We start from the raw sequence: 267,923 nt of genomic DNA, 5'->3' as shown, positions 1-267,923 counted from the left end.
ATCTTTACCAGTTGCAAGCTGCACAGAGCCCACTGCACAGAGCACACTGCATAGAACACACTGCAATGACTATGTGTGCAGTATCTACAGTATGTGTGCAATGTCTATGTGTGTCATATCTAGAGTATGTGTGCAATGACTATGTGTGCCGTATCTACAGTATGTGTGCAATGTCTATGTGTGCCGTATCTAGAGTATGTGTGCAATGACTATGTGTGCCGTATCTACAGTATGTGTGCAATGTCTATGTGTGCCGTATCTAGAGTATGTGTGCAATGACTATGTGTGCCGTATCTACAGTATGTGTGCAATGTCTATGTGTGCAGTATCTACAGTATGTGTGCAATGTCTATGTGTGCAGTATCTACAGTATGTGTGCAATGACTATGTGTTCAGTATCTACAGTATGTGTGCAATGTCTATGTGTGCAATATCTACAGTATGTGTGCAATGTCTGTGTGTGCAGTATCTACAGTATGTGTGCAATGTCTATGTGTGCAGTATCTACAGTATGTGTGCAATGTCTGTGTGTGCAGTAACTACAGTATGTGTGCAATGTCATGTGTGCAGTATCTACAGTAGGGTGGCCAATCCCGGGATCGGGATCGGCGGGATCCCGGGATTTGGCCCCCAAAACGCCGGGATTTCAATCCCGGGATTGGAGTTTCCAATCCCGGGATTTCTGGATTAGACTGCGCATGCGCGCAGTCTAATGCCGGGCAGCATCTGAGCATCGCTCAGACGCTGCCCGACTTCTCCCGGCAGCACTGTGTGCAGCGTGACCTCTCAGCGTGAGATCAGGGATCACGCTGCGCAGGCAGAGGACGCGCCCGGCATTGTAATGCCGTGCCGGACAGCGCATCCACCCACCCGCCCAGCCCAAGCACCCACCCAGCCAGCGCGCCCACTCGCCCAGCCCAAGCGCCCACAGCCAGCGCGAAGCCAGCACGCCAGCGGCATGGACGACCCGTCCCCCCTCCCGGCAACCATCAAATATAAGTTTGTGGGGCAGTCTTTTAATTAGGAAAGCCAATCCCGGGATTGAGCATTTTTCAATCCCGAATCCCGGGATTGAAAAAATGCCCCGGGATTGGCTTCCCTAATCTACAGTATGTGTGCAATGTCTGTGTGTGCATTATCTACAGTATGTGTGCAATGTCATGTGTGCAGTATCTACAGTATGTGTGCAATGTCTATGTGTGCAGTATCTACAGTATGTGTGCAATGTCATGTGTGCAGTATCTACAGTATGTGTGCAATGTCCTGTGTGCAATATCTACAGTATGTGTGCAATGTCTATGTGTGCAGTATCTACAGTATGTGTGCAATGTCATGTGTGCAGTATCTACAGTATGTGTGCAATGTCATGTGTGCAGTATCTACAGTATGTGTGCAATGTCTGTGTGTGCAGTAACTACAGTATGTGTGCAATGTCATGTGTGCAGTATCTACAGTATGTGTGCAATGTCTGTGTGTGCAGTATCTACAGTATGTGTGCAATGTCTGTGTGTGCAGTATCTACAGTATGTGTGCAATGTCTGTGTGTGCAGTAACTACAGTATGTGTGCAATGTCATGTGTGCAGTATCTACAGTATGTGTGCAATGTCTGTGTGTGCAGTAACTACAGTATGTGTGCAATGTCTGTGTGTGCAGTATCTACAGTATGTGTGCAATGTCTATGTGTGCAGTATCTACAGTATGTGTGCAATGTCATGTGTGCAGTATCTACAGTATGTGTGCAATGTCCTGTGTGCAATATCTACAGTATGTGTGCAATGTCTATGTGTGCAGTATCTAGCGCGAAGCCAGCACGCCAGTGGCATGGACGACCCGTCCCCCCTCCCGGCAACCATCAAATATAAGTTTGTGGGGCAGTCTTTTAATTAGGAAAGCCAATCCCGGGATCCCGGGAATCCCGGGATTGAGCATTTTTCAATCCCGAATCCCGGGATTGAAAAAATGCCCCGGGATTGGCTTCCCTAATCTACAGTATGTGTGCAATGTCTGTGTGTGCATTATCTACAGTATGTGTGCAATGTCATGTGTGCAGTATCTACAGTATGTGTGCAATGTCTATGTGTGCAGTATCTACAGTATGTGTGCAATGTCATGTGTGCAGTATCTACAGTATGTGTGCAATGTCCTGTGTGCAATATCTACAGTATGTGTGCAATGTCTATGTGTGCAGTATCTACAGTATGTGTGCAATGTCATGTGTGCAGTATCTACAGTATGTGTGCAATGTCATGTGTGCAGTATCTACAGTATGTGTGCAATGTCTGTGTGTGCAGTAACTACAGTATGTGTGCAATGTCATGTGTGCAGTATCTACAGTATGTGTGCAATGTCTGTGTGTGCAGTATCTACAGTGTGTGTGCAATGTCTGTGTGTGCAGTATCTACAGTATGTGTGCAATGTCTGTGTGTGCAGTAACTACAGTATGTGTGCAATGTCATGTGTGCAGTATCTACAGTATGTGTGCAATGTCTGTGTGTGCAGTAACTACAGTATGTGTGCAATGTCTGTGTGTGCAGTATCTACAGTATGTGTGCAATGTCTATGTGTGCAGTATCTACAGTATGTGTGAAATGTCTATGTGTGCAGTATCTACAGTATGTGTGCAATGTCTATGTGTGCCGTATCTACAGTATGTATGCAGTATCTACAGTATGTGTGCAATGTCTATGTGTGCAGTATCTACAGTATGTGTGCAATGTCATGTGTGCAGTATCTACAGTATGTGTGCAATGTCATGTGTGCAGTATCTACAGTATGTGTGCAATGTCTATGTATTCAGGGGGTTATTCTGGTTGCAAATTCACACCCTTGCGAGTCAACCAAACCCGCCTTGCAATTGTGGCCAGTCGTCACCCATTTGCAAGGTGGATTCGCACACAGGGCTTGCGAACGGATGTTACACAGTAAAATCCATTTTCCATCCTTGCGGTATCCACCCCATCATCGATGGTCAGCAACCATTGAATGATGGCGAAGGCGCATGCAATATAAAAGTGACTCTAAAGTTACTTATTATATGCGTTGACGCTCAGGGGGGATGGGCAGGCAGCTGACATTCGGTGATGTCAGCTGCGCGCCCCCCATACCCGTGTCATCGGCTATTAGGATTAGAACACCCAGCATTCTCATGGGAACAACGCCCCATGCCCCCCCCCCCCGCCCAGCGACCACAAGGTTGGGTGCATGCACCCGGCGAACATCGGTTCACCACGGTCGCATGCACATGTGTATGAGCATACAACAAACATCGGTTCCAGTGCAAACGTACAATCCTTGCGAACAAACCAGAATAACCCCCTCAGTGTCTATAGGGGTTATTCTGGTCCGTTCGCACAGACCAGAACATTCGCACGGTGACGGGCGGTGGGTCATTTCTTCACATGTGCATACGCCGGGTGTGTGTTGCCACAGCGACCATCAAATGATGTGGGTGTTCCCCACATCCATCCATTCGCAGCCTGTAGGAGAACACCCACATCATTCGATGGTCGCCAACCATCGAATGATGTGGAAATGCTCAGAGAACCCTTAGATCTGCGCGCACATTCTGAAGGTGATGTCAGCTGCCCGCGCCCAGGGCACCGGGTGATTACCATGGGTACACCCATAAAACGCTGGGAGTTCCCATGGACAAGTACCCCTGCCCCACACCCTCTCCCCCACCACCAGCCGCAAGGATGGGTGCATGCTCCAGGCGAACACTCTGGTCACCATGGCCACATGCACCCAGCGAGATACAACGTTTTCTGATAAAATGGTACAAAAAAGACGCATAAATGTGAGAAAAGCAAAACAAAAAATAATCAACAATAACACAAAACGTCATTAGCAGACTCCAGGGAGGGGGAGGAGTTGAAGTTATACGGAATCACTTTGTAGACATGTGATGTATTCCATCGAGGCTACAAAATTAATTTGGGGTTAGAGAGCTGTCATGGACGGCGCCTCTGTACATTTCCAATGTCCGGCGATCAGGGATTTGGCCGCATTGCAGATGTGGACAATGGTGTTTGCCAACATACGGGATCGGAGAAATCAGAGATGCCACAGCGACTGGCGCTAAGACGGGCGTACCAAGCAGTCGAGCTAGCAGTGACCACACTGCAGACCAAAAGGTTTCAATTATCGGTCTTTACCACCAAATGTGGTAAAGGGGGTTATTCTAGTTCACTCGGAAAGGCACAATCACTCTCTAATGGACAAAACCATGAGCACTGCAGGTGGGGTAGATGTTACTTGTGCCCATACACTAGTAAGATTTATCTGCAGATCTGGCTGGTTGGAACAAAAACCTGGTTATGGATGAGTGACAGTTTGTCAGTTTTCCAGCATTTCCAAGCAAATGGTCAACTGTCATTTGCTCTCATCCATAACCAGGTTTTTGTTCCAACCAGACAGATCTGCAGATAAATCTTTAGATTTGGGCGGGGTTTTTACTTCACACTGATATCTATATTGCAGTGTAAAAATAAAGCAGCCAGTATTTACCTTGCACAGAAACAATAAAACACCCAAATCTAACTCTCTCTGCACATGTTACATCTGCCCCACCTGCAGTGCACACAGTTTTTCCCATTAGAGAGTGATTGTGCCTTTGCGAGTGAACCAGAATAACCCCCAAAATGTGCCAATCCTGCTACTTTTTTAATCACTAACATTTCGCAAGCTGATTGACAGATAACCAGCATTTGGGGGTGATAATTGGATGTTTTGTAGGAGTATCAGGGATAATGCGTGTCCAGGCCTTTGAGAGGAGGGTGTGAAGTAAACTCCCGCCACCAACAACGGCCTGTTTCTTTTGCAGTCACCAAGTCCTGGGCTAAGCACAGACTGCGCACAGTGGGGACTCATTCAATGGTTAGTGATTGCAATGGATTTGCAGCTATTTGCAGGCCTGCACTGGGCTGGATTACACTGGCTGGGCGGCATATACTTGATTCTTGGTCTCTGCAAGTTAGCAGCCGTGTAATCAGGTCTGAATTAGGCCCTATGTGTGCAGGGTCTATAGGGAAACTTCAGACCTGATCGTATGTGTGTGAATTTGTACGGACAGCATACAGTTAAGCTGTTGTCGCGCTAGAGTGAAATCCCACCTTGCAAATGAATGTGTAAAGGCCCCCATACACTGTGCCGGGCACGATTTCACCCGATTCATATGAATCGGGCCGTGATATCGGCCCAAATCGCATATGTTCACATCCCCTCCAACCCAATGCGCAGTCCCGTGTGGAATAGGAAGCCATTGATTGGCTGAGACCTCTCTCAGCCAATCAGTGATTGGCTGATACCTCTCTTCCTATTTGTTTCTATGGGCTTTTGAAGTGCTCCTCTGATGCTGCTCCCGCCGCTGCCCAGCAGCATCTTCTCCTGCCCGGCTCCCTGCGCCGCCCCCCTGCTCCCACTGACGGCAGTGGCTTCCTGTCCGGCTCCCTGCGCCGCCCCCCTGCTCCCACTGACGGCAGTGGCTTCCTGTCCGGATCCCTGCGCCGCCCCTCATGCCTGGCTCACTGGTCGCAGACATACCCCCCGCTGCCATCCCCCGCTCCCATTGTCCCTGCAGCTCCCCGGGAGTTGCATGTGATAAATCTTGGCACATGAGATGCCTAATCGCATGTGATCCCTCCCGGGGAGCTGCTGGGACAATCAGGTCTGACCTGTCCTTAGGACAAGTCGGATTAATGTATGGGGGCCTTTGTAGCCAAGCACATATGTCTAAAACATATTCCACTCACCTTGCGAACGGCATGCCAATAGAAAAAATAGCCAGATTTCATTGTAGCATGGCCCCGCGCAGGCATTAGAGCTGAACGCATCTGCAGTTGATAATCGGGTGCTCTACGGAATTGTAGTCATGCAATTAGGTCTAAATTACCCCCTATGTGTTCTGTGTCTATGTATACAGTCAGTGGCAGATTCAGGGGGGGGGGGGGGCCCACCTGTTGAGCCGCCGCCAGGAAGAATTGGTAGCATTGACAGCAGAAGGCTGCCCGGCTGTATAGCACTGCACTGCAGGTCAAGTGCTGGCCTTCGGCGCGCGCACAACTACATCCTTCACTTTTGACACTAGGGTGGGCCTGTGTACTAAATGCCAGGGCCTATTTTTAATCCCATTTCCGCCCTCTCTCTGCTCTCCTCTCTCCCGACGCTCTCTGAGCAAGTACACTCCCCTATCATGGTGGTGCCCCCTTGTCATTTTCTCCTGGATCCACCCCTGTATACAGTGTCTATGTGTGCAGTCACAGTGTCTATGTACAGTATACAGTGTCTATGTGTGCAGTATCTATGTATACAGTGTCTATGTATACAGTGTCTATGTATACAGTGTCTATGTGTGCAATGTCTATGTATACAGTGTCTATGTATACAGTGTCTATGTGTACAGTGTCTATGTATGCAGTGTCTATGTATACAGTGTCTATGTGTGCAGTGTCTAGGTATACAGTGTCTATGGGCCTTATTCTGGTTGGTGCGGCCGGGCCGTACGCGTACGTCCCGGGGTTTTTTATGATCTGCGCATGCGTACATTCGCTAATGCGCAGGCGCGAACACTCCACAACGCTTACGGACGGGTCTCTACGTGCGAAAAAACCTGTACGCGAGTGTACGGGCATTGGGGGTGGCATAGGGGCGTGATGAGGGGAGCGGCCGAAATAATGAGGGAAAATGGGCGTAAATATGGGCGTACACGGGGGTGTGCACCAAAAATGAGCGGTGCTACTACCGCACGATCGACTAAAGCACCGTTCATTTCGGACACAAAACAGGCGGCCGCCAACCGCCAGCTCAGACCACCCCTACAGATACCGCATGCCAGTGTGCGCCTGGGTTTGCTAATTTACGCTGCTTACTACCAAACACATACACCTGAATGTAATAACCAATGCTGCAGTCTATTAAGTCCAAACCATGATTTCACTACCTGCAAGCCACACACAGCACTCGAACACATTGGAAGCTTATCTTTCTATACTTCTCTACATTTAAAGGTTTGTTTAATTTAAGGTAAGAATCTTTTTAAGACCTGCTTATATACGCTAAGGTAGGTATTTGTTAAACAGTTAGACACATTCACTACGTGCTTTCATAGACTTTACACAGTAGCACACTCAATCTACACAAGTCGACATGTGTCAACGTGTTCACTCTAATACAAACATAGGTTTTGTATTTATGATACAATAACATAAACCACATCTAACACCTACAAAGGATGTTTCAGCAATGTTTTAAGCCCATGGCCACTATTTTGCACATTAATTAATTCAATCAATTAATTAATTTTCATAATTCTAGTTGAAAGGCAAGATTTGCAGGTCCATATATGTGAAGGGTATGTCAGCGTACACGGACGTACGCTCACTCTCACGAGCGGTGACATAAGCTGAGTTTTCTATTGAAAACAATAGGGACCCGTCCGTGCAAGCTGGCGTACGCTCAGATAGCCGCAAGAAGGCGGTGGGAAGACGGACGAGAGACGTCCGTAAACGGTGGCGTACGCTCTGTTGTACGCCAGTTGTCGGAGTGTAAGGGCTGGTCCGTCCGTGTACGTTGGCGTACGCTCAATTGTACGCCACTCCCCTTTGACGTTGTTTCTGGCCGTACGTATGCGGCTGACTTGTGGGTGGACTTAACCCCAACGGCCGCGTACGGAGAGCGTACGTTATTTTGGAACGTACGCACGTTTGGCCGCTACGATCAGAATAACCTCCTATGTGTGCAATGTCTATGTATACAGTGTCTATGTGTGCAATGTCTATGTATACAGTGTCTATGTATACAGTGTCTATGTATACAGTGTCTATGTGTGCAATGTCTATGTATACAGTGTCTATGTATACAGTGTCTATGTATACAGTGTCTATGTGTACAGTGTCTATGTATGCAGTGTCTATGTATACAGTGTCTATGTGTGCAGTATCTATGTATACAGTGTCTATGTATACAGTGTCTATATGTGCAGTATCTATGTATACAGTGTCTATGTATGCAGTATCTATGTATACAGTGTCTATGTATACAGTGTCTATATGTGCAGTATCTATGTATACAGTGTCTATGTATGCAGTATCTATGTATACAGTGTCTATGTATACAGTGTCTATATGTGCAGTATCTATGTATACAGTGTCTATGTATACAGTGTCTATATGTGCAGTATCTATGTATACAGTGTCTATGTGTGCAGTGTCTATGTATACAGTGTCTATGTGTGCAGTGTCTATGTATACAGTGTCTATGTGTGCAGTATCTATGTATACAGTGTCTATGTGTGCAGTTTCTATGTATACAGTGTCTATGTATACAGTGTCTATATGTGCAGTATCTATGTATACAGTGTCTATGTATGCAGTATCTATGTATACAGTGTCTATGTATACAGTGTCTATATGTGCATTATCTATGTATACAGTGTCTATGTATACAGTGTCTATATGTGCAGTATCTATGTATACAGTGTCTATGTGTGCAGTGTCTATGTATACAGTGTCTATGTGTGCAGTGTCTATGTAAACAGTGTCTATGTGTGCAGTATCTATGTATACAGTGTCTATGTGTGCAGTTTCTATGTATGCAGTGTCTAGGTGTACAGTGTCTATGGGGGTTATTCTGATTCACTCGGAAAGGCACAATCACTCTTTTATGGACAAAACCATGTGCACTACAGGTGGGTCTGATGTAACATCTGCAGAAAGATTTAGATTTGAGTTGGTAGGGGGGTGTACTTCAAACTAATACTGTATCTATATTGCAGTGTAAAAATAAAGCAGCCAGAATTTACCCTGCACAGAAACAATAAAACACCAAAATCTAACTCTCTCTGCATATGTTCCATCAGCCTCACCTGAAGTGCGTTTGGTTATGTCCATTAGAGAGTGATTGTGGCTTTCCGAGTGAATCAGAATAATCCCCTATGTGTGTAGTGTCTATGTGTACAGTGTCTATGTATACAGTGTCTATGTGTACAGTGTATTTGTGTGCAGTGTCTATATATACAGTGTCTATGTATACAGTGTATATGTGTGCGGTGTCTATGTATATAGTGTCTATGTGTATAGTGTCTATGTGTGCAGTGTCTATGTCTGCAGTGTCTATGTCTGCAGTGTCTATGTCTGCAGTGTCTATGTCTGCAGTGTCTATGTATACAGTGTCTACGTGTGCAGTGTCTATGTATACAGTGTCTATGTATGCAGTGTCTATGTATACAGTGTCTATGTGTACAGTGTATTTGTGTGCAGTGTCTATATATACAGTGTCTATGTATACAGTGTATATGTGTGCAGTGTCTATGTGTGCAGTGTCTATGTCTGCAGTGTATATGTATACAGTGTCTACGTGTGCAGTGTCTATGTATACAGTGTCTATGTGTACAGTGTCTATGTATGCAGTGTCTGTGTATGCAGTGTCTATGTGTGCAGTGTCTATGTATACAGTGTCTATGTGTACAGTGTCTATGTATGCAGTGTCTGTGTATGCAGTGTATAGGTGTGCAGTGTCTATGTATACAGTGTCTATGTGTGCAATGTCTATGTATACAGTGTCTATGTGTACAGTGTATTTGTGTGCAGTGTCTATATATACAGTGTCTATGTATACAGTGTATATGTGTGCGATGTCTATGTATATAGTGTCTATGTGTATAGTGTCTATGTGTGCAGTGTCTATGTTTGCAGTGTCTATGTCTACAGTGTCTACGTGTGCAGTGTCTATGTATACAGTGTCTATGTGTACAGTGTCTATGTATGCAGTGTCTGTGTATGCAGTGTCTATGTGTGCAGTGTCTATGTATACAGTGTCTATGTGTACAGTGTATATGTGTGCGGTGTCTATGTATACAGTGTCTATGGGTGCAGTGTCTATGTATACAGTGTCTATGGGTGCAGTGTCTATGTATACAGTGTCTATGTGTGCAGTGTCTATGTATACAGTGTCTTTGTGTGCAATATCTATGTGTGCAATATCTATGTGTGCAGTGTCTAGGTATACAGTGTCTTTGTGTGCAATGTCTATGTATACAGTGTCTATGTGTGCAGTGTCTATGTATACAGTGTCTATGGGTGCAGTGTCTATGTATGCAGTGTCTATGTATACAGTGTATATGTGTACAGTGTCTATGTGTGCAGTCTCTATGTGTGCAATGTCTATGTGTGCGGTGTCTATGTGTGCGGTGTCTATGTGTGCAGTGTCTATGTGTGCAGTGTCTATGTCTGCAATGTCTATGTATACAGTGTCTATGTATGCAGTGTCCATGTGTGCAGTGTCTATGTCTGCAATGTCTATGTATACAGTGTCTATGTATGCAGTGTCTATGTATACAGTGTCTATGTATACAGTGTCTATATGTGCAGTATCTATGTATACAGTGTCTATGTATGCAGTATCTATGTATACAGTGTCTATGTATACAGTGTCTATATGTGCAGTATCTATGTATACAGTGTCTATGTATACAGTGTCTATATGTGCAGTATCTATGTATACAGTGTCTATGTGTGCAGTGTCTATGTATACAGTGTCTATGTGTGCAGTGTCTATGTAAACAGTGTCTATGTGTGCAGTATCTATGTATACAGTGTCTATGTGTGCAGTTTCTATGTATGCAGTGTCTAGGTGTACAGTGTCTATGGGGGTTATTCTGATTCACTCGGAAAGGCACAATCACTCTTTTATGGACAAAACCATGTGCACTACAGGTGGGTCTGATGTAACATCTGCAGAAAGATTTAGATTTGAGTTGGTAGGGGGGTGTACTTCAAACTAATACTGTATCTATATTGCAGTGTAAAAATAAAGCAGCCAGAATTTACCCTGCACAGAAACAATAAAACACCAAAATCTAACTCTCTCTGCATATGTTCCATCAGCCTCACCTGAAGTGCGTTTGGTTATGTCCATTAGAGAGTGATTGTGGCTTTCCGAGTGAATCAGAATAATCCCCTATGTGTGTAGTGTCTATGTGTACAGTGTCTATGTATACAGTGTCTATGTGTACAGTGTATTTGTGTGCAGTGTCTATATATACAGTGTCTATGTATACAGTGTATATGTGTGCGGTGTCTATGTATATAGTGTCTATGTGTATAGTGTCTATGTGTGCAGTGTCTATGTCTGCAGTGTCTATGTCTGCAGTGTCTATGTCTGCAGTGTCTATGTATACAGTGTCTACGTGTGCAGTGTCTATGTATACAGTGTCTATGTATGCAGTGTCTATGTATACAGTGTCTATGTGTACAGTGTATTTGTGTGCAGTGTCTATATATACAGTGTCTATGTATACAGTGTATATGTGTGCAGTGTCTATGTGTGCAGTGTCTATGTCTGCAGTGTATATGTATACAGTGTCTACGTGTGCAGTGTCTATGTATACAGTGTCTATGTGTACAGTGTCTATGTATGCAGTGTCTGTGTATGCAGTGTCTATGTGTGCAGTGTCTATGTATACAGTGTCTATGTGTACAGTGTCTATGTATGCAGTGTCTGTGTATGCAGTGTATAGGTGTGCAGTGTCTATGTATACAGTGTCTATGTGTGCAATGTCTATGTATACAGTGTCTATGTGTACAGTGTATTTGTGTGCAGTGTCTATATATACAGTGTCTATGTATACAGTGTATATGTGTGCGATGTCTATGTATATAGTGTCTATGTGTATAGTGTCTATGTGTGCAGTGTCTATGTTTGCAGTGTCTATGTCTACAGTGTCTACGTGTGCAGTGTCTATGTATACAGTGTCTATGTGTACAGTGTCTATGTATGCAGTGTCTGTGTATGCAGTGTCTATGTGTGCAGTGTCTATGTATACAGTGTCTATGTGTACAGTGTATATGTGTGCGGTGTCTATGTATACAGTGTCTATGGGTGCAGTGTCTATGTATACAGTGTCTATGGGTGCAGTGTCTATGTATACAGTGTCTATGTGTGCAGTGTCTATGTATACAGTGTCTATGTGTGCAATATCTATGTGTGCAATATCTATGTGTGCAGTGTCTAGGTATACAGTGTCTTTGTGTGCAATGTCTATGTATACAGTGTCTATGTGTGCAGTGTCTATGTATACAGTGTCTATGGGTGCAGTGTCTATGTATGCAGTGTCTATGTATACAGTGTATATGTGTACAGTGTCTATGTGTGCAGTCTCTATGTGTGCAATGTCTATGTGTGCAGTGTCTATGAATACAGTGTCTATGTGTGCAGTGTCTATGTGTGCGGTGTCTATGTGTGCAGTGTCTATGTGTGCAGTGTCTATGTCTGCAATGTCTATGTATACAGTGTCTATGTCTGCAATGTCTATGTATACAGTGTCTATGTCTGCAATGTCTATGTATACAGTGTCTATGTATACAGTGTCTATGTATGCAGTGTCTATGTGTGCTTATTCCTTTATGTAACTGGCAGCTGCAGATCCCTTGTGTCACCATATAATAATATAATATCCACAACACTGCCAAAGATACTTTATTACACATGTACATTTTCTACGTTTATTGTGTTTATTTACTAAACGCTCGTTTATCGGCAAAGTTGCAACTTGTTTCATCACAAAATAAAAAACAGGACTATTTTTTTTTAAATCTTACGGTATTTTACTAAGCAAGATCCATGTTTGCAGGATTCGTGTTTTCTGATGGTGTACCATTCGTACTTGGCTGCCAAACATGCCCGGATCAGTCAGATCTATGCAGTGCTTCTTTGTGTAAAAGGGAAAGGAAGGGTTGAAAACTATAAAAACAAAAAAACAGTGCGGGATTCCCCTTTCAAAGCAGAACAGCACTGGGCTCTTTTATTGGTCCTGGTTCCAAAAGTGCCGGAGGAAAAGGATGTAGGGGTCCTCATACAGAGGCATAACTAGACTGATGAGGGCCCCATAGACTGATGAGGGCCCCCCCCCATAGAGGCATAACTAGACTGATGAGGGCCCCATAGACTGATGAGGGCCCCTCCCCACATGAGGGCCCCCCCCCATGTGGGGGGGGGGGTAGAAAGGAGGAGGGGCTTCATGGAAAAAGAGGGAGAAAGGGAGAGGGAAAGAGAGGAGAGGGATCAAGTAGGGATGGACATCGGAAGCCAACCATCAAATGATGGCAGTGCTTCCACCATTGAAACTTTCGATGCGATGGTAACTAACCATCGAATCAAAAGTATTCGATGGTGAAAACTAGTTATATGACTAGTGCATGCGCAAAAGCCAGTATTGCCATGTGTAAGGTAGTAATTGAGTTTGGTGGCAGGGCCCAGGCTCTGAGCAACATATTACTTTATCATTGGACATTGTGTGTATAATATACATATACTGTATAATATTCACACAATGCCCAATGATGAAGTAGTATAATAATTTTGTACACATTATTAACACTTTAACAGCAAGTAATCAAAATGTAATAAAATTAGATAAATTGTAAACTAACTCGTTTTAGGTTTCACTATTTTTCCAGATAGGAAAATGTCTATTTATTAAGGCAAGTGTAACTACACACACACAAATAAGGGAGATGACGGTATAGTGGTCATCACATCATTTATATGGTGAGATAAATATCGCAATGAGCAGGGCTGGCTCTACCATTAGGCAGCTGCCTAGGGTGCCAGGATCTGTGGGGGCACCACTATAATGCTACACACTAGGCGATTCTAGCTTCCATCGTCAGCTATATGGTTGCTCAGTGACCATATTGCCGGTGATACCTAGCGACCTTCGCCGTGTGTGCGCTCCCACCGCAGCCCAGCGACGGTCGCAGGAACTTGCTAGAATCACTGGTCCCCAGTAAAATACTGATAACCAGCAATTCGGTCACTGAGCGACCAATCGCTAGCGACAAGGTCACGTAATATAAAAAATAGTTCACTATATATAAAAACAGTTAAGGTGCCCCTACACTGAGGCGATTTGGTCCGATTGTGGCCAATTGCGACCAATCGACCCCTTAAATCGGACCAAATCGCCTCTCCCTGACATGCTGTTGGGTCCCGTGCGCATCGGACCCGACCAGGTGCTCAGACCGACAGGCAGCCACCCGTTCCTCCTGGCGGTGAGGCGGGTGGGAAGCAGGGATGCATGCAATCTATCACAACGGGTCGCATGCGTTCCTGCCGCCGGGAAGGTCCCTGCAGCCTGCAGGCTGTCCTGTGTCCGTACACTGCTGCGAGACGTCACAGCAGTGTATGGGCACCTTTATCTTGGTTCATTCCACTGGTACCCCAGGACTGTGTATATTGTTCCTCACTATCTCACTATATTCACAGAAACAGACAATCTCTGACCAACACTTCAATGATGATCATATAGTGGTTGCTGCCTGGTAATACTAATGGAGTATATTAATGAGTGTTGTATGTGACTGACATTCACAAATATCTGTAGCTAGTTGTATTGTGTACCTATTATTATTGTAGCTTGCCTGAGCTGGTATAACATTCAGTGACTTCTCCTCCTCTCTGAATCCTCCAGAGCTCAGTGTGTCTGTGAAATTTGCTGCTGTTTGAGTGACTGGTGCTGCTGCTGCAGGGTCAGGTTTGTGCTCTGATTGGCTCTCTGAGTCAGGGAGAGCCAATCAGAACTAGCAGTGGGCCCTGTTGCCTAGCAGCTACAGCAACCATAGAGAGGGAGAGGGAGGGAAGCAGAGAGAAAGTCAGACAGCCTCCAACGAACCTAGGAAGTTTCCCTGACACAGACACAGCAGCCAGGGGAGGCATAGCTTTTGGGAATTACAAAAAATAAGCCACCATCGGTACACCATCGAATGATTAGCATTCGATGGTGACAAACATCGGAAGGTCACCATTAAATGGCAAAAACACTAACATCGAAATAAAAACATCGATGTTTCCGAAACATCGACCATCGATGTCCATCCCTAGGATCAAGAGAGAAAGGGAGGGGGCGAGTAGGAGTGATATGATCAGGGAGAGAGAAAAAGGGGAGCAAGGGAGAGAGTGTCAGTAAGAGACAGGGCAAGCAAGAGAGAGAGGTAAATGGGGAGAGACAGGGCTAAGGTTAGAGGGAGGGGGAGGGAGACCTCTACCAGTACAGATGGCACTGTGTGCTTCTTACTATACTCCCTTCCTTTAAGGTGCCGCTGTGAACCTTTTAAATTTAATACAGGTGCCTCCCCCCCTCATGACGCTACTTCTTCCCTCTGCACTGCCGGGTCTAGACACCACACATAAGTGCCATAAAGCTGCGCGCCGGGACTCCTCACCTCCACGCTGGGTCCCCGCAGCACATGAGAACCTGCGCCGGGACTCCTCACCTCCACGCTGGGTCCCCGCAGCACACGAGAACCTGCGCCGGGACTCCTTACCTCCGCGCCGGGTCTCCTCACCGCAGCTGCACAGGTCATTCAGACGCTTTTACATTTCGCGCCAGGGCTGGTGACAGACTGTCCGTCACTAGAGTGTGACATTAAGCCCCAGGAAGCAGGGAGGGGGGAGGAGAGACTGAGGCTGTACCGGTGCTGTGACGCTGCCAGCTTGCCATTGCCATTTGCCTGCGGAATTATTGAAAAAATTTAAAGGGTGCAGGGGATTGCTAGCTTGGGCTCGGGCCCCCCCAGCCGCCGGGCCCCATAGCAACTGCATCCCCTGCACCCTCCATTGTTACGCCACTGTCCTCATATGAAACCAGCACCGATTTCCGCTAAGAGGAAGGTAATGCCGCAGCCAGGGGGACAGGGGTTATTTTGGCACCTGCAGCAATAGTTTACCCAGGCCCAGTGGAGTACCCATTCCCATGCCAGGGGCTGGAAAGTGCCTGCTGTTGAGACGGAGAAACACTTGGTCGGACGCTGACTGGCTGGCTGCCTGGAGTCCGAGGCTGCACTGTGCCCCCGGGGAAACTCGGGGGTGCCGGACATGCACGGGTGATCCCAAGTCACCTTGCACGAATGGCACTTGCACTGCGCACTTCCCTTTAGGTTAGCGCTTCACGTCCTTACCCTGTCCTTTTGGATGGGGTAGGACAATTTTTCACACCCCCCCCCGGCCTTCTGGCTAGGGCCTTATTCTTTTCTTTTTATGATTTGCACGTTTTGCACTTCACGTTTTTCGTTAGTTTGTCACGTTTTTTCATTTGGGTAGTGCGGCTGTCCCTAACAGGCCTTCCGTTCCCCAAACGTGACTGGGACTCTTCACCTTTTGGGGAGAGTCCCGGTTCCCTCGAGGGCAACCCCGAGCCGCAAGGCGGAGGGAAGCCTAAGTCGGGTCTCTCCAAAGCACGGGCTGCGGAGGACCCACCGTCCGAAACCCTTCCGGGGGTGGAGGAAACGCGGGTCCCTCTGAGCTTCGGCGAAGAGGACCCACCGATCCCTTTTTTCCCTTCCTCGGCCTTATGGTTGAGGGGGGTCAGGGGAACCATGGGGCCTTTCTCCTTTGGGAGAGGGCCCACACGTTCGTACGGCTGCCCCCTGTGCACGCGTTTAGTCACGTCACTGGTGGTGGTGGGAGCACACCTCGGGCTCCCTGAGTTTCTTCAAACCCCTCCCCCGACTAGTAATCCCTGGGCAACTGATCCCTGAAGGAGTGGGCACTTTCCCAATAAAATGACACGAGTGTGTCGTCCCCTCTAGGCGGCCCTAGGGCCATGGCTGGTGCATGGTACTATGCCTGATACCCCTGAGCTGTTGGTGGGAAGTTTATAGGAATTATGTGTGAAACAAAGAGTTAATATTGTGTTTTACTTGGTGGAACTACAGGTCCCAGCATGCCCCCTGCATGCTGGTACTCTCCACATGACATCTGACATTGGGGAGGGTTATGGGGGTGCTTACCTGACCCCTGTCGGGATTCACTGCTTTGGGATGGGATGCAGTTACAATCCTGACTGCCGAAATCCCGACACTTTCTCCCTCTGGGGGTGTCCACGACACCCATAGAGGTAGAATAAATTAGTGTGCCAAGCGTAGCGAGACACGGGGCCCACTGCGTGGTGAGCTCAGCGAGCGTGCAAGGGGGGCGATCCACGTCCCCCCCTTGTCAGGATTTCGGCGGTCGGGATTTCTGCGGTCGGGATTCCGCATCAGGATTTTGAACGCCGGTCACATGTACAGCAGGGTTGCCGACCCTCCCGAAAATTGGGTCCCCCTCCTGGCCCCCTGGAAGGGTAGGCAACCCTCCCGCAATCAGGGACACCCCCACTTAGCCCCCCGATCTCGGCATTTAAATGCCGCAATCCGCGGGTCTCCGAGGAGGGGGCGGAGTTAAAACGACACACTCGTGTCATTTTAGCCCAGCCCCCTCCATGGAGATCAGTGATTTTGACTATTTCCCGTAATGGGGTGGGACTTAATGACGTCACAGTCAAGCCCCGCCCCCCGAACGGGCAATGAAAGTCTCCTTTCCGGGCTTCTCCCAGGGAGGAGCATTTGAAAGTCGGCAACCCTGATGTACAGTATGTACAGTATGTATCCCATCTTAATAAACCATTATCTATCATAATGGAGGGTGCTATTACATTTTAATGAACACCCTCTGTAGGTACAATTACAACAAAATGAATGCACATGCTATTTTTACAATCAATAAATAGAAACACAAATAGACTAGGACGCAGGGGTTGCTAATCTTATAATCACTTAAATCAACCTTAAATCAATGTAATGTCCTAATCTGTTAGATTTAGTCTATATTTAAATGTAGTGTGATTCAGGTCATTATCTGATTGCTGCGCTGCGTGTGTACAGACAGGACAGACTATAGTAGTGTTTGAAAAACAAAACCTTATATTAATGCCCACAGTGTTGGATCTGCCCTTCAGTTTTGTCTTGTTTTTGGACCTACTTACCAGGGAAGAATAGAGTGTATCTGTGCTTGTGATGCTTTATGTGCCCCCTTCTTACTTTACATCCTTATCATGGAGCCATTAAGCTGTATACACACGGACGATATATCGCTCAGTGTCCCGTTTTCATCAGCGACCAGAGATAGTCGCTGATGAAAGGGAACCTCTGCCGGGGGAGCCGCAGAGGGAATCAGCTGGTCGCAGGTTAATGCTGCCCCGACGAACGCACAACCCCACCGCCTGAATCCCTTCGCTACGCTGTGAGCAACACTTACACATCCACCCGGCACGCGCCCGCCCAGTTGGTTACTCACCATCAAATGATTTTTCCTCTGATTACAGCTGAACAGAAGCCCAGGACTTATTTTTGGCTGCACAGTTTTCTCGGAATTGCGGGCGGGTGCTGATGTCATGTCAGGGGAACGCCTGTGTTCCCTGGGGCCTGCAAAGCATTTGTATTGGTGCCCACTGGTTTTGTGAGCACGCCCATGAAACGACGGGTATCCACCCAGAACACCCCCTGTCTATCAATCAGACAGAGAGCTCCCCTGCAAACATTTTTCTGAAGGTGCTCGCTGTGGGGGTCCGCACATGTGCATTAGTATCTATGTGCATGCACAGACCCCCACCGTTGACACAAGAGCTAAAATGCGTGAGCGTCTCGCATGTTCGCTTGTCCCCCGTCAGCACGGCGGCGGGGAGCTGATTCCCTGCCCGTCTCTGCTTCAGGGAGATGGACAGGGCGAGTGGGTGGTGCGGGCAGCTAAGTGGTAGGAAGGGGAGCCACGGGGCTTGCATGTGTCTCGTACACGCACCCCCTTCTGGCGGCGTGTAGCAGCGACTGGCGAATGGCAACAGAATTGCCAGGAGCAGCTCCAATGAGAGCTACTCCATCTGTACCAACGACAAGACATATTGGGGCATATTTCTGCCCTTAAAATATGTGGAAAGGGCATCGATAAGTATGTACCAAAGAGGAAAGCAGGAGATATTGGAGATACTGTCTACTCCGCTCACACAGCGGTGGTCCTCAAAGTTCTCTGTGGTAAGATCCACAGAACTCTTCAGATGGCAATATCCCATTACCTGCTTTAAGATAAAATGACATTGGCGTTCCTTTATGGCAGACTGAAGGACATCCCAATGTGTTTTGCAGCAATTACCCCATTGCACATGCACCGAAGCCACGAGGGTGTCTGTAAATAGAAGCAAAGTGATCCTGGGTGTGAGGTCTACTGTCCCTATTCTTCTAGTATATACAATTTATACAGGATGTAGGAAGATGATTCTTTTGCACTGTGTATAATGTGCTGGATATGATATCACATAGGCAGATGGCTCAACAGTAGAATACCCAGGAGTAGTAACAGTGCTAAGAGGAATGGATACTGGAGGTTCTAAGTAGTACAGTGTCTACCCCACATGGGAATTCTGTAGATGGAAACAGTCTAATGCTCAGATAAATGTGGCTAGCTCTCAGCTGAGAGGCAGCAGTACAGTGTAGACATACGAAACACATAAAAGAAAGCACGGTACTTGTTTCCTAGCGCGGCGCATTAACTTAAGGTATGCGATGGGACCCGACGGACCCGATTTCGGGCTTTTTTTGAGGTTTCCCGACAAATGTAAAATCGGGTCCATCGCATGCCATTATAATGGCATGCAATGCGACCGACCCGATTTTACATTGTAACCATTGTATGTAATGTTAAATTCCTATGTAAAATCAGGTCCATTGTATGCCATTATAATGGCATACAATGCGACCAATGCGGTGGACCCGATTTTACATAGGAACCAATGTTAAATGGCCCTTGATTTGTTAAATGACACTTTATTTGGCACAATCCATTAGGATTTTATCCTTGGAAATGGATTGATATTGTTTGAAATTATTGTAGATATGCTTTGATGATTTTTTTAGATGGTCTGTATTGTCACCTCATCAGGGTTATTTCCCCTTGGCTGGGAACTACAAATTCAGAGCGATTATCAACCTGCATGGTTCATCCTATTCCCTATCCGGTATGTTTAAAACTTTCCTGAGACAAATTTTTGTGATAAATTATTAACAGAGAATGAATCTCATGATTGTTGTGGTTCATTCATGGACCCACAGGTGATATCATTCATCCTATTAAAGGGATATTGATCCACTTCAGGGATTTTATTTTTACTACCTTTTATTGGTAGGTACACATACCCCCTTATTTGATTGGGTTGATATTATTTTGGGAAGGGAAGAACATTTTTTTTAGACTAACATACTTTGAATATTACACCATTTGAGATGTTCTATATTGTTATCTCATTAAGGTTATCCCTCTCTGGCTGGGAGTTTCAAATTGCAAGTGATCACCCACTTGAGCGATTCGTCCTATTTTCCTTACCTGGTATGTTCTAAGCACTCTGTGACAAATCTTTGCACTATATCATATCATATATCATTTTTCTCCAGTAAAGAATGGATCTCATAATAGTTGTTATACATCTAGGAACCTACAGGTGATACCATTTATTCAGTTAAAGGGATATTGACCCACTTCAGTGATTATATGTCTACTACCTTTTATTGGTAGGTACACGTCCTCTCTCATCCAGCTCTTATTGCTTTGCTTGCTCATGTTCTCCTTTTTTAATATAATATAATGTTATTTTATATTATAAACTTTACATTTAAATATGTTTTTTATATATTTGAAATATATTGTATGATATATACAATATAATTGCTTTGTACATAGATTTGTAAAAAAAAAAAATATTGTTAATTCTGATCATTTATAGTATACCCATCTTTCGTTCTGTACCACTTTTAGAATTTGCCCCTGATGAAGTCGTGTTGACGAAACGCGTTGGGCTCTTTTACAGTAAAAGATTATTCTTTGAACGAAGTCTACGTGATATTGTTGAAACATTGGAACTCTACTTCACACATTAAATGATTGTAATATCATGTTGATTGTATATACGGGCTAGGTCAGGGCTGGGCAACACCGGCCCTCCAGATGTTGATGAATTACACATCCCAGCATGCCTTGCATCAGTTTCAGCATGGCCACATAGCAAAACTAATGCAAAGCATCCTGGGATGTGTAGTTCATTAACATCTGGAGGGCTGGTGTTGCCCAGCCCTAGGCTAGGTGGTAGTAATAGAGAGCACGCCTGACAAACCCCCCTCTACCCATATCTATTCTTGTCTCTTACTAACATTATTTCTATTAATAAGCGCAAGACCCAGACCATACCTCCTGCTATATATATATATATATATATCGCCTGTATGTCCGGCACTCCCCGCTTCTGTCTGTGAAGTTTGCCCGTGTGCCTTCCCTTGTGGCACTGCCTCCACCAATATAATTTCCGAATGATGGGCGTCACTCCGGGGCTTGTGTAAAAAAAGTGAGATTTATTCCTTCTCCACGGTCTACGCCGTTTCGGGCATTCACCCTTCGTCAGGACCAGGAGATATAACACAGCTAGTGGTGAAACGTGTCAGGTGTGACCTTCAGGATTGGACTCCAAGTTACCATTGACTCACCAACCCTTGCCACCACTGCATCCAGTTTGGGGAACTGCCCCCTCTGAAACAATCCCTCAATACCATCTGGGGATTATTCCGACTGGACTCATCACAGCCCACCCATATTCTCCAGCGGCTCTTGGGGGCCCCGCTCCAAACAGAGAGGATTTTCGGGCACTCACAAGTCTTCATCCACAGAATCCTCCAGCAGCAAAAGATCCAGTTTTTGTGCCATATTGAGGACCTGTGACTTTTTCTTCTTACCTATTGATTCAGTGCAGTGACTCTTCAAGTACCAGCCATTGGGCTAAGTGCACTTACCCAAAATTGGACCAAGGATCCAAACATCCATCCTGAGAGTGAGAAATTCCCTCTCCCCTTTTTATATCTTTATTTTTAATGTACATGCATATGTTATTGTTTTAACTTTTTCTTATATAGAGAAATTGATATAATATAAATTGAGACTGTGTATTTCTTCATTGTAGTACCAGCGCTGCTTTTTCTTTTCTTTTTTTGCACTCTGTAATATGTAATATGGGGGCACTCTGTAATATGTAATATGGGGGCACTCTGTGTAATATGGGGGCACTCTGTAATATGTAATATGGGGGCACTCTGTAATATGGGGGCACTCTGTAATATGGGGGCACTCTGTGTAATATGGGGGCACTCTGTAATATGTAATATGGGGGCACTCTGTGTAATATGGGGGCACTCTGTAATATGTAATATGGGGGCACTCTGTAATATGTAATATGGGGGCACTCTGTAATATGGGGGCACTCTGTGTAATATGGTGATGTGCACTGGCTGTTATATGGGGGGGCTGTGTGTAGTGTATCATAGTGGTGTGTATACTGCAGGGCTGGACAAAAGGTTGATCGCGATCTACCGCTCAATCCTGTAGCTCCTGCCGGTAGATCCCATTCACGTGCCTCTATCTCCCATGTAAATATCTGCTGAAGCCTCTGAGAAGTTCTCTGAGGCTTCAGCGTTCCCAGTGATGCAGCTCACGGGTGACGTCATGATGTCGCCTGTGCACAGTAACTGAGGACCCTGCGGCAGGAAGATCAGTGGCAGCAGCGGGCGGGGGAGGGGGTGTCTTCACAATTGTCAGATCTTCCCAGATGCTGCCTGTTATGGAGTTTTGTGCCTACTAAGAGTGTGTGTGTGTGTGTGTATATATATTTTTAAGGGGGCACAAATCTCCATCGCAGGCAGAAACTGGGATGAACTTACACTTGTGAAGACCCCCCCGCATAACAGAATTCCATGTGTCAGAATGTGAATTTTTGTTAATTCTGTGTGTCAGAATGTGAATTTTGGGCCCATTCCCCAAGTCAGAATGTGAATATCGGCCCATACCCTGCGTCAGAGTTTTCTTCTGTCACTGCAGGACACACCCCTTAATGGCAATAGGTGGGCGGAGCATTACACACCCTCTAAGCGGCACAGCGCATTCTTCTAGCATCTAAAATCTCCCTGAATCTAGTTTTCAAAAGTAGGCAAGTATGTATTCATTGTGACATCTGTTAAAGGGACAGGAGTGGGTGCTATCTGGGAGTGTAACAATTTATTGTGGTTTTCTGGCTCCACTGGTGGGGGGGGGGGGGGGTATTCAGATGGTGTATCTGAATACACCATATGCCTGTGAGCACCTTAAGGCATTTCCACACACACAAAAAAGTGCTAATTGCAGCAAATTCAAGAAAGACATAGGGCGGTATTCAATGTGAATACTGGCGACGTGCAGCGAATCCTGTTTAGGATTCGCTGCACATTGGCCACTGTTCGCCGCGTTCCGTAGCCTCGCCGGCTCCGGTATTCAACGAGTCAGGGGCTCGCTGCCCCTGACTGGCGAATTTGAGCTCCTGCGCCGTACGCCGCAGGGAGCCTGAGGACGGTGGCAGGCAGGGAGATGGAAGTCTCCCTGCCTGCCCCAGAACGTTTGTGGGGGGGAGGTGGGCTCTCCGGGTGCCAGGCAGCACAGGCTGCCCCCCGGGGGTGCCAGCAGGGGACCGGGTATATTCACTACACCCGATCATGAATATGTAATGATCGGGTGAAGTGAATATATGAATATCTAATGAGCGGCTCGGCTCCGGCCCCCTGCTGGCTGGTCTGTGTTAAAAAAAAATATATATATATATTTTTTTTAAATTAAATATATATTCATGTGCTTACAGCACATGAATAAAAATAGCATGCCCCTCCTCAGAATAAAATTCCAGATTTTTTGACACCAATTGTAAAAAACAAAACACTTTATTTTAAAAGTTCACCTTCCACTTCACCATAAAAAGATAGCGATTGCTACTCAGTGAATCATGGTGAATAAAACCTTGAAATGTATTCGCCATGTGGTCATTGAATAGGGTGATTCAACGTTTTAGTCAGAAATTCGCCTTACAGCACAAAATCGCCATAAAAACCTGGCGAATCAGCCTCATTGAATACCACCCATAGTAGTGACAGATATTTCTGTAACACTCATATACACCACAAAAAGAGGAATTGGGGAAATGTGACATAAATGAAACTTACTTCTGCCTTCAACACATATGTTGTATTATAAAAGGTCAGAAATGGCACAAGGAAGTGATGCAAGTTTGGCATAATTTAAGACACATTGCTCAACCTTATATACAGTAGATAGTAGCTAAACCAGACATAACCTCAGGATGAAAAGAATCTCTTCTGCAACTATTCAGTAAATAGCAGCGGCAAAGGCAGGATTTTTAGAGTATAATCCAAAGTCTCCCACTCTACAGCACATTGGAGGAAGTACAGGAGACTGAGGGAGCGGTGACCTGAAACTTGGTCTTTTTATACACTGGATTCTGTATGGAATACAGTATTGCTATGTAACAGTACAGGTGGTCTATAGTATAGGCTGTTTCAGACATTTTAATAAGATAAGTGGTCAGGAAATGTTTAAACATATCATAATAAATACAAAAACATAATAGAACCAGTACTGCACTTTCTAAGCTCACAATCTCCCACTTCATGGTAAGGCTCCTGTCTCTTCCTCCTGGCAGCTACTCTCCAGTACACTAGGCATGTGCAGCAGCTCTGCTCTGTCCCTTACAGCCATTTCATAAAAACAATTAAAGGACAATTTTTCATTGAACCCTTTCGGGTTTACGGTATTTAATAAATCCATCCATCTGGTCTCACGTTACGCTCTATGTCTGCCTCTAGGTGGCATCGGGATATGATCTACGATTATGTACTGTGATCTTTAGCATGTGATTGGCTTCTCTAAAATGTCTTGCGACCGTTCTGATCTATTGTTTTAACAGACAGGGCTTCTGTAATTAAGGACCTCTGTCAGGCCATACTTTCCTTAATATTCTAGAATCTAGATGTTTGTCCCCCAAAACATAATTTGCACAGACAACTAATCATATTACAAATCTAGTAGTGCATGTTACTGTATATACTGTATATTGTGCGTATTATTTTTCATTGTGGGGATATTTAAATGTAGAACCTGTCTGTAAGAGCAGTTACAAGTGGTAAAGGAGGATACATTTGTAACACACACAGTTTTTTTACATTGAATGTTACAACTTGTTTGGCATTTTTTACCAAATTGTCTTTAAGATTGCTGTCCCTTTTGTAACTAATCATAGGATCTAAGGCAGGTATGTTCAAACTGTGGTCCTCCAGCTGTTGTGAAACTACACATCCCAGCATGCCTTGCCACAGTTTTAGCATTCCCTATTGGCAAAACTGTGGCAAGGCATGATGGGGCTTGTTGTTTACCCACCATAGTTTGGACATACATAAACATAGAACATTCCCACACCAGTCTTTTAAGTATCGCACAGAGGACTTTCCTATCTCCACTTAAATTAATGTACTGAGGGGAATATATCCCTTTAATAGGTTTTTTTAATAAGGGAGGTGCTACCCACTACTTCATTATTTGGACATGCCTGATCTAAGGCCTTTAGTCCAGGCAGGTCAGTTGCTTCTTATATTTGGCCATTGTGTCTTTGCCGCTGTTGGTAACCTGTGGCCAAAGTACATTCTGGCGCCTAAGGGATGCAGTTAGTTCATTCTTTGGGCTGCAATAACTGAGTGTGGGGGATCTTTACTATCTCCATATTTTGCTGTAAAAGGGATGTTCTGTTATATCCTGTCATGACAAATTTTTCAACCACCTTGTTGAGTTCAGGGTCCAGATTGTCCCGATCACTTGAAATGCAGGCAATTCACAGAAATTGTGACCTTACCAGACTTTTTTCAGGGATGAAGGGTGGAAAGTGCTTGATACCAGCAGGGCATTGTGGTCAGTTTCTTTCTGGTAAACTGATGTTTTCAGCTAAAGTTTTTCCAAGGTGAGTGTTACATCTAAATAATGAGCTGTTCTCATACTGTATGCAGCGGTTCATTTTATGGGGGTATTCAGAATCGTGTTATCTATTTCCTTTAATAATGGTTTTAAAGCAGATTCACCCCCTGTCCAGAGGAGAGACAAGTCATCTATATAAATCTTAAATAGAACCTGATGTTGCTCTCTACTGCTAGGTCTTCAAGAAAGTATTTTTGTTATTGGGCAAACATAAAAATGTTCACAAACGCCGGGGTGACATCTGAATGAAGTAATAATGCCACTGTATAGGTCATTGGTACGACCTCACCTAGAGTATTGTGTTCAGTTCTGGAGGCCATATCTCCAGAAGGATATAAATACATTAGAGACTGTACAAAGAAGAGCAACTAAAATGGTGCATGGCCTACATCACAAAACGTACCAGGAAAGACTAAAATATCTTAATATGTATATTTTGGAGCAGAGAAGGGAATGGGGGGACATGATAGAAAATGTCACATATATCAAGGGTTATAACAAGGTACAGGTGGGAGACATTCTTCACAGGAAGAGGAGCAACAGAACACGAGGACATGCACTGACACTAGAGGGAGGAAGGTTTAGGTGGGAGACATTCTTCACAGGAAGAGGAGCAGCAGAACATGAGGACATGCACTGACACTAGAGGGAGGAAGGTACAGGTGGGAGACATTCTTCACAGGAAGAGGAGCAACAGAACACGAGGACATGCACTGACACTAGAGGGAGGAAGGTACAGGTGGGAGACATTAGTCACAGAAAGAGGAGCAGCAGAACACGAGGACATGCACTGACACTAGGGGGAGGAAGGTACAGGTGGGAGACATTCTTCACACGAAGAGAAGCAGCAGAACACGAGGACATGCACTGACACTGGGGGCGAGGAAGGTACAGGTGGGAGACATTCTTCACAGGAAGAGGAGCAGCAGAACACGAGGACATGCACTGACACTAGAGGGAGGGAGGAAGGTATAGGTGGGAGACATTCTTCACAGGAAGAGGAGCAGCAGAACACGAGGACATGTACTGACACTAGAGGGAGGAAGGTACAGGTGGGAGACATTCTTCACAGGAAGAGGAGCAGCAGAACACGAGGACATGCACTGACACTAGGGGGAGGAAGGTACAGGTGGGAGACATTCTTCACAGGAAGAGGAGCAACAGAACACGAGGACATGCACTGACACTAGAGGGAGGGAGATTCAGGGGAAATGTGAGTAAGAATTACTTCACAGAAAGAGTAGTAGATAAGTGGAATAACCTCCCATCAGAGGTGGTAGAGGCAAATACAGTAGTACAATGTAAACATGCTTGGGATAGGAATACTGATATCCTTACAAAGAAATAAGGATCAAATATGGTTTGAGGTAACATGTTTAAAAAAGGGGCAGACTAGATGGGCCAAGTGGTTCTTATCTGCCGGTGGGGGCCAGGGATGGTCGCATGCACTTGGAGCTCTGATCTCCGAGCTCCCATCCTCGGCCCCCGGAGAAGGAAAAGCATGGAGGAGATGGACAGAGGAAGCGGACAGAGGATGAGGACCAAGGAGGACTGCAGAGTGTTCCCTGGCGCAGTATGTGGTGACCACCTGGGCGGGACAGGTGGCACCTCAGCCACGGCCCCGGCATGACCGCCAGAGGAGGTGAACACCATCAGCCTGAAAGATCCCCCTCCAATGAGACCACCGGGTACATCCCGACCAAACAGGATCCCCGGCTAAGGCTGCAACACCTGGCTGCATCACCCGGCTGCGACAGCATGGGATTTTCTGCCTGCAGGTCCTGAGTGCTATCTTCCAGCAGACTGTAGGAGCCTGTCTGCCCACACTCAATGCTCCAGCTCTGGGCAAAACTCAGCAGCGGCGGCCCCCAGCCCAGTCACTATCGGGGGCAGCGGCATGGATCTCAGCCCAGAGAGGGCCGAACTCCGGCCCCCGGCCTCATGGACTGCCCACCCTACCCTGACCCCACCGACTCTTCCCCGACCTCATTGACTCACGCCACCCCCACCCCCCATGCTGTTTCTCCCTCCAGCCGTGGCTCCAGCCCTACAGCAGGACAGCCTCAGGATCCATCCACACTGACTCCTGTGGTGTGCTGAATGGGACATGGCCTGTTGAGCCCCTCCACTGCGGCCCTTTGAGTAGCAATGTCAAGACGGCGCCGCTGATGGCTGGCAATAATCTATGCTGCTCAGCTCAAATATGTACCACGTGTCACCCCTGTCATGTTATATATGTGTATTGTTTACTTGTCTACCTATCTGGCTGTGTAATCACCAAGTGGCGCCACTGAATGGCTGCCTGGGTGCTGCGCAGCTCAGTAATATATGTTCCCCATGTCCGTGTCCCTCATCAGGACACATATAGTGCATATCTGTACGTGTGATATATATCTGTACTGTCACTGTGTTACTGGTTCTCACCCTGGCTGCACAGCAATCAAAATCTAATTCCTAGTATACGCAAGTACTGTATACCTGGCCAATAAAGCTGATTCTGATCTAGCCGCAAATTCTATGTTTCTATTGCACACGTGAGTTTAGTTTGCCTTGTGGTGTGGGTGGTATATATATATATATATATATATATATATATATATGTGTGTGTGTGTGTTCTCTGTGTGTATGTGTGGCAGGGCCGGTGCAAGGCACCGGAGCGCCCCAGACGAGTCGGGGTGGGGGCGCCCCGGGGGGGGGGGTGTACCTGTCCTGCGGCTGTGTATATAAAGCTTGCGCCGGCAGCGGCAACGGGGGGAGGGGTCCCTGCACTCAATAAGAAATAACGAGCGCGGACTTCCGGTGGGCGGGGCATCCAGCATGGCCGCTTTTTAGCAGAGCTCCGGCCAGAGGTCCCTAAATCCATAACCATCCACCGATTTACAAACCCCAAAAGGTGATAATACTGCACCCAACACCTGCAGAATACCGAGGGGATTCATTGGAGACCTTTTTGGACCGGAGGACAATTCAGAACACCGGGGTCCGGCCATCGACACGGATGGCCTGCATGGCACCCAAAGCAGCGTGAAGCAGACGCCACACCAACGCTGAGGGTGAACAGAGCCTGAACACCGATATCTGCCCAGCACCCCCCCTGCCCACAGAACTACTGGTAATCTTACCTGAGCAGACGCAGAAGACCTGGCCCAAGCGAGCCCTGCGCTGACGGAGGTGTCCACGGAAGAGAGCAGACGAAGGACGAAGCGACGCAGAGAGGTGACCCCGCTGTCCAGACTGACGGGAGAGGCGACGCGTGACGGTGTCCGGAGCCCGTGACAGAGGAGGGTGAGAAACGACCGCGCGGCCGCGCTGAGGACCTGGCGGGAGGAGCGACGCGCCCCGTGCAGAGAGAGACACGGAGGAAGCCGGCAGATCGGAGGCGCCTCTGACCCACGCGGCTGCTGACGGCGTCGAGGAGGAAGCGCTCGAGACGACACAAGGGAGAAGCGGTGTGTGCCCAGCGTGGAGAAGATCCGGGAGAGTGCACCAGCCGGGCCTCGGACCAGCGGTGAGTTGGATCCCCCTGGGAAATGAGCTGATTGAAAGCAACTGCACCCTGAGGTGAGGCGGTAACCCCATCCTGGGGTTAAAAGGCTGTGGAAACCGGCTCCTCTCCTACCCCACCAGAAACATCGCCAACCCGCATCCCCCCTCTCCCCCAACAGCTACCATCTCGACCCCCCCGAGCAAGGACACACTTGGGGTTAACGGGGGTATATACCTCTGGGTCCCAAGCCCCCAAAGCCTGAAAAGCTATAATCACCGGCCCAACAAACCCCCTGAGCATATTCCTGGACTCTCTGACACCACCAACTACTATAAGCGCTATAAACTGCCTATTTCTCATATTTGGACACCACTTTATCAGGGGAAACCCTGTGTAACACACCTGCCCCACTAACGCTGGCCAACCCCACCTGAATAACTGAACTAACCCCTTGCCACATCTGAAACTCAGAACCTTGTTGATGTGGGACATTTCTCCACAAGGATCCTATTTTTTTGAGACAATACAGCTTCATATCTAGCTGTAACACAGACCCAACAGCCCCCAACGCCCTCTGGTGACACTCTTGGGCTTTACACCCCTAAAACAATTGTGACCCTCAGGCACAAAGTGTGATCCGGAGGATATCAAGCCTGCTACTCAAAGACTGCCTGGGTTTATGATCTTCCCCTGCGAACCACTATTGCTATCTGCCTAATAGTTGAATGATAATTGCCAACTGTGTGACATATCTTAGTACTGTTAAGCTATACCTGTGATAATCTCTGTTACCCTATTTTCAGGTCTTTCAGATATATGCTCAGAGCAAGCACTCCATATATTCCTAAACCACAAGTGCATAACTCTAAATAATATTTCAAGGTCAGAGCGACATCTAGTGGAGAAGAGGTCTATTACAGGAACTGGCTTTCCTTAGTCAAGGAATAACAGGAGCCAGCACCACATGTTAGCCAGACATGATAACACAATAGACCGCATCAATGATTCCACACACATTTTATTCAGAATTTAAAATGCTGGAAAAGCAAGAATGATTTTGGCTTATTAATGTCATTCTAGCCCGAACATACACCGTGCTTATCTAATCTCCTACCCTTATTGCTTAGTAAAACAAATACCATTCAGTGTGATACAGGTGCCACATTCCCACACAATCCATGCATACAGGGCATGGATAAATTTATTGGGAAAAACATGCCTCCTAAACACGCAAACGCAACCACTAAAGCAGGGAAAAACAAAACCATGCCTCAAAGGTCAGACCCCTCATCCCCTAGTAGCGTTACAGGAGATGGCCTTGAAATACTCGAGGACAGACCATCTGGTTTGACGGCCAGAGACATATCTGATTTTATGATGCCTCTAATCGACCAGAGATTTAGTAGCCTGCAGACTAGTGTGGATGCAGGGTTGGCACGAATTGAAGCTAATGCCTCCCGTATTGTTGCCCTGGAATCTAGGGTTAGTGATGTAGAGGATGAACTACAAAAATGCTGTGATGAGGCAACCACACAAGAGGGGGCCATCCAGCAACTACAGGAAAAACTTGAAGAATTAGAAAACAGATCACGGAGGAATAACCTCCGCTTTATAGGGATTCCTGAATCTGTAACAGGCGCAACCCTCCTCACCTACCTAAGCGAGGAATTACCTAGGGCGCTAGGTATCTTAGAAAGTATTGAACTGCCACAGATAGACAGAGCACACAGGTTAGGTGCAGCGAGAGAAGGCCAACCTACTCGGGCCCGTCCGGTCATAGCTCGTTACTTAGACTATAGAGCAAAGGAGGCCATACTGGCAGCATATAGACGAGTTAGGGAGTTAAAGGTAGGAGACAACAAGATCTTAATTTTTCAAGATTTTTCGGTGGCTGTCTCACAAAAGAGAAAAGAGTTCTCCAGCATATGTACCCACCTGCATAAGCAGGGGGTGAGATTCGCACTCCTATATCCATCTAAATTGCGGGTAATGGAGAACGGCACTCCACTATTCTTCACTGACCCCGAGGAAGCAAAAAGACACTTCATGTCTGATACCTCACCAAGGAGATCACCCAATAGATGACGCATCCGCTTACCACAAGCACTTAAACACTATAATGATACACTCCCGGGCGGGAATGACATAATAGTATAATGTTATTACATATATTGTTCCTTCTAACTGTTATTAAGTTGTTAGATTATTGTTGGAAGAATTCAAGTGCGTGCCCCTACAAACAGGAGGCGCCCACACCTGAATTTTATTGGTTTTGGAAAATGTTTGAAAATGTTGAATTGGGACATTCAATGTGCATTAATGTTCATTTCGTTTGCAGTTACCATATAAGTTTAATACCAACGCAAAAAGAAAAACTAACACTGTATCTTTTTACCTATTTTTGTAGTAGTGTTCTCAGTGAGTATGGTCCTCCATATCCGAACGAGAGACCCCGAGATCTGTCCTTTACCGCATGTAGTGCTTTGAAAAAGCTCAGCAGAATATCCTCAAAGTGGGTGAGTAGCCATGCCGTCCTCTGATTGCCAGCCAAAATTACCACCTAAACCCCTGACCATAATTTCCTGGAATGTAAACGGACTACACAACCCTGTTAAAAGAAAAAGAGTCTTAACGCGGCTCAAACGCCTCAACCCAGATGTGATATTCCTACAGGAAACGCACTGGGCCTCAGATGAAACAAATACCTTAAAAGCCCCGTGGCTAGGCCAATGCCACTCAGCCTCCTTCCACAGGAAAACAAGAGGCGTGGCGATACTATTCCAAAAAAATCTCCCAGTTTCCATTCTTTCAGAGACCCTAGATCCTGAAGGCCGCTACATAATCCTGGACATTGAACTATACAACACTAAATACACACTAGTGAACATATACGCCCCGAACACTAACACACACACATACATCCAAGACTTGGAACACTTAATACAAGCTAGAACAAATTACCCACTGATAATAGGAGGGGACTTTAATATGGTAGAGGACCCCCTAATAGACAGATCTCCCACCACACCTAGAACCTCTGATTACCAGAGTAGATACCTAATATCACTAAGAGCTACCTTAGGCCTCACCGATCCATGGAGACTGCTGAACCCCACAGACAGGACGCACACACACCTCTCAATGGTCCATAGATCATCATCACGTATAGATAGACTCCTAGTGGCAGATGAACTAATGACCGAGGTCACCAGAGCCGACATTTACGATATTTTAATATCGGATCACGCCCCAGTCATGATAGCCCTTAACCACGCATTTATGCACCAAACCGATTATATATGGCGATTCCCATCCTACTTGTCGGCCTCTGAGGATTTCAAATCATATCTGATCTATAACTGGACCAATTACATAGACGAAAACCTTGACTACTGGGACAAACCAGAACTCTTTTGGGATGCGTCTAAGGCCGTAATGCGTGGCCATATTATAGGATATGTTTCTAAAAAGAAAAAAGAAGCCAGATTAAAACATGACCAATTAAATAATACTATGAAAGAGGCGTTCCAAGCCTATACCACTAACCCCTCAGACACCACACTTCAAACATATAAAACAGCCAGGCAACTATTCGAGACATATCTAGCTACCCAAGCAAAACACGCGTTAGACTACACCAGACACAGATACTACAGATGGGGAGGCAAGGCTGGAAAACTATTGGCAATGATCTCAAAACCTCCCAAAAAACGCAATATTATTACCATGCTAAAGCACCCAATTACCAAAGCAAACATAACAAAATCAACTGAGATCGCCTCACAATTTCAAACATATTTTGAAAACCTCTTTGCCTCACCATCTGAAAGTATAACCACACAAGAAACACCCTTTTCAAACGAAGCTCTACCCCCACTTACCCCAGAGCAACAATCAGCCCTAACAGGAAACATAACTCCTGAAGAAATCAACACAGTAATTTCTAAACTCCCACATGGTAAGTCCCCAGGGCCTGATGGCTTTACGGGAGACTATTATCGCATACTTCAAACCCACATCACACCATCCCTTCTAGAACTATACCAAAAAATATATAAAGATGGGATCGCATCCCCTATCTTTAATGAAGCCTTCATCACACTACTCCCCAAACCAGACAGGGACCCTACCCTAACATCCTCATATAGACCCATAAGTCTACTAAATGTAGATTATAAAATCTTGACAAAGATAATAGCATTACGCCTACAAAATATCCTTCCTGACATCCTCACTTCCTCACAAACAGGCTTTGTAAGAAATAGACATTCTGTCAGAGCGGTGCGTGCAGCCTTGGCAGCGGTCATAGCATCACACAACTCACCCAACACCCGAAACATGCTTCTGAGTTTGGATGCGAACAAGGCATTCGATATGATCCTATGGCCACACTTGTTTAATGTCCTAGAGAAAAGAGCATTTGACCCGGACTTCATTAAACTCATTCGGACAATATACCACAACCCCTCAGCTTCACTATTAATAAACGGATCAAAAGGCCCACGTTTTTACCTAGAAAAAGGAACTAGACAAGGATGCCCCCTATCGCCACTTCTATTTAATATAGCGCTAGACCCCATTTTAAGAACATTAGAAAAATGTCCAGAATTCAGAGGAATAAAAATAGGCAACCAGGAATTAAAATTATCAGCTTTCGCAGACGATATACTTCTTTACATAGCCGACCCCGAACACACCCTACCTATAATCTTAGACAAATTATCCTCCCTAGGACGGGTGACTGGCTTTAGCATAAACACGGACAAATCAGCAGCCCTACCCCTATATGGACCGAGAACACCCCCCCCCGTGGGCACAGCAATACAAATTAAAATGGCAAACCACACAGATCCCTTATCTAGGTATTCAAATCCCACGGAACCCATCCACTTTATATGCCATAAACATAACTAAAGCCATCACTACCCTTTCAAATGATATAACCAAATGGGAACGCCTCTCACTATCCTACTTAGGTCGGGCTAACCTACTAAAAATGATTGCAATCCCAAAACTACTTTACCCTTTACAAATGCTCCCAATTCTATTAACCCAGAAAGATACCCAACAGATCACGCATATCACCCGCAAATTCATATGGGCGGGAGGCCGTCCACGCATCGCCATGAAAAAACTAACACAACCAGTCTTCAATGGAGGCATCAACTTCCCGGACATAATAACATACAACCACGCAGCCCTATTTAGACACCTAAGAGACTGGCTCCACTCGAGTACAGTATACACAAACACACCCTTAGAACAGGGCTTCTTAAACAACATAAACCTTATCAGTTTCCTACACCTTCACAATCAGGAGGTACCAGAACAAATCAAAAACAACCCTCTGCTATGGTCAACCAAAAGGATCTGGCATATACTAAGACATAAGGCAGGACTAAACCAATACCACTCCTTGTTCCTACCCCTTCTTAAGAACCCAGCATTCCTGGACGGCATGGCTGCTCATCCATACACCGCATGGGCGGCAACGGGGATAAAAGCAATTGACTCCTTAGTGGTGAAAGAAGAGAAGCGAGCTATACGTTTCTTGGAATTATCCGATAAATTTCCTATGGTCAGTCCATACCCACTGGCTTTTCTGCAAACCAATTTCTATGTACTACATGTAATAAGACATTTCTCCAATAAGGACTGGAATAACACCCTAGATACAATGCTCACCTATGCGGTTCCGACTTCGAGAGCCATATCCATCCATTACACATTTCTAAGACAAATCCTGGACTATACCAAGATCAAAGGGGGTATGGCTACTTGGTTGGATCACTTCCCCACGCTTTCAATCCCACAATTACAAAAGGGCCTCTCATATTCCAGGCAAACACTCAAGGCCAGTATGTACACTGAACTATTTCTAAATACCTATCACAACTCATACCTATCCCCGGTCCGACGTTTCCATATGGGAACCTCAGACACCCATACCTGCCCTAAATGCCATTCGGACAACGCAGACACTTACCATTGTCTGTGGGCATGTCCCATCATCCGTTACTTCTGGTTATTGGTAAAACAATATGCAGAGGCAAACCTAGTCAACTTCGTTCCCTTTACCCCAGAATGGGCAATTCTGGGAATATTTGACCCAAACACTCGCATGACCAAAGAATGCAAAAAAATACTACTGGCCTTGAGTGCAGCTGGCAGGAAAACCATCCTCCAAGGCTGGATTGACCCCAGCCCCCCACAATTTACTCTATTCCGATCTAAACTACACTTTATATTCAGAATGGACTGGGTAGAGGCCATAATAGATAGAGGCAAAAAGGTGGAGAAGTTTTTTATGCTCTGGGATTCATATATACCGACACTCCCATTAAATACCAGGAAGATGATACATGACAGCTTACAGTCGACTACATGGTACCTAGGCCGAGTAGCCGCACAAGACCCCCCGGTCCCACTGAATGACCATTGATAACTAAATATAATAACATGTCAGAATATGGAAATAACAACAAAAGGAAATGGAAACCACACGAATGTTTATTATTGCAAATGAAAAATGTTTATTAATATATGTGAACACTGAGAACATGTAATTGATTGTAAAACACAGAAATATTTTGTAATATGCACAGAATGTCCTAATAAAAAAAGTTTTGAAAAAAAAAAAAAAAGAAATAACGAGCGCTATCCGCCTGGCTACGCGGAAGCGCTTCTGTTGTGAAAACACTGGCCGCACGGCGCACGCTGATTGGCTGAATCTCAGCCAATCAGCGTGCGCCCAGTGTTTCCACAACAGAAGCGCTTCCGCGTAGCCAGGCGGAAGTGCAGGGACCCCCCGCTGCCGCCGCCGCAAGCTTTATATACACAGCCGCAGGACAGGTACACCCGCGGCACGGGGGGGGGGGCAAAATGCCGCCCTCCAGTGGCCGGCACCCTAGGCAAATGCCTAGATTTGCCTAGTGGTGGCGCCGGCCCTGGAGGATGGGCTGTGTCCCGAATCAATTGTCAGATCTTGCATGGATTAAATGCATGGAATAGGATCAACCCCCAATATGAATAACAGCATGTAGCAGCTTCTTTCTTTCATAAGACCATCCTTATAGTCTCCAGGCTATTTGACAGGTGAATTTATCAGTCATATGTCATATAAACTGGAGATTAGGGAGGCTTTATCAGTTACACTAGTTGTACTTACTTTAAAATAACAGGACCCTGGTGTTGCTTAGAAAGTGCTGCAGATTGGCCCTTATTCTGTTTCGTGCGGTACGGCCCGCGTGCGGCCGTACCGCCGATGTTTACAGTCTGCACATGCGCAGAGGTCATTCTGCGCATGTGCAGCCCCCTTCGCCGCAGACGTATTTCGTCCGCCGCAAAGGGGGCGTATAGGGGCGTGAGAGGCTTCATGCCCTCATTTCCCTATGTGTACGCCCCGCGTTTCATGGGCGTTCCCATGCAAACGCGGGGCGTATGCATGGTAATGAGGGCATGACGCAACTCATGGGGGCGGAAAGCTGACGTCGCCGGATGTCAGCTTTCAGCCCCCATACAAGCTACCACACGGACGATTGTCCGTGTGGTCTCAGCTTGCGGGAGCTGCCGGGGCGTGCGGACCTGCCTTCGATGGTCGACGACCATCGAATGCAGGGGGCAGCTCCCACCATGGTGGGGGCGTACGCCTCCACCATTTTTATGCGGATCGCCAGCCGTCCGTGTACGGACGGCCGTGGCGATCCGTAGGGTGGGCGGGGATTGGTTTGTGCGGCCGGAGCCCCGTGTGCGGCTCTGGCCGCACCAACCAGAATAAGGGCCTATGTTGGCTGCTTAGCATGATCTCTACTACCACCTTGTGGTTAAAAAGCAGCATAAGCTTACTTAGGCCAAATAATATATATCACCCAAGTGATATTGTAAGTATACTAGAAATATTACTCCCCATACACAGGTGTGACTTGTCCGAAAGAAAAGTCCGACCTGATTTCCCTTCAACTTCCCCGGCAGCTTCCCAGGAGGGCTACATGCAATTTAGCACTTGATGTGCCTTTTTTTTTTTTACAATTAATCACATGTAAAAGGACTCTCAGGTGGCAGGTGATTTCAAAGCTCCCATTCAAATGGACCTCTTTTAGCCAATCAGCGACCACCCGTTCATTTGAATGGGAGTTTTTAAATCTCCTGCCCGATCACCGCTACTGCAGCCTCGCTCTGGCTACCAGCGGTGGGGGAGGATGGGGGGGGGTCTCTGAGGCACATAGTGCTGCTGACACCGCTGCCTGTCAGACTGACATGACAGACACAGCAGCCGGCAGCAAAGGATGCAGAGCAGGGAGAGTGCCTCTCCTACCTGGCACTTCCCCTCTATGCAGACTACAGATGTATATGGGGCACCACTGGCACACACCTACGGCCCTGATCGGATGCAATACATTGTAATGTACACTGATACATCGGACTCCGATAAATCATAGGTGCTGCACCTATAATCTACATCAGGGGTTCTCAAACTTTTTTGCTCAGGGACCCCGTCAGACAATACAAATTATTACAGGACCCCAGCAAGTTACCACAAAATGGCCGCCACCTGTGTGGTCAGTGAATTGAAGTACCAGCTATTGTGACAGGGAGGCAGTGGGTAATGAGGGGATGGAAAAGGGGAAAGGGGGATGGAAGGGGGAAGCAGAGGGCGTTTACTTAATGATTTATCCCCTGTTCCCCCTTCCACAGATACATTAATCTGATGGTCAGCAACATGGAGTCGTGACCCCATTCTGAGGTGGTCGGGACCCACAGTTTGAGAACCGCTGATCTACATGTTCCGATGCGCACGGGAACGCACATCGGGTTGGAACGGAACTGGGCCAGTTTACATCTGATATATCATCCTGACCTAGTGGAATCAGATAAAAACAGGCCAAACCAAACCAGTGTATGGGCACCTTTACTTTTTAATGTTCCAGGCTTATAGGGACTCCTCAAAGGGGCCAATTAAGTAATCCTTAAACTCAAAAAGCTCCCAGATAAAACTTGATAGTTGGTAATGGAATCTGCTGCGTTATATAAGAAACTGTAAATAAATAATAAATAATAGTGATACAATGATATTGTATCGATACAATCTATTATAAAACACACATGCAGATGGTAAAAACAAATGGTAAAAATGGACTCTTACAGTAAAATAACATATAGGTGCTTATCTGAACGAAGCATCAGTAGCGAAGAAGTCCCAGCACGTTTCATCCCTCTTTTACATTTACGGCAGTAGCGCAGATTGTTCCCGGGCCGGATCTCTTTACCAATCCGCCCCTGGTTTCTGATAAGCACCTATACGTTATTTTTACTTTTTGGTTTTATGGTTTCCGTGATTAGACCCTATGAGCAGTCCCCATTAACCTGGAACCTTAAAAAAGTGAGTCATACTGCTAGTATACTCACAATGGGCCTTATTCTAGTTCACTCTTTCTGCCAAAATCCTTCTTAGATGGACAAAACCATGTGCACTGCAGGTGGGGCAGATGTTACTGGTGCAGAGAGAATTATATTTGGGTGGGGATTTACTTCAAAGTGAGATCTATATTGTAGGGTATTTACCCTGCACAGAAACAAACTAACTCACCCAAATCTAATTCTCTCTGCACATTTTACATCTGCCCCACCTGCAGTGCACATGGTTTTGTCCATCTAAGAAGGATTTTGTCAGAAAGAGTGAACTAGAATAAGGCCCAATATCACTTGGGTGATCAATATTCTTTGGCCTGAGTAGGGTTATGCTGCTTTTTAACCACAAGGTGGTAGTAGAGATCTTTCCAAGCACACAAAGCACTGCAGACTTTCTGAGCAGCACCAAGCACCCGATCCAGACCTGCCCATTCCTATGCCAATTATCGATACACCGCGCATGATTTTGGGCCGCAATGTGCATGAGTGACACCTCCTACTGTACAGTGATGAACAGCCATTACTAGCCATTCACTAGGTGATTGACAGTTAGCTGGCGTCTGGGGGTGGTCACCAGCAGTTTAATGGGAGTGACAGAAATAACACAGGCCTGGCTGAATAAACGCAGGCATGCAGCCCAAGAACTTTAAGGGAGGGTGCGTGATGTCAGCTCCGGCCTCGATTACCCAGATTTGATCGCAGCCACCGAGTAAGTCCAAGGCTACCCGGCACTTGCGATTAGTGGCGACTAGTTGAAAACCCAATCGATGGGGAGTGTTTTACGAATAGTTTGGGACATATTCACTTGGCCGCTAATTCTTCACTAGTCATACACATCTGACCCCACAATGCACACGTTAATTAGCAAGGCGGGAACTCACTGTAGGGGGGTCTACCGGATCACTGGCAGATGCACATTCACAGCTGTGCAGTCAGGTCTGAATCGGGCCTAAATGACCTTATATTAAAGTACACTGATATATCCTCCGTAAGCTCCATTTTCTGAGACATACGACTGACAAATTCGCCTCTCGGTGAGCCTGGAGACTATTCCGGTACTCGTATTGACCCTGCTACTGTACATGCTGTTTTTCATCATGGTTAAGGACTATTTGAGGCACAAGGGTTCTACCACTAATGAACATTACACACTGTCCCCATCGGAAAACAGAGCAACCCGAGAACTGTTTGCAGACACAAAATATATTTTTTGTAATGTTTGGTTTATGTTTTATGCTTCTTAAATTATTCACCTAGTCCTAAGAGGCTCCGTGGCGGCTGGGACACGATAGTTGGATTAATACATTTATATTCTTACTAAGTGCCTGACTCTGGGTACTGCCTCCAATCTCAAACAAAAGAACAATGATTTGCTTCAGGCAGCGACGTGCGGTGAGCAAGGGTGTAACTACCATAGGTGCAAGGGGTACAGCTTCTATGGGGCCCAGATCTGAAGGGGGCCCATCTTTGCTGTCTAACTAATACGTTTTACATACATTTATCACCATCAGTTGCTAAATAGGGGGCCCTTACAAACTTTTGCTATGGGTCCTACGAATATCTAGTTACGCCTCTGGCGGCGAGGGTGAGGTCATTGCCTGGGGATGCACTGACCTCCCCGCACTGCACAGCCCCCCCCCCCCCCCCCCCCCCCCCCCTGGACTCACCTTCCCTCTCCTCGCCGGTGGCAGCGGCCAGTCCTCTCCACGGTGGTGGAAGCAGCTTTCTCCCAGCGGCGCCGGACTCCCCGCTGCAGCATCTTCATCAGGCAGGCCCTGCATGTGTGTGATTGGACAGCTGATCCAGCACTGGATCCGCTGCCCAATCAGATCTGGGGGCGTGCGTTCATACTGGTGCCCCTGTCATTGCGGCACCAGTATAAGTGCCACTTCCCCATTCATTTTCAATGGGCTTTTACAGCCCATTGCTGCACCCTGCCCGCCCCTACCCATCGTCCGCTGCTCTGAGTTTTAATGTTAACAGCGGGAGGTACCTTTTCCACTGCCTCCCACCCTCACATGCAGCAGTGTAAGAGGGTGGGAGGCAGCGGGAGAGGTATAAATGATGAAAATAATAAAAGAAGATATATAAATATCTTCTTTTTGTTATTTTCATTATTATGACAGGGGAGGCACTGCCTCCCCTGCCTCCCCTGACTGCACATCCCTGGTGTCAGGTCTTAATTGGGGTTTTGGACGCTTGCAAATTGTTTCCATCTCATAGATATAATTATTATATCACCTTGGTGGAAAATCCAGTGCAGGAGCCAACCAAAAATCCCCTAAAATAATAATGGCATGGCAGTTACACAATTAATAATACATATGCCCCTTTATTTTAAAAGTAACATTTTACTGATATCCTTCGGTTCCCCTGTGGTCTGCCATGTCCTACAATGCATGTTTTCTGGATTCATTAAATATCTGCATTAGTTTTACTTCCTTGTATTGTCTCATTTTCTGTTTAGTGCTATAACATTTCTACCATAAAGAAAGAAAAGAATATAGAGAATATAATAAATACAAATCAATCAGACGGAAATCACAGACTTTATTCATTTCTACACAGTATTAGGGAAGTAGAGATTTTTCTAAATTTCACATCAATGGAAATTGTAATCACTGATGAATAAACGTGCACACATTGTTGCAAATGAGTATAAACAAAAAGAAATTAAAATAATACTGTGTAGTCTAATATTAGAGCTAGACAGTTGTATTAAAAATTGACACCAGGGGGGTGAGATTTAATAGGATGAGAGATTCAGAAAGTGAGAGATTTGGTAAGAAATCTCCAGGTTTTTTAAAGCGGCAATCATTTACACTGCACAACCAGTCTGATTTAGCAGTGTAAATGATTGGCGCTTTAAAAAAAATGGCGATTTCTAACCAAATCTCTCACTCTCTGAATCTCTCATACTATTAAATCTCACCCCAGAAGTTTAAAGGCTTCAGGCTCAATACTGTACATACTGTTAAGTCTATAGAACAATACTGAATTTGTCTGCAACTAATTATTATCATTACAAGTTTTTAGGCAGCCTGTGCCTCTCTGTGTGTAGGTGTATCATTGATGTATGAATGGCACATATTATGGGGCGCATTTATCAAGCAATATTTGTGGTTAAATCACCACAAATATTTAGTATCCCCCAAATGTTTTAAAGGGAGACCGTAGCAGGGATCTCTGATCCCTGCTGCGATCCTACCTGCAGCGCTGCCGGCCGCATCCCCCGTAGGTTTCTATGGGGGATGCGAAGCTGCCCAATGTATCAACATCGGGCAGCCCGGCATCGCACCCCTGGGCTATCGCCATTCTGATATGTCGATAGCCCATTGTAGCCTATGGCTACACATCGCACTGCCCGAGCAGGGCAGTGCGGTAAGACGGGTCGGCGGGGGTCAGCGCATAACCGCGCATGCGCAGACCCCCCGGCTTCCGGGTCAGGGCTTTCGGAGCCCTGTCCCTGTGCCCTCAACTTTCATACATTCCACCGGTATGATCGCATTTTACAATGCGATCCTGGGCGGTAATATTCCGCCCAGATCGCATTGTAAATGCGATCTTGATAAATGCGCCCCTATATCATCACAATGGTTGTTGGGACAAACAACCATTCATACTGCAGTAAGCAAACACTACGTGCTCTGATTGTCTATATTGTCATGTTTGGTTTATACTCGTGTATGTAACACATTAAATTATTGTGTAGGAACAATGAGGTGCTCTTGCACATACAATCAATTGTACCAGTACCAGACTGGTCAATCAGTACATTTCTATCACCAATAACAAAAAGTCATAAACATGTAAACTGGAATACATACAAAAGACAATATGCAATTACTGTAACAATGAACACTTTCAGCAACCAAGCCAATCGGTTTTTACATTTCCGATTTTAACAATCTTCAATATCTTATCTTCCATTTCGTGGTAATACTGGTCTTTGAAGAAATAACTGTAGCCTAAAAGATAGGAGAAAAAAATCTCAGTTACAGAACATCAGCCAAATTTGCTGAGATAATGGAGCGCCTCCCAGCCAGCCTGAGTGAGTTAGATTTGGGTGGGGTGTGTTCAAACTGAAATCTAACTTGTAATGTATAAATAATGCAGCCAGTCAGGGCCGGTGCAAGGCACCGGAGCGCCCCAGACGAGTCGGGGTGGGGGCGCCCCGGTGCCGGGGGGAGGGGGGGGTAGTACCTGTATAAAAAATTGCTGCCCCGGCGTCCCTGCAGTGCTGGGGCGGTCAGGGGTGTCCGTGCCGTAGGGGTACCTGCGGCGCCGTCATGTGTATAAAGCTGGCTGCGGCCGGCGGGGTCCCTGTAGTGAATAGCAAATAACTAGCGCTTCCGGCGCCGCCGCGCGCATAGCGCTAGTTATTTGCTATTCACTACAGGGACCCAGTCGGCCGCAGCCAGCTTTATACACATGACGGCGCCGCAGGTACCCCTACGGCACGGACACCCCTGACCGCCCCAGCACTGCAGGGACGCCGGGGCAGCAATTTTTTTACACAGTTCGCTGGGGGTGAGGGGCGAACTGCAGCCCTCCAGGTGCCGGCGCCCTAGGCAAATGCCTAGAGCTGCCTAGTGGTGGCGCCGGCCCTGCAGCCAGTATTTACCCTGCACAGAAACAAAAAACAAACACCCAAATTTAACTCTCTGCACATGTTACATCTGCCCCACCTGCAATGCAGCATGGTTTTGCCCATTTTGAGAACAAGATCCATGGCTTGAAGACGGCCCCAGAATCATGTGAGCACAGGCCAACATTCTAGTCCTCCAAAATTAACCCTTTGTGTGCCAATATCTCTGTGAGAAATGTGCAAAATATCCACTAAAATAAATTCAAATAATAAAATGTTGTGTATTTCCTCTATAAGGTAACATTACACCGGTCATTATGATGAATACAAATGTTTGCTTACTGATTTTCACAAATATTTTGACAAATTAACTTGACACTCAAAGGGTTAAATTTAGTTCAGGAGCAAAGGTAGCAAAAGGGGGGGTCAAAGCTTCTTGGTTCTTTCACACACATGTTTTGAATGAATTCCTAGTCTAGCCGCCTGGGTTTGTTTTTGTTCTGTAGATTTAGCTGTGTAGGCTTGGGTCAGGCTTGTGGTGTTGTGTCTACCACCGCTTCGTATTGCTGTAACTTTCCAGGCATAGCAATTACTCCAATTCCATTATACTGTAATTATTCCACATGTGACCCTTAGAATGAGGCCAAGCTATTGTACTGTAAGAAGCAAGGCTAAATTGGCCATAGTGCTTATCGGAAAATTTCCCAGTAGGCGCAGTATCGAAAACATCGGACATTTGGCTAATTTGGACCTGTGCAAACAGGTCTGTATCTGCTGCATAGTGTTGGCTTTTGGGGACAAGTAAATAGCCACCAGGAAAAAAGAAGAGAGCAGCCAGCGTTGGCTTTTTCTCAAATCATTTTGAAATTAGATGATGGTTTCTTTCAAAATGGACAACATTTATTTATACAGTATATAAAACATATAAAATAGAATATAATAATTCTCATGGAATAAAATAGAAATACATAAAAAATGGATAGATGGTGTAGGATGATGACCATGTAGAGAACCAAGTCCCGCTTCCAAATAAAGGCTGTCAGATTTATATTCCTCAGGAGTATACACCATTCATACTATGGACTGACCAGCGGCATCCTTCATCTTGCACCCAGGTTTGCCGGACATACCATCTGAATTCATCTGCTATTTGCAGCATACCTGGATATCGAGCACCTGGTAATTAAAAACTGCTGCACCAAAACATTGACATCCTAATACCTTCTCAGTTTTTCCTGTATATAGGAGTATCTACAGCGTGTCCAAAGGGTATCAATTTACTTATTTTTAATCTTTTTCTCTTTTATTCCATGAGAATTATTATATTCTATTTTATATGTTTTTTTATACTGTATAAATAAATATTGTCTATTTTGAAAGAAACCGTCATCTAATTTCAAAATGATTTGAGAAACAGCCAGCGCTGGCTGCTCTCTTCTTTTTCTTGTTTATCGCCAGAGGGCTGACAATCCTCATACCAGCCGCAGTTAGCAGCGTACCTTATTATTTTCTTTTTAATAACCACCAGGAGATCGGTTACAGTAGCTAACTGTAATCCAACCAATCAAGCTTCCTTACCGCTCTTGAGGTCTACCACAGCATCTAGATTATCATGGACACCATTCCAGGCATCTGCAATTAATTTTGGGAAGCCAGGGTCCATTTTCTTCTTAACTTCATTATATCTGTGAGAATAAGAAATATAATAATAATTTAGCTGACATAAAAGACAATGGCAGATAACAATTGGCAAATGTGAGGCAGGTCAGGCAGTGGCGGGTTAGGGTTCAATTTTAAAATAAACTGGAACTCTCAGCCAATTAGCAGCCTCCGTTCTAAGCAGCCACTGCTTGGCTGAGAGAGCTCTCAGCCAATCAGACGAAGGGTATCATTTGACAGGTTTTTTTTTTATTCTAATACCCGCCCCTGCCAATCCTGCTCAACACCCGGCAGCGCTCAGCACCCGTTGCCCACCCCATGGGCACCTTAATAGTTATATTTTACTTTCTTGTCTAGTGTGTATGAGGCTTTATCTATGACTACTCACTGTACGTTGTATTGTACTGATATAACAAGTTACCCTGCTGCTGAGTATTGTGCTGGGCAGAGCAGCAGAGACTTTGCGCCACTTATGTTTTACAATAACTAATTCAAGTAGTTACATCACAAACACTATTATAAATATTTGAAATGAATGAGGTATAAATATACCATCAATGCAAATAGCTACCGTATACTGTCATTTTATAAATATAAAAATGAACTACATTAATAACATTGTAGAAGATGTACAGAAGCGATGGCAGCTGCACAACACATGTTGGTTTCCTACTACAGATGGGATATTATTACTATGAAGATCCCACAGCGGGTGCTCCCTCGTACACTGACATTACCTCCAGAACTTGTCCCCAGTAAAAATGTAAGTTTTTTTGTTTTTGCTCCAGTTGAAAGCAGCGTCCACGCGTTTGACATCTGCCGGAAGTCCAAGGCTAGTTAACTTCTTTGGGTATCCCCTTTCCAGTTCACTTGAAGAGTAAACCCAGTATTCATCACCTGTAAGACAAAATAAAATATACTGAAATAAAAAACATGTATACTTTACTAAGAACCTTATTCACGTTGACACGCAAAGCTGCAAAATTTGCAGCTTTGAATGTCCTTTAAACGCCGCCGGCACAAACACCCGCTGAATATTCCAACACACATGTGTATGTGCATGCACAGTCACTAACAATCTCTCCCCTGTGCGAACTCGCAGGGGAACGAATGGACCAGAATAAGGTCCTATTGTATATGTTCCTCTGAGAATGCTGAGAGGCCAGAGGCCGGTCAGAGAGACAACTTAGTGACCATAGGCACATAAATATGGGCATCAATAACTAGACATACATAGATAATTGTGTATGTGTTAAGGTGGCCATACACACGCAGATTTATCTTCAGATCTGGCTGGTTGGAACAAAATCCTGGTTATGGATGAGAGCAAATGACAGTTGATCATTTGCTTGGAAATGCTGGAAAACTGACAAACTGTCACTCATCCGTAACCATGTTTTTGATCCAACCAGCGAGATCTGAAGATAAATCTTACTAGTGTATGGGCACCTTTACTTCATTACACACATCAATGCGTATTTAATCATTCAAAATAACCAGTAGACTTAGTCGATGTGATATTTTTCATAACGGTGGGTGCTCCGTCTCATCCAGGGGGAGATTCTCTAAGCTAAAAATGCTGTAAAAACCCTTTTATCTGGGTTTTTTACCGCATTTTGGGATGCACTAAGCATCCCCTGCCGGGTTACCGCCCCGCACGGACCCCCGTCGCCCCGCATCGCCCCCTCACCTGTGTCCGGGCAGCACAGAGCTGTGCTGCCCGGACCTGTGACCCCGCAGGCCCCGCAGGTTGGTCGGTCTTTTCTGAGATTCTACCTGCTGCAGGTAGAATCTCAGAAACGACCATTGTAGTGGGTGGGGGTCGCGATCAGATCGCTATCACATTAGGGGCATTTTCGTGGCGGGTCGGCGGCGCCATCAGCTCGTGAGCGGGTCGTACTTTCCTTTGACGACCCCCTCACGAGCACCATCGTCCAGGTGTATACCGGGCATATCTCTTTAAACAGCAGCAGGTTGGACACAAACTAGTGTGATTGCGCTTAGTTATAAATTGTTGCTATCGGATATGTGGCATCAGCTGTGGAGAGGTAGCTGGGCTGCTGGGGAAATCCCTAGTGTGTCCTCCTGGTATGGAGCTCTGTACAGAATCAGTAGGGGGCTTGGTCAATGAAGGTGTAAGCTAGCCCCCATCATGCCCTGCTTTGTCATTTTTGCAATGTGTGCAGCACAGTAGTGCCAGGTTTACTAACACATGTCTGATTTTAACTACTGTGTAAATTATTTAATATTATCTAAAAGGCTTTGAGGGGAAAAAGCCAAGAACCAGAAAGGAAAAGTAAAGAAAAGTAAAGAATGAAAAGTAAAGAATGAAAATCATTGTGCATCTGTCTGTCTTTGTAAACTCCAATGCATCACATAAAGCAATAAAACTGTATTGGAACCTAGTAATTGTGCTTGTTGAGTATAGTATAATCCCAGAGAGGATAGCCAGCCCGAATCGTGGACGTACTATCATGCGTATTTCTGGTGCCGATAGTGTCTGAAACCTTAATTTCCCAAAGGAGACTGCTTTGAATCAAATTAATGATTCATACGTTGGGTATCTGAAATAAATCTAAATTCATGGCACATGTGGAAAGTATTAAAATTGTAGCCAACAGCGTCCATCCAGCAGACTTGTGGTTTTATTTTCATTTTTTTGCACGATCAACATTTTACAGAAATAAAATCATTATATCACTGTACCACGAACATTTACTTTACATGGAGCACGCAGTACTGTTCCAAAAAATAACATGATTTCAACATATTCCATAAAGATTAAAAATAGCAAATGGAGAACAAAATGACTTAAGGAACAATTTAATAATGTCCTAAGATTATGTGAGGGCTGCATAGGCACAAAACAACATGAGTACTTCATTTTTGTTATGTAGTTGTTGTCTGGGGGTTGTTGTCGCATTCCAGCCGACAAGGTCCATAAGCTTTTGGGGTTGATTAATAAGTGCTTAGGCAAAAGCAGGGTTAGGTAACACCAAGTTTAGTCCCTTTTAGGCTCTTTTATTTTTGCGTGCTGCATTATCTCGATGGGCAGAGTTTTCTGTCGTAAATTGGAGAGAGCCACGGCGGGGGGAGGTGAGGCCTCGCCACACTTTCTGCCTATACCACGAGAACAAGGACTCTAGGAACTGGGGTCCTTTTTAGTTCAGTTTAACCGTGAATTGTTATGGCCCCTGAGCCTGGTTTCCAACTCCCACCTTCAGCTTTTCACAGATGCTACTGGGTCCACTGGTTTTGGTGCCTTTTTAAGGTGAGTGGTGCATCGCTCCCTGGCCCCCGTCTTGGGTGACCCAGGGTTTCACTACTAACTTACTTTTGTTCCCCATTATAGTGACAGTTGTGCTGGTGTGATAATTTGGGGGTAGTTCAGGCTGTCAACAATCAACACGCTTCTTCTTCACAGACGTTGCCGCTGCTGCACCAACTGATTTGGAAATGTCTCTGTTTACACATTGATTTCTCAGTCAGGAAAGTCCCCCGAAGTTGATAACGGTATTGCTTTGTCTCGTTTCAATTTCCGGAGATTCCACAAGTTAGCCCCGGACAGGGGTGTACCTAATTTGTGGGCCCCATAGCAAAATCTTGAAAGAGCAACCCTTCATTGTCACTAAAATGCCCATTAGACGGGCTGAAGAAATAGTGAGGGGAGTGAGAAAGGAAGGGGTATGAGCAGGAGAGAGTGTCAGGGAGGGAGAGAAAAAGAGGGGAGCACAACAGTGACAGTGTCAGGGAGAGACAGTGGGCAGAATATAGCAAGCATTGTAAGATTCTTGCAATGCGTGCTGCCGCTCTCTGCATGCATACTAGCATTTAGTAATGCTGCATCCATAAAGAATTAGGCAAAGGACGGCTCTTGCGGTAAGAGCGATCCTGACTTCCGTGTTTTGGATGACAAGATTTAAAAAACAAAAAAATGAAATCAAGAGGGTGATTGATTCCCCCCCCCCCTCCCCCCCAAACCTATGAGCCCCATAGCAGCTGCATCCTCTGCACCCGAGAGCCAATGCCCTACGACTGACTTGTCCGCATTCTGTCTGGCAGATTGTAGATCAGGCTTGATGGCCTTCTCTCAGAAAGCGCTGGCACCTTCAACCCTTCAAGCTTATTCTGCTGAGTGATGCGAGTGGGAGTCTTATCAGACTAGCGGCGCAGGTTCTGGTAAGTCGGCCGATGATTGCCTGCAGGCCTTTGTTTGGGGCCATTATACCCAGGGCCATTCTAGAGCAGCCATGGGTACGGCGCCGGTGGCGATCTGGTACCACTCTAGATTGAGGCGCATACTAGACCCCACCAAGTTCTTTGTACTAACAAAGGCCGTTAAGGGTGGGCTAGGGAGAGGCATAGAGGTCTGCCTCAAATGATTCGGTCAGGTGTAAGATACCACATTCCAAAACAGACCAGTCATGGACGCTGGGAGACCATGAAAGTGCAGGCTGATGCCAGAAAGTGTCCGGTATGGTTGGCATCGATCCATGTAGTTACCAGTTACCTGCTGGGGGTGTCAGGGAATGTCTATGCTGAATTTGGTGTCAAAGGTATCAACCAGACCTCAAGGCTGCTAGGCTAGGTAGTATGGTGGTTAGCAAACAGCAGAATTTCAGTGTGGAATATTACATATAATGGCAGACATTTATTATGGTGATTACTAAGGAATAGCAACGTATTCTAAAATACTATAGATGGAGTGCTGGGACATTACCGCCACAAGAGTCCCAACTAATAGCTTTCAGTATAATAATAATAGCTATGACTACAAATATGGGTTATGTCTTGGGTTATGAGAGCCATCAGACTGTGCATGTGCAGAAAGATTTTAGGCAAAGGAAGGAGGGGAGGAGAGTCCAGTTTACCGGGGAGGAGAGTCCAGCCTACCGGGGAGGAGAGTCCAGCCTACAGGGGAGGAGAGTCCAGCCTACCGGGGAGGAGAGTCCAGCCTACCGGGGAGGAGAGTCAAGTCGACCTGGGAGGAGAGTCCAGCCTACCGGGGAGGAGAGTCCAGCCTACCGGGGAGGAGAGTCCAGCCTACCGGGGAGGAGAGTCCAGCCTACCGGGGAGGAGAGTCCAGCCTACCGGGAAGGAGAGTCCAGCCTACCGGGGAGGAGAGTCCAGCCTACCGGGGAGGAGAGTCCAGCCTACCTGGGAGAAGAGTCAAGTCTACCTGGGAGGAGAGTCCAGCCTACCGGGGATTAGAGTCCAGTTTACCGGTGAGGACTCTTCAGATTATTTTAACAAACCTAAGCTTTATAAAAATTAAAACAGGCTCATTAAACCTTAACCAAAGATGATTTGAAAGTTTCTTGAGCTCTGGTGATCTCCAGTGTTATACAGTAGTAACAATAAATATGTTATTTTTGCCATAATAATGCCAAAAGAGCAATTTTACTGCTACTACTCAATAAATAGATTCCTTTAATCTGGTGTTTACACGATAGTAGACAACCAGTCTGGTGGTTACCGATTACTGTAGCAGGCATCCAGTCTTGTGGCTACAGAATAACAGACTTCCAGTTTGTTGGCTATCGATTAAGAATATTCAGTCCAGTAAATACTGTTGTGTATATGTAACCTCCAATTTAATGTTGGTATACGGGGAAACTTCCAGATTGACAACTACTATTATACTTTTACAGGCTAAATATTTGCAGATGAAAGGGTAAATGTACTAATGGTGTGTACACACGGTACAATTTAGCGTACCAAAATCACATCAGGATCCAGTGTCGGACTGGGAGGTTAAGGGCCCACCGGGGGAAGGGGGGGGGGAGCGCATCTTACCCTCACCCGACACTGATTCAGGTGAGGGTGAGATGCGCCTGCCATCGCAATGCTTCGTTTGGGAGCGGGGGGGGGGGGTGACTGTGCACACCTTTCACCTTGCTAGGTGTCCTTGTTGCTGCCACTGGCCGAGGAAGGCAGCAGCGGCACTGCACAGCGCAGACCCAGAGCTTGCTGACCACGCCGGAAAGCGGTGACCGGTCGCACATGTAAGCTGCCTCCTACGGCTGCAGCTTGGAGCTGCACTTCATCCTGCGCTACTACAAGCACTTTGGTGAACCTAGATAGGATGGGCACTGGGGGCCTGCCTGGGCTGCCACGGGAGAGGACAGGGGGATAAACCTTTTCGTCAGGAGTTGGGACCCACCTAAAAAAGAGGGCGTGGTCAAAAATCACCGGGGCCTACCGGGGAATTCCCTGGTCCCCCACTGGGCCAGACCGAGCCTGTCAGGATCGCACATAGATTGTATGGTGTTCGCACACGCTTTTTAACCTTTCAATCCCGATTCGATCCAGATGCGCGCTCCCCTACAGCACAACACAAAGCCAGATAGACAGGGCTGCATTGACTATATAGTACAGATCTGTACTATATAGTCAATATTAGGCCACTTGTGAGGGTCTAACAGGTAAAAGACCGGTGGCATATTATTCGCACAGTCACAGTAGTCCCAGCGTTTGGGCCTGGGTCCCCTGTGCGCGAGGCTCAGGCCAGCCCAGCAGCATGGGCGTTAATCTTATCAGTTGATCAGTCCCTAACCTGTGTGTCAGCTGACGCTTCCAGTCAAACTGTCAACTAAGTGTATAAAGCTCCCAGCTCTCCCACTGTCAGGTTGCCTGTGTCGTAAGTATTACAGCTGGATGCGTCAGGTTTAAAGGAGCCCACACACGCACCGTTGCCGGCGGTGCAATGCTGTACGATGGGGTGCACGCTCCCGCGGCACCTCATCGTACAGTACAAAAAGTATGTGCTGCACATACTTTTTGTACTAGCTTTTTCTAGCATAGCATCGCATCGCATGCACATCGTATGCACAAGGCATACGATGCGATGCTATGTGTGCTAGTTAAGCCCACAACGCACGCCGGGATCGGTGCGTGTGTGGGCTCCATAAGATGCGCTACTCTGAGTATCCAGTTACTGCTTTGTACCGGAGTAATCTAAGTTTTCTATTTGTTCCTACTATACAATATGCACTGCCTGGGAATCACGGAGAGCCATTATCCCGGATCCAGTCTGGTCAGCACTCCTTTGTTATCATTCCAGATTCAGCCCGGTCAGCAATCCAATCTCACCATTGTGGATCCTGCCCAGTCAGCACTACGGTCCCATTGCAGATCTCCAGCGGTTCCAGTCCGATATTGCTTCACTATCAGTTCCAGTCCAATATTGCTTCACCTTCGGTTCTCACCCAATATTTCTTCTACAGCGGTTCCAGTCCGATATTGCATCGCCATCAGTTCAGACCTATATTGCTTCCCCCTAGTTTTCAGTTCCAAAATACCTCACCATCGGTTCCTGTTTTCTAGCTTTAGTCCATCTGATGCAGTCAGCAGACCGCGATTGGCCCGTCAGGTACAGCGACGACGGAGAAGACCACTGATGGGGTGAGACTTTGCCCCTGCTCTGGGTTTATCCGACTCTCTGCTCCCAGCACAGAACAACTCCAGTCACATGCAACCCTGATACAGTTCTGGAGACATCCAAATACCCCACAATATATTTACTTGTATGGGATTTAAAACATCATGTCCATATGCAATGAAAAGATGGCATTAACCTTTTCAGTGGTGGTTTTTTTTGGGGGAGCGTTCCCCACTGGGTGAGTTTTTAATGGGGAGCGCTCCCTTAAAAAAAAACAATACTGCCTCCCCAGGTCCGGGCAGCGTCGCTGAACTGTCAATCAGCCGCTGCCCGGCCCTGCGCCCCGGTGCCCCGTCCCTGGCCGCCGGCTTGTCATAAGCTGGCGACGGAGACTTGTATAGAAAAGCCGGAGGGGAGGAGGAGGAGGGAGGAAGGAGGCGTGGCAGAGGGTAGGGAGTCGGGCTTTAAAGAGTGGCAATCCCGAGAATTTTCGGGGCTTGCCAGACTGGGCACTGAGGCACAGCCTGAAAAATTCTCGGGATTACCACTGAAGGGGTTAATAGTATCAAACACAATAAAATCAGATTTAAGCATAGAAGAAGGTATTCCTGTTAAATTTCATACCATAAAACAGTGAATATGAACAATATGTGCCATTTAGATACTATACTGATCTATTTATTCAATAATCATATGTATAGTGCAGGCATGTCCAAACTACGGCCCTCCAGCTGTTGTGCAACTACACATCCCAGCATTCCTTGCAATAGTTTTAGCATTTAAACTTTGGCAAAGCATGATGGGACTTGTAGTTTCACAACACCTGGAGGGCCATAGTTTGGACATGCCTGTATAGTGTATCTGGAAAGTATTTCAAGCACTTAATTTTTCACACATTTTGTTCTATTACAGGCTTATTTAAAAAAATATATATATATATTATTTTTTTTTGGCTTTTTTTACCTGCAAATAAAACAGTTTTTTCTTCCTGGGGTTCTTCATATACAGCATCAATTTTTTCAGGTACGTCTGGCCAGAAAGTAGCAACTAGTAGAGGGCCGGAGGGCCGGCTTCGTCTGTTCACTGATCGCCATATAAATCTGGAAGAAAACAGATATGAGATTACCGTTTACACTTGTACTTTTTTTATTTTACACAAATGCAAAGGCAATCTGTCTAGCTGAAACAGATATCAATATATTAGAATATTTACTGGAGAACAGAGAAAAAAGACTCTCTCTTTTTTGGGGCACTCTTTAACTCAGATTACTCATGGTAATCTGTATATTTTAATTATGTAGTAATATCACATAAGTAAGTAGTGAGTGAACCACACTCTTCACTTGCCACTATACTGCCAACGTGGCATATAGCTGCTCCACATGTATGAGGACAATTGTATATATGCGCTGTTAGATGAATGCTAGGTAACAATGTATTCAGGAAAAAAGATGGGGGAACCTTAAAAGGGGCTCCCTCTTTTTCCTGTTTAGGGAAAAGTTAAATTATTAAAATATAGCTTTTATTAGGTACTTATAAAAAATTGGCTAGACAAACGTGTAGGCAAGACATAGACATACGTACATATAGACAAACATATAAACGACTGTATACGTGTATATCTCCGTATATATGGCAAAGTAGAACATGGAAACAGTTTAAGCGGGGAAAGAAATTGTAGCGAATATTGTATCCCCTTAATTGGCTGCTCACACTCACAGTCTGTCCAAGCAGCTACTCTGTCCCAAAGGTCTGATATGCCTCGGGACCTGTTTCAAGTGGAAAGTGTATCTATTGGTTTTAACACATTCAACAAATGTTGCTAAAGTCTTGCAACAATAATTCTGACACAATTAGTCCTAGATACGGAGAGAATGTGTTAGTCATATATATATGCTAAAAATCTTCATTTACATTTGTGGTCCTGTTTCTGCCACGGAGGGCGTATACATCCACAGTTTAACTGTTCTAGTACCAGTATACATGTCGAATGTAACAATATCGAGTATTATAATACATTCTGTATTCAATATTCAGCAGAGCAAAACAGTTAATGCTTAGGGCAGAAGTATAAACACTTTTGGGGTATCAATACAATGTGTCCGCTAGTGTTAGTCTTATTGTCTGTACATTTTTACCCCTTACTCATCCGTGGGGACCTAGGGTGAAATGGGGAGGTAAAATAGTTTGCCACTCTCTTCCTATGTCACCTGTTCACGTGCTGATATTAAGTGGACCGAGGTAAGGCAGAGAGAGATATAGAATAGTCTGACATTCCCTTGGGGTTGAAGTGAGGTACTCCCAAACCGACTTTATATACCCGAGCAAAAAAGGTTGTGGGGCCTGGTCTCAACGGGGGAGGTCTCCCTTCCCGTCAGGCAAGTCCCTCGTCCAATGGTCAAGCTTCCACCTAGGTGGGCTTTTGTGGGTATTGTGGGGGAATACCTCCCCTTGGGGTTGTCAGAGAAAATATAGATGGCTCTGCGGGCCCTTGAGTGACAGGCGGCTACTGCCCAGCTTTATATACCTCTCCGTCAGGGTGGAATTAATACATAAGTTTCTTGAAGAGGTCTCCCTTCTTCAAAAAGTGCTTTCTACACCTCTGACAGGCTGCCACCCATTTAATATGGGTGGGCCCTTAGGGTATTTATTTCCTTAAAACTTTTCTCTGTACGATACTAACTTGTGCACCGGTCACCATCCCTTCCCCTTTCCCTTTAAAAGTATATTAGAATATTTGCCATACTTCTTATTATTTGTATGGTAGAGACCTAAAACATCATTACGATAAAGGAAAAGAATAACAGCCGTCTTGTCCGCCTGCCAAAGTATATCGTAGTGACCGGGGGAGGGAGGGAAAGTACAAGGTTTAAGTAGAGTACAATATGTATATCATGTTTCATCCCACACATCACCAGCAGCTTAGTTATCACAGTGACTTGCGGTTAGCTTGCTGACCACCTCTATTTTTGGCATATTTTTCAGATGTGTTTTTCGCCAACCTCAACTCTTACTACATCTGGTAAATTCTATTAAAAACATTTGAAAAATATTTTGGCGTGACCAAACAATAATGTGAGGTTATGGAGTTTAGAGGAGGCAGAGGACTTATCAATTAAGATGTTGATGTCACTTAAGACACTTAAGACAATGCAGAGACGATATGAAGAGTGTAAGTGAGGGAGCCAAGAACCAAAGTTGTGAAGGTTGGATAGATGTAATGTATACAGACATAGCCACACAGTAGCGCACGCAGGGGGGGTTTATGAGTACCCAGAAACCCCCCCAGTAAACTGAGTGTCCTAGTCTGAAAGCTGAGGGTCCCCTCTTTCCATGGGTACAAGAATTTTAAAAATCGTCCGTGGGGAACCGGAGATATCTGACTTCAAAGCAGTGGTCCCCATCCAAGCCTGTTAATTGCTCTCCCCAGTCAGATATTTCAGGTTCTGTCTGACTTAGCGTTTTTTTGAGGGTATATTCCAAAATCCGGGACTCTCCGCCTTTGAGGGACACTAGAAGCTGTTCTCTACTGTGCCCAAAACCAGAGATATCAGCCTTCAAGCAGCTGGTTACTGCTCCAGCTCCACACACCTGGTATGTAGTTTTATATACTCGTTGGTGGATTGCTCTGCCTCCTGAAATCTGATCCCCTAGTCCCCTAGTACCATTATTTGGTAGGTGGGATTCTCTAGTTTTTAATTCCATTAAAAGCTAAGAAATCTAGTTCCAGGAACTGGAGATGTCTGCAGTGAAGCAAGCTGTCCTCCCACCAGAAAATTATGATTAATAAGCCCACTCCACTATACACCCCTCCTCTGTGTATTAAACGTCCTCTACCACCCTGGAAGTTATGTATTGGGACCCCTTCATTCAGCCCAATGCCCCCTTCTCCAACCTCATCTCCCACCATCTGTGCAGTAAAGGGGTAATTAGTGGAAATTACTGAGCCCTACATGCTAAGCGGTTGATATAATACCCCCTACCACCCGCGGGACATCAAAGCTTCCGCTCATAGCACCCCCCACCCCTACCGCTGAAGGATAGGTAGGGGCCCCAATACACTAAGTCAGGACTTATACAGAGGCGGGCTGGGCTGGGGGGCAGGGTGCCATGGGCATACTAAGTTAGGACTTATACCAGGGGTGGGCTGGGCCGGGGGGCAGGGTGCCATGGGCATACTAAGTCAGGTCTTATACAGAGGCGGGCTGGGCCGGGGGCAGGGTGCCATGGGCATACTAAGTTAGGACTTATACCAGGGGCGGGCTGGGCCGGGGGGCAGTGTGCCATGGGCATACTAAGTTAGGACTTATACCAGGGGCGGGCTGGGCCGGGGGGGGGGGTGCCATGGGCATACTAAGTTAGGACATATACCAGGGGCGGGCTGGGCCGGGGGGCAGGGTGCCATGGGCATACTAAGTTAGGACATATACCAGGGCCGGACTGGGCCGGGGGGCAGGGTGCCATGGGCATACTAAGTTAGGACTTATACAGAGGCGGGCTGGGCCGGGGGGCAGGGTGCCATGGGCATACTAAGTTAGGACATATACCAGGGGCGGGCTGGGCCGGGGGGCAGGGTGCCATGGGCATACTAAGTTAGGACTTATACAGAGGCGGGCTGGGCCGGGGGGCAGGGTGCCATAGGCATACTAAGTTAGGACATATACCAGGGGCGGGCTGGGCCGGGGGGCAGGGTGCCATGGGCATACTAAGTTAGGACATATACCAGGGGCGTGCTGGGCCGGGGGCAGGGTGCCATGGGCATACTAAGTCAGGACTTATACAGAGGCGGGCTGGGCCGGGGGGCAGGGTGCCATGGGCATACTAAGTTAGGACTTATACCAGGGGCGGGCTGGGCCGGGGGGCAGGGTGCCATGGGCATACTAAGTTAGGACTTATACCAGAGGCGGGCTGGGCCGGGGGGCAGGGTGCCATGGGCATATTAAGTTAGGACTTATACCAGGGGCGGGCTGGGCCGGGGGGCAGGGTGCCATGGGCATACTAAGTCAGGTCTTATACAGAGGCGGGCTGGGCCGGGGGGCAGGGTGCCATGGGCATACTAAGTCAGGACTTATACAGAGGCGGGCTGGGCCGGGGGGCAGGGTGCCATGGGCATACTAAGTTAGGACTTATACCAGGGGCGGGCTGGGCCGGGGGGCAGGGTGCCATGGGCATACTAAGTTAGGACTTATACCAGAGGCGGGCTGGGCCGGGGGGCAGGGTGCCATGGGCATATTAAGTTAGGACTTATACCAGGGGCGGGCTGGGCCGGGGGGCAGGGTGCCATGGGCATACTAAGTCAGGTCTTATACAGAGGCGGGCTGGGCCGGGGGGCAGGGTGCCATGGGCATACTAAGTTAGGACTTATACAGAGGCGGGCTGGGCCGGGGGGCAGGGTGCCATGGGCATACTAAGTCAGGTCTTATACAGAGGCGGGCTGGGCCGGGGGGCAGGGTGCCATGGGCATACTAAGTTAGGACTTATACAGAGGCGGGCTGGGCCGGGGGGCAGGGTGCCATGGGCATACTAAGTTAGGACTTATACAGAGGCGGGCTGGGCCGGGGGGCAGGGTGCCATGGGCATACTAAGTTAGGACTTATACCAGGGGCGGGCTGGGCCGGGGGGCAGGGTGCCATGGGCATACTTAGTCAGGACTTATACAGAGACATACTCGCCAACATTAATATTTTGCTGTTTATATTGAATGCCGCTAGGTCAGACATTTTGCATTGTTATTCCCCATCCCCAAATGGCGCAATGATGTAATGTCTATGAAGACAGGTAAGGACCAAAATGATGCACTTCTCACAAATTGCACCATATTCACCCCGCCCTTCCATGTTGTATCAGTGATTCTGTATCTGTGATCTGTCGTTATGTTATAATCCATTATCTGAGTTACAAAGAAAGATGCCAATATAGTTCTAGTAAAAACCTTCAACTCCGATGTTCCTTACCGATCTTTAAAGAAGAATATCTCCCCTCTTATTTGTGTAATCCCATCAAACACAATGTCTTTCGTGCACAACTCCGGAGTGACAGGGCCTAGAGTTGGAGATGGTCCTGGTCCTGGTCCGGGTCCGGGTCCAGGTTTACTTTCGGATCCCTGGCCTAGAACAAGTAAGTAAAGTTCAGCTGTCAGATGGGACTTGCAATTAAATGGAATCCCTGAGCCCTTGTACTATGTGTATTTGTGTAAATGGAAGGCACTGCTAAATGGGTTTATTCCTAAATATTCACCTCACTGGTTGCAGTCTGCACCATATATGTCATTGTTTAGAAATTCCCTGGAATTTTTCCTGGAACAAATAGCTAATAATGGGCCTGATTCTGGTTCACTTGCAAAAGCAAATTCTCTCTCTACTGGACAAAACCATGTGCACTGCAGGTGGGGCAGATGTAACATGTGCAGAGAGAGTTACATTTGTTTCTATACAGGGTAAATACTGGCTGCTTTATTGCAATGTGAAAATAAAGTAGCCAGTATTTCCCCTGCATAGAAACAAAATAACACCCAAATCTAACTCTGTCAGCACATGTTACATCTGCCCCCCTGCAGTGTACATGGTTTTGTCCATTAAAGAGAGAATTTGCTTTTGCAAGTGAACCAGAATCAGGCCCAATATGTGCCTGTAAAGTTGACAGCTGAGGCAGCTGTGAAAATGATTAAACATTTTATATATAAGGCACCAAAACAGCGCTGTACATATGGCAACAGAACAAGGTACACAGAACATTGCATAACATTACAGAAGCCAAGACATAAACAGAGCACAATAAAGCTGTGTAAGCACGGTTCAATTCAGTGTCATTTTCTATGAGATTTGGACACAGTGTTAGCTGCATTCGATGCAGATTCGATCCCGCGTGTACACAGCATATAACAGCATAACAATTAGGAACACAATTCTCTACATAATGCAGCTGGGAAGCGGGGTGATGGAGGGCGGAATTACCGAAGGGTGACAACTGTCTACTTCTGTGGCTGAGTTCTGAAATATATGCTCTTGCTCTCTCTCTACCTAAAATATATATGTATGTGTAGGGAGGGGGGCACCAATATATATCTTGCCTCCGCAACTGGGGTGAATTTACACCACTGATTGTCAACATGACCTAAATGTCGACAATCAGCATGTTGACATTCACAGTGTCAATGGTACAGGGTTAGGTTTAGTGTTAGGCTGCGGTTAGGGTTTGGGTAGGGTTAAGAATCTAACTCTAGAAAAATACAATGTCAACACTCCAGCTGTCGACACACACAATGGAGAATATTCTATTATGTTCTGATATTTCCAACAGTTGGAAATAACGGCACATACCTATTCAATTCAGGATTTTAGCCCATGCAGATAGGACTTTGTTGCAAGTCGAAGGTGCATTGTAGAAAACGTCTGCTAAATTTATAAAATCTACTGCCTAGTATTGGGTTAGTTGGTTTTCTAATGGTCGGGCATGCACTGACCAAATATTATAGGGAAATATCTGCAATGGACACTCCACCGGGTACATTTATTAACTAGCTTTGGAATAAACATTTGGTTGCATAGACATTGTGATAATTATTGCCAATATGGGTAAATCCTATGACAAAAAGTAAAATATACCATTTAATAATCAAACTTTCTCTTCCTTTATTGGACATTGTGTCACTGTGGCCATGTATAGTACCTACTGGATTTAGTTGACATTTTTTCAATTGTTAAAAAGCTCCCTTAATATATCTTTGAATGGGACAACAGCAAAGAACACGAACACAGAACACGAACACAAAACACGAACCATTCATTAAAACCAAAAACATACAGTACAGCAATACAACAGAACACAATACAAGTATAAATGCCAGGGGATATAGTTATAGTGCAAATAATGGTCAAAGTAAAGCTGGGTACACATCTATAAGATCTAGGTTTTCGGTCTAGCATTCAGTTGACCCTACTCCCGATTAAACCTCCTCAAACTCAAGTCAATAGGCGCGTACACACTTATACATTTTTATTTGCGACGTTCGATCTTCTCCGGTGAGAACACTGGCCCTGACCGGTGATTAACCAGATTTATCCAGCATGCTGGTTCTTAATTGCCAGGCTATGGCAACACAAGGGCAATACACGGGTTATGTAAAGAAACTGCCCAGAAATCACTAGACTAATGCATGATAGATTGCTAGACTAATGAGGGAGAGAGGGAGATTGCTGATGTGTCAGGGAGTCTCCCGCAGAATACAGGAGGGTAGGCAGCTATGGTCTACGGGCTGCCGGGGGCGCGATGGTGCGACATTTTGGGAAGTTGACAAGATGTTGCGGGGGTGTGGTACTGACAATGCCTGTGCATTCAGACTGTTTGCAGGGAGAACCTCGGTGGCTGTGTGACGTCACACACAGCAACTACGACTCAAAACATGGCAGACCAGCCAGGGGCCACATATAAAATGTGAGTACTTCACTACATAACAAAGTGATCGAATAATAGCAATGATTTTGCATTGTGGGGAGGGACTTGGCATGCGGGGTGACCTTTCCCCTGTGCTGGGTTCCCCCCCCCCCCATATGCTAAAGGAATCAGTTGTATTTTTGCAAATCTGTTAACACTACAACTGATGTTGAAATAGGTCCAATATAAAATATAAGCTGAAATTAACCTCTTTCGCCAGGGAAATCACAATAATTAGTGTCACACTTTGAAACATCATCCCGTGTTCTAAACCTAGAACCTCCTTACAGAGATGGGCAAGTGCTCATGGACCAATGCTGTATGCGGCTCTGTAACAGTCTAGACTACATACATCTCAAATAACAGCAGATCATTTGTAATTAATTGCTATGTGCTCTGCGACTTTACATAAGGATCTTTTTAATCAATCCAATGCTACACTTTAATTGCTAATCAAGAACTTTGAATGACTCATCTCCTCCACTGTGTTTTTAGAAAAACCTCCTCATTCAGATCCGAGTCATTTCTGGGAAGTAAAAGATCATCAAAACAGAACACAAAGGGAGTTTATTTATAACAGAGACAAAACAATATTGCTCATAGGAGACAACGCCAGTCACATATTCTGTGAGTGTTTTCTCTGTGCCAAGGTGATGACCACATCATATGTAGAGACAGGGGGTGACATGTAATAGGGTGCGTTTTTAGAAATGTGTCTTTGTTTTGGTCAAAAATGACACCTCAACTCGCACATGTACTAAGGTTTCTCATAGAAAACATTACAATCACAAATGTATTAGGGTGCAATATTTCAAATCGCACCCTAAACATTACCAAAAATCAGAAGAGAAATAGACCTGCTTCTGGCCATGGGTCTGTCGATGGGTCTGTCCAAGAAAGTGTGTCAAAGTAAAAAAAAAAACAAGCACAACCAGCCCTGGGATATTTTGGCCCGTCATGGTCCAAAAAAAAACGGTGGACAAAAACAGTAGCGGTTCCAATTCAGGCTCGGACCGCATTGCTCTGAAAGCATAAACCCACCGCAGAACATCTTTAGGGTGAGAACAATGGATTTCTTTGTCAACCGGTGACCAATCAAAGAGACCCATTATAGTATGTCTTTATTCATTTGCTATACATGTCATTCATTATTTTTGTTTGAACTTTTTTAACAATAAATATTGTCTCATTTACCCCTGCAAAGGGAGTATCGGAACATTTTTTTTATGGTAACTGCACCCAAACAAGTGCATATTGTGCATTTTCTATCTGTAGAGTTTGTGTACTCTTCCATGCGCTGTGGGCTGCAATTCACCTTCATTTATTGCGCAATATATATAGAACACTTTTGCCAATTCTATCACAAGTAGATCTAGACAAGTATATTCACCAGTATTACTGTCACCAATCAAAATATTTTTAAATACTGCACATAATAATGCTTTTCCCACTTTGATTAGAAGAAACAGTGACACTTAGGGGGTCTATGTACTAAGCCTAGGAAAGCGATAAATTGGAAGGTGATAAAATAACAGCCAATTAGCTCCTAACTACCATGTTACAACTTACAGGCTCTTGAAAAAGAGAGAGCGCCAGCTTGCTCCCCTTGCCAACAAAAACTTTCATTACATGAATTTAATATTTCTAACTATGGGGCAGATGTATTAAGCCTGGAGAAGAGATAAACTGGAGATAAGGTAAAAGAAGATAACGCACCAGCCAATGAACTTTGATTGAAAATTACAGTTGGGAGTTGATTGGCTGGTGCTTTTCTCCAGGCTTAATACATCTACCCCATGTACATTATTTTAAACTCTAGAACTAGCACTTCTATTAAAAAGAAATTCATTGTAAATCAATGCGATTTGATTTAATTCAATGGGAAATTCTTACTTTATGAAAATTACCTGTAGGTCAGAAATCAATTCAATTATCTTTCCATACGAGTACATAAATATACCTGCACCAGCAGATGACACTGAGATAAGTATCAGAGCGTCATTATTTGGTGCCACTGAAGATGGTTTAAATAAGAGAAGGAAAAACATGAGGGAAGAGTGCCCTTCTCCTTAGAGCTTACAATCCAAGTGACAGTGTTGACCTAATCAATGTAATCCAGGACCTAATACCTGTTGACCTAAAGTCTGGAAACCCTTTGCTATACTTCAACTTACTTCAATGCATTAATATAGATTATACAACTTTAGGGCAATTTATCTGGTCACATAATATGTAATAATGAAAATAATGTAATGAAAATAAAAGATGGTGCTTGATTGTGCAAGTCTGGTCTTCGACAGACACCTTTTAACCTCACCATTAATAATGATGATCAACAGTTGAATCTGAAGTTCCAAGGATCAAACTTACCATAAAGTTCCTGAATCCCACTGACATCATCTTGTGAGAGTCGAAAGTTCTTGATGTATGTGTAAATAGGAGCCATTAAGGCACCTGGGTCATCCGAATGTTCAAGTCCAAGAGCGTGTCCAAACTCATGGGCAGCAACGAGAAACAGACTATAACCTGAGAATAAAGAATTGACAATAAATAAGACCGATGCTTCTCAATCTACAAACACATACAATTTTTTTTAGTAAATAATAAAACTTTCCATAAAATATGATCTGTAGGTTCATTCAAATAACGTTAACTTCTGATGATTGTGTAGGTCATGTCAGCCACACGCAACAGGTGCACACAATCATTATCACAGCAATGCAATATCCATAGTAATTCAGCAGAATTGGTTATTCTGAAGGGCTCAATTTCAAAAAGTCAGTTCTAATTTGTCATAATCTAAACTGCTACATTACTCTGGTCAACTGTAAGTTTTATAATGTTATGTGGCGTAGAAACATCTTGGAGCTCGGACAGATCAGATACGAGGCATTAAGCCAGACAAGCCAAAAGAATTGGACCACTGAAATGCACAGGGGCAATTTTACCATTAGTGGAATCCCCTTTTTACAGTGATAAATTGCCAAACTAATGTGAACAAATCCTCATACCCAAATGCCCACAATAAACCCCTTTTTAGCTTAAGTGCTATCTTGTCATAGTTATCCTTGATAAATAAGCCAATATTCAAATTTAGTGATGGAATCAACATTCATAAAACATGTTACTATGTGCGTGTGCACACAAATTTTCAGGGTGGTGCACCCCTAATCAGGGTGGTGCAATGTGGACGAATGTGTTTCCGATATGGACAAATGTGTCAGGGACACATATATACATTGTTACAGTTTTGTGCTGTCCATATTGGGAAATTAAAGATTTATCAAACTTCTTAAGATGACAAGAGGAGGTGTTGTCAGGGCGCGGCGAAACGCGTTTTTGAGGACACATACCCACGAGTGACCTGGTGCCATATGCTGCTGCACAAGTACTGCACAATTTAAGTGGACAACTGACGGTTGGATCCGGCATAGGTAAAGTGGACATTGTAGTACCATCACCTTCTACACAGCCGGCAGCCGAGGAGTCCCGCCTCCTAATACCATCTGCACAGTGCGCCTATGACACGGCCTTCAGACGCACAGAGCATTCTCCTCTCCCGACTAAGCCTGCTGGACGGCAAACAGTCTATTACAGTGAGGAGAGCAGCATCCGCCCACACTATCAGCATTGTGAAGCCGAGCACCGGCAATACAGACTGTTCTGATCACCACCGGTCACGGGTAAGACTGCTCCGTTAAAGAGCACCTGTATCCCACAAGGATTCCCGCAACCCATACCTCTGCTTTTTCCCCAATACCATCTGGGAAGTGCGCATACTTAAGAGACTGGGAGCCATATTTCTTTATCAGTGAGATACGTACCGACTTACAGCTAGCCCCGTTCTATTAAGAACCTGCATAGAGCACGCTAATACCATTGGCCAATGTGTCTACATGTTTGTGTTGTTTTAGTTTGTTTATAATACCTTATTTTAATGTACTATTAATGTTTAGAGTGTTAATACATTTTCATTGTGTACATACGGCGCCTACTGGTATTTCTTTTTCACTAGGGAACAGGAACTGCATGGGTTTTCAAAGTTGGCGGGGGGCTAGAATGAACACTATATAAACTGATTATTCATTAACTTATTGTAGCTAATGGGAAGAGCACAGATCTAGACAATGTCATCCAGTTCTAATATGGGTGGATCAAAAGTACATTCATTCATACAAATCGATAAAACTTTATACAACCAGCACTATAACAATACAAGCAGCTAGAATGTCACATGATCTACTCCTGTTTTAGCTTATGCAGCACACGGTCACTTGCTCAATGAGCAATGCACACACAAGGTATTTATTGTACATTCTCATACCTTGGTCAGGACAGAAGCCCCATTTGCGGTCATCGTCATAGCTGCTGCTTGTGGCACACCACAGTTTGCCATCACTTCTTCCAGAGCTGGTGCAGGAATTATATTTATTGCCAAGGAAAGTGAAAGGAAAGACGCACGGAGAGCCTTCTGCATTCCCTCCCACTGTGGACAGTGCTGTGGACAGAAATACGTGGAAATGCTGAGATAACATCACACTAAAAGCAAATGATGGTACAATTAGCCAAGTCATCAGCTTCCAAGAACGGGAACAACTACAAACAGAGTCTAATTATACAGTATTGATATATGATGTCATGACTGTCCATAAATACCGGATAGCAAGCAGGAATACCGATTGCATAGGCATTATTATGGGACTTCAGATATAATTATTCCATATTAAGGATTTAATCCACAGGAATGGAGAGAACTTCCCATGATACATTTAGTACAGAAACCACTATAAATCATAACAAGCCCCTGGAGGTGAAATAGACAAAGGTGCCGGCATCAGCGCATGTAGCACAGCTGGGGGGAAGGGGGTAGAAGAGGAAATAATGTGCCAGGTAATCTGACAGTCTGCTTCCAGCCACTTCCCTTCGGTTATCTTCTGCCTCATTTTCATTGTTTCTCTCCAGCCTCATCACCTCATGTTTCTGCAGCTCCAACCACCCAGCATCCGCCAAACATCTCTTTTCTGTCTCCCAAGTCCCAAGATAGACACAGCTTGATGTTCTGCGCCACTATAGGGTTGCAGCCCAGAATGCACACCGGGTTACTAGCCCAAAAACACAATCTCTACCAACAAGGTGTGATCCAAAGGGTGCTAACAGACCCAAGCTCTCCAGGGTCTGTCTAGCTGGACCCCTTCTGTCCCTCCATCCCCCCTACTGTTTGTCCAGCCAGCCCCATTCTGTTTCTCCAGCCCTCCCCAGTGTACTGTATGTCCAACCAGCACCCAGTATCTCTCGAAATTCAGTCAGCCTCTGTGTCTCTCAAGCCCCCCCCCCCCCCGTGTCTCTTCAACCAGCCCCATTCTGCCTTTCCAGCCCCCAATGTTTCTCCAACTTCAGTCAGCCCATAAACGTCTCTCCAGCTAGTCCCCTTCTGTCTTTCGAGTCATAGTTCCCCCCCACCACTACCACCACCACCACCACCATGCCTCACCAGCAGGCCACGGTGCCAGTTCTAGCCAGCGGTTATTATCTGTGCCCCTTCTGCTCCAACAACTGGTGCCTGGAGGCCAATGCATCCATTGCCATTAGAAGTTCCACCACTACATACCTACCTGGATTATATATTCATCTCTACATCAATAAAACACTTATTAATTACTTGTTATTTTGCACACAAAAGAAACAGGATATTAAAAAAAAAAATTAGGGGGGGGGGGAGGGGGTTGGCATACATGTACTAAATGGTAAATACAAAATACTAGTTACCAGACCTTAAAAATAATGGAAAAAACATAACAGTAATGACAGCACAGGTGACATACTCTGTCGGCGCCATCTAGTGGCTGCTGGTATGCACAACACTTAAATTTCCCTCATAGAGGTGAGGAGCAGTGTTAGCCTTTTATTATACGGGATTTTTAATTCCCTCCATTTATGCCAGCTGAGTCTGAGATGGCCAGGGCTTAAGGTATATTAAAAGGAATGCTGATTGTCTCAAATATTTTATGGATATTGGTAGCTTTCTATCGCTACAAACATTGGAGAATGACAATATTAATCGTTAACAGCTGTATGTGTTGGTGCATTTCATAAGGATGGGTGCAGACAAGCTGAACCACTAAAATAAATAGGACAAATCCAAAAGCAATGTAAGATGGAAAGCCAGTTTGTTAGAGTTGGAGGAATGTATTTAGTACCTGGGAAATAGGGAATAAATGAAAAAGACCAAAATACAAATGCACAACATACTGGGTTACGGTTAAAGACTCAGAACTAGTCCCATCACCTGTAATAGTGAGGTGGAATAAGTTTTATCTCTGCCTTGGTCCTAAACAGTAATTTGAGCAGAAAAGCATTATTGTTTGCAGGGGGTTCCAAAAACCCTACCACTGGCCCTAGCTCTGCCTAATGGGGAAAGCTGAGGGGAGGAATTACTTATTATAACTATCTAATTATTAATATATTTAATTTTATGACTCTTCAAGATGACTGCAGGGCTGCATGGATATTAAACAAAGCAAATTTTTTGCAATACCTAAGATAACGGCACAATTATACAAACAAAAACAGGGTGGAGAGTATGAATGAAGTAATGATACGGGAAGGGGCGAAGGATGTAAATCAGAATTACTGATGGTGGATTTAAGACCTAATGGGAATAAATCCACACTGGTGGCAGTGACAGTGCTACGAGTAGAGGATGAGGAAGTAGGGCCCTGCCAATTAGGGCTTACAATCAAGTTGCAAAATGTTAATATCTAGCACTTTTAAATACTATCGCGTCTTCGTAGATTTTACCACTGTATTTAAAAGTGCAATTCTATTCAACACAAAACAAACCTGGTTTGTACTGTATGGGTATAATTGCCCTTTTTATGTTCAGTGGCTGAAACTGCTTTAGAAGTTTTGAAAAGCACTCTATAGTAAATGTAGCGCCAAGAAATAGTAATAGGTTGATTACTTAAGGAATATAAAGAGAAGACTGAACCTTCTACCCAGTTGAACCACCCAGTGTTCACTCAATGTTGCTCATAATGAGGTCAGAAAGGCACTTCATTGCCAAGTTACAAAGCTCTGGCCTTGTTCTTCTGGCTTGACCAAACAAGATTCAATTGACCTCCCAAGAATTCCCTACAGTCGCTTTCTGTTTGGGTTCTCAGCCAGCTTAGCCCAAGATGCCCTGTGTTCGTTGGCTGTGTGCACAGCATTTTCCGGCAGCAAGTCATGCTTTTGCAATACTTTTTTTTTCCTGTGAATACTAGAATAAGTTTACTTACGTCTATGGTTTAGAAACCAGCGATTGCTTATATGTCTACTGAACCTCTTACCCCTTTGAGTGCCAATATCTCTGTGAGAGATGTGCAAAATATCCACACAAAAAATCTCAGTGTCGCTCACATTTGTTATATCAATTTAAATTAAAAAAATGATGTATAAAAAAATTATATTTCCTATTTAGGATAAAAACTACAGGTCATTATGACGAATAAAAATGTTTGCGTGCCATTTTTCACACCTATTCACACCTATTTCACACCTGGAGGGTGGAAGAAAGGAGCAGGAGGTCCCCCCCGATGGGGATGAGTGGCAACTCTTCCCCCCCTCACCCGACCCTTCCCCCTTGAGCGATGCGGTGGGGCTCACACCGCATCACCCGGCACCATCCCTCCCTGTGGAGGGATGCGGTGGGTGGAGCAGGGATGTACCGGGCCGCCGGGATGGAGATGAGCGCCAATCCCCCCCCCCCCGTGGAGCAGTGCCCGCACATTGCATCACCTCACCCAGCACTGCCCCCGCACGGAGCGACGGCTGCATCAAACACACACACCCCACGCAGGGAGTAACGGCTGCAGCACCACCACACACACACACCCCGCCTGGGGTGCTCCGGCCTGCACCTATTTTGATAAATTCACTTGCCACTTAAAGGGTTAATACCCCTAAAAACCGCTTTATCATTTCCAGTGTGAAAATATTTGCTTAGTTTAGAGAGACGGTCTGTACAAGGGAGACATTGAGCTGAGCTTTCTCTCTAATATCCAATCCAGAGTCGTAAAATTCAGCCAATAAAAACAAAAGGTGGGAATTTTCTTCTATAAACATTTGCCGTCAATGAGTCAAAAAATCAGATGTGAAAACTCTCCAAGCTGTAGCATAGTGTGGTTATATATTTACACAGTTTATAAAATGAAAAGTCTGAGGAGTTGGCTTTCGTTATCCATTCATTCCCATCGCTTGCCAGTTAAGTATACTTGAATGCTAACATAAATAACATTCCAATTTTTACTTTACATTATAGCGTGGATAATACTGTACAAACAGATAATTCAATTAACAATAATATGAAAATATTGAAATCTATAGAAATATAATACACATGAGGCCATAATGGCCACAATCGAAAGCTGTGGGCAGTATGGATGGTGTAATGGTTAGCATTACTGCCTCGAACCCTGGGGTCACGGGTTCGATTCCCACCACGGACCTAATTATATGGATGTTTTATATTCTCTCCATACTTGCACATGTTTCCTCCGGGTTCTCCGGTTTCTCCCACAATCCAAACATACAGGTAGGTTAATTGGCTACACTCCAAAAAAACATATTAATCCTCGCAAAATATTTTTGCGTGTACATGTGGTAGAGAATATAGATTGTAAGCTCTACTGGGGCAGGGACTGAACTGCCAAATATTCTCAAGAACTGGTGAGACGGTTAGTTCCACAGAGAAATGTAGAGGAATTACATGCTTATAGACTTTTAGGAAAAGGAATGTTATAAATTAACTTTTGAAGCTGACAAGAGTGGTTGAAAGTCTGACTTGATGAGGGAATTATCTGCTGAGGAGAACGGTAAAGCGGGAGAAATCTTGATGGTGGAAGTGAAAGGAAGTAACCAGGGTGAAGTAGACCGGGCGACCAGAAGAAGAGTGAAGAATAGAGTGTGGACGGGAATGAAGTCAGTAATGAAGAGGGTTCAAGTTCTTTGTATGTTAAGGAGTTTAGGTTGAAATAAGCCATGTGTTATGAAGATCCACCTTTCACCCTCAAACCCATGTTTATCCTGTAGAATATCATATAAAGCATAGTCCAGTTAAATAGGGGGAGACACACTTTCTGCCCCCATAAGTGCAATATATATAGTAGTGCCGACCAACCCTCCGACCGACCCTCCACATATATATATATATATATATATATATAAACGTAGGTTTTTTCTTCCAGTACCCAGCCGGGTGTTCTGTCGGAAAGAAGAGGCGGCACTCGTCGGACTTTAAATTCAGTGTTATATTTGTATAGGTAAAAGATTCATTACACCAGGTTAAGACAACGTTTCAAGACCCATATTGGTCTTTTCATCAGGTCTCAGTGCAAATGGTACAGTGCAAAATCACAAACCTACGTTTGTATATCCTTCTATTGGAGGGCACCCCGGCATTGGTTTTATTTATCTCGAGTGCCAAACAACTTCGATACTATATATATATATATATATATATATATATATATATATATATATATAAAGACCAAAAAGACACACTCTCCAGACTGTTTGATGCAAAATAAAAAGCTGTGTATTTGTATTCACATAAACATCAAATGTAAAAAGAAGGGTACTCAACGTTAGCGTTTCAGTCCATAAAGGACCTTCCTCAGGAGTTAGACAACAAGGGCATCCATTTGGGGTGAAGCACAGCGTGGACCACACAGCAGGTTCCTACTGCTGTGTGGTCCACGCTGTGCTTCACCCCAAATGGATGCCCTTGTTGTCTAACTCCTGAGGAAGGTCCTTTATGGACTGAAACGCTAACGTTGAGTACCCTTCTTTTTACATTTGATGTTTATGTGAATACAAATACACAGCTTTTTATTTTGCATCAAACAGTCTGGAGAGTGTGTCTTTTTGGTCTTTATATACATGGACTTTGTTTCTTGCAAGGAAAGTTCTGGACGTCACCCCAGCGGTTGAATATTTTTTGTATGGAGTGCGATCTTATTGCATATATATATATATATATATATATATATATATATATATATATATATATATATTTATATATATATTAATATATATATATATATATATATATATATACAAAACAGGAACAGAGTGCGCTAGAGGGTGAAAGTACACAACTTTTTTTTACACAATCAAAAATTTAATAAAAGCCAACAATACGGCTCATAAAAAACACAGTGATAATATAATCATATATATGAATCAATTTGACAACATCTGTGATAATTCAGAATAACGACAGGCCCAACGCGTTTCGTCAACCACGTGACTTCATCAGGGGCATTAGACGACTTGATTTATCAAAGCTGCAGTTGCTTCTTCTTGCAGTGTCTCAAATTGACTGAGCATAAACAAATTAAGTGGGTAATGATATTACACCAACTGACAGAGCTCTTGTCAGTTTTCACTGGTACAAATCCCAAAAAATCACTCTATTACAGATGTCAGCAATACAATTCATCCAAGAATCCAATGAACCGAAGTAACCGGACACTTGTCACACTGTGTTCAAACAGCTGAGTCTCAGCTGTTTGAACACAGTGTGACAAGTGTCCGGTTACTTCGGTTCATTGGATTCTTGGATGAATTGTATTGCTGACATCTGTAATAGAGTGATTTTTTGGGATTTGTACCAGTGAAAACTGACAAGAGCTCTGTCAGTTGGTGTAATATCATTACCCACTTAATTTGTTTATGCTCAGTCAATTTGAGACACTGCAAGAAGAAGCAACTGCAGCTTTGATAAATCAAGTCGTCTAATGCCCCTGATGAAGTCACGTGGTTGACGAAACGCGTTGGGCCTGTCGTTATTCTGAATTATCACAGATGTTGTCAAATTGATTCATATATATGATTATATTATCACTGTGTTTTTTATGAGCCGTATTGTTGGCTTTTATTAAATTTTTGATTGTGTAAAAAAAAGTTGTGTACTTTCACCCTCTAGCGCACTCTGTTCCTGTTTTGTATTTCTATCTGTTCTGGGTCTCAGCTAACAGGGGACTCTCAGAGTTGCTGCTATCTTTAGAATTGGGCGCGGACTTTTGGGTTTCTTTTGTCTTTTTTATATATATATATATATATATATATATATTAGTAACATTTCCATTGCTTTCCTTACATTTTGTCTGTAAGGTATTTTTCACTTTAAATATGAAGTAATGTTCATGTACCTGTTTCTGGACAGAATCCATAGGTCTTATCCTGGTCATAGTCATCTGTAGTTGCACACCACCGGTAGCCATCTGTTCTTCCCTCAGTTGTACATCCGTCATAGGAGGTGCCTTGAAACTTAAATGGGAACTTGCAAGGTTTTCCGTCTGCATTTCCAGCTAATGTGAAGAGCACTGGGGAAGAAGGTTTTTGGCAAGAGATTTTATGACAAAGTGCAATTCTCAGTGCAATAACATATTTGACATAAATCAAGTGGTCATAGTTAAAGAAAATGTTACATTTCAGTCAATTATACAAATGATACTTACTTCTCATATTTAACTAAATTTCAATGAATTGACTTTGAATCATTTGCCGGCAATAACTAAAATGATTCATATTCCTCGACCACAGCCCTGGCATATTTATGGGATATTTTGCATATCTCTCATTGGCACTCAATGGGTTAAGACTGGATACACTTGTTATTGAAAGCTCAGAAAGCAGAATGCCATCAATGTCAGTGCAATCAGTCCGACAAGATGTAGCCAATGTGACTCACAGATTATGATATTTGCTAACGGTCTCTTATTTTCAGGGACTGTAGCAAGTTTTAAAATGTATCTTCTGGAAAATTTTGGCTCTTGAACAGGGTCGGATTAATGGCCTCATGGGCCTGGAGTTCAAAATGTTCAAGAGCTACAGTATTGTGGAAAGTGGAGGAGGTGATGCCAATGCCATGTAGGCATGTAGAACCCATACACCATACCTCCAAACTGTCATGACTTTTGCAGGACAGTCCCAGTTTTTTGGCAGGAGTCAAAAGAACCACTGGGTAGGAGTCAAAAGATCCACTGGGCAGGCATTTGCACAAGGAGAACTGGCCAGCATCATCTGATGTCATCTGCTATTGGAGGATAATTGTGTGATTCACGCGAGGCCACGCCACATTTTCGCCGCTGTGTAAGCTGCTGGCCAGCCCCCAGCCTCTCTGCTGCAGGAATGATTGGTTACTATGGACAACATCCCATCTTTAATTGAACCATCCTAGTAAATAAACCCCTATGTGTTAGGTTGTAGAACAATATATTAAACCGTTGAAGCAAAAGCAGAAACATCTGCTCATACATTGGTGATAAAAACATGATTGTGACACAAATGTTACTAAAAGAAAAAAATGGTACTTGTTTCCTAGCACGGCCACCATCGGGGGTAATCGTGTACCTTAACTTAAGGTACACGATTACCCCCGATGGACCCGATTTCCTTTGAAATCAGGTCCATTTTGCCGGCAAAGGCAAAATCGGGTCCATCGCGTCGGTCGGGTGCATAAACATGGCACGCGACGCGACCGACACGATGCACCCGATTTTCCCATAGGGTTCAATGCTAAAATATTTTTAACATTGTAATCGCGTTCATCACGTCGGTCTTGTGCCATTATAATGGCACAAGATGCGATGGACGCGATTAAGCTCATTTTACATAGCTAACAATGGAAAATGGGCCAATATGGCCAATTTCTCATTGTATATGCCCCCCCCATTGTGAACGTCACCCCACGATTGACGCCAACCCGAAGCGTGGCGAGCGCAGCGAGCCCCGCGAGGGGACACGTATACCTGTGAAGTTATACGCGGCCGCTCGCCACGCTTCGGGCTCGGTGGCTCTCTGCACTCGCCACACTTTATATTCTCAACTCCATGCCGACGTGGATAGTAGGGGTATGAAAAGGTCGGAGGACGCATACCGCCGCCCCTCGCGGGCTCGCTACGCTCGCCACGCTTCGGGTTGGCGTCAATCGTGGGGTGCCGTTTAGGGGGTTAAAATTGGGGTCTGGGGAGACTTTTACATTGAATCCAATGTAAAATAGGGTCCCAGGGACCCTATTCACATTTCAATCAATGTAAAAATCGGGACCATCGCGTCGGTCGCATCGCATGCGATTTGGTCGCATGCGATCGATGCGATGTGACCGACCCGATCAACATCGGTGTGGCCGTTCTAGGAAACAAGTACCGTAAAAACAATACTATGCAATTGCTTACAGTTTTATATACTAAATGTCTATTTTGCATTCAGACAAACTGCGTTTGCTAAGCACATATTTATTATCTATTGCCTCACTGTCCGCATCCTTTTCATCATGTGATCTTAACCAGAGTATTTTTACTGCTGATACCACGTCCGGAGAACTATGTTCCAGAAAGTACTTGGATTAGTTAGAAACAAAGATTGTTTTGACTCATGCTGGATGTCCTGTAACTACATAAGACTATAGCAAACCTTGGACAGAACGGGATCTGTTAATCAGAAGCATATGTCCCAGCTGCCTGCTGAAAAATCACAAGGAGCTATTTGGAGAGATCAAAACGTACCCTAAGATTAAAATAGACAACTCAAGGAAATTACCCTTTGAGCTACATAACCCCTTATCTTTATTATACCCTTGTTTGTAATGACTAACAGCAATAAGCTGACATTGTTAGATTGCATTATTTTGTGTATTGGCACAGCATCTTGGCAGCATTGCGATAGACCCTATCAATGTTCATTGTGGTGTTACTAAGTAAACTAACAGGCCTACACATTTAAACAAACTCGGCTGGAAGAATGTGTTTTCCTTACCGGAATATCCTCTGCTGTTTTTCCAACACACGCAAAGGATATTGGATAACAGCACTCCTGTCTAACTTCCATTTGTACACTCCTAGCAGGATTATACCCTATGAGGCTGATTCAGCAGGAGTTGCATTTGCGAGTGCAGGATGGGTCCTGCGATTGCATCACAATTGTATAGTAAAAATGTGATTGCCTGTGCCTGATTAACACTTATGGGGAGGGGTAGGGGCGGCTGGTGTTTCCAGAAATGAGTGGGTGCTGTCATATTTTCTGGGTATGGCCAGGTGAATGACTGTGCTGCAGGGGACGGTTTCTTGGCCTTGCAAGATCATTGATCAAAGCACACGGAGAGCTGTCAGTCTTTGGGGCGTCCTGCTTCTGTGACCTCCAATGCTGTACAGTGGGTTGCCACTTTGCAGTATCACTTTAATGCAGGGCGAGGGGGGGGGGGGTGCACAGGTGATGTACTGTTTATGTGTATAATTTTTTGTGCTTTTAGTTATTTTATTTATACACCTCAATGGTAATCTATAGATATGACCGAAATACAACTATATGTTATATACCACAGTGCAGCTATGCATTTAGCAGGCTTTAGAGGTCTCCCTAATATTTCTTCATTTACATATTAGTGCTATTTTTAATTAATGTCAGTAATACATTGTTGTTTATAAGAATATGTCATTTGTTCCTGCTTACATTCATGTGGGCAGAAGCCATATTTGCCATCTGCATCAAAGTTGTATGTAGTGGAACACCAGAGGAAGCCATCGGAGCGCCCGGCGTCTGTGCAGCTGGTGTACTCTTTGTCATTGAAGAGGAAAGGAAACTTGCAGAACTCGCCATCGGCATTTCCATATTTCACTTTTACAACTGGAAGAGAGAAAAAGAGGCGTTTAGCTGCACCTCTCGGGTGCCAGAAGAGCCATTCTATCCGCTTCAATTATTAAAATTATGTTCAAATCAAAACCAGGGGGTGTGTATATATATATATATATATATATATATATATAAAAAGACAGAGTCCGCACTCAATCGCTTAAATCTTCAAAGGGGGGGTGCTCCAACAGATGATCGAACATCAAAAGGTATATGGAATGAAGAAATGGGCACTCACCAAGGACTTAATCAGCAACATCAATTTATTGTAGGTACATCCAATAAATTGATGTACCTACAATAAATTGATGTTGCTGATTAAGTCCTTGGTGAGTACCCATTTCTTCATTCCATATATATATATATATATATATATATATATATATATATATATATATATATATACACACACAGTAAAGGTGTTTTAAGCAAAATGATATGCCTGATTCCTCCGATTCTACATATATAAGGGGTTATTCTGGTTGATTTTCTCGGATGCGAATTCACATCCTCGTGAGTCTTCCAGATCCCGCGTTTGCGAATGGTGGTACCCCAGCCCACCATTCGCAGGGGCGCGTATGTTTGCACGGCACGCCGAACATCGAAAGATGTGGAAGGTGCACGCATATATACGGTTGCTTACATACCCGTGCACGTTCAGGAGGAAGTGGGCAGGCGGCTCCCATCCGGTGATGTCAGCTGCCTGATCCCCGTACCCGCGTTACGGCTGCATTAGCATGAGAATGACCAGCGTTCTCATGGGATCGCCCATGAAATGCTGGGCGTTGCCATATGGTAATGAGGCATCAAAGTGAACGACGGAGCACGTGACAGGCCTCCTTCCTGCTAATGCTACAACTGGACTGGTAACAGAGCAGATAATGCCCACTCAGCGGTACGTGGCAGAGATGATGCTGCCTGGGGCAGGATGTACTTAGAAGATGGAAATTTGACAGCATTCCCCATACATACAAAGCTCCAGTAAGCAAAACTTCTGGAACTCATCAATAAATGGCATTGCCTAACAGAAGCCTATGGGTTACTTCTGGTATAATTGTTCAGTGTTTGCCACAGCTCACACATGCACTGGCTGCCAGTCTCCCGAGTCACAAAGTCCTCATATCTTATTGGAAAAGCTGTCCTTTAGGTACATCGCTGAGAACACGGACCCTGTCAGATCGTGCTGTGCAGTGCTGTGTGCTGAGCGATCCTGCTTAGCGATCTAGCAACGCTCAGCACAGTCGCCACGTGTGTAGGCCCCTTTGTTCTGTGAGGCTGGTATTCAGAATCTTCCATAAATTTAGATGCTAGGAAACAAAACCCACACATTCATCTTTGCTGGATCATTACCTACTGAATCATGATCCCCTACTAGAAGAAATGACATTACCTTGACCTTCTCCTAACGTCCAAAGCTCATCATCATCAAAATGGGAATCTCCACCCACACCTGACCCTGGTGCAAACGCATGAGCTAATAGTCCATCTTTACCATCAAATGGATAGCCATCTCCGTGTTCTGCAAAATACATATATTACAAGTTACAACAGACATATTATTTCAAGTCATTCCTTCCTCATATAACTGCACATTGGGCTTTACTCATGTTTCATATTTGCAATTCTCCGTCATTAAAGATGGAGGAATCCGTAGGAGATAGATGCCCCCTAATAGCATCTGTGAGATCCGAGTGCTGGGTCTGGGGATACAGCTATGGTTCACTATTGTGATTGGCGATGATTTCAGCCATCATCCAGCCGGCATCAGCTGAAGCCTACACATGGTGGCCACAGATAAATCCAGGAAATATGCGTCGGATGAGGCAGACACTGGACCCATCATGCCTTCAAAATCTTAGCGACGGGTCCCCATTTTAAAGAATGGTGCTGGATGTCACCCCCAAACACTGCAGGATGTCAATCATACAGCGGGGCTGCGAGTGATATTGCCATTTTGCACATGCGTAGAGTACAGTAGGTCTTGTGCCTGCGTAGTCCCACAAACATTATATTAGGTTTATGTACAAACATGAATTAAACGCATCTTGATAAAGAAGTCTAGAGGCTTTGAAACCGTTGGTATAACCCACCTGCTGTGTCATTTATTTGCCTGAGTGCCACCGCACCCCCACAACGCCGTTTATCTATACAGCTGGACGCTGTCATAGCGGAGAGGGCACCAGCTAATTATTTAAACCATCAAGGAATTGCTATATTGCAAAGTGTAGTGCCGCCACAGGACACTATACAAACAGGAATTAGAAGTGCAATTACCCCAGCGGCCAAAGTTAATCATGATATCGGCTTCTCCATCCATTATGCGTGTGAACTTTAGCGGCGTGACATCACTCCAGACTTGAAATGCCCGCGCAAATGCATCATCCACGGTTCCAGAATCCAGATCTGTAGTGTACCCTAAGATCCTAGAGAAAACTATTACATGTTTAATGGGAAGAAATTGCTTTTACCTGGAAATAATTTAATATTCCAGCATGCAGCTTATGAACACAGAGACGCATAATGGCCCTTATTCTGGTCCACTCACAAAGACAAATTCCTTCTCAAATGGACAAAACCATGTGCACTGATTTGGGTGAGTTATTTAGTTTCTGTGCAGGGTAAATACTGGCTGCTTTATTTCTACACTGCAATATAGATCTCACATTGAAGTAAAACCCCACCCAAATCTAATTCTCTCTGCACAAGTTACATCTGCCCCCCCTGCAGTGCACATGGTTTTGTCCATTTGAGAAGGAATTTGCCTTTGCGAGTGAACCAGAATAAGGGCCAATGTACATGTCATCTCTTCACCTGTATGTGATCTGGTTATTTTCCCATTTGGGTTTCCTTGGGAAGAACTGATAGTTGGACACATCTGGGTTACCACATCTTGGCTTTCTCATGGTCTCAATTGTCTTTTGATCAATTTCCCCCGTCTCAGGAATATGAAAGAATTGCTGCATTTTCTTTAGTGAGTCTTTCAGCACCATAAGACACGTGTCCTTAGGACAGCCGTAGTACTTCAGGAGGTATTGCTGCAAGGCAAACATTGTGATCAGCTCGATCAATGACACGACACGACAAAACAAGTCTTTGTTTTGTGGCAAACATTGTAAATCGATTTAATGCCCAATTTAACTAGATGGTTTCATTTCCTAGTTAACTGTATTTACGTTAAAGTGGACATACGAACAGCAGAGTGAGAAATCGGTATATGCGGGGTGACTAGTGCCAACGAGACAATGGTGCGGTTGGACCGAATGGCAGGACGACAGGATTTCTAGGACACATACATTAGAATGGTGTTCACACAGTGCATCTGGCCGTACTGTTTCCCATGAAACTCGGGCGGCAGTGACCGAATCATTTTCTGCACCTGATCGGGTTCCTGTCCTAGTCAGATCGCTTAGAAATGGGTTGTCGCCCCGTGTCTATGCCCCTTTAAGATGTGTAGCCAGGCTAGGTGAAGTCTGAGAAAAATAGATGCTTGCACTCACTGGTGGGGGGGGGGTGGGGGGGTGTGTGTGTGTGTGCGTGTGTGTGATGTGGCTGCCGCTGCGCCACTCTAACGGGGGGATGGTGCCAGGTGCCAGCCGATGTGGTGCGGGCCCCACTGCATCGCGGGGGGAGGTAGAGTTGCTGCTCACCTCCATCCAGGTGGGGGGACCTCCTGCTCCTAATTTCCGCCTTCCAGTGGCCGGGGCCCTAGGCAGATTCCTAAAGCTGCCTAGTGGTGGCGCTGGCCCTGCCTGGGCCAAATGATAGTAAGGTTGGATACCGGAAGCAATGGGCAGAGAAACCACAATGTGAGGTGAGAGCAGGGCAAGTGGAGAGATCCTGGCTGAGGATGGAAAGTGAAAGGCAGAAAGACAATCTGAGTCAGTATCAGCTCTGAGGAGTCATTATGTCATGTATCGCAACTGTCATTTATGGTAGTAAGTACTGGGCAGGAGGAAATATGTAATAAGTGATCATAAGAGAGATGGGGGCCCATTAACTGCGCCGGGTAAGCAGCCTGTGCCCCAGATAGCTCTTATTATGAAACCAGCATGTGTATGGGCACTCTGAGGGAACGAGTACTGAACGAGGCCTTGGTTGGTGTGTAAGGGACCCGCCATACTGTAGGTAGGTGCCTGGGAAGTATGTACAGATGGAGCCATCCTCATCTAGCCCTTTAACCCCTTCCCGACATTTGACGTACATTTACGTCATGGTCGGGATGTACTTCCCGACACATGGCATAAATGTACATCATGCCTTTGAATTGTCACCGCATCTACAGACGCGGTGACAGAGGGACGATGTCTGCTGTCCCTGACAGCAGACATCCTCCCTCATTGCCCAGGGGGGGCAGCGATGCCCCCCGTCATGGGCGATCGCTGCGATTGGCTGTTCAAACGTGAACAGCCAAAAGCAGCGTTAAACTGTGTGATGTGTAAAATTTAGACTCTGCTGCCCCCTAGTGCCCAAAAAAATTAAAGGAGGTTGAAATAATGATGTAATAATAAAGTTTAGATATGGTTTATGTTAGTTATTAACTATTTTGAGTGGTATGATTATTTGTCTCACAAGCAGAAAATTTTAAATTTTGCAAATAGCAAAATGTTCCATTTTTTTACGACATTTTGATATTTTTCACAAAAAAAAAAACTGTATCGACCAAAATTTACCACTAATTTAAAGTACAATGTGTCACGGGAAAACAATCTCAAAATCACTGGGATAAGTAAAAGCAAAAAAAAGTTATCCCCACTTAAGTGATACATGTCAGATTTGAAAAAAAGGGCTCTGTCAGGAAGGCAAAAACAGGCTGCGGCGGGAAGGGGTTAATAGGATTGAGTGAGTAATAGGATAACTCTGCTAATCCCCTGCTGTATTGTTCTATGTATTGTATTGCAGATGAGAACAATAGGCCTTGGCTGACCATGGCTCACCAGAGACGGCTAGATGAGGATGGCTCCATCTGTAACTACACCAAACAATAGATGCATAGGGGATTGCTCCAGTAATACCCCTTTTACACCAGAGTTTGGACCCGGGATATTGCCGCTACAGTCCGGGGCAGGGCTTGGTGTAAATGGGGTGAAAAAAAATAACACGGGTACTGTTCCCCGGGAATCTGACCCGGCAAATGTTCAGGGTCGGACACGGGGCTTATCCGGGGCTCAGGGCAGTGTAAACGGCCATTATCCGGGTTATTTGGTGGGTAGAGGGGCGCAAAGACCTGATTGGAGCTTCTGCGGCTCTGGCAGATGATGTCATCAGCTGGAGACCCGCACAGGGCGCATGTAGCAGCGCAGCAGCAGCGTTAACGCGCTACCACGCTACAAGCATACTCCAGTCTCATCTGCTGCAGCACACACTGCCTGTGCAGTGTTAACCACTTTGGCTGACCCCAAGCCTGATCTGAGCCATCATGTCCAATACATCCAACTGGTCTGACAAGGAGGTATAAACAAGATGTGAAATGTATGTACAGTTTGATGCATATTTTCATTATAAAGCAAACAACTGGAAGATTTGTGTCTGATTTTTATTTTAAAACATTGAGGGAAGGTTTGCTGCAATGGTGGCCCTGATTCTTTCTGCACTGCCAACATGCTCCCCCTCATAATGTGCTACAGCACAAGTACAGCACAAACTGCAACACAGCTACTCCGTCTGCCATCTTTGCTGCAATGCTGGGAGCAGAACCCACCCCCTCCCTTTTCCCTTTCTTGTGACCTCATCTCAAACAGCCCAAAGGTCCATTTTTAATGACACCAGCAAGGAAAGACAAGGCTGATCCGTTTTCAGTGTGAAAGGGCCTTATCCGGGAATAACCCGGATTGAAGTGCAGTGTAAATGGGGTCTAAGGCAGGGCATGCCCTGGCAATATCCCGTGTTCGATTTCCCGGGTCCGATCCGGTATTCTGGTGTAAAAGTGGTATAAGAAGGAGCATTCTGAAATATAGTGTTTATTTAGAGTACACAAATGTGAATCAATACCATATATTGGAGAAAAAAAACTGTTTAAAAAGTTTTCTCAGCTCCATCCTGTTCCGGCGGTCAGGATGTCGGTGTTCACTACACCGACGCCCCAACTGTAGCACTTTTACTTTTACCTCCATACTAAGCAGGGAATGCTGCCATGAACGCCCACTGTAGAACCCTGATCATCTTGTCCAACACACTTCAGAAAGAATATAGAAGGTTTATATATATTTCACCAATGACATGGAAATGATGACTTATTAACCCCTTCCCGACATTTGACGTACATTTACGTCATGGTCGGGAAGTACTTCCCGACACATGGCATAAATGTACGTCATGGTTTCTAACTGTCACTGCGTCTAGAGACGCAGTGACAGTTAGGTGATGTCTGCTGTCCCTGACAGCAGACATCCCCCCTCGTCGCCCAGGGGGGGCAGGGGTGCCCCCCCCGGTCGGCGATCGCTGTGATTGGCTGTTCAAATCTGAACAGTCAATCACAGCGTTTCCTGTGTTACCGGCGGCTAAGCCGCTCGGTAACACAGAAAACGGTGGTGATCGGTGCAGCACCGATCACCACCGAGCGGCAGCACCCCCCTCCCACCCGCCGGGCACTCACCCGGCAGCAGCAGCAGCTCCAGCGGCTCAACCGCTACGTCCGGAGCGCACGCTGCGCTCCCCTCCTCCCCCCTCCCCCCCGCAGCAGCAGCAGCAGCAGCAGCAGCAGCATCATGCTGCTGCTGGAAAAGTTAAAAATAAAATAAAATAAAAAAATGTGCAAATGTGTGTATATATATATATATATATACACACATATATATATATATATATATATATATATATATATGTGTGTGTGTATATATATGTATATATATGTATATATATATATATATATACACACATATATATATATATATATATATATGTGTGTGTGTGTGTGTGTGTGTGTGTGTGTGTGTGTGCGTATACCGCACCGATCACCAACGATCGCCAGCCCCCCCCCCCCTCCCACCCGGCAGCCCCCCTCCCTCCCACCCACCCGGCTGCCGCAGCGCCAGCACCCCTCCCACCCCCCCGCCAGCCGCAGCGCCAGCCCCCCTCCCAAAGCTGGTGACCAAAATGGGGTCACTTGTGGGGGGGTTCCACTGTATTGGTGCTTCGGGGGTCTTGCTAATGCGACATAGCACCCACCATTCATTCCGCCACCAAAAATCACTCCTTCCCTTCTGAGTCCTGCCATGCACCCAACTGGTATTTTTTGGTCACACGTGAGGCATTGCCGTACTCGGGAGAAATTGGGGCACAGATTTTGGGGTGCTTTGTCTCCTTCATTCCTTGTGAAAATAAAAAATTTTGAGCCAGAACTGCATTTTTGTGTAAAAAATTACATTTTTTTACACAAAAATGCAGATCTGGCTCAAAATTTTTCATTTTCACAAGTAATGAAGGAGACAAAGCACCCCAAAATCTGTGCCCCAATTTCTCCCGAGTACGGCAATGCCTCATGTGTGACCAAAAAATACCAGTTGGGTGCATGGCAGGACTCAGAAGGGAAGGAGTGATTTTTGGATTTTGCAGCACAGATTCTGGTTGAATGACCCCCGAAACACCCATACAGTGGAACCCCCCCCACAAGTGACCCCATTTTGCAAACTACACCCTTCAGGGAATTCATCAAGGGGTATAGTGTACATTTCAAACCCCCAGGGGTTTCACCAATTTTGATACAACTGAGCTGTGAAAATGAAAAATTTATTTTTTTCATTTTCACTGCCCAGTTGTATCAAAATTGGTGAAACCCCTGGGGGTTTGAAATGTACACTATACCCCTAGATGAATTCCCTGAAGGGTGTAGTTTGCAAAATGGGGTCACTTGTGGGGGGGTTCCACTGTATTGGTGCTTCGGGGGTCTTGCTAATGCGACATAGCACCCACCATTCATTCCGCCACCAAAAATCACTCCTTCCCTTCTGAGTCCTGCCATGCACCCAACTGGTATTTTTTGGTCACACGTGAGGCATTGCCGTACTCGGGAGAAATTGGGGCACAGATTTTGGGGTGCTTTGTCTCCTTCATTCCTTGTGAAAATAAAAAATTTTGAGCCAGAACTGCATTTTTGTGTAAAAAATTACATTTTTTTACACAAAAATGCAGATCTGGCTCAAAATTTTTCATTTTCACAAGGAATGAAGGAGACAAAGCACCCCAAAATCTGTGCCCCAATTTCTCCCGAGTACGGCAATGCCTCATGTGTGACCAAAAAATACCAGTTGGGTGCATGGCAGGACTCAGAAGGGAAGGAGTGATTTTTGGATTTTGCAGCACAGATTCTGGTTGAATGACCCCCGAAACACCCATACAGTGGAACCCCCCCACAAGTGACCCCATTTTGCAAACTACACCCTTCAGGGAATTCATCAAGGGGTATAGTGTACATTTCAAACCCCCAGGGGTTTCACCAATTTTGATACAACTGAGCTGTGAAAATGAAAATTTTTTTTTTTTCATTTTCACTGCCCAGTTGTACCACAATTGGTGAAACCCCTGGGGGTTTGAAATGTACACTATACCCCTAGATGAATTCCCTGAAGGGTGTAGTTTGCAAAATGGGGTCACTTGTGGGGGGGTACCTAACTTTTAGCATCTTATGGTGCCTAGAAACCTACATGGTTCCTAAAAAATAATCTCATAAAAAGGAGGCTCCAAAATCAAGTAGGTGCTCCTTCTATTATGAAGCCTGTGGTTTGGTCACCGTGCACACTAGGGCCACATATAGGATATTTATGAAAACCAAAGAATTGGGGGAATCAATTTTTAGTCACATTTCTCTAGTAAAATGTACTGTGTTCCTTAGAAAAATGTATTAAATTTGCAAATCTGCAAAAAAAATGAAATTTTGAAATTTCACCTACACTTTGTTTTAATTCCTGTGAAACACCTAAAGGGTTAACAAACTTCCAAAATGCTGTTTTGAATACTGTGAGGGGTGCAGTTTTTGAAATGGCATCATTTATGGGGGTGTCTCACATACAAGTCCCTCAAAGTCACATCAGAACTGAACTGGTCCCTAAAAAAATCAGTGTTTGAAATTTTCTTGAAAATTTGAGAATTTGCTATTCATATTTGAAGCCTCCTAGTGTCCAAAAAAATTAAAAGGAAGTTGAAATAATGATGGCAACATAAAGTAGACATATGGTCTATGTTAGTTATTAACTATTTTGAGTGGTATGATTATTTGTCTCACAAGCAGAAAATTTAACATTTTGCAAATCGCTAAATTTTCCATTTTTTCACGACATTTTGGTATTTTTCACAAAAAAACACAGACTGTATCGACCCAAATTTACCACTATTTTGAAGTACAATGTGTCACGAAAAAACAATCTCAAAATCACTGGGATAAGTAAAAGCAAAAAAAAGTTATCCCCACTTAAGTGAGACATGTCAGATTTGAAAAAAATGGCTCTGTCAGGAACGCAAAAACTAGCTCTGTCAGGAAGGGGTTAATAATTTGGTAACTCGTGATTTTCACATCATTTAGGAACCTTGGAGAAAGGCATAGAACATTGGGTCTGGTCATGATGACAGTTTCAATTATAATAGAATCATATTGTTTTAAGCAGGGCCGGCGCTACCCACTCAGCGGCGTCAGACTGATGAGGCGCTCAAGCCTCTCCCTGCACTACCACTCTGCTTCTGCCGGGACGCGGTGCCTCCTGTACTGCGCCTGTCATACAGACAGTGGTGCCGGAAGCACAGCAACAATGCAGAGCTGACGGCTCTTCCCCACCGCGTGTCCCAGTTACCAGTATTTTCAGCAATAGCCTGGACACCACTGGGGCAGCTGCAATGTTGCTGTGCTTTGCGCTGCCTGTGTGACATGCGCGGGACACGCCTGGAGCTGCAGCTACAGCATGGACAGCCCTGCTTTCTCTTCACTGCCTGGAGTAGGTGTACTGGGCTGGCTGCCACCAACCCTAAAACTGCTGGGAAAGGGGGGAGGGGTAGGTTGTCTGGTAATAAACACTTGCTGAGTGCTTTCACCCTAGATATATATATTGCCTGACCCTAACCCCCTCCTTTCCCCAGTACTGCCAAAACTGCTATCTACCATTACCATATAAGCATTTAATGGTAACTCCGTGGCAACGAGCATGAAACCCCTAGTAAGGAGCATGTAACCCCTGTATTTGAGCAAGAAACCTCTGGCAACGAGCATGTAGGTAAGCGCCACTTATGTGGCATAATATATAACCAGCATTACAGTGTGTGGTATAATATGTAATAGGAATTATGATGTGTGACAATGTGTTCTGGGCACTACGGTGTGTGGCAATCATGTGTAATAGGATTTACACTATCATTGGTTTTGGTGTGTATGTGTGTATGTGTGTATGTATGTGTACGTGTGTGTGTGTGTGTGTGTGGTGGGGGGGGGGTACCAATTTGTTTTCTAACACAGGGCACCAAAATACATATCTACATATGGTATTGCTGCTACTAAGCCCATTATGTGTTTTTTCATTGTGCGTCTTCAGCAGGCATTGAGGGCGCAAATTTTTAGTTTGCAGGGGGGCGCCGAACACCCTAGCACCGGCCCTGGTTTTAAGCAAAATGCTTCTGAGAAATCATACTATAATGACTAAGTATTAATAAAGTATATGGATGAGATCTTCCAAATCAAGCTGTTGTGTTGATAAGCAGCGGTCAAATCTAGCACCGCTGGTACAGCTGGCATGGAATGGAAACATTGTATGCGCTGTGGGGTAAATTAACTAAGATTGAAGAGTTTATGTTGCCCATAACAACCAATCAGATTCTATTAGTCATTTAGCGCCTTCTAGAAGGTAATAGATAGAATCCCATCTTCGATAGAACTCGCACATTAGTACATTTACCCCAATGTGTTGCTATATGATCACTTACAACACATTGTAAACAGTAGCGATGAACAGTTTCTGCAAACGTCCCACTGGCCGCACTACTAGAGGGTTCTATGACAATGTACATTCTACCGAAGTCTCTTTTATTATACCAAGTAGCGTACAGTCTTTTGTCTCCAAGCTATGGAATGTCAGACACTGACTGATTCACACGGACATATGCTTTCAATTAAAGGGAACAAACAAAATTCAGACTTACAGTGACCATTTCTTTATCTGTTTTGGGAGAGGTGTCCCCTGGAAACTTAATAATAGGAGAAGGAGCAGCCGTATTCTGATCAAACTGGATAATGAATAGGAGGTAAAAGGCACAGAGGTGAATTATATGGAGGGTCTTCATTTTGTTTAACCAGTGCCACGTCCTTAGTTACTGGAGAGTTTCTTTCCGAAGCTTGGGGTGCATCAAATGCAGAAGATACTTCTCCACTCCCTGTAGTTGCTGAGCTTGTTGGTCAGGCTTCAGTTCCTTTGTATGGAGGGTGATCCAGATGTGGTGCACATTCTGCAGCTAACACAGAGGAAATGTGGAAACATGAGAGGAGGGGGGAGGCCAGATGTGGTTGGCAGGATGTCCTTAACCCTGGCAGCACCAGGACCAAGCACAGTCACAGCAGTAGAAAGAAGACCTTTGTAGACGGAATTTCTGTATAATCACAGTTTCTGTAACACTGGACTCTGAGTCAGAATGCATACATTGCAGTCTGTCAGTTCTATTTGGAATTATACTACACTGATGCCGAAATGGAACGTCAAAGCTGTAAACTCGTCCTGTTACCGTGACGTATAATATGTGTTTGGCAAATTTTGTTCATTTATATGTTTATTCTATCTTTTGTTATTTCTCGATGCCAATTACATAGCATTTAGTACTCAAGTGCAGTGAATACAAAACATGTCCCTTACTTGTAAATAGCTACTTGATTAAAAAACAACCCCCAAATTTTTTTTGAAAAGCGCCAGTAAAATAAATTGGGTCAAGGGGTGCAGTGCAGCTGCTATCCAGGGTTAATATGAGCAGTGCCAGGAGGGAGATACCACCCTTTCCAGGTTGCTCCTCCACCTTCTTCCTAATGTTCCTCTTGAAAGCCTTTTAACATCCCCACTTTCTGAATGGGCCTTATTTCTGATTGGCTCATGCCCCCACTTCTTACTGATGCGATTGGTCAGCCAGTCTTCCCATCGTTTGCTGTGAAAGCAGCTCTGCCTCTCCAGTGATTGGCTATGCTTACTTGTTGGCCCTGATTCTGGTTGGTTCGTAAAGCAGTGGTAGTTTGCAGCTTTGCAAGCCTTGTAATGCCGGGCGTACGAATGCCCGCCCCCCAGCGAAGATACTCGGTGCATAAACATCCATTCGAAGGCTTGCGTGAGGGCCTGAAATCATTTGATGGTCAGCGACCATCGCATGGAGATGCCCAGCATTTTCCTGGGTGCACCTAGCGTTTTCATGGGTACGCATAAGAAACGCATGGTGTTCGCATAGAAGCCCTGCACGTGCGCATAAGTGACTATGGCCCTTATTCTGGTTGATTCGGTCGTATTTTCGGACAGGAACCGAGTGTTCTTAGCCCCGCCTTCCGTACGGATTGCTCACAACGTCCGTGTAAGACACAGACCGAATGGACCGCGAGTGGATGTTTCATGTAAACAACTCCTCCATCTGTGAGAACCTCCCCCATCCTCCGATGGTCGCCGACCATCGAATGATGGACCCAGCGGTCACACAGCTCCGAGTGTTCCAGACCACTTGGACATTTCTCCGTATGAAAGCAGGAATATGGGCGGGCAGCTGGCATCCGGCTATGTCATATGTCCTCCCCCCACACGTGCGTCACGGCCGCATTACCATACATACGCCCAGAGTTTTCATGGGAACACCCATGAAACGCGGGGCGTACGCATATGGTAATGAGCCCAATCAGCCCTTCACACCCCTCCCCACCCCCTGTTTGGATTGTACAGAATTCACACGGAGTGCGCACATGCGCAGATACACCTCTGCACATGCGCAAACACCAACCATCGGCCATCCATCCGCATTCAGGGCCATCCGACTCAATCAGAATAAGGGCCCATGTGCGGAGCTCTACCGAACTCCCCATGCGAAACACTGTGGTGAGGGGGTGGATGATGGGTGAGGGAACACTGTGGTGAGGGGGTGGATGATGGGTGAGGGAACACTGTGGTGAGGGGGCGTATGATGGGTGAGGGAACACTGTGGTGAGGGGGCGTATGATGGGTGAGGGAACACTGTGGTGAGGGGGTGGATGATGGGTGAGGGAACACTGTGGTGAGGGGGCGTATGGGTGAGGGAACACTGTGGTGAGGGGGTGGATGATGGGTGAGGGAACACTGTGGTGAGGGGGCGTATGATGGGTGAGGGAACACTGTGGTGAGGGGGTGGATGATGGGTGAGGGAACACTGTGGTGAGGGGGCGTATGATGGGTGAGGGAACACTGTGGTGAGGGGGCGTATGATGGGTGAGGGAACACTGTGGTGAGGGGGTGGATGATGGGTGAGGGAACACTGTGGTGAGGGGGTGGATGATGGGTGAGGGAACACTGTGGTGAGGGGGCGTATGATGGGTGAGGGAACACTGTGGTGAGGGGGCGTATGGGTGAGGGAACACTGTGGTGAGGGGGCGTATGATGGGTGAGGGAACACTGTGGTGAGGGGGCGTATGATGGGTGAGGGAACACTGTGGTGAGGGGGTGGATGATGGGTGAGGGAACACTGTGGTGAGGGGGCGTATGATGGGTGAGGGAACACTGTGGTGAGGGGGCGTATGATGGGTGAGGGAACACTGTGGTGAGGGGGTGGATGATGGGTGAGGGAACACTGTGGTGAGGGGGCGTATGGGTGAGGGAACACTGTGGTGAGGGGGCGTATGATGGGTGAGGGAACACTGTGGTGAGGGGGCGTATGATGGGTGAGGGAACACTGTGGTGAGGGGGTGGATGATGGGTGAGGGAACACTGTGGTGAGGGGGCGTATGATGGGTGAGGGAACACTGTGGTGAGGGGGTGGATGATGGGTGAGGGAACACTGTGGTGAGGGGGCGTATGATGGGTGAGGGAACACTGTGGTGAGGGGGTGGATGATGGGTGAGGGAACACTGTGGTGAGGGGGCGTATGATGGGTGAGGGAACACTGTGGTGAGGGGGTGGATGATGGGTGAGGGAACACTGTGGTGAGGGGGCGTATGATGGGTGAGGGAACACTGTGGTGAGGGGGCGTATGGGTGAGGGAACACTGTGGTGAGGGGGCGTATGATGGGTGAGGGAACAATGTGGTGAGGGGGTGGATGATGGGTGAGGGAACACTGTGGTGAGGGGGCGTATGATGGGTGAGGGAACACTGTGGTGAGGGGGTGGATGATGGGTGAGGGAACACTGTGGTGAGGGGGCGTATGATGGGTGAGGGAACACTGTGGTGAGGGGGTGGATGATGGGTGAGGGAACACTGTGGTGAGGGGGCGTATGATGGGTGAGGGAACACTGTGGTGAGGGGGTGGATGATGGGTGAGGGAACACTGTGGTGAGGGGGCGTATGATGGGTGAGGGAACACTGTGGTGAGGGGGTGGATGATGGGTGAGGGAACACTGTGGTGAGGGGGCGTATGACGGGTGAGGGAACACTGTGGTGAGGGGGCGTAGGATGGGTGAGGGAACACTGTGGTGAGGGGGCGTAGGATGGGTGAGGGAACACTGTGGTGAGGGGGCGTATGGGTGAGGAAACACTGTGGTGAGGGGGCGTATGGGTGAGGGAACACTGTGGTGAGGGGGCGTATGGGTGAGGGAACACTGTGGTGAGGGGGCGTATGATGGGTGAGGGAACACTGTGGTGAGGGGGCACAGAATACATGGCACACACAGGGGGAATGGCACAGAATACGTGGCACACACAGGGGAATGGAACAGAATACGTGGCACACACAGGGGAATGGCACAGAATACGTGGCACACACAGGGGAATGGCACAGAATACTTGGTACACACAGGGGGAATGTCACAGAATACGTGGCACACACAAGAAAAGGGCACAGAATATGTGGCACACACAGGGGAATGGCACAGAATACGTGGCACACACAGGGGAATGGCACAGAATATGTGGCACACACAGGGGAATGGCACAGAATATGTGGCACACACAGTGGAATGGAACAGAATACGTGGCACACACAGGGGAATGGCACAGAATACATGCACACACAGGAAAAGGGCACAGAATACGTGGCACACAGGGGAATGGCACAGTATAGGTGGCATACCATGGAATGGTACAGAATACGTGGCACACACAGGGGAATGGTACAGAATATGTGGCACACACAGGGGAATGGTACCGAAAACGTGGCACACACAGGGGAATGGCACAGAATACGTGGCACACAAAGGGGAATGGCACAGTATAGGTGGCATACCATGGAATGGTACAGAATACATGCACACACACAGGAAAAGGGCATAATATACGTGGTACACACAGGGGAATGGTACAGAATATGTGTCACACACAGGGGAATGGTACAGAATACGTGGCACACACAGGGGGAATGGCACAGAATACATGCACACACAGGAAAAGGGCACAATATACGTGGCGCACACAGGGGAATGGTACAGAATACGTGGCACACACAGGGGGAATGGCACAGAATACATGCACACACAGGAAAAGGGCACAATATATACGTGGTACACACAGGGGGATGGTACAGAATATGTGGCACACAGGGGAATGGCACAGTATAGGTGGCATACCATGGAATGGTACAGAATACGTGGCACACACAGGGGGAATGGCACAGAATACATGGCACACACAGGGGAATGGTACAGAATACGTGGCACACACACAGGGGAATGGTACAGAATACGTGGCACACACAGGGGGAATGGTACAGAATACATGCACACACAGGAAAAGGGCACAATATATGTGGTACACACAGGGGAATGCCCCCTGTACAGACTCCGGAGGCTTTCACCACTAATTAGGCACTTCCCATATAACGCTACCTGTGCTCTATTAGGGATGTATCCACTACCTTTGAGGAGTCTGATTAACTTTTACCTGTGGCCATTTAAATATCTGCTGCTCCACAGCAGCTTTATGGTGTTAATAGCAGCAAGTATTTGGCACAATAAGAATTTATATTCTGACTGTAGTTCAGAACTAATCTTTGCTGCCCTGCTGTGGCCACGTGGAATATTACAGATCTACGGTATATTCTAAAAACAACAGTAGTAACTAATATCTACTAAACTTCTCATGTACTTAACACCTGCAGGGTTTTTAGTGGATCTTTCCCAGGTAGGCTGTAGTGGAAACAGCTCTCACCCGGGATTTTAGACCCAGGATTTCTCGGAAGCCGCTGACTGGTTCCTCCTGGGCATTGGATGCTGATGTCATTGCCCAGGGACCAGAGAGGATGCTAAACACGTTGCCGATGCTGTGGGAGACCTGACGAGCCTGTACGCCAGTGATTTTCAACCTTTTTACCTTGCGGCACACTAAATAAGATTTTAAAATTGTCATGGCACACCATGAGATCCCCACAGGGCAAAACACAATGGCCCCCACAGGAAAAATACAAACAACTTATTGGCCCCCATAGAAAAAACAAACCCTGGTCCCCACAGGTAACAAAAATAAAATACATTGGCCCTTTACATGAAAAGAAGAGATCAGTAAATAACAGTTGAACAGGTGGTGGCTGTAAACTGGTTTGGGCATCCTTAGATCTGGGGGCACACTTGAGAAACACTGCTGTAGGCTATTTCGAGAGGTGGACAGAATGGGCACACGGCACCTGGAGCCTGCAGGCTATTTGGAGAGGTGGGCATATGCTGCTGGGAGGCTGCAGGCTGTTTGAAGAGGTGGCCAGAGCTGGGCACATGCCACTGGGAGGCTGCAGGCTGTTTGGAGTGGTGGGCGCAGTCTGTGAGTGGGTGGCTACCATGTGGAGTGATGAGGAGGTCCGGGAACTATTGAGCATTCACAGGGAGGAAGAAATAATGCGTCAGATGACAGGCACAGTGAAAAATCATAATATTACAAAGATGCTGGCCAGTCATGGAATCAAAAGCAACAAGTCATTAACAAATTAAAGTAAATGCGCAAGATGTTTACAAAAGTCCATAACCATAACCAAAATAAAAGCAGTGCCAAGAGAAGGAGTGGAGGTATTATGAAGCTTGCTTCTACATTTTTGGCAATTGGGCCACAACAAATCCAGTGAGTCTATCTGCATCATTAAGCGCTCATGACCAGCAGTCTAGCAAAAATGACCAGCATTCTAGCCTGCCCTAAATTCCCGTGCTATTGTCTGATGACCCAAGTGACCATGAGTCATCCCTCAAGATGAGCACTGCTGATGTGGAGTGGGCGCAAACTACCGTTACACAGAGCAGCGCAGATACCTCCATGTTAGACAACCGAAGGCAGCACACCACCGCCATGCCAGAGACAACTAGGCCACTGAACACCATGAGCGAGAGTACTGTGCCACAACCAGAGACATCGTGAAAAATCGTTCATGCCAAACTAATCTACTAGGGTTCTATGAAGAGGTTAACAAAAACCTCGATAATGGAAACGCTGTAGATGTGATTTTCCTAGATTTCACTAAAGCATTTGATACTGTCCCACACAAGAGATTGATTAATAAAATGGAGAACCTAGGATTGGGTGAAAATATTTGCAGATGGGTAGGGAATTGGCTATGTAATAGAGAACAAAGAGTGGTTGTGAATGGTGCCGTATCAGATATGATACCGGTGCTAAGTGGAGTGCCCCAGGGTTCGGTTTTGGGGCCCATTTTGTTTAACATTTTTATTAACGATATTGGGATAGGGTTACTCAGCAATGTATCCATCTTTGCGGACGATACAAAACTTAGCAAAGTCATCAAATCACCAGAAGATGTCAAAATGCTTCAAAATGATCTTGCAATTCTAGATGAGTGGGCAAAAAAATGGAAGATGAGGTTCAATGTAGATAAATTTAAGGTTATGCACCTTGGGAGACACAACCAGTGTGCAAGTTACAACCTTAGCGGAGAGGAACTGTGTAATTCCATACTTGAAAAGGATCTAGGAGTCCAAATAGACAGCAATCTAGGATGTAGTGCCCATTGTAATGTAGCTACAAAAAAGGCTAATAAAATTCTGGCATGTATTAAGAGGGGAATGGAAACTAGGGACTCAAGGGTAATTATGCCACTATATAAAGCATTGGTGAGACCTCACCTAGAGTACGGAGTACAGTTCTGGGCCCCACACTATAAAAAGGACATCATAGAATTAGAAAAAGTCCAAAGGCGAGCAACAAAGCTTATTAGGGGAATGGAGAATTTAAGCTACGGGGAGAGATTAAGCAATTTGGGACTATTTACATTAGAAAAGAGACGTTTAAGGGGGGACATGCTCAACATGTACAAGTATATCAAGGGCCAATATAAGGAACTGTCACACACCCTATTTTCTACTAGAAAGGAATCTAGGACGCGAGGGCATGAGTATAGATTAGAAGAAAAAAGATTTCATTCAGCTAGTAGAGAGAATTTCTTTACGGTCAGAACAGTCAAACTCTGGAACTCTCTTCCCAGAGAGGTGGTAACGGCTGGCTCATTAAATGCGTTCAAGGCAAAGTTGGACAAACATTTACTGGAGAAAAACATCCATGGGTACAAATAAGAAATATAATCTGTCTGTAAAATACCAGAACCTACCAAATCAGCAATGGATATCTATACCAGGTTGAACTAGATGGACTTTTTTCAGCCTTACCTACTATGTAACTATGTAACATCGCAGTCGACTGTGAAACCTAAACTGCGTCAAAATCGTAAGTTTATTCCTACACCAAATTAAAAAAAAATATCTTTTCCACCAGGAAAATTTAAACATTAAAATGGGACCTTCTTCAAGATCATTTTATATTTCGCAGAATGTAGCAAGAGCGCAGTATGGGATAGGCAAAAAAATAAATATGTTTTTTGATACCCTAACTACATAAGCTTGTCCGCAGCCACCATTTAAATTTAAGGACAAGATGCTTTAAAAAATCTGCCATCAGTTTTTAATGTTTTTTGTAATATTCTTTTTCCCCTTCATGTAGATGAGGGACCCAGTAGTGCAGCCTGCTTGTGGGAGCAGCATCTGCTGCTGGGTTGGATAGGAGATACAGAGCACTGGATTGGGGATGACTCTTCAGACCTCTAAGCCAGTGATCCAAATACTCTGAAGTAACATACAATTCAACAGTTTTCAGACTTTTTGGATCACTGGCTGAGAGATTAGGAGTCATTAAGCTGACGGTCATAGCGACTTGATTCGGGACTAGGGTGGCCAATCCCGGGATCGGCGGGATCCCGGGATTTGGCCCCTAAAATGCCGGGATTTCAATCCCGTGATTAGAATTTCCAATCCCGGGATTTCGGGATTAGACTGCCGGGCAGCGTCTGAGCTAGTGCTCAGACGCTGCCCGGCTTCTCCCGTCCCGGGCAGTGTGGCTCTGCGCAGCGTGACGACGTCAGAGGTCACGCTGCGCAGGCCACATAACAGCAGCCGCATCCTGCGTGCACCGCGGCCGCGCTGACCTCCTGCCGCCTTCATGATACCGCCCACCCAGGCTGCCTGTCTGCCATCGCCTCTTCCTGGACCCCCATACCAGCGCCGGACGCCCGCCCAACAGCAGCCTCATCCTTGTGTGCACCGCGGCCGCGCTGATCTCCTGCCGCCTCCATGATACCGCCCACCAACCCAGGCTGCCTGCTTGCCTGGCATCGCCTCTTCTCGGAACCCCATACCAGCGCCAGACGTCCGCCAACCCACCCAGGCTGTATTTTACTGCCTAAACCCCCAGCTCCATCGCCCACCCGCCCGGCCGCACCGCAACTGTAAGTAAATATTAGGGCAGCCGGGCCGGGTTTTTGTATAAAGGAAGCCAATCCCGGGAATCGGCATTTTTCAATCCCGAATTCCGAGATTGAAAAAATGCCCCGGGATTGGCTTTCCTATTCGGGACTGATTAAAACTGAAAAAAAAAAAGTTAGACATTCTATATCATAGTCAGACACTCCCCAATTACTATAGGGCAAAGCAAATACCCAGGGGCTTTAGAGTCCATTATATGCCCACCATTGGCCGTCACAATGTGGCTTTTTGCAAACGATTGATTTCAATCCTTAATAAATGCTCCATGGATCTAATTTTGCTGGTGGTGGAAGATCAGTTTATTTGAGGTGGAGCACAAACAACGCAATATCTGCCGGAGTTCCACAGAATTGTTAAATAAATTGCAGGCACACATTGAGCAGTATAGGGGTGAGCTGCTAAAATTTAAGAACAACAAATTGCAGGTACAGCAAGATTATGCCCAGCATTCTGTATATAACTGGCTAAATGTGTCTTCTGCCAACCAATGCAAGGATAGAGTACCCCATTTTCAACGGAGAAGCCAACCGGGGCAGTATTCCAGCACATCGGACAGTGAGACCGAAGAGACCAGTTGTACTAGGGCCAAACTCCCCACTTTAGGGGGTCAGTATGCGGACTGTCATAGCAGGCTTTTTCTCGCTTATTGGAAACCGCGTTACCACAAGAACCAACTCCAGTCCGCCATAATCTTTCCAAAGAAGAGTTTGAGGCTTTAGTCTTTATCTACAAGAACTGATGTAATGATCCGTGGCGCGGACAAAGGGGGTTCCATTGTCATTCAGGACACTAATGACTATGTCAATGAATGCAATCGATTTCTGGATGACCCTATGACTTATCGTCTATTGGAACATGACCCTACACCAGTATATCAGATGGAACTCAATTCTTTATTACAACATACAACAGGAAGTAGTGGATGGTGTAATGTTCAATGAAGTGGTAAATAAGTTATTTGCACAGTATCCAAATGTGCCTGTATTTTAGACCATGCCTAAGCTGCACAAGGACGCAAAGAGGCCCCCTGGACGTCCGATTATTTCGGCTCGGGGATCTCTGTGTGAACCCTTGCCAGTTTATTTAGATTTCTATTTACAGTCTTGTATTCAGAACACTTTCACTTACTTGAAGGATTCAAATGTCCTTTTGAAGACATTTCATGACAATCCTCTGGTCCCACAGGGTGTGTCTTTGGCCACCATGTATGTGGCAAGTTTGTACACTGGCATCCCACACGGGATTGGAGGCAGTCAAACATTTAATTGTAGGTAATGCCCCGTACACAGGTCCCGATGTGTCATTTTTTTATTTCACTTCTGGAGTTAACCCTTAAAACACAACTATTTTCTGTGTAAAGGAGCTTTCTATATACTGCTCAATGGCTGTGCCATGGGATCTCCAGTAGCACCATACCTGGCCAATGCCTACATGTGGCAAGTTGAACGTGACCTTTTTTTTCACAAATCTGCAGGTCACTACAGCCATCCACATGTATTATAGATACATCGATGACCAGTTGTGGCCAATTGTAGCAAGTGACCCAGAGCTTAAACTGTTGCGAGGTAGGAACATTCGAGATTATGTTGTTAAAACTGATGTGGTGACCCCCAGAGTTGAGACATTGCATTTTCTAACTTGTGGGAATGGGTGTTAAAAATGTCTGGGTTGTACCACTTGCTGATACATGGCTGTGGACAACACTATTGCTCACCCACATTCGGGTAAAAATATCCCCAGCAAATGGGCGCTGACATGTTGTACAAAAATTGTGGTCTATGCCATATTTTACCCGTACGGGCTGTATTATATTGGGAAGACCAAATGCCCATTTAAGATCAGAATGGTGCAGCATCATTTGGCCATCCGCACAGCACTTGAAAAGGGCACAGGGGATCAACCTGTGGCCCGCTATTTTGAAGGGGCCAAACATGGGATGGCAACCCTAAAACATAAGATAATCGATCATGTCCCCCCCCCATCTATTAGGGGTAGCAATAGGCCCAGGAAACATTTACAGTTAGAATACCGGTGGATCCACCGACTAGATGTATTACTTCCAAAAGGACTCAATGAGTCGTTAGGCTTGATTAACTTTAGTTAGCCATCTATTATGACATCCATAGGCAGGTTCATCTACATGTGTACGTTTACATTTTATTGAGATATGATTGTAGTCATGATTATTTATCACATTTGTGACCCCAGATATATAGGTGTTCTAGTCTTACATACATACTTACATATATACATGTATGGGTTGGCAGCCCTGGTCTGATTAATGCTATGATGGTTAATTGTTCCATATTTTATTATTATATCACGCATTGCACATTTACATCAAGTATTCCCGATGTTTTTCACAAGTTACAAGTTTTGTATATACACTGCTCACATGTATAATCCTTTTTGTTGCAGTTCACTTTATTAGGCACTGATTTGGCTTAGGTTATTCATATGCATAATTCGATGCGCTCTGCACCGCTGGTTCTTCCATTAATGTTGTTTACATATTTTGTTTTTAGGGTTGCTGGGGCAACCTCCTCCCTGCTTCCTGACGTCACATCCGCCGGAAGAAGGAAGTGCGGGTGTCCGGAGACGCGATGGAGCTGCCGTGGGCGTCTCCATGGTGACAGGGATGGGAGATGTGGCGGGTAAGATAACTTATTCATTGCACTGATCCGGCACTCTGTTATAGATTTATCTTGCCCGGTACTTTCAACAAATTTGTATCCTCCAAGAAAAGAAGTGTCACTCCAGGACTTTGATGAATAAAGAGTGACGACTTCTTTATACAAGTCCTGGAGTGCCGCTTCTTTTCTTGGAGGAATATATATATATATATATATCAAGGTGTGTGTTGACCTGGCACTCCCCCAGCTGGTCAGGGACCCAGGTGCCTTCTGGAACAGTTGTACAGGAGTAGGCAAAGAAGCAGACAGCGGCACTCTGGGAATTTTCAAAAACGTATATTAGTGCAAAAATAGCATACCAACGTTTCGGGGCATAAGGTACCCCTTTGTCAAGGTGAACACTGCACTGTTCACCTTGACAAAGGGGTACCTTATGCCCCGAAACGTTGGTATGCTATTTTTGCACTAATATACGTTTTTGAAAATTCCCAGAGTGCCGCTGTCTGCTTCTTTGCCTACTCTATTATATATATATATATATATATATAGCGCAAGGTGGTACTCCCCCAGCTGGTCAGGGACCCAGGTGCCTTCTGGAACAGTTGTGCAGGAGTAGGCAAAGAAGCAGACAGCGGCACTCTGGGAATTTTCAAAAACGTTTATTAGTGCAAAAATAGCATACCAACGTTTCGGGGTATAAGGTACCCCTTTGTCAAGGTGAACACTGCACTGTTCACCTTGACAAAGGGGTACCTCATACCCCGAAACGTTGGTATGCTATTTTTGCACTAATATACGTTTTTGCAAATTTCCAGAGTGCCGCTGTCTGCTTCTTTGCCTACTCCTATATATATATATATATATATAAATATATATAAATAAAAAGCCTCCAACACAAAACCTCCAATGACAACAGATTTGTGGCTTACGTCACCACTCTTGCGTTTCACAGAAGTTGAACGCTGTGACGCACATCCGGAAACCTCAGAACTTCCGGTATTCACGGCCAGAGATCGGCTATGCACCGCATCTGAGTTTACTACTTTTCTGCATTTGATTGAAATTATAAAAGGTGCTCATAAGATATAGAATTAAAAACAGCCACTAGAAAAGGTTTCTGACACTAAGTAGATGAAGTGTCGGCCGGTCACTTCCGGTTCCGGCCATAACCATACCTCTAGCTAATTGATCATAGGATATAAACCCCTACACAGCAGCAGTCTCTACTACCCTGCTCCCCTTGTACATGTCCACAGCTGGACAAAACGCGTTGGGACCCTCCCCCAATCCTCTAAGCTCTGTACCGAGACTCTGCTCCCCAGTTCCAAACCAGGGAAAAGACTGAGATAAAACCTCTTAGCGAGCCAAGTACACTAAATGATTTATTAACATTGTAAAACTAAGTCAAATTGTGTATCAACTGATCCCACTTTCAGCCTCTGCACCCCCCCCCCCCCCCACCTATTTTTGTGCCCCTCACCTGGTACACCCATGTATATTTTATATGTCTTTTTTTTTAAATAAATGTTTATATATTGAACTTATCATATTGCTGTGGTCATATTGTAGACAAGTAAGATTGGGAGCCTGTTTATATACATATACATACACACACACACACACACACACACTTGTTATGGAATCGGCACTCATCCAATAGAATTTCACATGCCCTGGGTGCCTTCATTAAGATTTTAAATGCTGAGCAAAAATCTGCATCCAGCCCCGTCCTGCACCCGGCCGCCGGATGTCTGACAGGACAGGTAAGCACTTAAATAGATTTCATCTTGCAGTCTAAAATTGATTGTACCGTTTTCATCTCAGTTGGACAGCTAACAGGCCTTGATAAAAATGCCGGTCAGGCATTGAAACATCAGCCATCTTGCAGATGAGCTCATGTATGCTACCTTTTATCATTGAGCAATAAAATCAAGTTGTACCAAGACCCTTGGAGTGACGCAGTTTTACACACACATACATGCACAAAAAACTGCCAGAGTCACATCACCTACACAACCATTGTTATGGTGAAGTCCAGCCTGGACACACAGAACTGTTGTTACCTTGTGTGTTTTTGTCTTGAGTCCTGTTCCGTCACAAGTACACTAATTTATTTTTACAAAAATATATATTTTGAAACTTATACTTCCAGAATACATTTTTAAGCTTTAACCAATTTATAATGCAGGAAAGTAAGTACTGGAACCAATTTTCAACCTTATTCATGGAACGGATTTACCTAAGTGTCCCCACTCCATCACATGGAATGGCCCATGAGCTTATGGAGTGCAGTTTTTGTATTAATGTAATTCTAGTCATCTAGGAGAGAATAAACAGAATGACAAAATAATAAGATTCAAAAAACAAAGTAGGAGACCAATGAGATAGCAGCAGGTCAGGTCGATAGTGCCTTTTCGTTTTTTTTTTTTTCTTTTATTTCCAATTTCTTTGGATCACTAGAGAAACAAGTTTACATAAAAAGCAATCCAATCCAAAAAGGCAAAAGCTTGGACATTGTGTTAAATGCAAACAATTCCAAAATACAAATAAATTTATCACCCAAGTCTTTGCGCTGGTACACAATTAATAGCCGCTTACATATCTATACGGCATTAGGCTTATTACTTCCTTGCTCTGTTGTAATGGCTTTTTTCGGTTGATATAAACGGTGTATGGTGTTTGCAATGTTCCGTAGATATGGAGAATCATTTGTAGACATAACATAAAAGAGGAAATAAATGATTCAGAAGGGCAGATTATTATCCTCTCTTCAACTGGCGCAATTCAGCCAAAATTATGCAGAGAAAGTCGGAACATGTCATTTGTACAGACCCAGACATCTTGAACATTCTTTAGTAGAAACAGCTGATGAAATCCAATAACTGGGTCATCATCCGCCTGCAAAGAAAAAAAAAAAAGGATATAAACAAAGCAAATTAAATAAAAATTTGATTTTAAATTTAAATTTTCAAATATAAATTTGCATCTAACCAGTAACATATTTGTTGAATTTTCATTGAAATAATTGTCGCAGAATGTAGGGCACTGATTCTTAAAGCTGTACTACCACACGGAGTGAGAGGAGCATTATCTACCAAGTGCCCTATCAGTGCTCTGTGCTGACAAATTTCCTTGTGCTCTGTGGTCACTCAAAGCCCCAGCTGAAAGTAAGGACTGTGTTTTGGACCAAAAACTTTTTACCACAATAGGTGGTAGTGCAGGCCTAAGAATTACCCAATTGTGTTTTGTTTTTTATAGAAGTTGCAAAAAAAAAAAAAAAACTAAGTGTGAACAGCAACTACACAAAGCAAATAAAATAATAAATTCTTTTTTTATGGGGAAAAAAAAAAAAAAACAGTAAAAACAGTATATTGGTAAAAGAAAATACACATTTGGGACGTAAGCCACATGGATGGTAAGGAGAACTTTTCACCTGAATTCAGACTATGCCGCACTTAAGACATACAAGCGAATATCACTGCAGTCTCGTGAAGCATCACATCGCGATTAAGAAACATTCGGGCAAAAATATGCAAAACAACGCACTCAGCCTAAGCCAGGATACATATTTTCATTCAAATAGATGTAACAGAATGCATCAATCCCATTATATTTTATATAATTATATTTTGCCCCAAATCTGCTTTACGAGACAGTACTGAATAATTGGATATGCAAGTTAAGCGCTCTGCAGTCTAAAAGATAGTTACTTTCTCCTATTTCTACCTATAATGTCCTTTGGCTGTTTTGCTCCTCTCCTTTCTTCCTCTCAGACACGTCAACTCCCTACAAAACTTTAAACAGGCCCTCAAGACCCACCTCTCCCGTGTCACTTCTGTCTGCCCCTCCCCTTTGGAATTTAAGCTATTACGAGCAGGGCCCTCGTTATGTGCTTTTCTGGGAAATAAATAAATATACACACACACACACACACACCTGCCATCCAGGATACTGCTTCAGTGTCCTGTCCCCTGATGGAACCATGTACTTGTCCTAAATTGTCTTGTACTCTAATGTATTTGTTTTTTGGCTCATGTATGTATTGTTAGGTGCTGCAGAAACCTTGTGGAGCCATATAAATAAGTAAATAAATAAATAAATATATGTAACAAACGTTGTTACTGACCTGGAAAGCATTAATTTACAATGTATTTGCAATACTCTTTAATACTGTAGCATTTATATGGAGAAAAGAATGTGTAAACTATATTTCTTGTACATCAAGCCTGCGGGACACGTAAATCTATGGGTCGTATGTTTGATATTACTATTGTAAAACGCAACGGAATCTGCTGCGCTATATATGACGCTGTAATGGAATCTGCTGCGCTATATAAGACACTGTAACGGAATCTGCTGCGCTATATAAGACGCTGTAACGGAATCTGCTGCGCTATATAAGACACTGTAACGGAATCTGCTGCGCTATATAAGACACTGTAACGGAATCTGCTGCCCTATATAAGACGCTGTAACGGAATCTGCTGCGCTATATAAGACACTGTAACGGAATCTGCTGCCCTATATAAGACACTAACGGAATCTGCTGCCCTATATAAGACACTGTAACGGAATCTGCTGCGCTATATAAAACACTGTAACGGAATCTGCTGCGCTATATAAGACGCTGTAACGGAATCTGCTGCGCTATATATGACGCTGTAATGGAATCTGCTGCGCTATATAAGACACTGTAACGGAATCTGCTGCGCTATATAAGACGCTGTAACGGAATCTGCTGCGCTATATAAGACACTAACAGTTTCTTATATAGCGCAGCAGATTCCGTTACAGTGTCTTCTATAGCGCAGCAGATTCCGTTACAGCGTCTTATATAGCGCAGCAGATTCCATTAGTGTCTAAGACGCTGTAACGGTATCTGCTGCGCTATATAAGAAACTGTAAATAAATAAATATTTTGTTTAAGACACAAAATGAAAAATTCTACTCAGTTCTGCTTTAAATGGATAAAAGACGCCTGTTAACATGACGTTTATTTTATTTTATAACTTCACTGTATCTCTTCTTATCAAAGCCATGCAATCTCCACAGATGTTAATTTCTTCATTTATAGAGACTCTTTCATCCACAAAGACTTTCTTCCGAACATATCCAAATCGCCTCATTAATCAATGGCTTTCTTTCCTCACTAGGACATTCCTTCCCCAGAATATTGTCATACAATATCTTGTAATCCATAATTTGTTTGTCTATGTACACATTATTTTAATTATTTTATTTATGTTAATAAAAAATTCTATGGATAGAGTTATCTATATATCTATATATTGTCCTAAGCTCATCCCCTTGCATTACTGCAGCTACTGGTTTGGTCAGGAAGCCGTTGCGCTCCCTTAACCCAGTTGTCTGAATGCCTCTGTGGGAACAGACACAGTGATCTTTCTCCTCTCCTCTTATAGGGAGGCAAAATATTTTTTTTTTTTTTTTTGTTTTTATTGCGCTTGTATTGTGGTGTGACTTTCTCAGTGATCTGTATTTGCACATAGCATTAGTATTGATTTGATCTGCCGGCGTGCGCTACATATAGCTAGACTGTGTGGGGAATATGATGAACAAGACCAAGCTCACAATTTGCAGGAGCCATCAACTGTAGTAATTATAGAAATGGCATGCGCCCAGAGTCTAGGTTGGTCAGCTTCCCAATTAATGCAGCTTGTGGCGCTTCATTGAATAGAGCAGGTTTGGTAGTTTCCTCAGTGCGGGTTCTAGAGTCACTTGTCCTGGGCAGTGCTTTGGAGCCTATGGCATCAGAATTTCAGGAGGTTTCCACATATTTAGATTTTTTGTTTTGGATTCTAAGCAATGCAAGGCCCGTTAACATCTGCCTTCATCCATGATTTGGTAGGTTACGGATTCAGTTGAGGTGGAGGGTAAGCCGCCGAAAGAACTCAGTCTAAAAATTAAAGTTTTCCCCCCCCAGCATGGGTTTGGCACATAAAAGATACATTTTCTAGGGTCAACAGATGCATGAAAGCCAATGCTGCAAAGAAATCTATTGCCTAACGGGGTCTGTCCCATCACAATCAAAGCTGTGGTCGATTGCTCCAGTTTAAAGACCGATGCTTGGGGTCATATTCAGATACCTGGGTGCTGGACATCATTTCTATTACCTCCGGGGTCCACCACCTTAGCATTTTTCTCTGAACTGCTCTACCCCAGGGATGCAAAAAGAGGGTAGTATTATACCCAAGCTATAAAAAACTTTTTTTCTTCTTCAGGAGTATTGCTCTGGTTCCAAAGCATGGACACTATGATACTACTCAACCTCTACTCAGAAACTAAACATTTCCTTCTGTACAAATCAGAATTTTCTTGACTTAAAAAGTTTTGGGCAGATCATTATCAAATTAAATCTCTGCTTAGTAATTCACAGAATGGAGCTAAAAAAAAGTTTTGGCCTTACTGGATGTTAGGGATGTGCAGTTTTTGGTTCCTATTTGGCCAGGTCATCTCATTCATCCTGTTAAAAAAATCAGATCTGCTTACTATTAATTCCAGGTCCTACCATTCTAAATAGTCACGTGGCTGTTCTCTAAGACCACAGTTGTAACGGAGAGACTGCTACACACTGAAGGTACCTTATTAAGATGATATACTTGTAAATTCCAATTTGGTTTCACAGTTACAAGCACACATAAAATCACACAGTACAGGTACTTCAGGATCACAGCTGGATCCTAAGTTTCAAGAAGAGTCACATGGTTGTCAACATCTGTTCCTTGAGGTGGTCTTAGACACCTTTCTATAGCTCACATTTCTCTTAAGAGTTCAAATCTTGGAACCTCCAGAATGTAGTCACAACAATACTTTTGGCACCATGTCCATCATTCTTAAATTCCATTGGGACAATGTGCATGGCTTTTCTCATCTCAGCTGCTTCTTTTGTCCACCAGTACATGTCAATCCCCCACCAATTGGTGGTCATTTCCGTTTATGTGCTCTGGGGATGATCCTTTGGTTACAAAGGCTCAATCCTAAAATGACACAGACAAAGGTCTCCTCAGTCGGAGAGCAATTACATTACAGTTTTCTGTCTCCTGTGACAACTCTTCCAATCACTCTTGGGAGCCCAATCTTTCCTGGACAACTCAATGACTGTGGCATATGTAAATCAAGGCGACTCCAAGAGCACAGGAGCGATTGCCTTCCGGAGTAAAAATTGTTTTGGCAACCTCATTGGTGTTCATTCGAGAAGTAGAAAATTGGGAAGCGGACTTCCAAAGCAGAGGAGAGTGGTCACACTTTGGGGATAGATCATAGTTTGGGTTCTTCTTTGCAGACAGATCTGCTGCTACATGGTCAGTTTCTGCTTTTGAGGGCTACACCTTGTGGTATGAACAGAAAAGGGTTCAAAACATCCAAGTTTCAACTCTCTAATTTCTTGGCCTTCATTTAGGGTAGGCCTGGCCAACCTGTGGCTCTCCAGCGGTTGCGAAACTACACATCCCAGCATGCATTAGCAGTTTTAGCATTCCTTAAATGCAAAACTGAAGCAAGGCATACAGGGACTTGTAGTTTCACAACAGCTGGAGAGCAACAGGTTGGCCAGGCCTACTTTTTAAAAGCTAATTTAAAGCTTTGTTTTTAATAATACAAATTTCCAGTCATGACAAATTTTAAATTGTATTTGGCCCTCCTTTCATAGGTTCGATACTTTTTACAGGATTGCATATTCAACCACCATTGTCTCCACCGGTAGCACTGTGGGATCTTACTATAGATCTATTGGCTCTCAGGTGACCCCTTTGAAGCCTCTAGATATAGTGGATCCTCTGTTGGTTACTTGTAAGCTGGTCTTCCTTAGTACAATTGCCTCAGCTCAGAATGTCCAAGTTGGGGGATTTGGTCTTTCAAGTCATCTTCTCTTCTTTTCCATGACAATCAAGTGATTTCTCTGTACGGTTCCTACATTCCAGCCATAACTTGTTTTGGCATTCTACTTAATCAGGAAATCTACTTAATCAGGAAATCTTCCCAGCTTTTCCTCCTTTAGAGACTTCCTGGGACCGGGAGCCAGACGGCTCCCCGACAGTCATTACGCAGACGTCGGAATCCCGACTCCTCCCTTGTGGGGGTCCACGACCCCCATAGAGGGAGAATAAAATAGGTGGCAAGCGCAGCTCGCCACCGTGCCCGCAGCGAGCCCGCAAGGGGCTTCATTGCGCTCCCCACGCTGTGCAGTCGGGATTCCGACGTCTGACTAATAACTGTCGGAATCCCGACTGTCGGGTTTTTATACCACACCCCCTGGGACCAGGATGATCTGATTATGTTAGACATAGTTCAAGCTCTGCAGATTTACTTTGACAAATCATCTCTCCACTTGCTTGTTCTCTTAAACGCACATACATTTTGCACATAGTTGGCTGGCAAGTAGACCATTGTGCATTGTAGCTGCTGGGCCATCACTTAAGGCCTATTCTAGTGCAAAGCGAATGACACCAGATGTCAGTGCATTCCACTAGGGAGGTGGCAACCTTCTGGGCGTCACGACTCAAGGCTTTGGTGGAACATTCAGGTTGTGCAGCAAATTGGTCCACTGTCCAAAAGTTTGGTTATTTACAGTGTTAGTCTCCAGTAAAGACCACTTTGGGCATACAGTTACAGTCAAAGTTAGCCAGTCTGAGTGTTCCCTCCCCTTGGTGTGCCAGTTGAAAAATCCCATGGTCCAGTGTCCCCCAACCTTGATGTAGGAGAAAACAAAATTTTTGGGTACTTCATGTTGAAACTCCTTCTCTGAGTCAGGTCCCTAATGGGACAAGTTAAACGTTGGAGGTATGGAATATTGTTGGGAGCTATGACACTATTGAGAAACCGTTAGGAAGGAACGCAGATAACTGAAGCTGGTTGTGCCACAATCTTTGGGTATGTGAAGGTGTTAAAATGAAGATATATCTAAGGGTACATTTATTAAACCTTCCTGCAGCTAAGGATTTTACCAGTCCATGGCTGACCCCATTTTTCCACTTTAGCGCTCACCACTGTTTTGGTTTGTGGTTTATGCCGCACCCACACAAATGAAACCTTTAAAAAAATAAAAAAAACACACACACACACCCCAGGTCTTCTGAAAAATAATATACCTTTGATTGTGTTAAACACACCAAGTAAAATTTTACCAAAAATGGCTAAAAGTGGAATAAAATAACCCCCCAACATACCCCTTTTTCACATTGCAGATGCTGGGTCACAACAGGGATTTTGACACGGGTCCATCCTGGGAGCGACCCAGCATTTTCAAGGTAAAGCTCCCCTCGGTGACTCGGCAATAAGCCAAGTCGGAGCAGCGCTTGGAGCTGAAGCGGCCTCATCCCTATAATGTAAACAGGACCCTGATCGCCCGACCTGGGTTACCTGATTACACTGACCAGCAACCCAAATCTAACTCAAGTAAAACCCTTCTTTTAACATGGGTCGGCATGCCAGGTTGCTAGACCTAGGTTTTTCTAAATGGCTCTTTCACACGACACAGATAACCGGGTTGACCCGGTAATAACCCAGGTCAGAGCCAGGTTATTTGTTCGCTGTGAAAGGGATAACAGATACTTTGTTTTTGTTTCAAAAGTAATCCTCTATTCCAAATTGCTTTGAAGCTTCAAAGCAGATTTACACCAAAATAATCTATGTACAGTACCTGAAAATTATAAGTTTCCGTAACTAGAATTCAAGAAGAAAAATAACACTATAGAAACATATATGGTCAATTCTGGACTATGAGGTCTCCAATACCATTAAGCTGCGAGATGTTACCAGCATAGTCCCAATGGGTGGTAGTATGGTAGAGGAGGCTGAGCAAATTCACTTGTTAAAGTGTCAGGTAAACCTGGATGACTGTGCAAGTCTGCCGCCACCTCGGAAAGCCTTGAGATGTATTAAATTATTTAAGTTATTTTTTTGGAGAAAGCAAAGTCCATGAAGTCCATATGCAAGAATAAACTCTACGGTTACGTGGTGCAGGGTAAAAAGGCCCAGGCTCAATACGTTTCCCTGGGATGAGAGCTTCCCAGCTTCATCAGGAGCAGATTATACATGGACTCCTACCTGTTACACCCATCTAACCCATGTGGCATGTATGGTGGACTTCAGGTCCTACTCCATCTACAGTAAAATAAATATTGTATAGTAAACAGATGCTTAAACCCATGTTACACTTCCTGAAATATCCCAGGTTTTTGCACGGGAGCGCGCAAAAACCTGGGATTGCATGCAGTGTAAATGCTGCCAGTTGAAATGACCCAGGTCGAGTGACCTGGAATCTTAACCCGAGTAGCGAGCAGGGTTTAACACTGGCTCAACCTGGCTCGTGGTTAATTATGCTGGGTGGGAACAACAGTCTAAATAAGGGTCACAAGCCGGGTTGCGCCTGTGTTGAAGCCACGCCCAAAGCCCGGAAGCGACCTGGCTTTAGGGGTAAAAGTGTTATTAGTAAGAATTACATCTTTCATTGAAACAGAGGACAAAAGGGGCAATCCAGCTATCCAAATCCCCAAGCAAGCACACACCTCTCATCGGGAACAGGAATCAATTAAATGTTGTGTAGGGCCAGCCTGAAGACCTCATTGGTACACACCCAAGCACCAGTCAAATATTTCAATAAAAAGATTTGCTGAAATCCCAGGATTTGGTCATCATCTGCCTGAGCAGAAGGTATGGATGGAGAAAAAACAAAGGTTAATAAGGAAAGAAGAAGTGAGAGGGAGAGCGTGGAAAAGAAGTGAGAGGGAGAGCGTGGAAAAGTAGTGAGAGGGAGAGCGTGGAAAAGAAGTGAGAGGGAGAGCGTGGAAAAGAAGTGAGAGGGAGAGCTTGGAAAAGAAGTGAGAGGGAGAGCGTGGAAAAGAAGTGAGAGGGAGAGCGTGGAAAAGAAGTGAGAGGGAGAGCGTGGAAAAGAAGTGAGAGGGAGAGCGTGGAAAAGAAGTGAGAGGGAGAGCGTGGAAAAGAAGTGAGAGGGAGAGCGTGGAAAAGAAGTGAGAGGGAGAGCGTGGAAAAGAAGTGAGAGGGAGAGCGTGGAAAAGAAGTGAGAGGGAGAGAGTGGAAAAGAAGTGAGAGGGAGAGCGTGGAAAAGAAGTGAGAGGGAGAGCGTGGAAAAGAAGTGAGAGGGAGAGCGTGGAAAAGAAGTGAGAGGGAGAGCGTGGAAAAGAAGGAGAGCGTGGAAAAGAAGGAGAGCGTGGGAAAGAAGGAGAGTATGTGAAAGAAAAATGGTGCAGAGCGAGAAAAGGGACATCGGGGTCTATTCAAAAACACAGAGAAAAGCCCTGTTTTGTGGAAAACCGGGCTTTTCTCTGCGTCGGGTTATTCATGGAGCAGTAACAGACTTTAGCAACTACACTACGACGCAGAGAAAGCAAAATATACAAAACAAAATGGGACCGCAAACAGAATAGCACTTCACGACGCAAAATGAGGTGACCTACAGTATATGGGTTATTGTAATACATAATAAAATGTGGTTATTGGACATTAAGCAATAAAAACGTACCGCAACGCTTCGCAAATAGACCGCATAGAAAGAAAAGCAAGAGAGAAGAGAGTGAAGGAATGGGCAGATTAAACAAGGGATATTCTTAAAAAAGCATTACAAAATGATAAATGGTGTTCCGTCAATCCGCTCAAACACATGACAGTTAAAAGCTGGTAGGCTGTATCATTTATCATTGGTAATGAGTGATAACAAGAATACCACTTGTTTAATCTGGCCTATAGAAAAAGAGTTGGGGTTTCAAAGTGATAAGAAGGAAGAAGTAATAGTAAAACCATATGCAAAGTTCAAGCAAAGTTAGTGGCGTTTGATGCACAAATGATTTATCTGTATTAGCACAAATCCAAACTTTTGCAGGAACTTCAATCATAAAACCAGCAACTTTATGAAGTAAAAAAATGTACTTACAACCATGCATACATTATATTTTCCAAATTTCAGTGCAAAGACACAGTTTCTTCTCAAGCGTCTGTGAGCGAAACATGCACTGTGAATTTGAAAATTTATCACTAGGGATTTTTTACTTTGAAATGACTACAGAACTACTAAAACTGCAAACCATGCTCTCGTTATCTCCCGCATTGATAAATACAACTGGTCTTACCAGAAAGAGAATCTCCACTACAATCCCTTCTGAATGTAGCAGAGGCTAATCTTGCTTGCTAGACGTATGTCTGTGGATTCCATCAGTCAGTCCCTCAATTGTGTTCTTCCATATTCAATATAGGAGTAGCTTTACTCTATATACACACACACACACACACACACACACCATTAACCAAACTGTACATGAACATATAATTCGGTTTCTCAAATTATCTCCCAACCGACCTCTTTCATCATTTACAAAAACTGCATCTCTTCACACACATTATTGGCTCCCATTCACAGGTGAAGGAACTTTCTTTGTGCAATGCCCTCCAATGTGACGGCTTCTGCAATGTATTTTCACTTTGTGCGGTTACCATGTTTAGCCCACAAACTCTCCAGCCCACCCCCAGTTCCTATCTGCTCCTTCATCCAATCTGTCTTCACATCATACAGAAACAAGGTAGCAGACTAGCTTCCGTAACTATAGATTGGAGCAGGCTCAGCTAGTAGATCTACGTAGGCGCACACATTTGTGTCTTCACTTTCCCATCATCCTGACCTCTGGCCAACATTGCTGTGGGATACTATCATTATGATGGCCGCACTCGCGGTTTCCACCTCACTGAAAAGAACCAGCAAGGTGGAAACCGCGAGTGAAGGGGGGTCGTTGAATACTGACTGCAAGCTATGACGGTGAGCTATCAGCACTGGTCGCCTAAAGGGCACAGAACATACCCCATAATGTCAAAACACCTATTCACTAAGTACTACTAAAAGCTATATCACATAAAGCAGCGTTACAGACTGTACGAGCATTTATTACGATAGTAGCCTAGGTCACTCGTGTTACTTAGTATAGGACTCAGAGGCAATTACTAGTCACAGTCTACACAAAGACCACGAACACAGAAGTATTTGCTTTTTACACAATTATTTGGTTTCTACACACACTTCACACATCTCCTTTGTAATAGATTTGTATGAGGTCAGTGATTTTGGTGTAATGCATACTATGCGGGTATCCTATTAGCAGTGGTACTTTACCGCTATGAGGATCGCCAGTGGCCACCTTATGAAGCGCGATGCTCGCACCCCCGATACCTGCTGTTCTAGGTTACTATACTTCAGAATAATCCATGATGACTAGCTGGCCCTGTGCGTTTTGCCTGTTTGCAGGTCCATTATCAGACAAAGACATCGGCTAATTGGATGCCACAAAAATGACCATTTGTCTACGATCACGATATCTAGACATTTTTATTGACCAAAACTACATTGGGCTAATAGAATAGCACCCATACCATGAATACTACGTCATTTCAGACTTAAAAAAAAAAAAAAGTATTAGTTTGGACTTTATTTCTGGTCTGGAAATTATATATAGTGTTCCCGCTAGGCTGTTTTAGCGGGGTGCTGCGCCCTGAACGATTTTTAAAGGGCAAAATGCGCCCTGCCCCTCTGGCAGCGCCCCGCTAAAACAGCCTGTCTCCTACTCTTAGCGTGATACCGGGGAAGCCCGGCGCCGCAGTATATAGCGGTGCCCGGCGCTTCCCTGGCAGCGGAGAGCCTTCGGTGCGGCCAGGCCCGCCCCTTTCAATGACGACGACGCCGGGCCCACCCATTTTCTTGACGACGACGGCCGGGCCCGCCCATTTTCATCACGACGCGGCCCGGGCACACCCCTTTTGTGACGTCGGTGGTCCCGGTCCGCCCCCTTGACGATGCCCCCGTGCAGCGGCACCTTGCCTGCCCCGGTTCCTAGAAGGAACACTAATATATATATATATATAATCTCTCTCTACAGATCTAGATGTGTGTGTGTGTGTGTGTGTGTGTGTGTGTGTGTGTGTGTGTGTGTGTGTGTGTGTATGTTAAACGTATACAATCAATCACATACAAATTATTTTAGTCTAAGCATAGGAATAAAGTGCATCCATTTCCAAACAAATTAAAAGGAAGGTAGAAATTGAATAAACACAGATGTTTCAGCACTCACCATAGCGCATCCTCACCTTCACAAAAAAAAAAAAAAAAAAGAGGGGGGTGGGGGGGTGGTTTCAGATCATGGATTTCTCCTCATGCCTCTAAACTCCTCTCTCTAACCCTTCTCTCTCGGCCTCACCCAATGGTCTGACTCCTCTACCCACAAGGAGGGACACTGGCTTGATTTGGTATTCACCAGGCTATGCTCTGTTTCTGAATTCCCTCTCTCGGATCACAACCTCCTCCATTTCTCCAAACTCTATAATACGTAAATCATGCAAGCCTCCTCTAACCCGCAGAAATACTAATGCTACTGATTTTCAACAACTTTCTACCTCTCTGCAACATCTGCTCTCACCTGTCCTGAGACAGCTGTAACACACCTGAACCGGACTCTACAAACTGCCCTTGATGAAGCTGCTCCAGCTACTCCTTAAAATCCACGTAGGCTTAGATGCCTTACCGGTCTTCCTAAGAAAAGACTCTCACCACTACAATCCATTTTGAATGCAGCAATGAGGCTGATCTTCCTGGCTAGATGTTCAACATTTGCTGATCCGCTCTGCCAGTCCCTCCATTGGTTGCCTGTATATTACTGCATTCAATATAAAATACTTCTACTTACATACAAAGCCATCACTCTGACTGACTACACAGACTTATATCTCTTTGCTTATCTCAAAATATATCCCCACCCGACCTCTCCACTCTGCACAAGATCTGCGTCTCTCATCCACACTCATTACTCGCTCCCACTTACACCCACCCTATGGAATGCCCGGTACTTGTTTCCTAGCACGACGCCAGCGATAAAAATTGTATCCATCGGGACCCCCAAAAATCGCGTCGATCGCATCACATGCAACCAAATCGCATGCGATGGACGCGATTTTTACATTGGCCCCAATGTTAAATGGCCCCCAGATCCCAATTTTTATTGTTTCCCAACCCTGATGGTTCAAATGCCCTCCCATTGTTAACGCCACCCGACGATGAACGCCAACCCGAAGCGTGGCGAGCGCAGTGAGCACGCGAGGGGCGGCGGTACGCGTCCTCCGACCTATTCATACCCCCACTATCCACGTCGGCGTGGAGTTGATTTTATATAGTGTGGCGAGCGCAGCGAGCCACCGAGCCCGAAGCGTGGCGAGCGCATCGAGCCCCGCAAGGGGACGCACATTACTTCACAGGTATTACGCGGCCGCTCGCCACGCTTCGGGCTCGGTGGCTCGCCACCCTATATAGAATCAACTCCACGCCGACGTGGATAGTAGGGGTATGAAAAGGTTGGAGGACGCGTACCGCCGCCCCTCGCGGGCTCGCCACGCTTCAGGTTGGCGTCCATCGTGGGGTGGCGTTAACAATGGGGGGGGGGGGGGGGGGGCATTTAAATATGAAGATTGCCCTTCACTGGAGATCAGAGGCCTACCCAAATCCTTATAAACACATACAATCTCCCCCCCCCACACACACCAAACGCAGTCAGGTAGGTAACATGCTCCCAATATCTGCCAGTGTGACTACTCTGCTCCATAGTGCTGTGTCTGCGTCCTCCTCACGACTCCACCTGGCGCTTGGTATTACACTTGAAGTAAGGCTTTGATGTAGCTGCTCAGCCACAGAAGCCAATTCCAATAAGCTCCCGCACAGCATTTGTGCTTACATTAATGCCAGTGGAATTCTGGGACTGGCATTGGCAGTGTTGGTGACTTTTACCCACCATGCGCCTTAGCAGTCAATGACCCCACTGTGATTTTATAGGCTCTTCCACATTCCTAAAATGTTCTTATATCACTTAAAGTTATTATTACGTTTCTTATATAGCGCACACATATTCCGCAGCGCTTTACAGAGAATATTTGAACACTCACATCAGATTGTAAGCTCCTCAGGACTATTTTTCCCTACCACATGTACACGCACACACAGACATTCTAGGGTTAATTTTACCCGGAGTAAACCCACGCAAGTACGGGGAGAATATACAAACCAGTTGACTGAAATATCCAGCAAGGATAACATTTTTGACAGTCTTATTGCAAAGGTGACATCCTATCACAGTACCATGCTTAAAAAAAAAAAAAAAAAACATATCACACACACACACTATTCTGCCTTCTTCCTCTACTAAATGAATATTAAAATTCATAAAAAATAAATCAGACACCTAAAAGCCACCCCCGATACCAGTGCATTAGATTAGTTTCCAGCAATAAAAACTGAATATTTAGCCAAATAAAATAAATAATCATTTTTCCCAAAGTGCTCCCTCTACTTTGTATAGTGTGAAGTGTAGGAGCACTAGCATAGCACAAGGAATAATATTAAGGAAAATATTATGGGCCAGCCTAAGCTTCAAAAGTGATAAAATGGGGAGTGAAAAACAGCCGGCCAATCAGCTCCTACCTGCCATGTCACACACTGGGTTTGAAAAATGTCAGGCAGGAGCTGATTGGCTGTCTTTTTATCACTCTCCATTTTATCACTTTTGAAGCTTAGTGCATCTTGCCCTATGTCATCAATTCCACCTGGAACCAAGGCTCCAATTAGTCTGCTCTTTTTGGCTACAAGTGCCTTTTCCTTTGATAAAGCCCTTTATACTGTGATCGAAACTGGTCAGAGACCACCGACACAAGTGGACACTTACCTGGCTACTTTGAAGAGCTCATCGGTGAGTCCACATAAATGTGGTGGAGATGGCTACAGATGCTTGGAGAATGGTGATTGAAGAATAGCATCACAGTGGGGAGAGCTACAGAAGGTCTGGCCCGGAGTGATCATTAACCCAGTTTTGAGAGACTACCACAGGGCCCAGGGAAGGGACCTCGTAAGTGCTGTGTCCACACGAAAGGTCCATACACACTGGATGACTATTCCCAGCATGTATGGACAGCGATGGTCACTATCATCACTGCAGGGAAATGCAGACACACTGAGCGGCTTTCCCTCTGCCCGGCACTGACAGAGGGGGGAGGGGGGCGTTGCATAGCAGAGCGCTATGCACAGCAGATGAACGGCTTTCCCGGCGATGTTGCAGGAGCGCGCAGCAGGGCTTCTACCAGGTCTGAATAACCCCCTATATCAGGTATATACCTGCCCTGTTTGGCCATAAGAAAGCAGCAATTAACTGGATTGCCTCGCGTATATCAGCTCTACAAAAAGGGGGTTCCTATGAAAAATTGCCCGGTGATGTGGGTGCGGACAGCTGACATCAGCAGATGTCATCCCGCTTCCCGCACAGGGCGCTCTCAGATCAGAGACACCATAGAGGCGTCTCAGATCTGCGAGTGCTGCAGAAATCACTTAATGGCCACAGAACATCAAATGATCTCTCCCCTGCTCCAAAGGCTGCAAATGGATGATTAAGCAAATCGTCCATTTGCAGCCGTGCAGGGGATCACATGATGCGGGTGAGGGGGGGGGGGGGGGGGGGGGGGGGGGGTGTATTTGCAAGGCTGTGAATTTTGCAGTCAGCCAGAATAAGGGCCTACTCTGGGACCTTTAGCTCAACCAGGAGGATTTCTCCATTGTCACTTGTCTAAGAGAGAACGACAAATATAACATCTTCTGTAGACGCTGGACTTATTTATACACAAGGTGTTTTACGAATAAGGGCCGTACAGTATATTCTTCACAGTATTATCAGGTCTTGACTTATTCCTTATCAGGATTTGATATTTTGTATTTTGAGATGATTATATATGATTTAATCTACGTATTGATGATATGAACTTATTTTTTTTTGTCTGCACTCAGCTATTGCAGCCGATGAATTCTGTCCAGAGAGGAAATGAACTCTACAGCGAAGGTTAGACCAGTATCAACACAGTTTGCCCTTAAAACAGCCTCCAAACAAGACTTCACTTCGAACCAGGAAGGACTCTGCTTCCTTCACTGGTCATATGAGTGCAAAGTGCACTGTACAACGTACAGTAGAACAAAAATAGTTAATCTTCAGTGTATGTGCTCCAATAAGAATAAAATGTGTACACACGGTGAGATTTGACATATTTGGACTATAGTCAAAATCGTATGCAGATCGCACAGATTTTTTACCTTGCGGATCGCTCCCGTGACAGCACAAAATCGAAACCCAGATAGCACACACCATTTTATACGTGTGACAGTATCTTGGCAGCAATAGACTGTGTTTGCATGCTCTGTAGATATCTCTGTGTGATGATATAGCTCCAACAAAACTAGAAGATCACATCAAAAATGGTCGAAACATTGCCAAATGGTTAGAGAGATAAAAACCAACCAACCATGCATAAGAATGTAATTAGTTTAATTAGCAATACATGCAACTCAAAAGGTTAATCAAAATCTAGTGGAATGTAAAATAAAAAAAGATTACCTTAAGCTGACCTACAACCATACTGACTATACAGTTGTCAGGTGTCGGCTGATGGTCTTGGGAAGTGATGCTATGTTGGATTTTCTGAAAGGGAAGACTCTGTAAGACAATAAGAGAAAGGTCCGTAACCGTTATTTGTGTCTGGTTATATTATGGAATGATTTAATTTACACTAGTACTGTATTCTAGGTGCAGCCACCCCAGTGACAAATATAGAAGAATTATTCTCCAACTAGTTCCTCTTAGGTGGGGATCATTCGGGCTACAGCAAGTTGGTCAAATCATTAGGTCAACACGAGTTTAGGTCGACAATCAAAAGATCTTTTCCCTGGTTTTTGAACCGACATGTAGACACAGTCGACATGGACACTGGAACGTAGCACTGCGCCCCCTCGCATGGCACGCTGCTCTCGCCATGTTCAGACACGGTACCTCGTTACACTCGGCACACTAGTTTCTCTATTTTCATTGTCACTATTCTTCCACGATGCCCTAGTGGATGTTAGGGTATGAAATACTGTCGGCACATGTCGGCTCAAAAAAAAAAAAACACAGTGGAAAACCCCATGTCGATCATATCAACCTAATGCTTGTGTCCACCTAAACCCATGTCGACATTTCAGCATGTCAACCTAATGGTGTCGACCGAATGACTGTAGACCAACCTGCTGTGGATTACCGTTTCCCGTTCCTCTTACGCAACCTAACTTATACTCTCCATTGCGTAGCTATATGGTCTCGTAGGGTGTGGATTATTAGGTAGACAGTGTCTACAGTCAAAAGGTTTGACCCAAAATGTTGACATGCAATAGGTTGACAGGGTCAAAAGTTGGACATGAAACGGTAGACATGAAAATTTCGACATAAGTGTCTCAACGTTTTGGTGTCTTGATGTCGACTACTATTGACATGGACCACTAATTAGTTTAAACACTTTCCTCGCCATGCTTCCGGCTCGGTGCCTCGCTAGGCTGGCCACACTATTATATTGTCCATAACAACATGGAGGGTGAGTTAGGAACAGGACATTTACAAAAAATAAAATAAAAATCATGTTGACCTGATCATGTGTCTACCATTGTCATGTCGACATTTTGACCCTGCCAACCTATTGTATATTGGCCTTGTCGACCTATTGCAGGACTATGTAGACACTGTATATCTATCACAAGGAACCAGTCTGGTATTACCAGGTTACATTTTCTGCGGCTTGCTTAGGGAAATCTACCCAAGAGCTGGTTCTCAAACGCATCAGGCGAGGAAAACCGATGTTTTGGGGATTTTTAGCAATCCTATTTAGGTCGCCCCAAAAAATCCCATTCTCTCAAGAAAACACACAAGTTCTGTGATACCGGTGTGTTCCTGTTCCTATTCCCAAAAGTCAGCACTTATTGGGTATTTTGTCAATGTTAAGGTATTAAAATAGTCCAAACTTCTAATGGAACTTTTTCCTGCCGGTACTTGGAAGTCCTAGAATCAAAACAAACAAGTCCCATTATAGCATCAGGTCCGGTTTTGTTTACAGTTGAATCTGCATCCGTGGAAAATAGTCGAAAACAGACAAGTTTTCTACTAAAACACGTGGATCAAGTAATTTTCCGATATACGCGTTTTCCGACCATGGGGATTTTTTTCTAGTAGAAATGTCTGCGCTTGGTTTAAATAGGTCGGTGTAAGTTATGTTCTGTGCACATGGTGCGATATTGCTTGCAATTCTATCCAGATCGATTGGGATCTAATCATACGGTAAACAAAATTAATTTGATTTTAACTAAATATTACAGATCTATACTATATATTCTTGCCTGCACAGTCTATTTCACTGTTCGATTTACACTCAACGGGGGGGAATGAATTGGGATTGAATTAGCATCGAATGAGGCTGAAAACCGTTAGCTGTCCATCCAATATCAAAAGGTTTGGTCTATTATAGTCAAAATCTAACACAAAGGGCGGTATTCAATGAGCCAGAATCGTTGGTCACAGTGATCCAGATTTAACATTCGCCTGCCAATCGCCGTTTTTTAGCTGTGAATCGCCATGCATGGGGATTCGTGGGGAGTCGCCAAGTCACCCTATTCAACGTGGCTGAGAATCGCCGGCCCTAACGGCGATTCTCAGCCATACCGGCGTTTCCCTATACAGCCGCATTAATGTAGTCAGTTGTTTAAAAAAAATGCAGAGAAATGCAAGAAAAAAGCAAATTACCCTGGACAAACGCTTCCCATACAGCATACGGCAAACGCTGGGTAATCTGCTCAAAGGGCAAACGAAGGAGTGAGGTGGGGAGGAGAATCATGGGTAAGTGAGGTGCACCATGGGTAAGAACAGTGCTTTGTGGGAGAAAAAAAAAATACCTGAAGAAATTAAATATATATTTGTATAGCACTTCTACGACCATGACATCACACAAGGGCAGCAAATAATAATACATTAGACTTGCATAGTTAAATAGAACACTTAAAACCAATTATTTCACATGTTCCTATAAAAGTTCACCAGAAAAAGATGACGAGGGACACTCGGTGAGGAACGGCGATATGAAAGAAGAAAAAGGAATCGCCAACTTCTCATTGAATACACTTTTGGCGATTCCCCTCAACTACCGTCGATTCCCCATGTAAAATCCTATAGACAAAAAACGGCGATTTGTAGAGAATAACATTTGGCGATTGCTGCTTCATTCACCGGTCGTCATCGGCGATTTCAGCTCATTGAATAGGGTGATTCGCATTTGGGGCTCCAAAAATCACCGTCAGACACGATAAAAACACAGAATCGCCATAAAACTTGGCGATTCCGGCTCATTGAATACCGCCCAAAATCTCATCATGTGTACACCGCTTTACACCAAAAAGTGCCGATCTGACTGTTGGAAGATTCGGCAGATTCAAATACCCTTCAAAAGATTAGTACAGGTTGAGTATCCCTTACTCAGATATCTGTTATCCAAACCGGCACTACTGGGGGCAGGCAATGCATCTGGCACTACTGGGGGCAGGCAATGCATCTGGCACTACCGGGGGCAGGCAATGCATCTGGCACTACTGGGGGCAGGCAATGCATCTGGCACTACTGGAAACCGGTACTAAAAATGTGCAACAAAATGATTGCTTACCATTCAAATTCAGTGCGCGAGATGGTTTCAAAAACATAAAACAAAGTTTGTGTACTGTGTTTCATGTGCAAATAATATATGCGTGTGTGTATTTCATGTGTTTATACAACATAAATGCATGTTGTGTTCACACATGGGTCCAGTCCCTAAAATCCTCATTGAAATATAATAATATTCCAAAATACAGAATATAAGTTATTTAAAATGCTTTTGGTCCCAAGCATTTTGGATAATTGATACTTATCTGTATTTTGGTTTGTTGTTTTTTTTTACGAATTTAAAAAAAAAAAAAACCTCAATACCAACATCCGTTGGTATTGTTCACCCTATTGAAATATATTGCAGCAGGGCCCTCCTACCTCCAAGTCTGTCTGTTGTTACCCAGTTTGTCTTATCACTGTCTACTATTGTAAAGCGCAACGGAATCTGCTGCGCTATATAAGAAACTGTAAATAAATAAATAATACATCGTCTATTAAAAATAATGTACAAGCGTATGATAGCTTTGAGTGCCGACATCTCTATAAGATGTTCCAAATATCCATTAAAGATGTTTTATAAATGAAAAAAAAAAAAAATTAAAAAGTTGTTTAAAGAAGATTTCCTATATAAAAAATTAAATGTAAACATTACAGGTCATGTTTGCTTGTCAGTTTTCACACCGATTTTGACAAATTCACTTGGCACTCAAAGGGTTAAGACTCCAGGTAAATAAGTTACATACCATAAGGCAGAAATCAATATCTGCTATTGGAAGCTGCAGAGGGGGGTTAGTTTATCTCTGAGATTCACATATGGATGTGCCTTTAGCAAATCAGACATTTATTACGTTTCTTATATAGCGCACACATATTCCGCGGCGCTTTACAGAGAATATTTGAACATTCACATCAGTCCCTGCCCCAGTGGAGCTTACAATCTATATTACCTGCCACATGTATACACACACAGACATTCTAGGGTTCAGTTTGTTGGGAGCCAATGAACCTACCAGTATGTATAGATTTTTGGATTGTGGGAGGAAACACACACAAGCACGGGGAGAATATACAAACTCCACACAGTTAGGGCAATGGTGGGAATAGAACCCATGACCTCAGTGCTGCCAGTCAGTAATGATAACCATCCATAAATTGCTAATGAAAATACGCACACACAAAAACTGAACTGCTAATCTTATTTTATCAGTCGATAGATGAATGAAAGTAACGTAGTGAGCTCTAGAGCAAAGTTTAAACGAGGAAAACACTTACCGATAATTTCTCAATAATAGCATCTTTGCCTTGATATTGCTGTCCTTCCCATGTTAGACATGAAACGTCAGTCTGAAAAACAGCAAAAAAAAAAAAAGAAATTAGATACAACACGACAGCTGCAGGCATTACGAACATTGTCATACGTTCAATACAACTAAAGATCCACAGGTTGTGCGAAGAACATCATGGACTGTTGGTAGATCTTGAGGACAGACTTGGCCTCCCCTGAACTAAAGGCCCCCATACACTAGTCCGACTTGTCCTAAGAACAAGCCGATCCTTTGAGCTCGGGACCGCGCATCGGGTTGGAGATAATGTCAAACACATGAGTGTACTAGTGGGGGCCTTAAGGGATAGGTTTTTACATTTTAAGCTGGTCATACATCAGAACGACCACAATCCGATTCTGATCACGTCAAGAGAGATCTATTGTAAGATCTGCAACTCCCAGCATCCCGGCATAAACAGCATCTTCAGATTGTGTGCAGCAGAAAATCTAAGGCTCCGCGGAACCACTCATCGTACCCCAACACCTCATGATGTTCACAATTTTTTAAACACACAATGGGGTGTATTCAATGCAGCCGGCGAGTTGCGACAGCGAGTAGTGCTGCCTGTTCGCTGTCACAGCATTCAACTGCCCCTTGCACACAACGTTTCGCCTTGCTAGAGAAAAGGCCGCTGTACAGTCCCCTAGGGCCAGGTTCTACTTGGCAAAGCTTGTATGTGGAATACTGTATACACAAGAAAGTCGCACCCTGACCTGTGCTAAGAGGATACACCCTTCACCTGCCGATTCATCTGACCTCCACGTCCCATCATTCTGGAAGTGCATTGTTTATTCCACCGCATCATGGTGGAGGTTCCCTGGATCTGGTAAATTATCACCATTATAACATCAGGATACACCTCCAGCGGCATCCAGGACATTACTTTGCCATCAGGACTCCTCCATACGGGACAGTGCAGGGTACAAACGTACCCATTGAGTTGATTCATGATTGCACATGGTCTTTCTTTCCTAATATTTGATTTTATACGATTATATGTGCCATTAAATTGTTATTTTATAGATCGATTCACTTGGCAGATATTTGTATAGCATTTGGGCTATTTCACACGCTCCAGCTCCTGCCGGGCGGTGAAATCCCGCACGGCCAAAAGCCGTGCCGTGCACAGCAGTTGTTAATGGACACTATTGTGTCCATTCACACGGGAAGGCCACAGCCCAGCCGCCCGGTTGCAGCCGGATCCCACCACTGGAAGGGACTGCTGTTGGGCTGTGGCCATTTGTAAACTGCTGTGTGTGGCGCGGCTTCCTGGCCGTGCGGGGTTTCGCCGCCTGGCAGGAGCCGGAGCGTGTGAAATGGCCCTTAGTATTTCCTTTTTATCCTTTATAGGAAGCGGAGTACTCCCTTTAAAGCAGCCGCTTTGAGTTAGCAGTTAATGACAAGCGCTCTTCATTAACCACGGTTACATTTTCTTCTATGTGGAATACTGTTCCTCCATTCAAAAGGCATAATGCATTGTGACCTCAAGCCAGATATCATCCTGGTGGAATGGACGGACCATGTTAGGATTGCCAACAATGACCCAAATAAATAATCACAAGAAGTCTTGATTACCAACCTTTAAGACTTCATGTACTTGGCACTGCAGTAAAATATGTATTTATTTTATTATTTAGTAACAGTTATATAGAGTAGCATATTCCGTTGCTTTTTACAATAGGAGACTGCGATACAACAAACTGGGTATTTACAGACAGTCCAAGGTATGAGGGCCCTGCTCGCAAGCTTACAAACTATAGGAAAGCTTACAATTTATAGGGAAGTACATAAGTAAAAGCTCCTCCAGAAAGATCTCACCAGATTATTCTGAGTTAATGGCAACATACATCATCATCCATTTTTCCAGCCGGTTGACTGGGTCGCAGCGAATGTCATTGAAACTCCACCGCTATACAACCCAAAGCCACCTGCTAGGGACCACAATTGCACTGCTCTCGTGCATCAATTACCAGCCCGTTGGTGTATTCTGTGCAGCAGATCGACCGCTGGCACTGATGCATGATATGTGTGTGCCACAGTCGGCTGCCCATCACTCTGCACCCTCCCTCCCAGAGGACATAGGCTGCCATGACATGGATCACCTGACCTCCGGACCCCTGGCCACTTTCTCCAGTCCAGTCAGATGATCCAGGTAAACGTCAAGTGTATTTTCTGGTTCACAAGGATAATGGGGGGGTAATTCAGGATGCATATTTGCACATTCCTATTAAACCTGACCATCCATGTTTCCTCAGGTCTGCCATCCATATGGAATATTACCAGTTTGAGGCATTGCCGTTCAGTCTGTTAACAGCACCGCTGTAAACAAAGTTACACCGTATGTGTCCGTTGACAATGTTACACCGTATGTGTCCGATGGCAGTGTTACACCGTATGTGTCCGATGGCAGTGTTACACCGTATGTGTCCGATGGCAGTGTTACACCGTATGTGTCCGATGGCAGTGTTACACCGTATGTGTCCGATGGCAGTGTTACACCGTATGTGTCCGATGGCAGTGTTACACCGTATGTATTTTTGTCCTAAACCACTAAGGTCCTAAAATAGCCTTCTATATACAGCCAAAACGACCCACAGTGATTATTGGAATAATATTTAATCTAAGTTTTCATTTACATTAAGCGAAGGGCTTATGGAATTACTCTCCACTGCAATAGTAAGTACTAAATGTTTTCTATTACTGGTGCAATAACCAAACCTTTTGCAGAGTGAAACACGTTGCGCGCCCACCTGCAGGGTAATGAACACTTTAGTTACATCTTTTTACACATAAAGAAATGTTTCCACTACTAATACCCCTTTCACACCATACCCGGATCTGGGTTAGTGATGTATCGACCTGGGTCAAGGTAAGGTGTGAAAGCCCCAATGCTTATAACCCAGGTCGACCAACCCAGCAATTTGAACCAGGTTATAAGATGGGTTTAACCCAGGTCGCCCATTGTAGAACGGGCGACTCAGATTCAATATGAAAGCGCCGGACCCGGTAAACATCCCGGGGTGACGCGGCTTTGCGATAAGAAAAAACTAGGCAAGCCTGTCTCCTCAGCAAACTGCGCCATCATTCTACATAAAGTATGCATTTTGGAGGCAATCCAACCAGAACAATGTGTGCAACACAATTACAACCCCTTTGTACAAGCATTAAACCACATATATAAAAAATAAAATCACCTACTCACATAAATTGCTTTTAATTGTAGCCGGTCACTGTCAAACAGACGGTAATAATGTTGTACAAAGCTACATCCGATGTGTTCCCAAATCCGCTTGTCATCCATTCTGACCACTTTCACAGCAAACCTGAAAGAAAACGAGGAATAAAATGTAAAGGGTTTGTTTGTAGTGTTTATTCATCCAATGAAATTCATTTTTTCTTATATATATCGGCAGCCTAGCGACTCTTAATTGGCCAATAGCGGTATTTGGGAGGAGGAGCCGCAGGATGTATACAAACACATCTTGCAGCTCACTTATTGGTCCATGGGTGTTGCATGTGTCAGTTTTGTTTTTCTTGCAACCAGATGGATCCACCGATTGAATACGGTGCATCCGCAAGGGTTAAATGAGCATTGCAGCTTTACCTGTTTTTTATAAACATCACCCATATCTTATGCATATTGAGATCGACTTTATGGTCAGTGTGATTTAATTCCTGAACGTATATTTAGCAACATAAGATTTTGGCTGGTTGTGCCGTTAGTTTTTTGGGTACTTATATGTTAGTTGGGCGCCCACTAAGCTATTTGCATAGTTTTGCGCTGCGCTCGCCACACTATATAAAATCAACTCCATGCGGACATGGATAGTGGGGGTGTTAATGGTGATTAAATATGACCAGAGAGACAATAAGTGAAAAGCGCAGGTTACGTAATAAGTCCGCAACCAAGTCACCCTTTATACCTAACTACGTGCGAACAAAACGTAGCGCAGCGTAGCGTACCTTTTATTGTATTATGTACATATAGGACCAATACCTTAATCAGAGATTCCTTCGCAGTACTTTGTCTCTAATCTGCGAATATACCTTACAGGACAGTGTCCGTAATATACCTTATCGCTATTATGCGAATAAACAGACACGACCACTGTATAGAAATAAGGAGATAAGAACTCCGTAAAAAGGTTGTATTTAAGTCCCTAATGGACAAAAGGGGGTTACAGAAATAAGAATAAACAGGTATAACAAATGATACAATATACTAACAATGAATACTAAACAGGCTCTGCTAGGGGGAAAGAATACAGATACAAGACACAATCAGCCAATCAATACAATAAGAATGAATACCGTTAATGCAACCGTTTACCGTCTCATCAAATATGCGAAGCGCAGTCCGGTCAGAGCTCGCTATCGTTCAGGAATGAACTATAGCCCGGTAGAAAGTCAGGGGAAGGTAGATGTGCCGAAGAGAGCTTTTGCTGCTCTGGGTCGCCTATCTTATAGGGGGTCAGAAAGGGGAGGTCAAAGGCCGTTCTCATTGGTCAGAGGTCGTATGTCAGGTCAGCTGTGATTGGGGGGTAAGATGATACACCTGGTTTGGCTAGGTCCAGGGGAGTGAACTTTAAGAGTCCTTTGTTTGGTGGTTTCGGCGTCAGCAGTGATAAGAACCGGTTTCATCTAGATTCCTTTGTTACATACTTTCAACAGAAACTGTCCCTGGAATATGGATTATGTCCATAACTATCGAGCCGTGTATATTGCAAAATATTCGCAATGACCGGAATACTTCGCACAATGAACGGAACGATACTAAACATGATACAGACAGATGTGTGCAGGGCTAACTAAGCTATGTGTGGCGTTCTAAACCTTTAACTATATTTCATTTAGTGTAAGTGTGTTATTATGAATTTATGTGTGATAGTATGGCTACTCTTCTGGTCCACTTTGTCACACATACTCGGGTATGGAAACTTTATTTGCGCAACTCTGCGAACCAAAATGGCGGCCATACTATCCTAAAATGGCGTGTGTGTAACTCGACTTCCATAGGGGTATGAGCGTACTAACTATAGTGGGTGCCCAACTAACATATAATTACCGTTTTTTCTTTTTGCAAGTATCTTTTAACAAAGTGTAATTTTTCACATTTGTTTAGGGGTTGCTTGGCAACCGATCCGGAAGTCCGTGCGCTCCAGCTGGAGCGCGTCGCACACTGGTGACGTCATTCATGACCGGACGATGGACGGCGGCCGGCAGCCCAGTGATGGGGGTGTCTATTTAGGCAAGTCTTTGTTACACTGTATGTGAGCCTGAAGACGTGCATTAAAGCGAAACGTTGCTTAATCTGTGACCCCAGTGTCCATTTATTGTATTTACAAACTGTGAGCGTCCTGCGGGTGCTAAAAAACCCTGAGATATAGTATATAATGTGATATATAGTCATCCAAGTCTGCCGGCACTTGCTCCAAGCAACTAGATCAGCTGGCCCCGGTGCCTGAACACAATCCAATATATCCAGTACAAAAACGGCACTCCAGAGGCAACGTGTTAAAGCCAATAAACGGTGTATTTAAAGCATATGACAAGCTTTCGGGGTATTAGCCCCTTCTTCAGGTCAAGAAGGGGCTAATACCTGTAGGTGTTGACCTGAAGAAGGGGCTAATACCCCGAAAGCTTGTCATATGCTTTAAATACACCGTTTATTGGCTTTAACACGTTGCCTCTGGAGTGCCGTTTTTGTACTGGATATAATGTGATATATATATATGGGGGGGGGGTTGTGATCCTTTTTCCGCGCCGGTTTGTGGGCTGCACTTCTATCGTACCTAGCTGTTAATATAGGTACCGGGTGGGGAAAGATAGAAAGAGAGATAGATGTGCGCTCTGTTCACCACTTAATAATCATACATTGGTACATAAAATGTATATTTATTCTGATTTTCTTTACAATAGGAATAAAATAATTTTTCAATATAAAATAGGGTTGTACAAAATTCAATGTAGATTCCAGATTCAGATTTAATGCTGTTCAAGTGAACGACAGAAAGAAGATCCAACTCTCGCTGCACACCCACAGGAGTTGGATAATATACCCCCACCGCATTTTTTAACCACATACGTGGAAGAGACCTCTGTGGTTGAGCAGTTTACTTCAAGCTATTTTCGGCTGAAATCGGGCTTTTTGAAGTCCTACACCTCTACAGGACAGAGGTTTTATCAGAACTGACGTGGTCAGTAATCCTATATACCCAGCATTTGTCGTTGGAAGAAACCTTTCTGTATGGTACAATTCAGATTGGATCCTCATTTACCCCTGATGAAGTCCTAAGGGATGAAACGCGTAGGGTTTCGAATTCTAAGAAGTCTGCATGTCTTGAAGTTGGATCTTCTTTCTGTCATTCACTTGAACAGCATTATATCTGAATCTGGAATCTACATTGAATTTTGTACAACCCTATTTTATATTGAAAAATTATTTTATTCCTATTGTAAAGAAAATCAGAATAAATATACATTTTATGTACCAATGTATGATTATTAAGTGGTGAACAGAGCGCACATCTATCTCTCTAGATAGATAGATAGATAGATAGATAGATAGATAGATAGATAGATAGATAGATAGATAGATAGATAGATAGATAGATAGATAGATAAAATGCAGTGTGGGGTGCGGCACTCCAAAGTACATGGTTCAACCTGGTATCAGCATTTTATTTAGCGATCAGCAACATTTCAATGCCACTACAGCGTTGTCATCAACGCTGTAGTGGCGTTGAAACGTTGCTGATCGCTAAATAAAATGCTGATACCAGCTTGAACCGTGTACTTTGGAGTGCCGCACCCCACACTGCATTCTATATGTTCTTCTTAGTGCGGGCACCCACGCAGCTGCTGACCAGGAGGCCGTGCCTATATAGGCACAAAAGCAGAATTAATGCAATCTTCTTAAAAGTTAAAAATCTAGTACAAAATTGTCACAGAGAAGTTCAATTGTTCCTTTTAGATGTGCATTAGTTGTGGGGGAGACGTCTTCTTGCACCCTCCTGAATCTTCCAAACTACACATCGCCCCCTGAGGTGCAAAAGTCTGTGGTTTAGGTGCCGTTGATGTAGTTGAGATGAGTTGCTATTCGCAGCTAAGCCCTGACTATATGCCCTATAGAGTAGATGGGAGATTGGGTGCAGTAAACAATTGAATTCTCCCAATAGAGTGCAGTTGGGCATCAGCTCACCAATCAGAGGAACTGTCCCAGGTATAAACAATGAGGTGACTTATTACTCAAGCCCTACTTCCAATTGCACAAACTTTTAAGGAACAGTTTAGAATCCTGGGTAGAAGGTTGTTGCCGTTCAGAAAATGCTGACAGGACTGTACTTTATGGAGTGGTTCCAAGTCTTCATATGTAGGCCGACTGTAAGCCTCCAGCTGCTGTACATGGCCAAGGGTACATAGTCCAATCTCAATCATGTTTTTGAACTAGTTGCCACAGACCCCCCCCCCCCTTATCAACCATATATATGCAGTGTAAATAACGATCTGATAATACCCCTTTCACACCGCAAAAATAACCTGGGTCCATGTGACAAAGGGCCATGTCCAATATCCCAGGTCCAGCAACCTGCCAATCTGACCTGGGATAAAAGAAGGGTTAGTCCGTTGTCGGACCCGGGTTGCTGGGCAGTCACTTCTATGCAGGAGGAAACAGCGTCACCTCAGTGCGGCCTTCTCCACCCCCCCCCCCCCCACACACAAAAAAAATCACCTCTCAGGCATGTAAATTGATTTAAGAAACTTCCCCTTCTATGTATCATTGCCAGAAAGCTTTATATGAACTCTTTATATGTAACTCCAGTACCTTGTAATGAATATTGGAGGCTCTACAGGAACCTCCTCGTCAATTTACACACTCGCCCAAACACACCCAATGGCACTAACTCCCAAATACCCAACCGTGCCAAAGATCCCGAATATCAAATTGCGTGAACGTGGTAGAAAGTACACGAATCCCTGAGCACCCAAACCCAAGCCAACTCCTAAATACCCAACTGTGCGAATATCCAAGCATCGGAAAGACTGAGCGCCCCAACTCCCAAATACCCGTGTCCCAGAGATCTTTAAGCTGCATTCTTCTGATCTTCCCTGCAGCAGGTTTAAATCAAAAGATCCAGCTAAAGATCTGTGGGAGTGCGCAACGAATCATGATTGCGAACGATTTGCAGTAAAAAATAGAAAGAAAAAAAAAAAATCTACTTTAGGGTGCCCACACACTAGAAAGATCTGTGATCAGAAGACTTTTCTTAAAGGCAAAAACAGTCAAGGACGCGAATGTGCCCGAACACTCGAGTGCACATAGGTACAAACACACCCAAGTCCCTGCAGCATGGAAGATCAGAAGATACAGCTAAAGATCCGTGGCACTGAAGATGAAAGAAAAAGAAAAAAAATCACTGTAGTGTGTGGGCACCTGTAGCAGGCATACCATAATTGAAATCCATGCCAGAGGGAAAGTCCTATACACACTAGGCAATTTATACAACACATACACACTGACCATTATCGTTAACTAGGTCCCTAATTCCATACATGCATCACTGACTATATAGTTCAAATTGAACTGCATGTACAGATGAGAGGGGGTCATTAATGGTATGCTTCGTAAACAATATTGAGTATACACACAAAACTTTTTGAGTTTTTAAAAATGATATTGCTCAGAAAGGTTCTTCTGCGTGATATTTTTTAAAACTCATTATATATGGGGCTAAACATTATTATTATTATTATAATTTTATTTATAAGGCGCCACAAGTGTTTCGCAGCGCCGTACAAAGGAACAATACAGGGAAACAAAACTTGGCATAACATTGAATAAATAACAAAAATACAGTACAAATAAAGAGCGCCACAGATCAATACACATTACAGCTTGGATATAAGTAGTGAGGACTCAATCAACAAACAACTAGAGGCTTGAGGCCAATGATGGAGAGGAGTATGCAGATGAAGATGGTCACTGAGTGTTGGAGTAAAGGAGAGCTGTGAGTGAAATGTGAAGAGAAGTGGGCTTTGACAACAGGAGGGAAGAGGGCCCTACTCGGAGGAGCTTACAATCTAGTAGTAACATTCCATCCTCAAGGAAAAAGGATTGGGTTGGGTGTGCCAATTTATCTTCTTAATAAGGATAGCAAAGAGCTTAAATTCATTAGCATTATATTTAAACTAGAGTTAAAAAAAACAAATAAAAAACTGTAAAAATTACTGATTCAAAATGTAAATATTTTCTGAGTGACAAAAAATGGGAAATAATGTACCCCATCCCTTACTAGTGTTCACTCTAGAAATTTTGCCAGGCAGGGCGCCGGGGGACGGGTCCGGGGCCGCCGACGGCACACTTGTGGGCGTACCCAGACCGCCGACGTGACTAAAGTGGGCGGGCCGGGCCGCCGACGTTACTAAAGTGGACGGGCCGCCGCCATCACTAAAGGGGGCGGGCCCGGCCGCCGCCATCACTAAAGGGGGCGGGCCCAGCCGCCATCACTAAAGGGGGCGGGCCCTGCCCCGCCGAAGATGCCGTCACCACAGGGGAAGGTGCCTTGATGCCGGGGAAACCCCGGGCATCGCCGTCTAAGGCGGCGCTGGGCTTCCCTGAGAAAGGAGTCGGGCAGTCACCAGGCTGTTTAAGCCGGGCGCTGCTAAAGGGGCAGGGTGCATTTTGCCCTTTAAAAGTCGAGCAGGGCGCGGCGCAGCACCCCGCTAAAACAGCCTAGCGGGAACACTACTTACTATAAAATAAAACAAGCGCATCCATGCCCCCCCCATGTCGACTTAGACACCTGTCGACCTTCATCCATGTCGACCTAATGACTGTCGACGTAAGTGTGGTCAATAAAATGATCCACACCCACAAAAGTGTGTTTGGCAGAACTTATATTGAAGTTACAAGGTGGCCAAACCATGAAGACAGCATACCTAGTGTTCTTGACATAAATAGACTTCCCTCTCTCCAAATACACATTTGTTGCCAGACACCAATTGCATTCTTTGTGGTTTACTTAGGAAGCCTCTGGCTGTAAAACATGGCAATGCATTGCCCTTTTAAATATAGGGCATAAACAGATTTAGAAGTGCCAGATGTTACAACCTGACACTTCATAAATAAACCCCTTGGCCCCTGTGGTAGGGTCACTATTTTAGTTTTTACCAGATCAGTTGTGAATAGGATAGAACTACAAACTCTCCTATCCTTGGTGCACAGATGTCAGCCCTGAAAATCGTGAGAGACGTCAAGTACAGAGAGGAGAATTTAGAAGCTGTTTATTGGATTGATCCCCATATCCAAACTTTGATTTTCTTTACTCAAGTGATAAGCAGCAGCAGCAGGGTTGCTCCCGCGACCAGCCCGGGTTACTGGCTGGTGGTAAGTTCCTTTCACCGGACATCAGGGTGCAGCGGCTGGGTGCTTGTAGCGCTACTTGCCAGGCAGGAAGCGCTGCTGGATTCCGCTCCTCTGCCCGGCAAATAGCGCTAAAAGTGCCCGGCTGCCGCTGCCAGGGTCCCCGCCGCTACCCCCCTTACACCAAAAAAAAGCAAGGACTAGGGTGGTGTAAAAAGGGCCAACCCAGGAATGTCCCTGCTTGATCCAGGGACCATTTTCCTGGGTAAGTCCCTGCATTTTTTGGTGTGAAAGGGGTATTAGAGATAATCAAGCACTGAGATGGATTATCCATGGTTAATGCAGCAGCATACCCTACCAACTCCCACAGCCTGATGTGTCCAGACTGGGGTGACAAATGTATAAAGCTGGGTGAAGTGATAAAGCGGCTGGTGATAACGCAGCACCTAACGGATGTACTCCGTGCTTTATGTAATGGATGACATCGCATCTACTACAAAAAGGGTACTTGTGTAGTTTCACGGCGTCTGAAACTACACGCTGCGGGCTCGGTGGCTCGCCACGCTATTTAAAATCAACTCCATGCCAACATGGATAGTGGAGGTATGAACTATCCATGTTGGTATGGAGTTAAGTTACTTTTTTGGACATAGTTCGTGGCGAGCGTACACCCGGAAGTAGCACGGCGCCATGCTGGCGCCGTGAAACTACACAAGTACCACAAAAAGTTTGTGCCGCGCATACTATATATAATATGTATAGTATCTATCGGCACACCCCTTTCCTAGTTTTGGGGTGCCCTATGGCTTGTGCCGCATATACTTTATGTAATATATATATATATATATATATATATATATCGGCACACCCCTTTCCTAGTTTTGGGGTACCCTATGGCTTGTGCCGCACATACTTTACGTAATATATATATATATATCAGCACACCCCTTTCCTAGTTTTGGGGTGCCCTATGGCTTGTGACCACATACTTTACGTAATATATATATATATCAGCACACCCCTTTCCTAGTTTTGGGGTGCCTTGTGCCGCACATACTTTATGTAATATATATCGGCACACCCCTTTTCTAGTTGTGGGGTGCCCTAGGGCTTGTGCCGCACATTGTGTGTGTTACAGAGACCAGCAGACTAGCCTGGGCACTGCCAGTGTGCTGCTGCTGAGTCATTGGTGTTTTTTGCCCATTTTAAGGAATGATTTCTCCCAGGACCACGAGTCTCCGGCACTTGTGTAGAACTCCTGTGTGACAGCCCCTGACGGGCCGCATGAGTAACTTCTTTGTCACCCCCATCATAGGCATTTCCCATTCATTCCCACGTAAGGGTCACAAAGCAGGCACACGGTGGCAGAACTGGCAGCACCCCGGGAGTATGGCGTTACCCCAACCCGAGGGAGAGTAGCACACCTCATCCCTGAGCCCCCGGCCACCCACCCAGCCAGCCCCGACACGCACGAGGCTCAGACCCCCGCCATGGCCCCCGTGGGAAGAGTCTGCTGCCGCTGGGCCCCACGTCCCCTGGTTATATGACACTTCTCCGCACTCATGTAATAAAGACAAGGCCTGGAATCTACTCTCACCCCTCCCGAGGTCCTTAGGGTCCCGCCGCTGTTGCTGGTAACGACTCCCGCCGCCGCCGCCCTCTCTGCCAGCAAAAGCTGCGCACACCGCACAGCCTTCTATGGGCGGGTTCACATCGCTGCACAGGGGGCTGCCGGGACTTGTAGTCTCTGCGACCGCCGGGGACAACAGGAAGCGCTCTGTGCTCATCATCATCATCATCATCACCGTGCTAAAATGGTGTAACAGGGTGTATAATGGTGGGGCTGGTGTCTAGGGAATCACACTGCCTACTGTGCATGTGGCCTCATACAGAGCTGTGCATTACCTCACACAGTATATACCATATAACTCAGTGACAGGAATAACAATGTACTGCGCCTGTGGCCTCATACAGAGCTGTGCATTACCTCACACAGTATATACCCTATAACACAGGAATAACAATGTACTGCGCCTGTGGCCTCATACAGAGCTATGCTATGCTTTACCTCACACACTATATACCCTATATCACAGGAATAACAATGTACTGCGCTTGTGGCCTCATACAGACAGAGCTATGCTTTACCTCACACACTATATACCCTATAACACCATACCTCCCAACAGTCCCGATTTTAGCGGGACAGTCCCGATTATCAGGGCCTGTCCCGCTGTCCCACCCGCGGGCGACAGTGTCCCGCGGTGTGGGGGGGCTGTTGGGAGTCCCCCCCTGTCAGCTGCTAAGCAGCGGGGAATAAACGCTGTGCGCATGCGCACAGCGTCTATTCCCGCAGCCAGGGGGCTGGGGGCATGGCTAGAGGCTCACAGAGCCTCTGGGTCATGCCCCCATAGCGGCAAAATGGGGGCGTGGCCTCGCGGGAGAGCCACAAGTATAGGCCACGCCCCCCCCCCCCCCCCCCCCCCCAAAATTTCAACGCGCCTACGGCGCGCAGCAACAGCGTCCCGCCTGTTGAACTCACAAAGTTGGGAGGTATGTAACACAGGAATAACAATGTACTGTGCTTGTGGCCTCATACAGAGCTATGCTTTACCTCACACACTATATACCCTATAACACAGGAATAACAATGTACTGTGTGGCCTCATACAGAGCTATGCTATGCTTTACCTCACACACTATATACCCTATAACACAGGAATAACAATGTACTGTGTGGCCTCATACAGAGCTATGCTATGCTTTACCTCACACACTATATACCCTATAACACAGGAATAACAATGTACTGCGAGTGTGGCCTCATACAGAGCTATGCTATGCGTTACCTCACACACTATATACCCTATAACACAGGAATAACAATGTACTGTGCTTATCTAATGAGAGCGGCTCCATTTGTATATGCTGTACTCTAACTCCCATTGGGCAGCATGCACCTATGTTTGTTCCCTCCTCCATACTTTGTTGGGTTAGCCTTCACCTTTTAACTTCCGTTCCTAATGACTTTAGCTTATATGTATAGAAAAACATAAAACTTATAGAAAAACAAACATTCGAAATTAATATTACTTTGAGAAAGAAGAATATTTTTCATATAAATGAAATAGGTACCAAATGAGTAACTCCCAGGGGCAATGAAGATGCTGACCTCTTGGCTTCAAGTCCTGGAGGGGCATCTGCATATACTGCAGCACCTCTGTTATACACAGCAGGGATCCAAGTGTGCCCGCTGCTCTTCCAACAGAGCTGGAACACCTGCAATAATGGAAAAGGTCGCTACCACCTGGTAGCGCGCAGCCTGTGCGGCAGCACCCACCACTGCTGGACTGTGAGATAAAGTGTCACGGAGCTAGGTTTGGATGAATTTGTGTGAGTACCAGGAACACCCACTGAACCAGAAGAAGTTGGTTTAATAACAACCTCTGCACAAAGAATACAAATAAAGAAATAACATTTTGAGAGTCAACTGAATGTTCAGAGGAAAATGTAATACTGCTTGCGTGAGTCCCAAAAAGTAATCAATTAACAGAGAAGCGCCGGGATCCGGAGACATGACTGAAAGAAGATTGAAGATGGTGGTCTATGATTAGGAAACTGGAAGAGACTGATATTGATGAGGTAGTGGAATCCAATAAGAAGAACTGAAAGAGGCTTGACAAATATTTGATAGATAATGATATCTGGAATGAAGGTTTGGTGATTGGTAGTAGACTTTGTGAAGAAGAACTGGAAGACATTGGAAATTGGTGGCTGAGTCCGGAAAAAGAATTGGAAGTTGGAAGCTCAGGAGAGATGCCAGCAGAGGAGGGTAACTGGATGACAGGTGCCAGAGAGTCAGGGAAAGGTTGAACCGGAACCACCGGAGTTCAGAAATAGTCAGGCAGACCAGCTGCCTGACTATTTCACATTTTAAAGCCAATCCATTGTGCAGTGTGAAAGCCTCAGACACGGTATGTTGAACACTTGACTGTGGCACAGAAGGTGATAGGCTGTCTCCCTGCCTGATGACACAGTCCTGAATCAGGAAACCAGCGAAATAGCATTGGAAGTAGTGGAGAAGCATTGCTGCTATATTTCTACATTACAGAACATACAGCAACATGGACTGATGAGGAGGGGAGGGAGATGCCTAAGGTGCCCATACACCCAGACGATTTTTGCTAATTGCGACCAAATTGGGCCGTGAAATCGGCCCAAATTGGCTTGGTTTGATGTCCCCTCAGGTCCGATGCGCGGTCCCGTACACTTCGGACCCGAGCAGGTGGTCGGACCCGCTGGCCGCCCGACCACCTGTCCAGGGACTCCCGTGCAGTGGGGGGCGGGCTGCGGAGTCTGGCCATTTGAAAACATTGGGCGGATGCTGATTGGCTGAGATTCAGCCAATCAGCGTCTGCCCAGTGTTTTCAAATTCAGCAGCGCTCCCCGCACCGCCGCCTGGTGAATAGCGCTACTCTGTTCCCATCTGCCGCACAGACCGGCTGACTTATTGCCCAGCGCCACAAGAATCCCGCTGCCCACCCCACACCGCAGGTACCCCGCAGCCCCACTGATCCCCCAAACTCCAGCATGCCTCTGGGTGACTGGGATGAACTAATGCCCCTGATAGGAATGGAAACAAATTAAAATTTGTATCTGTAAACTGGGCATACATCAATCTTCCTGAAGAAATCATATATGTTTGCCAATTTTACCACTACTTAATCCAGTTTGTTAGCCATGGCCGCACGCACCCGGCGTATGCACACACGCAGAAATGCGGCTGCGCATGTGCATACGCAAAACGTGGAGCTCGCATGTGAGCATACAGACCTGAATAAGATTCCCTTAGTGGCCAAAAATGTATCCAATTTTGATTTAAATGCATAAATAGTAGTTGCTGTACAACCCCCACCGGCAATGGGTTCCAGAATGTTACTGCTCTGATGGTGAAGAATCCTCTTCTTAATTCAGTACGGAATTTATTTTCTTCAAGCCTCAGTACATGCCGCGTGTCCTAAGTATAGGCCTGTTAGTGACGAATCATCTCCCAGTTCCATATGATTCCCAATCCTGTATTTGAACATCCCTCTCGAGGCCACTGGGTTAAGGTGCTACCTACTGTATAATGGTCCGGCTAGATTTGGGATGTATGATCCAATCACACAGGAATATTGGCCAAGGCTCAAAAAGATGTAAAAGTGAAGAATGAGAACATTTGTATAATTTCCGTTGTTCTTTAATACCCCGTTCACAACAGAAATGCAGAGACCAACCCAGGAATTATATTCTGGGGACATGCAGGGACATTCCCGGTTTGGGACCTTTTTATACCCCGTTCACACCAGCATAAATTCTCGGGTTGGCCCCGGGAACAACCCGCGACTAGCGCTGATATGAAAGTGAAATAATTAGCTCCACCTTTGTATCTTTTAAAATGTGGCAGTCAGTAATGAGTGCACCTGTTGGGTGGCCTGGAAAATGTGAACTGTGGGGTTCTGAGGATCGAGTTTGAGAACCACTGGCTTATGATGGCCACACATCAGACCAACTTTCCTCCAACCATCCAACTAGTTGGTTGGATGGAATAAAAACCTGGTACTGGATAGGAGAAAATGTAATTTGTAATGAAGTTATTTGTTTCCCAAATCGGAAAATGGACAACAACTGTCACTCAGACAATGTACTGTAGTTGGACCTATTTGATTTAAACAATTTCACTGGCATTTTCCCCCAATGCGATGCTATTTTAGCCCAACTAGTTGGATGGTTGGAGGAAAGTTGGTCTGATGTGGTCTGATGTGTGGCCACCATTAGTATTTTTACTAATATCAGCATCCTAAAATGTATGTAAAAGTGTAAAAAAAAAAAAAAACTGTTGCAAACCTGTGTAATTATAGACACAGTATCAGTACACAACAGAAATTCAGGTGAACCATATAGCCAATATTAATTCCATGCTGTTTCCTATGTCAGTTATAATGGAGCATTAAAGACATAGGGCCTTGTTTAATAAAGTACTTCTGCACTTAATTTTCCCAAATTGGCCATTTGGCAAGCAAGCCTATTTTATAGAAGCGCCACCAATCAGAAAAATGCTCCTGATTGTCTGTCTGCCATTACAATGTGAAGACACTTTTCTTTTTTTTTATACGATGGGCGAGATTTATTGCAGCCCGAGATGTCCGCCGAACTTGGACGTTTTTTGAAAGGGGAATTAACTTACAAGGCAAAACCATGACTTGTAAGTTAATTTCCCTTTAAAAAGCATTGGAGTTTGGCAGACATCTCGCACTGCCGCTGAACACGGGCGGCATTAAATATCGCCCGACATTTCAGTATATTTGTCATTCCTTTGACATTGTTTAATGTTTGTTGTATTCTGTGTAAACTCCACCTAGCGGTCGGCCTGGTATCAGCTTTGTTTAGTTTGAACTAAGTATAAAAGCAGAGGTCCACCTTTTTAGTCTCAGGTTCCATATTCTACAGATGCAGTCACGGTATATTCTCCCCTTTGTAGCAAAAACAATGCTAAGAATTCTCATTAGCTCTGGATCTTCTGACAGGTCAGAACTTATTCATGGATGCATTTGTGAATTAGCAGGCCGGGTGATTATTGATAGACTGCAGGTCTTGGGCTGTACACATGCATGAGGACATCCTGCGATAAAATCCTGCTACTTTTTTGATCACTGGCTGTTTGAAAGGTGCTTGACAGAAGATGGCATTTGGGGGTTGTAACTGGACATTTTCTGGGAGTGTCAGAGAAAGCACAGGTGTGCCCAAGCATTTTAGGGGAAAGTCGTGTCACATCAGCTCCGCCCCCAAACAGACTGTTTCTGTTGCAGCCACTTAGTAAGTCCTGGACTACGTACAGACGGCACACAATGGAAAAATCATTCAGTGGTAAGCGGCTTACAAATGGATTTGAGGCTAATCCTAGGCCTGCAATATTCTCGCAAGGGGTGCTAAGCAATTCGCGGGCAGGATTTCACTCTGGTGGGGCAGAGTATACATGATTGCTGGGCTCCAAAAATTAGCAGCCATGCAATCAGGTCTGAATTAGTCCTTAGTTCGCACATTATTAACTGGCAGCAGATTATCAGTATTATATATTTAGTAAATTTTGTATAAAGGGCCTAATTCAGGCTCGCAAAGCACATTTATTTCTCTAATGGACAAAACCATATTGCACTGCAGGTGGGGCAAATGCAACATGTGCAGAAAGATAATATCTAGCCAAGGGCAGACTGGCAATAGGAAGCACAGGGAGGATTCCTGGTGGGCCATGTATATGGGGGGCTTCCTGTGGCTGGGAGTAGATAGAGTGACAGACTGGTGGTGTTGGTGTGTTATTGGATAGAGGGTGGCATGTTGGTGTGGGTATGTAAGGGGGACACTTTTTGGACATGTTTCCAGGACCACATTAAATACCCCAATTTGCCCATGACACCAGGGAAGGGCATTGTAGTGGAATTAGCATAATGTTGCAGACACAACTGCATTCAAAGACACAAGTACTGCTGAAGCTGTGTCCAACTCAGGCTAAATCATGAGGGATCTCATCCCTTCAACAGACCCCACCCCCTCCATGAGGGCTGTATCCAGATATTTCCCGGGCTGGTTTTGCATCCCAATCCACCAACATGTAGCATGATTTTGAGTGAATGAGGCAAAGAAAACACAGTTCAGAGTTAAGGAAAACACCTAGGCAATGAGCTTGTGGACTTTGCAACAGTGATAGAGATATCAGGTTGGTAACTACTACTGGTCAGTGGAATTATAATTAATTCTCTTTTACAGGGTTTGTCCAGAAAATAATGAGCCTAAATCCTGGAAAAACAATTACATAGGGTTAATAATATGCAAAGTATGACCCTTGAGCTTCAGTACACTGTTGGCAACCTGTCTGCCAAGCTTAGTATGCCCCCTGGAGAGCATTAACCAGAACATCCTTGAGTGCCCTTCTTGCGGCCACTTCTACTTTGTCTACGGTCTGAAAATGTTGTCCTTTCAGGCCGCATTTCATCTGGGGGAACAAAAAGAAGTGAGTCAGGGACAGATCCGCACTCTAGGGTGGTTGAGGAAGTGTTGTCAGGTAGTGCTTAGCCAAAGATTAACTCACTGTCACTTGTCACATACCTGGGTACTCCATCACGACAATCTCCTTGCGGATGCAGAGGACCATTCTTCTCAAGCGATTGAGCGCTGTTGACAGTTTGGCGGCAGGTGATAATTCCATGTAAACTACAGCCTTTGAGTTGAAAAAAAGACAATGAGCATGGATTTGGTTTTTGATTTGCTCATTCAGCCCCTCTTGGGGCGAGGCGACGATGGTGTGTGCCACTCTGCACTTTTCCTTTTGGTCTCCGGATCATACTCAAAGATCCAAGTTGCATCACCTGTTGTCACTCTGTAAAAACAAATTAGGCTCACTTTGAACATGCTCCAAAAGTTTGCAGGAAATTGCCACACACTTATCTTTTTAAACATAAGAGTCAAAACTTTGGAAACCAATCAGGCACACAGCTTTCACATTGGAAGTCCCAACCTTTCTCCTACCAGAAACTGTCAAAACATTGCACACTTTTGTGTGATTCAGACCTGTTCCCTAGGTTGTGTATACCCACAACCTAGTGAACAGGTAAGCGCCACCTGCCGCCACCCCTGAACACTCGCCCCCCACCATCCAGACAATGAGACCTCTGGATAGGAGAATCAGTGCGTGTGTTTCAGTATGCCTTAGTGATGACTGATCATTTACTAAGTTCACGGTGGTAGTCCCCATGATGGATCAGACCGCCGAGGGGGCTGCCAAGGCTATCATTGAGTGTTTTATCTGCGATACGGGTGTCCGGAATGTATCCATTCAGATCAAGGAGCTTGTTTCCAGGGGTGGATGATGGAACAGTTATGTCGCACAAATGGGGTACAGAAATCAAGAACCACACCCTATCACCCTCAGGGGAAAGGGGCTTGCGAGAGGTTTAAACGGACCTTACTACAGATGTTGCGGGCCCTGGAGTCGGAGAAGAATAGACGATGACCAGATTACGTTTCAGAACTGATGTGGGTGGGCAATAACCGGGTGCACCGGAAAACCAGGTTCTCTCCGTACTTCTTGTTATTTGGACAATCTGTCAGACAGCTGCAAGACCTGGATTTGTCTCTCCCCGAAGAAGAGGATCAATGGATGTGGAGCGGATGGGTAGAGGAGCAGAGACGGCGCCTGAAGGTTGCTGGGGACATGGCTGCAATGAACATAGGTACTACAGTCCATCCTAGTCCAGGGAAGCCATATGGAGGGCCCCTTTTGGATGGTCAGAGGGTACCTGTCTGAGAAAAGCGACCAGGGAACAAGCTGAGTGACCTTGGGAAGTGATACTATGGGGGAAATTTAGTAACAAAAAAATGTGGAAAAAAATCGTATTTTCATACGGAAATACGATTTTTTTGGGCGTATATGTATTTTTGGCATTTACTATGGCATTTAACGACTTTCTCGGCTCCTGATTGGCCGCTAGGTGGCCAATAGAATCATTCAGTCCGATGCGGGGAGCTGCCAGAGTCGCCGGCATGTGACAGAAGACCAGGACTACGGCGGATCAAGACGACAGATCTTCGCAGGAGGACCTGGGTGAGTTGGATTTCCTTCCACAGGTCCCCCATGGATTTCTTCGGACCCGGACGCCGACACAGACGCTGCCGACATGGACTTGGACGTCGCCATGGAGCCGAACGCCGACATGGACCAGGAGCAGCACCAGGACACCGGACCAAGACTATGGACCTACCTCAAGATAGGTAAGTATCAATATGTATGGGCTTTGGATGTATTAAAGTTTTATTTTTATTGTGTGTCAGTGTGTTTGACTATTTTTATTACTGTGGAACTACAAGTGCCAGCGGGCCCTTTAATGCCCTACATGCTGGGACTTGTGGTTCTCCAAGTCCCAGCTTGCGGGGGAGGCTTGCTGGGACTCATAGTTCCACAGTAAAAGACAATAGGTTTTATTCTATTTTTTTTACACTAAAATCAACTCGATGCCCACCGCCCAGGGGCATCGTGAACAGCACAAGGCTTCAGCCTGGTCAGGTAAGTCCTGGAGGGGGGGACCCCTTTATTGGGGGGGCCCCCCTTCCCCCTGGGCCCCTGGCCAGACTGACTGGTCAGTAGGGTTAATGTTTTGGCTGCGGGACCTTATCTAATAAGTGTCCCCTGGCTGTGACATTACCCTGCTGGCTGGTTTGGCCTGGGGCTGGTTCTTAAAATACGGGGGACCCCTAGTCATTTTGTCCCCCGTATTTTTGGAACCATCCCCGGACCTGGAGCCTGGGGCTGGTTTTAAAAAATCCCTATTTGTCCGGTTTTCTGATTTTTTATTACCGGCCCCAGCTCTTTCACCACACATCGTTTTGTTTTTTTAATTTATTTATTTATTATTCTATATTTTTTTTTTTTTTACACCTTGCGGCCTGCACGGATCTGACTGAACCGTGCAGACTGCCCGTAGGAATACGAATTAATACGACATCGGAGGGTTACAAAGCAGTCGTATTTGACTGCTTTGTAAATTCCTCTCCGGAACACGACTTTGCATACGACGTATGCAGTCGTATTCATTCGTATCAAGAATACGAATACAATTTTTTGTATTCATATTCTTAGTAAATGTCCCCCTATACGTCGTCCAACGCCATGTGTCCCCTGACAACCCGGTTTATGAAGTGCAGATGGAAGATGACAGTGGCTGCCTCTGCACTTTGCACCAGAACATATTAAAGGCCTTGTTTGTTTGAAGACTTGCAACCATTTGGACCCTCCCGGAGGAGGTGAGCGACAGCGCCCCCCAGTTGGAAAATGGAGATTGGGGCAGGATTAATGGTTGTTAGATGGAGAGGAGCTGCTGCACATCCCAGGCCAGTCAGAAAAACCGAACTCTGCTGCTTGTAAAGCTGGGTACATACTGTGCTTTGTGTGCCTGGACAATATGCCGGCCAACGGTCCAACTTATCATTCTGTGCATACATATTAGCTGGATGTAATGAAGGTCTTACAGATTTGCCCACATACATCTTTGTTTTATTGTGCCATGTATGGCACAATTTGGCATGCTTTGGACTCTGCAAAAGTCACACTTTGGGATTTTTCTAAAAATTTACTTCTCTAATCTTTTACTAATTCTACTCCTGAATTTTTTTTTAGAATCCATCTCCTTGCTACATTTGCCGTATTTTGCATGTTGTGCCAAATTGAGAAAAATAGCAAAGATGTATGTGGACACATGTAGCAAAATCTCGCTCTGTCCTTCATTTTACTGCGTGGAGCCACATGTGATATTATTCAGTTAACCAGATAGTATCATATGTAATCATAGGGCCACACAGATTAAACGTCATATTGCCGAATCCAGCTGATGTATCATTCCGATTCAGCTGACATGAGGTTACCCTGTTGCCTGAGGTGTGAGGGGAGCATTGTGTCAGATGAAGGGAGTGCTGAGAAGTGTGATAGCAACAGCGAGAGGGAAGGTGAATGTGGGGAGCAGTAGGAGGCATGAGGGAACAATCGTGGGGATTGTGTATACGTCAGCACATTTACTTCCGGGACGCTACACACAGCGTAACGTCATTTCCGGTATTGGATAAGTTTAGAAATATGCTCTAGATCTGTTATTAATGAATTAACCTGATAATATATGACAATAATTAAATATATATGTGTACTGGATATGACTAAATATAAACCTAGCATCTTATGTATTATATTTCGTTTGGATTGATCCGGAATTAACCCGGAAGTGAAAAGATTCCTTATATAGATGTTGTACCTATTAATTGTTTATTATTGAGTTTTGTTATGCTTTTTTATTTTAATTTATTAAGATACCAATTGGGATACTCTAATCTGTCTTCAAGTATGTCTCAAGTTTTATTATGTATTGTATTTACAAGTGAATCAATTGTATATGCTAATTAGCTAAACAGGAAGTTTGGGTATAAAAACCCCCAAGGCACAGTGATTTAGACACCTTGATAAAGCTGACATAGATCAGCGAAACGCGTAGGTGCTGTGGTGTTGAGTGGATCTTGCTTTCTCTATCCATACATTGGATTGTGTTACCTGCTTACTTCTCTGGACCTGAGCCCACCATCCTTAAAGGAACCTAATTACAATTGGGACATCCTCACCGCATACATCGTAGAGGTATCTTCAAGCGTGGATAATCTTCATCTTAATTCCAAAAAGCTTCAAAACCTCCAGCGGCTTCGATTATTAAGGAACTCCCATTGGTTCACCAAGGACTCTAATCCACAGGACTCATACCGAATCCAGAGCAGGTTCTACTGTTGGTAATCCACCACACCTAACTTTTATTCATTGTTTTTTACATATGCCTTTTACCCGTACCCGGATCATTAATATCCGGACCATTTATTTTTATATGTGCCAATAAATTGTTACACTTTTTCAACAAATTGAATTCACTTGCTATTTAAATAGTGATTACTGTACAGCGCTGCTATTCTTGTGTTTTTTTCTGTGTTTTTATAAGGGAGCTGACTACCCCCTTTTTAGCAGCTGCTTAATTATTGAGGAAACAGCCAATACCAAGCGCTCCTAAATCAACTTCGGTTGAAATACTTTTTTGCTGGCATGAGGGAACAAGTCTGAGGGTAGCAGTGTGAAGCGTGCAAGGGACATTGTAATAGGGAAAGTGTGAAATGTGAGAAGAGCAGTGTAATCTGTGAAGACTAAACTTTAAGGTGAGCAGCGAGAGGGCAGTGTGATCTGTGGTGGTGTGGGTCGAGCTGTAGGAGTAGTAGTGATGTGAGATGGGAGAAAAGTGAACTGTTGACGTAGGAGATTGAGCTGCGAGGTAAGCAGTGTAGTTTTATTGGAGCAGTGTTGTCATACCTGGGGGTTTGGGGAAGCTTGGGTAGGTTCATGAGGTGGAAGGTGGAGCAGCAGGAATGTGGAAAAAGGCTTGATCCAGCTCCTACTCATGGAATTAACGAGAGTAGTGCACCAAGTCACTATAGGTGTGTGGACTGTGGGATATTAATTTGAGTTGTAGCAGTGGATAACCCAAAGGTGTCATTATCCAGGTACTACAGCAGGCATACAGTATATACCAGCCTGCAGTGTACAACATCAGCAGTCTCCTGGCGCCACTATCCCCGTGGCGGCACTCCCTGCCTGTCATCTCCGATGCCCAGCTTCAGTCTCCTGCACCTTCCATGCCACTGCCATTACTGTAGGCCTCAGACCATGTGCCAAACAAACAGGCTTCCTGCCATTCCCAGACATGGAAGCAGCCATGTCTTTCCCTGTCACATGGCCCGTTCACAGCTAATCCTGTCAGTTCCCCAGTCTGGCTAATTACCCAGCCAATCCGCTTTCACTCCTCCCTATATCTATGCTGGGTAAGTTAGGTCAGTTGACAGTGCTAAAATATATATGGTGGTAAGGTGCGCGTGCTAACAGCAGCTGGTATGGGGATAGTCAGTCCCCAAAAAAATATATAGGAATACAAGAAAGAATAACCAGCGCTGGCTTGTTTCTCAAATTATTCGGAGAATGACGGTTTCTGAATTAAAAAGATTTATTAAAAATTAAACACATATTTAGACATATACATAAAAATATATATAGGCTGGTGGGTCCCAATATTGGACCTTGCGGTACTCCACTTTGGACCTTACCCCAGCTGGAATGTATGCCATGTACCACCACACTCTGGCACTGATTGTGCATCCAGTTTTTAATCCAATTACAAATTTTATCTCCTAACCCTAAATTACCCAGTTTCATTAATAACCTTTTATGAGTCACTATGTCAAAAGCTTTAGCAAAATCAAGGAGTATTACATCAACAGATTTCCCTAGGTCCAGCCCCCTACTGACTTCCTCATAGAAGCAAATTAAATTAGTCTGACATGATCTATTTTTTATCGAACCCATGCTGAGCCTTACATATCGCCTTCTCCGTTTCTAAGACATATTGGATACTATCTCTTATTATTCCTTCTAATATTTTCTCCACAATGGATGTAAGGCTGACCGGTCTATAATTTTCAGGGTTAGTTTTGCTCCCTTTCTTCCATATTGGTACTACGTTAGCTATGTGCCAGCCCCTTGGTACCTTCCCTGAGTTTATGGATTCCTTGAATATCAGATATAATGGTAGTGCTATAACAGAACTCAGGGAATTATTAAGATTGGAGCTCAGTACACATTTGTTTGGAAAATGGGCAAAACCATGTGCACTGCAGGTGGAGCAGATGTAACCTGTGCAAAGAGAGTTAAATTTGGGTGGGGTTTGCTGAAACTGAAATCTAAATTGCAGTATAAAAATAATGCAGCTAGTGTTTATCCTGCACAGAAAAAAATAACTCACACAAATCTAACTCTCTCTATACATGTTACATTTGCCCCACCTGCAGTGCACATGGTTTTGCCCATTTTTCCAAACAAATGTGTACCGAGCTCAGATCTGAATAAGGCCCTCAATTATTTTAGTATCCTAGGGTGTATTTTGTCCGGGCCAGGAGATTTGTTACTATTAAGGTTCTGTAATCTATTTTTGACTATTTCCTCACTCAAACATACAGTTTGGAAATAATCAAGAACCGAGCATTTAATCTGTGGGAGATCTTATGAAAATTGTTCCCTTGTAAATACAGAAGCAAAAAATTAATTGAATAATTTGCTTTCTTTTTTTCCTTCAATTACCAGGGTACCCTGCTTATTTTTTAGTGGGCCAATATTTTCCTTCAGAGTTATAGCAATACTATATCACCATTAGGGGTCACTGTAGTCCAGTTTGACTTTAACTGTACTATTAGTACTCTTATTAGTTAGAGCAATTGGCCCAAAAAGTACAATGCGTATGATAGAATTAAATATTTAATTTCTTTTTAACTCATAGAAATGACAAAATTAATAAATTATGAATGTCCATGTACATAAATATAAAAATAATTGTCTTTAAGCTTTACATGTGCAAAATTTGGATACTATGGACTGTATTCAATCCTGGGATTCCGACTATCGGAACATCCCAACAGTTGGAATCACAGGCTGTTTTTGCCTAGCTAGACTAAAACTCAAACGGAATTCAATGTCGCGTCTGGTGAAAACGTCCGTGGATTGTCGAAAAAGTCTGTGAATCTACAATTCATGGCAGTTTCCGACAAAGCAGATCCGACTTGTTTTAAAGACGGATCTGTTTTGTCAGTTGCCGCCTATTCAATGCTGCCGTTTCCGACAGCATTGAGTAGGCGGCGACCGATATTTCACCCCGCAGAAATAGCGGCCGAGATTATGTCAACAAATTTTACCAATCCATAAGTTTTTAAATCTGCATATATAGTGGTAATAACTATTTAAAGATGAGAACTTGTTACAAAAACACTATTTAACACAAACCTGAAACAGACTACATAGTATCCAATCACTAACAATCAGTCAAAATACAGGGGAGAGTCTAAATAATTGTGAAAGATTATGTACATTTTATTGAACATGTCATTATTATACAAATAACATCAAGGGGTGTTTTACAGTATTGCAGAATGTTGGAATCCTAGAACAGTTAGTCTCATTCCCTACATGATTAAGGATGAACATGTATCTTTGTTATTACTCAAGGAGAAGAAAAAAACATTATCTGCTCACCTTATGCAGTAAACTAAATTCTTCCAACCGCTTTATTACACTTTACCAGATATTACACACTGAGGGAATTCATGGAGCCATTTCTAGTTTCTCTACACAGAACAGAATTTCAGTTGTGGTATACCACCAATCATGTTGACATTCAGCATCTGGACAAGAGAACTTAGATGTGGTTTGAATGGGGACAGGGCGGATGTTGTAATGGTAAGCATTGGACCCATGATGCTAATCATGGCTCCAATTCCCAAGATGGCCCTGTGTGGACTTTGTATATTCTCAAGGTGCATGCGTGGGTTTCCTCCCACAATCCAAAAATACACAGGTAGGTTAAGTGGTTTCCAAAAAAATTTGAATCGGAAACTGTGTGCGCTATATCAATAACTTATAATTAACATAGTGAATGTACAATAGGTTACACACAACATCATTAGGTTTCCAATCTGACTGGTTGGAATGGAAATCTGGTACTTTCTGGGAGCAAATGATAATTGACCAATTGCTCCCAAACATGTAAAAAAAAAAATGGTCAGAAATTGGTTACAGCCTTTTGATTGAAATTTATGCAAATTTCCCATTTCCAGCTTTTGGGAGAAAGTGGTTGGTTATTTGTTCTCAGACTTTAGCAGATTTTTGTTACAACCAGCCACATTGGAAATATAATCTTATAGTATGTATCCAGTTTTAAAGTCAACATTTTCTGTCACAAGAAGTAATGAAAAATTAAAATATCTTATCAATGAAAACATTTGATACTTACAATAGGTATTATAGTTATATTTTATTCTGCAGTTTACTAAATTCTGATACGTAAAAGTGCCTGCTTAAAAGGCAGAAACACATTGTAGCTTCTACTCCTTAAATGGACTGTAAAAATGGACTCCATAGCAATATCTGTAACTATGGAAACCAGCTTTGGACTACTGTAATTATTTTGATGGTGGTGTAGGTTGATAGTAAGAAGCAATTCTTAAGAACATTTGAAAAAGTTACTGATTTCAGACACAAGACCTATTGTAAGTACCAGAGATTATTTCAGTAAGCTGTAACCATGAAAATAAGTTTCATTAAATAAAGAATCATTTTTAAGTAGTCTGTCAATTGGCTTTAGGAAATAACCGCCACTGATGTAGACATTTCCATTGCAATCAGTGCAAAGGTTTGGAGCAATTTTCTATTGTTCACTGTGATTACAGCAAATCAACATGTAGATGTGATCATTCAGGATCAGTATGATTTACCTACAACTGAATTACCCACAATTACTTCACTGACACTGTAATACCAGCGTGGTGTAAAAACCAATGGTCAATATCCCGACATACTCATAATACCGTCTGTTAAAATGCATAGTCAATATATCGACATGATCAGAATGCCAAACATATTACAATACCAACAAAGTTAGTATATCGACATTGACTCATACCCCGCTGTGCCCTGCCCAGTATTATATTCACCCTCTATGCCCACTTGGATGGTAAAGTATAAAGTAGTTTTTGTTTGAGGGGAAAAAAAAAATCATGAAAACCTCCATTCAGTATTATTTGGGTCATATGTTTTGGTGGTCACCATTGTGCTTGTGTCTGCGCTTTCTTATGTTTTACTTTTTGAGGTTGACGGAATATTTATTGTTGTGTTGCGTATATGTCGGTATATTGTCCATCTGCATTTGGTTGTCAGGATTCTGTCAATCGGTATTCCATCCATCGCCAACTTAACTACATATTGATCATTCACTTGGATCAATATTACTGGTTAGAATTATACTATGGTCAATAGTAGGTTGCTGTACTAGCAGAAACTACATCCAGTTCTTTAAAGGTCACCCTGGTGCTTTTAATGCATAAAGGCCTTGTTGCAGCATTGTTAGTGGTAAGTACCAGAAGATGCATTGGCATGAGCGGAAGAGCATAATGCGGATGGTGCCAACATAAGCGTTCGATGAACAGCTCAGAGTATACAAGGAACGATATATGATGGCCAATAACCGCTGCCAACATGAATTTGCCTTTCTGGTTCTTCTGTTTTGGGCTAGTTCTCCATGCTTACCTTTGCTTCTCAGCACTTATCACTCAAATACAAATACTGCTTTTATTGTGTGTAGTTCACAGATTTGGGATACACTACAAGCAGAGGTCATGGGAACATGTAGTTATAATTCTGGGTATCATTTTTTGGGAGCTGCACAAAGGCATTAGAGTCATCATCAGTATGAGGACTACATGGATTTAGTTGGACCTATTACTAGTCTCTGTAAAGTAAAAGGAACCTTATGCATTCACCGGGGATGAAAATACAAATATTTATAATACCATGTAACACTATACTAAAGAATACAAGTGTACAATTCTGCCTCAGCATTAATACTAGCATGAGTCTCAAGTCAAAAGAGGATGGAGTGTTATAAGGTGTATGGTATGCAAAACTGGAGGTGGAATTTTGGGGACAATGACCACTCCACTGTAATAGCCAGCTGCTGTGAGCAACAGTCACAAAGTTGCAGATGTGAACAGGTTACAACAAGCAGCAACAGAAAAAATGAAGTGGTGGATTGATGAAAACAAGATTGCGAGAAGAGGTATGGATAACACTAAAATAAACCATGTCCAGAACAGCATTAGGTGTTTAGTTCCATGTAGAATTCTTCTCAAAGACTGTACTATAATGAATTCAAAACTAGACATTTTTGTACTTCTTATATGTACAGAAACAGTATATAAAATTCAGTTCAAGAAACATTTTTTATTAAAAAAAAAAAAAAAAACCAACAACTTTCCACGGATTGTTGATTATAAGAAGTGTCTTTCCAACATAATCAACATACGGTGCGTTCTTAAATCTAGATGCAGTATCCTGTACTTGTTCACCAATTGTCTCCAATGAGTAGAAACATCTTCGTTTGCCAAGTTTCAAATGATGACAAAGAAATGGAACGTTACAAATGTGAACATTAACATCCATAAGTTTGTGAGATATTTTGTTTTTAGGGGATTTCAGTGATCTCAGCAATAGCTATGGACCTCAGAAGAACAACTTTTTATATGTTCTAGCTTTTGACTAGTCTTCCTTCCTAAGTCTAAGTAGAAGGTTCCTAAAGAAACAGATCTAAGAGCAAAAAGGGAAATAGAGGCAAAAAAACCCACCCAAAATAAAATTTTTTTTTTAAAGTGTTAAAATATGCATAATTTTCTGTACGTTAGCTTTTTAAGTGCATAACAAGATGCTACCATGAACTTCTAAATGTATTTGTCTTTACCTAAATATTTACCATAGTCCTGTAAAGCTGAAACCCAACATTTTCAAAAAGAGAATTTGAAAAGAAAAAAAACTAAACCTAAACTACAAGTATCTTTATATAAAAACACTTGAGGGGGAAAAAAAAATATGTAGGATTTAATGTTTGTAGCTGGAAGGGATTTAATGCACATATTTCCCTCTAAACAATATTGTAAAGATAATGATATAAAATGCCACACAGTTCAAAAGTTTACATTCAGAATATCATCATCTCATATTTCTCTCATGTGGTACCCATTAAGGGCGGTCATTTGTTCAATCCATTTTCATACGAGGACACTTATATTTTAGGTTTAGTGACCCTTTTAAAGGACAACATGGTAACCCTAGGAGTTCCCTTCTAATTTTTTCTTTGCAGCATTCATGGACAGGACTTTGTCTTTCTGACGGATTTCCTCCCTCAGTTTCACTTCGGTGACCCTTAAGTGTCTGATGTTTGACTTCATCTCCTTCATCTTCACCTCCATCAAAGCTATAATGTCCCTCTGCTCATTGAGCTTCCTCAGCAACTCCTCTGTGGTGGTGCCTGAGGACATGGAGTAGGAGTGGTCAGCAGACTGGGGAGAGGGGTAATACTCTGGCATTGGGTAGGTCTCCTCTCCCACCACCACCACCTGTAACTGTTGATGGGATGAACCCGCAGAGAAGTGGCTGCTCAGCCCGGGTCCGCCTGCAGAATCCAGTTTGACTGTGAGGTTGACCGGATTGGACTCTGCAGTGATCTGTTCTCCTGTCACTGCCCCCAAGGATCTAGCCATGGCAGAGGCTTCCACAGCAGCCATGTCCCCCATAGCAGCAGCTGTGCCTAGCAGCATCATCTCTGCGCCCCCTGCTGTCAGCTCCAGCACTTCCTGCTCCTGCCCTGGCAGGGTGGTCACCAGCACTGTAGTGGAGGTGGGGGTGTAGCTGGGCTGCTGCTGGTGGTGCCTCTTCTTGCTCCTGTCCCCGGCATTGCCCCTGCGGGTCTTCCTCTCGTTCACCCCGCGGAGAGGGAAGATAGTGGGCACCTTGATACTGTAGGACTTGCGCCCACCGTGGAAGTGCAGGCTGCACACTCGGTGCCCGTTGGTGGGCTGGAAAGTGTTGAAGCAGCCGGTCACCCCAGCCCGGGAAACGTTCTTCAGCCACAGGTGCCGGAGCTCGGGGTCCTTGGGGAAGGTGTAGAAGTGCAGCCCCTTGTCCCGGTGGGAGTTGCTGTAGCAGCCCGGAACGCAGCAGGTGAATCCGGGCATCGCTGCAGCTGCTGCAACAACTAGCGGTAGCTGGCAGGCATGAGAGATGCTGGCACAGCCAGAGACGCCGAGACTGAGCGGCCAGCGGAAACTACATATCCCATAACGCCCGCCACTTCCGGCACACTACGGCGGGGTGGCATTAGCGCCGAAGACTACATGTCCCACAAGGCCAGAGGCCAGCTTCCGGTGTCGTCACCACGGCTGAGCGCGCGGGTTCTGTCTTCAGTTTTGCCTGTTAGTAAGTTGGAGCAAAGTCAGACTCAGACGCAGACGCCCGCTGGGAGCTGTTGTGCTAAAAGGTGAGAGCTGTGGTGCTGTGCTGACAGGTGAGAACTGTGCTGCAGACAGGTGAGAGCTGTGCTGCTGGTTGATAGGTGACAGCTGTGCTGCTTGATAGGTGAGAGCTGTGCTGCTGACAGGTGAGAGCTGTGGTGCTGTGCTGACAGGTGAGAGCTGTGGTGCTGTGCTGACAGGTGAGAGCTGTGGTGCTGTGCTGACAGGTGAGAGCTGTTCTGCTGACAGGTGAGAGCTGTTCTGCTGATAGGTGAGAGCTGTGCTGCTGACAGGTGAGAGCTGTTCTGCTGACAGGTGAGAGCTGTGCTGCTGACAGGTGAGAGCTGTGCTGCTGGTTGATAGGTGAGAGCTGTGCTGCTTGATAGGTGAGAGCTGTGCTGCTTACAGGTGAGAGCTGTGCTGCTTACAGGTGAGAGCTGTGCTGCTGACAGGTGAGAGCTGTGCTGCTGACAGGTGAGAGCTGTGGTGCTGTGCTGACAGGTGAGAGCTGTTCTGCTGATAGGTGAGAGCTGTGCTGCTGACGGGTGAGAGCTGTGCTGCTGACGGGTGAGAGCTGTGCTGCTGACGGGTGAGAGCTGTGCTGCTGACGGGTGAGAGCTGTGCTGCTGACAGGTGAGAGCTGTGCTGCTGACAGGTGAGAGCTGTGCTGCTGACAGGTGAGAGCTGTGCTGCTGACAGGTGAGAGCTGTGCTGCTGGTTGATAGGTGAGAGCTGTGCTGCTGACGGTTGATAGGTGAGAGCTGTGCTGCTGATGGGTGAGAGCTGTGCTGCTGATGGGTGAGAGCTGTGCTGCTGACAGGTGAGAGCTGTGCTGCTGACAGGTGAGAGCTGTGCTGCTGACAGGTGAGAGCTGTGCTGCTGACAGGTGAGAGCTGTGCTGCTGACAGGTGAGAGCTGTGCTGCTGGTTGATAGGTGAGAGCTGTGCTGCTGGTTGATAGGTGAGAGCTGTGCTGCTTACAGGTGAGAGCTGTGCTGCTTACAGGTGAGAGCTGTGCTGCTGACAGGTGAGAGCTGTGCTGCTGACAGGTGAGAGCTGTGCTGCTGACAGGTGAGAGCTGTGCTGCTGACAGGTGAGAGCTGTGCTGCTGACAGGTGAGAGCTGTGCTGCTGACAGGTGAGAGCTGTGCTGCTGACAGGTGAGAGCTGTGCTGCTGACAGGTGAGAGCTGTGCTGCTGACAGGTGAGAGCTGTGCTGCTGACAGGTGAGAGCTGTGGTGCTGTGCTGACGGGTGAGAGCTGTGGTGCTGACGGGTGAGAGCTGTGGTGCTGACGGGTGAGAGCTGTGGTGCTGACGGGTGAGAGCTGTGGTGCTGACGGGTGAGAGCTGTGGTGCTGACGGGTGAGAGCTGTGGTGCTGACGGGTGAGAGCTGTGGTGCTGACGGGTGAGAGCTGTGGTGCTGACGGGTGAGAGCTGTGGTGCTGACGGGTGAGAGCTGTGGTGCTGACGGGTGAGAGCTGTGGTGCTGACGGGTGAGAGCTGTGGTGCTGACGGGTGAGAGCTGTGCTGCTGACGGGCGATGGGTGAGAGCTGTGCTGCTGACGGGCGATGGGTGAGAGCTGTGCTGCTGACGGGCGATGGGTGAGAGCTGTGCTGCTGACGGTTGATAGGTGAGAGCTGTGCTGCTGACGGGTGAGAGCTGTGCTGCTGACGGGCGATGGGTGAGAGCTGTGCTGCTGACGGGCGATGGGTGAGAGCTGTGCTGCTGACGGGCGATGGGTGAGAGCTGTGCTGCTGACGGTTGATAGGTGAGAGCTGTGCTGCTGACAGGTGAGAGCTGTGCTGCTGACAGGTGAGAGCTGTGCTGCTGACAGGTGAGAGCTGTGCTGCTGACAGGTGAGAGCTGTGCTGCTGCTTGCTGATAGGTGAGCGCTGTCCTGCTGATAGGTGAGAGCTGTGCTGCTGCTGGCTGATAGGTGAGAGCTGTCCTGCTGATAGAGGATAGGTGAGAGCAGTGCTGCTGATAGGTGAGAGCTGTGCTGCTGATAGGTGAGAGCTGTTCTGCTGATAGGTGAGAGCTGTCCTGCTGATAGGTGAGAGCTGTGCTGCTGATAGGTGAGAGCTGTGCTGCTGATAGGGGAGAGCTGTCCTGCTGATAGATGATAGGTGAGAGCTGTGCTGCTGATAGGTGAGAGCTGTGCTGCTGTCCTGCTGATAGGTGAGAGCTGTCCTGCTGATAGGTGAGAGCTGTGCTGCTGATAGGGGAGAGCTGTCCCATCAAGTGCCAAATTGTATGTGAGCCTCCCGGTGCTGCCAGGCGGCTCATAGGAGAATTGGGTCCGACTTGTCCGAAGGACAAGTCGGCCTAATGTATGGGGGCCTTAAGTCTGGGCACCTACAGATTTATCGTTGATTTGACCTATGGACCGTACTCTGGTCCACACGCAACGCTGCAAAATTCACTGCACTGCGTGTGGATGAAACAGTAGTGTGCCGAGCGCAGCGAGCCACCGTGCCCACAGCATGGCATGACGCGGTACACTTACAGACATCGGCACCCGCCATATTTGAAAACCCATGCAGTTCCTGTTCCCTGCCTGGGGTGTCGCTGTCTGCTGTGGTGTTTCTAGCATAGGTCTGGTTTGCATATCAGTGCTGATATACAGACCACACTGTGCTAGAAGCACCACAGCAGACAGCGACACCCCAGGCAGGGAAGAGGAACTGCATGGGATTTCAAATATGGCACAGACAGGGAGGGGAAAACAAGATGGTGAAGGGGCACACCGGGCAAGGGCACCAGCTTAAGCCCATGTACACAAAGTGTAGCTCCTGCTTGTACACTGAACACAGGAGCAAGAAAGAACAGGGGAAACCAAGTTGGCTGCCATCTGCAGTGGTAGCAGACGTGTTAATTTATGTGGCTCTACAGGGACCAGGGAAGGCAGGAGGTCAGGGGAGGTGAGCAGAGGAGAGAGGGCAAGTAGCTTCTGCCACCTGCAAGATGGCTGCCGCCAAGTGGAGCTGGGTCCCAATCCCTCCCAGGTCCCCGGCAGCACATGCGCTGGAGAAGAGTCCCGGCAGGAACCGGCCAGGTAAATATCCCTCTCAGGGGCAGCAGGTGATGAACAACTGAGCCTCAAGTTCCCGACGAGCGTGGCTGACTGTTTCCAAACTCTTGTACCCGAGGAGGGTAATTAGCACTCCGCAGCATGAGCCCTGCTAATCCCCCTGTGGGTGTAGGTAGGATGAGGCAGCAGCAGCAGGGCGCAGTTCAGATACACAGCGGGACAGAAATGGGCTTTTTTTTTATTATTCAAACAATTACTGTTCGTAGAACAGACCAAACAAACATTGAGAACATGCAAACCCCACACAGGTTCCTGTTTGGTAGTTGAGCTCATAGAGAGTGCTCTTGTTATGGGATGGTTGCTGTGTTTGATATGCATTTACTTGCTGCTATGATGACCACTTTCTGGGTAAGGAAAACGGTGTTCTGGGTTGGAGCCATACTTTGATTTTAAGTAATGACAATTGCCTTTCACTGGCCCAAAAAATGTTTGTTCTCAAAGAGGTTTTGTATTCTTCGCATATAATACATTATGCAAAATACATATATTGCAAGAAAATTGTGTGATCTTTTTGCTGTAACGTCATTTTAATATTTTTTTTTACGTCAGGAAAATGGAGGATACGTCGCAAGAAAACCTTACTACACGCTCTTTGCTTAAGGGGATCTTGGCCACCGAGCCAGTACTCCCAGCAATCAAGCACACTTCTAAACAAAGGTAAATTGATTAATTTCTATATATCCAAATGAAAAGCTTGGCACTCTGGGTGGGCAATGGCATTTACTAGGGTGCCATCCTACAAATTGTTAGGTGAACAAACCAGGTGGCACTCCACAGATTTTCCAGTAATGTGCTTTGTGATTGTAAACGATTGCGGAGAGCATCAATGTTTCATGGCTGTGAAAGCCGTTTCGTCATGATGGTGGCATAAAAGTGTTTTGATTTTGGTTATTCGTATCTATTTTTATACGTTAAAGCAGTCAGGACTATTAATTATTAAAAATTATTAAAAGTTATATTTTATTACTTTAATTTGGACTTGAAGCATATACTTACTGTGTTCTTTTTGTGTAGTAGGACTGTCACTTAGTTTGTCTGGCCTGCAGTACCTCTGGGCTGCCAGAGGTGCTGCTATTTTGTTCCAGCCTGCAGTACCTCTGTACGGCCACATCCATCCTGCATCCGTGGTCTGTTCCTCTTCAGCAAGTATAACTCTTGTCTTGCAGTTCACCTATTTAGGCAGGCAAACCCGTAACAAAAGCTCTGTACACATTAGACATCCAGATGTTGTGGAACTACATGTCCCAGCATGCCCTGACAGTTTTGGCATGCTTTTATAGGGAAAAATGTGGCAATGCACGTTGGAACATGTAGTTTCACAACATCTGGAGGGCCACAGGTTGATGACCCATGCATTAGACAATGTATAAGTGCACTTGCACTTTTATGCCGCCATCCTGACGAACTGGGTTTCACAGCCTTGAAACGTTGATGCTTCATGTGGTAGGTAATATAGATTGTAAGCTCCACGGGGCAGGGACTGATGTGAATGGGGAACTATGTTATGTGAAGCGCTGCGGAATATGGGTGTGCTGTATAAATAACTGGTAATAATTACTTGGACAATTTTTTGGATGTTGAAAAATACGCAGATTGGTGATCCACGTGTTCTTTGACAGTCGAAACTGCTGGCGCTTTTGACTTCATTTTTTTTTAGTCCTGTTTCCCGATGCAGTTTAGTTTTTAAAAAGTGAATTTGAATTGACTAAACCTGTTTAAAAAAAATCTTAAGAAAACAGATGCAATTGAATAGCAAAGTCCTTTTTTATTTCGGCTAGCCTGTGAAACTACACATCCCAGCATGCATTACCACCGGTTTGCTATTAGAGAAATGCTAAAACTGCGGAAAGGCATGCTATAGGATGTATAGTTTCACAACAGCTGGTTGGCCAGGCCTAGGCTACCCTTTGGTATGCTTAAAATATGTTACCATGGGGAAAACTCTTGCAGTGCAAACACATATAGTTGCATGAGGAAATTACTCATGCAATACGTTTTTTTCATTATTTTCAATTTAATCTGATGCTTCCCATCTTCTACTGTGGTTCTACTTAAAAATCAATTATTTTAATATTTGCTTTCACCATTAAAGTGACTGTGGCATCTCCTTTTCTTCTCAATAGATCCGACTATGGAAGACCGTCTACATCAGCATATCTTGATAGAACTTCATCGTCTCCATCTATGAACTTGCGCAGTAAAATGAAAGGCCGCCTGAGGCGTTCTCTTGGGAAATCGGTAAATAATAACCGTGACCTGTATTTTTGTTATCTGGTCTATGTTTTCCACATTTAGAAAGACATATCTTATGTTTCAGACACAAAAAGCATCAGCTATTAAAAGAAAGGTTGAAATCAAACCAAGAATTAAGCAAAACTCTGGAAAGAAGGCCGCTGCCCCAATTCTGGAAGATTTAGATACGATCACACCACGCACCTTGTTGAAAAGAATTATACAGAATGGTACGTTTTCATCTTCAAGTCAGAAACTAAAAAAAAACGCAATCCGGCGCGGAAATTCTTTTTTTTTTTGTGAAAAAATTAACTATAATTATCTCTATAAACATTAACATTAAAATGTATTAATGTTTTAAGCTGCTGAAATCCATATGTGGACCACTCAGATAAAATCCACTAAAGGGAAAAAGCAATTTCTCTTTCAATGGTCCTGGTGACACAGCTCAACACTGGGATGTAGGAGGGTCCGAAGGAGCCAGGCACCTATCCTAAAGCTTTTAGAGGGTAGGCTCCTCCCCTACTGCATCCCTGACTCTTCAGTTCGTGTTAGGTGCCCACTGGAGTGGGTGCTATTCTAAAGGGCTGCAGGAGCAGCTGAAGAATTAGAGTAGTTAGGGGATTTTTATTATTTTATTAATTATATTCTAGCTAGGTAGGCACAGTGTGAGGATTCTCATAGTGAATCCTCACACTGCTAGCGCAGCAGGAGCTGACAGAAGCGCGTCCTGTCAGCTCACTGTGCACAAGGGAGACGCTGTCTGGCCTCCCTGTGCAGCGCTTACAGCTTCTTTTAAGAAGCTGCCTGGGCTCCGGAGTGTCCTGAAACCGGCTTCACGTTTAGGTGGGGATCATGGGGGACAGGCGCTCCGTGATGGCGGCGGCCATTTTCTGCGGAGCTTACACACTGAGCTCCTATATGAGAGGACAGCAGTGTTACAGGCATGTTCCAAGTGGTCCCCAGTCGAGGGGGAGATACTGGAACTAGGAAATCCTACCAAGGGAGCGGCTGACTGGGGGTGGTTGGCGCCAAAAGTCACGGACCCCGCAGCAGCAGGGACTTTGGTCTCTTCCCTTACTCTGTGTTTGGAGCCTTTCAGAACGCTTGCAGCGGAGCTGAGCTGGCTTACAGATCCTGGCAGAGTGTTTAGATTTCCTGGGCATCGTTTCCCCGCATCTGAAACCGACAGACAGATAAGTGACTGAGTGCATTGAAACTGTATAATCGCTTGTACATTGTATGCACTGTGTAGTTCACTTTTCATCATGTCTGAGCAACATGCTGTGGTTTTGGGGGAGGGAGCCCTTATTGCACTGAGCGCTTGTAATGTGTGTACACAAAAATTTGTCCCTGAGCAGATGGCCAAGGGGGGCTTATGTAATACTTGCGCTGCTGTGAGACCCATGGGGAGTGAACCTCAGAGGGCAGAGCAGATTGAACCTGCGTGGGCCAGTGCCCTGGGCAGGTCAGTGAACGCTTTGGTGCAGTTACTGGACAGACAGAGTGATGTCTTGGTAGAATCTCAGAGACCTATGCCATCATCTCAGCAGTCCTCTGGCTCCTTGCCTCTTACCCAGGCAGATCCTGCCTTTATTCAGGTGATGCAGGATACTGCAAGGGGGATCAACAGGTTTAGTGAGATACTAGACAAGATTGATGTTGATGTTGCAGGGACCCCTAAAAGGTCTTATGCTATGCCTACATTGGTAGATGAGGAGGAGGGAGCGTATACTGACATCCCCTGGGATCAGGGTGATGATTTGGAAGATACCTCTTCTGCAGGGGTAGAGGATCTTATTGTAGCTGTGAAACAGGCTTTGAAACTTTCAGTGGAGGATAAGACTCCTGTTAAAGGTGTTTTTAAGCGACAGCGGAAGGAGGCTGTTACTTTTCCTTCGGATAAAGGTTTACAGGAATTGTTGGAGGGGGCTTGGAAAACCCCTGATAAGAGGCTGCAGATGCCTAAGAGATTCCTCAGTCTGTACCCCATGCCAGAGTCTCATGCGGAGCTCTGGGAAAAAGTGCCAGTTGTGGATGCATCTGTGGCACGTTTGTCTAAGGCTACTGTATTACCAGTTCAAGGCGGTGCAGCTTTCAAAGATCCGGTGGACAAAAAGCTGGAGGGTAACCTCAAGGCTATATTTGAGGGGGTGGGATTCACCCTACGTCCTCTTATTGCTTCAGCCTGGGTCTCTAAGGCCATGATTGAGTGGGCTAATGAGTTGTGCACCATGCTACAAGCTGACCCTGGTGTATTGCTGCTCGCGGAAAAGCTTAAGGCGGCTGCGGAGTATGTGTTGGAAGCAGAGGAGGAAGCACTCAAAATGGCAACCAGAGTGTCCACAGTGTCTATTAATGCCAGGAGAGTGCTCTGGCTTAAGGCCTGGGAGGCAGACAATGAGTCTAAGAAGGCCCTAGAAACTTTAGCTTTCAAGGGGAAGTTACTATTTGGATCAGAATTAGAGGAAATCATTAAACAAGCCACGGGCGGCAAAAGTACATTTCTGCCGGCCCCCACAGCTAAGCAGCCATCCAGATTTTCTGCCTTTAGGCCGTCCTTTCGGCCCTCCCCTAGAGGTGGTGCGTCCTTTCGAGGACAGTCCTTTAGGGGAAAGTTTCAGTCATCTAGGGGCAAGGCCCCGAAGTCCAAGTTTGGCTCCTTTCACAAGAAGCCTGCCACCAAAGGAGAGGACAAACCCTCCGCATGACTGTCAGGGGATTTGCCCGGCAGTGATAAAGGTGGGGGGGCGTCTCTCACATTTCAGGGATGCATGGGCTTCTCTAGACCATGATGCCTGGGTGTTAGACATTATAGCCCAGGGCTACAAAATTCCTTTCAGAGGTCTGCCTCCGAAAAGATTTATCCCCACATCTTTACCAAAGGAAGCTCGGCTTCATACAGCCCTTGTGAGAGCAGCTCACTCTCTGTTAGAGAAGGGGGTGGTTACTCTGGTTCCCAGGGCAGAGTGGAAGAAAGGCTTTTATTCCACTCTGTTTCTGGTGCCCAAACCAGACGGGTCTTTCAGACCAATACTAAATTTGAAGTCTCTAAATGTCCATTTATGGGTAGACCATTTCAAAATGGAGTCTCTACGGTCAGTGCTCCTGAGCCTAGACCAGGGAGAATTTTTGGCGTCCATGGATGTCCAGGATGCATATCTGCATGTTCCTATACACCCAGAACATCAGGCCTTGTTGTGGTTTGCAATAGGAGACCTGCATTTACAGTTCCAAGCGTTGCCCTTTGGTCTGGCCACCGCGCCAAGGGTATTCACAAAAATAATGTCAGTGATGGCGGCTGTGCTGAGGCTCAGGGGAATCACAGTGATACCTTATTTGGACGACCTGCTGTTCAAAGCAGAGTCAGCAGCCATGCTTCAGAGTCATTTGGCAGAAGCCATCAGTTTTTTGCAGGCTCACGGCTGGATTTTAAACTTGCAAAAATCTCAGTTGGTACCATCACAGAGGCTCCAATTCTTGGGAGTTATTCTGGATACCCATCTCCATCGGGTATTTCTCCCGGAGGCAAAGGCCAGGGATCTGGTCGCCTTAGTCCAGGAGATTCTCAGCGCTCGGAGCATTTCAGTATGGAGGTGCCTCAAGCTGCTGGGGAAAATGGTGGCGTCATTCGAGACGCTGCAATTTTCCAGGTTCCACTCTCGGGTGTTCCAATGGAACATCTTGACGGCTTGGTCGGGAAACACACAGACCATGAAGTCAGAGCTGATAGTGCTGTCTTCGGACACTCGAGACTCCTTGAAATGGTGGACAGAAGTGAACTCCCTCCAATGGGGTTGGTCATTGCAGACCTGGAACTGGCTAGTAGTTACTACTGACGCCAGCCTCAGGGGCTGGGGGGCAGTAGTCTTGGACTTCAGGCTGCAGGGCTTGTGGACTACAGAGGAGTCGGCTCTACCGATCAACATCTTGGAGCTGAGGACTGTCTGGAAAGTGATTTCCTTGGCTGGAGACAGGTTACAGAACCTCCCTTTAAGGATTCAGACCGACAATGCCACAGCTGTGGCGTATCTGAATCACCAGGGAGGTACACGCAGCAAATTAGCCATGTGGGAGGTGTCCAGAATCTTCCTGTGGGAGGTGTCCAGAATGTTCCAGCTGTATCAGCTATATTCATACCAGGAGTGGAGAATATAGAGGCCGACTTCCTGAGCAGGGAAGAGCTCAAGGAAGGGGAATGGAGCTCACCTTGAAGTGGGGAACTCCGGATGTGGACCTGATGGCATCCAGGTTCAACCACCAAGTGCCCAGGTTCTATGCCAGAACAAGGGACCCACTAGCGGAGGCGGTGGATGCCATGACTATCCCCTGGGAAGGGAATCTCCTTTATGCCTTTCCACCAGTACCAATGCTGGCGAGACTTTTAAAGAAAATACAGGCGCAGGCGGTTCCGGTGATCTTAGTGGCCCCAGATTGGCCAAGGAGGTCCTGGTACTCGAGGCTTCAGAGGTTGTCTGTGGACTCGTGGCGTCTACCTCTGAGGCCAGACCTTCTAAGACAAGGCCCATTCATTCACCTGGATTCAGCTCAATTAATTTTGACGGCCTGGCTATTGAGACCGCCATTTTGAAAAGTAAAGGTTTTTCTGACGCAGTGGTTCACACTATGATTAAAGCCAGGAAATCTGTATATTCGGCAAATTATTATAGAGTCTGGAAAACTTACATTCGATGGTGCGAGAGACGGAAGTCACACACATCTCGTTTTAAGTTATCTAAAATGATGGAATTTTTACAAGATGGTTTCTCATCGGGCCTAAGCCTTCAGTCATTGAAGGTACAGATCTCGGCCTTGTCCATCTATTTCCAGAAGAGGATAGCCATTTTACCGGAAATTCAGACTTTTTTACAGGGGGTATCTAGGTTGAAACCTCCATACAAACAACCAGTGGCGCCTTGGGATTTGTCACTGGTCTTGGAATGCCTTCAGAAGGCACCCTTTGAACCTTTGAGGTCGGCGGACCTTAAGTTTCTCACATGGAAGCTGGTGTTCTTGTTGGCAGTGGCATCAGCTAAGAGGGTGTCAGAGTTAGGAGCTTTGTCATGCAAATCTCCTTTCTTAATTTTTCATGACGACAGGGCAGTTCTTCGGACAGTGCCTCAGTTTTTGCCGAAGGTAGTCTTTGCCTTCCATTTAAATCAGGAGATAATTCTACCTGTGTTTCAACCCCCAGAGGGTTCTAAGAAAAGTGACAAGCTGAAGAGTTTGGATGTTGTGCGTGCTTTACGCATTTATGTGGACAGAGTAAAGAGTGTCAGAAAGACTGACACCTTGTTGGTGTTGTATGACATACACAAAATTGGTTGGCCTGCATCTAAGCAGACTATTGCTAGGTGGTTGCGTTCTGTGATAGCTTTTGCATACACCAAAGTGGGAAGGCCTGTACCGGCCAGAATAAATGCGCATACCACCAGGTCAGTTGCCTCCTCTTGGGCGGTTCGACATGGGGCAACAGCTGAGCAGGTTTGCAGGGCTGCCACTTGGTCATCTGTTCATACCTTTGCCAAATTCTATAGATTCCATGAGTTTGCGTCGGAGGACGCATCATTCGGGCGAGCAGTGCTGAGAGCTGCAGACCTGAGCGTACCGGCTCTGGAACATCCCAGTGTTGAGCTGTGTCACCAGGACCATTGAACGAGAAAAAGGGATTTTTGGAAGAACTTACCGTTCGAATCCCTTTCTCTGATATGGTCCTGGTGACACAGCGATCCCTCCCTTACGCTCAGTAAGTATGCCAGAAGTTTCATGATGTTCATGTTAAAATGGTTAAAGAAACAGTTATTGTTGAAAAATGTGCATATAATATGTGCAGGCGTTTGTACTGAGTTAATGTATTCCAGTGGCTTTGAAAGATTGAACTGAAGAGTCCGGGATGCAGTAGGGGAGGAGCCTACCCTCTAAAAGCTTTAGGATAGGTGCCTGGCTCCTTCGGACCCTCCTACATCCCAGTGTTGAGCTGTGTCACCAGGACCATATCAGAGAAAGGGATTCGAACGGTAAGTTCTTACAAAAATCCCTTTATAGCAATAAAGACCAGTGCTAATATGCTGTTGAAATATTGAACATTAGAGCAGAATTATATATCTATGTATCGACTGGCGATTAAAGGCCTGAAATGTTGCAAAAAGTGTAGCCAGCAGCATGTGTCGTTATTTCTGAAAATCCTGAAAGGAGTCTGTGGAGTTCCGGTCTGTTCGTGTGTCTGTATGTTCTAAATTGCAACAGGGCGCCGGTTACATACCATGTCCCCAGTAGTGCCAGTTACATACCATGCCCCCAGTAGCGGCAGTTACATACCATGCCCCCAGTAGCGGCAGTTACAAATCATGCCCCCAGTAGTGGAAGGGCCCCCTCCCCCCCCCCAAAAAAAATAATAATAATGTTGCGTCCTGGAATCTATGGATAAGGGTTTAACCTGTATGAGAAGGATTCTAGTCGCTGTAAATTCAGCTACCTTTGATGCTTTCAAACTGCGGAAGGTGGTTTTAGGGGAGGAGCTTATATGCCGCTTGGAAATTAGCTCATAAATTGCAGACACCTTAATCCCTCAGTAAATAAATAAAAAGTATAGCAGCGCTAATTTTACAATGTAGAAAAATTTATTACACAATAAAAACAGGAATAAAATACATTAAATGAACCAATTGATAAGAAACAATGACAGGGTAAGTATTGTGACTGGACCCAGTTATATTCACCAATGCTGGATGATGTTAAAACCTGCTCTGATCCAAAGAAATTGGAGAGGGGAGTCCTTTACGGCCACTTGAATGGTATCCTGAAGCGGAGATGTTAAAGGGGACTACAACCGATGGCAAGAGTGGAATTAGCCTGATCGGGAGTCCCGCTGATGTGAAAAGTCAGGTGTCCAATCAAGGAATGTTGGCTTTAGACTCTCGTGAAGGTCGGCTGTTGATCAGAAGTTTTTTAGCAGGTGGAGCAGTCCTTAGTGCAGAAGGAAATTTTTGGAGGTGAAGTGGGTCCAGGCAGGGTGTGTCACCAACGCGTTTCGCAGTTCTCAGACTGCTTTGTCAAGGTGTCTGTTTGGGTCCATGGGAGCCATTTTTATACCTGACTTCCCATGTGTTCATTTGCATACCATATTGGTTCAATAGTACAAAAATAAATAAAAACACTAAAAAGAGCTTACTCGGAGACAAAGAACATTAAGCATAATATACATTGGTAATACTCATAGCTGGATTATTATATATACTAGTTATACTTCTAATAAATGCAATATACGCCACACTACCACTGCAGATCTTTATAATAAGTCTCTAGAAACGAACAAAACCGGAAGTCACTATGTTACTAATGAATGAACTATAACCCGGAAGTGCTTTATGCACAATTTGTTATGTCAATACGTTTTCTGTCTTATCCCTGAATCAAAGAAATTATCCTATTACCAATGTATATTATGCTTAATGTTCTTTGTCTCCGAGTAAGCTCTTTTTAGTGTTTTTATTTATTTTTGTACTATTGAACCAATATGGTATGCAAATGAACACATGGGAAGTCAGGTATAAAAATGGCTCCCATGGACCCAAACAGACACCTTGACAAAGCAGTCTGAGAACTGCGAAACGCGTTGGTGACACACCCTGCCTGGACCCACTTCACCTCCAAAAATTTCCTTCTGCACTAAGGACTGCTCCACCTGCTAAAAAACTTCTGATCAACAGCCGACCTTCACGAGAGTCTAAAGCCAACATTCCTTGATTGGACACCTGACTTTTCACATCAGCGGGACTCCCGATCAGGCTAATTCCACTCTTGCCATCGGTTGTAGTCCCCTTTAACATCTCCGCTTCAGGATACCATTCAAGTGGCCGTAAAGGACTCCCCTCTCCAATTTCTTTGGATCAGAGCAGGTTTTAACATCATCCAGCATTGGTGAATATAACTGGGTCCAGTCACAATACTTACCCTGTCATTGTTTCTTATCAATTGGTTCATTTAATGTATTTTATTCCTGTTTTTATTGTGTAATAAATTTTTCTACATTGTAAAATTAGCGCTGCTATACTTTTTATTTATTTGCCCTTTTCCATTTGGGAGCTGACTACTCCCTTAAGCAGCAGCTATTTGATTAAAACCACCCCTGGTAAGCGCTCCATACCAACCTAGGTTGGTTCCTTTTCCTTCCTTAATCCCTCAGTAACCTCATGGTTAGCCTTTGATATATATGTATTATTTATAAAAGATTATGTTAATAGATGATTGGATGCACTTGAGCTTTTACCTGGCACACATAGACCATATGATAGGACACTGATATGACTGGATCTTAGCAGGCCGTCTCCATACCATCTTCCTATCGCTGAATGTCCTAGTGTCATATGACCGATACAAAGCTCAGCCTTCATTCGCAAACTTCACAACTTTTTGTCTATTGAATTCTATAACTTTTGGTGTATTAGTGCTTTATGTACATAGAATTTAACTCGCACCTAACATCTGAATCCGTGTGCAAACGATAAAAGCGTTCCACTTGCCTAAGTGGTTAAACCTTTAATGTCATTGTTGTGATTTATGTTAGGCAGTACAGTATTGTTCACTATTAGTAAGTATATAATGTCCCTTTTATATTTTGCGGTGGATAATCAGAGGATGAAGTTTCAATTGTAGTCAATAAGAAAGCTAAAACTGCTGTTGATGACGACGCTGACAGTATACAAGAGACCCCTTCTAATACCAGGTTGAGTAGGTAAGTTGTACATTTAACTTCTGTTATGGGCACAGTAATTGGACTGAGTTGTCATTTTGCTTACGCAGACTGGGTTGAAGAAATCGCTATACTAGGACGTTTAAACCCTATAAAGACCTTAATCAATGAAACCTTTTTTCAAGTACAAACATCTAAAAATGTAAGAAAAGATATGAAATTGTCTCTTTACAATATAATGCTTTAAACACCTACTGTATATATCGGTGGTTGCTTCACATTATATGCAGTAGTAAGAGCAAAATAAACATTGAAATATTGAAGATCACTTCCGCTTCCGGGTTCATGCAGCTCACATGCTGAGCAGAGCTGCTCCGTGCCGTGGACCACACACCTGCTAAACGGAGCCGCCAACACGTCTCCAAACACCCGCACGGGACTCCAGAACCCCCCGCTATACTACAGCTGGCGATCCCATGGCTTCAGGTGCCGCACACAAGCCGCAACAGAGGCCGGAGAAGAGACGCGCTGAATCCAACATGGCGCCCGACCCAGACTCCGCGCCTCCCTCACCAGCATCCAGGCAGGCAGCAGCGCAGCAGAGAGACCTCTCAGCCTCACAGGTATTTAAAGACGCTGATGCCCCTGCCACATACGGTGACATTGTGGAAGCAATAAAAGCCACTATGCCCTCCATCCTGGCCAGCGCAGTACAAGAAATAACCCAGCAGATTCAGCACCTTAATACCAGAGTCTCAGACTCAGAGAACAGGATAGGAGCCCTGTGTCATGATATGCATATTGTGCAGAAGGATATAATAAGACTCCAGAAGGAGAACCTTCAATTATGGAATCGTCTGGATGACGCGGAAAATCGTTCCAGACGTAACAATGTCAGAATAGTGGGATTACCAGAAACCCTCAAGGGCCCTGCACTGGCCTCCCTTGCCTCGCTGACCCTCCCCCAACTTCTAGGAATTCAGACAGAGTGCAAGGACATTGTTATAGAGCGGATTTACAGGGTAGGTCAACAATGACTACAAGATACTGACTAAAATACTAGCAGACAGACTTAACCCTATATTACCTTCAATAATACAACATGACCAAACAGGCTTTATCAAGGGCAGACACTCAGTCCGCAATGTTAGGAAGATACTAGCTGCCACCCAAACCTATCATTCAGACTCACCCCAAAATTCCCTAGCCCTACTTTTAGCGATCGATGCTGAAAAGGCCTTCGATCTGGTCCAATGGCCCCATCTATATCACACCATGAACAAATTCGGCATCCCCCAAGCTTACATTAAATTTATACAAACCCTATATACTGACCCCTCATCACAAATAGCCTGCAATGGGTTTCTATCACCACCATTTAAAATCCAGAGAGGCACCAGGCAGGGGTGCCCTCTATCTCCCCTCTTATTTGCTATCGCCCTGGAACCCCTGGCAATTGCACTCAGAGCAGACCCAAATTTCTCTGGCATTCAGATCAAATCAGCTGAACTGAAACTTGCATTATTTGCTGACGACATGGATCCTGTTTGTCACAAACCCCCTTAAGTCCCTGCCCACCATCATGGACACCATACACTCCTTTAGTACCTTCTAAGGGTACAAAATTAATGTCAGTAAAACAGAAATCCTCCCGATTACCCCCAGACATCAGCACTCATCCTACGATCCAACAATTCCATGTTCAAAATACGTCTATCAAGTATTTGGGAGTTCTGATTACACCTAATCCCAGACAGGTACAGATGGGGCAGGTCCCATCCTTGCTGGCAGGTCGCCAGAACGTACGCGCTGGCGACCTGCCAGCAGCCACGCCAGCGAGGAGACTGAGACGCGCGTGCGTCTCACGCGCACGCGTGTCTCAGTCTCCGTCGCTAGCGTGACGGAAACCCTGTCCGTCTCCGCCTCAGGGAGACGGACAATGTTAGGGGGGGGTTAGGGGGGGTGCGGGCAGGCGGCGGGGACCTGGGGAAACGCATGGAAGCGCCGTCGGAAGGGGACGCGCACGCCTCTCGTGCGCGCGCGTCCCCTTCTCACGATCGCCATGGCGCTGGCGGAGGATGGCGGCTGGCGACGCCAGCGCCATCCCCTGCCAAGATGGGAAAAGACCCATCTGTATATAAAGCCAATATGTCTCCGCTCTTAGCAAAAATAAAATCCCAACTAGAATGTTGGACTAGATTACCCATCTCTCTCCTGGGCAGAGCAGCTGTATTAAAGAGTGTGATCTTCCCAAAAATCTTTTATATTTTACAAATGATTCCCTGTACGCTTCTGAAACAAGACATACAGACCCTAAATAGCCTCATGTCAAGATTCTTATGGAAAGGAAAAAGGCCTAGGATGTCTCTCATCAAAATGCAGCACCCCATAGGTTCTGGAGGCTTAAAAATCCCGGACTTTCAGGCCTATACCTGGTCCTTACACATGAGATATGTCTCAGACTGGATGGGAGGCAGCTCTTCTTATATCGACACAGCACTAGACCAACTTGGACAGATTGGGGTAGGCATCACTTGGGCTAGAGCTAAGGGGTGAGGCAAGGAGCGATTGGTGTAGGGGCAGTTAGGGCAGTGCTGTGGGAAGGCAGCTGTTGAGTTAGGGCTGGGGTAATGGTACTACTGTAGTTCCAGATAACTGGTGAATTATTGCAGCGTTGTCAGATTCCCAGGTGTCATAAAACCTGTTCTGCTTGCTCTGCCTTTAGGTGCTGAGCCAATTGCTGTGTACACACGGTAAGATTTGACATTAGATTTTGACTAGTCAAAATAGCATGCAGATCGTATACAGATTGCACAGGTTTTTACCTTGCGATCCCGATGCGCGCTCCCGTGCCGGCACAAATCGAAACCCAGATAGACAGGGCAGCAATGACTATAGAGTGCAAATCTAATGCAGGTTGTATGAATTGTATGTAAAAATACAGAGATAGATCTACAATGTGTTTTGGGATGGACTGCAGACCTGTGGCTTCTCAGGCAGGGATTTTATTCCTAACACACAAAAAAAAAATCAAATAAAATCACAGAAATATTTTATCTCTCTATTTTCCATCGTATTATCACTAAAGCTGCGACATGTTAGGAATAAAAACCATGCCTGAGAAGCCACAGGTCTGCAGGCCATCCCCACAACACAATGTAGATCTTATTTAAGGGGGTTCGGCATCCAGGTTGGTATTTAACCTGCGGTCCCTAGCTTCCAAGGCCCGGGCATTAGCACTGCACCAAAGTGCCTGCCAACAGCTACACACAGCTTCGAGACCAATGAAGCTTATTTACATTATGACATCGCTCAACAGCACCACCTATGGCAGATGCTGGAACTAACTGCCATAGGAGATAGATAGATAGATAGATCTCTCTGTCTAGATAGGGATATCTCTATCTAGATAGAGATATCTATAAGAAGAAAGAAAGAGCGTGCGCAAGTCCTTAGCTTTTAAAACGTTGTCCCGCAAGCGGAACCAATCAGTCCGAGAAGGTAATATGTTCGAATGCACTTGAGACCATGGTTCAGTGATCGCTGCTCCCAACAAACACCTGGCTTCGTGAGTCAATGGGGAATCCAATAAAACAAATGAGAGCGCTCCACAGTGCGTGTATCAGAATGAAATCAATCTTTATTCTTTTAAATAAAGAAGACCTCTGACAAAGTCTCAGTGATGAAACGCGTAGGGTGGTGGCCTAGCGTCGAACGTAGGTAAGAGTGTAACCGCTCCAACCAGACTGCCGTGTCTGAGATACAGGCTGTTAAACGCCGCGGTCGTGTGAACCGCAGATATTGGTACGTGATTCACTACCTTGTACTGCGAGTGGTTTTAAAGAATAAAGATGGATTCCATTCTGATACACGCACTATTGAGCGCTCCCATTTGTTTTATTAGATATATATATATATATATATATATATATTGTAGTAACAGGGTTGCATTCAAGTCAGGACAAAGCAGGCTGTTTTCAGTGTTTGTGCAAGTATTTAATGTCATACAAGGCAGATACCAACTTTTCAGCAAACAAACTTCATATGGACACCCAAAGAAACGTATACTTCTGCCCAGAGCTCAGCATTGACAAGCCAAGGCCCTGGCACTAGATTACTTTTCCTACCAGCTGGCTACGTTTTGGCATCAGTGTCATGAACAGCAGAGTAACCAAGGTTTAAATCCCTCCTTCTGCAATCAGCCCACTGCGATCCCTTTCTTGTGCATAGACCTAATGGTCAACTGAGCACATGACTGTTATCTGTTTTGGCCCTTGATGTATTTATAGATAATAATCCCCTCAAGTGCCTTTTTTCAGTATATTTTAAATGAAACTGTAATATTTTAAAAGCCATTACATTGTCTGCTGATCCTCTGGCCGAAATACTTGATTCTAACACTGAGATTATACTGCCGTTTTCATCTATTCCGTTCACCTCATCCCATTTGCCTTTCTTTCTACTAAGGATCTGACGTAACTCATTTTCTCAGCTCTTTGATATAGTGGAATCAGTAGCAGTGTATTAATCAGCATACCTGCGAATATCCTAGGTTTTCTTGAATTTACTTTTTTTTTTCACTTTTGTGAAATCTGAAATAAAGTTTTTAAAATAAAAAAACTGAAGTCTTTCTAAAAAGTAGCATAGAAAGGGAAGAGTCTGTGACCGACAAGTCTTGTAGTGTAGTTGTGCCCTACATAAACTCTGTATATCCTCTATACCCCAAGGTACAGCAGTTTCCCTCAATATGGATTCACCTTTTATGGGAAGTACAAAAATCCTGTTTGTAATATGCTGACAAAACACAAAGAAATACGGAAAAAAAGCATAAATGGTATCTAAAACTGTGGACGCACCTATTGCGTGCCTTAAGTCATCTGGTCAAAAGCCTTTCCATAAGATTGGAGAAGATTTTTATTTTATTTATTATTTTATAATGGTTTTGGTGAAGTTTTGAAACATTGGAGTTAACTGTGGTCTCTTTCAAGGTACTTATATGTTAGTTGGGCGCCCACTATAGTAAGTACACTCATTCCCCCACTATCCATGTCGGCATGGAGTCGATTTTATATAGTATGACGAGCGGACGCGGAAAACTAAGCAAATAGCTTAGTGGGCGCCCAACTAACATATAAGTACCTCTTTTAGTTATTGGCAATTGAACACAGATGCAGAAATTGTTGTTCTTTTGCAGTTTGGGAAATGTAAATCTGAGTTTACCAGATGTGCAGGAGAGAGAACATGTTAGAAGATTTACAAAATTCAAGAAAAAAACTCGGATTGACATATCTGACTTTGAGAGAGAAGTTGATGAAAGGCTGCCTACGAGCAGAGGTATCGTGTTATTTATTTTCATTGTTCATAAATGATTATTAATTGTAATTCAAAGTTCCTTAATGTAAGAAATTCCCCTCCCTGCACCTTGTAACATTTCACCGGGGTTCTAGCTGTTGATGGTTTTTCCTCTTATAAGAGGTACTTCAGTAAGGATCTCAAAGCACAATCTTTATCTAACTGGCAAAACCATGTTGCACTGCAAGAAGGTAGCAAATGTTACATGTGCAGAGAGAGTGTATGTGTATATATAATCTATATATCCGAAAGCAAGCCGCGCTTTTATTAAAATTATTAGTATGATTAAATTATCTTAACATTTATTAAACTGTCAACAATTGTGCGCACTGTGTCATGTAATTTAAAAAAAAAACGTAACCATTGCACTTTAATATAAACTCCCTTTGGGCAACAGTGAAGTCTGTTCCTATAATACCCCGGCATGGACCATCAATTAGCAGTAGTAGATCCGAACGTCTGCAATAGAAGTGTTACCGGCAATCGGCAGAGGGTTCCTATGCTGTGCTGGGTTGGTGGAGTTCGTACCAGTAATACTGTGCAGTCTCTACGCTGGTAAGCAAAGTTCTCCATCAGCAGGTGTTAATTCCCAGGGTGCAGTTCTCCAGTTAATAGGTTGTTGTAAAAGTTGCTGTAGTCCGGGGCCGGTGCAGATTGTGCAGGCTGCAATCCGGGAGTGAAGAGGTGGAAATAGAGGGGTCACTGATGAGTTTTGCTGCATACCCCACAAGCCCCGGTGTATTATATCACTTCCATGTTAAGCATTTATTCCTTTCTAATGAGGTCAATCAATAACACATGGTACACAAAGACATTCCAATCTATTTCACATATAAACAAATCTCTATCCGGCTAAAAAGAAAATTATTATTCAGTACAAGAGGTTCATCAAGAAATAGATACTTTTGTACTCATATTATTAATTTAGTAAGTTTGTACTCCAAATTGGAAAGTTCAAGTTTTGGACGAATAATTTGCTTTGATTGGTTGACATGATTTTTGGATTTGCATAGAGCAGACATGTCCAAACTATGGCCATCCAGCTGTTGTGAAACTACAAGTCCCATCATGCCTTGCCACAGTTTTGCTATTCGGGAATGCTAAAACTATGGCAAGGCATGCTGGGATGTGTAGTTTCAAAACAGCTGGAGGGCCACAGTTTGGACATGCCTGGCATAGAGTGTGACTGCCGTTCATGTGGCCATAATCTCCAGTCACATGGGCTGTTAATACTAATCAGAAAACCAGGACCAATCCCAGAATTCCCCAGGGATTCAAGCATGTGACCCTCTAGTGGTCCAGTCACATGATCCCGCAAAGCACAGGATTCATGTCAGCCATGTGACCAAGTCCAAGAATCACACGGCTATCGGAAAGACTTCAACAGCCCATGGCTGCATGCAGACTTCAAACCACCCCCCACCCCCCCCCCCTCCCATATGCCGGTTATCACGGCTATGTGGGTGCGGCACTCCACTACATTATCCAGATAGATTTAAGCCCTAGGCCAATAGATAACGCTGAGATTCCTGGGGTCATGTGTTCACCTTTTGGTTAGAGGAAGCCCCCATTGCGGTTGTGGGCAATCATGGTAATAGAAGAATATCTTGTATATGGGCAGTTTAATTCAATGTATAGAATTTGTTAATTTGGAAAATATCAGAAGTGGTACTAATATTCAAAAAAGGAAAAAGATGACCCAGCTAATTTTAGACCTGGGAGTTTAACATCTATAGTCAGGACATTTTTTTGAGGGAATTGTGATGCATAGTATAATCAGTAATAGCCAACATGGGTTTGTAAAAAATAGTTTGTGTCACACACTTTCTTAACTTCTACAATCTATTGGACCCACTTCAGTCAGGCTTTCGCTCTCAACACTCCACAGAGACAGCACTGACTAAAGTAGTCAATGATCTGGCCACTGCTAAATCTAAAGGCCATTTCTCACTTCTTATTTTTCTAGATCTCCCAGCTGCCTTTGAAACTGTCGACTCTCTTCTCATACAAACACTACAATCCCTAGGTCTTCAGAACACAGCCCTTTCTTGGTTCTCTTCCTACCTATCTAATCGCTCTTTCTCTGATTCTACCTCCTCATCATTACCTCTGTCCGTTGGAGTACCACAAGGCTCAGTCTTAGGTCCTCTTCTTTTCTCAATCTATACTTCCTCACTTGGGAAACTAATGAACTCTTTTGGATTTCAGTATCATTTGTGCGCTGATAATACTCAAATCTATCTATCCTCCCCGGAATTGTGACCATCTGTATTGCTCCGTGTCTCTGAATGTCTTTCTGCCATTTCATCTTGGATGTCATCTCGCCACCTCAAACTCAATATTTCCAAAACAGAATTAATCATATTCCCACCAGCCAAGAGTAGTTACCAACCTGATATCTCTATCGCTGTTGAGAACACAACAATTAATCCTACTCCACAAGCTCGCTGCCTAGGGGTCATCCTTCACTCTGAACTGTCCTTCATTCCTCACATTCAATCTGTCTCTAAATCATGTTACATGCATCTAAGAAACATATCCAAAATACGACCCTATCTCACACAAGACACAAAACCTCCAATCCGTGCACTCATTATATCAAGCATTGACTGTTGCAATAGCCTCCTTACCGGTCTTCCTAAGAACAGACTCTCACCACTACAATCCGTTCTGAATGCAGCTGTGAGGCTGATCTTCCTGGCTAGACGGTTATCGTCTGCTGATCCGCTCTGCCAGTCCCTCCATTGGTTGCCTGTATATTACCACATTCAATATAAAATACTTCTACTTACATACAAAGCCATCACTCTGACTGACTACACCGACTTATATCTCTTTGCTTATCTCAAAATATATCCCCACCCGACCTCTCCGCTCTGCACAAGATCTGCGTCTCTCATCCACACTCATTACTCGCTCCCACTTACTCTTGCAGGATTTTTGTTGGGCAGCACCCACCTTATGGAATGCCCTTCCACGCACACTAAGGCTCTCCTCTAGCCTCCAAACTTTCAAGCGTTCCCTGAAAACTCACCTCTTCAGGCAGCTTATCCTTTTCAGGACCCCCACAACCTCCAGTAGCATTTATATCTAATTGCATCCCATCAGGACTGTCCTGTAATCTGGTGGGACTGCCATGCTATGGAATCCTATCCTTATGTATCCCTCCTATTATCCCTATAGATCCCTATAGATTGTAAGCAGGGCCCTCCTACCTCTATGTCGGTTTGTATCTACCCAGTTTGTGTTATCACTGTTGTTTCCAATTGTAAAGCACAACAGAATATGCTGCGCTACATAAGACTCTGTAAGTAAATAAACTGAAAATAATCTGCTTTTATGAGCAATTTAGCAAGAACCTAAATAATGGAAATGTTGTGGACGCGATCTACCTGGAGTTTGCTAAGGCTTTTTATACTGTGCTACATAAGAGGTTGATCAATACAATGGAGGAATTGGGGATAGGGGTAAAATTGTGCAGCTGGATAAAAAATTGGCTGCAGGATGGAGAACAGAGTGGCAATAAACAGTGTATTTTCAGGTAGGATACCGGGACTAAGTGGAGTACCACAGGGTTTGGTGCTAGGACCTCTTTTATTTAACATCTTCACTAAAGCTATAGTGGTGGGAATACTCAGCAATGTATCCATCTTTGCTGATGACACAACTGTGTAGAGTGATTAGAATAGACAAGGATGTCTCCATGCTACACAGAGCTCTATATAAACTAGATGATTGGGCGAAAAAATGGAAAATTAGGTTCATTGTTGGTGATGCCAGGTTATGCATCTTACCAGTGTGCTAGGTATAATATAAGCAGGGTGGCATTGGGTAAATTTGATAAAAAATTGTGGTGTAGTTCTCAATGTCGTGTAGCAGCCAAAAAGGCCAAGAGGATTCTAGCCTGTATATAAAGGGGCACGGGAGCTGGAGGTGTGAATGTAGTTACGCCACTTTCAAAGGCACCGGTTAGACCAGTTAGCATTGGTTGGAAGTTGGGGTACAATTCTGGGGTCCGCACTACAAAAAGGACATTTATAGAACTGGAAAAAGTACTAAGTATAACAGCCAAGATAGTTAAAGGGTTGGAATCTTTATTTTTTTCTTCTTGCGGACTGCTGCTGCACCCACAGCCCCCGGGGCGTTTTGTGCTGCCCACTTCACATAGGTGTGTGCCAGCAGTGCTTCACCACTGGCACACGGCTAAGGATCGGACCAACACATTGTGGGTGCCGCGATGTGCAGCTGATGGGTCCAATCCGACATATTGAACCTGCAGCAGGTTCCATCTGTAGAGTCCGACCCGATGTGCACTGGACTACGCATCGGTCAGATTTGGTCTGATTTCTCAGCCCGATCCATCGGAATTTGGCGAAATCAGCCCACATCGGATTAGTGTACGGGCACCTTAATAGAATCCTCTCAGTTCACTGAGTGGACATTTGTGAATTAAGAGATGACCTATGATACCAATGGCTTAGCAATGGAAGTAACCCATAGCTTGTACTAAGAATATAAAGGGACTTTTTTGTTTTTTTTAGACGTTCAGAACTAAACATAATGTTTCTGTTTTTTCAAATTATATTTTAGATGATAACATTGGAGATTCATCATCGGGAAGTTCATACACAATGCCAAGGTAAAGTAGCAGAGTTTTTGTGTATTTTCTAAGCATTTTATTGCACACTTTTTACTGTTCCATAGTTCAAGTTCGAGCGTAACTATAACCACCTATTTCCATGCCCTCTATGTTCCACAGGTAATAGAGATCAGTGGAAATCGCACATTTAGCATAAAATCAATCAATATTTATTAACAAAGACCTGTAATAAAGGTATGGTGTATACAGTATAAAAGAACATATAATCAATTACGGATCACTGATGATACATTTAGCAGTTCAACTGTCAATATAAATTTATATAGTAAATTCCAATGTTGTAAAAAGTAGCCTTATTAGGTGAATGGACAATTTACCACATAATGATCCGGAACTTTGAAGGGTTCAACGTTAAGCTCTACTTTCTTATGCTTCAAAGCACGTGATAGTAACCGTTCTGTTCTTCATAAGATTATCAATAAAACAGATCTCCTTTATATGGGGAGAAGAAATCGCACACACTCACAGAGCACTGCTTGGGTATCCTGGTGGTGCAGCTTGTTTTACAGATCGCCTATAGGTGTCCGTGGACATTGGCTCTCATCGTCGGGCAATTAGACTGCTATTTCCCTTTGTTTGGCAAGTACAATTTTATGCATTTTTTTATGTGTTTTATTGATTAAAATACAGGGAAATAAACAGAAATTTCACTTCCTAAGGGTGCCCATACACGGTGTGTTTTCACCATGCGCGGACATGTCATTGCACAATATAAAAAGTATGTGCTGGACATGCTTTTTGTACTGCCATCGCACGCAAATCTCATGCGTTGCGATCCAGCCCATAACGGGTGCGATCATCGCACCGTGTATGGGAACCTTAAGAACGCTGCTATTGTGTTTTCTTTTATATATGCCAGACCTTGTATTATAGGTTTGTCTTAAACTATATTGATTGGTTTTTATGCTAAATGTGCGCTTTCTACTGATATCTGTTATTGGTGCACTATAGTTTCCTCCAGCAAACTAAGAGAGAGCAGCCGTTCAGCAGATCACTGAGATGTGTTCTGACAAAGACATCGGAGTTTAAACCACTGTAATATATTGATGTGCCAGATTTTGTTTTGGTTCTGTTCCACAGGAACTGAATTTGCAGCTGGGCATTGACACACCTTATAATTCAGCCCAAGAACATAAGTTAGGGAATAAGTCAGATGTATGCTAATGGTCTTGCCCCTTTGATTTTACAGTATGAGCAGTTAATGTGCAAAAATAGCCTTATGCTGTAGCCACATGGAAATATATTTGGACACTTACAGATCCAAGCAAGTGTGTACAAATATGCAGCGGTGGTCGCAGATCCACATAGACCACGCTCCCGACTCGTTTCCTGGTCGCGTGATGTCAACACACCAAGAAAACTTCTATATATAGAGCACCAACAAGGAAAGACCCCCAGAAGGCTCCTGTGCAGCACAGTGATGTATAAGACATCAGCAATCGGCGATCAAACATTTTTGACATAGAAAATCCACCTCTGAATACCCCTCCCCTAAGATACACACCTGAAGCTGTTCCATACCCAAATCAACGCTATTGGCAATCTTAAGCCACATGGCCCGTGCATTCCGTAACCGTAAAAAGAAGTGTTCCACTGGCTGAGTCCCGTCACTTCTGCTCTTTGCTTGCCATTACCATACCTATAAACACAATATGTATAATAATACAAATAATACTAGATAGTAAATGACCAATACACAATTGCAGAAAGGCCATAACAATCAATATAAATCAGCATAAACCACAATCATTTATATATACAATGGTATAAGTAACGTCTCTGCTTCCGGAAGATGGGCAGGGTTAGGGGGGGTGCGGGCAATGACTGGGGAGCAGCGGAGCGCTCCGTCGTTAGGGGAGGCGCAAGCATTATGTGTGTAAACTGCACTGCTATGGCAGGCATTATGTGTGTATGCGGTACTGCTATGGCAGGCATTATGTGTGTATGCGGTACTGCTATGGCAGGCATTATGTGTGTATGCGGTACTGCTATGGCAGGCATTATGTGCGTATGCGGTACTGCTACGGCAGGCATTATGTGTGTATGCTGCACTGATACTGTGGGCATTATGTGTGTATGCGGTACTGCTACTGTGGGCATTGTGTGTAAGGGGAGCTACTACTGCAGGCATTATGTGTGTGTGCGGCACTGATACTGTGGGCATTATGTGTGTATGCGGCACTGATACTGTGGGCATTATGTGTGTATGCGGTACTGCTACTGTGGGCATTGTGTGTAAGGGGAGCTACTACTGCAGGCATTATGTGTGTGTGCGGCACTGATACTGTGGGCATTATGTGTGTATGCGGCACTGATACTGTGGGCATTATGTGTGTATGCGGTACTGCTACTGTGGGCATTGTGTGTAAGGGGAGCTACTACTGCAGGCATTATGTGTGTGTGCGGCACTGATACTGTGGGCATTATGTGTGTATGCGGCACTGATACTGTGGGCATTATGTGTGTATGCGGTACTGCTACTGTGGGCATTGTGTGTAAGGGGAGCTACTACTGCAGGCATTATGTGCGTATGCGGTACTGCTACTGTGGGCATTGTGTGTAAGGGGAGCTACTACTGCAGGCATTATGTGCATAATGGGAGCTGCTCTTATGGGCATTATGTGTATAGAGGGCGCTATACTGCAGGCATTATGTTTATAAGGGGCGCTACTACTGAGGGCATTATGTGCATAAGGGACACTGCTATTGCAAGCATTATTATGTGTATAATTGGTGCTAATATTGAGGCATTGTGTATAAGGGACGCTACTACTGTGGGTATTATGGGGGGGGATTCAGGTTGGTTTAATAGTGACTATTTTCCTAAAAAAAAAGCCCATACTCGAGGCCTTAAAGGAAGCCTGTTTAATCAAGACATCTAAGCAGGTAGCATTCTCCAACTCAAAAGTTTTCCAGTCTGTAATTAATCCAGCGCTGTCGCCTAACAGAGTGAGTCAGAAATGGTTGAGTCTTCACAATCTGAGACGGGCCGTCATCTATAGTTGGCAGCAAAGAGGAGTAGTCAGAGATACCACGTTGTAGGTATTGTACATCCAGTACTGGGGGGGGGCAAGAATATGTAGCAGTGTATGGTTAACATTGGCTCTGAGAAAGACGTGTCTACCATACTGATTTGAGAGTGCACCAGGTGAAAATTAGCCGATATTCTAACAAAATAAACCCCCCCCCCCCCCCCCCCCAGCATTATTCGAGAAGGTAGAATGGTACAAAAAGTTTTTTGGACGGCTAAAATTCTGCTGCCCAACAATTATGTTAGAGAGACGCATTGTGTGCCCGGTATTTCTTAAACTGCATCAACACCAAAAAAATAATAAACTTTTAATTTTCAGTGTCCAAGTGCTTTGATCTTTACTTCCTTATTCCTTTCAGGTTGTACTTATAGTTTTGTAAATTCCGAAGCATATTTTGTTATTGTCTGGTGAGATAAACCATTTTTTCATCTACTTTCAGGACTCTGGACTATGATCTGCAGATTGCAGATTTACCAGAGACCACACACAAGAAAGGTCTGCTCCGCAGGAGAGAGAACAGGTACTTTGTTTCTCTGGAAGACTTTGAGAAAGGAGTGGAAGAAAAATTTCTGGCATATAAAGGTAAAATAGGCTTTAGCTGCCACAAACGTTGTTGTTTTTTTTTTTTTAACTGTTCAACATATGCTTAAAGGTGCACACAGACTACAGCAATTTTCGGGACACATTTTGGACGATTTATCCGCAAATTGTTTGCAATCGCAGTCCCGCAGATCTTTCGCTGCATCTTCTGATCTGATCTTCCCGGTTGCATGGAAGATATTTTAATATGACAAACAATGTCTGAAGTCATATGTTTCATTTCCACATAGCTGTGATAGTGCAGGAAACCTGTGTAAAGTCCACACAGCACTGCACACTCCACACAGGAGTATAGTTGGGCCCACCCAGGGCAGATGATGCGTTCCACAAGATACCTGGGCAGAGTATGTCCTCTTAGCCCAGGATCACAACTAACATGAGGAGCTGGTCTCTGCAATTGTTAAGACCTTCCAAATTCCCGCGGTACTAGCAACATCATGGGGAGTTGCCCAGTTTCCTGATTGGTGGGTTCAGGTATATGGCCTCTTCTTCCCCCCCTCCCTCAGCTTTCACTCTCTGGTTGCCCCCTGCTGTGTCAGGCTCCACAATGTCTGTTAAGGCCCCCATACATTAGTCCGACTTGTCCTATGGACAAGTCGGACTTGATTTCCCCTGCAGCTCCCTGGGAGGGGGAAACATGATTAGGCACTTGATGTGCCAAATTTTGCATATGATAAATCTCATGGATTTATCATATGCAATCCCCGGGGAGCTGCAGGGGGAGAGCCGGGTGGGGGACGCTGGGGAGCTGCAGGGAACAGCTGGGCAGGGTGAGCTGACAAATAGTCAGCTGGCCTGGGACACTGTTGATCCGGGCATGGGGAGAGGCTGGCAGGGGCAGTGTACACATGGGCAGCGGGCGGGGGGACGCCGGTGAACCGGCCAGAGGAACAGCTCACGTGCTGGGCAGGACCAGGCAGACGCAGCTTCAAGGAAGAAAAAAACCAATACAAAGAATGGGGAGCCAGTGATTGGCTGAGAGCTCTCTCAGCCAATTGCTGATTGGCTGAGAGAGCTCTCTCAGCCAATCACTGCCTCCCCATTCGTTTGTATTGAAGCTGCATCTGCCTGGTTCTCCTGCCCAGCAGTGAGCTGTTCCCCTCGCCGGTTCACCTTCACCGGCGTCCCCCGCCCGCTGTCTGTGTGTCAGCTGCCCCTGCCAGCCTCTCCCCATGCCCTGCGTCCCCCGCCTGCTGACTATTTGTCAGCTCAACTTGCCCGGCTGTTCTCTGCAGTTCCCCGGCGTCCCCCCGCCCGCTGTCTGTGTGTCAGCTGCCCCTGGCAGCCTCTCCCCATGCCCGGCATCCCCCGCCTGCTGACTATTTGTCAGCTCACCTTCCCCGGCGTCCCCCGCCCGCTGACCCTGCCCGGAGACTGCACATAAGATTTAGGAAATCTTATGTGCAGCCGGTGCGACTGCCTGACTCCGATCCGATGCGGTGGGTGTCAAAACATGCGATTTGGGACGATTTCACAGCCCGATTCATCCGAATCGGGTGAAATCGGGCCCAAATCGCATAATGTATGGGGGCCTTTAGAGTTCAGGAAGGCACAAGGGAGGGTAAGTAGGAGGAACAACAACAGGGTAATTGGATCATCCCCTGTGGAGATTGCCTTTTGGTGAGATTATATACAGTAGTTTCTCCTGGGATGCTTCCTGTGTGACATCTAATGATAACACCATATGATGTACAAGGTAATGTTCTATGTTTCTGGGAACATACACACAAACTGGGAATAGTCACATAAGCATGATGTACACAGGGTACAGATGGACTTAAAAGTACATTAATCACTACATAGAGTAAAACTGTAATTATGGTATTTTATTATAAGTCTGATATCCTGACACCTCCATTGGATAGTTGTGAATTGCAATTTGGTACTTGTTTAGTTTCACGGGGCCCGATATATATCGGATGCGATATTGGCCGATATATCAATGCGATTTTTTACCTGTTCATAACCCCACTATCCACTACACAGGGAGTTGAATTTATATAGTGTGGCGAGCGCAGTAATGCGCGGTGCTTGCCACGCTTGTGGCTCACTGCGTTTGCCACACTATATAAAATCATCTCCATGTGTAGTGGATAGTGGTGTTATGAACAGGTAAAAAAATCGCATCGATATATTGGCCGATATCGCATCAGATCTATCGGGCGCCATGAAACTAAACAAGTACCCACTATTTATATACAAGGACCACTTTCTCCACATTTGTTACATAGTAGTTTTGGTTGAAAAAAAACTTGCGTCCATCAATTCCCTCATTTGATTACCAGTTCTATCCCTGAATGTTTTTATCCAATAAATAATGGTCTAACCTTAGTTTAATTGTAGTAAATGTATCTGCCGACACCACCTCATATGGAATAGTTCTCCATGGTTTTACTACCCTGACCGTGTCCTGTGTATACAGCGTGTAAATATAGTATAGCGCGTTACCTGTCTCCACTCGGGGAGACGGAGAGATCGGCCGCCTGAGCTTTTCCTCTTCAGTTCACAGAAGTGTTTGAATTCTGCCATATTATTAAGCTCTTATCAAGTCGCGCACCCTGTGTGTTCTGGCTGTATTGTCAATCTCCTGCTCTGTCCTCTCCCAATGTAACTGCCGCTTCTGTACATTGTCAGCATTTAAACACTTCCTTGCTCAGAGGAAGAAACCCTCTGTAGGTGGCACCTCTCCGCTTTGAATATTACACCATGCTACATAGTCGCTGAAAAGCCATCTCTTTACTAGAGCCTGTCTTTTTTATAACGTTCCCCTCCGCCGCACTAATTTGTCTCTGTCCAGCCCTTTTCTAAAAGATTGTAAACTCTAATAAATGCAAGGCCCTCACTTTTTTTCTGTATCCTAGATTTACTTTCATTCCTCACTGTGCACTATGAGGTGCACTCTTTGGTGCCTTTATAAATAGATGCCAGTAATTAATGTATCAGTTCTGAAATTATTGGAGACTCCAGTGACTTTCAGCTTTTGGTAACAAAAAATAAAAATATACTAACAAAAAAATTTTGTTTAGAAATAAAGTTGAAAATCACCTCTATCAAGGGATTAAACTCACTTAAAATATAATTCAGCAGTACTCTAAAGAAATAAAGAATTCACGTTGCATATTATGCAAATGTACACAGTGAACCAGAAATTATTGTAGCTAGAATCTCCGTACACTGTTTTTATATCACTGGATTTATTTATTTTCTGTACAGGATCCCAAGAACGGCTTACTGATATTATATCGGATGATTCGTCAAATGAGGTGGCTCAAATGGATACAGCATTGTATTCACAGCCTTTAATTAAGAAGATTGCCACTCCTAATTCAGAACAAAACCGAGATGTTAGTGGGAGCGATGACAGTGAAGAAGCGGGGGATGTTAGTGAGAAGGGTGACAGTGAAGAAGCAGGGGACGTTAGTGCGAAGGATGAAAGGGAAGAAGCAGGGGACGTTAGTGCAAAGGATGAAAGTGAAGAAGCAGGGGACGTTAGTGCAAAGGATGAAAGTGAAGAAGCCAGGGACGTTAGTGCAAAGGATGAAAGTGAAGAAGCAGAGGACGTTAGTGCAAAGGATAAAACTGAAGAAGCAGGGGACGTTAGTGCGAAGGATGAAAGGGAAGAAGCCAGGGACGTTAGTGCAAAGGATGAAAGTGAAGAAGCCAGGGACGTTAGTGCGAAGGATAAAAGTGAAGAAGCAGAGGACGTTAGTGCGAAGGATAAAAGTGAAGAAGCAGGGGACGTTAGTGCGAGCGATGAAAGAGAAGAAGCAGAGGACGTTAGTGCGAGCGATGAAAGAGAAGAAGCAGAGGACGTTAGTGCGAGCGATGAAAGAGAAGAAGCAGAGGACGTTAGTGCAAGCGATGAAAGAGAAGAGGCAGAGGACGTTAGTGTGAGTGATGAAATAGAAGAGGCACAAGAAGTTTATGCAAGCAGTGGAAGCAAAAAAGTGATGGCAGGTAAAGTAAGTGTGAATGTCCAACCTAACCGAACAGATCAAAGTATACAAAAATCTGACACATTGATGAAATCCACTGAAGACCTTGGATCGGATGGGGGTGTAGGTCGACAAATTGAGCCTGACTTCCTAGATACTGAAAGTGCACAGTATAAACAGAGACCGTCTAATGTAATTCACACTGGAACACTAACTGGACTGAACACATCTTCTCCCAAGATGCAGAATTCAATGCGTAATGAAGGAAATGGTCAGAAAAGTGCACAATCCATAAATGTGTCTGTGCCAGGAAAGGAAGATGCTTCTGATTCATCGCAGAACAGCAGTAGTGACGACTCGCTATCGCAGAGTCATATTGATGGTAAGTTTGTGCAATAAGTTACAGTATACAGTAGTTTTGGTGTGAAGAGGATTTCAGTGGGTAATGATCGAATATGTATTTGGAAACATTAGCCAATTATGTAAAACAATAAATACAGTGCTTGGAACATGTACCCTCCTTGACACAGTTGGTTTTGTATTTGACACAGATATAGGGTTACATGGTAAACAAACTACACCACATACAGTAGATTAGAGAGATCATGAATTTAGGCCATAGTAATGTTACTCTAAAAATATAAGCTAATGTATTTGTGGAGAAAATGTAACAAATGTTTTAACAATTTCCCCTTTGACAGCTACCCATGATTGACATTTTGGGATCATTTGCTTACTTTTGTTATGGCCGTGACAGCAATTTCTGAGTGAAATCTATGAGAAAATATATTTCAAAACCTACCTAATAAAATTGTTACTTTCAAATGCTGCTGTTTAGTGAAAAGCGATAATGGGGCAGATGTATTAAGCCTGGTGAAGATATAAAGTAGAAGGCGAAAATGCGCCAGCCAGCCAATCAGCTATGTTTGAAAAATGACAGGAGTTGATTGGCTGCTGCCTTATCACCTTCTCTATCCACTTAAATATAAATTGGCCCCATTGTTACTGAAATGTCAACACTCACTCTGCTCATTCATTTCAATGGTCATACATCTCAATGGGCTTTCCAGGAAGAATTAGCAATTGAAAAGAAAGAGAAAAGCTCTTGTAAAAAATAAAAATGATGTCGGATTTCTCAACCAGCCCCAGGGCTAGGTTTTCTGGGCGCTTTCTTTCTAGAACAGAAAGCAGCCCCAGGCCAGGTACAGTAAGACCAACCGTGTGGTGGTGCCCAGCAATAGTGATGAACATCGCTTTGCCTAAGTTCAGAGAGGACATTGGCTAGTGCGCACTGATCATAATGACAGCCGTGAAACAAAGTGTATGGATTGGGGTGTTCTGGCTGCACCGGTGCATGTACCTCCACATATCTGTGTTCTATGCATGGGGTTCAGAATCACTTGTGGCTGACTTGTGTTCAGTTGTGCATTGGTCCTTTTTAAATGTTTTGAAATGCTTTGTAATGAAGGATATTTAATCGCTTCTTCCTATTTAATCATTTACGCTGAATGTGTCAATTGGCATTTGTGCATATTAGAGTACTATGTTGATTTATCCTTTAATAACCGGGGATATGTATGTAGGCAGTGGGCGATGAGCTCTCTCTCTGTACATTGGGCATAATTCAGAGTTGTACAGGAACCTGATGCTGGGAGGATTGCACATACATTTTCTGGGAGAATTACGCTCTGGATGTGAGACTCCATTTGAATACCCTGAGGATTACACAGATGATTCAGTGCTCCGTGTTTGGGCACCTGTCATGTATGTGCTCTGCTAAAGGGCAGTATAGGAAGAGGAGGGGAAACCAATGGAACAGTAGGAAATAAAATAAAGTAAATAAAATGAATGAGGCTGCGGGGAAACGTATGTTGTACAAGTCCTGTTTATAGCTCTGTTTTTGCAGACTTGTGTAGGAGCAGGTACTCGGCTTACTGTAAGTCCCTGAAAGGGTAGCACATGTCCCCTGGCTTCCCCTGCACTCTGTTGTACTGGGATTGTTGAAAACTTTATTAAAAATGCTCTTAAAAAGGGAAAGTAAATCCAATGTTTAAGACGGCAGAGTGATGTCATAGTTAACGGCTGAAAGCGGCCAGGTGCACAGTGGGATAATGCCAGGAGAGCGCAAGCAGAGGGTAAGGCAACAAAAGTATTATACACCAGGCAGGACAATAAGCTGAACACTGGCTCCTACACATGCCTGCTAAAAAGAGCGTTCCTTTTAATCCATACATGTTTCCCTACACGTGCTAGCCTCATTTATATTTCATTTTCTGCTGTTACTTTCATTATTTTTCAACCTTTATTACGCCTTGGTGCACAAGTGCTTATACTGCCTTTTATCTGTATCCGTTCTATAATCCGCTCCATATAACTGCACAAAACATGACTCACTAGAAGAAGTTAGCATTATGTGTCTTTCATGTGATCATCATGGGATACACTTTGCTGGAATAAGGCCCTTCCTGTATTTTTACCCCACTGACATGCGCACTTCAACCTATCTTCTGCCTCCCTGCACACAAGAAGCCATATTTGGAAATTTTTCTCAGTAGCCGTAACAGGATTTGTGATTTGTAAGATATTTGTGCACGGTAACAAACAAAATATCTCTACATGGTTGCCTTTGTAATAACGTTTATCCTTTTTAGAGGACTCTACTTTTCAAAACAAGAAAACCGTGATCAAGAAGCCTGTATTCACGGGACCAGCTGACACTCCCTCTTATATTAAGACGGCTCGCTTTCCGTATGTATATACAGCTTGTTGGATTTACCACAGTTTGGAACTTTTATGTATGTTTTGCGTGTGTTTGTATATGTATAATGTTTGACATCAGGTCTGTGTTAACCTGGAAAACGTCCCATGTGGTATATGTGATTGTCTGCCCGTGTGGATTATACTACATCGGGCAGATGCATTGGTCCCTTTTGCGATCGGATGGCGATGCATTGGTCTGACATCAGCCTTTCCTCCTTGGGAAGGCCGATTGACAGACCGGTAGCACGCCATTTCAAACCATTGGGCCATCCTATCTCCTCCCTCAAATATTTTATTATTGATCATAATAAAGATTCTATGCGAGGTGGTGATAGGGCCAAGAAGTTATTGGATCTTGAATCCAAGTGGATTTTAGACTAGGTATTATGGGCCTTATTCTGGTTGGTGCGGTCCGTTCCGAATTCTTTCGGAGGGCGATTTTTAGCTACCTGCGCAAGCAACGCAATGCACATGTGCAACGCAGTGTCTTCGCACTCGTTCTCACCAATACCATCTACAAATGTCCACCGAACTCCCTCGGGAAATATGGGCATCATGTGGGCGTACACAAGGGCGCGGTTTCAAAGTGATTAAAACTGGGCGTAAATCTGGGCATACACGTGGGAGTGCACGAACAGTGGTAGGCATGCATTCGGACCGGACACCCAGTGCAAGCGAACCAACACGGCAGAAATCTGCGGTGCCAATAAGCAAGTTTCAGTTCTCTGAAGGCAATGGTTCATGCGCTAGGCATTCGGATCGCCCAATTAGTACGCCCGCACCTTAAACACTCGCAGCTGACCACAATACAATCCACTCCTCTAGTCATTAGTGATTAATTACACTCTTTTCACAGGTTCAATTAGAAGCATTGCTGGCTAAATGGCCCATTACAAAATACTAGAATATATGCTGCAAACACAACAGTATTGTTGGTATCTGACCCACATTTACACTGCAAGCAATAAAACAGGTAAAGGGGCAACAATGAAGTTCTAAAACTTAACATGATGTAAGAGTTAATCTAAAGTGCAAGTAATGTGTTTAAGTGTCAATTAGTAAGTAATTGATTACATTAAAAATAATATATATGTTATGAGGTAACCTAATTGGATAAGTGTGTCATGTTGCTGAAGCATGACTTCCGAATAGATTACTGAGGTATGCGCAAATACACCAACTCGGTGCGTACGGCCAGCTTCCCGTCCGTTCGTACACAGTAAGACCGTGCAGAATCTTTGTGTTCCCACCGCACCTGCACGTTTGGATGCAGTCTGAAGACACTCCCTCTTCTTAGAGAGTCCGTCCGAACGGATGCGGACGACCTGTGGGCGTGTATTCTTAGAATGTCTGCCGTACGTGGCGTTTGGTCATTTCCGAAAGAACGCGCATCCCAAAGAACCAACCAGAATAAGGTTCAGAGGGCCTGAATGATGAGCTGAACTGGAACCGCTTAATGTAAGCTGGGTCACTTTTGTCTTTATGATAAGAATAATTACATCTGTTATGTGATTTTAATTTTTGAAGGTCTCCTTGGTTATTTTTCTGTATTTTTAATGTTTTATTGTCGGTGGTCAGTATTGATCCTGAGTGTTAAAGTGCCCATAGGGAGCAGTAGCTGGCTCAGTTTGGCTATTTGGGCTGGCTTAGTGGGTGGGCAGAATATTTTTTTGCTTTTCCCCATAGCCACCTATTCTGCCCTGTGACCTGCCGCTGCACCTTATATGGAGCTGATCTCCCAGGATCATTAGGTGTTTTTTGTATTTTTCTGGCCCCGGGGCTGCTGTACTAACTTGCCTTCGGACGCCAGGAGATGAGCGATGGCCGGACTTCCGGGTTTGTGACACGCATGCCGCTGGTTGCCTAGCAACGCTGCTTGTGAGTGCAGGCGGAAGTCGGCGAGGACATCTTCTGGTGGAGGCGTGCGGCGGGTCTCGGGAGCCAGGCGGCGACTTGTGAGTATATATGTATGTACTGTACATTGTATGCTTGCTGTAGGTTGGAAATGACGAAGGGGCTTATCCGACGAAACATTATCCCATCTTAATACACTTCTATTGCAAGTTGGCCTTCTTCTGATTACCATTTTCTCCCTGCTGGGTATTCGAGATAGAGATATATATCAAAAAATGTTCCAGATTAAATCAGTTAAGTAATGAATTCCAGCCCATGGTGTTTTGTGAGGATTGGGTGTAGGACCAGTCTATACCTGTGACTGCTCAGCAGCCTAGCCAATTACAAGAACTTATGGATTGGATGAAAAAATCTTTGGTTTTTAAAGAGGAATTCTTAGATCAAAATCGAGTCGTGATTATGAAAAATCGAGTATTTCATCTGAATATGGTGTTGTTGAACAGTCTGATTTATCCAGGGATGAACTAGGAGACCTGTGTGAAGTTATGTGGTCTTCATAGCATTTCTTACTAAATAAAACCAGGTCAGACAGTCACATATACTGTATGTTCAATATGAATCAATACATTGTCCAGTAGAATCCTCCCTTGGGTGACCTCTCCCTCTCGACATCTCATTCCTGCTTTATAGACCAATTTCTTTGGCACAGTATGTTTGAAAATCCTGCTTATTACTGTATATCCCTAGATCCTGTTTTTTAAGTTAAATGTATATATTGTACTTATTGTTGATATTTAACCCTTCTGAAGGTCAGAGAGCCGATGTTGCTGCCCCTGGAGTATAGGTACCTAATCCCCATGCTTTACCAGTGCAATTTTTCTTTCATCAATTTTAGTTGCCTGGAATTTATTGGTAAGGAAAAATCGCTTCTATACAGAGATATGTATATTTGTCCTTTTTACAGAGTTACTAATAAACCTGCTGCGGCCAAGAAGGTACAGAAGAAAAGTCCTGTAACTGCTAAGAAAAAGGGGGCCGTAATCCCAGGAAATCTAGTAAAGCAGATATTTGTTAACCATGCTCAGATGAAAGTGCACAAGGAGACATCGGCTGAAGTGGAAAAGTGGTAAGATGTTTCACGCCTTAGTCGTTTTCTGAAATCTGCTTTCAGTCATGCTGTAGGGATTTATGGATCACAATTTTTAGAAAATTATTTATTTTGTCTCCGTAGCGCTTGGTTGTCTATTTCTTCTATGTAATTGCATTGGGTTCACTCATGTTGGTGATGGATAATAGGTGGTCTAATCCTTTGGGGTAATATTACTAAGCTTTGGTGTTTCACCTGAGTTACAACTGGTTACGAACATACACGTGTCTAGTTCATGCTTTCCGATAGTGAAGCTATTAGTGTTTGGCTACCGAGTTTGCCGGAAGCCAAACACTGCTGAACATGAAGCATGCACAGATTAGATCCGTACAATGCTACTGTGTGTGAAATGTAATTTTAAAACCAATTGGGGTTTCCCCTCCTAAGCATAATCCGCCCCAGGCTCTTGAGCCAGAGCTGGTTCTAAAAATACAGGGAAAAAGTCCGTAGGGTTCCCCTGTATTTACTGAAACTTCGCTGGGCTCTTTGATTATGCTCTGATGTTTTGTCGGAGTCCCCTGCAACGGTTTTTCGCCATGGGGCCTCTGGGGGATCCCTGAAAGGTAGAAGCTGTCAGGCAGCCATTCGACTTGCAGCTCGACTCCAACATCATCATTCCGGTAGCTCCAGAATCAGAGAGGTCAGGGATGTGATACCTCTCTGTTTCCGGTAGCTCCAGAATCAGAGAGGTCAAGGATGTGATACCTCTCTGTTTCCGGTAGCTCCAGAATTAGAGAGGTCAGGGATTTTATACCTCTCTGTTTCTAGTCCAGAAACCGGACGGTTCATATCGTTCGATACTAATGTAGGGTACACACCAGAACGATTTGGCCTCAATTTCCCCAATTTCTATTGTATGTTGCTTGTAAGTAAATTGTGCATGTTTAGATCAGATTCCAATCCGATGCGCGTCCCCGCTGGTCATTTGGTTGCTTTACAGATCCTACCTGCTGCAGGTAGCAGCTGTAAAAGATCCATTTAACTGGATACAGATCCAGATCAGATTGGGATCAGATTGCAAGGCAATCGCACCATGTCTGCACACCTTAAGTTTGAATCCGGGGTTCGGCACCCCCAAAAAAATGATGAAAACCAGTTTCTAGACTGATTATAATAAAGCAGCAAAACCTAGAAAGCTAGAAAAAAATATCCTTTGGCACATGAGCTTAATTAGAAATATCATCGCGATAGTCAGCCCTACTTTTTCATCATAATGAAGGTTTATGGAATAGAACGTTGACTAGAAGCGGTTATTAGACTAGTTTGGAGATTTGTTTTGATTTTGTAATTGGGTGTTTGATTTTCAGTTTGAATGTTAGTAAATCAGGGGATCCTATTTAGTCTATGTAAAAGTATTAACGTTCTAGGATAATCGCTTTTGTGTGGGATTTGTTTTTATGCTAGTTTTTACATTTTGTTTTGACTTCGAAAAATCACCCCAAAAAATATTAAATCTTCCCCTGAACCTTTTTAGCTGCCTCCAGTATGCTTGGTAATTTGGTGTTGATGAATGTTGCTACAGGTCTAAAATTAAATACAATTGTGAAATAATTCACATGACATTAAGGGGGGAATTTACTAAAGGAAATTTGTAAAAAAATAGGTGTAAAAATAGGTGTATTTGTATCCAGAAATACACTTATTCGTATTGATGTTCTATCAGTATGAATTGCCATATTTTCGGGATAGTAAATGTCAAAAATAAGTGTATTTTTGGATACAAATACACCTATTTTTACACCTATTTTTGTACAAATTTCCTTTAGTAAATTTGCCCCTAAGCTTCTATTATAAAAAAGTAACAATTTATTACAAAACATTTAACATGACATTAAAAAAGAGTCATTGTAAAACTTTTATCTTGCATACAAAATGAATGTACAGCTCTGTTGTGGCTGTGACACTTTTGTCAAAGGATAAGGTACAGCATCAAGAAGCACTGGATTTTTTTTACTTCATTGTTTTAAAATGATAGTTATGTAATCATCTGCGCTATTGTAAATGAACTTGTAGCTTTAGGTAATCTTCAGAACATTCTTTCAGGCACAATATGCTGATTTCTGAGTACTAAAACTTACATGGCGTCCTAAGAAAGCTGGCTTGGTGTAACGTGCATAACGCCCTGATAAGTGCTACACGTACACGTATCTTTTGGTTGGTGCGACTTTGCATAGCCCCGCAATGCTGGATTTATCCGTGGTTGGGTTTTTAGGTTTGTGAATTAAGGGTGGATGTAAAGCTCTGCATTGGGTCCATTCTTGAAATAATCTAGTTGTTTTCCTCTGTTTGTACTGAATGTGACTGTGAGGCTGTATGAGATGTTGGGGTAAAATTGTATTTGTGGTGTTTTCTTCTGTGCAGTGATCATTCACAGGACCCACAGTGTTGCATTTGCCTTCTGTATTCTATGTATATTACTCCGGTAAACACAGGTGTGTTGTAACCTGGTACATAGTGCTGTCATGCTGCTGTGTTCCAGTGGGGGCGTGTCATTATTTGTATGAGGTCACATGTTAGGTACTTGAAAGCAATCATCGATATTCCTGTATTTATCTATGATCTTAATATGGTCAGAGGAAGCAACCATCCGAAAAATGTAATTACTCAATGGATGGACACATCATGGGTTAAATCCTAGCTCCAAAATGTGGACACTCAGGACTTATTTACATTTATTTCTTTGTTCCTCTCTGTACTCTAAATGGCCCTCTTGGTTCCTGACCCAGCATGTGGTCAGCAGGAGAAGGACAGATATGGGATGGGGTGTGGTATAGGGTACCGACAGATGGGATCCCGACAGTCATTCACCCGATGTCAGGATCCCAACTGCCCGGACTCACACAGCATGGTGAGCGCGACAAAGCCCCTTGCAGGCTCACTGCGCTCGCCACTTATTCTATTCTCCCTCTATGGGGGTCCTGGAACCCCACAAGGGAGAATAGCGTGTCGCCGTCGGGCACCCGTCTGTCGGAGTTTTGACATTCGGGATCCCGACATTGGGTAAATGACTGTCGGGATCCCGTCCGGCACCCGTGGGATGCAGGAGAGAGAGAACTGATAAGAGTACCCACCAGTAAACTGTATAACTGCAACAGATGAGTACAGCATCATGAGGATTTGGTAGGTTTTAAAAGAGCTTGCATAGGTCAACTTCTGATAGTTGTGGTCACTGACCCCCCCCCCCCCCCGGCTAAGGGGTTAGACTCTTGTTAAGGTACTTTGTGGAACGCATCACCTGCCCTGTGTCGGATCAACAAACATCCTTTGTGTAACTTTGGACTTCTTCAAATTTACTCCTGTGTACTACTTCACTATCACTGCTGTGGAATCGGCGATAGTGTTGCTGTGTGGAACCCTGTGGAATTGTGTGAGCTAATCTGCTATCACTGCTGTATGGAATCAGTGATGGAACGGTTTGTCTTTAAATCCTGTGTGGAATTGTTGTGGAACTTTATATTCAACCTATTTGGATCGCTATTATTAATGCGCTACATTTATCTCTTGTTCCTATATATTGGCTCTTTCTGTGTGCATTGAAAATGAAACCATTATTTTAGCAAAGTTTTTGTAATTTTTTTTTAATTTTCCAGTCTGGAACTATATATGGACCAGATGTCAGATGATCTGATTGCATATTGTGCTCATGCCGGTCGTAAAACAGTGACATGTAGCGATATGGAGCTTCTTATGAAAAGGTAAGAGTGAAGATTAACCAGTGGAGTATTTTTTTAAATTCAATCATACAAAAGTATATGTCCGGTTACTAATAAAAGTGCACAATTTCTAAGAGCAGAGATACAGATGGAGCCCATCTCATTCAGCGGGGGTCTACCCTTCCAACGGACCCCACCGCCTCTCCGCACCCCCCTAACCCTGCCTGTCTTTCTGAAGCAGAGACAGGCAGGGTTCCCGTCCCCTGCCGCCTGTAAACTGGGATGCAGGGGCATGTGAGACGCTCGTGTGTCCCAGTCAGATGGAGTGGAGGCATTTTGGCGAGCCCCGGCGCTGGTTGAGAGGCACTCCATCTATATGGTTATTCGGCTCAGCAGCAATATAATCATACTACACAGCAGAAGGGTAGAGAAAACAAAGCTGCAAAACCAGAGCTTCCAAGATGAAAATAACATTTAAAAGTCTATTGTCTTACGGCAGTGCTGATTAGCTGTGCCGTAGTTTGGGAGATATGCATTACACAACCATCCCCACGAGAGATTTTTTGTCGATGTCATGGGCACAGTAAATTGAGTGATTGAGTGACTGGGTCTACTGGACTTGTATGGAAAGGAGACTCCAACTTTGGGACCAGATGGGGACATCCACAATCTAACCACCCATACCTTCGCCAACATACATGAGTTGTTAGCGTATCTCTGTGCGCATTTATATAAAACGTCATCCTCAAAAGCAACCAAAATGCATACCTATGGGGTAAAGTAATCTATAGGTATTCATGTAGTGACTTTTATTTACGTAACCTCCAACCAAAATCAAGCAAAGACTGACAGGGATATGCCTGCCTTAGAGGAAGGCGAGTATAATGAACATGAGGTGGCGATTGTACATGAGGAACCGGAACTGGTCTCTCAGGGTCTGAAGACCTTATTGTCATGGTGAGACAGGACCTACAAATGGAGGATGGAGAAGCTGCACCTTCTCGCCCTTTTCTGTTTGGAAAACAGGCGGTTGTGTTTACTTTATCTGAGGAATTAGATGAACATTTGCTTAAGGCCTGACTCCAAAAAGTTTCAGGTTTCCAGATATTTTTCATCTACCTATCCTTATTCCGCAGAGGGGAGGAAGCGTTGTGAAACGCCACCAACAGTGGACTCATCGGTCTCGCGTTTTTCTAAAAAGACGTTGTTACCAGTCCCGGGGGCTTCCTCTCTAAGAGACTCCTCAGACAGAGAGCTAGAAACAAGCCTTAAATCCATCTACATGGCTGCGGGTGTTATTCAGCGTCCTGCTCAGGTAGGATGCTGGGTAAACGTAGCTATGGGAATTTGAGCTGCCCAAATCACCTCTGATTTGTGCACCGACCCAGATGTAGATCAGACTGGCAGAACATATCCGGGAAGCTTACTTAGTAGAGGCCTCCTCTGACATTTGCATCATGGCATCCAAAATTTCAGCCCTCAACCACAGGGCCTTGTGGTTGAGGCAATGGCAGGGGGACACGCAGTCCAAAAGGGCGGTGGAAGCACTACCCTTTAATGGTGAAGTCCTGCTCGGGCCCCAACTGGATAAATGGGTATCTCAAGCGACGGGCAAAATCAAATTTTCTTCCTACAGCTAGAACTTCTCCGGCCCCTCATCAGGTTCCACAGGGACCCTCCTTTTGGCCGTCCTCCTAGGTTTCGTGGGCGTTCCAGAGGTGGTATCTCCCAGCTAGAGGACGAGGTGCCACCTCTTCCCATACTGAGCCAAAGACCTCTGCCAAGACCACTGCATGACTGTCATCTATCCCACCTGGGGGATCCCAGGGTGGGCGCACGTTTTCAAAACTTCAGAGACGTGTGGGGGCGATCTTGTCACAATGCCTGGGTGAAGGATTTGATAGCCACTGGTTACAAAATCTTGTTTCAGTGGCCACCTCCACAGAGGTACTGCCAAACCGGTTTGCCAATTTCTCCAGAAAAGGGCCATCTTTTGATGAATGTCATATAGAAGCTGAAAAACTTGGGGGGTGGTGGTACCAGTCCCACACAATCTCCGGACACTGGATTTCTATTCCAGCCTTTTCCTGGTTCGGCCCGTCCCATTCTAAATTTGAAGGATTTGAACCCTTACTTAAAGCCAGTGAAGTTCAAGATTCAAGAGTCTCTACAGTCGGTGATTGCTGGACTGGAATGGGAGAATTCCTGATGTCCCTCTATCAAGGATGCCTACCTTCATGTCCCGATTTGGGCCATTCGTCAAGCTTTTCTTCGTTTTTCGGTGCAGGATCAACATTGGACATTGGCAATTTCAAGCACTGCCGTTCGGCCTCTCTTCTGCACCCACAATCTTCACCAAGGTCATGATGGAGTTGTTTTGAAGGCCCGCACACAAGCGTTGTTGGACCACTTTCACCTAACGCAATCCACCCTTATCGAACACTAGTGGATCCTGAACTACCAAAAATCTAATCTCCAACACACACAACGATTGTTGCTCTTGGGGATGATCATTGACACGTGCAGATGAGAATTTTTCTGTCGGAAGACCAATTCGAACAATCTTAAAGACACCAGACTTCTAGGGAAAATGGTTGCATCTTTCAAGGCAGTTCAGTACGGGCGCTTTCGCTCCCGCCCTTTTCAACTGTGTCTTCTAGGTCAGCTGTCCAGCTCTCACCTGTGTCTCCACATAGAGTGATCCTGTCACCTCGAGCTCGACTCTCCTTACTATGGTGGCTCAACTCCGCCAATCTCCAAGAGGGGAAAAGCTGCAGCATTTGGGATTGGATGCCAGTCTCCGGGGCTGGGGAGCAGTTACCCTGGATCATCAGTTCCAGGGCCTCTGGACACCTCAGGAGGCTCTCCTGTCCATCAACGTTCTGGAGCTCAGGGCAGTGTATTTACTACAGGCAGAACACCTACTGCAAAACCGGCCAATTCGAGTCCAATCCGACAACTGCACAGTGCTTGCCTATATAAACAAACAGGGCGGCACTTGCAGTCAGGCAACCATGAGGGATGTCAGTCGAATCCTGCCCTGGGCCCAGGACAATGCTCAAGCCATTTCCGCAGTGTTCATCCCAGGGGTGGAAAATTGGGAGGCCGACTTCCAAAGCCGGCACGACATGCATCCAGGAGAGTGGTGCCTCCATCCTCAGGTATTCCAAAAACTGGTGAGGCATTGGGGTCGCCCCCAAATAGACCTGATGGTGTCTGAACGCAATCACTAGTTACCCCTCTACTGCGCCCGGATCCAGAGGCAGTGAGAGTGGATGCCCTGGTCATACCAGTTTGTTTATCTCTTTCCACCCTTCCCGCTGTTGCCTCGTAGTGTTGCAACGCATTCAGAGGGAGACGGCCACAGTCATTCTGGTGGCTCAGGACTAGCCTTGCCGGTCCTGGTACACCAACCTGACATCCATGCTCATCGACAAGCCATGGCCGTCTTCAGGAGGACCTTCTCAGCCTGGACTTAAGGCGTCTACATTTGACGGCTTGGCTACTGAGAGGTCCATTCTGAGGAGGGCTGGCATTCCTGCAGCGTTCATCCCTATGATGATGAGAGCCAGGAAGGAGGCAACATCAGTACATTATTATCGCATTTGGCAGGCCTACATTTCCTGGTGCGAGGGGCGAGGCATCTCCCCCAGTCTGTTCAAAAAGGCTTGGCTCCTTCTCTTTTTACAGGCGGGCCTGTCCTCGGGTTTGCTGTTGAGCTCCCTGAAAGTTCATGTATCTACGTTATCAGTTTTCTTTCAAAGACTGTTGGCCCTCTTGCTGGAGGTACAAACCTTCTTCCAGGAAATCTTGCACAGCCAACCACCTTACAGGCCACCAACGGCTCCGTGGGACTTGCATTTGGTTTTAGGGTTCTTACAATCTTTGCTGTTCGAACCCTTGGAGACCGTGGAGCTAAAATATCTTACGTGGAAGACAGTCCTTCTACTCGCCCTAGCTTTAGCCAGGAGAGTCTCTGACCTAGGGGCTCTATCCTGTAAGGATCTGTTACTGGTCTTTCATGCAGATAGAGCTGAACTTCGCAGTTGTAGGGCCTTTCTCCCAAAGGTAGTGACTGCCTTCCACATAAACCAGCCAATTGTAGTCCTGGCGTTTACGGTGGACTTGCAGACTGCCCTGTTTCTTGATGTGGTCCGGGCTCTCCTCATCTACATGGATAGAATGGCCAATTCGAAAAACAGATGCTTTGCTTGTGGTCTATGATCCGGCAAAGCGAGGCTAGCCGGCAACTAAGCAGACTCTATCCAGAGGGATTAGTCTGACCTAATAGGCAGGTGTACATTGCAGATGCAGGTCTTCCTCTTTCTATTTCTGCGCATTCTACGCGTTCGGTGGGACCTTCCTGTGTGCGGCCCGGGAGTTTCCATTCAGCAGCTCTGTTGAGCGGCCACTTGGTCGGGTCGAACCTTTGTTAGGTTTTACCAGTTTGATACTTTTGCGGACCCTGCTTCTCAGTTTGGTTGCGCAGTCTTGAGGGGATCTCAGCGCTGTCCTGCCCATGTTGGGAGCTCTGGGACGTCCCCACTGTTACTCCAGTGACACCTGGTGGATGAAGGAGAAAAATGGATTTTGTGGATATATTAGTTTGTATTAACCTCTTTGTATTTCTTCCAGCTCCCTCCAGGCACAATCCTTTTTGACTGTCTGGGGGGAGTAGAAGGGGAGGAGCTGGCCACACTCTTTAAAATTTTCAAAGTGCCCATGCTCCCTGCAGTTGCCCTTCTATTCCCCACTGTTACTCCACTGACACCTGTGGAATCGGAGAAAAGGATTTAACGGTAAGTACAAAATACCTTTATTACATTATGGGCTTGTAACCCAGCCGCTTTTCAGCATTGGTAGCAATGACCTCCTTCCCTGGGCACACACATATAGCAGGAAGCCATAGGTGCTGCTAATCAGCCAAACTTTGATCACATCAGTTTAGAAAGCCTGGACCGGATCTAATTTTCCTGCTGCTGCTCTAAACCTGGACTCAAATGTATTCAATTTTAACTATAAAACATACAGGGCATAATGAAGAATGTGGGTGTTTTGAAACCTTGAAAAAGTGTATTGGCATCAAGTATTGTAAAGTACAATAGAGCTCTAATATCTCTTCAACACGCTTGTTGTTTACCTGTGTAGTAGACCGTCATCTGCTGCTTTTATATACAGTCCACCGTATCTGACTTATCACCAGCAGCTCGCAGTGACCAATAGGCGGGAGCGGACTGGCATATGGGAACGCCCAGCGTTTTATGGACATACCCATGAGAACTCTGGGTGTTCTCATGCTAATGGGACATGGCGTAGACGACGGGGGCGGGCAAATGATATCACCGCATATTTAGGGGGGCCTCAGACCACTCTTACATATGCGTGCACCTTCCACATAATTCGATGGTCGGCGACCATCGAATGACGTGGGCGACCCCCTGCGAATGGGTGTTTATGCAAAAAATCCATTCGCTGCCAGTGCGAATGAACGTGCATTGCATGTGGTGGGCCAGCGTGCCACCATTTGCAAGGCGCGGTTAGTTTAACTTGCAAGGATGCGTATAGGCATCCGAGTGAATCAACTAGAATAACAACCCCCCCCCCCCCATTGCGCTATCCGTGCTAAAGTTCTAATTCATCTACTCAGATCCCTTCGAAAACGTTCTATTATCGTCCCTTGTGTATGCCCATATAAGAAATGTAGTTTATGAATTGTTATCAGATTGATTTATAGTAGAACATATTTCAGCATTTCGGTGGATTTATGTTGCGCTGCGAGTCTGGAATTGGTCTCAAAGATTATTTTGTACTTTTCACAAAAATGTATGGGGCTCACTAATATGTATTATGACACTTATATTTTACATGTATCTTTAGTATCACACACTAGCATTGTATATTAGCCCTTCTTTACAGTATATAATAGTTATGACACTTTTATGGTTTCTACGGAAGCTGCTTATTTATTTAAGGAGTGCGTGGTATAACGAATGTTCTTATGACACCGACGCAGGTTGTTTAGCAAAGTTGTACTGGTGGGTGAGCAGAATCGTCTACCAAGGGCCCAGGGAGAATACCCTCTGTGCTGTATCCTAAAATCACCCAGTGCCAATAATTACATTTTATAAATATTTGCATATGAAAGTACTTGTAATTACTTTGACGGCTATTTCCTTTTTATTTTCATCTACGTTTAGGCAGCGCCTGGTGACTGATACAACGTCTCTCAATGTACTTATTGAAAAAAACTTGCCTTTGGAGTGCAGAAAACTCCTAATTCCGTGCGCGACGAGCAAAAACAAGGTCCTCCCAAAAATATAGCTTCATCTGTGGCTAAAATGTGTTGTGTGTCATTGTGTTAAGGTTGGATGAATTTTTGGAGATTAATATATCTAAGTTATAAACGTTTCAGGATGTGAGTGCCTGCGCACTCAGGTTTTTTGAGTGCTGCAGAAGTGAATGAGAAGTCCTATCTCGTTAAGTCATTATATACACAGTGATCACTCTGCGCTCACCTGATGTATATGTGTATTTGTTGGTTTTAATAAAGATGTAGACAGTATGTTAATTTGTGACTATTATAAAATCAGTACTTAAGCTATTTGCCTATGAACTGAGGGATCTAAGGTTAATCCAGTGCGGCCTTTATCCTTATCGGCAGGTATACTGTACATTAGGTGAGCGCAGGGTGAATACTCTGTATAAGTTCTAAATGTGTGTTATTGTTGTATGGCAGATGTTATAAATATTAATAAAGAACATTTTTTGTAACCTTTTGTGGGGTTTTTGTGTATTTTTTGAGACCCCTACTGGAACATTCTATTTGTATAATTGCTATAAAGGGATTTTAGATGTGGGGTTTCCAGGATATCCAGCATAGTGGAATCAAAGACTGCAATATTCATGTCAAATATCTTCAGACTACAGGGGGCTGTTTTTTTCCCCTGAAGAACCAATGCTGCTTTGGGCTCTCTGGCTTGTGCCGATTTTTTGGGATGCCGCTCACCGCACCTAGATTTAGCAGTAGGGACCCCCAATACACAGAGAATTCGTGACAATGGCTTGGGGTCTTATTGATACATTTGCACAAATATATGTAACCAAGATCTTTGGATTTTACTACCATATAGTATTTAAATCTAGTGACCAAGTGCTACGAAATGTACGTCCGGTAATTCCCAAGCAGCAGCATGAACTGAGATATCCAGCATCTCCCTAGGTACCGGTCAGTGTATGTTACCTCTGCTCTGTTACTTATTGTACCACTGCTGGTACATGTCTTTCCTATGATTTTCACGCTGCATGTTAGAAGAAGTTTAGCCTCTATATAGACAGATACTCACTGCCTGCAATATCTGTTACAATGGTGGTTTATTGTCTCCTCTGTACCTCTGCGTGTTGCTGATGGATTTATAGCTATGTTTAGCAATATATGGGTAGATCTACCACTTGCATATGTGATGTGTTTTCAATCCTTTCTCCACTGTCCTTTGTTCCTTTCTCCACTGTCCTTTGTATCTTCATGGGACTTGATCGCCTGGAGTAGTGGCCATTATATAAAAAAAAATTCTGCATGTACTGTAGCTCACTGAGCAATATTTATTATTACCAATATTTTCTGCAGTGTTTTTCTCTTTGTTGATGACCAGGACGGCTTATAAATATTTGAATGCATACTATAGCTAAATAAATCGTTTATTTTATCATCAATATTTGTACCATCTCACTTTCTTACACAAGGGTGCCCCCACGCAGTTTTTCCTTTTCTCTTCTCTCTTGATCAATACTTATTTAATCTGAATGAGATGTAAGGTACATTGTTCTTGCGTCATGTAAAGGCATTGTGGGCATCCAGTAGTTTGTAACAGGGTGCTCCACTAAAGAATATAGCATATTCCAAATATCTAAGTAGTTCTGGTTCATATCCAGAGAGGGCACTCACCACCAGTAGCAGGTAAAAATACTTTTAATTAGAGCAGTGGTAGCCAACCCTAGCCCTCGAGAGCTACCAACAGTTCACATTTCCAGACAACCTAGCTGCTGCACAGCTGCACTCATTAATCACTGACACAATTTAAAAGATACACAGAAGGAGCTAATTAGCTCACTTGTGATTCTGTGAGGAGACCTGCAAAACATGCACTGTTGGTAGCTCTCGAGGACTAGGGTTGGCTACCCCAGAATTAGAGGGAAACAGCATCCAATATGTCGACGTTTCGACCCCGGAGGGCCGTTTTCGAGACCGATATAAGATATTCAGTGTGTCACCAAGCAAGCCCTATATTATTAACAAAGGATGGAATATTCTTAGGATTGTGTCTATTTGAACTGACTCTCTTAACCATTACAGTGAGCTTTGCATTATGCAAAATGTTCTTTCTATGAATTAGTTTGTAGAAATAAGAAAATGAACAAATATTCAAAACTCTTTCAAATATTTTATTATGTTATTTTCGTTAAGTTGTATTTAATGTCACATGTATCTTTTTATTTACAGTAGGTGTCCTGGATTGGACTCCCTAATCCTAGATTTTCTTGCTTCGGCTTGGTCTAATTTAATTGTACTTCATGTAAAGTTGCAGGTCCTATCCTCCGTATGTCTCCTGCTGCCAAATTACGGAATAGAAGTGTCGAAGACAATGATCTAGTTTCTTCAATTTGGTCTTTGGGAACGTGAAAAGCTTGAGCTACATACTTATCCAAGGTCTGATCATCAATGGTTGGGTCCACAGATAGAAATGCAACTTTAAGTTCTTCAGGTTTAACATTCCTAAAACAAGACATACATAATGAAAATGTGTATGTATATATTCATACAATCCTCAATCCTAATTATATGGGGAAAGTCCCGATTTCCGGTGTCCACTGTAATGTAGGCTACCAGAAAAAGACTTTGATTTTAATGTAAACTGCAAACTCAGGGTGTATCTGGGGATCGGTTTGATATGATTTAGGTATGATCTAATTTTTCCCATTTGTCAATTCACTGGGAATTCACTCTCGCGAATATGTGGGTCAACCCCAAAATTTGTGATTTTTCCTGTCTGTTTCAAGAGTAGGCGATAATGCTTTCATACAGTCAGAAGATGACCAAATTATCAGCCATGGATGCTATCAATTTTTATTTCCACCAAGACTGTTAATGCCCACATGCATTGAGATATCTGGACCACTTGCCTCCAGCTGTGCTACTCTCCCTAATGAGAGTCGTGCACTCTAAAATCTGCAAAAAGGACCTTTTGGTTATTTCTAGAATTTGTCCTATGTATTAAAACCATTGTAGTATGAGTGAGGGAATTGCTCTCTGCACCAAAAACAGTATTGTAAGATTTATTATAAGAGGACCATCTAGTAAATGTTTAAAGGTTAAAAATTAAAAAAAAAACTTGTAACTGGAAAATAGCTTTAACATTTTGAATATGGAAGGGTACATTTGTTTATTTTTTCCAGTGAGATCTAAAAAGTAAATTTAATGTGTAATTATCATACTTGTTTCCAAGCTGGATCCTCAACTCGTTCAGGTACTGCTTTTTTTCAGCAAGAAACTGGTTCCTAAGTGCTCCAATAAATGGACTTGGCCTACCGTTTTCATCCTGTATAACAGAAAATAAATGACACATACAGGTAGTGACAAAATAAATGCCCCCATACACTTGTCCAGCTTGTCCTAAGGACAAGTCGGACCAAATTTCTCCTGAGCTACCCCGGGAGGTTTACATATAATCTGGCACTTGATGTGCCATTTTTACAAATGATGTGCCATCTGAGGCAGCCTCGGACGCTCCAGCAGCAATGCAATGATCCCCTCCTGCCTCTGACCTCTGATTAGCTATTGCTCAGATGTATTATATGGCAGGTTTTAATGTGTTTCTGAAAACCCCCCACTATCCACGACATCCTGAAGCGCGTTACGCGTCCATCCGACCTTTTCATACCCCCACCATCCACGTCGGCATGGAGTTGACTATATATAGTGTGGCGAGCCACCGAGCCCGAAGTGTGGCGAGTGGACGTGGATAACTTCACATGTATTCCGCGTCCACTCGCCACGCTTCGGGTTTGCTGCGCTAGCCATGATGTATACAATCAACTCCACGCTGACGTGGATAGTGGGGGTATGAAAAGGTCGGGAGGACGCGTAACTCGTCCCCTCGCGGGGCATGCTGTGCTTGCCATGCTTCGGGATGGCGTGGATAGTGGGGGTATGAAATGGAGGCATTTGCCAGTATGTAACATGGAGCAATGGCAAATGCCTCCTTCATTATGCATGATACGCAATTGCGTCCACACCCACTCTTTGGACAGGAGAGGCAGGCGCTACTCAGATGCAGGATAGTCTCATTGCTGGAGTGTCTGAGATGCTCCTACATATCACAAAGATGGAGCGCCTCTCTGCCAGTGCCCGAATGATCCCCTTTCCACTGGAGAGAGGATATCATGCTGGCACAAGTGCTGTGTGAGAGGCGCTCACTAGGCTTCACAGGAGCTTAGGAGTAACAGCGCTGGGCTGCCTTGGAGGAGTCAGCGTACGAAGTAAGGCGGCACACGCTGCCACCCTGAAACTAAACAAGTAAGCAGCTGGCAAGCTGCCAGAATTCAAACAGTCTCTACGCTCATAGCATAGCTTAAGGCAGTCTGGCAAGCTGCCAAGATTCATAGCTAGAGCGGCACGTGCTGCCGCCGTGAAATGAAACAAGTACCATAAACTTTTTGCAAGAAGATACTTAATAAAAATAATGAAGTCACCTCAGAGAACAAAGACTTGTAATGAATGTTTCCATCTTCAGGATTAAGCTTTGAATCTGCAATGTCTAAAATCTCCTGAATTTCAGCTGCACTTTTCAGGGGAAAGACTTTCTCAAGTTGTAGCCTGTAGGGAAGAAATAACACATGGTAACTGTGCACGAGTGTAACAACAATATCCTATTCCAGGCTACCTGTGTAAACATAGAAACATAGAATTTGACGGCAGATAAGAACCACTTGGCCCATCTAGTCTGCCCCTTTTTTTAAACATGTTACCTCAAACCATATTTGATCCTTATTTTTTTGTAAGGATATCAATATGCTTATCCCAAGCATGTTTAAATTGTACTACTGTATTTGCGCCTACCACCTCTGTTGGGAGGCTATTCCACTTATCTACTACTCTTTCTGTGAAAAAATTCTTCCTCGCATTTCCCCTGAATCTTCCTCCCTCTAGTTTCAGTGCATGTCCTCGTGTTCTGTTGCTCCTCTTCCTGTGAAGAATGTCTCCCACCTGTACCTTGTTAAAGCCCTTGATATATTTGAAAGTTTCTATCATGTCCCCCCTTTCCCTTCTCTGCTCTAAAGTATACATATTAAGATCTTTTAGTCTTTCCTGGTACGTTTTGTGATGTAGGCCATGCACCATTTTAGTTGCTCTTCTTTGTACAGTCTCTAATGTATTTATATCCTTCTGGAGATATGGCCTCCAGAACTGAACACAATACTCTAGGTGAGGTCGTACCAATGACCTATACAGTGGCATTATTACTTCTTTCTTTCTACTGCTGATACCTCTCCCTATGCAAGTAACACATGGTGGGAATAGAACCCATGACCTCAGCGCTGTGAGGCAGTAATGCTAACCATTACACCATCCGTACTGCCCCGTATATATAACACATGGTGGGAATAGAACCCATGACCTCAGCGCTGTGAGGCAGTAATGCTAACCATTACACCACCCGTACTGCCCCGTATATATAACACATGGTGGGGATAGAACCCATGACCTCAGCGCTGCTAACCATTACACCGTCCATACTGGCCCGTATATATAACACATGGTGGGGATAGATCCCATGACCTCAGCACTGTGAGGCAGTAATGCTAACCATTACACCGTCCATACTGGCCCGTATATATAACACATGGTGGGGATAGAACCCATGACCTCAGCACTGTGAGGCAGTAATGCTAACCATTACACCGTCCATACTGCCCCGTATATATAACACATGGTGGGGATAGAACCCATGACCTCAGTGCTGTGAGGCAGTAATGCTAACCATTACACCGTCCATACTGCCCCGTATATATAACACATGGTGGGGATAGATCCCATGACCTCAGTGCTGTGAGGCAGTAATGTAACCATTACACCATCCGTGTACCAAGGGGATATAGAAGAGACTGGTTTGGGTCCTCACTGGATATGTAGTTTCAGTGTGATAACAACATAATACACTAAATGACAGGACCAATAATAAGCCACAATTTCTGTATTGGTGGTGCACTGAGAGTCCGTGAATATCAGAACATCAAAACAAAAAGAAAAGAAAGACTTTTTGTGCGCTTATTGGGGAAAGCACATAAAGTCTGTGCAGCCCGTGCTTTTAGTACTAGATTGAATTGTATGTAGTACAAAAAGCACAGTGCTGTAGCACATTGTATACTCTTTGTACTAGATGCTATGCAATCTAGTACTAAAAGCATGGAGTTCACCGAACCGTGTATGTGCACCTTAAGCCAGAAGGTAGTTATACAGTATAGTTACATAGTAGTTAAGGCATAATAAAAAAATGCGTCCATCAAGTTCAACCTTCGTTATTACAGTGCATGATGATCTATTTGCTTCAACCCTCATATAAACTGAAATCTGATTTAATTATGTACAGATTATGATTTTTTTTTGTACCCCTGGATCTTTTTGCTCTTGATAAAGCTGGCGTTGAGTCCAGTGAAACGCGTTGGTGCCTTTCAAGAACCAGTATTGTTGGACCCTCCGGTAACGTTGGACTCTTCTGACCACCCGGTTCCCCAAGTTTGGATGTCTTTGGCTAAATCACACCTGGCATAAATGGATACAAATTGCTGAGAGGTTGTAGACCCATCAACACCATCTAAGGGACTCCCTCATACAGCACCCCAGGAAAACACGCCGTGTGGACTCCATCACCAATCGGGACTGCTGCTATTGTGTACAGTGCAGGTTATATTCCGACCCCACTGTGGGTCACTTACAAATCCTTACAATCTGGAAAATTCATTGGGCCATATTATTATTTGTTTTATTAAAATAACATTTTAATTGATTCACCTATTCTTATCATTTAAGCGCTGCAACCTGTTTTTGTCCTTTTTGTTTGCCCAAAGATGATTGTCCAGCCTTGTTTTATATGAATTTATTGTCTCTCGCGACACCACTCCTCCGGGAAGAGAGTTCCGCAATTTTGCTGCTCGGACTGTAAAAAAGTTTTTTCTTTTAAGAGTACGAAATCTTCTCTCCTCTAGTCTATGCCCACGTGTCCTAGAGACCTTCTTCAAAGCAAAAAGTGTGCATTAGTTGCTGCGTGACACTGAGCACTACACCCTGGTTTTTTGTGTTATTTAAACTCCTATATGCTTTTCCACTTCTGATTTACCCAATGCCAACACTGAAGTTTTATGACCTGCTGTTCAAACTCTTTTGAACAAGCACAAAGAAGCCACCATTGTTTCCTTACCCTATTCCTGGTGACTCTTTTCTGGCTACTGTAGGTCTGTCCTGTGTCCCTAGCAGCATGTTGTACGGCCTTGATTCCTACTGTGCATGCATTCCTTACACAATATGTACATATTAATATACCTTGTACACTCCACCTATACAGTATAGAAAAGCCAGTGCAGCCACTTTAATTGTAACATCCTTTTCTTGTTTTATATCCAGTTGGATTATCATTACCTGAACTGTTCTCTTTTCAGTAAACCATCATTTGTGCTATCAGCAATGGTAAGCTCTTTCAGAAGGTAAACATGGATGTTTAGCAAAGCAGAGTACAAATCTTCTTCCACCTGTAAAACAGAAATAACGAGTTCAAGCCCACAGCAGTCTTATACCCCTCTGACCCAGTATTTGCCAGGGCTACCCGGTCCTGGCTTGGTGTAAAAAGGGTCAACCTGGATGGTGAACTGCAGTGTGACAGGCTTATTTAGACCAAGTTTTGTTTAAAAGCCCCTGATTGGCTGTCAGTGGATGAAGCAGGCAACTTACCCGATGGAGTAGCTGTAAAACATTGTTTCGATAGAGCCCTCACTACAATAAAAAAAGTAGTGCCTTCGAAAAATTGTCTTGTAATTACTTTGTCATTTCTTGCAAACTATGTAGATCATACAGAATGCAGTTTTTCATTCCGAGCCATAAGAAAGGAAGATCAGGTAATGCCCCTTTCAGACCGCACTTAAAAACCGGTATTTTGCCGATTTTTAACCGTTTTAAAATGGTAATCTGTGCGGTCTGAAAGGTGCAGGACCACTTTACCGTTTTACAAAAGCCGATTTTGTAAAACGGTAAAAATGGAGGGTCCTACCCGTTTCAGACCCGGTATTTTGGCATCAAAATCGGGTCTGAAACGGTATTTAGGACCCAGCCAACGAGCTGGGTCCTAAATTCAGCGCTGTGAATATTTAATGAGCGCTCATAAAAAAATATTCACAGCACTGGAGCTGCCCCCCGCCGCCTCCCCCATGCGGGGGTCGACTACGCCTACCCACCCCCAGCAATGTGTTAAACACCCCCCCCCCCTCCCTGTGCAGCCGGTACCTCCGTAATTTGCGGATCCCGGCAGTGCAGTTACAGTATGGTCGGAAGCACTCATGAAAAAAGTGTCTTTCAGAAAATGGCTGCCCCATAGGAAAACCTGTTTTAAAAAACTGTCTTTGGTATGGGGGCAGCCATTTTCCGAAAGTCACTTTTCTTATAAGAAAAGTGACTTTCGGAAAATGGCTGCCCCCATACCAAAGACAGTTTTTTAAAACAGGTTTTCCTATGGGGCAGCCATTTTCTGAAAGACACTTTTTTTCATACGTGCAACCGTCCATACTGCAGTGCCGGGGTCCTGCAATAACTGAGGTACCGGCTGCACGCGGGGGGGCACTGTAGTTAGTTGGGACAGTACAGGGCACATCACTGCAGCAGCAGAGCACTGCAGTCAGTTGTGACAGTACACTGTAGTTAGTTGGGACAGTACATTGCAGAGCTGGCTGGCTTTGACCCTGTTTTTGGAAAGTTTCCAAAAACGGGTCTGCCAGTGTCTAAAAATCGCACTTAAACGGTAATATACCGTTTAAGAGATGCGGTGTGAAAGGGGTTTTACCTGGCAGACCCGTTTTTGGAAACGTTTTCAAATACAGGGTCAAAGCCAGTTTTGCGGTCTGAAAGCAGCATAAGCAGTGGAACAGAGAATGCATTTAAGAGGAGAGGATGGGAGAAAGAAGGAGACCAGAGAGTAAAAGGTTGCAATAGTCCAGGCAGGAGATGACTAGGGTAGGAATTACAGATTTGGTGGCATCTGTGGTTTGACCGATCTCACTAGTCAGACCTCTCTGTTTTTGTACCAAAAGTTTTCATTTGTGGTTTGTGATAGAAAGGTAAAATAATGCACCAATGTACTTAATGCACTTGTCATATACCCACATGCTACTCACCTGGCCGATTAGGACTTTATAAAAGTAATACATTTGATCATTCATCATTTGAACCCGGCAGGTCTCATGCAATGTATATGACCATTCAGCTGCAGTATCTCCAAACTTCTTCTGTAGAAAGTTTAGCAAGAATTCTGGCAGAGATGATTGTTTGCCCTTCTACATTACAAACAGGAAACAAGTCATTATTAATTACTTGTCCCACTCTAATTAAAATAAAGGAGACGGCTACTCCGAGGCCTCTCTCATGAGGGATATTTGTGTAGAAGCTGATTACCTCAGCCGTGCATAGCAAACAAATGCTCAACATTATATAGCTTCTATAAGAATGTGGTATATACGTATAATCATTTCGTATTACACATTTTAATCAATATTAATGGGAAAAAAATCATTGAATATGAGCAATAAAAATAAAAACCACACTAAAAAATCGTGTATTGCACACAGTCCGTTCCTAGATACACCTGGAATAGTATATGCAGATTTTAGGGCAATATATTTACCATCCGCCTTTTTTGGATCTAGGGTCTAGAATGTCCTGCAGACTGTTAGAATTCCTCCTTTAGAATTGTGGAGGGTCTGGTTTCTGGTATGCGGTCCCCTGTTATTTGTAATCCATGTGTTGCAAGGAGTGGAAGTTTAATCGTCGGTTAGAGCCCAAGTTACCGGTATCCAAATAGTTAGTCCATCCAAGCTGGGTCGGAATTGTGTCCAATTGCAAATGGGTGCTGCTGATTATAGGTTCTACTGACGCGTTTCGCTACAAGTAGCTTTCTCAAAGGTGCGGTTCCCTATAACCGATGGTCAAACTTCCACACCTTGCACTACATGAATTACAAATAAAAGGGGACCGCATACCAGAAACCAGACCCTCCACAATTTTAAGGGAGGAATTCAAAAATTTCCTGGCCGGGGGGCATAATTTATTGTTACACCACTGCTGTCACCTGGTTGGCAGCGGCTGTACTCACTGAGTAACAGCAGCCTGAGCAAGTGAGAGCCAGCCAACAGTGATGAGGAGTCGGGCGGGAGACTCCGCAGCCAGTGCGGGTGACCTCAGCCAGTGATCGCAAATAAGCTCCTTGACCCATAAAGAGACTCACGCCTGGTGGCCAGGGAGCAGAAGTCGCCTGGGAATCAGCAGATGCTCGCCAGACAGGGGTGTGGGAACTGCATAGGGAGCAGGAGAGCAGGCCACTGTGGAGCAGGAGACCTGCCTCCTTCTCGCCGCACTCTCTTCTTACCCAGTCGCCTTAACCCCTCCCTCTCTCACCATCCATCACCTCACCCCCTCTCATTCCAGTCACCTTGGTCACCCTAGCTCTCATTCTCCCTCTCTACCTATCTTTTTATGAGGGGGTATCCAGGCGAAATGGTCAAACTTACGGCACTGTCCATAGATGTATACACCCTTACTGTTCTCAGCTTGACAAAGAAACATGTTGTTTAGAGAGACAGAAATAATTAAGCTTGTGAGATGTAATTGATGTTATTGCAAAGTTACCTGTTGATCTACGGCCATTTTTTCTTTCCATATTTCCTTTAGCAAATTAGATACATCTTTTAGGCTCAATTTTAAGTTCTTAACTGGTCCTTCATGGCGCAGGTGATAAGGAATATTTTCCCTCTTGCCCTAGAATAAACCGTTATGAGAAAAAAAAAAAATATATATATATATATATACAATTGCCGGCGGCGGCACTCCAACAATAAATAACCACACCAGAGGCGATGCAAGTTCAAGCCGACGTTTCAAGGCTGTATAGCCCTTTTATCAAGGTGCAAAAGAGAGACACACATACATTTAACATACCTGAATAAATACCCAAGGAGTCCATTCACGTTCCCCGCTGCGTCCGTCCGGGCGCCTAACCGTGACGTCACCTTCTCTGGGCGCTGCAGGAGACGTGGATTTCACCTGTGTCATGTGACATGAAACAAATACATCAATCACCATAGAAACATATAAACAAATAAACCAAAGTGAAAACAAAAATGAATACCAATAACAAGCTGCCTAAAAGCATGATTACCATAAACCATCTGTTAAAGTGCATTAATGCACCTAAAACTTGCCGTATTTCTTTTGCTCAAACGGCATTCATATAAATGTATAAATAGGCAATATAGCACAATGAAATATACAAAGGAATATGCTGGTTACAAACAAGATATCTACCCATACGCAAACATGGTGTACCTATCCTGAAAGAAAAAACCTGCATAATTACATAAAACAAGAGTACCCAGGGTGTTCATTTAAACCCTTTGGCGCTAACGTCTCTAAACGGTAAATCCATCTACATTCTGCACGTAACAACATCAATGACCTGTCACCCCCCCCCGTTTAAGAGGGGGTACATGGTCAATGATGCGGTACCTCAGAGATGCCAATGAATGCCGTGCCTGCGCAAAATGTCGCGCCACAGGTTGTTCACTACGGCCAGTGGCAATAGCTGCTTTAATAGCGGACCTGTGGGCTGTGGCCCTCTCTTTAAAAGAACAGTCCGTTTTGCCCACATAATTGCGGCCACACGGACATGTAATCAAATAGACCACATACCTTGTAGAACATGATACCCGATGCCTAATTAAGAATTTTTTACCCGAATACGGGTGATAAAAACTGTCCCCTACTACCATATAATTGCAGGTAGTACACCCGCAACATTTATAGCACCCCAGTTTGGGAGTGCCAAGAAACGAGGGTCTGGTTTGGGGGAAGGAAATGTCATTCTTGACTAGCAGATCACGCAAATTGCGTCCCCGTGTGTAGGCACACATTATAGATTTGTTGCCTAAAGATGATAATGTGGGGTCTGTTTTAACAATCGGCCAACGTGATTTGACACTGCGATTGAGCTCAGAGCTTTTTTGGTGGAAAGAATTGACCCATATTAGTTTATTAGCATTTTTGTCAATTTTAGCAGGGGGATCGACAGTGTAATCAGGTTTAGGAAGGGCTAGAATTCTGTTTTTAGTATGTATTAAATCACTTTCAGAATACCCTCTTTCCCTGAATTTTGTGACCATGTTATCAAGGGCTTGCTCCAATTCTCCAGGATCGCTGGTAATTCGATGAACCCTCAGCATCTGTGAGAAGGGAAGACCCTTGATAAGGGGAGTTGGATGATTGCTAGAGGCCAGTAAGATGTTATTGCGATCAGTATTTTTGGTATAAAGAGAGGTCACAAAATGACCATCTACTAGATTGATGTTAACATCAAGGTATTGAACCTGCGTGGCATGGATGTTATACGTAAATTTTACCGGAGAATCTGTTTGGTTGTGATCTTCTAGGAGTTTAACAAGCTCCTGTGACCCCCCTGACCAGATGATCAGGAGGTCGTCAATATAACGGGTATACAGTAGTACGGACCGTGTCACCCTAGGTTCTGAAAAAAAGAGAAGTTTTTCCACTGCAAACATAAAAGAATTCGCTAGCGATGGGGCCACTGAGGACCCCATCGCACAGCCCCGGAGCTGTAGGTAATAATTACCATTAAACAAAAAATAATTGCGTTTAAGTGTAAGCATAAGTAACTGCAAAAAAAACTGAATATCAGGGCCATTGTACAAAACATTATCTCTAATGAGTGTGTGCACAGCTGCCACACCTGCATCATGGGGGATGCAGGTGTAGAGGCTGGTCACATCTATGGTCCCTAGAACACAACCATCAGGTACATTACCAATCCTGGCTAATTTAGCTAGCAAAGCATTTGTGTCTTTTAAATAAGAAGATTCTGCCTGTATGCACGGCTGTAACCAGGAGTCTAAATAAATAGAAATGTTTTGATATAAAGACCCTCGGGCCGATATTATTGGCCGTCCTGGGGGTTTACTGGCACATTTGTGAAGTTTGGGCAGTGCATACAATAGCGGAGTGATGGGATATTGGATAGAAAGAGCATCCTTAGTAGCAGCATCAATAATGGAAGAAGCATGGGCATTTAGCAGAATTTTAGCAGAGTGGAGCTCACTTTAGGCTCCATTGTCAGCTTTTCCGACACGGATTATGAGCGTGTGTTATTTAAAGAAGACGGAGTGGTCGACACTATTCCTGACAATTTACAACTTTACCATGAATGGTCCAATCTGAAAAGGAAGGAAACTGACCTTTATTATCATGGCCTTACTCTTTCCAATTATGTGAGAGAGAAAAAAATACCCAGAGGCTTTAGGGTAAAAAACGTGCCCACTATAGGCCGCTACAATATTCCGTTTTGCAAAACATGGACAAGCATTTTAAATAAATGCTCTTTTGACCTTATGGTAGCGGTCATAGAGGAGGTAACCAAAGAGCTGACAGGTGTACGTGCAAAGTTGAGTGAATTTGAACATTTGCATAAAAATAAATTATCAGCAGATCTGTCAACCAATTGGTTGGAAAAACTGACTTTACAGGTTGAAAAATACAAAAAAGAATTAGTGTCTTATAAAAACAACAAAAAAGACCGTGTTAACCAAGATTATGAGAAACACTTGGTCTATCCCTGGTTAACAGGGGGTGAACAGTCCCATTCACGCCCATTCAGGAGGCGCCCACGCACCAGATTTAATCGCAATGGATATGACACTGCATCTTCAGGTGCCGATCCTTCATCAGCAAGTGAGGGAGAATTAACTTCTGATACACAGCGTACTGTCCCTTTAGGGGCACGAGCCCGAGGTTACGCCGGGAACCCCGGAGAAAATACACAAGGAGGGGCGGGCAGAACCAAAGGGCGAGGGACCAAGACACGCTATCAGCCTTCTCGCAACCAAAAGAAGTAGTCTTCAATCTGTCTACACGCAACTTAAGTAGAATAGAGACCAAAGTTTTATCAAAAGGTCTCAATTTCGTTCCCACGAACAAACCTGATCCTTTCGTGGTTAAGATTGAACAGCTCAAGCTTATTAGACAACTCAAAAGACGAGAATTCTTTCAGGACCGTGAAACGACGCAAACATCTACACAAGTGTCGACACAGCTGTTTCCTGACAAATTAAAGAAAAAATCCAAGTTCGACCCTATGTCACTAAATCCCTCTATAAGGACTTTTGGCAGACTCATGGAGTATGATTCGAGCAAAATCATCAAAGCACCTACCATGGGACATTCCAACTTCAGTGCTACAGACTGGAAAGCGGTTAAATCACTGAGTGAAGATCAAAACATTGTAATACGCCAAGCGGATAAAGGCGGCGGCATAGTCGTCATGGACACTTGTGACTATGTGGCAGAGTTAGACCGCCAGCTCAGTGATGTTGAAACCTACGCTGTATTACCAAAGGATCCCACGGCACAGTATAAACAGGAGTTGGACAAAATTCTGCTAAATGCCCATGCTTCTTCCATTATTGATGCTGCTACTAAGGATGCTCTTTCTATCCAATATCCCATCACTCCGCTATTGTATGCACTGCCCAAACTTCACAAATGTGCCAGTAAACCCCCAGGACGGCCAATAATATCGGCCCGAGGGTCTTTATATCAAAACATTTCTATTTATTTAGACTCCTGGTTACAGCCGTGCATACAGGCAGAATCTTCTTATTTAAAAGACACAAATGCTTTGCTAGCTAAATTAGCCAGGATTGGTAATGTACCTGATGGTTGTGTTCTAGGGACCATAGATGTGACCAGCCTCTACACCTGCATCCCCCATGATGCAGGTGTGGCAGCTGTGCACACACTCATTAGAGATAATGTTTTGTACAATGGCCCTGATATTCAGTTTTTTTTGCAGTTACTTATGCTTACACTTAAACGCAATTATTTTTTGTTTAATGGTAATTATTACCTACAGCTCCGGGGCTGTGCGATGGGGTCCTCAGTGGCCCCATCGCTAGCGAATTCTTTTATGTTTGCAGTGGAAAAACTTCTCTTTTTTTCAGAACCTAGGGTGACACGGTCCGTACTACTGTATACCCGTTATATTGACGACCTCCTGATCATCTGGTCAGGGGGGTCACAGGAGCTTGTTAAACTCCTAGAAGATCACAACCAAACAGATTCTCCGGTAAAATTTACGTATAACATCCATGCCACGCAGGTTCAATACCTTGATGTTAACATCAATCTAGTAGATGGTCATTTTGTGACCTCTCTTTATACCAAAAATACTGATCGCAATAACATCTTACTGGCCTCTAGCAATCATCCAACTCCCCTTATCAAGGGTCTTCCCTTCTCACAGATGCTGAGGGTTCATCGAATTACCAGCGATCCTGGAGAATTGGAGCAAGCCCTTGATAACATGGTCACAAAATTCAGGGAAAGAGGGTATTCTGAAAGTGATTTAATACATACTAAAAACAGAATTCTAGCCCTTCCTAAACCTGATTACACTGTCGATCCCCCTGCTAAAATTGACAAAAATGCTAATAAACTAATATGGGTCAATTCTTTCCACCAAAAAAGCTCTGAGCTCAATCGCAGTGTCAAATCACGTTGGCCGATTGTTAAAACAGACCCCACATTATCATCTTTAGGCAACAAATCTATAATGTGTGCCTACACACGGGGACGCAATTTGCGTGATCTGCTAGTCAAGAATGACATTTCCTTCCCCCAAACCAGACCCTCGTTTCTTGGCACTCCCAAACTGGGGTGCTATAAATGTTGCGGGTGTACTACCTGCAATTATATGGTAGTAGGGGACAGTTTTTATCACCCGTATTCGGGTAAAAAATTCTTAATTAGGCATCGGGTATCATGTTCTACAAGGTATGTGGTCTATTTGATTACATGTCCGTGTGGCCGCAATAAAGTGGGCAAAACGGACTGTTCTTTTAAAGAGAGGGCCACAGCCCACAGGTCCGCTATTAAAGCAGCGGTACTTATGTAGTATCTGGGCTGCCGATTTCTAAATCGGGTCGGATCGGGAGATCGCATCGCATCGCATGCGACCATGCGATTCGATGCGATGCGATGCGATGACCCGATTTTTCCATAGGAATCAATGTTAAAATGGACTGAGTCCATTTTAACATGGAATTCAATGGGAAAAATGGGTCCTTTTCATACCCCTACTATCCAAGTGGGCATGGAGTTGGATATAAACCTGTGGCGAGCGTAGCGAGCCACCGAGCCCGAAGCGTGGCGAGCGAAGCGAGCCCCGCGAGGGGACGAATACCGTCCCCTCGCGGGGCTCGCCACGCTTCGGGCTCGGTGGCTCGCTACGCTCGCCACAGGTTTATATCCAACTCCATGCCCACTTGGATAGTAGGGGTATGAAAAGGACCCATTTTTCCATAGGAATCATTTTAACATTGATTCCTATGGAAAAATCGGGTCATCGCATCCGATATCGGATGCGATGCGATGCGATGCGATATCGCATCGCATCGCATCTGATTGTATGCCTTAACTTAAGGCATACAATCAAAAAATCGGCAGCCCAGATACTACATAAGTACCAAAGCAGCTATTGCCACTGGCCGTAGTGAACAACCTGTGGCGCGACATTTTGCGCAGGCACGGCATTCATTGGCATCTCTGAGGTACCGCATCATTGACCATGTACCCCCTCTTAAACGGGGGGGTGACAGGTCATTGATGTTGTTACGTGCAGAATGTAGATGGATTTACCGTTTAGAGACGTTAGCGCCAAAGGGTTTAAATGAACACCCTGGGTACTCTTGTTTTATGTAATTATGCAGGTTTTTTCTTTCAGGATAGGTACACCATGTTTGCGTATGGGTAGATATCTTGTTTGTAACCAGCATATTCCTTTGTATATTTCATTGTGCTATATTGCCTATTTATACATTTATATGAATGCCGTTTGAGCAAAAGAAATACGGCAAGTTTTAGGTGCATTAATGCACTTTAACAGATGGTTTATGGTAATCATGCTTTTAGGCAGCTTGTTATTGGTATTCATTTTTGTTTTCACTTTGGTTTATTTGTTTATATGTTTCTATGGTGATTGATGTATTTGTTTCATGTCACATGACACAGGTGAAATCCACGTCTCCTGCAGCGCCCAGAGAAGGTGACGTCACGGTTAGGCGCCCGGACGGACGCAGCGGGGAACGTGAATGGACTCCTTGGGTATTTATTCAGGTATGTTAAATGTATGTGTGTCTCTCTTTTGCACCTTGATAAAAGGGCTATACAGCCTTGAAACGTCGGCTTGAACTTGCATCGCCTCTGGTGTGGTTATTTATTGTTGGAGTGCCGCCGCCGGCAATTGTATGTAGAGCAAGCCTTTGCTGCTCACGGAAGGCACCCTGGTCCACTGACCTGGCTTACAGCACTACCACGGCGCATCAGTCCGAGTGCCGCCTTAAGGATTCTATATATATATATATATATATATATATATATATATATATATATATATATATATATATATATATATATATATACATACATACACACACACTACAGGCTATACACATAGTAAACACGACACTAAAACCAGTATAGAAATCAAAGTTTCAACTTAAAATTCAAGAAACTGACAAAATAAAAGTCAAACATAGAGATGAATTGGCGGTAGCATTTTAACTTCTAATTTCGCTCAAAACTGAAATTCAATCCTTTGTTCATCAGCTTTAGTACTAAGTTAGGGCAGAAAGTTATGCACCATGTTTAAAGCTTTTCCAATGGGATGACTGTAATAGACACCTATAATCATAATTTTTTTTGCCATGTTCACTTCTGTGTGAGTGACACCATCTGTGTTGGAATAGGAATATCTGTATTGCCAAAGGGTATTATGTACGGTACTTGTGTTGTTTCACGGCGCCAGCATGGCGCCGTGCTACTTCCGGGTTCTACGCTCGCCACAAACTATGTTAAAAAAGTAACTTAACTCCATGCCAACATGGATAGTTCATACCTCAACTATCCATGTTGGCATGGAGTTGATTTTAAATAGCGTGGCGAGCATAGCGAGCCACCGAGCCCGCAGCGTGGGCGAGCGAAGCGAGCCCCGCAATGGGACTCAGAAGCACGGCGCCGTGAAACTACACAAGTACCTTTTGTACCTTTAGTAGAGAAGGGTGAGGGGTCCCCACAACCCCTAAGGGAAAAGGAATTGGAAGGAATGGGCTCTATGATGCTGGTAATGGTACAAATAAGAGGAAATGCATGGATGCTGCGACTAAACTATCCCTTACTTTTCCATATCAGGAAATCATGTCTCACAGTTTGTGCAAATGAAGAACCTTAATGTAAATGGATTCAATGTAAACTCAATGGAGCTCAATGTAAATGGATTCTATGTAAAATAAAAATGATACTGTGGATAAATCTGTTGACTGAGAAGGCTATGACATAGACAGGGTTGGACTGGCCATAAGACACTCCTGGCAAGTGCCAAAAGGGCTGATGGTCTAATAGGCTGGTACTGCCTAAAAGCCTGGATGAGGCTCCTCCTGGTGCTCTGCTCGGCCTGTAAGGCCAGGTCACTGTGTCTTGTTACATGCCTCTGTTAGCCGTGACCCTTGCCATGTTGTACATGCACAATGTCCAGTGAAATTTTAAATTCTGAAGTTGGGCCACCACATATTGATCAGAAGGATGGTAGAAATGCTCAAATGATGATCACATTGAGCAATGGTCATTCAATATACTTGCCAATGTTTATAAAGGGACAAATCTGATACAATCAGCTGCTAAATGGTTGTCCGAGTAGAAGGTTTGGGACTTGTAAAGCCATTTTCATTCTCTTGATTTCCTGTTTGGCAAGGTTTCCCCCCAAGACTTCAATCTCTAACCAACAGTGCCCTCCACACTCTTGCTCTCTCCCTTCATGATGCCTCTCTCTCCTTGTGACACTGACCTTTCCTCTGGGTCATTGAGTACTACTGTTTGCAAGTGTCACTCAGTTGCCTAAGGGGGATACGGGTACTATTTCGACAAGCATTAGGTCAAAACCACTACTTTCATATTAATCGCTGATGCTTTATACTAACAGACATTGTTTGCCCCTTCTTTTACATTGTTGGGATGCCAGCTTTAATTATTATCTTAATTATTGTATATATTTTGTGTACTTTTTTTATTATATGTTTCTAAAGGAAAATTAGGTACTTATGTAATATCTGGACTCCCGTTTTTCTTTTGAGACCGCGTCCCCTCGCGGGGCTCGCTGCGCTCGCCACACTATATAAAATCAACTCCATGCGTAGTTGGATAGTAGGAGTATGAAAAAATGGGGTGCATTTAACATGGGAGCCCAGATAATACATAAGTACCGAAAATTATATTGATACAGTATGAGCCTTGCGTCATAACTGAATTAGTGGCCCTCATCCTTACAATTTATTACCCTTATATATGTAAATTCTAGTGCTGTGATTCCTGTTAATGTATATGGGCTAAATATTGCACAATTTGTTGTGTCCAGATCCCTCCCTGGTAACAGCCAATGGGACATGCGTTGTTTAGCATGTGCAGCAGGTTTGCTGCATACAGTAAAATGATCCCTGATTCGACCATTTTAGGTTACACTTCGCTGGTGTGGGATCCTATCAGAGCACCCGACCCAAGAGGTGAATTTTAATACATCTTGGCAGGAATTAAATTCTTATTGCCCACATAGTGCCAATATCAAATTCTATTTATCGAGTTTACACCGCACTAAACCGTAAATGAGCCCTCTTGTATTTTTGCAATATTGTATTTTCCTTCGGATACACTATTATCGACAGGGCTATTTTTCAGCAGGCTCCAGCAGGAACGGAGGCCCTTATTCTAGTTCACTCTTTCTGACAAAATATTTCTTAGATGGACAAAACCATGTGCACTGCAGGTGAGGCAGGTGTTACTTGGGTACTTATGTAATATCTGGGCTCCCGTTTTTCTTATGAGACCGCGTCCCCTTGCGGGGCTCGCTGCGCTCGCCACGCTTCGGGCACGGTGGCTCGCTGCGCTCGCCACACTATATAAAATCAACTCCATGCGTAATTGGATAGTAGGGGTATGAAAAAATAGGGTGCATTTAACATGGGAGCCCAGATAATACATAAGTACCGTTACTTGTGCAGAGATAATTAGATTTGGGTGGGGTTTTACACCTGCCTCACCTGCAGTGCACATGGTTTTGTCCATCTAAGAAATATTTTGTCAGAAAGAGTGAACTAGAATAAGGGCCTCAGTTCCTGCTGGAGCCTGCTGAAAAATAGCCCTGATTATCGGAATTACCCATATTGTCCTCTATGTGTATGTATGAAGAAAGATATCAGGTAGGTGGTGGGTCAGGTAAGTCCAGCTGCTCTTGAGAGGTCGATAAAGAGGCACTAAAATTTAAATTATATTGTGCTTCAATCAAAAAGGTTGTGGCACCCCTACATCAGGTACCTGCATTTGCAGCATTATTACACATTATTATACATTCATACCATCCCAGGAAAAACATCCTTTTCCTTAAGAATCTTTGTCCCAAGCTCTGTCAACAACACATCCACCAGCTGATCACTGCTCTTTCCCGCAGATAATGTTGACCATCGGGGAAAGCCCCCAGGAATGACATCTACAGACAAGAAAGCAATGTATTTCTTACTAAGATGAATTAGCATAATCCAGCAGTATAAATAAAACCTTAAAAATGAAGACGCTGAGTACGTCAGTTTGTAAAGCTGCAACAAATCTAATCTATTAGCAGTGTGTACTGTCATTGAAAAAAAAATTCTTTCATTCATAACATTGCATTTCAATGCGATGACGTTTAGATTACGTACGAATCTTACTTAGTACATAATCATATGGATACATACAAGTAATGGCTTTTTTATTATTCTATTAAATTGGCAATAAGCCAATAGAGGGCTTATAATCAATCAATGAAAATAAAATTATGTAAGGGGGGGGCGGCCATTTCTGTTGTGCTTCGGGTCGTTCTCACCTGAAAATTCACCCCTGCATCCAGGTATTAAGTAATTAATGATTCAATTGCCGGCATGGACTACAACGGACTCCTGGCTAAAGCATGTTTACGCCAAATTCTCATGTTTGGGTCATTCTTGTAATTCAAAAATCAAGATGCAACAAAACAGACTGAGTTCTATCAATTGCTGGGATGCGGTCATTAGGTCAACATGCAGAAAGGTCGACATGGGTCTAGGTCGACATGTCATTAGGTCAACCTGGGCAATGTTGACAATCAAAAGGTCAACATGGGGTTTTTCACTGTTTATTGAGCCGACATGTGCCGACAAGCGGTATTTCATGCCCTACTATCCACTAGGGTGTGCTGAGAGAATAAAATAGTGTGCCGAGCGTAGCGAGGCACCGTGCCCAAAAGCACGGCGAGTGCAGCGAGCCATGCGAGGGGATGTGGTGCTATGTATCAGTGCCCATTACGACTGTGTCGACAATTGGGTAAAAAAAAAGTGAAAAACGCCATGTCGACCTTTTGACTGTTGACCTTGCCCATGTTGACCTAATGCTTGTGCCAACCTAATGACATGTCGACCTACACCCATGTCAACCTAATGGTGTTGACCCAATGCATGTCGACCTAAGTAGTGGTCCATACCCCAATTGCCTATGACATTTGGCCCTACTAAGATTGTTACAATGTTATCCATATCTGTTAACCTAACTAATACCCCTTTCACACTGCACTTGTTAAACGGTATATTGCCGTTTTTTTCCCATTTCTAAACGTTTAAGGCTGCAGTGGGAAAGCGCCAGAGTTGATTTACCAGTTAAAGATAACCGGTATTTCAACACGTTTAAAAAGCCGAGTCCTACACGTTTCAGAGCCATTTTTTATGCAGTGAGAACGGCTCTGAAACGGTATTTAGTAACAACAACAGATTACAGACCTGTGATTGGCTGTCGCCTGCATTCTGTCTTGAAACGTGTTCAGGGGATTAAACGGGTTGACTGATGTGAATGGTACTTAAACGGTATTTAAAACGGTAATTACTGCAATGTGAAGGCTCAGACCCGTTTCAAATACCGGTTTTTGAAACGTTTTGGCAGTGTGAAAGCGGTATAATATTGGTAATTCATATGTTGATGTTAATAGAAATAATATAATTGCAGTAAATGTGTACAATCAATGACCTGCGCATTTCTCCCATGTTGGCCGAGGGGTGCTACTTCTCTGCATTTCATCCACTTCCACGCAAAACGAATCCCGCTGCTGTAGAACTTGTTTGTTGATCTCTAGAAGAGACTTGTGCTCTGACTGCAATTGGGAGAAATCCTTCTGCAAAAGTGTCATCTACAAAAATAATGACTAGAATGAATAAAACATCATTTTTTTAATTCCCAAAAAGTATAATTAAATTGTCAATCTGTTAAGCAGTGTCGGTGGATAGAACAGACCAGATGAAATGAAAAATCATTACTGCTTACCACTAGTGAAGGCATTTTTTCACAGAGTGGCGAAGACGACCACAGTTCTGCAGAAAGCACATGGATAGGAGAAACATTTACCGATGATTTATTTTAGGATGTTTTAACATAAAGGACCCCATTTAGGGCGGGATGTATTAAAATACATCGCCGCCCTTCGCGGCCCCCCGCCGCGATGCCGCCGCATATGTACTAACATGACTAACAAGGTGACGGAGGCCCCCTGCGATACCTGGAATGTGGTGTGCGGGGGGTCTCCGTCACCTCCCAGCCGGCTCCTGCATCCCTCACGCCGGGGACAGCTAAGCAGGCTGTCCCTGGCTCCTCCTCCTCCCCCCTGCAGCCGGAAGGACGTCCGGCTGCGTCACTAGGGGGAGGAGGGGTTTATCTTCCAGGGTCCAGGAGGACCCTTCAGGAAGGTAAGCGAGAGGCGGGGGTCGGCGAGGCGGCGGGTTTGCGTTGGCGGGCAGTGAAAAGAAGCCCATAGGCTTCTATAGGGTATCGCCACCCAAAGGTGGCGATACCCTACACTGCGGTATCATTTTTGATACATTGGAAAATGCGGTAAAACCGGGGTTTTACCGCATTTTCCATTTGATACATCTTGACCTTAGAGGGGGTTATGTCCACCTCTCATTTTAATTAATACCAGTAAATTTAGCTTGCTGCTTTGTCACTGTGCTGATTATAGAGATATACAATACCATTGACCAGGCCAGGAGACGGGGGGGGGGGGGGTCAAGGGGGACGTCTGACATGGGCCCCAAGGGTCGAACGGGCCCCAGGATCACGGGGGGCAAAAAAAATGCATGTCGCTGGCTCGGAGCACACAACAAACATATGCATATCTCCCCTCTCTGCGATCAATCGGCCCGATAAATCGGACCAAAACGGTTCTTCATGACATGGGGTCGGGTCCGATGCGCGGTCCCGTGCCTATCGGACCCGGCACCAGGGGTCGGACCGGTGGGACATACGATGTAGGTCAGTCGGGGCGGTGAGGAGCAGTGGGGGGCGGGCGGCTGGGGAGCAAGCAGTGGGGCAGCAGCGCGTTACCAGATCAGTGCTGGGGCGGGCGGCGGTGACCATCAGTCTCACTCTCCACTGTCCAGGTCTAGCGGGCGGGCAGCCGCCTGCGGCTATTACATCTTTAAAATAACATGTCAAATGACTGCCCGGCTAATGATTGGCTGAGATAGAGCACTCTCAGCCAATCAGTGGCCTCCCTCCGCGGCCGCTGATTGGCTGAGAGTGCTCTATCTCAGCCAATCAAGAGCCGGAGAGTCATTTGACACGTTATTTTAAAGCTGAAATAGCCGCGGCTGCCCACCCGCTAGCGCTGGACAGCGGAGAGTGAGACTGATGGTCACCGCCGCCCGCCCCAATCTGGTAACGCGCTGCTGCCCCACTGTTTCCTCCCCAGCCGCCCGCCCCCACTGCTCCTCACCGCCCTGCAGCTCCCTGTTATTTTTTTTACATGTGATAAATCATATGCGATTTATCACATGTAAAAAATGGCACATCAAAGTCCCAATCGTATGTGAGCCTCCCGGGGAGCTGCCGGGCGGCTCGGAGGAGAATAGGGTCTGACTTGTTCTCAGGACAAGTCGGCTCTATGTATGGGGGCCTTTAGATTTGGGTGGTTTATTGTTTCTGTACAGGGTAAATACTGGCTGCTTTACTTTTACACTGCAATATAGATATCAGTTTGAGGTACAAACCCCACCCAAATCTAACGGTACTTGTTTCCTAGCACAGCACCCTTCGTATGTGTTAAGGTTAAGTTAAGGACGTGACCGACGTGATTTTAGGGCTATTTTTAGCCTTTTTCCCGACAATGAAAAAATCGCGTCCATCGCATGCCTTAAGTTAAGGCGTGCGATGTGACCGATGCGATGGACCTGATTTTAGAAAGGAAACAATGTTAAATGGGCCAATAGATTGTAAGCTTGCAGCAGGGCCCTCCTACCTCCAAGTCTGTCTGTTGTTGCCCAGTTTGTCTTATCACTGTCTACTATTGTAAAGCGCAACGGAATCTGCTGCGCTATATAAGAAACTGTAAATAAATAAATGACAAATGCCCCCCCATTGTTAACGCCACCCCACGATGAACGCCAACCTGAAGCGTGGCGAGCGCAGCGGTATGCGTCCTCCGACCTTTTTCATACCCTCACTATCCACGTTGGCGTGGAGTTGCTTTTATATAGTGTGGCGAGCCACCGAGCCCGAAGCGTGGTGAGCGCAGCGAGCCCCGTGAGGAGATGCGTAACATCTGTGAAGTAATGCGCGTCCGCACATGGGGCTCGCTGCGCTCGCCACGCTTCGGGCTCGGTGGCTCGCTGCGCTCGCCACACTATATAAAATCAACTCCATGCCATAGTGGGGTTATGAAAAGGTCGGAGGACGCGTAACGCCGCCACGCTTCGGGTTGGCGTTCATCGTGGGGTGGCATTAACAATGGGGAGCATTTGACCCATCAGTGTTGGGAAACAATCAAAATTGGGGTCTTGGGGGCATTTAACATTGGGGCCAATGTAAAATCGGGTCTCAGGGACCATTTTACATTGATTCCAATGCAAAAATCGCGTTGATCGTGTCGATCGCATCGCATGCGATTTGGTTGCATGCGATGGACGCGATTTTTGCGTTCCTGATGGATACAATTTTTATTGCTGGCGCCGTGCTAGGAAACAAGTACCAATCTAACTCTCTCTGCACGTTACATCTGCCCCACCTGCAGTGCATATGGTTTTGTCCATTAGAGAGTTATTGTGCTTTTCCGAGTGAATGAGAATAACCCCCTAAATGTGCAGAAATATCCTGCTACTACATAAAATACATCCACCTTTTGCTGGCATGCAGCGAGATTCTTCTCTTGGTTCTCAAAGTCTCTTCTGGGAACAACATCTGCGAAATCAGCCATCATGTTGTTCAGTAAAACTTGCGAATGTGTAAGATCTTTGCGGGCTGTTCTCAATGCTATGGCTAAAGTCACTGGGTCGTCTCGTTGTTCTTCTGCAATGGAAATTATAATAAATGAGTTGTTATGTAAAGAACTATGGGCCTTATTCGAGTTCAATCTTTCTGACAAAATCCTTCTTAGATAGACAAAACCATGTGCACTGCAGGGGGGCAGATGTAACTTGTGCAGATCTAATTAGATTTGGGTGGGGTTTTACTTTAAAGTGAGATCTATATTGCAGTGTAAAAATAAAGCAGGCAGTATTTACCCTGCACTGAAACAAAAAAACTCACCAAATCTATTTCTATCTGCACATGTTACATCTGCCCCCCTGCAGTGCACATGGTTTTGTCCATCTAAGAAGGATTTTGTCAGAAAGAGTGAACTCGAATAAGGCCCTATATATTAAGCCCCGTACGCACTTGACAACCTGCAGCCGGTTGCAGCTATTTACTGTAGTTGACCATCTGATATTGTTCGTACACACAGAATAATATCGGCCACCGTTATCGCTCAGTGATGTCACATGGACCCACTGAATAGGGAGGTCTTTTGGCTATTGCACAAAACACACAGGAAAGTATGTATAACAGCGATTACTAATCAAATTGCGCAAGTGTTGCATAGTATACCTTTACTTTTATAACACAAGTGAACACTATACAGTTTACAAATGGTAAAAAATAGACATAAATAAAGTGTATGGAAAATAAAATAGGGAACGATAACAAAAACTTTCACTTTCTCAGGAAATGAACTGGGGAAATTGGTTGGGGCAGATGTGGATGTGGAGAATGTCACATAGGTAAGTGCACTTTACCAATTGATAGATAGTCACCGCTTGCAGGTAAGTTCCAGTCCCCATTTGGTGGTAGTCCTCACTAGTAGTGCGGAGCTCCTGGCAGCCGCTGGATTAAATATCCACAAAACTGGGGATGGGCGTCCTGTCACACAGGCGGCCAAGATGGGAATAAGCCGCCGGAGGTGTCCAGATTGTGGAAGCCACAAATGCAATGGGGGGAAGCTGGTAAACTGAGTGCCGTTCCTGCAGAGTCCACAATGGAGAATTGTACCCCAACCACAGTGTCCTGGAAGTGAAAGTGGGACAACTAGCGCGTTTCACTGCTTGCTGCAGCTTTATCAAAGATGTCTTATATGGATCCTAGTTGGGTATAAATACCCTTCCTAATAGGCAATTAGTCAACATGTGTGTAGGTAAATAGCCAAATTGACTTTCATGTTCAGAAGACCTCGATCATTGTTCGCTATGTGCTATACCGTGTATGGTTAACGATATTGGGGTGTATTCAATGCAGCCTGCAAGGGGGTTAAATGGCTGGGATCATGGAAAACAAGCGATCCACGCCGTTTAACCCATCGTGTCGGCCGCTCACCATATTCACGTTTCTGGGGGAATCCTCCTTGTCGGAGGCTGGCGAGGATTCCCCCAAACAGCGAGGCTAGTGGCTAATGCAGGGAGCCTGCTGAATTTAGCCGCGAGTCTCGCTGTTTTAGCAGCTGCACGCACCGTTTCCCCCTTGCTCCAAAAACCTAGCAAGGGGGAAATGGTGTGTGCAGGGGGTCAGTTGAATACTGACCCTGCGAGCTGTGACAAAATCATTGAGTCTACACACAAGACGATATTGTGAATGAGGTTTAAATCACTCGAGGCTGGATGTTCCCCATATTACCACTGTCTCTGTGGATTGTTGCTAATAATGAAAGGTTAGATGAAAATCAGGAGGAGAATCCGAGACACATCTTCACTAATACATTATATAGTTACAGTATCTTGACATCCAGTTTTCAGCAAATCAAACAGAAAGCTGTATAGTATATTTGCATGACCAGTAATCAGTAATAATCAGTATTTCAGACATGCAAGATCAACCAGCTTGTTCGATAGATCCAATAATTTGTCAGCATTATCTGGCAGTGTATGTGGTACCACGACTGAATATAGTAAGAGAAATGTGCGGAACAGCAAATCACACAAAAGCAAAAAAAAAATGAAAAAAATGTTGTAAGTGGTAAATAAGTTTAGAGGCTGAATAGGCACAAGGTATATAAGTGTCCTAATTTTTGATTATTGGTTAAATTGTTTAGCTTGTTGCTAGGTAGATTAGGTGTTAGTTGTTTTATTGATTGGTCAGCTCACAGCCTATCTGGGTATTTAAGGGTGTACACCTTTAAGGGGTATTTAGGCTAGATTTGAATTCGTTCTGCCTCTTTTCAGTTTGGAAGTAAGGCTGAATAATATTCATCTTTGGTTGAGTTAGCTTTTTTTTAAGCTTTATTTACAAATGAAGTGAACATTAATTAACAGATGTCTATGCAAAGTAGCATGTACTCAAAGCACTTGGAGAAACAGCTTCCAGTGACGCAGAACAAATTCCACGCATCTTGTGCTGATTTATGGGAACATGAAGAAGTTGCAGGGGATCAGATCTGTACTGTATGGCAAATGACCAAGCTCTTGGATGTGTTCATGACCCGGAAAATCCATCACTTTCCTGGAGTTGTGGGCAGCTATATTGTCATGATGAAGAAGGGTACCACAGGTGCAGGTGATGTTTGGAAATGGCTTCAAGCAATTGCAGCATGCATGAGAGGAACGGTAGCTACATAACCAATTTGGGCTACAAAACAGCCTCTATCTGCTTGGCCATGTTGCGCCCACAATGCAACTTCTGTTATTCTGCACCTCTAACTGGGTTCCACTTTGCTGACTGATATTTGATATTGGGGTGGGAACTGTAGATCCAAAATGAATTGCCACTGATGATCTGCGAGACAGAGTTTAAGCAAACACTATTACAACCGGCAAGCTTGTTGCTGCACCAAGTCTTCTTCTGTTCTTGAGTCAGTTGTTGGGACATCCAGCATTCAGAGACCTTGCTCAGACAAAGCTTTTCATGGAGTATCAAGCAGATCAGTCCCAATAAAATGCCTAGCTCCTTCTCTAACTGGGCTGCGGTCACCCTGGCGTCCAAGTCAACTATGGCCTGCATGGCAACAACGTTGTCCATGCTGATTTCAGACACAGCTCAGTCACATCTCTCCTTGTGTTCCAGGGAGAAGTCTCCAACACCAACATTCTGCAAAACACTGGACTGGTGTTTCCTCCCCAAAATACCTTGCAGTCGGTCCAAATTCCCTTGATGTTGTAGGCGACTCTTGTATTCGTAAAAGATTATGGCTTATCAGTGGACTCTGTTGAGCTCCATAACGTGTTTGTGAAGGAAGTGAACATGCGTACTTCTTTGGCGTGCAATGGTGCTTATATAAGGTTCTGTGCCATATATATTTTACAAGATCATTAGTCAAAGATTACAGTTCACAACCTATTGTACAACCCTCGTACACAAAGTTATTGTAATGGATTATATTAGCACCATACTGAAGATTGGTCCATGGACCAAAAACATTTTTTTGTGAATTACGATGACATACTGTAAGACTTGACACATTTTGAAATAGAGGGCCTAATTCAGGTTACCTTGTAATTTGTTTTTTGTTTGCTATGTACGGCGCTGCGGACACTTTGTGGCGTCTTATAAATAAACTAACTACTACTACTACTACTATATAAAGAAAAGACAGTGGGCTGTGAGCCAAAAATCCGCTGCCCAAAAGGAGAGAATAAATACTCCTTGCAAAATTGCAAATTATTGTAAATGCATTCCTAATTGCCATGCATTTGCAAATCCATTCGCAATGCCTGGAATATTGAAGTTTCTTTGCTATCTGTGCTAATCTGAGTAAATGTTGAGGCTTCCACTTATCTGCGACTGAGACGAGCTAGTTGCGGTCAGTGCTGATCTCACACAGGAAATGGCAGATTTCCAGCCCTAAACGCTGACTTCCTGTCAGTGAACCTGCGAATGGATTGTGATGACGAAGCATTGTTGTACATGAGCAGTCAATCGATGATTGTGAATTGTCTAACTGGTGATCTATGCTGAATAATCCCCAGTATTTCCTACCTTTTAACCAAGAATTCAACTGGACAAGAGGAGCTAATTACAGACTAAAACCATATATTGAACATTACATTAAGTTTCTGAGTAATCTACAACTTACGAATATCCTGGCTTAGCTTGAAGTCTTCTTGCTGATACTTAATCTCATTAATATCAGATATAAGAAGTTTACGAGCATCACACTCATTTCTGTACATTAAAAATGTGTTATCCAACTCTTCCTGCAGTTTGGAAATCTGTGGACAATACAGTTATCAGCTATAAATATTCAGACACTGCTCACAGCATTTATTACAACCCCAGACTTTGGTGTACATACAATCCTACAGATAGGATATCCGCTGTCAATGTATTCTTGCTTCTGATGTGTGTTTACTTGTCTCAGGGTTACTAATCTGAACCTAATCCAAGCCACACATGGCAAAATCTATTTATTACTTTAATATCTGTTACTTACTGTATGCCGCTCTTGGAGATGTTTCAGAATTTGTGGCAGGATCGGCTATTCTGTAGCTGTGCTCACAAAGGTTAAACAGTAGTTGTACACAATTACCATCAATAACCCAATTACCATCAATAACATTCTACTGATGTTGTATTTGCATAGCAGACCGACTACAATTAGAAACTGCTCCCCATTTAGAGAACTAGGCTTCTAAACTAGCCCCTGGAACCATAGGTGTCACTACAGTAGGTGCAAGGAATGCCATTGCTATGGGGCCTAGGGGCTCAAGGTGCATACACACTGTACAATTATTTTTACAAATTTCGTTCATTTTGGCCATTTTGAACGAAATTGGTCAAAATATCTTTCAGTGTGTATGCGACGAATGATGATGCGCGTACCCGTCAGTTGTTCATCAAGGTTGTTAGTCAACTGTGCATGCAACTCAATTTGGATATCTTTCAAAAAGAGCCTATAAACTGTAGCCAGATCTTTCGTCTTTCGTCAACATCTTTTGTCAACTTTCATCAAGGACACTGGGTGCAAGGGAAATTGGTCATCAATGTCTTTCAATGAATTGGTCAAAAAAATTGTACAGTGTGTGGGCACCTTAAGGCAGCCCTGGATACAGGTTACAAAGTTGCAAAACCAATTTTCAACATTTGCCTACTAAGCAATTGGGTCTGCTCCAGTGCCCAGCCCAAACTATGCGACATTACATTTTAAACAAGAGACGTGTGTGGTGGATGTAATAAATGGTAAGGGGACTTATTAGGTTGACAGTATCTATCTATCGACAGGCAGTAGATCGACATATGGAAACGTTTGACATGGTCTAGGTCTATCACATTAATGGCGAGTGTGGAGGTATCCTGTATGTATATATTTGGGTTCATTTTTACAGATATAATTGGCCCTGTATTTGCTAAAATTGTTCAAAGATCTCGGCAAACAGGCATTGTTCCTGAGTCACTAAAGCAGTGGTTCCCAACACTGGTCCTCAAGTGCCCCCAACAGTGCATGTTTCCCAGGTCACCCGTCAGGTGCACTCATTATTCAGACACATTTGAAAACATCCACAGGTGGAGCTAATTATGTCACCTGTGATTCTGTGTGGAGACCTGGAAAACGTGCACTGTTGGGGGTCCCTGAAGACCAGGGTTGGGAACCACTGCACTAAAGGAAGCAATTGTTTGACCACTTCTTTAAAAAAAAAATACAATTCAGACCCCGACTTCAGGAAAGGTTATTGAGAAATTGGTAGCAACTCAACTAGAGTTAGGATTTCTAGCATACGATGTTAAAAACCCAACTGAAATAAACATCTATTTTTCCACCACAACCAACTCATTACGTTTCTAGTAACTGTGATGTTCACATTTTTGCTATAACATTATACAGTACTGTGGCAGGGACGGCATGATGTGCATGTGGTACAACAGGATCAGGACATAGCGCAGCAGCAGCAGGACTGATTAGGTCCAGTCCAGCTTTTCCTAAAAGATCTGCTGGAATCACGGTTTGGCTAATTAACATCACTTGTGGTTTCCTGTTCAAAGTCCGTTCAGAGCAGAGGGTCAGGGTTCTTAATGCCAGTTAGTGGCTGGGTAATAGGCTTGGGTTGCGGAGACTAAGCTAGGGACCCTGGAGTGTTGTACCCACATTGTGAAGCCTGTATATTGCCTGCTAAAAACCTGCAATGCTGTGACTTGTACTGTCAAGCCTGTGTGCGGTCTATCTGCGAGGAATAAAAGAAGCAACTACCGTTTCATCCAGTGTATGTGATTTCTTTCACAAAACCTACTCTCCCAGAAGATGCAGAAGACACCAGATTTTTTACCAGTAGACTCCCACACCCTTGAGCAGTGGCTGGACCTATCTAGTAAAGTGGGCAGAATGGGGAGAAACTACCAGGAATTGCAGGTCTATCGGGTGACAACCGGGCTAAAATGACACAAATCGCATCATTTTCGCTTTGGTTCTCCCACAGAGCTTCAATTCACTCCGTTTTGACGTGGGGGTGGGGCCTAATTATGTAAAAACCCGGCCCATCCCTTAAAGTTGTCAGCTACGAAGAACTTTAAGGAAGGCAAGTATTTGTAACATAATGAAACATGTTTTACTCACCTGAGCATGTAAAGATCTCTTCTCCTCTTTCATTTTATCAATCACTTTCAGAAGATGAAATGTTTCAGTTTTTAACGTTTTTACTTCCAATCTTTCCTGTTCTCTGATTTCCTGAATCTTCTTGTCACAGCGCTCGGATACTGACACAAGCATTGATTTCAGGGGCTCAAGTGAGCGGATCTGCTCTCTTTGGTGCGCTAAACCACATCAAAGACAGATCAAAAAGAAAGTAGTTAAAAAGTACAAAGGAATCCAAATAATGTCATCAAAGTAAAGACTGTTCAATAATCCATATCCGCCATGCAGATACTTACCACAAGCTTCCTTCAGTGGACTGCTATATAGACAAATACTACAATAACATCTTATTTGTTGTGTATTACATCACATTTACACTTTATGTCCACAAAATCACAATCACAGATATAGCAGGGAAAATGGCTGCTTCAGTGATACCTGTTATAAATGAAGATGAAACAGTACTCTGAACCTGGGTAGTTCTGGACCCCCATCCGCTGTCATCTCTGAGCAACAAAAACATACTCGTTTCTGAGCACAATCATGGGAATATTGATACCTTAATGTGTCAAAAGCTGCTTTTATTTGTGATACATACAGTGGGATGACAATTTTTTTCCCCACAGGTTGTACTATGATAGAGTCAGGGGCGGAGACTGTTTATTCCTGTTCTACCCTGCCCCTGGATGCAATCTGGCCAATCAGCAGAGCAAGGGGAGGAGCGAGTGAATTCCTGCTGCCGCCCCCCCCCCCCCCCGCTCCAGTATGCGATCTGGCCAATTAGCAGAGCAAGGGACATAGAGGGGGCATTCCTGTTTTCCCCTGCCTTAGGATGAAATCTGGCCAATCAGCAGAACAAGGGGAGGAGAGTGTGCATTCTCATTCTCCCCCTGCCCCAGGATGCAATGTGGCCAATCTTAGCATCCTGAATTGGCCAAAAACACATATTCACATGCCAGATGCTGAGAATTTCTATCACTTTGTTGAGTAGGTTTATTGGCATTCTGTGCCTGTGTCCTAAATCTGGGTGCACACTAGACCAGTGGTTCCCAAACTGTGTGCCTTGGCACCCTGGGGTGCATTGGGACACTTGCAGGGGTGCAAAGGTCAATGTAACAGACAAAACCAGTGCTTGTGGCTGTTATTGTTAACGATATTGAGTGTATACACTAGATGATATCTTGAACAATATTGCTCAGAAGCCCCTTTTTTTTATCACAATATCGCCGAGTGTGTATGCGGCTTAAGGATGATATATAAACACAATCTAAAGTCCACATTTTTAAGAAGCAAAATCAGCTTCATGAGAGAAGGGGTAGTTTCCTAGCTCTCTGGATGGGTAGCAGTCAGGCTTGGTACCCTCCCAGAATTGCCAGGAGGCTCCCGAAAAATTGTGACCCTCTCCCAGCCCCCACGGGAAGGTGTGCAATCCTCCCACATTGGCCAGGCAGCACCCGCACCCTACTTCAATGCTGCACAAAATGCAGTTTTTCGCGGGTCTGCGGCACGGAGCGAAAATAACACGAATAATGCCATTTTGTGTAATTTTAGAACCTCCCTCAATTCGCGGACCCGCGAATTGCATTGTCAGACTGCCATGGCGGCGGGGCTTGATTACATCTGCCCCCGCCCCCTGACATGCTACTATCGGGTCTCCTCCCCTAGCTCCCGGAGAGGAGAAAACAAAAGTCGGCAAGTATGGTAGCAGTATACAAATCTACCAATTAAATATTTGAGTAATATGCCACTAAACAAATGTGATGGAGCCGTCATACTCACCCAGAGTAATTTCATATTCATTCTTAATAGCAAACAGCAACTGTTTGTACGTCTTAAAATCTTCAATGAAATATTCAAAAACTTCTCTGTATGGCTAAAAAACAATATGAATATTTTAGTCTAGTCCCAGGATGTATGTACAAGGATCTGCGGTGGATATTAACAGGGACAGAGATAAAAAAATATATATGGACAGGAGGTGTGTGTGTGAGTGAGTGTGTGTGCGTGTGCGTGTGTGTGTAGTCCATACAGTGAGTGAGCTGCCCATACTGATGTTTCCTGTTTTTGTTGTTGCTGCATACTCTACATTGCTGTTTTGCCACGGGACGCAGTCCTGAATCACTTAAGCAGGCCTCCCATTGTATGCGAATGCTTGGCTGGTGTATACATAGGTGTGCTCCCACTATGCTGCTATCCATATACATTGCAACAACAAAGGAAAAGGAAACATCTGTAAGTTATAAAACATTTTCAGATGGCAGTAGCTCTGGGGGCCAATATCGGCAATCGTTCCAGATATTGGTAACTCGGGCATGATCACATTCCCCATAGAAACCGTAAGGGGATGCAGCTGCCTGTGCAATGGAGGTGTACTGGTCACCGGGAAGGTGGAGGAGGGCGGCGCAGTGGTCTTGTCATGAGGTCAATATGCTTATGACACAGCCACCCGGCGCGATGCAGAAAATCGGCCCACAAGGCCATCGCCCCTTCTGGCATTTGCCAGAAGGTCCAGATGGCCAGTCCAGCCCTGGCAACCAATAAGGGCAGTATTCAATTAGGCTGATTCGCCATGTTTTATGGCGATTTTGTGCTATTTTCGTGCTGTACGGCGATTTTTTGACTAACACGGTGAATCACCCTATTCAGTGACCAGATGGCGAATACATTTCAAGGTTTTTATCGCCATGATTCACCGAGTAGCAATCGCTATCTTTTTATGGTGAAGTGGAATGTGAACTTTTAAAATAAAGTGTTTTGTTTTTTACATTTGGTGTAAAAAAAATCAGGAATTTTATTCTGAGGAGGGGCATGCTATTTTAATTCATGTGCTGTAAGCACATGAATATATATTTAAATAAAAAAAAAAAATAGATATATTTTTTTTTTTTACACAGCAGCCAGCAGGGGGCCGGGAGCCGAGCCGCTCATTAGATATTCATATATTCACTGCACCCGATCATTACATATGCACGATCGGGTGTAGTGAATATACCCGGTCCCCTGTTGCCTATCCCGGGGGCAGCCTGTGCTGCCTTGCTCCTGGGGAGCCCACCTCCCCCTTCCACAAACGTTCTGGGGCAGGCAGGGAGACTTCCAGCTCCCTGCCTGCCGCCATCCTCAGGCTCCCTGCGGCATCGCCGCAGGAGTTAAAATTCGCCGGTCAGGGGCAGTGAGCCCCTGACTCGTTGAATACTGGAGCCGGCGAGGCTCCGGAATGCGGCGGGCAGTGGCGAATGTGCATCGAATCCTAAACAGGATTCGCTGCACATCGTCAAAATTCTCATTGAATACTATCTATTATTTTCTAGGACACAATAGAGAAATAATAGACAGAATCGGATTGGATGCTTTGGGAAGCCTCGCCTCTTTTCATTATTAGAAGCTTTAGTAAGTTGAACCCCTAGTGTGTAAACTAAAAACTATTTTAGAACATGAAAAAGAGCCACACAATGCCGGACTAAACGGACCTGCAACCTTAATTCTTGGACATTCACTTTAGTTGAATCTGATGATTGCAGTTCCCGTCTCAGATAAGACTCAAGTTGTTCCAGATATCGTGGCTTGGACACAGTGCTGGCGTTTTCTTTTGCTGTCCTGTAAATTTAAAAGGGGAAAGTAACGAAAATCACAATATGTCTGCTCTATATTTATTTTTTATTTATTTAGTTTCTTATATAGCGCAGCAGATTCCGTTACAGCGTCTTATATAGCGCAGCAGATTCCGTTACAGTTTCTTATATAGCGCAACAGATTCCGTTACAGTGTCTTATATAGCGCAGCAGATTCCGTTACAGCGTCTTATATAGCGCAGCAGATTCCGTTACAGCGTCTTATATAGCGCAGCAGGTTCCGTTACAGTGTCTTATATAGCGCAGCAGATTCCGTTACAGCGTCTTATATAGCGCAGCAGATTCCATTACAGCATCTTATATAGCGCAGCAGATTCCATTACAGCGTCTTATATAGCGCAGCAGATTCCGTTACAGCGTCTTATATAGCGCAGCAGATTCCATTACAGCGTCTTATATAGCGCAGCAGATTCCGTTACAGCGTCTTATATAGCGCAGCAGATTCCATTACAGCGTCTTATATAGCGCGGCAGATTCTGTTACAGTGTCTTATATAGCGCAGCAGATTCCGTTATAGCGTCTTATATAGCGCAGCAAATTCCGTTACAGCATCTTATATAGCGCAGCAGATTCCGTTAGTGTCTTATATAGCGCAGCAGATTCCGTTACAGTGTCTTATATAGCGCAGCAGATTCCGTTACAGTGTCTTATATAGCGCAGCAGATTCCGTTACAGTGTCTTATATAGCGCAGCAGATTCCGTTACAGCTTCTTATATAGCGCAGCAGATTCCGTTACAGCGTCTTATATAGCGCAGCAGATTCCGTTACAGTGTCTTATATAGCGCAGCAGATTCCGTTACAGTGTCTTATATTGCGCAGCAGATTCCGTTACAGTTTCTTATATAGTGCAGCAGATTCCGTTACAGTTTCTTATATAGCGCAGGAGATTCCGTTACAGTGTCTTATATAGCGCAGCAGATTACGTTACAAAGTCTTATATAGTGCAGCAGCTTCTGTTACAGAGTCTTATATAGCGCAGCAGATTCCATTACAGTGTCTTATATAGCGAAGCAGATTCCGTTACAGTGTCTTATATAACACAGCAGATTCCGTTACAGTGTCTTATATAGCGCAGCAGATTCCGTTGCGCTTTACAATTGGAAACAACAGTGATAAAACAAACTGTTTAGTAACAGACCGATATAGAGGTAGAAGGGCCCTGCTCACAAACTTACTATTGGGATAATAGGAGGGATACATAAGGATAGGATTCTATAGCATGGCAGTCCCACCAGATTACAATATAGAAAGAAATTGCCAGCGCTGGCTGAATAATAATAATGACTTACACAATCATAATACTTAGAATAAAGGATGGGGGAATGTCACGTGAGTGACATCTGGTAGTAGGTGGTGGTATATACCAAACTTTGTTAAAATGGAATCCAATACTATTGAAAGTTCCAAGATATATTATCAACTTTTGTGGAACTGTTGGATGGGATGGAATTGAATATTTGTGTCCTTCCAATTGAAGTAGATCCAATAAAGATTGCTCTATGATTGCAAGAGCTCAAGATATCCTGATGGCAACCACAGGGCGTCCGGTGACTTTGAGGGATCTGGCTAGATAACCCAGAAGAAATGGAAATGTCACTTTACCAGTCTCTGGTGGTGCTCTAGATGTTCAGGAGATTGTATGGATCCAATGGTGGATTAGGTGATAGCTATTAGGATTTATGATCTTTATTATCCTGTGCGATTTACTTAAATCTCTCACTGCATTTAAAATGGATTTTAGTGGTGAGAGTCTTTTCTTAGGAAGGCCGGTAAGGAGGATATTACAATAATCAATACAGGATATAATAAGTGCATGGCAGGGCCGGTGCGAGGCACCGGAGTGCCCTAGGCGGGGGGGCCTGCCGGCGCTCACCCTCTCCACCACGGCCGCCACTTCGGGGGGGATGTTGCTGGAGATGCCGCAAGTTACAGATGCTGCGATAGCCACAGCTCCGGCCGCGCTCCAGGGGGGTCAGCGGCATCACTTCCCGGGGGGGGGGGGGGGGGAGTGAGGGAGCAGCGTCCCGCTCCTCTTGGGGGCAGTTACAGATGCGGCCGCCACTTCGCTGGGGGGGGGGATGTTGCTGGAGATGCGGCACGGGGGCTGTTACAGATGCAGCGATAACAGCCGCAGCTCCGGTTGGGCTCCAGGGGGAACAGTGGAGTGCGGGGGCTTTCCAGGGTCGGGGGTATGGCTCACTCACCTGCTCCAGTCCTAGCTGCTTTCTTCTTGCTCTCCTTCTTGCGCCGACGGGAGCTCTGTGACTGCTGCTGCTTCTGCTGCTCACTACCGCCCTCCAGTGGCCGGCGCCCTAGGCAAATGCCTAAAGCTGCCTAGTGGTGGCGCCAGCCCTGGTGCATGGATAAGAGTTGTTGCAGTGTCTTGTGTAAGATACAAACTAATTTTGGATATGTTTTTTGGATATGTTTATATTTATAGAATATAGAATATTTCATATAGAAAGGAATTATTTACCTGTCTGTAGCACAGCTTCTGCCAGTGTTCATGAGAACCGTCGAGCAGTGCGTCGCAATCTCATGAAAAAAGGCCATATAACATGAAAAGGGATTGTCTGGCCCTGACAAAGGTCAAAGTTAAATAGAGGACAAACCCAAAGTACAATAGGAAGATATACACTAAATATAGGAAAGTTAGATTTACTAATAAGAGTTACATTCAGAATAATGTTGTTTTAAATGTATGGTTAAGTTGCAGAGAGAGTTAGATTTGTTTCTGTGCAGGGTAAATACTGGCTGCATTATTTTAACACTGCAATATAGATTTCAGTTTCAACACACCCCACCCAAATTTAACTCTCTCGGCACGTTACATCTGCCCCACCTGCAGTGCATTTTCTGAACAAATTTGTACTGCGATCAGATCTGAATAAGGGCCTTCGTTAGGCAACCCAGACCATTCAATCGAATTCCATCTAGTCAAAGGCCTAGATCATGCTCTGAGCAGAAATCTTTTTTCAATGTTGTTGTTTTTTTGTGTATTTGTATTATTGCTGGTCATGTGTTTTTAACATTTTACCACTAGATGGCACTCTAGGTCTATCTGAAAACAATTGTCTTGCGTTCCGTTTACTATGGTCAATTTTAACAGTTTATACATTTTTTAATATCTGCTTTTTTATAGTATTATAGTATTATGCCCTCTAGCTCTGTTCATACTGTATTGTATTGCACTTTAGTACATTGTATTGTGCACATATTGGCACATTTGTGCATTGTTCAGACATACAGAATATTGCAGATTGTCATCGCCAGCATTTGCTACATGTTGTCTGCACTATTATTAAACAGCTGTCTAGGATGTCATGACGGTATGCGGTTGAATTGCTGACAGTGTCTAGGTCCACACTCAAAAGGTTGACCGCTAATGGTCAACAGGCAAAAGGTCAACACATAATGAAGTCCACTAGAATAGATACCACCAGCCTGATAACAAGACTATAGAGACGAGCCTGGGTCATTGAGTACAACACTAAGGCCCTTATTCAGGTTCACTCACAAAGGTAAATTCCTTCTCAAATGGACAAAACCATGCTGCACTGCAGGGGGGCAGATGTAACATGTGCATAAAAAGTTATTTGGTTGAGGTATTCTGTTTCTGTGCAGGGAAAATACTGACTGCTTTATTTTTACACTACAATATAGATCTCACCTTGAAGTACACCCCCACCCAAATCTAATTCTCTCTGCACATGTTACATCTGCCCCACATGGTTTTTCCCATTTGAGAAGGAATTTGCCTTTATGAGTGAACCAGAATAAGGGCCTAAGAGTGAACCGACTTCCAAGAAAGCCAAGGTGTTATGCAACAGTACGGATGGTGTAATAGTTAGCATTACTGCCTTACAGCGCTGAGGTCATGGGTTCTGTCCCCTCCATGTGTTATATATACGGGGCAGTACGGATGGTGTAATAGTTACATTACTGCCTTACAGCACTGAGGTCATGGGTTCTATCTCCACCATGTGTTATATATACGGGACAGTACGGACGGTGTAATGGTTACATTACTGCCTCACAGCACTGAGGTCATGGGTTCTATCCCCACCATGTGTTATATATACGGGCAGTACGGATGGTGTAATGGTTACATTACTGCCTCACAGCGCTGAGGTCATGGGTTCTATCTCCACCATGTGTTATATATACGGGCAGTACGGATGGTGTAATGGTTACATTACTGCCTCACAGCGCTGAGGTCATGGGTTCTATCCCCACCATGTGTTATATATACGGAGCAGTACGGATGGTGTGATGGTTAGCATTACTGCCTCACAGCACTGAGGTCATGGGTTCTATCCCCACCATGTGTTATATATAAGGGGCAGTACGGACGGTGTAATGGTTACATTACTGCCTCACAGCGCTGAGGTCATGGGTTCTATCTCCACCATGTGTTATATATACGGGCAGTACGGATGGTGTAATGGTTACATTACTGCCTCACAGCGCTGAGGTCATGGGTTCTATCCCCACCATGTGTTATATATACGGGGCAGTACGGACGGTGCAATGGTTAGCATTACTGCCTCACAGCACTGAGGTCATGTGTTCTATCTCCACCATGTGTTATATATACGGGCAGTACGGATGGTGTAATGGTTACATTACTGCCTCACAGCGCTGAGGTCATGGGTTCTATCCCCACCATGTGTTATATATACGGGGCAGTACGGACGGTGTAATGGTTAGCATTACTGCCTCACAGCACTGAGGTCATGGGTTCTATCCCCACCATGTGTTATATATACGGGGTAGTACGGACGGTGTAATGGTTACATTACTGCCTCACAGCACTGAGGTCATGGGTTCTATCCCCACCATGTGTTATATATACGGGGCAGTACGGATGGTGTAATGGTTATATTACTGCCTCACAGCACTAAGGTCATGGGTTCTATTCCCACCATGTGTTATATATACGGGTCAGTACGCATGGTGTAATGGTTATATTACTGCCTCACAGCGCTGAGGTCATGGGTTCTATCCCCACCATGTGTTATATATACGGGGCAGTACGGATGGTGTAATGGTTAGCATTACTGCCTCACAGCGCTGAGGTCATGTGTTCTATCCCCACCATGTGTTATATATACACGGGGCAGTACGGATGGTGTAATGGTTAGCATTACTGCCTCACAGCACTGAGGTCATGGGTTCAATACCCACCATGGCCCTAACTGTGCGGAGTTTGTATATTCTCCCCGTACTTGTGTGGGTTTCCTCCGGGTACTCCGGTTTCCTCCCACAATCCAAAAATATACTGGTAGGTTAATTAAAAAATGAACCCTAGAATGTCTGTGTGCATGTGCATGTGGTAGGGAATATAGATTGTAAGCTCCACTGGGGCAGGGACTGATGTGAATGGTCAAATATTCTCTGTAAAGCGCTGCGGAATATGTGTGCGCTATATAAGAAACTGCTAATAAAATAAAATAATAATATTGTTAGATCAGACCCATACTTTAATGCTTCCATAAAACCAATTTGATGCCCAGATATACGAGAGGCAAAAACATTAAAGATTTAGTGGTCAAAACAGGGGTTGTTTCACATGACTGCTACCAGCAGCACACTTAAAGCGTGGCAATGGTTGTTGTAGAAGTTTAGGCTGCACAACTTGTTCATACCTGATTAATGGGGATACATTCATGCACCCACACTCAGGTAGTGACCATTAGGCAGCCCTCACCTGTTCATCTAGTTTTGTGATTTACATTATTATATGCCCATGCGGCCTATAGTATGTAGGGAAAACGGAGGGTGCTTTTAACATCGTAATGTCTCAGCATCACTCTGCCAGCAGAGCAGCTCTTAATACGGATCAGAGTGAACAACCAGTTGGCAGGAAATTAGCAAAACTAGAACATAACATGGCTACATTAAAATACCAAATGATAGATCATGTTCTCGCATCTCTGAGAGGTGGTGATAGACCAAAGAAACTCATACCTCCCAACTGTCCCGCTTATTGCGGGAACGTCCCAGTATTTTGGGACATTCCCGCGTTCCTCCTGCCGCCGGCAGTGTCCCGCGGCGGGGGGGGGGGCAGTTGGGAGTCCCCTCTGTCGTTCGTGAATAGGCATTGTGCGCATGCACACAGCGTCTATTCTTGCAGGCAAAGGGGCTGGGGGCTGGCCAGCAGCTCACAGAGCTGCTGGGCATGCTCTCACCGAATGCCCCCTTTCCGATAGGCCACGCTCCCAAAAATTTGACGCGTGCCTTTGGAGCGCACCCTGTCCCTCCACAGTGTCTCCAAGAGTTGGAAGGCATGGAAACTATTCAAACTTATTAAGTCCAGAATGAATCTATCACCTTGATACTGTACATGATTCATTAGGCATTATTATTTTGTTTGTAGACATTGAAATGTCAGTTATTAGCTATATAGGTAGCTATATGCGTTTTTTTTACTTTTTATTTTGCAAATGATCTGAGAACCATTGAAAGAACACCCCAGAACTCAATATCAACAGACAAATGCCAGACATCTTCCAGGCTTGCCTACCCTCCCGGAATGGCCGGGAGCCTCCCAAAAATCGGGTCCGCCTCCCAGCCCCCCAGGAAGGTGGGCAAGTCTCCCACTTTCTGTTCATAGCCCCCGCTCCCTCCTTGACAGCTGGTTTAATTAGCACACATCGCGGGTCTGTGGTGAGGGGGCAGGGCTTAAATGAATCACGGAGTTTCCCAGCATGGGGGCAGGGCCAAGTGATGTCAGCATTGCCTCCGCCTCCCTGACGTGTTGCCTCTCCAGGCTTCAACACCCGCGGTTGCTTGCCGCCCTGCATGCATATGGTATGGCGTGCCTCAATGTGCCTTAATGCATCAGCACCCCAAAAATCAGCATAAGCCAGAAAGCTCAGAGAGGCAAACCAGTGAAAAAAATCCCACAGTGTTAATAATTGTTTTTAAGTCTGGTTACTGATATTACTGATATCAGTGTGCTGGGGGGGGGGGGGGTTACTTTATTTTTCTTACTCAGGATTATCCCTCTCTTTCACACAGCTGAGTGATATCACACAGCTGATTGAGTGTCTACCAGTATGTATTTTCAGGTTTAAAGTCTGATGGAAGCTGTATTTATATCTTGCCACAACGTCTCTCTTGATATTCATCTGGTCCTGGTGATATAGAAAATTACAGATTTCGGACCCAGCTAATGTAACATTCACAGTCAGCCATTGGGCGCATTACTGATACTGTAGCCAATAGGCTAAATGGCTAACACCCTCTTTGTTGTAGATTTAGGTGTTATTTAGGGATAAATAATATGGTTTCCCAATAATTCTACAGAGCCATTTGCTCTTTCATCCAAATATGCAGTCTTAATACATTTTATACATCAAGGTTGTAAAATCCATCAAATTTAATGATGTTTTTTTTTTTACTGCAAATCAAGAGAAAATGTGGTTCTTGTTTAGCCATGAAACTACACTGAGAGCAGGGGGAGCAGGGTGGTGGGTGACAGAGGGAGCAGGGTGGTGGGTGCTTTGTTTTATACTTACTGTCCTCCGGTCGGCGATGGTCACGGGCGATGGGCAGCAGTTTTCAGTCCTCCTCCGGCAGTCACTCCAGCAATGTACGTAATTCAGCGTATTGACACTGGGTGAGCATCACATGATTTCCTTGCTACCCCAGCGGCACTACGCTAATTGCGTACATTGTCCGCTGCCAGTGCCGGAGGAGGGGGACTGAACGCTGGCTCCGGGGAGTGACTGCCGGAGGAGGGGGACTGAACACTGCCCATCGGTGGATTTGAGGGACGCGGTGGCCGGGCCGGAGGAGGGTAAGTATAAAGCACAACACACACATTTCCCCCACTATCCACGTCATATCCCCACTATCCACATCATACCCCCAGTATCCACGTCGGCATGGAGTTGATATTATAAAGTGTGGCGAGCGCAGCGAGCCACTGAGTCCAAAGCGTGGCAAGCCTCACGAGGGGACGCGTAACCACATCCCCTCACGGGGCTCGCTGCGCTCGCCACACTTTAGAGAATCAACTCCACGCCCAGGGGCGGGCTGGGGCGGGGGGCAGGGTGCCATGTGCCCCCCGGGCCGCTCTATCAAGTACTGCGGCGGGCCGCCTGGTGGTCCAGCTTATTGTTTGCCTCCTCCTCCAGTCGGCGGCACCGTCCGCGGCTTTCAGTATATGGCCGCGACTATAAGAAAATGGCCGCCGTCCTCCTGCATGAGGACATGTCCAGGGACCGGGAAAATATGAGAGGGCCCGGGGGAAGAGCCGGCGGGGGGAGGATGGAGGAAGCCTCTGTTATATGACTTCCGACCCCTCAGGTAGTGCTGCTGCTGCTGCACGCAAGCCGCTGCCAGTAGTACAAGCTCAGTGTAGAGAGGGGGAAGCACCGCAGGGCGCGCTGTGCGCCAGAGCCTCCACCCACCTGACTGCATGCTGCTGAAAGAGCAGCCGCGAGACGAGCACCGCAGGCACCGACCTGTCATCAATTCAGCATCCTGTAAGTAGTTGTTCGGAGTAGTGGATGAGTGGATGCTCCGGCGCACAGCAAGCCCTGCGGTGATTTCCCCTCTCTACACTAAGCTTGTACTACTGGCAGTGGCTTGCGTGCAGAGGCAGCACTGCCCGAGTCACATAAAAGCGGCACTGCAGCCAGTAAGTGTATAACATGTTGGCATAAAATATAGGGGGAGATGGGCAGAAATTATATAGTGAGGGGGGGTGGGGGCTGATCTAAGTGTATAAGTGGTGAAGTGTGATGGGCATAATATATAGATGGAGTGAGGTACAAATGTAGGGGGTGGTAATGTAAGTGCATAAAGGTTGGGGGTGATAAAATATAAAAGTGGTCTACACAAAATACTAACAAATGTACAATGGAAGGGGTGTAAGGGGCACAAAATTAATATTAAATTATTTTAAGTATATATGCACATGAGGGATACATACAGTATCCCAGCGGTCAGTTTGCCGGGAGTCAAAAGACAGATCCGGTATCTTATTATAGATATTCCTGACAGGGGCCCTGTAAGGGATCTTACCTTTTCCCACTACCCCCCCAACCCTCTCCTCTAATGCCTAACCCTAACTCCCTGGCAGCTACGGAAGCTATGCAGGTCCAAAATTAGCTACAAAGCAAAGTGATACGGCCATGCTGCCATGCATAGGCGGCTGTATCATAGTCAGTGAAACTTGCTTGAGCGAGTGACAGCTGAGCTCAATCAAGTATCTATGGTATTATCAACTCCAGGCCTAATCTTATTTTATTATAACATAGTTATTAAACAAAAAACCTTCATTTAACGATGCGCTGTTACTTATGGGCCATTGCTCTGAACTTGCCCCCCAGGCTAAAAGTTGCCAGCCAGCCCCTGTCCACGCCGATGTGGATACTGGGGGTATGATGGGGATAGTGGGGAAATTAACCATTGTGTAGTTACAGGGCTCCAGAAGCACTTACGTAGTTTATGTAGGCAGCATAGTTCTGTATTGTATTCTCAATGCAGCACTACGTAAACTACGTAACTGCCGCTGTGAAACTAAACAAGTACCGAAAATGTAAACTACAAATATTCAAGTTCCTTGTATGTCACCCAGTCACACTATCTACCTATTCTGTGATATCACAAGTTAGAGAGAAGTTAGATGGTTTGCTGAAAAAGGTGGCTCCTTCCATTATCTGATAATAAATTGGTTAGGTGTATGGAGCACAGTTGTAATTAGATACATTTGTTGGTTGGATAAAAGCTGGTCTGGTGTATGGCCAGTTTAAGCACTTGAAATGGGCTGTTTATGCAAGAAAGTCTACCAGCATGAATTCTAACATGGCCCCTGCTCAGGACCCCTTAATCCGGAGTCATTACCAGAGATGTGACATTTGTGTTTCCATTGAAATGTTGTTTTTACTTTGTTCTAGAAAACTAGATGCAACAAGTGTTTCTATTCCGTAGACTAGGAATCAGAAGGAATAAAACACCATAAGCATGCTATAGAAATGTGCACAAAAAGTATTTTAAAACCTAAGCAGACAAAAGGTGTTTTGCTTATCACTTCTGCATATTTGTGTATTGTAAACTATACAGGGAGCGAAGGGTTAGGGTTAGGCTGTGGCAGCAGAGGGTAAGAATTAGGATACAAGAGGAGAGGTTAGTATAATATTTCTTAATTCATTTAAGCTGTACACAGGAGAATATATGTGTACCCAACAATATGGGTGATAGACCTGGCACTGGCATGCACCGCTGACGGAGGATGGCGTAGAAGATGTGCATTAGCCTCTACTCCTCTGTAATTCTGCTCCTTGCCCCAGGAGTTCCTCTGTCCCTCAGGCCATAACTGTTAGCTGCTGGCCAGAGGTTGTACGGGTGAAAGAATGGACAACAGTATATACAGACATGTTGTGTAGGCTGATCTGATGGCATTTGAGAAGGTTTGGGGTACATGTGGTTGTTCTTATGGAATGCAGAGAGATCTGGGGAGCATTTGCATAGACCTGCAAGTCACAGATGAACCGCAGTCACTGCCACCTGGACCAATCGAGACACTGTTAGACCACCACAGATGGCTTATTGACATTCGGCAAATAGATATTTCAACCATATGAACAATCTTATGTCAACATTATGAATGTTGACATGATGGATGTCAACTTACTATAGCACACCCTGGTAAATGGTAGTTAATGAATGTAATCGATTCAACACCCACCCAACCCGCAACTATCAGGCTGCCATATATCACCAACCTGTGACCCTGCACATCAGTTCCAGTACAGGGTTTGCGCTTTGGTAAAATGTTCTGTTCCGCGCTGTACGCAGGCCAAGTGGAAAGGTTTCCTGCCACTGAATGCAGAAGATTCTATGACAAAAATATGACAACTATTAAATTGTTTATTCATTGAATTATTATTTACACAAAGACAAAACACTGAAACTGTAGAAGAAAGAAATACACAAATACAAAGTGATAATGTAACATATTTTTCCCAAATAATTTGAGTTATGTTTTAATTATCCCTTAAGATAATCTTCTCAGCCCTCTCTAATGCTGGCCATACACTTGTGCGATCGGATTCGATGCGACATCGAAGTGCGATAAGTAGCGCAAGAAGTAGCGCTAGCGGGCGGCGGAGGTCAGTCAGTGGTGGTGGCAGAAGTGTTTAAACACTGGGCATCCCTCTGATTGGCTGAGCTATCTCAGCCAATCAGAGGGCTGCCCAGTGTTTTAAACACTTCTGCCACCACCGCTGACTGACCTCCGCCGCCCACTAGCGCCACTTCTTGTGCTACATAAGGCCGCCCTCTGCCCGCTGTCTCCCACGCCACCAGCAGTCCCTCCGGCCCCCTCTCCCCATCCCCATGCCGCTGAAAAAGCATTCCCTCCGCCCCCCACCAGTGGATTGCTTCCGAGCATCCCATGTGGTTAAAATCCACATGCGATTGTTCCTGCAATTCTATAAATATTATGTGCAGCACATAAGACCCTGAGACCCGACCGGCGTGCCCGCGCATCTCGTCGAATGGTACACATTTTGTGCATACAATCATTTGATTTATCGGCCAGATTTGGTCGAAATCGAATGATTGCATGCAATATCTCACAAGTGTATGGGCAGCATTACACTTCCTGTCTTTTTGAACTTATACTCTCCTCTCCTTCGGCATACACAAGCAACTGTATCCCGCCAGTACTAAGATATATCTTTGCACCGGAGAATAACTGCCATCTCCACCAGCATCGCCACCTCAAGCACAACATGTGAAAACTGGAGCTCTTTAACTTCCAATCCTGCTGCAAATGGGTGCCGGATGGCAAATCTCCTTTACTGTGAAAAGTGAGGGGGCTAAAGTCTTAACTAGCACTGAGCACAGTGATGGATTTTACCTGGGGGGGATTTACTAAATTTGCCTATAAAATTGTACTAACGCAGTGGTCACATTCTGTCATTTCTCTGAATATAGCATTAAGGAGTCTTTTCACTGACCCCCTCCACTTGCAGCTTTTGGTAATCATTACATATATTTCTATATTCCTTGTCTAATAGCGCTGGGAGCTTTAGTTAAATCACTACACCTTTGTTATTCCAAGCACAAAATAGACACAAATTCAGAGATTTTAGAAAAAAAATTTTAAACTGTTTTTGGAAAAAATCCATAACCAAAACTATGGCTGAAATCCAAAATCAGATGATGAATTAGAACCAAAACCAGCAAAAAAATGGTCTTGCGCATATCTCTAGAATAAATACATTTTTCTTATATATTACATTTAATTTTTTTTTTTTAAATGATAATGATGATAAATGAAAACTGAACACTACTTGGGCATTTTATTCGTAGTCATTTTTTTTGTACAAATCACAAATTCCGGAATTTACTTACTTTGTTACTCTTGTAATGTACCCCATCAGACATATTAGAAACATTTCCTTCTTCTTCATTTATTGCTTTACTGACGGAAAAAGTTTTTCTGTGGAAAATAAATATGAATGATGTCATATATTAAGTGAATAAAAAAAAGCGTTCTGACATTTTTTTCTAGTCATATTTCCATAACAATGTGGAAATTAGGTTTTTTTTTTCCCCTCTGCTGCCTCAAAGACATTTAGGGGCGCCCGCCCTTTTAATCATCCCGGAGAAGAAAATTTTCATTCATTCATTCATTTGAGACTGACTTATATTTAGGAAGGCAGAAGAAATACCGATGGTCATGTGGTTGTGAGGGGAAACAGCTGCATGGGGAGGAAGCAGGTATTCGATACAAAAATATTGCGGGTACATCGCGGGGGGATGACCATGCCCTCTGCTGGGCAGTGCAGACTACCTCTGTTGGTTGCAGTTTTGCAAAGTTTCTCTAAATATTAAAGTAAAATAAGTAAAATCTGGTAAAAATCCATGAAGTTATATTTTACTTAATACAGCCCAAGAAGTGGCCACAATGGAGCCCAAGGTTCCTCTTGGTTGCCCTGGGGTGTGCTGTGTATTTCAAGTGGACGTTTTCTCTTCTAACTAAAGTCATAATTGCCCACGCTCCAAGAATTCCAGGAGATTCCAAAATTTGCCAGGGCTAGAAGCCTCATGACTTGATTCTCTATAAATCATGCCATGCAGTGCTGTCCCCAAGCTGTAATACCATGAGTTGCTCCAAAATGTCACCGAGTGCTTGGCTGTGCTGATAAATATACGGAAGTAGTATCAAGTCCAGCCCCCTCACAACCAGACCCCTCCCCCCTCAACGGATCTCCTGTAGTAAGGTGGTAAGTATGACATTTGACATGCATAATCATTAGCATTTTATTAAATATATGTTAAACTACTAAAACATAATTCCCGAACAGCTAAAATACCATATCAGGAGCAATGTCCTTACTTCTGTAAATTAAATGGCTAATACAAATCACTGATTAGTTGCCATTCCATGTCCCATCCCTAAAGTGGAGAATTTACTTCACATATTAGGGCACATTTATTATGTAATATTTGCGGCAAATTCCTTGAAAACACCCACTAACCGCACATACACTAACACCCCCCTCCCCCCCCCCCCGCCCCAGGAACCCAGGTGAGCGCAGTGCAGGGACGGGCTCCTTTTGGGAACCCTGTCCCTACAAGTGCAGGAAGGTAAATCCCGCTGATAGGGTCGCGGTAGATCCCGCCAGATCGCATTGTATATGTGATCCTATAATAAATGGGCCCCAATAAGAGTTCCACGCATCTCTTTACATTGCGAGTCCAATGTGGGACGAGCCAGCTTTAGTTTCTGACTACATGTCATTATTTTGTCAATGTTTGTAACATGACGAGCAGTGTTGCGTTATATGTTGGCTCTTTTCATAAAGAAAATATAAAAATAATTGCTTATTAAGCAGCATATAGATTCCTATGCACAGTAACTACTGGTCTGTTATACTGTACCATGCATATATTTCCTTCATGTTTCACTAGGTATACCCAGGGATGCCCATCGGTGGGTAACCTCAATGCTGTGAAACCATCTGCAAGGGAACCAGCAATGGTTTCATCCACCAATGGTTACCCTTGCTTTACAATACAGTAGGCTATGAGCCAATAAGAGCCCTCATGTGCATGAGTCTTGGGGGTGGAACTCTTGTTCTGTGTCCCGACATTTTGTTTGGTTCTCCCCCATCAATGGCAAAAGTATTCAGCATCAGTCATAAACCATTGATGGTTTTGAAACATCGATGGCCATCCCTAAGTATACCAACTTTGTAATTTGGTAGAAGTAAGTATACCATTTATTGTTTATATCTGTCAACCAGAAGATGCTGAGGTCAAGAAATAAAAATGTGGGTGTGCATAAATGATTCTAATGTGTCATCAATATGATGGGACAAGATACAGTGTATGACAACACAAATTGCTTTGCTACACTTCTTCAGTACATCACATGGGTGGAGAGGAATGTTATGTGATTTGCATTATGAGAGGACAATCTCACCCACTTTGATAGCCACCAAGCTCCGTATTGTATCCCATTATAGCAATCAATGGTTCTCATTCCTCACGTACCACCAACATGTCATGTTTAGTGGATTTCTTTAATTATGCGCAGGTATTTTGCTGGAGGGCAGATGTCCAATATCAAGACTTGGAGAGCAATCAAGTGGAATAGTTTTTCAAAACCACACAAACAGCTTCTTACATTAATTACAAAGACAGTCAGAAGCTAATTGGTTGCTTATGGCAATTTCTACACTTTATTTTTTCTAGTGGGGTTAGTGAGTCTCATTTGTCTCATAAATAAAAATGCAATGAGAGATGGACCCAAGTGTAGTAAAAACGTCAATAGACAAAAAAAAAAGATGAGTCTCAGCAATCACGGCATACCGTGGTGCCGGTTACCTGTGCGATGCGCAACTTTGCCATAGAACCTGCGTGTCTCACGGATTTCCTGCAGTCTCCGGTGCTAGGCACTGCCTTGACCTTTGGTCAGGTGACCACTACTCTACCAATGGGATTGGCAGCAGTAATCCCTTGACTCTAATTACCAATTGGCTTCTGGGTACTTGTTTCCTTGCACAGCGCCCATCGCATCGGATACCATAAGACTACATATGGTATACAATGGGATGCGATGCAACGCGATTTTGTACAATAAAATATCGTATCGCATCGGATTCCATACAATGGCATTAAATGTGATGGTATACGATTTTTTATTGTACAACCACCCTGATGGGTCCTTACAATGTTAAATGCCCCCCATTGTCAACGCCACCCCCAGGATCAACACCAACCCGAAGAGCGGCGGGCGCAGCGAGCCCGCGAGGGGCGGCGGTACGCGTCCTCCGACCTTTTCATACCCCCACTATCCATGTTGGTGTCACAAACCATCTATAGTAGTGGTTTTTTTTTTTGCATAGTCTGTTTGAGTGTGAACATTGGTCAACAGAAAACTCTGAAGCAGCAGCTGGTGGTTTCATCGATAACCATCAGGGGCATCAGTTTCATAAGCGTTATAGGCTGCGCACATGGCTTCATGTAAGGCAGGGGTGGCCAAACCTGTTCTCAAGATCAAAGGAAAAAAACAGTTACCAGAGTAAGTGTAGGGGCGCCGGTGTGAGTTGTTTCTGCCAGCAGCAATAAAAAAAAAGGGATTGTCAGTCCCTATAGAGAAAATGTGGAAACGGTATAGACTGCGCTTAATTGATGACAGAGCAAGGTCAATTAAAAAAGCATTTTAATTATACAATAACACACTAAAATGAGCACAAATAAAATATAATATGGATATAATATAGTACACAGTAATATGGGAAAAATGGTTTAGGGGTATAAAAGCTGCATCCAATTAATGTAACATCACCTTTGAAAGACCACAGTTCAATGTATGACAAGGAGATAGGATGGTGGAATTATCCTCTAGACTGGACCAAAGCGGAATTCAAATAGTACTTCCTCCAATTTTATGATGGGGGTGGCGTTCCTCCCAGTTGGAATATCAGAAGTGTTAGTGAGAGGTCCGCTGGGTGACCCCGGGTGGGTGATTAGATAGGCGGCTTGCCTTCAGATGATCTGTACCTCACTCCGGTCGATGGGTTGATGGTCAATGCAGGTCGAGATCTCCTGTAAAGCTTTTGGGTGGTGATGGCTGGAATGGCAGCGTGGTAGGTGGGCAAACTGGGTGGCTGGGCCAACGCGTTTCGTCGCTGGTAGCAGCTTTTTCAAGGTAGCTATTGACAGGCAGGGGCAGGGGTATATATACCTTGGATAATAGGTAAACCATGTGCACCTGTGTGCAAACAATTAGCTTTGCAATGCAGAGAAACGTTTTAAAACATACCTTATAATGAGTAGGAGACGGAACTTAAGTGGCAATATATATACAAATGCAAAAACGAGTGTTTCTAAAGGTATAAAATTGCTATTTTTACAGAAGTACCTCGGCCGGCGTCATAGGACTTCCGGTTGCGTACTTCCGGTATTCGGGTGGAACGCATGTGAAACGCATAGCGCTGTTAGTGCAGCGCTATGCGAATGCAAAGTGCAGTTGAATTGGGACATTATTCGTTAAAGGAATCGGTGGAAGGATCCACAACATACATAATAATGATATGCTGTAATCGTTGAATCCTTTCGTGTGCCGCGTGTAACCGGCAATTGTTTCCCAGATGTTAGGGGAAACAAAAGTCCTTCTATTAAGGGGCCTATGTATTTTTGTTAATAGGGACTTTCCATCTAATATACACATGCGGTCCACTCGAAAGAGGACCAAGGAGGATGATTAGTGTGAACCACGTATTGAACAACACATTAATTATGCATTGTAGAGTTTATGCATTAGTGATAGTAATAATAATATATAAGTGGGTAAAAGGAAGAATACAGATCATAATTTATACATTCCATATATTAACGAATAAGCATGAAGAATTTTCTTATAGGGGTTGGTACATAATGAAGAGATTTGAGTATCTGAATATTTTGATTTAAATTGGAACAAAAAGACAATAGGAATATATAAGGATATGAGTATGTCGATTTAGTTCTCAAGATCTACCAACAGTTCATGTTTTTTAGGCAACCTGTGGATCTATAGTAGGAATGAATGCAGCAGGTTTGAAAATGTGACAGTTATACCCCTTTCACACTTCCAAAAATATCCCGGGTTTTTGCACATGAACGCGCATCAACCCGGGATTTAGCTAAGTGTGAAAGGGTCTTGTCACCGCATCCCATGTTCAGCATTCCGGGATTTCTACTCATATCCTTACCTGGGTAGATTCCGGAATCGACACAGGATGCAGTGAGTGTGAATGGGTATTCCGGGTCAGCGCGACCCAGATCCCGTTCACTGTAGTGAAATTGTGCCACTGGGAGGTGCTGACATCTCCCAGCAACGCCCCGGCCAAGCCTCCAGATGACGCCACCCACCCGACTTCATTCCAGGTCGGGTGGCCAGTGTGAAAGCACTTGCAAGCCGGGTCGGGTCTATGATGAATAGACGGAGTAGTTGCCACGGCAACTGATAAACATTCGGCCCGGCATTCAGGTGCCGCGTATTGATGACAGAGGTGCCGTCTCTTTCTGACAAACACCACACATATTGTCCGGCACGGCAGTGCCGCTGTTTGTTTGATATCACTAATCCTGACACTGCGTTCAGTGGGACGGACTCCAGCACGTGTATTCAGCATCCTGAGCTATTTAAGGTACATTTTCACTATTGTATATTTGAGCCTGATAAAAACACGGTTGTTGTTGAAACGTTGCTTGTTGTTCACCTTTAAAGAAGATTTCTTTACTTAAGCTGGAGTGCTGCATTATTGGTCTTATATATATATATATATATATATATATATATATATATATATATATATATACTCAACACATCCCTGCAGGCATACAGAGAAGACCAGCAGCAATCTTGGTGCTGGTCTTCTCTGTATGTCTGCAGGGATGTGTTGAATATTGAATTTGGACCGGGCACAGTCATTACAGAATATTGAAAAAGTGTGTGCGATTACTGCTATGCTGTATATATATATATATATATATATATATATATATATATATATATATATATATATATATCCAGAGGTAGGGATCACACTCTCCTCCAACCACAGTCGACTGCCAGGGTGTCACCTCAGGAAATCCTGGACAAGTCCAGTCCACCAATATAGCCACCAAGAATGAGGACACTCACCGGTCTTCTTAAACATAAAAAGTTTTTTCTTTATTTAATTAATCTCACCAAAGTAAAGTGCAAAGTGCATGACAGTGGGCCAAGGGCCAACGTTTCGGTCTGCCACCAGACCTTTTTCAAGGCCCCCACTATCTCCTCCTAAAGTGCATTTGCTGAACGTTCCGAGCCAAGCTAGATCACACAGCGATGTGTCAGTGCTGTCTGCTGAGCGATTTGTCAGGGCCAGTGTTCTCGGTGAGATTGGGGAATTTAGACTGATGACATTCCAATAGACAATACAAACAGAATTATGGACCCCAGTCCATGCAGATAACCAACTTCACCCTGATGTCCACCATACCAGCAAGTAGGAGACAGTGCCACCCACCAAGGCCAGGCCTTAAAGCTTTCACATAAGAAAGTACAAGTGATAGCATATTTTTGCTTGTATTTAGTAAAGTATTTGCATGACCTATTACATACCTCCCAACATGACCCTCTCCAGGAGGAACACAATGCTCTGCTCCTGCACTTCCCTCTTCATGCATGATTACCTCCATCTGTGTGGAAATGCTTTTCTCGTCCATAAACCTGTTTAAAACAGGTGATGGTAATCATACATTAAGAGGAAAGTTCAGAAACAGAGCATTGTGTCCCTGCTGGAGAGGGTCGTGTTGGGAGGTATGCTATTGACATACTCAGGGCCGGCGCCACCACTAGGCAGCTCTAGGCATTTGCCTAGTGCGCCGGCACCTGGAGGGCGGCAGTTCGCCCCTCACCCCCAGCACTGTGCTACCTGTGTAAAAATAACTTCCGTCCCCGGCGTCCCTGCTGAGTGCTGGTGCGTGCAGGGGTGTCCGTGCCGCCGGGGGATCCTGCGGCGCTGTTATTGTGTATAAGCTTGTCGCGCCCGGCGGGGTCCCTACAGTGAATAGAAAATAACTAGCGCTATGCGCGCGGCGGCGCGGGAAGCGCTAGTTATTTTCTATTCACTGTAGGGACCCCGCCGGGCGCGACAAGCTTATACACAATAACAGCGCCGCAGGCACGGACACACCTGCACGCACCAGCACTCAGCAGGGACGCCGGGGACGGAAGTTTTTTTACACAGGTACCAACCTTCCCCCCCCCCCGGAACCGGGGCGCCCCCACCCCGACTCGCCTGGGGCGCTCCGGTGCCTTGCACCTGCCCTGGACATACTTGCCTACCTGACACTCTCCATGAGGGAAAAAATGCTCTTTTCCCAGACTTCCCTGGTAATATAGGATTGCCAGCACCTGTGGGGAGCTAGGTAACTGATAAGAAAGGTGTCTCCACAGGTGATGGCAATCATACATTACCAGGGAAGCCCAAGAGCAGAGCATTGTGTCCTCCTGGAGAGGGGCATGCTGGGAGGTATGGATAATGTAGGATTGCCAGCACCTGTGGGGAGCTAGGTAACTGATAAGAAAGATGTCACTACAGGTGCTGGCAATCATACATTACCAGGGAAGCCCAGGGACAGAGCATTGTGTCCTCCTGGAGAGGGGCATGCTGGGAGGTATGGATAATGTATGATTGCCAGCACCTGTGGGGAGCTAGGTAACTGATAAGAAAGGTGTCACCACAGGTGCTGGCAATCATACATTACCAGGGAAGCCCAGGAACAGAGCATTGTGTCCTCCTGGAGAGGGGCATGCTGGGAGGTATGGATAATGTATGATTGCCAGCACCTGTGAGGAGCTAGGTCACTGATAAGAAAGGTGTCACCACAGGTGCTGGCAATCACACATTACCAGGGAAGCCCAGGAACAGAGCATTTTCTCCCTCATGGAGAGGGTCAGGTAGGTAAGTATGCTTATTGATAACATGTAACATTTATATTAATGTATTTTCCATCTTAATTTATAGTATAGATGGTCACCACTTTGCAGTATTCACGAGACAATGGGTCCTCAAGCTATTTTGCTCTGGGATCCCATCAGACAATGAAAATTATTAAATGACCCCAGCAAGGTACCTCAGAATGGTCCCCACACATGTATGTGGTCATACATACATACATACATACATACATACATACATACATATGTGCATGGCAGCATTGTGAAGTACAGACAGATAGATAGATAGATAGATAGATAGATAGATAGATAGATAGATAGATAGATAGATAGATAGATAGATAGATAGATAGATATGAAAAGCTCTTTTCACCAGCATCACAGATTTACAGAAACACATTTAGCTGTAAGTGTTTTACTTTAGTGATTATTAGCAAAACCTAAAACAAAGGATTTTTCATTAAAATAAACTTTTTCATTATTTTTAGTTTAGTTAAATATAAATTTGTAATGCACTGAAAGTACTTAAGTCTGACCTATTCTTTGTAGATCTAATCTTGAATAATCCGCCAGTGACCTACAATCCATCTGTCAGTGGAAAGGAGACAAGGGGGTTGGGGGTAGGAAAAGAGGCCAGAGAAATAACAGAGCTATGACAGATAAATGGTATTCCGATAGACTGTAATCTTGTGATCAAGTTATTCTTACCACTTTGCCTGTTAATTCCAAATCTTGTTTTATTCTGTGCTTGTTCCCAAGTGTAATGCGCTGCAAAGTATCCTGGCACTTTATAAATACATGATAATATTGATAACGATAGTGGCTGCAGAGCAACAATAACCAGAACAGAAAATGTAAAATATAAAACTAATGAAATGTTCAGGAAAATAGTATAAACTTGCAACAACCGCATGGAATTAAATGAAACATTATTCTACAATTAATGTTGTTAGATCTCCATAGTGTTACTTTTAAAGAAATCTCACATTTTTGATCTATCATGATAAGGAAATGACTATTCTGTTATTATATCGGAATCAGGTGATCGTAGTTCACATGAATGAAGCAATAGAATAAATCATATTTTTTTATTGAAAAAGCAAATCTTTATTGTACATAAAGAAAGCAAAAAACAGACAATAGAATAAATCTGTACCTAAATATGTTCCATAATGTTTACATGTTTTTTTTGTTTTATCATTTACTCTGAAGCATAGTTACCTCCCCTCCTGCATTCTGCAGGAGACTCCCTGACAAAGCAGCAATCTCCCTCTCTCCCTCATTAGTCTAGCAATCTCCCTCATGTCACCTATCCCACATTACACTGTTACATCATAGTTATCTCTCCTGCATTCTGCAGGAGACTCCCTGACATAGCAGCAATCTCCCTCTCTCCCTCATTTGTCTAGCAATCTCACTCATGTCACGTAGCCCACATTACACTGTTACATCATAGTTACCTCCCCTCCTGCATTCTGCAGGAGACTCCCTGACATAGCAGCAATCTCCCTCTCTCCCTCATTAGTCTAGCAATCTCCCTCATGTCACCTAGCCCACATTACACTGTTACATCATAGTTACCTCCCCTCCTGCATTCTGCAGGAGACTCCCTGACATAGCAGCAATCTCCCTCTCTCCCTCATTAGTCTAGCAATCTCCCTCATGTCACCTAGCCCACATTACACTGTTACATCATAGTTACCTCCCCTCCTGCATTCTGCAGGAGACTCCGTGACATAGCAGCAATCTCCCTCTCTCCCTCATTAGTCTAGCAATCTCCCTCATGTCACCTAGCCCACATTACACTGTTACATCATAGTTACCTCCCCTCCTGCATTCTGCAGGAGACTCCCTGACATAGTAGCAATCTCCCTCTCTCCCTCATTATTCTAGCAATCTCCCTCATGTCACCTAGCCCACATTACACTGTTACACCATAGTTACCTCCCCTCCTGCATTCTGCAGTAGACTCCCTGACATAGCAGCAATCTCCCTCTCTCCCTCATTAGTCTAGCAATCTCCCTCATGTCACCTAGCCCACATTACACTGTTACATCATAGTTACCTCCCCTCCTGCATTCTGCAGGAGACTTCCTGACATAGCAACAATCTCCCTCTCTCCCTCATTAGTCTAGCAATCTCCCTCATGTCACCTAGCCCACATTACATTGTTATACCATAGTTTCCTACCCTCCTGCATTCTGCAGGAGACTCCCTGACATAACAGCAATCTCCCTCTCTCCCTCATTAGTCTAGTTATCTCCATTTCACCTAGCCCACATTACACTGTTACAGTTTTGGTAAAAAAAAGGAATCAGAGACAGATACATTTACAGTGAATCATCAGCACCATTTCCCAGCACTTTAGTAAGTATAGTATCTCTTACTAACTGCTTTGGGGCTCATCTACATTTGGATATACTGTAGATCATTTTAAAAGATTCCTCTCAGATGTAGCAGTACACACCCACGTTTCTAGGTGCCACCTTAACAATCTCTTTTCACAAAGTCTTCATATATGGAACTAGCCATACCCTTTGAGTGGAGCATGACACGCCCCCTCAGTGGGGTGCTGCACAAAATTATTTGGTACTTGTTTCCTAGCTCGGCGCCCAATATTTTCATCTTATGGCATCTTATGCAATCGCATCGCATGCCATATAGCCGCATACAATGCATGTGATGCGATGGTATACAACCACCCTGATGGGTCCTTACAATGTTAAATGGCCCCCCATACTCAACGCCACCCCCACGATCAACGCCAACCCGAAGCGTGGCGAGCGCAGGCCCCGGAACTTTGACCACTTATCTTATTTGGTACTTGTTTAGTTTTACTGCGGCAGCTTACGCCGTCAGCGTAGCGTTCCTGTCAGAATCAGCATAGTGTTCCCGCAGCCAGCTTAGTTAGCGAAAGTCAGTCAGAAGTAACGTAGTGTTCCCGCAGCCACTACGTTATCAGCGTAGGCTGCCGCCATGAAACTAAACAAGTAACTACCGTACTGTTGCCGGGAACTGCATCTCTGTCCCCGGCGTCCCTGGCAAGCCTACTCAGCGCCCAGTGGCGTAACTAGATACATGTGGCCCCATAGCAAAAGTTTGTAAGGGGCCCTATTTATCATATAATGCCGAAAAATGTATATAGAACATGATACTTTGACAGGCAAAGTGGGCCCCTCTCAGCTCTGGGCCCCATAGCAGCTGCACCCCCTGCACCTATGGTAGTTACGCCCTTGTCAGCGCCTCTCTCACACCGCCGGCACCAGCATGATCCCCTCTCTTTGGCACTCAATCTGTTTGATACGCTGGAGCATCTCAGACGCTCCAGCAATGACACGCTCCTGCGTCTGAGTACAGCAACCCTGGGGGTTCTGTAGCGCCTTTTCAAACCCCCACGATCCACGGCAGCCCGAAGCGTGGGGAGCACAGCGATCCCAGCGAGGGGCGGCGGTACACATCCTCCCGACCTTTTCATAACCCCACTATCCACGTCATTGTGGAGTTGATTTTATATAGTGTAACGAGCGTAGCGAGCCACCGAACCCAAAGCGTGGCGAGCATAGCGAGCGCCACGAGGGGACGTGGATTACCTTACATGTAATCCACGTCCCCTTGCAGGGCTCGCTGCGCTCGCCACGCATCGGGCTCGGTGGCTCACTACATTATATAAAAACAACTCCACGCCGACGTGAATAGGGGGGTATGAAAAGCTCGGGAGGACGTGTAACACATACCCTCGTGGGGCTCGCTGCGCTCGCCACACTTCGGGCTGCTGTGGATAGTGGGGGTTTGAAAAGGCGCTACAGAACCCCTAACCCTGTAGGCAGGGTTGCTGTACCCTGCCGTAACAGCAACTCAGACGCAGGAGCGTCTCATTGCTGGAGCGTCTGAGACACTCCAGCGTATCAAACAGATGGAGCGCCTCTCCCCTGGCACCAGCATGATACCCTCTCCGCCAAAGAGAGGGGATCATGCTGGCAACGGCGGTGTGAGAGAGGCGCTGACTAGGCTTGCCAGGGACAGAGACTACAACAGTACGGTAGTTACTTGTTTAGTTTAACGTAGCTTAGGCTGCCGCCGTGAAACTACACAAGTAAGGCAGCCATTGGGCCACGCTGATAACGTAGCTTAGGCTGCCACCGTGAAACTACACAAGTAAGGCAGCCGTTGGGCCACGCTGATAACGTAGCTTAGGCTGCCGCCGTGAAACTACACAGTTAAGGCAGCCGTTGGGCCACGCTAATAACGTAGCTTTGGCTGCCGCCGTGAAACTACACAAGTAAGGCAGCCGTTGGGCCACGCTAATAACGTAGCTTTGGCTGCCGCCGTGAAACTACACAAGTAAGGCAGCCGTTGGGCCACGCTAATAACGTAGCTTTGGCTGCTGCCGTGAAACTACACAAGTAAGGCAGCCGTTGGGCCACGCTGATAACGTAGCTTAGGCTGCCGCCGTGAAACTACACAGTTAAGGCAGCCGTTGGGCCACGCTAATAACGTAGCTTTGGCTGCCGCCGTGAAACTACACAAGTAAGGCAGCCGTTGGGCCACTCTAATAACGTAGCTTTGGCTGCCGCTGTGAAACTACACAAGTAAGGCAGCCGTTGGGCCACGCTAATAACGTAGCTTTGGCTGCTGCCGTGAAACTACACAAGTAAGGCAGCCGTTGGGCCACGCTGATAACGTAGCTTAGGCTGCCGTCGTGAAACTACACAGTTAAGGCAGCCGTTGGGCCACGCTGATAACGTAGCTTAGGCTGCCGTCGTAAAACTACACAGTTAAGGCAGCCGTTGGGCCACGCTGATAACGTAGCTTAGGCTTCCGCCGTGAAACTACACAGTTAAGGCAGCCGTTGGGCCACGCTGATAACGTAGCTTAGGCTGCCGCCGTGAAACTACACAAGTAAGGCAGCCGTTGGGCCACGCTGATAACGTAGCTTAGGCTGCCGCCGTGAAACTACACAAGTAAGGCAGCCGTTGGGCTACACTGATAACGTAGCCTAGGCTGCCGCCGTGAAACTACACCAGTAAGGCAGCCGTTGGACCACGCTGATAACGTAGCTTAGGCTGCCGCTGTGAAACTACACAAGTACCTCTTATTTAAATGTCTGAAACAGCCTATACTATAAACAATCTGTACTGTTAAATATCAATACTGTATTCCATACAGAATCCAGTGTATAAAAAGACCAATTTACGGGGCTGTTACCGCTCCCCCAGACTCCCGTACTTACTCCAATGCGCTGCAGAGTGCAAGTTTTTCTATTACATTTGGAAACCCCCTATAAAAATCCTGCCTTCGCCACTGCTCTGTGTGAGGCAGTATCCATTACTATGGCCATGCCTCCCAAATAACCAAGAATGGAGACGAATGCACAGAGAACAGTCCCATCACATCAGAGATATGCTGCCAAAATGAATAAAGTAATTCCACGACACCTTACTTTCCAGGCTAGACTGCCTATATTTAGTTGGGTTGGGATAATTTGGTCTACAGCATGATGGTCGACACCATTAGGTCGACATGGGAAAAGGCTGACATAGGTCTAAGTCGACATGGGAAAAGGTCGACATGGTTCTAGGTCGAAAGGTCGTTAGTTCAACAGGTCATTAGTTCGACAATGTCTAGGTCGACAGTCAAAAGGTAAACATGGGGTTTTTCACATTTTTTTTCCTGAATGTCAACACAGTCGACATGGACACAGTTTAAAGTGCACTGCATCCCCTCGCATCGCTCACTGCACTCGCGATGCATCGGGCACGATGCCTCGCTACGCTCAGCACACTATTTTATTCTCCCACCACACCCTAGTGCAGTGGTTCCCAAACTGTGTGCCGTGGCTCCCTAGGGTGCCTCAGGACACTTGCAGGTGTGCCCCTGGGTTGGTGGCCCAGGACCAATTCAAATTATTTATTATCAATTATTTATGGACAAAACCAGTGCTGGTGGCTGCCAATCATAAAATATATGTACAATCAGATGCAAATCCTGCCCTTTACCATATAACTGACCCTAATAAGCACATATAAACACAATCTACTTCATTTTATATATTTTGGGGGGGGCCTAGGGGTGCCGTGGAAAGTTTCTGATACTCTAGGGTGCCGTGAGTCAAAAAAGATTGGGAACCCCTGCCCTAGTGGATGGTAGGGCATGAAATACCACCTGTCGGCACATGTCGGCTCAAAGAACAGTGGTAAACCACATTTCGACCTTTAGACACTGTTGAACTAACGACCTGTTGAACTAATGACCTTTTGACCTAGAACCATGTTGACCTAGAACCATGTCAACCTTTTCCCATGTCGACCTAATGGTGTCAACCTAATGACTGTTGACCATCATGCTGTAGACCAAATGACGGCATCCCATGTAGTTTATATGTATGGGGAAGGGGGAGAATCTGCCGTATAGCTATCAGTGACAATGCGATTCCATATGCTGAGTATTCATTATCAGTATGGCCTAGATGTGTAATGATCAATTGGAAATAATGTGCCATTGAAACCACTGAAACAATGCGCAATTCTACTCATAATATAGACAATTAACTGTTCCAGTGCTACAACCTCCAACGTCTGATCACATGACACAGGAACTGAGGGATTCAGTGCAGACAAAGGATTATTCAGATTTATTGCACTTATTTCACATGAAGTAAACCAGCAGCAAACCCAATATGCACTAATCCCACTCCCCTCAATGGCACCGTCGTGTGGACATTGCTTAGTATTCATACCTTCAGCATTATTTGTCTTACATTCAGGACATGGAAATAATATGACAATTCAACAGCTACTTAAAATGTCCTAGCATCGGCCATATCGGCACCTTTCTGTATAATTGTCCGTATTCCATATATTACCTAGCCCGTGTCAGCACCGGCGGCAGCACGGTAACTGCGTTCAAAGTCATCACTCCGTGTTGTCACCTCTGAAATGAAAAACAAGCAACTGACGACCGAAAAACAAGTCCAAGACAAGCCCAACCCAATCCTAAAAAGCCCCAGAAACAAGCCCAACTTGCATTATATATAAAACATTATTTTTACACTCTACCTCTTTAATGTCTTTACAATGATATTTTATTAGCACAAAGCTGGCTTTTACAGAATACTATAACACTTCCTGCTTTTGCCGAATTAACAAGGCGAAGCAGGACGGGACATCGACAAGATGTATTAACATCTTGGGGGCGATTCTCTAACACAGAAATGCGGTAAAAACCCAGTTATCAGGGTTTTTACCGCATTCTGTATGCAGTAACCCCCCTCCGCAGTGTCAGCGCTGCGGAGGGAATCGCCAGCAAAACCTGGCGATTCCCTACAGAAGCCTATTGGCTTCTTACTGCAGCACTGTGTGAGGGATCCATCACGGATCCGTCCGTTTCCTTTCTGTCGGCAGGCTGTACTGGGCATGTGCAAGATCTCCAGCGCAGCCCGGAGCCAGCAGCAGGGACAGTGATGTCGCTGTTGTGGGGATAAGGCTTCGCCACCCTGCAGCTGTTGAAGCGGATAGCGGCAGGGGGGGCGTAACAGTCAGCGCTGTGGACCATTCATACATTTACCTTACATATCGGCCTGCGCACACCGGTTCCTTCTTACATAACGCACGCTGATACCCCCTCTTCCCCATAACACTCCTTCATACATCTGCCCCAATATGAGATATTGTGAATCTGAGATATTTTACTTTCATTTTAACGCTAAAGAAAAAAGTCAAGTGAACATCGCCCGCTGTATATATTTGTGGTCCTTTGTACGCACTGAGAAATATTTATTGTTAAGGTGCGATAGGCACAGCGTGTTTTCTACTAGATCGCATTTCATGCGCTTTGAACGCGATGCAATACAATCTAGTACCACAAGTATGCGCATCGCACCCGTAACATCTTAAGTACAGATAAAACAATCTTACAACTAGCATCATTGTTAATATCAGATTATCCCTACTGAATACACACAAGCAGCAGACAGCGACAACAGAGACAATGCGAGATCACTGCCATTTCTATAAGCATCTACTTACAGTATGTTCTACTAGTTCTCACCTGTGTTTGTCCCTTATCTCTGTGCTGAATTACAAAGAGAAACAACACCAAGCCTAAAATAAAACAAGCCCAAAACAAGCTGCTTAATACAATTATAAGCCCAAAAACAAGCAACAAGCAACCCCCAAAAATATAGGCAAACTCACGAATAACAAGCCAAAATCCACTTGTTATAAGCTGACTTGGGAACTAGATTCACTTGCTGTTCAGTTTGTTATTGTTAGTATGTTGCCACGGCAACCATGGACGCCTGCCTTTGCTGGGAGTGCTCAGTGTCTCCTGACTCCTGCCCCTTCCTGAGTGTCTTATGCTCATAACTAAACTCATACACAATCATACGTTCTGTTGTAATAAACTGGCAGCTGCTGAGTTATGTTATCTCAGCTCAGGGGTTGCAGGTATTTGATACAGCACCGCTTCTGTGTGTGCCGCTACTGTCACTCCCATAGTGCACTTACTGGTACTACTGCCACTCCCATAGTGCACTGTACTGGTACTACCGTCACTCCCATAGTGCACTGTACTGGTACTACCGTCACTCCCATAGTGCACTGTACTGTACTACTGTCACTCCCATAGTGCACTGTACTGGTACTACCGTCACTCCCATAGTGCACTGTACTGGTACTACCGTCACTCCCATAGTGCACTGTACTGGTACTACCGTCACTCCCATAGTGCACTGTACTGGTACTACCGTCACTCCCATAGTGCACTGTACTGTACTACTGTCACTCCCATAGTGCACTGTACTGGTACTACCGTCACTCCCATAGTGCACTGTACTGGTACTACCGTCACTCCCATAGTGCACTGTACTGTACTACTGTCACTCCCATAGTGCACTGTACTGGTACTACCGTCACTCCCATAGTGCACTGTACTGGTACTACCGTCACTCCCATAGTGCACTGTACTGTACTACTGTCACTCCCATAGTGCACTGTACTGGTACTACCGTCACTCCCATAGTGCACTGTACTGGTACTACCGTCACTCCCATAGTGCACTGTACTGGTACTACCGTCACTCCCATAGTGCACTGTACTGTACTACTGTCACTCATAGTGCACTGTACTGGTACTACTGTCACTCCCATAGTGCACTGTACTGGTACTACTGTCACTCATAGTGCACTGTACTGATACTTCTGTCACTCCCATAGTGCACTGTACTGGTACTACCGTCACTCCCATAGTGCACTGTACTGTACTACTGTCACTCATAGTGCACTGTACTGGTACTACTGTCACTCCCATAGTGCACTGTACTGGTACTACTGTCACTCATAGTGCACTGTACTGATACTTCTGTCACTCCCATAGTGCACTGTACTGGTACTACCGTCACTCCCATAGTGCACTGTACTGATACTACTGTCACTCCCATAGTGTACTGTACTGATACTACTGTCACACATAGTGCGCTGCACTGGTACTACTGCACTCCCATAGTGCACTGTACCGGTACTACTGTCACTCCCATAGTGTACTGTACTGATACTACTGTCACACATAGTGCGCTGCACTGGTACTACTGCACTCCCATAGTGCACTGTACCGGTACTACTGTCACTCCCATAGTGCACTGTACTGGTACTACCGTCACTCCCATAGTGCACTGTACTGGTACTACCGTCACTCCCATAGTGCACTGTACTGGTACTACCGTCACTCCCATAGTGCACTGTACTGTACTACTGTCACTCCCATAGTGCACTGTACTGGTACTACCGTCACTCCCATAGTGCACTGTACTGGTACTACCGTCACTCCCATAGTGCACTGTACTGTACTACCGTCACTCCCATAGTGCACTGTACTGGTACTACCGTCACTCCCATAGTGCACTGTACTGGTACTACCGTCACTCCCATAGTGCACTGTACTGGTACTACCGTCACTCCCATAGTGCACTGTACTGTACTACTGTCACTCATAGTGCACTGTACTGGTACTACTGTCACTCCCATAGTGCACTGTACTGGTACTACTGTCACTCATAGTGCACTGTACTGATACTTCTGTCACTCCCATAGTGCACTGTACTGATACTACCGTCACTCCCATAGTGCACTGTACTGATACTACTGTCACTCCCATAGTGTACTGTACTGATACTACTGTCACACATAGTGCGCTGCACTGGTACTACTGCACTCCCATAGTGCACTGTACCGGTACTACTGTCACTCCCATAGTGCACTGTACTGGTACTACTGTCACTCCCATAGTGCACTGTACTGGTACTACCGTCACTCCCATAGTGCACTGTACTGGTACTACCGTCACTCCCATAGTGCAATGTACTGGTACTACCGTCACTCCCATAGTGCACTGTACTGTACTACTGTCACTCCCATAGTGCACTGTACTGGTACTACTGTCACTCCCATAGTGCACTGTACTGGTACTACCGTCACTCCCATAGTGCACTGTACTGGTACTACCGTCACTCCCATAGTGCACTGTACTGGTACTACCGTCACTCCCATAGTGCAATGTACTGGTACTACCGTCACTCCCATAGTGCACTGTACTGTACTACTGTCACTCCCATAGTGCACTGTACTGGTACTACCGTCACTCCCATAGTGCACTGTACTGGTACTACCGTCACTCCCATAGTGCACTGTACTGGTACTACCGTCACTCCCATAGTGCACTGTACTGTACTACCGTCACTCCTATAGTGCACTGTACTGGTACTACTGTCACTCCCATAGTGCACTGTACTGGTACTACTGTCACTCCCATAGTGCACTGTACTGGTACTACCGTCACTCCCATAGTGCACTGTACTGGTACTACCGTCACTCCCATAGTGCACTGTACTGGTACTACCGTCACTCCCATAGTGCACTGTACTGTACTACTGTCACTCATAGTGCACTGTACTGGTACTACTGTCACTCCCATAGTGCACTGTACTGGTACTACTGTCACTCATAGTGCACTGTACTGATACTTCTGTCACTCCCATAGTGCACTGTACTGGTACTACCGTCACTCCCATAGTGCACTGTACTGATACTACTGTCACTCCCATAGTGTACTGTACTGATACTACTGTCACACATAGTGCGCTGCACTGGTACTACTGCACTCCCATAGTGCACTGTACCGGTACTACTGTCACTCCCATAGTGCACTGTACTGGTACTACTGTCACTCCCATAGTGCACTGTACTGGTACTACCGTCACTCCCATAGTGCACTGTACTGGTACTACCGTCACTCCCATAGTGCACTGTACTGTACTACTGTCACTCCCATAGTGCACTGTACTGGTACTACCGTCACTCCCATAGTGCACTGTACTGGTACTACCGTCACTCCCATAGTGCACTGTACTGTACTACTGTCACTCCCATAGTGCACTGTACTGGTACTACCGTCACTCCCATAGTGCACTGTACTGGTACTACCGTCACTCCCATAGTGCACTGTACTGGTACTACCGTCACTCCCATAGTGCACTGTACTGTACTACTGTCACTCATAGTGCACTGTACTGGTACTACTGTCACTCCCATAGTGCACTGTACTGGTACTACTGTCACTCATAGTGCACTGTACTGATACTTCTGTCACTCCCATAGTGCACTGTACTGATACTACCGTCACTCCCATAGTGCACTGTACTGATACTACTGTCACTCCCATAGTGTACTGTACTGATACTACTGTCACACATAGTGCGCTGCACTGGTACTACTGCACTCCCATAGTGCACTGTACCGGTACTACTGTCACTCCCATAGTGCACTGTACTGGTACTACTGTCACTCCCATAGTGCACTGTACTGGTACTACCGTCACTCCCATAGTGCACTGTACTGGTACTACCGTCACTCCCATAGTGCAATGTACTGGTACTACCGTCACTCCCATAGTGCACTGTACTGGTACTACCGTCACTCCCATAGTGCACTGTACTGTACTACTGTCACTCATAGTGCACTGTACTGGTACTACTGTCACTCCCATAGTGCACTGTACTGGTACTACTGTCACTCATAGTGCACTGTACTGATACTTCTGTCACTCCCATAGTGCACTGTACTGATACTACCGTCACTCCCATAGTGCACTGTACTGATACTACTGTCACTCCCATAGTGTACTGTACTGATACTACTGTCACACATAGTGCGCTGCACTGGTACTACTGCACTCCCATAGTGCACTGTACCGGTACTACTGTCACTCCCATAGTGCACTGTACTGGTACTACCGTCACTCCCATAGTGCACTGTACTGGTACTACCGTCACTCCCATAGTGCAATGTACTGGTACTACCGTCACTCCCATAGTGCAATGTACTGTACTACCGTCACTCCCATAGTGCACTGTACTGGTACTACTGTCACTCCCATAGTGCACTGTACTGGTACTACCGTCACTCCCATAGTGCACTGTACTGGTACTACCGTCACTCCCATAGTGCACTGTACTGGTACTACCGTCACTCCCATAGTGCAATGTACTGGTACTACCGTCACTCCCATAGTGCACTGTACTGTACTACCGTCACTCCCATAGTGCACTGTACTGGTACTACCGTCACTCCCATAGTGCACTGTACTGGTACTACCGTCACTCCCATAGTGCACTGTACTGGTACTACCGTCACTCCCATAGTGCACTGTACTGTACTACCGTCACTCCCATAGTGCACTGTACTGGTACTACTGTCACTCCCATAGTGCGCTGTACTGGTACTACTGTCACTCCCATAGTGCGCTGTACTGATACTTCTGTCACTCCCATAGTGCACTGTACTGGTACTACTGTCACTCCCATAGTGTACTGTACTGGTACTACTGTCACTCCCATAGTGCACTGTACTGATACTACCGTTACTCCCATAGTGCACTGTACTGGTACTACCGTCACTCCCATAGTGCACTGTACTGGTACTACCGTCACTCCCATAGTGCACTGTACTGATACTACTGCCACTCCCATAGTGCACTGTACTGATACTACTGCCACTCCCATAGTGCACTGTACTGGTACTACTGTCACTCCCATAGTGCACTGTACTGGTACTACCGTCACTCCCATAGTGCACTGTACTGGTACTACCGTCACTCCCATAGTGCACTGTACTGGTACTACCGTCACTCCCATAGTGCACTGTACTGGTACTACCGTCACTCCCATAGTGCACTGTACAGGTACTACCGTCACTCCCATAGTGCACTGTACTGGTACTACCGTCACTCCCATAGTGCACTGTACTGGTACTACTCTCACTCATAGTGCAGTGTACTGGTACTACCGTCACTCCCATAGTGCACTGTACTGATACTACTGTCACTCATAGTGCACTGTACTGGTACTACTCTCACTCCCATAGTGCACTGTACTGGTACTACTGTCACTCCCATAGTGCACTGCACTGATACTACTGCCACTTCCATAGTGCACTGTACTGGTACTACCGTCACTCCCATAGTGCACTGTACTGATACTACTGTCACTCC

At 44.8% G+C, this 267,923-nt stretch overlaps 5 protein-coding genes across 9 annotated transcripts; 1 reads left to right on the top strand and 4 right to left on the bottom strand.

Moving 5' to 3' along the window:
• Positions 1–41,449: 41,449 nt before the first annotated feature.
• Positions 41,450–86,767, bottom strand: MMP2 (matrix metallopeptidase 2). Its single transcript, XM_083165405.1, has 13 exons — positions 86,426–86,767; positions 78,122–78,345; positions 77,585–77,733; positions 76,701–76,829; positions 75,131–75,304; positions 71,830–72,003; positions 64,962–65,135; positions 63,008–63,163; positions 58,159–58,312; positions 53,168–53,304; positions 45,561–45,720; positions 44,743–44,849; positions 41,450–42,544 (listed from the first exon to the last, which is right to left on the bottom strand). Exons 1-13 carry the CDS (start codon positions 86,564–86,566, stop codon positions 42,441–42,443), a joined length of 1,983 nt encoding a protein of 660 aa, XP_083021531.1. The 5' UTR covers positions 86,567–86,767; the 3' UTR covers positions 41,450–42,440.
• A 13,415-nt stretch (positions 86,768–100,182) lies between these two features.
• On the bottom strand, positions 100,183–132,770 carry NUTF2 (nuclear transport factor 2). Its single transcript, XM_083164128.1, has 5 exons — positions 132,615–132,770; positions 123,857–123,977; positions 120,602–120,673; positions 116,231–116,329; positions 100,183–100,700 (listed from the first exon to the last, which is right to left on the bottom strand). The coding sequence occupies exons 2-5, from the start codon at positions 123,953–123,955 to the stop codon at positions 100,587–100,589; spliced, it is 384 nt and encodes a 127-aa protein (XP_083020254.1). The 5' UTR covers positions 123,956–123,977; positions 132,615–132,770; the 3' UTR covers positions 100,183–100,586.
• A 13,743-nt stretch (positions 132,771–146,513) lies between these two features.
• On the bottom strand, positions 146,514–151,340 carry THAP11 (THAP domain containing 11). The gene has a single exon (XM_083164762.1). The coding sequence runs from the start codon at positions 151,226–151,228 to the stop codon at positions 150,323–150,325; it is 906 nt and encodes a 301-aa protein (XP_083020888.1). The 5' UTR covers positions 151,229–151,340; the 3' UTR covers positions 146,514–150,322.
• A 32-nt stretch (positions 151,341–151,372) lies between these two features.
• CENPT (centromere protein T) lies at positions 151,373–199,289 on the top strand. Of its 3 annotated transcripts, none has more exons than XM_083164759.1 (13): positions 151,373–151,530; positions 155,146–155,253; positions 156,720–156,834; positions 156,914–157,058; positions 165,463–165,562; positions 170,715–170,854; positions 175,463–175,511; positions 179,004–179,146; positions 182,378–183,481; positions 185,751–185,847; positions 188,678–188,839; positions 192,451–192,555; positions 198,711–199,289. In XM_083164759.1, exons 1-13 carry the CDS (start codon positions 151,388–151,390, stop codon positions 198,832–198,834), a joined length of 2,535 nt encoding a protein of 844 aa, XP_083020885.1. In that variant the 5' UTR covers positions 151,373–151,387; the 3' UTR covers positions 198,835–199,289. The 3 variants fall into 3 exon arrangements, with proteins under 3 accessions (XP_083020885.1, XP_083020886.1, XP_083020887.1); XM_083164760.1 differs by having other exon boundaries at positions 151,420–151,557; XM_083164761.1 differs by lacking the exon at positions 151,373–151,530 and adding an exon at positions 151,984–152,005.
• Positions 199,290–200,946: 1,657 nt separating this feature from the next.
• Positions 200,947–262,703, bottom strand: TSNAXIP1 (translin associated factor X interacting protein 1). Of its 3 annotated transcripts, XM_083163960.1 has the most exons (19): positions 262,578–262,703; positions 262,432–262,484; positions 261,248–261,315; positions 255,094–255,171; positions 246,795–246,882; positions 245,159–245,271; positions 234,257–234,383; positions 232,569–232,662; positions 230,772–230,968; positions 228,300–228,435; positions 224,100–224,269; positions 220,961–221,120; positions 219,289–219,419; positions 209,453–209,581; positions 207,946–208,104; positions 206,204–206,313; positions 203,260–203,383; positions 202,003–202,106; positions 200,947–201,283 (listed from the first exon to the last, which is right to left on the bottom strand). In XM_083163960.1, exons 5-19 carry the CDS (start codon positions 246,825–246,827, stop codon positions 201,064–201,066), a joined length of 2,007 nt encoding a protein of 668 aa, XP_083020086.1. In that variant the 5' UTR covers positions 246,828–246,882; positions 255,094–255,171; positions 261,248–261,315; positions 262,432–262,484; positions 262,578–262,703; the 3' UTR covers positions 200,947–201,063. The 3 variants fall into 3 exon arrangements, with proteins under 3 accessions (XP_083020086.1, XP_083020084.1, XP_083020085.1); XM_083163958.1 differs by lacking the exon at positions 255,094–255,171; XM_083163959.1 differs by lacking the exons at positions 255,094–255,171; positions 262,432–262,484 and having other exon boundaries at positions 262,578–262,645.
• Positions 262,704–267,923: the final 5,220 nt, after the last annotated feature.

Source organism: Crinia signifera, chromosome 11 (genome assembly GCF_055691185.1).
Source record: "Crinia signifera chromosome 11, ASM5569118v1, whole genome shotgun sequence".
In the NCBI taxonomy this organism is placed as follows: domain Eukaryota; kingdom Metazoa; phylum Chordata; class Amphibia; order Anura; family Myobatrachidae; genus Crinia; species Crinia signifera.
The sequence above is the reverse complement of the archived record's forward strand: the minus strand, read 5'-3'. Positions and strand labels throughout refer to the sequence as shown.

Coding starts and splice junctions, on each gene's coding strand:
- CENPT (XM_083164759.1), top strand. CDS start 151,388: ATGTCCCACAAGGCCAGAGGCCAGCTTCCGGTGTCGTCACCACGGCTG. Junction 151,531..155,145: donor GGGAGCTGTTGTGCTAAAAG/GTGAGAGCTGTG, acceptor TTTTTACGTCAG/GAAAATGGAGGATACGTCGC. Junction 155,254..156,719: donor AAGCACACTTCTAAACAAAG/GTAAATTGATTA, acceptor TCTTCTCAATAG/ATCCGACTATGGAAGACCGT.
- THAP11 (XM_083164762.1), bottom strand. CDS start 151,228: ATGCCCGGATTCACCTGCTGCGTTCCGGGCTGCTACAGCAACTCCCAC.
- TSNAXIP1 (XM_083163958.1), bottom strand. CDS start 261,297: ATGACTTTGAACGCAGTTACCGTGCTGCCGCCGGTGCTGACACGGGCT. Junction 219,420..220,960: donor AACATGGGAGAAATGCGCAG/GTCATTGATTGT, acceptor TCTTGTCTGTAG/ATGTCATTCCTGGGGGCTTT. Junction 201,284..202,002: donor AGGATCCAGCTTGGAAACAA/GTATGATAATTA, acceptor GTCTTGTTTTAG/GAATGTTAAACCTGAAGAAC.
- NUTF2 (XM_083164128.1), bottom strand. CDS start 123,955: ATGGATGACAAGCGGATTTGGGAACACATCGGATGTAGCTTTGTACAA. Junction 120,674..123,856: donor TACAATTAAAAGCAATTTAT/GTGAGTAGGTGA, acceptor GCTGTTTTTCAG/ACTGACGTTTCATGTCTAAC. Junction 116,330..120,601: donor CTATTATTGAGAAATTATCG/GTAAGTGTTTTC, acceptor ATTGTCTTACAG/AGTCTTCCCTTTCAGAAAAT.
- MMP2 (XM_083165405.1), bottom strand. CDS start 86,566: ATGAAGACCCTCCATATAATTCACCTCTGTGCCTTTTACCTCCTATTC. Junction 58,313..63,007: donor TGGGATTCAGGAACTTTATG/GTAAGTTTGATC, acceptor TACTTGTTCTAG/GCCAGGGATCCGAAAGTAAA. Junction 42,545..44,742: donor TGTGGTAGACCTCAAGAGCG/GTAAGGAAGCTT, acceptor CCTATCTTTTAG/GCTACAGTTATTTCTTCAAA.